Genomic DNA, 288,358 nt, shown 5'->3' with positions numbered 1-288,358 from the left:
ATCCCAATTCACTTCTTCTGAAAGTAAGTCCGAGTTCCCTTGGGCAGTCTCCCCTGCTGGTGCAGCCCAATGGATCGTTTTCTGAGTTTCCGTCATGTTGAATCACTGTCGCATAGATTGACTGCACACAAGCGCTAGCGAATCTATATTGACTACGTGACGTCACAGACTGCTCTCTTCGGATTGGATGCGGGCTGACTGAATTCTGTAACGCGTGATCGGATTGGTGAATGAACTCAATCCGTTTCAATCCCTCCTGTCCCTATAAATAAGCGCCGTTCACTGCATTGATTCACCTATTCTCGTCGCTTCAAGATGTGGACTACAGTTGAGTCATCCACCCTTGTGTCTTCCATGATGTTTCGGACAGACTTGCTTATGTATGTCCGATCGAAGTGGACCGTTGTCCACAGGACCAACACCAGCCTGTGGATACGTAGGATCTACGTCGAAAGACAAGGATGCCTGAAAAGAGTGCTGATGTACGGACCAACAGTAAGACGCAGCCTAAGGAGAAGAAGAAGACCAATGCGGTGCCATTTATGTTTATGAATACATTAACATAAACCCAAAGGCCCTTTTCAGGGCCAGCCATATTTCTCGAAAAGAGATAGTCTTTGAATTGCCTACCCCTTTTTTAAAAAAAAAATTTTAAAAAATCCCATGTTAAATTCCCCTTGTCCGTAGATTGTCCCACGATTTATTCCCATGTTAAATTCCCCTTGTCCGTAGATTGTCCCACGATTTATTCCCATGTTAAATTCCCCTTGTCCGTAGATTGTCCCACGATTTTTCGCCATGTTAAATTTCCATTGTCCGTAGATTGTCCCAAGGGGTTCTGTAATGCTAATTCCCATTGTCCGTAGGGTATCCCTTATTACTACTCATGTTGTACGACAATAGAGGATTAGCTTCGATACATTACAATGTTAGCTAGCATCTAGGGTACGGAATATCTTCGATACATTAAATTTCAGCTTGCATACAGGGAACAGATGAACTCCAACACAACACGGTCTTAGCTAATATGTATGGTTCATATTAGTTTCGATAAATCACAATGTTAGCTAGCATATGGGTACAGATTAGCTCCGATACAACAAAGTGTTAGCTAACGTACAGGGTACAGATTAGCTCCAATACAACAAAGTGTTAGCTAGCGTATAGGGTACAGATTAGCTCTGATACAACATAGTGTTAGCTAGCATCTATAGTAAAGATTAGTTCCGATACAACACAATGTTAGCTAGGATCATTCTATCACTGATTCTTCATCATTGTTTTTTTCCATCGGTAGAAGACCGAGTGTGATAATGTCAGTGGTACAGTACTAATACCTTACAACAACTCGAGTGATACTGTCTTAAAGAGGAAAAAATGGTAAAATATTGCATACAAACATTGAAATACAAATAAAAAGCGTGAAAATTGCAACATCAAAAAGAAAATTGACATTTTACAGCCAAAAAGGAACATAAATGCCTCTCTGGCATACGTATGGCAAATTTATAAGAGAGATAGATAAAACAAACTATTTTGTTCAGATGCAACACTGATAAAGAGTATCGAAAATTTGGTTTCTATATCTCCTCTTTATATATCGATATCTATGAACTATGCCATGCGAAGCTAAAATGTTGAGAAATTATGTTTCCTTTCAATCTCTGGGAAGGAAGAAATGTTTTTAATTATCTGATTTATTCAATTTTGCTAGTCAAATGGTCAAATGATTAAAACCTTCTCAAAAAAATACGAATCTGTAAGGAAGTAAAGATTTTTTAATGAAAATAATTAAAACACTGAAGTGAGTTTAATTTCTCTTGCTGAAATCATGTTATCAACAAAATATGAATCAATAAATAAATCTTCTAGATTTGGGACTCAGACGGCCTACTTTTTAATTGCTCTAGGCGAATAGGTAATTCAATATGTTCGTGAAGTAAAATCACGATCTTTAAGGAACATAATTATTTCAATGTTAAGCCAATCGATTCCGCTAACAAAGTAGCAAGCGCCTTTACCGTACTAGACTTATATTCCCCATAATTCCATACAGAACACTTATATACATCAATTGGGGGGGGGGCTGAACCATTATTCGGATAAAAAATATAATTTTCCAATTGTCGTTGTTTGTCTCGTACTAAAGCTGTAAGTTGACAACAGCCATAAAATAAGAAGTAAACGGTTTCTGTAAAATAGCATAAATATTTGGCCACAGCGGATGCATTGAGTCAACTCAAATAGTACATTGTTCAGGCATTCACTTTAATCATTGAATTCAGTCATAGTTCTTCCTTGCGTTACTTCTTCGGGATAGTTTGGAAGATACTTGACAGTTACAGTATAAAGTAGAACAGCTTCGAAAGATCAGTTTCAATGAGAAATCTATTAAATCGATTGGAACTTTGTCGTATCTCAGAAAGTTTGTTCTCTGTTGTTTAAATATTTGAGACCTATGGTAAATGCTTTATTATTGTATTCAGCTATATATATATATATATATATATATATATATATATATATATATATATATATATATATATATATATATATAATGCTGACAGTCAGTTGAGATTGAATCAGCCTGCTGATGAAGTCCTTAATGTGAGGACGAAAGCTTCAGTTGGCTTTCTCTATCTATAATGTTTGTGTATCAGATGAAAAAGTTAAAACATTGTCAAATATGAATAATAATACAACACAGTTAAGTTTGCCTTAAAATAATTATTCCTGTTGAGCCCAAAAATGCATGACATGAATATCACCTTCTCACTTTGATTGGATCAAAGAATGCGTAAAGTAAGGGGATGGAACAACTCATCATCTGAAAATTAGATTTTGCAATATAATCTTTGCAGGTCATTTTGTTGCATTAAATGGAGTAATTTCGATTCTCCCGCTTATGGCATAACTAGTCGGTCCAAATACATCACATATTTTGGCCTCAGTGTTCATCGTGTATATTTTCAGTACAATGGATACAGTGATAAACCATTTGAGAGTAGACATAACTAACAAGAGCAAAGAAAACAATATTAAAGGTGCGAAAGGGGATAAAATGGGGGAGGGGAATGGGACAGGGAATACTACAAACGTAATAAACAGGTGGCGAAGAAGGGGTGGGGTTAGGTTAAAGACTTAAGATAAACGCATAAAAATATTACTCTTGAAGAGAAAGTGTTCATGAATTTTCAATAAAAGAATGTAGAATTGGATACAGTGTCACAAGGATTCTGTGTAGAAGAGACAATATGCAAAAACCAAGATTCCTTGGCCAAAAAAAATCTATAATTTACTTAGAGACAGAGAGACAGCTAACTTGCTTTCCTGAACTGTATCCTCGGTAACGAAATCGATTCAACCGATCTGTTCAGCAGAGTTTTCAGTATAAATTACTGTCAGATTGTTGCGACAAAATAACAGAGAAAGGATGACAAAGCACCTTTAATTGACAAATAAACCCTAAACAGCGGGTCAGATTGACATTAGGTGCACATTTACGATTTTGTTTCCTATTCCTGTGCGGTTTCAAGTTAACCTACTATCTGAAACTGGTATGCTAGTAATGCATCGCACCTCTAGTAAAATTCAATGATGTGCATAATCACAGCTTTATAACCTGGCAAAGTGTGCACATCAAGAACAAAACAAAATATAAAGGAAATAATAATATTCCACTAAATGATACATTATAACATCATGTATCATGTAACATTAAACTAAATGATACACTTGAACCTCATGTATCATGTAACATTCCACTAAATGATACATTGTAACCTCGTGTATCATGTAACATTCCACTAAATGATACATTGTAACATCATGCATCATGTAACATTCCACTAAATGATACACTAGAACCTCATGTATCATGTAACATTCCACTAAATGATAAATTGTAACCTCGTGTATCATGTAACATTCCACTAAATGATACATTGTAACCTCGTGTATCATGTAACATTCCACTAAATTATACATTGTAACCTCATGTGTCATGCAATATTCCACTAAATGATACATTGTAACCTCATGAAATCCCCAAGCTTACGCTTGAAATGAATCCTTCTTACTGAAATTGTCAGCGGTGTGGTAGGATTTGGAAGGTGTCGGGAGAGGGTAGTTTTGAAACTTAGACGGAGGTTTTTGCCCAGAAATTCACTGAATTAAATGCCTTGCTTTAAAAAAAATAAACCGTTCTTGTTATCGATAGTTTGTCATGAGCTATTGTTGCACGCTAGAAGCCAGTTTCATGAGAAAGAAACTCGACGCTTTAAAATTTTAATTACGCATCCCAAAATGTGATTATCCACTTTCTATTCAGCCAAGCCATCGTGGCGATGGACAAGTTCAGCAATCCTGACAGCACACTGCAAAGTACGTTCAATATCGATGATAGAGCCATAGTCGAAATTGCTAATGTAAGTGTGGCCTTTGACAGACTATGTGCAAATATATGGGAATGGTTTGGCATCGGTTTACAAATAAGACTTGAATTCTACAGAGCCAGTGTATCGCAGACCTGCTGTATGCCTACGAAACATGGACAGTGGATGGACGACAGGGTAATAAGCTGGTCGATCGTCAGGTGGTCTGAAGGAAGAAATTAATGAGTAGAGGATGACTGGAGAGAGTCTCAGACAGTGAGGTTCTCACACGAGTAGGCATATACACTGTGGACGAAATCACAGATAATATTGGCAGGCTTCATCCAAATGATGTCAAAAGAGCAACTAACAAAGGAAACCCTCTACTCTAATTTAAAGGAAGCGGAAAGAAATGTATGGGCTGTCAAAATAAGTGTTTTAAAGATTCTCCTATATCATCCTTAATACACTTCAGCATTTATCCCTAGTCTTTAGAAGATGTCGCACAGTATCGTGGTACCTGGCGCAGTGTTATCCATACAGGAACTAAAAACTTTGGATGAGGGAGAATTGCAAAGGCAGGTCAGAAGAATGTAAGATGAATATGATGATGATAAGGTGCTAATATTGTGAATTCCATAGTTGAAACAGGAGTAGCGTGGATCTCAGAACTACAGCAAGTTCTTTAGCCATCAAGCAAGACCAACTACCATATACTTATAGAAACCAAACCCCCATTTTACGATGTCTTAGTCATCTTTGAACTCGAAGTACGAACAACAAGACTGGCAATGAAGATTTAGAAGGCCTGCTTTTTCTTCAGCGTAGTTATAATCGGACATATGAAGGAATATCTAGAATGAACCTAAATCTCAGAGTATACGTAATCTGTGTTGTAGGTGCACAGGTCTGTTCCAAACCCATTAGATGGTGTTAAAAAGCTAATTGACGTACTAATTCTGAGACAGCAACGATACGAAACAGACGAAGATATATGGTAAAATGCAAGGAACATGTAAGAAGCTCTGAAGTGAAATTGGACAATGCTCTTGTAGACGATGATATATTCTTATGTCTAAGTAACATGACAATGAAAATGGATCGTATGTTAGATAGAACAACAATGTGCAGTAATCCAGTGACTCGTTAATGTCAGTGTTAAACCCTAACATCAATATCCAAAGTAACTAAAAAGTGACTTAAAATGCTAATATAAAACCAATAACAAATATGATACAAAAATTAAAAGAATAGTCAATAAGAACACTTGAGTATAGGTAGTCTAGAAAAGAAGGACAATACTGATGAGTTTGTACATTTAACTGAAGCTAAATGTTTAAGATTTTCCGACATTCAAAACTGACGTCGTAATAATTGCAAAATACAGAGACATAGACGGACCAAGATGTTTTGAGCGTGAGCGTTCCCAAAGTTCAATTTCGAAAACAATAAAAACAATTATATAAACAAAAAAATCGTTTCTTTTGATACATGTGATTGCTGGAAATGTTAATTCTGTATTGTTTGAATTAGGTTACGAAGAGTTGACTCTTCTAGTCTTTTTTTGGGGGGGGGGAGGTGGGGGGATTCACCTCAAGTAACGTATCAAAAAAGAAGATATCTGCATTTAATTTAGGAATGTACCCGAAACAGCACTAGAAACACGAAATGAACATACATAATGCATATGAAAATCTGGTCCCATATTTTGACTATTAATTCTCAATAGTATCCTCGACAGTAGAACGAGCTATTTAGATGCATATATTTTTCACATCAAAAGCTAAAATATATGTAAAGTAGGAAAACGTAGTATTGTTTACAGAAGTATATATTACTTTAGGTGAATCCCAATTCTTTTTCCAACTGCGACTTATATATTTTATTTCTTATTTAAATAATGAAAACAAAAATGGCTTAGAACAGTGAATATTTTGAACTGATGATCCTGAATATCAGCTTAACGAACTCTTTATGGTAGATCGGCGATTAGTGGCAATCACCAGCATCATTATCATCATCATATTCATCTTACATTCGGTCACATGACGCAGATAGAGAGAACTTTCGAAAAAGGTAGGGCATATTACCAGTAAGCAAAAGGATGAAATAACTGCTCAAAGAAAATTGTGCAAATATTGTACCAATTATTTCAACTATGCAATAACAATATTAGCACCTTATCTCTCTCTCTCTCTCTTTCTCTCCTTCTGTGTACATATGTATATATATATATATATATATATATATATATATATATATATATATATATATATATATATATATATATATATATATATATATATATATATATATATATATATACACACACACACACAGGAACAGAACAACTTACGAAATAAATTCCACTATTCTGGTACAGTTCTGTAGAATGAGCTTTCCCTACATTAAAATCTGAAGAACATATTACAGCATTTAAGAAGTGATATGATGATCACGTACGTGTTACTAACATATTACTATAGAATGTAGCTTCTATAATAAACGACATGTTAAACTAAATATAAATTATTATTGTTATGTGTATCTTTACTGTGTCTTTAACTTCTGATGCATCACTGAATATTGCATACATGCTATAAATAGGTGTTGACAAATTTTAAAATCAATCATAATAATGAACTTGTGCACAAGCTTGGGGGATGATTCCCATTGGATGGGTTATTCAAGGTGTTCTGTTGCAGCGTGAGATATAATGGAATAGGTAACGTAGGAAATATTGAGACATGGTCTAGCAGGAAAATATTGTGAATGTTGAGCTGTAATGGAGTATATAAGGACAAGACGATCAGCAGTTATTTATTCCTTAGTCATAACTGTATAATCAATCTACATGATCCTGAAAAATTAACTTATGTAGCAAATTGAAGATTTCTATGCAGGAGAGTTTACGACCAGATACTAAGGATATTTGTTGCAAACATTTTGAAAGACATCAAGACGTGGAAGGAACACGTTGACAATAAATTGACTGATATTAATCAGAAGGGCAATACAAATATCAGAGCTACAAAAACAGATGATGAGAAAAACTGAACAGATACTTTATTCATTGCCAGATACAATAGTGTTGAACCGTTATTTAACTGTAGCATTGTATTACAGGTGAATAACAAAATCATGATAAAGAAAGTTTGATTTGTTATTAAATACAATTTTGTGATGAGCAGAGTAAATTGAAAATAGTCAAAATGATCATAACATTAAAGCCCCAGTGCTGTCATTTTTCATATATTTCGTCATTCATATGAATGTAAATATCTTGAAAGAAGATAATGATTTGTTCAAATAAACCTAACTGACATGAACCGTCCCTTGCAATACTCAAGATGTTACCTTTAAAAGACGTTTAATGTTCAGTTTAGAATTAAGAGGTGCCAAAACTTAACTCAATCACTGAAGTCGCTCATAATTCAGTTCGTTTTAGAATGTGCTCCAAACGTAGTGATGTCGTGAATCCCGCAAAGTCTGCTAGCAAATAAATAGATTAGAGAAGGAAGGACGATACGCAAGTCCGCTTTCTTAAGCGGGTCTGTGCAGTTTGAAATTAAATAAGGATGTACACATGTAATAAACAACATGCTTGACCTATTTCATTCATTTGGTACATAATTTATTTATTTGTGAATAAAAATAATCTAAATTAATTTCAGGTATGGATCACCTACCGTATCCGACATAGCGTGGTATTGGTTTCTTCTCTTTACAACGGTGATGTCTCTAATCCTGTGTCCAGCTTTCGAGTGAAATCGGTTGACCGACGGATCTCGCAGATCAACGTAGGATTAATTCGTACACATGTGAAAAATGGCAGGGTTTCTCAGTTCGAGGGAGAAATTATAAGGCTCATAATGTGATGAAACATCGATATTGTCTGATTTTATTGGAATCCAACTATGTTTAGTACCAAGATATTTCACGATTCATTATTATTCAGGTGATTTGACATATACAACTTTAACGTAACGACGGCATTGGGAATTTAATAATCTTTGATAGATTCTGATCACATTTTAAACGCTTGAAAGGGTACGTCTTCTTAATTTTATGATAGTTATTTCTAACCTTACCTTCACATTAACGTTCTCTTTTCCGTCATCGGACTGTATCTGTGCAGGATTTCACTCTTGACATGCTTTGTTATATCATTCATATGTTATAGGTGTTGTCTAATGTAAAGCGCTTAAAGCTTCTAAAGATTAAGCGCTATACAAAATCATCATTATTATTATTAATTTTACATTGTGTCACTCTTAAGGTTGACTTTAAAAAAACTGCCTCATATACTTACTCTTTGTATGTAGTTCCAAATATAAAAGTGTTCTAAATCAATCCTGCATGTTATTTTTTAATCTTTGTAGGTTGACCTTATATATTGTTCTTGTTCTTCATATTGTGTTGTGAATGTTTCTTTGTGCCCTTCGTTAAAACAAAATTGGTTAATTTGTATGAAGGGATTTAAGCAATATATAGATATAAAGTTTCATTCAAGTCATCTTTGAAACCTTTCAACATTTACCTTGAGTCTTGGGAAGATCTATCACACGGGATCACTGCAACTGGTGCAGTCTCATTTAGATTTTGAACGGAGCAGACCATCAGGGGCATTGCAGAAGCGTAAGCAGAGTAAATCTGAGAAAGGCAGCGCATCCTCTATCGATCTCAAGCATGTCAAAGCGGCATTTCCTGTTAAGTGTACACAGACAGTACAGGCCACAAATTGGCTTGATCTACCATTCATATACTCACAAAAACCAAACTAGTCAGTCTTATCATGGTCTTCTTTAAAAGACTCCTCATATTTCGCTACTTTGTGTAATTCTTATAAATGCACTTGTTAAGTAGCTGCAACGAAATTTTAAATAAGTGCCGTCATTATGACAATGTTTCTGAGTTATACTAAAAATCGTGTGGCGCATGCTAGTTAGCTGTCGAAATAAATAATCCAGACCATAAATGGTTCTTATCCACATATTACTATTTTCGGTTAACAATGACTGCAATTAAAAATAGTTGTACATTTTAAGCTCTTTTGTAAATTTATGATTCGCTTTTAATGCATTTGTGCTGGTAGAAGACTGAAGCGTGATCTATCCAAGCAGGAACACATGATAGAGTATAACAAAGAAACAGATCGGACCTTTTGGATTTCCAATTCAATCGAGGAGGCCTACCATGAACCTACTGCATCAATTGTGCGAGATAGAACTTTTCTTTTCGATTACAGACAGTCAATTGGAAAAGGAAATAGGATTCTCATATAGACAACCAATTTCAAAGAAACGTTTGATTGTGTCGTCTGTAGTATAATAGATCGTTAGATCTGTTGACTGCTCAGTTGTAAATGTTATTTGTTGTCAATTTGTTCCTTGAAAATAAGCATAGGCGTGTAGAATTAAATTATTCTGATTAACACAATGAGACATTTTACGTGAGAGAAGCAGTACTGACAATACCAATCAAATCATTTTAACAGTCATTTAGGAGAAATGTTCGTAGCTTTTCGTTAAAGAAAAATGGTTCAGACTATGACCAGTGCTCTTTGGGTTATATAAAAACAGCATAGAAAAGCATACTGAGGGCAAGGGCTATCGTATATCTTTCAGATACGTACCATTTTCTACGAGAAAATAATAAATTCTAGGGGAAAAAATGCAACTGAAGCTTTTGGTAGACAAATAAGGGTCTCAGAGCCAATAAGCAAAGACGACAAAGAATTCTTATGTCCGCTTGCTGAATGGATTGTCACACACCAGCTGTGGCCGAGTGGTCTAAAGCGCTTTCCGTTACGGATCACTGCCATCTCACCTCTGTCTGCGGTGGTTCGAGTCTCGGATTCGGCTAATGTGGGTATGTGAGAAAGCTTGCCAGTAGCTTCTCGTGGGTCGGTGGTTCTTTCCGGGGTTTTCCCGGGTTCTTCCTCCACCATTAATACTGGCCGCCATGTATAGCCTATCATGTGCTGAAAAATGGCGTTAAACCCTAAAACAACAACAACAACAACACACCAGCTGCTATGTAATTTTCCGCGTTGACTTTGTTGATACAATGTTTCGGATTAAGGCTAGCGATCGACGCACTTCAAGTCGTAACATAGTTGGGGTCCCTACAATGTGCATGCAAGTGCACAGGCATAAACATGTCGTCTTTAGCTGGTAATAAGAATGGCAAAAACATAGTTACCTTTTTGCATCCTGAATTTTCTCAGAATGTACTTTCTGTTATGGGTTCTAAAGCTTGATTTGGACTACATTTCATGTGCAATAGCATTCTCCTTACTGTGACTACTCCTAGGGCCTAGTGGTTCGAGAGTGCGCCTCGGATACGGGAGGTCACAGGTTAGAACCCGGCCGAGTCATACCAAAAGACATAAATTTGGTACAAACAGCTGCCGCGCTGGGCGCTCAGCATTAAGAGGTCAGTGTTGAGACTGGTCGGTCAGGAGTCAGAATAATGTTACTGGGTGGGACATCATGCTATATGTCTATATTTTCTCTTTATGAATAATTCATACTTTATCACTAGCTTTTAGCGCATGGATATTTAAATTTTTGCGTATCTTTAGATTAAAAATTAAATTTATTCCCGTACATTTAGTTACTTTGCATGCATTATATTGTTTTTGTGTTACATCTAACATCTTAATTAATATAGAAAGTTTATTATAACTTAATGTTTAATGTGCGTTGTTACTTAATTGTTATTGTCTGTGAATACAATAGTGTCTAATAAGATATAATGAAATAAACAGCAGGAAATCTTCGGCACAATATCTTATTTTATCATGATACATAACCTTTCAAGATTTAACTTGAATCAATCCATGATAAATGACATCTGACACTGAAACTTCAAGGTATGCTTCTATTTAAGCTAATGTGACTGGCTGATTGATGCTTGCAATCCAGTGTCTATCTGAAGAAGAAAATAATCGATTTCCAAATCTAACTTAGACAAGGATTGTGCTATCCAACATTTAGACAATTTAATAAAACTCCAAAATAAAATGGACGAGAGTGATCCAATTAACCGTGTTCCCGCTGCAATTAATTCATATTAAATGAAATTCATCAATGTAATGATACACGTAGAAAGAAATTATAGCAATATGACCTCTAAATATCTCACTACATAATTGTTAACAATTATGTTCCTTGCACTATGTCTCTGTCTCTCTCTCCCTCTCTGTCCCCATTTCTCAGGAACTTCAAACTCGCTCAAGAGTCAGTAATTTCCACTAGGAAGTGGCGGAAAATATTCAGTCAGCTAAGACATCCGTAAACATAATTACATTAAGCAGATTGCATTTGGAGGTTTTCAATTCCATTAGTTTTAGAACATTTTGGTGGAATTTGCAGCCTAGAAAGAATATAAATGAGTCAAGAAGTGAGATTAATTTAATGAATCACTGAAAATACATTAATTCACCAAGTTATATAGATGAATAATAAAAGTAAATAGACAATAAAATTGGATGATTTTTCGTGTGTCTTTAAAGATGCAACGACTAGAATAAAACTCATTTTTTGAGTATCTGTCCATTTTGGGGCCATTCCACCCGTATTCTCCTCTACCCCCATTACAATTTAGTCCAAAAGCGAGCGTTTCCTGTTGTTCGCTTAAATTATGTCCTCGAGGATGAAGGCAGCCAGCACATGTCATGTGAGGTAAATTCCTATCCGAATGGAAATGTCCCAAGGAGTTTATAAAAAAAAATCTAACTTTTTATAATAATTATGTGATTACAGAAACAAATTTCTGAAGATAGATGTACCTATTTAGGCAAGCCTTGGATAGAGATCAATATACATACTGCCAGCTAATATGTTTTCTATCGATTAGCAGTTCCCTGCATGAGGATTATTTTTAATCGACTGTAGCTTTTTATAAATCCTCGCTTTCTCTTGTTTTTCTCGTAACTGTGATTTTCTATTTCTGCCAGCAAAATCTCAGACTCGGCCACACTGATTATTTTATCCTCGCTTCCTTCCGAAAACAATTTACTGATCTTATTTGGACTGTTCTGTGCACCTACAGGCAATTCGGTGACAGTGTGCATTCGTGAATGCAGTTGCATTGAAATTAATTTACTATCAGCAACAGGGACACCGGTTCATATCAATATAGCTCAGACAATAATTTTGATTAGTTCACCTAAAATGATTGATGTTGTGATTCCAGAAACACCAAGACCGACAGTTGCTGTCGCAGCATGACAGCATATTGCATCTGCAACTAAACACGCGCTTTTTTGCAATCAGCGCAGTTTTCTTGATTTCATCTCTCAGCTGTGGTTCCGCTTCGATTATATATTCATGCCGGTACTATGAGAGTCCGATATAGTATTTCTATTAATAATACAATCGCATATTACAGTTGTATAAAAGGTAATCCCTGCTTGATCTAATCACCATGAGCAGTCGCAATACGCACACGCACTTCTTACAAACTACCCATTTGTACTGGAGCAGCTGTCATGCAATTATAGAAAATATCAACCTCTGGAATACTGGAATATTTATATTTTCTGCGATAGTGCGATCTACGTTTCTAGTGCCCATTTCACTTCCAAACACACCGATTACGTCAGCACCTTTTACAGCTAATGCTCGTCTTTGCCCAATGACTGCTATCGAACAGATGCATCCTTGTTAAATTTCAGTCGACCAGGTTTGTCTTTTGCTGATGGCCTTTTGGCGTAACTTTATTAACAGTGAATGTTACTGGGATTTATACATTAGTAAATATCACCTCATCGTTGTATAAACAATCCTGGAGAGGTTTTGTATCTGTTATTGCAGTTAATGTCTGCTCGTTTCATGTGCATGATTCCAGGCTGGCCTCGAGAATCTATTTGATCCTTAACGACATTAAGTGACAGTTCATACGAGGGTTTGGTTGCACCACTTTGACGCAGATATTCCTCGACAAGGGAAGCAAAATTATTATCGATACTAGCATCTTTTTTTAAATCATTCAACACCCCGTCGGTATATTCTGCAACTGCATCGTCGCAGTCAGATTTCATAGTTTATATAATAATGATAAAATTGTATCTTAGACACAAATGCCATATGTATGTATGTATGTATGTATGTATGTATATATATATATATATATATATATATATATATATATATATATATATATATATATATATATATATATATATATATAATAATAATAATGATAAAATCCTATCTTAGACACAAATGTCAAATATATAATAATGATAAAAATTATCTTAGACACAAATGCCAAATATATAATGATAATAAAATCTTAGCTTAGACACAAATGCCAAATATATTATAATGATACAATCTTATCTTAAACACAAACGTAAAGACGGTGAATTACCATCAGGATAAATGTTGAGTGCTTCAGACTGATTTTCATTTCCAGTAACCAACGATGTTGGCAATGCAACAGTGTAAAATTGTATTTCAGTGATGTTCGACCTGGTAATTTGTGATATTATTGATACAGAATCAGTAGCACCATGTCGCTTATCGTTCTTCAATATTCCATTTCGACACCATTTACCATTAGTTCTGGTCATTATATAAAAAGTATGATCCATACTCGCACACCTTCACGATGTGACACTTAAGTCTATCAAAACCATTTTCAGCAATAGATGTTACCATTGTTCGACCACTTCCTATATCTGTGGTAATATTTTCTGCTCGTTCTTTGATTAGTGTTTCCTCGAATTTGACCCTAATAAACCTAATGCACTAGGCGGTGCGAGCACCTTAGCGATCTGCTGATCCAGTTAATATTTCATCCCACCATTGTCTATATCGATATAGTCTTTGATAAACGCAGCCAGTATCTCTGATTCCACCGTTTTCAGTGAATTCAACCAGAATCTTTACCACTAAATCGACTTTGAGCTTGATAATAATATATTGAATGCCTACGTTTAAAGTTTTCAGTTACCAGTTTGATCTTCAAACGTTAAAAATTCACAATGATCAACACCAACAACACGATTAAAATCTCAGAAAAATCCGCTTTAATGGCAAATCGGCTCAGATCCACATCAGCACCGTGTTGTCAAGCCGTGTAACGACAATTAATGTTAATAGACTGTAGTTTAATAGTACACATACTTTAATATGAAATCACAAAGTGCTTGCGGTACAGGTGAACGCTCAGAGCATATAATCAATAGCCACCACCAACATTACCTACACTTGTATTAAAATATGACCATGATGGACTCTCAGAACAACTCCAAGAGTTCCAATCAAAAGTAATGATTCTACTACAACGTACAAAAATCTTGCTGACACATTTGCAGATATATGTCAAAGCTTTGACGCAGGTACACGTACGACCCCATATTGTGATATGCACTTGCAATATGAGAAATGGTTTCTGTATAGCTAAGCTGGATTTCATCAGAGAGTTAGTGATGGCCGTTTAATCGCAATGCTGTCGAATATCATTTTACTTTAATTCCTGGTCATTATCTCGCGCTGTAAATTGAAACGCAACAAACATGTTTTGGTTCATTAAGGTTATGCAGGATACTTTTTTGACAAGTAAACTGTCCTGCTATAGCAGTTTGTAGGTGTGGGTCCATCGTATATGCGAGAAACGACAAGGATGAGATAGTTTCAGTCTGCATTAACGATAGCACGCGTGGTACTGTATTTAGTGAAGGGGAAAACACAGGCATGCACAATGTTAACGTTTCTAATACAACCTTGCCAGCAGCGACACCTGCAACTCGCGAAATAGCATCGTTGCGTTTGTCTTTTTTACGCAACAACGTGATTGTGTGTTTATCTCCAAATATCAGTATGCGGACATTTTTGCATAACCCAAACGTGTGACTGAAGAGAAATGCGAACAAAAATGATAATGCAACATCAGTAGTTGTAATCCTCTGTGTGCGAACCCAAAGTTGAAATTGGTATTAGAAAACGATATATTGTCTATATTTTTGCTGTGCTGCCGGCAATATTTAGGGGCCGTCTAAAAACATATTCGATCTATGATCTGCATTAACAGTTGTATTTTTGACAAAGATAATTATTGGGCCAGCTGTTCTGGTGTAATTGTCGCTATATCTTGCAAATCTGAGAATTTGTATGGCCACGTCAACACCATCCAGAAAAGATTCGATTTCCTTTCCATCGACGAAATAATGATCACTGTTAAACAAAGATATGATACCATTGTTAATAAATCCCACTAGAGTATTGGCATCGTATTTAGCATTGGTCTCGAGTACCAGTTTTCATTCCACTTCCCTTAATGCATCCCATGGCACAAAAATCCTGGATGTGTCTTGCACTTGCAATTCTATCTATTAATTGATTGGGAACCCTGGATGGGTATTAATAGTGCTACAAATATCTTACTTCAATCTACTAACAATGACGCTCTAGTGTTAAATGTGGATCAAATATCTTTTTGAACTGAACCATTTCCTTCCAATTGCACTCCCCAATGTCAGATTTGCTGAATCTGCTGACGGGTCACTTACCATTGACCGTATCAATGATGTTTTCAGTATCAGCAACGAGTCAGTATACAGCATCGTGACCGATTTCGAGATAACGGTTTGATCCTGTCATAAATAAACTTATACATCAGCAGAAGTGAAGCACAGGCGAACCCACAATGATTGGTTTTGGCAGTTTGACGTTTGATTTTTGAGTGACAGTAAGCTCATGATCACAGATTTTCATGGCTTCAAAAGATGCGTTCTTAACGAGCCTTTAAAGTTTGCCTTGATCAGTCACAGACAAGGTCGACTTGAATTTGTTTGCGCAGATTCTTTTTTGGTTTTCCAAAACATGGCTTTCTTTATGGATTTGAAAAAGTCCTTCCCAAAGTGATTAGACATTTTTATGTGTAGGTCCGTATTTTTGGTTACACGCGTAACCAATAGCAAGTATAACGCAGATTTCGCAAGAACAGTACATAGTTGCGTTTAGTTGGAAGACTTGTCATCAATTTCACACATTTGGTGTATTTGCAGACAGATTCAACAATGATCGCAATGATCAAGCACTGACACTGGGACTACCACGAACCGGGCACCGACAACACTGCTGGGGAAAGCGGATAATCGTTGTGTGCTTCGTGTAATAATGCGAATATTCCAAATCAATTTTAAAAAAGTATCCGTTGTAACCGTAGATGTTGTAATCGCGCACATGTTTTTGTATGTCAATGAATCAACATATTGTTCCACGGAAACACATCAGCCAAAAGTGGCTGCATCATGGCCTAACCATACAGGCTATTATCACTTAGATACATGATGTAACTGTGTTATTGTCACTTAGATACATGATGTAACTGTGTTATTGTCACTTAGATACATGATATAACTGCTGAGGTCAGTAGATTCAGATCCGTTCACCTTGGGGTTGTTGGCACGACATAGATGTTCCGTCATTAATTGTTTCCTCGATAGACAGGTGCTGCTCTCTGTTAATGAGCAATTCCAGATAACTTTTGGTTTTGAGCAGCAATGCATCCCAACCCATACCCAGTAACATGAAGCAATGTTTCAGATCGAGCTCGTACCAGTGCATGGCAGTGTCATGAAATTTTTCATACACATCAGGGAACAACATTACATCCATACGCAGATACAGATCACGATAGTCACCGATGTATTTGCCTTTGAATGGATAACAAACTTTTTTTGCATGTTCGTTATCTTTTTCTGAAATACTTTCGCGACACAATGATGAACAAAAAATTTCAGCAAATTGGTTCCAATTGTTCTAGTACTCATAGGGATACACGCCGTTTCCGTCACCAATTCCGAATTGATCCGTTATAGTGATTTTTAAATTGTCCGCTGTTAGATTGTTCATTTGTCCAAGGATGAAAGTATAAACTGTATCGAATCAAGGAAATCCAATTGCCCCTGCCAAGACGTCAAGTAATTTTCCAAGTTTTTGAGAATCACGCCTACCGGTGAGTCTGATGCAGTGGCTATTGATTGCATTATCAAGTGGCCACCATACAATCATACCCATGCAGATTATGTGGCACAGCATGGATTGTTGGTTTTGAGGGGATAAATCCTCAGCTGCATGCGTTTTGTGCAACATTCTGTATGCACAAGTGAGCAGTTCTTGGGAGTAAAATACATGCATGCAACGTCTGTATAAATATTTTACCGTGTGTTTGCTGTGTCGTTTAAGCAGTATACCAAGGTCCTTTATCCAAAAATAGTGTGATACCGATTCTGTTTCTTTCATTTCGCTCAGCAACAGCAACAACAAATTAATCAGAATTGGTTTGTGCTGAACATAGGGAGGAAAGCAAACGGATAAAAGCCTTTGTCATATGTGGATCCATTAAGAGTAAAACCTAGGTTACGTGTTTCATTTTTCTTCGGCGTGGCTTTGGTAACCTACACAGAAATCTCTATACCACCAAAGTTAAGTTTACCCAGATGTCGCCGGAATGTTTAGGGCACGTCTTGATTGTCTTTGACCTGATAAGGCCCCGACAAGATAGCCTATTGAAAACATCTCTTGTCAAATATTTGGAAGTTTATAGCTGATCTTGGTAGTACCCAGTCTGGTGCTATTATGAATCTGGATCCACGAAACGGATGATCTGGTGAAAGATGGACCTCGACTTGCGCGCATTTTTCCATATTCTCTCTCGATCCTGTATTGGTTTATTTCTCCAGCGTTAAGATAATCTTTTAAATACCTCTGCCGATTTCATCAGTGATGGTGCTGCTATCTTTGAGGGTCAGGATTACGCTGACATCGCTGTGAATCCACTGAGAGATAGCTTTGAATCCGTCCTTGTCATGACTAAGCAGCATAACTAGATGCGCACTAATGACAATGTCTGCTTTACACCTAGCGTGACACAAGTTTTGTGACACAGCTACATTTCTTGGAATCATATTGGCCAATAGTTGCCGAGTGTCTTTGTCTGCAGTGTGGTTAGGTGGAAATATTGCAACGTGATTTTCCAGATCATCATTACGTTTCTAAAATTTGAGTTGTCATTGTCGCTTTGTTCCATGAACATACTCGGCCTCATTAGAAGCGATCACAGAGGCGAACCGACGTAATTGTTAATCCTCAGCACCAAGACGAATTCGTTCATAGATGTCTTTTACCGTAAGATGTCGGCTATTATTGCACCTTTGGATAATCGGATATTATGTTCACGTGCAAATTGTCTTGACTCTTTAACCGTTCTGTTTTGTTGTTGTTGCTGATGTTGCTGCAGTGGCAACCGGTGAAGGTTTGTAGATTCAGTACAAATACGGGGCTCAATAATTACATTACCTTAGCCTTTTTTCATACGACTTAGTGTGTGTGTGTGTGTCTATATATATATATATATATATATATATATATATATATATATATATATATATATATATATATAGTAACAAATCAATTTCTCCTCCCATAACGGAAAAAGTCAAATAAACTATATATTCCCTTCCATACTATCGGTCCTGAAAGCCACTGTTAGCGTCAAATACATCCTTGTAAATATCTACAAAGACCTTGTGTGATATATATATATATATATATATATATATATATATATATATATATATATATATATATATATATATATATATATATATATATATATATATATATATATATATATATATATATATATTTGGAAAATCTACACTATTGCAAATTATACGTATACCATTTGTTTTCTTAATAATACACTTGGCGTCCTCAACTGAAACATCACAACAATGCATGAGGTTTAACGGAAATTGGGTTGAAGAGAATCTTAATGTCCCGAACTCGGTACGCTTTACCATTTCGGACCCAATAGTCGCGCGAGCACAAATACATACACACGCGTACACACACACACACACACACACATACATATTCATATTAAGATATTCTAAAGTACGGTTGCCAGATGGGTTAATAGCACTTACTGTACTTAACACAGGGTCAAACAAATTATAGAAGCTAGCGGTTGAAGGTCTTTGGAAAGAATGTGTTTTAGTCGTAGAACCGATTATAAGATTACAAGATTTGCGTGTATTTAGTTGCGAAAACAACTCATATATGCAGCAGATCAGCAGTCAACGAGGCAAACTCCGTATATGTACCCTACCTTTTTTCACCAAATACATGTACATATAGTTGCAAATTGTTTGCTATTACCAGTGTGAGAATGCTTCCTCTCTTATGACCATCGTGCAGTTGAACACGCACTCGATAGTACGGTTATAAGCCTTAAACAGAATCTTATCAAGCTAAGGGTTTGCAAACTTAACCATCGCATAATTGATATAAAAAAGGGTGGTTTTATTTGCAAAGACCTTTAGTTAGCATATACCAACTTCCTTTTATCAATATTGTTCTTTTTCTGCAATGATCTCGTCATTTATCTGATTTGTACGGAATCTAAATACTGTTTTGTACAGAATCTAAATACTGTTTTGTACGGAATCTAAATACTGTTTTGTACGAAATCTAAATGTTTTGCTCGGAATCTGGTTATTGTTTTGTACGGAATCTAAATACTGTTTTATACGGAATCTAAATAATGTTTTGTAAGGAATCTAACTGCTGTTTTTTAATGATGTAATGAGCCGATATGAAGCTATCAACCAATCACTTTCAGCTCATGTCGATTTTCCAAACTAACTGTTATGAAAATGCGGTTACTGTTGCACGACCAATTTAGGCCAGTCACCAGCGAAACGTAGAAGAGGGAGTCGCAGGACGTATATACAGATCTATAGAAGAAAACAAGCAGCACTGTTTCATTTAATCACTCGCATGATTCTTTTTTATTTTTCATTTGTTGTAATTTGTATCATGTAACTTATGTTACGTGATTAGGCGATCTGACACTAAAGTTCTTCTTTCCCTTTCAATTTATCTTGTACAGGACCGCTTTCTCCAAGAAATGGAGATTATGTGTGCCTTAAATTTTTATAGAGAAAATGAAATGTATTGCATTCAGATCCAAAACCATGAAACCTGATCATACTTAGGCAAAAATGAATTGAGTTATTGTTGTTGTACGTGTCATTTAATGATTACGAATTTGTTCTACATTGGCACAATAGCTGGGGTGCATTGCGTGCTTTTTGCGAACTCTGTTAAGTTTGCGTATCAGAATTTTCTGCCATATGCAAGAGTTCTCCGTGGATCAATATTTTTCAGGTTCGAATCACATATGTTGAAAATGTATTTTGTTTCTTTATTATTTCAGAACACGGCCTAGCTTAGCTTCAGTTGCACATTAAATATGAAACTGAACCAGAAAACGAACTTTTAGTGCAAATTACACTAGCAGATTAGCATAATTCTTTGAGTGATTGTCTGGTTTGAAACAACCACTGGGCTTTCTATAATGTGGTTTGGCACCTAGGCAAATCATCGGAAGTTTCTAATTCAAATTGTGTGAAAATGTTATATTAAAAATTGACAGCAAGTATATATAATGTGCTTGAACACACCACTGTTTAACACATACAAAATTATGAAGTAATTTGCACCTGTGTGAATTAAACTGCAACAGCAATACTGCGTTTGTAATGTACAGAAAACATCAAGTTGCTGTTTAGCTAGAATGCATCATATCGATTCATCAAAGTGGCCAAATATTTTTAAAATATGAAAGCTGAAAGGAACTAAATGTATTAATTGAAGAAAATAACAAAAGCTTGAAAACTCTTTACTTGACTATGCACATGCGGTGTCAAGTGGCTGACATTGACTTAGTCACTGGCGATCGAAGACTGCGATATGACAGCGAAGACAGTAAGGACAGAAAAAATCCGAGAGAAAACAGCGAAGATCTTTGCAATGAGACAAACATCTTTGGCAATATACGATATCAATGGTATCAACACAATACTTTTCTGTGACATACGAAGACATACATATTATACAGGAATGCCTATCGTGAATCATATCAAACAATTCACACGTACCCGTGGAATAAGGATATTAAGAAATGAAAGAAATAAGGACCTGGGCTTAAATCACACGTATGGTTGCTGATAAGACAAATTGACGCCATATAGCAGCTACAAATGTTTTTCAACAAGTACGTGTCCCAGAGTTTAATTCGTACAGGCGCTTTCGTAATTTCGAAGATTACAAGGCAATTGTACCAAAAGTATACAAGTCACGCAGTGATGCTTACAACATGTCCGGTAATCGTATATACAGTATAGCATACAAACAAGCAAAGCTTCCCGGTTTCGTTGCAAACTTCATTACGGCACGTCATGCCGCAAACAAATATTCATAGGGTCCAACCATGGTTCCAAGGACGCGTTCTAAAACTTATGCAGATACTTTGTCCCTGGTGTCCTTGCAATCTTGAACCGCGGAGATACCGAGGTCATCAAGTATGCAATCGACAATGGTCTTGAAATCCACACACACACAAAAAACATCAGATCCGCGTTTAGTTGTCAAAACCTCGGTGACTATCATGAAATGTATCTGAGCAAGGGTGTGTTACTACTCGCAGTTTTCTTTTTAAATCTTTTCGCGACACCAACTTGACATGTACAAGCTCGATACTAATCATTACTTATCACCACCAGGATTGACTTGGGATATGTTGTTGTCGAAAACTAACGTCGACATGGAACAGTTCATTGACATTGAACAACACTGGTTTATCGAACGCAATATCTGTAGCGGGATTTCTATGATGATTCATGGCGTTTTCTCTACGCTTGGGCGAAGAACAAATGCGTGACTTGATATGATCCAAACACCCCCGAAAAGGTATCTCATGTCTCTTAACACTAACAAAATGAAAGGACAGATGATGATACAATCGATGCCCTTAAGCGAGTGTCCATATTGCGATCATGTGGAAGCTTCAAGCTACAAACACAATAGCGACCGAAGATAGTTCGAAGCAGACAACTGTAAACTTTGTAAGATAACTACTGTCTTGTGAGCGGCTGGGGTCGACGCGATGAAACAAACGGCTGAATAATTCCATTTTTTGCAGCCATTCCAGCGCTACTGTCGGTCATACGTTGTGTATATCTATAATATGTAATTAAGTTTAGTCCATGAATGTTGATTGTAAGGGTCATTTCTAAACGTTATATTACATAGCTAACATCTTTCTATGAGTGTAGATTATTCGTTGATAAAATGATAATTTGAAAACAAACCTGGCTTTGGTGATGAATTTGATGCGAATTTCCACTCGAAATAATAGCCTGTTTATTAGACATAAGAATACTTATTCAGTCTTCGTTTGATATCAGTCATTGTGGAATCAAATATTGTTGTGTTTGTATATAATTTGAGAGGAATTAGGTTTTTAAATTATTCATTGGAATTACAAAGTGTTCATTGACATTTCAGACTAAACATTTTTGGATTATGGTGAACCCATTCAAATACTATTTGGATTATATCATTGTGATGTAGCAAGACTATTGGTACATGGACACATTTAAGACTTTTGTCACATTAGCGCATTCAAGATAGGAATTTATTCGGAACATCATTGAAATTCATTTTGGACATTATAAGGTTGTACTTGTGATATAACCTTTGGGATTTTGGGAGATTTAATTCACAATGCACTAAATTCTTGTTAGATATGACTTTGTATTCTATTAAAATGAATTATTTATTTAATTTTACAAAACTTGTTCGCTTTGCTTTTTCTGTTTCTAAGTTTAAGAACTTAGGGTCGAAACACTTAATTCCCTCAGTTGCAAAAGCGGCTTCGTTAGGGGCCGTCGAATCCCATCCGAGATTGCTCTGAAAAAGTCTGCAAAAAGGAAAAGGTCTTCGAATACTCAAGCAGACTCTCAGTGGAAGGGAGTTTTCAGTTGGAAGACATCTTTGGCTGTGGTCTCTTTTTTGACCAAAAGTGATTTTCACCTGCGATGATAAATCAGTTAATCATTTTCAAAGATTCATCAGACGTGATGAACACTGTGCAACATGTTCTCGCGCTTTGATCCATTTCCCACAATCTTTCATCTGGATTCGCCAATTGGACCTGTAATTGACTGAATCTCTCACGCAGTAATAGCCCAATACATATTTATTTTGACTTGTACACGCTTGCACCACCATGTAAAATATTTCATTATCTACGTAAACGCTTTCACGTCGAGAAACCAATTTCAGCCACCGTTCTTTTATTCAACACTGTGTTGCAAACTGCAAACAAACTCAAACACACGACTAATTTTATAAATAAGTAGTACGAACTGAGGACTTTAGCTACTGGCCCATTCTGCGGCCTTTCTACCCTTTCTTGTCTCTAACCACCATGACCATTTCGCCACTATGTGAGTTTATTCTTTTGTTTACTATTTAATTTTGACCTTACATATGCAAACACCCGAGTGATTCATTCCAGGTGGGTAGATTTTCGCCCTGAGGTAAATGTCTACAATGAAGGCCAGTAGGAACAAACCCATTTCGTATTACTCCATAGAGATCGCTTAAACGGCAAATATCATGCAGAGAGTGATGTGCTCAGGCAGGCAAGTATATGATTGCAATTGATATACGCACTGGGTGAAGATTGTTTTTCTTATTTTATTTTCTCTGTATGTAAATTTGCACTGTTTCTTACTTGTGATCGTAACTGTGTGAGTTTTAATTTCCGCCATACAGTCTCAAACCCAGCAGCACTGATTTTTAAAACCTCAAATACTACCAAATACTCGAAAATGAAGTCTCATCGACTTTAATGTGATCGCACTACCAGAGATACTAGCTACAGTAGAACTATATCCAACAATAACACAGAATGGTTAACCTACAGCTGTTGATATTGACGTGATTCTGGTCACACCAAAACCAAACGTGTTTGCCACAGAAAGACCGAAAACTGTATCACAATAGCACAGTTTTCTTGGTAATTTCATCTCGAAGCTGTTGCTCCGCTTCGATAATTTTCCCTGCAAATTTTCTTATGTTTGACGCTATTGTATAATTGCCCGTCGTTATAAAATGATCATGTATTTACATTGTGTGAGATGTATCGCAAAAAAACAAGTACTACAAATCGAACTCAAGTTCAAACAGGTAACGGACAAGCTGAAATTACTGGAATTTGTGTTCCACGTGGAGTAAAGAAGTTCTTCAGGAAACTGCCAACGATTTTTGGCGGCTGCGATATCGCGATCACCTTAACAAACTTACCAAGAACACCATGGAGTACATATCCGGGTAAAAATATCATTCCGTTCATGATTATTGTGTTCCTGGTACGTGCCTGGATATACGACTCGATTCTCACAAAATCCAGCCAAAGCATTGCGAAGCACATATTTTTCGCGTTAATGCAGGGTGTTAACGACATGACTTTGCTTATAAAGCATCCAATGATATCCGTGGGCGTCAAACATGCTGTAGTGGATCTAATTATGACTGAAATGCACTTAATCCAACATTAGAAGAACGAATTTTGCATGATGGGTAGTCCAATGAAGTATGAAAGCTAAAATTGCATCAGCAGATACAAAGAAAAGGAGCCGTTGGCATCAAAATACTCTGCCAGTGTCGCAGATACACTCGAGCTCATTTATGCACATGACCCACTCATATAGCCACGATTGCTCAATTCGATCTTGTCAAGGAATTTCTCAGATCTGTAGCTGTGGTGCCAGAAAATCATCATGTGCGAGTACGTGTCGGGCGTATCAGTGTTCATCGTAATTAAGCTAATGTGGAACGATTAGATCGCACAATCACGGAACGATTATTCTGACATCACAACGCAAAAGAAATGTTGACGAAGCCAGAACGGTCTTAGGAATGGGTACCAAGACTTCCATTGAGCGTAACATCTTCAAAAATGAAGTCACACACTCAACTGAATTAAAACCAGCAAATGAGATTCGACAAAAGACCACTACTGTCACTCAGAAAATAATGTCACAACCAGCACCTTTACAACCACTCGGAAACATATTAGTTCGGTATCTGTATGCAGCTGGAGAGAAGGAAGGTAGGTAACAACGTCGTGTAACTGACAAGGTAGGATACGTGCATATGTTTACATTATGAGAACGGATTGATTCTAAAAATCAACCGATGCCAGAGGAATTGTAAGTCACCAGGATTTGTGTTGACAGGTCATTAACTAGTATCAATCATAAATTGGATCGAAATAGCACGATGACCAAACGCAAAAGTGGTAAATCCATCGGGGAGTTTCCATTGCTTAGCATCAAGCGGAACAAACTCTATTTAGTGTATAGGTATACACCCATGTAATAGTTTTAGGATCGGATCATACTTGTGGTATGCGCGAATTTACGACGATGTCGAGGACATTCAAAGTAACGTTCGTATATGAAGTCTTTCTGAACAATCAGCTGTGAAACATCTTTGAGTTTTTTATGTTTTGCCAGAGAGATCACTGCAGTCAAACCACAATCGATAGATTTCGGGTCGCAGTTCTACATGCACTTCAATAGGTTTACCCAAGCTTTCCTCCTTGTACGTGCCAACCACCTTTTGATTGGGCTCACTAAATGACATGTTATTCTGGATAATCACTTTTATCTAATTCGCGGACCAGACTTGGATGTGCCATGTCCGGTATTGTTATGCTTCCAACAACATATACTGGTTTTGTCATTTTCAATTTTGATTTTTCACTGCGAACGGCAACAAGGCCACAATTAAACATTTTTCTAGGCTCAAGGGCGTGGATCTAAACGAAACACTCATTCACTTTTAACCTACAATCACAAATTACAAACAAAACCACACATGCAATTAGACAAACTACGGAAACGAAGTGCTTATAGACACTTTTATTTTTCATCGTACAGCCTAACAAAATGCTCACATTTTTGGCAATTGGACTAGTATTTCTTTTCTAGGGTATCGTGGTTAGCATTGAAAAGAGCTGTTTTCGTAGACGGGAAGTTTAAAAAGAATATTTTTGTGGACGGTGAGTTATAGCAATATTTTATCGTCTACAATTGCGTCCCAGTCTGGCGGCAGGCTTTCCCACGGGACAAGGACTACTTCTTCTGAAAGAGAAGGAGAACTTTATCGCCTCTACACGGCAGTTGACAAATCCTGTCTTGTTCCTGCTATTGTTGTTCTTGCTGTTGCTCTCTATGCTTCTGAAGACTGTAATTATCTGTATACTCTTCAAGTTTTTCCTAATTTCTTCTCTGAAGACCTTTCCTCTCAGGTCCTCGGCCACTTTTAACATTCTGACTTTCTCTATCTCTACAGGCTTGGGTATCAGGCTTTTCCAAGCACGATGCAAATGCGCGTAAGGCTTTGTTTAGTTTAGATAAATTAGAACGCATCTTCATAGTTTGAAGAGTCAACAATGTATGGTCAGACTGGAGATTGCTTCGCTTGATATTGTTCAAGCGTGGATGTGACAGTAAACATCCCTACGATTTTTGTTGGGTCGGATAGTTGATTTTACGTTGAGGGATAGAGAGAAGTCATAGAACATGTATATTAATAAAATTGAAAACAAACAAGAGACAGATTGTTTTTATAACACAACAGTTTTATTCAAATAACTAAAAGCAAGCAATTAAAATAAAAAAACCAAAAAACGAACAAATTATTTTGACAAGGTTGACAACGTTGTGAATTCAAGCTGGACTTAAACGAATGGAAGTCATTTGGGCATTGATGTACACTACGTGTCCTAGCTAAAGACATAATATAGCTATAATGGTCACAAAACCATCGATCTACTTTGTCATCATATCCAGAAGAGTGGCGGTCAAAATAAGTCAATAAATGTTCTAAAGAATATCCATTACTGCGTTGATGAAGACAATACACACGATATTGTCCACACACCATGGAATCTGGGTCTTGTAATTTCACATTATTGAATAGTGTCGTCTGGGCATTTCTTCTTCTAACGTATATGATGTCGTCTTCCAAAGGTGGTAATCCATACGAATTAAAATACTCCACACAACCTTCTTTAGGAATGTAGACGGCTATCTAATGGGTTTCTGTGAGAGAAATGTGGTCCGTGTTGATGTCATAAGCTTGATGGTCTTGAGATTAGCGATGAGGAAGTTTAGCACACACGACAGGATTCCATGAAGCAGTGTACGAACTGTTGTTCAAAAGGTAATAAAGTTCCAAGGTATCCATTTTTGTGCTGTTTTGCTTTTCTTGTTTTTTTGTGCAGGTAATGATGTCACCAACTCTATCTGAACATTTGGCTTGAAAATCTCTGAAAAGTAACTGCTTTTCGCTTCGTCTCCGCACTCTAAGCCAAGAGAATTTCGATGTCATTGATCTCTAGAGCAGTCAATGGAGGAGAAGAATGATTACGCAAGTCTTTATACCTCTGATACAACACTGCTTGATCCGAGATGAGACTCCAAGCTTTGTCCAGATGCTCGTCCAATTTGTCTTCTTAACTCAGCATTTATCGGGCTGAATTTGACTGGGATGATCGTTTTTACATCCATGGCAATCTTTCTTGACCAATTCCGTAATTGTATCCGCCATGTGTTTGGGAAAACCAGCGACTAAATGTTGTACCTGTTCTGGTAATCTGGACTTCATCACTATGTTCGTTTCATCTTTGTCTTTTGGTTCTGCTTCCACGGTATCCTCAATTTCCATTTCCATATATTTTTTACTAGTCAAAGAGGGATTACAGTCTTCCACAGCTTATAATAATCTAGAATGACTTCTCTCAAACTGTTGATCTCCATCGTATTATCAAATTCATCACGCAAGATTTATCGGGTGGAAATGGAGTGAAACCAAATTCCCCAAAGTGTAACCACCATCATATTCTTCGCACGTAATGCCGTGACTACTGTTGCCCCGTGGATTCGTACAATGACAAGTACGATCTCAAATAATTCTTTTTGGCAAAGTCAGGTTCGAAGGGTGTGATACACAATGTCTTTCCATTCAGCTGACTTCAATGTTGGACACATCGAAGTGCTGAAAGTTGAAAGGACTTTTGTTGAAGGCTCCGATCAAGGCGGAATTCTTGACGATATCAGTGATTAAACGTTTGGGTAACTTTCCTTGGAACAAATAATCTTCGATTATGGATCGTTGTTCTCTGGGAATGGTCAAGGTTTTCACTTCCACGCGTCGTATCGGACACTTGGCGGTAATTCTGCTTAAATTGCGACTGATATAATTTCCCAATTTAGGTAACACTTCCGCGCGTCGCAGACAGAGTATGGCTTCTTCGATGATGGTTTTGTAATCGGGACCATCAGTCACCAAATGGAAAGAGGTACTGCTTCGATTCAGTCTCTAGCGGGCATCCACGCCGTTTAACAAATACTTCTCTTGCAAACACATGTCCAAATGCAAACGATCCAGTAGTTCTAAAATCTGTCCATATTTAATTTTGTTTCGTCGGTTTTCAAATCCATCTTTGTTTTCCGATATTATGTCGAACATCTCTTCTTTGTCGTGTTTCTATAACACACATGCATCCAGATGAGTGTTCTGGTTCCGTACGTCAAGAGATTTTCCAGGTAGGCTCGGTAAGGGTAGGTGTCCATGCTGCTGCTGAATAGTTTGTTACTCAATACAAGTCCACTCCGCTGAACATAGAATGCACAAAACTGTTGACAGGAGTTACATTCTCGTCGCCGTCTATCGAACCCTCATTATTACCTTTGACTTTCAGATACAAGTAACTGCTATTCAGATCAAAGTAATCTTCGGGCTGTCCTTTAATTTCAAATTAGATGGGGCATGAGGCTGACAAGAAAGAGACGGGATGAAATTCTATCCGTGGTGAGTTTTGAATTGTTAACATAATAGGCGGAATGGCAAACAGATCAAGTTCCGACTTGGAACAGGCGCAAGACTCTCTGTGCATAATTTAATTTCTTTCTATGTGTTTTTAAATAATCAAAACCTTCTAAGTCTTGGACAGTTCTTCTTTTCTTGGTCTGTCTAGCTCTGGGGATTGAAGGGCTCTGGACGGGTTTATTCATCGTCTTTTTCTGCTTTGTCCTTCCTGTGGCGTCTGGGAACCAGGAATATCTGTCTCGGTTTGATGTAAGACATTTTGCCTTCTATCAAGAAAGCTTATTTTGGGTTTTGTTTGTAAATGATGACATTTTGAAGAAATTATTTGCCTTGCGTCAAAGTGCATCTTCAAGGCGTGCAATCCTCGTGTCACCATCGGTTTCAAAACGGGGTCACTGAACGAAGACCGATTTCAATATATCTCTTAAACCATGGCCTCACTGCCGTAATTACTCCTCGGTACACTGGATACATGACTTACGAGTCGTTTTCACCGTGACATTCCCTATGTACAACGGAACATTTTGTCATAGATCTCCTGTTATAGCAATGTTGACATGTCGAAATACTTAATGGCGGGCAGATAATGAGGATGTAAAAATTCGCGGTTAACGTGATAGGTGTTTCCACCTTCCTGGTCAGCGTTCGTGGTAGAATCAACTTTGAAAGGAATGACACGCAGTAGCGGTACAGAGGTGTGTCCCACCAAGTTGTACTCAACCACATCGGAGTACACAAACATCAAAATTGAGTTCTTGGTTTAGTTCTACATGGGATCCCAAAGCCCTGTAAAAATCCAATTTAATGTTGATCTTCGGACTCAGATTCCGTTATAGCATATGTGTATGTCACAATTTCAAAGAAACTACCATTAAACATGATGGACAGCGTTTCGGTATCCTGATATTTCATCAGAAGGCGATGAGCCAATTATTGTACTGAATTTTAACACTTTTGTGGCTCTGTTCTGAATGTTGGTGATATTGTTAACTTGTATGCTTTCTCTGGTGATCTTGTTAACTTGCTTACCTTTTCTGGTGAAGTTTGAAACTCTTCTTCTTTTCCTTGTTTTGTCATGCTCACTGGGGGCAGAGGTGGTTTCGGACTTTTGATCAGGGTCTTAAAATCTTTCAGAGTCGTCTGAGCTTTTTCGTTTACAGCATTCTGGTGAAAGAGTTTCAGTCGTTGCAATGGTTGACCGTACATTTGGTACTTTTCTGTGTTTCGTGTTGTAACTGGGACATATCGCTCAAATGACGATTGAAAGGCAAATGCCGGGTCCGTTGTTCTTGCCAACGATATTATTCCAACCATCATTTGTAAGACACTGATGCCAGTTTTCGTCCTTTCATTCGATTCTAAAGGCCACGTCTGCACGATTTTGATTCCAGTTGTCTCTTTATCTTCTTGGTCTTTTTATTTCGGACCCATGGATAAAACATATCCTATCAGTCTTCCAAGCATGGCTCTTGCTATTCCTTTGACAAGAGGTCCTAAACAAATCCTCTTCATCATCATTTTCTTTTGACGGATGGGGATTTTCATTTGGATTATTTGGCGAAGAACGTGTCATCCTGAGAATTTCGATCCAAGATGACCTTGGAATTTTCGCATTAGCACATAAAAACGACGGTCGCCGGTAACTAAAAGGTCAGATACAAAAGCGTGTATGTTCTGGTTGATTCGTTTTGTGATACTGATGAGGCAACTGGATAGTAAATCGCTGAAGTTGCGACTATGGCAACTTTGAAAGGTACGTCAATCGGCATTGTTGTCTGAGCTATGTCGTAAGCAACCAGTGTAGCAGCCGCCACTGGAAAAATAGTTTCAATAAGCTGAACAAACAAATACGTGTATATTAGTAAATATCAGCGCCTTTCAAGGAAATAACAGCAGAATAACGAAGCCTTACTGGGCGATCACTGAAAATCAAACGGTGGCCATTACGTGCCATATTGTAGGAAATGGAACCACGAGAGAGAGAGCCGAAACAAACTACTGATTTGCATGCATGAAATCAAGTAAACTAGTTGTTAGTAAAGTGGGTGGTACCGCCCCTTGGGGGCGGTGGGATTACCGAATGATGCTGAATGATGCTTGTTACGTCCGTAGTGAAAGTGGATGATTTGGCGACAATGGATCTTTACTGTTAAAAAAGGGTGCTTGTTCTTTGGCGTCAAGGGGAATTTAACATGGTAGGACTGCATAGCGACAAGAGAAATTTAACAAAGGGAATGTATAGTGTTACGTGTTTAGGCTCATACAAAACGTAACAATACAAAATAGAAGACAACAAGCTTAATAAAATTTAAGAAATAATTTATTTTCCTATAAAAGCAAGGTAAAAATGAGAAAAAGAAGTTACGGTTTTTGAATCGCATTCAAATATAATCCAAGAATAATCCAAGAATTAAAAAATAGAAGTCCTAGTAATAAAAGTCCTAATGAAAATGAGTTCGAATCCCAATGAAATCCAAAATGGAAGGCGATGACGTATACTCAGGTCAGCGTCGTACTTATGTGTCAAAGATCTTTGTTGAATAACAGAAAATAATATCCCTGTGTTTGAATTCTTTGTAAATTTCGATATCTGTACTTGTCTAAGAAATACTTTAGAGCACAAGTATTTCCACGCCAATATAAGCTCTTAGAATCCAAATAATTTGAAGAAAACAAACCAATTAGCATAAACTCAGGTCACAAATGAAATACCTAGACGTCTCCAGTGTTCAGGTAAGTAGTGACTATTTTTTCTCAAAATATCTATAATAAATCTAGCTACCACGCAAAACAGATTCCAGGATGTGGGTTAATCCACTGGAACAACCTCATTTATACCTGTTATTTGTCACGTACTCCAAGTATGGCCTCGATTTCACTTGTGAATCTTACTCTGAGAAACAATTTTAAAAAATTTAAAAAGTTGCTTACTTCAACTCTTATTGATTCTGAATCAGGAATTAGGTCAACATTACATACGAAGTTTCTATTATTAGTTGTTTGCGAAAAACAGTCAGGTCAAACAGAACTATAACTGAATTTCTGGAAAATGTCAAATTCAGTCAATAAACTTTTATCACAGTAGCAATTAATGAAATTTAAAAAATGATACGCTTACAAACAAACAATTAAATTAAATTGAATTTAAATTAAATGAAATATACTTAACAATAGCGATAATGGATAGGGACTGTATAGCGACAAAAGGAATTGGAGAGGTGTGAAATTACGGTAAAGGACACTTGGAGAACAATGGCAAGAATGTTGCAAGTGGCTGACCTCAATCAGGCGGAACAGTGTTTGCAAGGGGCTGACCTGAATACGCGCTACTCTAGGGACAAACACAATAGAGACAAAAACATAGAGACATGGTTAGAGACATGGTTAGAGACATATACATACATAGATTTATCTACTTAAACATATCAAACAAACAACTAAACAACCGACTACAAAATTTGGCCAGAGAGAATATGCATCTTTTCTGGACATATGAATGGCCCTGAAAAGGGTCTTGGTTTTCTTTACTAACACCACCCAGTTAACATAGATTGCATAACACTGTTCATCTCTTCTTGATCGTATATTAAGACTAGATTCAGACAGCCTTGCCTCTCCTCATAGACCATTCGTTTCCAAAAGACCTTTTCGGTGATAGCCCATGATGATCTGACATACATGGGATAGTCAGGGATGAATATCATCAAAGATATGAAGGTAGATGATTTTACGTTAGTCCACATCTTGTGACGGGAAGAGATGAATGGAATGCGGTGAATCACTGTTATGTATAGTGGAAGAGCGGATTGAAACGGATTGACTTCTTTCACCAATCCCAATACGCGCTACAAGACTAAGTCACAGTGCTGAGTCTGTCTTCCAGTCCGAAGAGAGCTACCTGTGACGTCACATTTCATATATATATATATATATATATATATATATATATATATATATATATATATATATATATATATATATATATATATATATATATATATATATATATATATATATATATATATATATATATATATATATGTGTGTGTGTGTGTGTGTGTGTGTGTGTGTGTGTGTGTGAGCTAGCGTCAGTGCGCAGTGAATCGATGCGACAGAGTTAGAACATGACGAAAGATACGATGAGGGTGAATTAGGGTGCACCGGATGTGGAGACGAGGAGTGATGGCATAGCAACGGCTACATAAAACAAAGAAAGTCCTACTTCCAAAAGAGAAAGATTTTAATTGGGATTTAGTGGATTTTCTCTCTTCACAAGAATTGGTTCTGGTACTAGTACCGACGCCACATTCTCCTTTTACAATATGTCGAGGATTTTAAACAGAGGCAGAAAGAAGAATTGGAGAAATGTTTGCAACAGCAGCAAGAAACAGAACAAACCTTTCTCATTCAAAAGCAACAGCGAGAAGAAGAGGCAAGAAGAAAACTATAGAAAGAAGAAGCAGATAAACAAGGTCTATGAGAGAAAGATGAGTGTGAAAGTCAAACGGTCATGGTTCTCTTGAACATTTGGCAAATTTAAGGAGTCTGAAACTAATGTATAACACTTCTTTAATAAGGCCCAAGAGAACAAGACCTTCCCGGGCCAAACAGTCCAAACCCGTTAAAACTCCGACTACGCCTGATATAACAACACGTTATTTCTACCAAATTATCAACAGTGGGAGGTCAAGAAGTAGGTCGTGGCCGTGGCAAACTGATAAGGCTGTTAAAGCGCATTACCTCCCGTTCCCGAGTTTGTTTATTTTTATTTAAAAAACACCCAAAGGTATTTTTCAGGGCCTTCCATCTCTCTCGAAAAGAGACTACTCAATGTTTGCCAAAATCAAGTAAACTTCAAATCCCTGTTTTACATAGGTACGTGTGTGAGTGCGTGAATGTCCTTATGATTATAAAAATCAAAACCAAGGGACGTTTTTCTTTCTCGTATATTCTCTGGTACAAATTATAATCGAATTTCACAACACGTTACTTTAAAAGTTCATTTGTCTTCTTGTTTTCCAATCACTCTTCTTTCTATCACAGGTGTTTCCTTCCTCTCTTCTTTCACACTTCCTTCTCATCTTCTTTTCTTCTATTTCTTCACGAGTATGTTTTTCCTTCTTCTCCTCTTCTTTCACACTTCCTTCTCGTCTTCTTTTCTTGTTTCGGAGGGTAACTTTTCTTCCTGTTCTTAAGCCCTCCTCTCCTGCTCCTATTGTTTCCTCGATCGGTTCTCTTTTTTCATAGGGCAGTCTGAATACCGATGTTCTTTTTCTTGACAATGATAACAGGTATCTTGAACTTCGTCACTTTAATGCCTGTCTTGTTTTGACGTTGTGGAAATTCTTAAGACCAATGTCCTTTCTTCTGACAGATATAGCAAGTATCTTAACTTTTATCTCAAAATGAGGACAAGTAGTTCGTCGGCTTCTCTGAAGAAAACCTTCGCATGACACCTTGCAAAGTTTTGATTAGAAGTACGATCTGTGTTGGCTCTTCCATCTTTCTTTTCGGATTGAGAGTGAAATGAGTACTTTGAGGGAAGACACTGAACCTTTATATAGGGAAAACACTGGCCTATCATTTATATATAGAGGAACATGGCGTTTAAAATGTAGTCATTTGACATTTTGCAACCAAGATGAAACGATCATACCATTGCTTGTTGAAAGAAGAAGAAAGTAAGAGAACGAAACTTGATCCATCCCCTCTCAAAAGAGCTGAACTCTTCCCAAAATCCATGCCAGTTATTCTAAAGACATGAGTGAGCCACCATCCAGACCCAGAGAGTCAAAGTTAAAATAAAGTTGTACCACTTGTAACACTAAAAACTACTACCACATTCGAGAAACAGATAAAAGCTCCTCTACAAAATGCAGAACCACGGCCTGCACGTACACGGTGGAATTCAAAGATTTCAAGTTGGACGTACCGCGAGAGAAAACATAGGTTCATCACCGATTTTAGGGATTCTTTGTTAACTACACCGAAACAGCAATGTTAAGCCAACGAAGACGATCTCTTGACACTTTCCATTTATCACGACAGTCTGAAGTCACTTGAATCGAATTTAGCAGACAATCACAATCGACACCTTTCAAAGTCATCGACAAGACTCAGCACATACAGCAGTCCCACGACCAATTTCACCGATGGAAAAGCGACATTGTACATGATCCACCTTTATCTTCCCAAAGAGACCGGACAACGCAGAAAAGTGTTATTGGTGGCCACCCTTCGCGATACCAAACAGAGCCTTGTCCAAATAAACAACACTCAAGACAAGATGTGATTAGTAGGTGCCATCGTCGTAGGGCGAACGTACGCCGACAAGAACGACACGGAAGAATATAAAAGAGCCTGGCAAATTATTCAACGATCTGAAAAAGCCAAACAACGAAGAAAAGCAGAACTCCTGCTACAGCAAGCTGACCTGTCCAAAGACACACAATGTCCCATTCCTGAAATACAAAAATTACAAGACTTTCTGGCTCTACGCTGCACCTTGATAGTGCAACCTCAAGAGGTGCGTGGACCTCAGTTGTTTCGAGGCAAACATTTCAAAGACGGAAAATGCATTCACGTCTAACATCGAGATGAACATTTTGATGCCGTTACCAGTATCAGCACATTTCTGGGATACGGTTATTACTGTGAGAAATGTGAATATGGTTATGACAATTGAGAGCAACACAAGTACTATGGATCGAAATGTGTGGGATGTTTGGCTTGTAAACCCTGTCTTGGCTGAGGACAAAATCGAGTGCATTTCCAGCTTGACAGAGAATATTTGTCAGCCCTCACTGTTACCAAAAACATCTCAAGACGCAAGATTCACAGCGGAAAATTTCTTGTCAACTCCTGTGATTGTGCCCTATTTGTAGACAAGGCATATGTACCAATAATACCAAGACTCTCGTATGTTCAAGAAAGAAACGATGTCATATTTGTCACCAAATCGTGGACTTGGAATACGAATGCTACATTCAAAAATACCAACCCCATCAGGAAGAGGAGGAAAAAAAGCATGAAGAAACGCAATTTCATCTTATTATATTTCGAATGCATGCATGGGAGATTGTCATTCACAATCCTAATTTCTGCGTAGCTCATCGAACATGCAAAAAATGAATCCAAGAACTTAATTTTTGTCATTTCCTCCAATGTACCATGAATCATGGAGGACGTGGAAAAAAATATATCGAGGACCAAACACACTGGCCGATTTCTCTCGATTGATCTTAGACTCGATCGACGAGACGTGGAGTCAAGAGGACAACGAACGTTACGGAGACTGCCATCGCTATACCACGGGGATGAAGCACAATTTCTCGGGATACAATGGACAGTTTATTTTCAAATACTATACGGAACAAAGCACCTAACGCCCAAAATTAACCTTGAACCGAGTCAAAATCATCTCCATGCAAGTGGGACAAGTGCTGTTTAAAGATTCGATGAGTTATTTGGCCAAAGGAAATTCAAAGAGAAATACTTTGAGCAGGAAGGCATCACTTTAGATCACATTGAGAAGATGAAGGTCGGCGATCGTTTGCTAAAGTGATGTTGAATTCCTTGTGAGGCAAAAATAGCACAACGACCGTAATTACCAAGACAGATTATTTAACAGAACCTTCCTATGATTCACGACAAAATCAATTACACATGGTCGTTCTTCATATAGACTTGATCCTGGTCAGCTACGAAAAAGAATTGGACTTTGTACAGGCCGAAGAATTTGGAAATGTGATATTGCAGCCTACATGAAGCCCATACTCGCTTAAAATTGTACAAAATCTTACACCTGTAGGGAGGTCGTGTGCTGTATTTTGACACGGACAGTTGCATCTACATCGATCGCCTGGGTCAATGTCACCCTAACTTCGAAGGAGACCGTTTAGGAGCCTTGAGGGACAAGCAACACGACGACAAGATTATAAGTATTCCTAGTTGTGGTCCACACAATTAAGGCTACAAATCAACAAGGAGAAGCATACAACGAGTATTAAGAGAAAGGATTGATTCTGAATTGTGCACTAGACAAGAGGTGAAGTTTGGGACATTAAAAGAAGCCTTACATTCTCGAGAGGATGAACATTTTTAAGTGACCACTTAGGAGCCTCGCAAGATTGCTCGTTTAGCAAACTCTCATTCGACCTTTGGAAAAACTCTATCCAACTGTGTACCAGAGGCGATTGCGGCTGCCCAACCACTTCACTTTACTTTACGGACACGTCGATATTGGTCAGCATGTGAAAAGGGAAAACGTCCCAAACCGATGGTTCTTTGTGACTACATTTGCCAAGCGAGAAAGATGAATCATTTCAGACAGACGCATTTCAAGTTCAATCATTCTAACGTCGAGTGTGATGCATGTCATGCGATTGCAGAGATATTGTACTCTGTGATCTCAGCGATTCAGCACATCATGGGAACTTCTCTATGACTACTACTACTACTACACCTACCATGGAAAGTGATACTGTGCGTGTCAAACCTGACGGATGCGAAAGCAATTCCACCCGTTATCGTGATATTTTAACTGGTTTTCATCCTCAATGTAAACTAACGCAGATACCATCCAACGGATGTCATCCATGCCTGAGCGAACTACTTCGGATTTCACCGCATCCTCAACAAAATGAACCTGTGAAAGAAGAATATTCGTTCCCGATCTGTTTGTCTGAATACTGACTTTGAAAGTCGATTCCAAACCTTCAAATGAAAGTGACCTACCTCCGAAGAATTAGCCGGATTTTTCTACTTTGGCGAATGTGATAAAGCTAAGTGGATTAGTTGCGTTGTGTCACTTCACGAATGGGAGCAGAAATATTCAGCTTGACAAGAACATGCTCGCACTATCACTACCTATCTTTAGTGGGATGACCTCAATAATCTCTTAATATATACTTTACAGGAAAACATTTGTGGCTTCCCTGTGGAGTTGAGAGAACTCATTTTCTGACAATTAGTCAAAATACAAGTGAAACCCAAAAAACAATTACATCCATTTCATCACCGATGTTTGAACCACTGGTACCTGAATGATATTAGAGCACTGATTCTAATAAAAGCGTTCCAGTGGACTTCATTGATCCAACCGCCCAAGGACAAGAGGGATTGGTGTACTAATAATTATATTTACTACAAGGTAGATTTACTAAGGAATAGTTAGAGGATTGCCAAAATCTTTTGCACAATCAAGTCTTGGTTGAAGTGGAAACTTCTGTGCGGTGAGTGATGTGCAATTTAGAGGCTAAACAATTTATATTCACCACTGAGTTCAATCAGCTCTGCAGAAAGTACACTGTTACCTCCAACAATGAAAGACATTGCTGTGAATGTTTAGCTAAGAAGAGTACATTCAGAATCTACCTTTGTAGCTGAGAGAACGCATTTGCCAAACGTTGGCCAAAGTACAAGTCAAATACAAAGATCATTTGCATCTTTTACGTCAACGATGTTGGAACAACTGGTACCTGAATGGTATAAGCTGACTGATTCATTTCAAAGTGTCACAATGGTCAGGCATTGATGAATCACACAGGATTCAGACAGCTTTGAATACTACTCACTTTACTTACAAGGTGACCATAGTACACCGAATTCCAGAGGTAAAGACAGAGGAATACCAAACTCTTTTACACGGACAAATCTTGGTTCAAGATGAACCTTTTGTGCGACGTGTGGTGAGTGAGTTAGTGACTAAACAATTTTGGTACGGTACAGACATAAAACCTCTTCGATTCAAAAGATACATGTATTACATTCAACAAAAGAGGGTATAAAAACTTGCTATCACAATACGACCTTTATCATTAATGATAAAATTGCCGTGGAATGAAATTATTGACACTATTCAGACTGTGGAGGATTACCAGCACTTATTACGAGAACTCTGTCCATTGAATGTGGGATGTCGTGTGGTGTGTGTCTTAGTGACTTCCTTTCTGGGATATCGTTTACCAAACGTGTCCTTACAATCTGTACTTCACAGTAACACCAAATATATGAGGGTGGTAGCTTCAAATGTACACGAGAGACTCGAAATGTTAAAAGTCTTGTGCTTTCTTGTCGATACTTCACTGCCTCTCAAGGAAAAAAAAAGATTCGTCAACTTTCAGTCACTAAGGATGTTTACGAAGATGTGTGTATAGTTTGTGGCTTACACCTTCGCTGGCAAGACGATGTACGTGAATGTAATAGTTATGGTTTCCAGGCTTCGACAAAAGAAGTGGTTCGACATGTACATTCCCGAAAAGCCATTCCGGGATGATCCCTGCGATACTGTGCCAAGTGTACAGACTCTTAGAACATAACACAGTGTCCATAGGACTCCACACCTACGTCACCAAAAATGTTGTACAATGACAATTTTATATTCCGCTTTATTTGTTTTGATGTGTATTTTATCGATGTACTTAACCCTTTGGTTTTTATACATTTTTGTCTTTCGTGTTCAATTAAAAGATATTTGAAATCAACTTGTCTTCAAAAAGTATACAAATTAGTGTTTTCTCTGTGTTCGTTTCAAAAGTGACAACACCTTCACTATATCTACCTCTGCCGTCTCTGCTACCTCTTCCTCCACTCTCAAAGTCATCAACGAAAAGTTAGATCGTGCTAGTTGTGAGGCCTTGTATCTTCTCAATACCTTTAACATGTTAGTTGCTAAATGCAGCGGTTCAGTAAAAACCGAATTTGTCAAACGTTTGATCGAACATAAAAATAATTTGATCGATGTCCAACTCAAGGTATTGTATGTGTTACAAAGAGTGGTAATCGGCGTACAGCCTCATGTGAAAAAGGAGATTCTATCGTGTTTGTGAAAAGAATTCCTGGTGAAGACGATGGGATCGTGTCTGACCCCGGTCAAACACATCTGATCACCTTCGACAACATACAATATATTAGGAGAAGACGAAGAAGACATTAAACTGTGGTTTACGAGCAAAGGGCATCATGATAATGTCAATGTCATTTACATCAACCAAAATTAGTTTCAACAAAGTAGAGCCCATTGCACCATCAGTCTCAAAGCTAAAACGGTCTTGTTTAAAATTCACAGCGATAAATCTTAAGTGCTTGTATTAGCCAAACAGTTAGAAACTCCTTGCCTAACTCATGCGTACGACGATTTCACCCAAACCCCTCAGGCCTATTTACCCTGGGATTTAAAGCCCACCACCACGATTATTTGCGATTTCGTATCCAATTATTCGTCACTGGTGCCAAGACAGACGGCCTGTTGTGTACACGTCGCCGTCGACTTTAAAAAATCGACAAAAACCTCTGACACGTTTGGTCTGTCACACATCGTCAACATGACGTCCCTTAAGTCTCATCTTCCCATTAAACTGATTCGTGCCTTGTACTGCATCAGTCGCAAAAAAAATAAATAAATACGTGTTTGTGTCTTTGAAGCAATTCACAGAGACGTCTTCCAGTAGTATACGGTGACAGCAAGTAAATTACTTCAAGGCATCGTTCACATCCTACATCAAATCAAACGCTTGTTTGACGGAACCCACTAGCCTTGACACTACTAGTAGATCCCCGCATCGACACTCAAACCAAAAAGAAAATCATTTTAAAACCTGGAGGTAGTGGTTCTCTAACAGGTGTCATCATTCGCTCCCTCGTAAAATGGGATCAAAATATCCCAAAAGTCACTCATAAGAAAAAAGCTACTACCCGACCCAAACGTATTCAAAAGACAAACAGCAGTATTGTCAAGACTAGGTCACAGCCCCAGAAAAAGAAAAGTCGCCATAAAAATAAAATTTCCAAAAAAAGACCCGATAAATCTGCTTCTACCCGCAGCTTCCACTTCTCCGTTGCTTGTGATGAAAGTCAAACCCAATTCGACACGTCTATTCTAATTTGATGAAACAACGGACACCCGTGTCTCCAGGAACTTCTCATCCCGCAGTGACACCCTACGTCTCTGTAGCTGCTACGGAAGCTGGTAACAACGTACCCTCTCCCAGAATCAAATTCCAAGAGATATCGGATATGTTACAGAGTTTTCTGGATTTATCCTAGCAAATACTGTCCCGATTTAGTCCGTTGCGAACCGCTCAACGTCGAGTGATACCTGCCGTGAAGATGATGCCACGGACGGAAAATTAAGGAAGACGCATTCCACCACTCTAGAATAGACCTGGGACGAACTACTCCAAAATACCTCTTGAAGAAATAAGATAAAAGAACGTGTGCCAATTCATCGACGTCAGTACATTTTGTGTTTGCTCCGGAACAAACAAAGGGATCACTTCCAGAAGCCATTCCTCCTCTACCTCCAAAGGAAAGGGGAACACCCATGTGCAAACAACTGGTTCAAACAGCCTTGAAAGACATCGTCGATACTGTGTGAGTATGATGCCTGAAAGTCTTAAAAGGAACGATGAATTTGTTAAAGCATCAGAAAAAAAAATGCTTAGCGAAGCATCGATACGTTCTTCGCCAAAAGGTCAAGAATAAAATATCACTCGGTCAAAAGAAAAAGATGTTCGTACAACGCCGAAAATTTGTTCACCTGCTGTTAGCACCATAGCTGAAAGGAACATTGGGAAGAATGATTACAGTATAAATGGGTCAATGATAAAAAGTTATAAAAAAGCAAAACGAGACCTCTGGGGTCAAAAGATCTCAGACGTGTACTTTGCAATCTGATGGAAGGACGAAACTGAGTTTAGTCCCTTAACAAACGATATAGGGTATTCCATCGTTGGCACGAACAACGTACCCCGCATTTACCTACCAATCCTCTTTTGACCGAGTTGTTCTAGTACAACACGAACTGCAATTGTTGATGAACCGCAGCGATTTGTCAGAAACGTAAAAATCGCAACGGTACGGTCAAGTGTTGCAACGACGATGAAACTAAACCAACTCTGAAAAAGTTTAAGACCATGATGAAAAGTTCATCACCACCACCACACCCAGTGACCAAGACATGCGCATCCCACGGATGAATGAGGAAGAAGAGGTACGAGAAGTCTTTCAAACACAGTCAGTCGCTGTCATCCCTAGTAAGATTGCAGCGTCCTTGTTGATCCCTTCCCCCAAACCAAAACAAGAAGAACTAAAAGCTTGGGTTAAAAAGATTATGTCCACTCTTCCTTCGACAGAAGTTAAAAAGTAAGAAGGGAAACCAGAAGTGAAAACGAAAGCAACCCAAAAGCCATCCAGCCACTACCCACTATTTCAACTCCCGTGGCACGTCTAACACGTAAAGGCGTTTCCAAACCGCCACCTCACCCCAGCCAGAGTAGCATCCGTGAATGGTGGGTGAATTATTGGAGAGAGAGAGAGTGAGAGAGAGTTCTGGTGGATAATTTGTTAGCCAACATTTACTACGATGCAGCCCATCATGCAGGATACGGAAGAGTTCAGACATTGTATCGTGATGCCGAAAACCGACAGAAAATTGTCCATTTACCTCGAAGGTTACAAGAAGAAGCTACGAAAACCTTACAAACCCGTTTGACGAAAATTCTCCAGAAATTGCACCCGAGTGGATAGCACTGATCATCAAAGGCAAGCCGATTTAGCCGATTCTCTCATTAGGCCACCTACAATCGTTGCTACAAATATGTGTTTTGTGGCATCGACTCTTTTCCGAATTTGCCTGGGTCGTGCCATTGGCTTCGAAATCGAGCACTGAGTTATTGCGAGCCATAAAGCTGGTGCAGGAACAAAGTGGTGGTCACCCTCTCTATTGACAAATCAACAAAGGCACCGAATATCTGAACTTAAGCTTTATAAAGAGATTTAAAGAAAAGTGGCATTCACTACCGAAAATCCCGAAACCAAAACCAGCATCGTGTAATGTTTTCAACTCACCTTGAAAGAACGCAAGTGGAAATATTTTCGCATCAACACAATCTCAAGTACATCGACGTCTTACCTCACTTGGTCCTAGCGTACGACCAATTTTACCATCGGAGTATCTTGGAGCGCCCGTTTTGGTACGTCCCTGGCTGTAACTGTCCCCAGGAAAGGTGGGGTGTTGTTAATGGGAGATTGGGTGCACATTGGTAAAACCAAACACACTTTCGACAAAAGTTACTCACCCAAATGGACCACCGAATAGTTTCGCGTCATGACTGTCATCCTGCCATCTATAAATTGGAAGACATGAACGTGGAAGTGTTAAAAGGAACGTTCTACTTGCCCGAATTACAACGAGTGACAACAAAATAAGACGCAATGTACGACATCGAAAGCATTTTCAATCACAGAACCCGTAAAGTGGGAAAACGCGGTGTCAAAGAAGTAAAAGTACGATGGAAAAGTATATTCTCCCAGTTTTGATTCAGGGATCGATGCTTCGCAAGTCATCGACTCTAAAAGAAGTGACCATCAAGCCCTTCGACGCATCCTCAACAACAACAGTAACTACTCCTTCTCCGATTTCTTCTTTGCAAGATCTACAAAAGCAACGATTGTGGGTGTGGTGTGGAGAACGTGTGCCTAAAAGGCAAATCGTCTTTTCCTGCCAAATCTGCATGGTATATTTTGTCATCGGTGCTGCCATAGCCAATTTGAGTTTCCAACAAGGACACAAATAATTGTTGACCATTTTACTGAGCAGTCGCATCTTTCTCTTCAATCCTTCCCTGAAAAATTCTAACGGTAAAAACGGGAGTCTTGCGGCCAAAGCCAGTCACCCTCCCAAAAGTCACCACCACCACAAAAATAATCCTCTTTTGGACACTCCTCGGACTTCGAGTGACCCCTCGGACAGCAGAACTCTGGAATTATGAATAACCAATTTTACTTACCCTTACTCAGTGTCAGTTCCATGTATGTGTTTCCCCACAATAATTTATGCTATTTCACGGCCAATTTACCACAGGCCATCCAGTTGGATCACGAAGCTCATTGGGAAGTGGCTTTAGTCGGAATGATTCACCCTACACAAAACAAAAGAATCACTGAAGATCAAACTACTTTTGAGGTCGACATTTTGAATGACCAAGTGCAACAATGATAGAATGTAAACGAAACTGTAGGTGACTATAATGAAACTACCAGCGTCACCCGATACTCCACGGTACATGTATATGTTGAAAACTTCTGCAGGGCATTATTTAACGGTCACCATCTGGTGACATGATTGCTTCCTAATAAAATGCGTTGTTTGGTAAATCCTTGAACAAAACGAAACGAAGTGTAACGATACGTTGTCCATTACATTTGGTCCTCAGTTGTTTGATATTTGTGGTGGAGACCTCAACAAAGTCAATGGTTCCATGCCACTCATCGCAAACAACTTGAAGTTTTCGAAAACTTTTTAGTAACCCTGTAGAACTGAACCAACTATTAAATTTGATCTTTGTGTACTATGACGTGGTGGCGTACAACGTGGTGGGACACACAGTTACGTCGCTACTGCGAGTAATTCATTTCAAAGCGGATTCTGACACGACAAATGACAAGAAAGGCGGAAACATGTATCATCTTCACCGCGAATTTGTACATCCTTTCTATTTAGCCGTCAGTAAGTCGTATTTCGACAGTGTTTACATTGGTAAGAGGAGATCTGGGACAAATATTCCATTCTCCAAAAGGAAAGTCACGGTGAAACTCCATTTTCGAAAACGATTCTCTAACGACTTGTAAGTCATGTATCCTGTGTACCGTGTAGTCGCTCGACAGCGAGGACGTGGTTTAGTATATATGCCGAAATTTTTCTTTCGTTCAGTGGCTTGCTTTGAAACCGATGGTGACATGAAGATTGCACGCCTTGAAAGATGCCGCTCTTGGCATACGGAAAAGAATTTCTCCAAACTGTCATCATCGACAAACAAAATCCCAACAAAGCCTTCTTGAGAATAAGCAAACCTATCTTGTTTCGAACTGTAAAAGACATATTTGGAGAAACTCCTATAAACGCCCTAGGCGATACCGAACCAGGAATTTCTTTTTTCTCTGACACAACAACAAGGACAAGGCCGAAAGAGACGACGAAGACACCCTTCCAGAGGAGTTCGTAAACCCGTAGCCAGAAAGACGAAGAAAAGAAGAACTGTCCGAGAATTAGATGTTCTCGATTACTATTAAACAGAGAGAAAATGATGCAACGAGAGTATTATGCATGTTCCATGTCGGACTGGATCTGTTTGACATGCCACCCACCATTATGACGATGCAAGAATTCAGATGGCTAGAGTTTCACCCCATCTCCTTTTTGACGATCTCATCCCCCACCAACTTTGAAACTGAAGGGCAGCCCGAAGATTACATCGATCTGAATAGCAGTTACTTGTATTTGAAAGTCAAAGTAATCGAAACGGACGACTCCGAACGAGACGCCGATGAAGCAGTAGCTCCCGTCAACAATTTCATGCATTCGTTGTTCAACGAAGTGGATTTCTACTTGAATAACAAACTGGTCTGCAGCTGCATGGATACTTACCCTTATCGATCATACCTCAAAAATCTCTTGACGTAACAAAAAGAAGCCAAAATCACCCATCTGGATGCCTTCGTGGTATTTAACCTGACACATTGGGGGAGTTGGATAAGGTGACGGATAAAGATTGCCCCTATACGTTATTCGTCGAACATCAAAAGAAAATCGAACCAGTTTAGAACTGATGGGTCGCTTGCACTTAGACTTGTGGTTGCAAAAAAAGGTATTTGCGGAACGGTCTGGATGTCCGCCTAAGTCTGAATAGAAACAGTACCGCTTTCCATTTGATGGCTGATAATACCGACTACAAAACCTGCGTCGAAGAAGCCAGACTCTATGTACGACTCGTGGAAGGGTTAACTAAAGTGGGAAAAGACATCAGTCACACTTTGAGTAGAATGACCGACAAATATCCAATACGACTAGTGCAAGTGAAAATCTTCACCATTGCCGCTAATATCCGATCCAAGATGGAAGATCATTTGTTCCAAGGACAGGTACCCAAGCGTTTAATCACTGGTATTGTTAGAGTGCAGCCTTCAGCGGAGTAAACAATCAAATTCCGTTAGAGTTTTATAACTACAACGTGTCCAAGATAGGCGTCAGTCGCGATGGCAAGACGTTGTGTACCAGAACGTTTTAACCTAAGTTTGAGCAGAAGAATTACTTGAAGTCGTACTTGTGCCTGTATGAAGCCAAGGTACAGTTAGGGACCAACAGCAGCCACCGCATTTCGTACAACAATTATACAGGTTATACAGGAAGTTACGCTTTGTGTGCCTTTGAATTCACTTCAGATCAAGGCAACGACGCTGGACATTATCACCATATAAAATCAGGCCAGCTTCGTGTGGAACTTCGGTTTAATGATCCTCCGCCCGTTGGTAAACGTTATCATGTCTGAGGAATTCGACAATATTTTATAAATCAACAGTTTGAGAGAGTCAATTCTAAACTATTAGAAGTTATGGAAGACTCTTATCCCTCTTTGAATGGTTGAGACTCTTTGGAAATGGAATGGGGGATATCTTTAAAGCAGAACCAAAAGATAAAGATGAAGAGGCCATTGTGATGGCCAGATTACCAAATCAAGAACAACATTTATTCTCCTGTTCTGTTAAACCAGTGGAAGAAAAAAATAAAGGGTTGACCAAGAAACATTGTTAGCATTGTCAAAACGATCATCCCAGTCAAATTCAGCACGAGATATGTTTGATAATGAGTCAAGAAGAAAAATTGGACGAGTATCTGGATGACGCGTGGGTTATCATCTCGGACGAAGCAGTGTTTTATCAGTGGTATAAAGACTTGCACGATCATTCCTTCCTTCATTGACTTCTCTGGAGATCCGTCACATCGAAGGTCTTTTTGCACAGAGTACCGAGACGAAGCGAAGAACCGTTTACTGACAGAGATTTTCAAGCAAAACGTCACGAGTGAATTGATGACATATCATTACCTGTGGGAAAAAAACGTCCGTCTACTTTCCCCACGATACCTGTGTGGAGCATTTTGATTCGTATGGAATACCGCCTTTGGAAAACGAAATCAACGACTAAATGAGAAGAAATGCCCAGACGACACAATTCAGTAATGTGAAATTACAAGGCACAAATTCCAAGGTGTGTGGACAATATTGTGTGTATTTACTTCGTCAACGCAGTCTTGGATACCCCTTAGAACATTTCATGACTTATTTTTATCGTGACACTTCTATAAAAAGCGATCATGAAGTAGATAGATGGTTTTGTGACCAATATGGATGTATCTTGTCTTTAGCTAGGAAACGTAGTGTGCATCAATGGTCAAATGACCTTCATCAGTGGAAGTCCAACTTGACTTCACAATGTTGTTAACCTTGTCAAACATTTGTTATTTGAAAAAGATGTGCTGATTTCATTTATTTGTTGGTTGTTTGTTGGTTGAATAAAAATCTTATATTTATTTTTTAAATGTGTATGTGGTTTGTGTAAAAAAATTAATAGTATATAAAGATATATGCTCTTTGACTTCTCTCTATCCCTCAAAATTAGATGATCTATATCGCTCCTACCAATACACCATAGGGATGTTTTCTATCGCGTCCGCACTTGAGAGATATAAATCTAGGTAGTCTCCATTCTGGCCATCCACTGTTACCTCGTATACTCGTGAAGATGTCTTAAAAACTAGCTAAACTTAACGACGCCCACATCCGTTTACATCGTCAGGCAAAATATGATGCCAAAGCCTGAAAAGATCGTCGAAAATATCAGGATACTTAACGCGGCAAAAAAACCTGATAGAAGAGGTCTTTAGAAAAGAAATTGAAAAGGGCAAGAAGAGTGGACAGAGAAGTACAGACTTCAGAAGCATGGGCAGCATAACAACAACAGCAGCATGACCCAGAAAGAGGCTTTGTGGACTGTAGAGTGGACACCAAGAAAACTCTGTTGCAAGGTGGGGACGTAATCCCAGGGCTTAAGAGAGATTGCTGAAACTCATAACAAACAAAACAGCCCCTTTTCACGGCTACCCCAAAAATCGAAAAGAGACATACTACTCTTTTGCCAAAATTGTCTGTATTTGTGTGTTGGTCTGTGAGTTTAATTGTAAGTCTAAAGATAGAAATGTGCCTTTACATACATTGTTTCCCTGGCTTTTATGACAGTGTGTGTGTGTGTGTGTGTGTGTGTGTGTGTGTGTGTGTGTGTGTTTTAGGGTCATGGGTATGAATGGTAATAAAGTATTTTTGTAGGAAAAAGGTGAACGTGAGTGTTTATTTTACGTCCACACAGTCCATGTTTTGGTTGTGGTGTGGGTATTGTTAGTTTTTGTGTACATGGCGTGTTTTTCATCACGTAAGTGCTTCAGGGATATAAAGTGGAGTGTTCGTTCGTCTGGCTCACATTAATTACAGTGTCGGCGAACGCCTAAGCATAACCAAAAACTTTATTGATACCAAATGGCAGGAATGCTGGAACCAAAACACCAAAGGCAGGAAACTATACTATATTCTACAAGATATCAACAGGAATAGGAAAACACCTAAAATCAACAACAATGATAAAAAAACCATAACTAGGATCTATACCGGAAAAACAGAACTGGCCAGCAGCTTTGGGAAATACATAGGACCCAACCCCGCAAACAAAACTGCTACCACTGCCGGGTTCCAGAAGACCTAGCACATATATTCAACACCTGCCACAAACTAAAAGATAAAAAAACAACTAAAAATGGAGCAAAAAAAGATTGGATCCCCAGAAACATAATTAGAAACCTCAATCTCACTTATATAAATATAATTAACTTTATACATGAATATGGGTTACAAAACAAAATAACCAAAATTACATAATTCAGTTGTTATCAACAAGAAGACTGGCTAAAAAACCAAACGTAAGGACCAATAAGATCAGATGTCTTTGATATGTCTTAGCGATCCGATTAATCGGCAAAGATATATGTCTTATCCAAATAGATTTAGCCTGGAAATAAACATCACATAACTAATATTCAGGCTAAGAAACTCATATTTAAAGAGAAAATAAGACCCGATGTCCTTGACACGTCTTAGCGACCCGAGAAATCGGCAAAGATATATGTCTTAATCAAATAGACTTAGTCTGAAAATAAAAATAACACCAAACAAATCTAACCACATAAAATAACACCTGACAAATAAGGCAAATAGGAATAAAAATAGGAAGGGGGAAAAAAATTAAACAAATATAAAAAATTATAATAAAATGGTGAATTTCAGGTTTTCCACCGTTTTTCTTCGGAGAAGGGGAGAAAAAAGTTTTCGTTTTTATTACATATAAAAATTATAATAAATTTTTTTTAAATAATTATTTCTCTTTTATATTTTCAATCTAACCACTCTTTTTCCCTTTCTCTAAAGAATACTTGACAAACCTAGCATGCACTTAACACCGCTAATACCTCTAAGAATACTCTAGCCGAAGGTGAGAGTAATATCTATACCACGAGAAAGTCTAGCCCCCAAATTAGAGCATATAAGGTGGTCCAACACCCAAGACCATCCGGGCCCGCTGCACAAAGTAGCAAATCTATAAACAACTTTAAGAAAGATGGACCCCAAATTAGCATATATAAGGTGGTCCAAACACCAACGACCATCAAGCCCAGCAGCGAAAGACTGCAAATAAAACAATGATAATTTAGACAAGCAAGACCCTAAAAACAGAACCCTTCATATAAGGTGGTCTCAAAAGTCCAAGACCATCAGGACCTGCCACACAAGGTAGCAAACTTTACTAAAAACTGTCACCTAAGATACCTCTCCTAGGCTAAATTATAAACTCATTACAGCACAGAGATTTTTCAAAATTGTGTGGGACGAAAATTTAGACCCGATACCCTGAAGTCTAGGAGCACCGACCTGTAACCTTGGAACCGCCTTTTCCACCCTCTCCTCTCTTGCCACGACCGGACATCAAAACAAACAGCGTACAGTGCACGGCCTTAATACTACTGACAACCCAGTAACAAACATATGAGTGTGTGATGAGTCCATTCCCACTCATACATACCTAAATGCAGCTTAGTAGTGACGACTGAATAGGTAGAGTGTGTGCTGGGTCTATTCCCACTCGCCTTCAAGCCCTCCATTCAGACAGTTAGGACCTCTTGTAAGGTCCACTGCCTGACGGCTTTAATTAAAAGGCGCTCCCTAAGCACATAAATTCCACGGGCATGTGGCTCCACTTCCTTTCGATAGGAGCAATTAAATAGCCTACCATGTAGGCATAAAGCAGATGTACATACTCGAAAGAATGCAAACCTCTTTAATCCAGCATAGATAGATAGACAGTCTGGCTACCCATCGTTGACTCGTCAACATCCAAAATGAGATTAATTTCCAAACTGTTGGAAGTCCAAATGCACCTGGAGTATTCTCGTCGCTTGATGCATGAGCTGGCCATGGAGACGACCCAGGAAAAAGCCAAAATAGAAGAACTAAGAGAAAGAGGAGGAAGAGGAAAAGAGAAGTTCAAACAGTACCAGTACCGAGAACTGCTGTCCCCCAGATTGAAAACTGGGACAAATAATTGGAAAGACAGCGGCGAGAGTGAGAACCGCAGCTTCCCCAACAAGCAGGGAGGCCACATCAGCATTCGTAGGCAGGACGAAGAATAGTAAAGGAGAGAGAGAGACTTCAGAATCCCACAAACTGAAGATTGGGGATCTGAAGCATTCAAGCTGCCTCCGCACTCCCAACCATACGCATAAGTTGGGCACATGACTGGAGTCGACGCTGTGTCTAGGGCCAAACCTGGACTAATATTAGTGTTAGCTGGTAGTGTGTGTGTGTGTGTGTGTGTGTGTGTGTGTGTGTGTGTGTGTGTGTGTTTGAAAACCATGTCTCTACACCAATGAGTGTTTTGTGTGAATATGGAATAGTGTAACCATAAACACTAACTCCTTTGCTGATATGATAGTGTGTGTACGTGTGTCTTTTTACCCTAGAGAAAGAAACCTTGTCTCTACTCTCATAAGTGCTCGTTTTGTGTGAAAGTGAAGTAGTGTGACTAAGCACTGACTCACTTGACTAGTATGATTGTAGGTGATTGTGTTTTGCTGGACAAAATGAGAAACTGGTGGAGTAGAAGGAATGACAACCATTAGAGAAAACCAAAGGCCCTTTTCAGGGCCACTTATATATGTGGAAAAGATGCCTATTCTCTCTTGCTTATACTTTTTTTAGTCGGTTGTATAGTTGTTTGTTTCATAGATTTATGTAGATATATTTATGTATGTATATGTCTATGTCTCTAACCGTACCTTTATATCTATGTCTCTATTTTATTTGTCCTCAGAGTAGCGCGTATTCAGGTCAGCCCCTTGCAACACTGTTCCGCCTAATTGAGGTCAGCCCCTTGCAACATTGTTGCCATTGTTTCCTCAGTTTCCAGTACCGTGATGTTACTCCTCTCCAATTCCCCTTGTCTCTATACAGTCCCAATCCATTGTCGCTATGCATTCCCAACGATAATTTCCCTTGTCGCTACACAATACCATCAATAATAAATTCCCCTAGTTTAACATTAGTCCCAATGTCAGTAAATCGTCCCCATTCACTGCTTGCGGGGTAAAGGGGGGGGGGGGAATGCGATGAGGATAACCAAGGGAGCGGTGGCCCGAAAAACGTTTGGGAACTACTGGAATAAACGGTGGCTGATTAGTAACCGTGTTTAATGGTATTGCACGCCCGTCGCGATCGAGAAGCGATCCCTGTTTTACCTTCATCCGACCGCGGTCTCAAGCAGCAGTATCACTATATTTACCAATGCAGATCAAGTGGTTCATGTATTTTATGCGAAATATCTCTTATTTTACATTACAGAAATATTGTAAAGTATCAGATATACACATAGTTTTTTTTTTTAAAAACAAACTATTTTATATCAAACATGGGGAAACCGCAGGCATTTATGGGCAACCACTTAAATTAACAAAATATATAAACCTCTGAATTTACTATACTGTTCAGCTCTTGGGGAGTTCCTCACCACTGACCCGAACCATCGATAAGCATCAGGAAACTCTTATAAAAAGTGTCCTAGTGGAAAAAATTAGGTTTCGCAGGATCTCATCTACTGGTAAGATTTGAGGAAATACATGAAACAATATATTAGACGGTGTGTGCCTTCTGTGAAAATGGTGGACACAGCGGGGCTGCGGTCATTGTCTCTTTCGTTCATAAGAAACAAAGATCGCTATTAATGTCACACATGACTTTCTGTTTGTTCGTACGTGTCCGTCATTTTCTTAATTTCGTCTGTCCGTCATTTTCTTTCAAATGGCCAGTTTAGAACTACAGTTTATTGGGAAAATAATTTTTTAATGATTCAGAACATTTGCATTTTTTTTTCCCTTTTATTTTCATTTTTATAATCTGGGTTAGTTAAAGTCCCATAAATAGTTAACCTACTGAATAAAACAGCCTATGTTTTATTAAACTGTCTCTGCGCATTTCTAATACAGTTCAAACATCATCCAGTTATTCCTGGCTACAATTAATTTTAAAAAAGAAAAAGAAAATAACATTAAATAAAAAGTAAAATAGCATCAAAATTGCTGAATTTTGACTCTAGTTAAATACATCAATTTATCGACACTCTGAAGAAAAAAAAACATATTCGTCTAAAGGTTAATACCATTTTTCTGGGATTAAAAAAAATCATTTCATTAATGGAACCTTCAAATTCAAGATTTATGTGCTAAAGCAAATCATACTTGGGCCTAAACAAATCATATCTAGGCCAAAACAAATTGTACTTAGGCCTAATCAAATCATACAAAGGCCAAAGCCAATCGTACTTTAGGCCTAACCAAATCATACATGGGCCAAAATAAATCATGCTTAGGCCATACCAAATCACTCATAGGCCAAAGCAAATCGTACGTAGGCCTAAACAAATCATAGTTAGGCCAAAACAAATCGTGCTTAGGCCTAACAAAATCACACTTAGGTCAAAGCAAATCGTACTTTGGCCAAAGTCAATCGTACTTAGGCCAAACCAAATCATATTTAGGACAAAATAACTTGTACTTGGGCCAAAGTAAATCGTACTTAGACCAAAGCAACTCGTACTTGGGCCAAAGCAAATCGTACTTAGGCCAAAGCAACTCGTACTTGGGCCAAAGCAAATCGTACTTAAGCCTTCTATGACGTATCTGATCGTCTTCTCCACAAAATATTACAGAATTTGCTTCAAGGGATTTAAGTAGCCCTATTTAAGAATATATAAGCAGCCTGGGGCTCACATTCCCAACTTTCAAAGGATGAAATTGAAAACCTCCGAAAGCGAGCGGCTAGGTTCGTTGCACACAATTATGACTGCCCTATTGAGTAAATGTTTTGGAAACCATTCAACCAACGAATGCTGGAGAATATATTAACGATCTTTTGCACATAACAAAAAACAAAGAATAAAAATACACTGCTACAATTTAATCAGATAAAAAAGATACTAATAAAATCAACATGAGTGTATTTGTCTGCTACTCTACGTACAAACTGAAAATTACCAATTCAGCATTCTCCCTCAAGCAATCAAACATTGGAATTCGCTAATCCCATCTGCTGAATTCCCAGAAAACCAAATTGATAACTTTAAAAATATTAATACGGGCATCAACTTTTATTTTAAAGAAAAGTTAATTTTGTGAAAGTTGAAGCAGCAGGGCGAAATATGTCATGTCGGCGAATTTACATTAAGAAAATCAGCAGCACCAAGGCAAGCGGTATAAGTGAACTCGTCGCTTTTTCTGCTTTATGATGGTAATACTCGACTGATCAGACTAATTTTAATATATAAATAAATGTAAATGCAAGCGCTCTATTATCCTGGAAAAATCTCAAACTCAGTCTTTTTAAGACGTTAACTTTTTACTACCCTTTTGGCTCAAGCAGAGTGTTATTCTGATCCAAACAAAGACGGGCGTTAATTATTGGAGCCCCTAGTTCAACCAAAGACTGCGGCCGAGTTATTCTAGATTACTGTACCGTAGATTACCTAAAACAATATTACTCATCGCCATGCGTGTTGTGCAGTTAACTACGAACCTAAAATATAGAATCTGTGATAAAATTACAGTGATAGTGAAAGAGCATCCGGAACTTGCGAAAGCTGACAAGGAATTACGAGAAACATTTATATTCCTTGAAAAGAACTCTATCACTTAATGAATTAACTCCTTCAACAAAATTCAGTGCAAAGATATTTGTGCTGATGCGTGCCTTCATTTGCCCGATCAAAATGCTTGAAAGCTCAGCACATTATATCAGAAACATGACGAACAATAAAGTATCACATTAATACTCGAAAACGGAGGCAACGACTGAAGTGATCTGTACGTTGTTACGACATTAGGTCTTAAACTATGTAACAGAAAGATGGGAAACCAATAAATTTTCTAAAATCAACAAACAACTTTTATCTTAGATACCGAGTGACAGACACTTGTGGTATTGTGGAATAAATCCCATATAATCCTGAATGTCCAATCATAGAGCAAAAGAATAAAATGTCAGGAATGAAATCCAATCGTCGTACATGTCCTGATGTACCACTATGATACAATACAAAATGTCGTTGAATAAGTTCTCAATAATCACAAAGTAGTGTTTTAGTCCAAAAAATAAATGAGCACTTTGAAACTCCAATAAATAAATTATATAAATAATTTATCTCAAGTTATATCTGAAAACAAATGTAAATGATTTCATAGTCTGATCTTAAGCCAGGAATGAATAATTGTTTTACACACACCCACACACACACCATATATATATATATATACTTACATGTTCTACAATGGGATAGTTTGTTAAAGAAAACCCAATGGAATATGCTACTAAATCTTGAACTGAATCAAGTAAACTTCTTGTTTACTACTTAAAAGCAATAAAAAGTCAGGTAGGTAAAACACCATTCACAACCCTCAATTTCATGACAAAAGTCAGGCGCACAATAAAAATATAGAAATTATATATATATATATATATATATATATATATATATATATATATATATATATATATATATATATAAGAATGTCAATCAAAGTAAGATTGATCCATACCCTATCCACACTCTGATTTGCACGGACATTGACTTCGCGGCCACTATTTTTCAATGTTATGTGACAGTGAACCTGATGAAATTAGTATCTAAACATATTGTGATGAATAGAATGAACAGCATAATAAAGAAAACAGTATGGATGACAGTATAACACATGTGAAAAAGTCACGGAAGCCTAAGAAAGTATCTCAACAAAACTGGATGAAAGTCATACTGAAATTGAAAAAGAACATTTTCTTATCATAAAGCAATAGACAAGTCAAATACAAATTCAACCCCAAGCAGTTATGTCATGTTTCTTCACTCTAACAACATGAATGGGTGATGATGCAGCCAATGCCTGTTGGTTGGTTTGAATGAATTGTTCCCGTGTATGTGGACTTAAAAATACATATACAAGAATACAACAGAAACACCAGCAATGGATACTTCTTTGACGTTGATCTGGAGTATCCAGGTGAGCTTGACCTAACCCATAATGATTATTCACCAGGTGCTGGTACCTCACGAATGGTTGTTCCTGCATCAGTGTACAACTGTGGACAAATCAGGACATAAGCCTACTGAATGCAACAAGCTTGTTCCAAATTATTGGCCAAAAAAGCACTATGTAGTACATCTGAGAAACTTGCGGTATTATCTCTGAGCAGGAATGCATGTGTCACGGATCCAGCAGGTCCTTAGGTTTCATCAAAGTACATGGACGTACCTGTACATTATAATGAATAAGGATCTGACAAAAAGGCCACCAATGCGTTGGAGATGAGTCTGAGAAAGATTTGTTTTTCGAAACTTATGAGCAATTCTGTGATGGGGAAAACAATGGATAATCTTTAGAAACTGATTAGATTTGACCTTCGCCAGAAAAGTGAACAAGACAAGCTTTGAAGGCTTATTGCTGAGTCCTGGAAGATCTTTAATGGTGGACTCAATGCATAAAAATAATACAAAGCTGAAGTTCATAAATTGTATCTATGATGGCACATCCGATTAAACCATTTTATCATGATCATGTTAAGATGCACTACATGTATATTGATTCAGTTTTTATGTATATCACTATTGATGATATATATGCACATGTTATTGGTTTTACAGTTTTGCAACATCAACAAAAAGGTTGTTGGTAAGCTCATTGATGAATATACAGGAAAGTCAATCGAAAAGTATATGGAAATGCTTCCCAAAATATACTTGATTATGGTTGGACCACAGAGAGGCAACATTATCAAAAATCAAAAGGACTTCCCTGGTTTACTGTTACAAAAGATCTTAAAACATGGCATGTGGAATGCTTGCAGTCATGATGTCAATTCTTACACACAGTCTAAACTGGACACAAAAACATTACATGGAAGTGTATTGATGCAAAAAGGTGAGTTTGTCAACCAACTTATAATTGATGTTGGTTTGCTTGCACACTGACGATGACTTCTTGAGCACTGATGTATTAATGCATTGATAAATGAACACATCAAAATAGATCTTATGGGGAAGTTCTGTGTCAGTGGGAATGACTTGTAATTCCTTGTGCACAAATGTTCTGCTACGAGACTTTGCCTCCTGTGTATGAGTTGCTGCTTATGGTTGGTATCATAGTACTAGCAAACTAGTTTCCTTGTTAATGACATCAACATATTTTACCTTCAAGTGTTGTGCTAGAGACCACCAAAAGCAATCTTGGCCTTCATACCTACATTAATGATCCATCTGTTAGAATCATTTCATATATCCATTTGTATACCAGACCCGCATGGGGCAGGTGGCAAAATGTATTATTGTGGAGGTGAACTGACAATAAAAATGGCAATTTTGTTAATTATTTGCATCCACTCAAGGTAAAAGAAAACAAGCAGTCACTTGAGTAAAATATGCTTTATGAAAAATAAGTTTTTAAAAAACATTTAAACAATATCATCAAGGTATTTTCTCCTTTCAACCACAATGACCATACTTCTGGATCCCAAAATTGAAAGGGCTTCTTTCGCTCAACTTGGAAAAATTGCCTATAAAGTTTGGCAAAGGTAGGTCTGTAAAACTAAGTTACAGTGCAAAAATGGGAAAGGTAATCATATAGTTGGACAACAGATGGATAGGGAAATAGCATAATACACTCTGAAAACCATATGGCACATTATCTAGCTTTAACTAGCACTTTAGGTAGATGATGGATTTGGCTCTGTGACATATCCCATCCAAGCATGAAAAATATGAATTATCTGCATCATAAAAACATAGCAGATACTATATGGATACATGTACCTTGCATATATTTATAAACCCACTGATCACTGCATACAAGAATCCTCCTATGGCTCCATACACAAAATAAACCATATGATGGCTGTATACACCCACTGAACCATCAGATGGCTGCATACACACACTGAACCATCAGATGGCTGTATACACACACTGAACCCTCTGATGGCTGTATACACACACTGAACCATCTGATGGCTGTATACACACACTGAACCCTCTGATGGCTGTATACATACACTGAACCCTCTGATGGCTTATACACCAAACAAACCCTCTAATGGCTGTATACACCAAATGAACCCTTTGATGGCTGTAAACACACATTGAACCATCTGATGGCTGTATACACACACAGAACCCTCTGATGGCTGTATACACACACTGAACCCTCTGATGGCTTATACACCAAACAAACCCTCTGATGGCTGTTTACACAAATCCAACCCTCTGATGGCTGTATACACAATATCAACCCTCTAATGGCTGTTTATACAAATCCAACCATCTGATGCCTGCATATACAAAATCAACCATCTGATGCCTTCATACACAAAATCAACCATCTGGTGGTTATATACACAAAACTAACCCTCTGATGGCTGTATACACAAAATCAGCCATCTGATGGCTGCATAAACAATATCAACCATCTGATGCCTGCATACACATAACTAACCCTCTGATGGCTGTATACACAAAATCAACCCTCTGATGGTTGTATACACAAAATCAACCCTCTGATGGTTGTATACACAAAATCAACCCTCTGATGGTTGTATACACAAAATCAACCCTCTGATGGTTGTATACACAATGTCAAACATCTGATGGCTGTATACACAAAACCAATCATTTGATGGCTGTATACACAAAACCATTCATCTGATAGCTGTATACACAAAACCATTCATCTGATGCTGCATACACAAAACCATTCATTTGATGCTGCATACACAAAACCATTCATTTGACGCTGTATACACAAAACCATTCATCTGATGGCTGTATACACAAAACCATTCATCTGATGGGTGTATACACAAAACCATTCATTTGATGGCCGTATACACAAAACCAACCCTTTGATGGCTGTAGTTCAATATTCTCAAATGAGCGAAATTTGAGGATTGTAATGTCAATAGTTGTCAAGAAAATATGAAATTATTATTTCTTTGTGTAATCCTGACATTTTTGGTCGTATGCACTTTTCCTCTCAGGTTCCATATTCAGAAATATAAATTAATTATCTTGTCTATAGAATATTTATCTTTGCTTTACTCTTTCAATGCCTGATATTTTCAAATCTTCAATGGGATGGTTTCTTTTAAAAATTAATATGCATAAGTGCAGTTTATTTTTTTGTCAAGGATCATACAGAGTAAAGATCAATCTAGATTTTATCTTTTAATTTTCTTCATCTGCACTACGTACAGTAATTATATGTATATATCACCAAAAAATCCCCATCAACTACATAAAGGAACAGCAATGGATTGTTCTTTTTCTTAGCTTGATTTCCATTTTTGTCACAGACCTCTATTTATTCAAACCTATAAATATAAACTGTCCTTGTTTTAAAATGGATATATAATAAAATATCACTTAAGAATGACCACAGATAAAATGTAGGTCAAGCAGGATGGAAGAAAAAACAAAAATATCTAAGGCCTGTCCTCATAGACAGAGTAAAGATGTAATGAATTTACTGGATAACAGTAATGCTTCATCCCATCTGATTTCTGGATCAATTAGATGTTTAATAAACCAGTAGCTTATTTCACATAATACAATATTATATACACAGTAAAACATATTTTAGAACAAGAATGTGTTTTTAGGATCATGCCAAGACAAACAAATTAATCAAAATATCATCTAATTTTGAATAAACAGCCATAATCCTGTGGGATATAGACCTTAACAGGCACATATTTCTGCAAGAAAACTGGCAATCATGAGACTAATTTTCATTTACAACTGAACAATACATTTATAACACATCAGACACTCTAATCACTGCCATTTGCTTAGTATGTTCATACATATATTTATAACATGTCTGATACTCTGATGAGTGCCATTTGCTTCGTAAATTTATGCATACAATTTATAACATGTCTGACACTCTGATGCATGCCATTTGCTTTGTAAGTTTATGCACACAATTTATAACATGTCTGACACTCTGAACAATACATTTATAACACAAGTGACACTCTAATCACTGCCATTTGCTTTGTAAGTTTATGCATAAAATTTATAACATGTCTGACACTCTGATGCATGCCATTTGCTTTGTAAGTTTATGCATACAATTTATAACATGTCTGACACTCTGATGCATGCCATTTGCTTTGTAAGTTTATGCACACAATTTATAACATGTCTGACACTCTGAACAATACATTTATAACACAAGTGACACTCTAATCACTGCCAATTGCTTTGTAAGTTTATGCATAAAATTTATAACATGTCTGACACTCTGATGCATGCCATTTGCTTTGTAAGTTTATGCATACAATTTATAACATGTCTGACACTCTGATGCATGCCATTTGCTTTGTAAGTTTATGCATACAATTTATAACATATCTGACACTCTGAACAATACATTTATAACACAACTGACACTCTAATCACTGCCATTTGCTTTGTAAGTTTATGCATACAATTTATAACATATCTGACACTCTGAACAATACATTTATAACACAACTGACACTCTAATCACTGCCATTTGCTTTGTAAGTTTATGCACACAATTTATAACATGTCTGACACTCTGAACAATACATTTATAACACAAGTGACACTCTAATCACTGCCATTTGCTTTGTAAGTTTATGCATACAATTTATAACATGTCTGACACTCTGATGACTGCCATTTGCTTTGTAAATTTATGCATAAAATTTATAACATGTCTGACACTCTGATGCGTGCCATTTGCTTTGTAAGTTTATGCATACAATTTATAACAAGTCTGACACTCTGAACAATACATTTATAACACAAGTGACACTCTAATCACTGCCATTTGCTTTGTAACTTTATGCATACAATTTATAACATGTCTGACACTCTGATGACTGCCATTTGCTTTGTAAATTTATGCATAAAATTTATAACATGTATGACACTCTGATGACTGCCATTTGCTATGTAAGTTTATGCATACAATTACATGGATTACTTTCCTTTAAAACAACGAGATACAGTGATATTAAAATGACATATCTGTAAAATGTCAACTTAATTAGTTATATTAAGTCTGGGCAAAATCTATAACAGGAACGTGTGTGAATAAAAATAGCACACTAAAGCTTCAAATTGGTCCTATCTAATGAGAAATATCCAGTTTATTTTGGAGAGATGTCATAAAAAGGTGAAATAAAGTCATTTATACACATAGAATAAACACCAACAAATTCCAAGTTTATTCACTGCATGACTCAATACTTCAATACTACCCTTCATGGGGTTTCAGCACTATAGTAACAAATTTCAAGTTGACTTATTAAATGACTCAATACTACCTTTCAAGTTGACTCATTAAATGACTCAATACTACCTTTCAAGCTGACTCATTAAATGACTCAATATTACCTTTAAAGGTGACTCATCAAATGACTCAATACTACAGTTAAAGTTGACTCACTAAATGACTCAATACTACAATTCAAGGTGACTCATTAAATGACTCAATACTACCTTTAAAGTTGACTCACTAAATGACTCAGTACTATCTTTCAGGAAACTGCAATAACATCTGAATATATTCAATTGTGAGATAGCACCTCAAAGTCGGTGAAATTTAGGAATCTCTAAAACTGTATGTACATATTATTATAGTCTTGATCAACTGGATCAGGGAAGACATGCCCTGAAGTGTATGAAGCATCTAGCTTCCCTTGCTTGACAGGTAAATATATGCTGAGTATAATCCCACTGTAGACAGATTCTACAAAATTATCATTTGATCCACCAACTTCTAGTGTAAGTCTGAACAGTGGATTTCTCTTGTGGACTGAACTGCAGTATTGTAGTGATGGCATTCAACATCTGCTGTTTCCCTGCAACATCATGACAGATAAGGAATTTGTACATGACATTTTTAAGGTACTCCAGATTAGCTCCTTCCCTGTTCCTGCTCCTCTCTGACTTCCGAATCTCCTCCTTCAGACTTTCCATCTCCTCATAGAGGTTCTCCTCTTTTGTACTGGATGATAACTGCAGCTCCCTCAAGGCTCCTTCTAACTCTCGCTTCTGTTTCCTCAAGTTTCCTATTTCCACATCCTTCCTGGCCTGTTCCTGAGCAAAATACAACAAAGTAATCTCCCCTTGCCCAGTGGTGGGTGGGTTTAAGAGTCTAGCCAATGCCTCTTCCTCAGAATTTTGTCTCAGTAACTCTGAAGATGCAGCACCAAAGTCCTGATTCTGCCTGTACCTTAAGACATAGTCTGTCTCCAGCCTGTGTGAAGATGTAGCCCTGAGAAGTTCCAACTCTCGATCTTTCTCTGCCAACATGGATATAGTTCTATCCCTTTGTTTTTTAAGTTCGTCTTCCAGTTCCTGAATCTGGGTATGATGTTCACCATGAATCTGAATCACCTCTTGACGATGTTTTTCCTGCACAGAAAGCAGGGTTTTACGGAGATTTTCCTCACGCTGTGCATGTTGATCACGCTCTTCATCAAGCTGCAGGTGCAAGTTCTTCATCTTATCTCGCAGGTCTGACACCTGATCCTTCAGCAGGTCTGTCTCCTTGGATGATGTACTCTCCTGCAAGAGTTAATGGCCAAGTCCCTGATTAATTTGATGCAATACCATATTCCACAATTGCCATCTCCGTTAGGAACTATCCTCCTATAGTGTTGTTTGATGGGGAATAGTATCCCAACCATACAACATACTGGAGCACAGTTCAGAACAAAGAAGGCAATTACAGATTTACTACCTCACATAATATCACATGATGTTAGTTCTATACGGTCTGCTGGAACCATTATAATGACTATTGCAAGGTTTTTCTTATCCGAGAATCAATGGGGAAAGCAGTGCTCAAAGAAATTTTTGTGAGACATAGACCCAGGGCATGTGTGGCTTTTAAAAAATCACTTGCTTTGATTCAAAATTCACTTGCTCAAAAAGGCTATTTTATTTTACTATTATTTTGGCATAATGCTGAAACCACTATACATGACTGATATAAAAATGTTTTAACTGATTAATTTTTATCTCTGTATTGGCCCCTCATAATAGGGTAAAAATTATTGTGGGACATTATTGACCGAAATATTGATTTTACTGATTTTGTTAAAAGCAATGTGTAATCCAGGTCCTGATGAAAACAGTTTCATTTTCTGAAAACTGCAATACACCTCAGTAACTCTTAATCAAAGTTGAAATTTAGTAGGAGAAGCATTGGTCTTTTTTATATCAATCAGTAAAAACATATCACAGCACTGTGGGTGTATTACAATCACATAAAACAAGCACTGTGTACATGTATATCAACAGAACCAGTGACTACCGACTCTCTGAACTAAAATATCATCTAATTATCTCTGTTTCTATAGGCTTAAAAAAACATTGTATTGGAGGCTGTTATAAGTTGCTAATCCCATATAATAGATTAACTGTCAAATAACTGCATAGGTCCTGCTCTATATATTGACCAGTGATGCATTACCAATGCTGGGTCAGCAAGGGACAGTTCATTATAATTCAAGCAAGGCAAGTGGTAATTAACTATAGGAAACTAATTAAATATGGATCAATGAAACGGTACAGCTCCCCATTCATGAGTGATAAACTTTGCTTTCTATGCAAAGTTAATAGCTTTTGACAAGCACAATTAGCAAATTAAGCAGATAATCTTCATTAGGTACAGGAAGCTACAAATGCTGAATATTAATAATTTGCCAATCTTTCAAGAAAGTTCAAAATGAAAATGCAGCATTTTGTTTCAGGCAAATACCACCATTTTGACAAGCTCAGAAGGTAACTCTGTTGGAATATAATATGGATCTAAGCTAGATTAAGAGGGTTCCCTACTTTTTAGCACTTGGGAAAGAAAGTATAATAAATTATGTTTCTACCTGGTTGCATTAACATTAGTAAATAAAATCTGCTAACTCTTGCATTCAGCCCTAACAGAAATAGAAAATATTATGCCTTTTCTATCTATAAATCATACAAAGGGAAAATGCTCTTCCTGACTACATTCCCTTGGCACCACTAGGTGGATGCATATACACTAGATATTATTCTGTTTAAGCTTGACTAAAACGTCCATATGGATGCTTGTATTTGCAGGGAGGTGTAGGAGGGCAGTGCAGTATGTGATTGGGTATGTATTCAAATACAAACATAATTGCCATAAAATTTCCTTCCTTGTTTGAATATATTACCAGATCACATTACCATTAGGAGAATAGATAATAGGAGGAGGAAATGCATAAGCTCCAATCTCTACAAAAGGGATACTATTTGGAGCAAATATGGTTGGACCACTACCATAGGTTATTGTTATTGTTATTGTAGGGTTTAACGCCATTTTTCAGCACAAGATAGGCTATACATGGTGGCTAGTATTAATAATGTAGGAAGAACCTGGGAAACCCCCATAAAGAACCACTGACCCACGAGAAGCTACTGGCAAGCTTTCTCACATACCAACATAGGCCAAACCCACGACTCAAACCCATGCAGACAGAGGTGAGATGGCAGTGATCCGCAATGGTGAGCACTTTAGACCACTTGGCCACTCTGGGCCCCGCTACCATAGGTACTGTTTGGGAGAAATATGGCAGGACCTATACGTTAGGTACTATTTGGTGGATATATGGTCATACCTCTACCATGGGTACTATTTGGGAGAAATATAGTTGGACCTCTACCCTGGGTACTATTTGGGGGAAATATGGTTGGACCTCTACCATAGGTACTATTTGGGGGAAATATGGTTGGACCTCTACCATAGGTACTATTTGGGGGAAATATGGTTGGACCTCTACCACGGGTACTATTTGGGGGAAATATGGTTGGACCTCTACCATGGGTACTATTTGGGGGAAATGTGGTTGGACCTCTACCATGGGTACTATTTGGAGGAAATGTGGTTGGACCTCTAACAATGGGTACTATTTGGGGGAAATATGGCTGGTGTCTCTATATGAAGGATAACACCTCTCCTATGGGTGAAATGATATGCCTGTGCCATGTATCAATATGATTCATGATACACAGCCTGCGATATGATACATATCGCTATACATATGAACTTGATGGTCTTTCCATCTTTGGAAGGTAGGTGGTGCCCTTTTATGCATACTGACATACTGGTGAAATTTATAGTAACAGATTACAGATGGACAGATAGTTATCATATATTATATGAAGGTCTCATTCTCATCAATGACAAGATAACAAAATGCTTCAAAATCAGACAATCATTGTCTGGTCTTATAAACTTCAAAGCATGCTAAATGTATCCGTCAATTAAGCCAAAACACCAAGGCTTGTATCACTAAATTAAGCTAAGACACCAATGCTTTTATCACTCAATTAATCCAAAAAGGCAAGGCTTGTATCATTCAATCAACCCAAGACACCAAGGTTTGTACCATTCAGTTAAGCCAAGACACCAAGGATTGTATTACTCAATTAAGCCAAGATGCCAAGGCTTAAAGAGTTATGTTTTATATCCCAGCCATTACTGTTGTTGAAACCCATATCTGTTTTCTGTACATTTCCATTCCAAGTTCAAGGACATTACAAAGATTACTCTTCTAATAATATGATCTTTCCAGGCATGGAAGTCATTTATCAAGGCCTTCATTTCCAGAAGCGATGTGAAGGGTCTCTCACCCAATACCAAGCATGGCCATGGTTAAGTGCAGCAATAGGCGGGCTCCTTAACTGCATGATGAAACAGACCATAATCTCTAACTGGGGATTCTACAGATGAATCATAGATGTAAGCTATTGTTTGTTTTGCCACTAATGCAGGAACTGTTTATCTGAGTTAAGATTGTAACTTTATGATCCAGATGACCTGAGATAGGTCATTACTGGGTTACCTGGACCATATGCAATGGGAGAATAGAAAAGTAGCCACTGTCGAAGTCTGCTACCACAGTGCAAAACCTCATTCACTGAAATCCACTCTCTGTAGGAAATCAGCTTTGAGAGCTTGACAGTCTAGGAATGTGAATCAGAGGTGGGCAAAACAAGGCTGAGATAAAGCTCTGAGAGCCTGACAGTCTTGTAACCAGTATGTGTGTGTGTGTATGATTTGGATTTTTAACACAACTTTATAAAAAATCAGTCATATCGGTACGATGTCTGCAGTGTGACAGTTATAGTGATGTTTAGCACTGGGGCATCAACCAGTATGAATAACTGCACTGGTAATTATAGCAAAAGTGTAAATCAAAGCAGTGTCTACAGACAAATGTCCAAAATGGCAAGAATCAGTGGTAGCATGTGAAACTACAAGGTCAATGACAAAGTCCACAAACTTAAAAAAACAAACAATATTAGCACAACAAAAATAAAGTGACTTATGTTTTCAAGCAAACTTAATTATCTACACCCTACCAACATTACAGGTGGATTAATATAATTAATGATGAATTCTGACACTGTGAGATCATGCAATGCAATTTTGATGAAACTGCAGCAAAAACGTAAACTGAACAAAATCTAGGAGATGGATGGTGAACTAGCATTGCAAAGGGAAGTAATCTGAAAGAGTTTCTTCCCCTTGTCTAGATGCTGCATAGATGGTGGGAAAAACACAGCTTTTGTTTTCACATGAGGGCTGGATTCGAGGGGAGTTTATTTCCTAATGTTAATGTGATTGGGTAATGTATTCAACAGAGAAATATGAAGTGTCCTACAAAATTCCTTTGGTTAGCAAATGGGAACTCAAGAATTTATCATGTAAGATAGTAAATATGTATCACAAATGATATGAAACAAGAAACAGTTTGTTATACATTGGTATTAATTGCTTTCTTGTTTGATACTGGAACTTTTATATACATGCTACAAATCATATTTTAGGACAAACATAATCTACCATCAATTCCATATTATTTTCTAAAATAAGAAACAAATATATATGCCTAACTTGTAAACTTTCTTGTAAATTGTACTTAATGATTAATTACACTTTACATATATATGATCACATCCATGTCTTATTTACATGAAATTATTCTAAATTATTCAAAATCCCAAATTATATTTGCTATTGCTATGAGTTTCTAATGGAGAATGGACTACTTCAAATCATATTCATTACCTGCTATCCCATTTTTACATTTGCCAATACTTTTATTACAATTCATAGGGATTTATTCTTAACGAGAATCAGCGAATAACAAATGTGCTAGTTTTATTTAATGGTTTATTTTCCATTATGCACAATATTATTAAACAGTCTAAGTTTACCTTTGAAGTTTTGTTTTTAAGAACAGACTGAGCACGCAGTTTGTATCTCTCAAATTCATCTTGCAACTGTTCTAGTTCCTCCCGATACTTCCTGCACAGTGGGTGCTCCTCATCCCCCTCCTTTTCATCCCTCAGTAAATCTACAATCAAAATATTATTGAAACAATTGTGCATAAAGTAAACCTTACGCTCTAAGAGGGCACATCCAGTGCACAAGTAGTTCATTGATTTCATGCCATTTTTGCACACAAATGTAGTGCACTTCGAGGTTAAATGTTGTACACAAAGAAATGCTCTTTTACAATGTAAAGAATAGTCACAACTTGTGGTGGTACAAGAATTACAAACTATGACCTTATTAGAATACCTTGAAGAAAAAAAACACTAGGGATTGGTCAAAACTTCCTCTTGAAAAACTACACATCAACCAATCACAATTCAACTATTGGTTCTTGACAGTTTTCAGAATTTTGTGGTTTATAATTATATACCAATGTTTAATGTGCGTGTGTTAAGTTTAATAAGTTTGATTACATTAATTTACCAGGTAAACAGAAAATCAAGGCTGGATTCCCTGTGAGAATCATGGATTTGATAAATTTTTAACCATTTTATGATACAATATATAAATTGAATTTGAATATTAAATCCAGCTGTTATACTTTGATTTAATCAAATCAGACTGCTTCTGTACAATACACTCTCTTATATCTATGTTTGTTCTAAGTTATTTGTCTTAACCTGCTAACTTCTAACTGAATTATGAAAACTGGTCTACAGTAAGAATAGTTTATAACATGTTCTGTAAGAGAAGGAGCAGAATTAGAACAGAACCACTTTATCTTTTAAAAAATCAATGCACTTTATGGTTTTAACAATTAATGCACTTTATGCTTTTCACAATCAATGTACTTTATGCTTTTAACAATCAATGCACTTTATGCCTTTAACAATCAATGCACTTTATGCTTTTAACAATCAATGTACTTTATGCTTTTAACAATCAATGTACTTTATGCTTTTAACAATCAATGTACTTTATGCTTTTAACAATCAATGCACTTTATGCCTTTAACAATCAATGCACTTTATGCTTTTAACAATCAATGTACTTTATGCTTTTAACAATCAATGCACTTTATGCTTTTAACAATCAATGCACTTTATGCTTTTAACAATCAATGTACTTTATGCTTTTAATAATCAATGTACTTTATGCCTTTAACAATCAATGTACTTTATGCTTTTAACAATCAATGCACTTTATGCTTTTAACAATCAATGTACTTTATGCTTTTAACAATCAATGTACTTTATGCTTTTAACAATCAATGCACTTTATGCCTTTAACAATCAATGCACTTTATGCTTTTAACAATCAATGTACTTTATGCTTTTAACAATCAATGCACTTTATGCTTTTAACAATCAATGCACTTTATGCTTTTAACAATCAATGTACTTTATGCTTTTAACAATCAATGTAATTTATGCCTTTAACAATCAATGTACTTTATGCTGTTAACAATGAATGTACTTTATGCTTTTAACAATCAATGCACTTTATACTTTTAACAATCAATGCACTTTATGCTTTTAACAATCAATGCACTTTATGCTTTTAACAATCAATGCACTTGATGCTTTTAACAATCAATGTACTTTATGCTTTTAACAATGCACTTTATGCTTTTCACAATCAATATGCACTTTATGCTTTTAACAATCAATGCACTTTATGCTTTTAGCAATCAATGCACTTTATACTTTTAACAATCAATGCACTTTATGCTTTCAACAATCAATACACTTTATGCTTTTAACAATTAATGCACTTTATGCTTTTCACAATCAATATGCACTTTATGCTTTTAACAATCAATGCACTTTATGCTTTTAACAATCAATGCACTTTATGCTTTTAGCAATCAATGCACTTTATACTTTTAACAATCAATGCACTTTATGCTTTTAACAATCAATACACTTTATGCTTTTAACAATCAATGCACTTTATGCTTTTAACAATCAATGCACTTTATGCTTTTAACAATCAATGCACTTTATGCTTTTAACAATCAATGCACTTTATGTTTTTAACAATCAATGCACTTATGTTTTTAACAATCAAAAGCAACCTGTTAATAATAAATCTTAATCTACTAACTGTTTAACTGTACCTTCAAAGTATACTGGCTGTTGAGCTTTCTGGTTAGCAAGTTTGAGGAAACCTTTCAGCTTGACAATTTTTGCAGCCAGAGTGGAAGAATCAAGTTTCTCAAGCTCCTGATCTGGTTCCTCCATAATGTGACCAGATGAGTGTGCTGCTTGTGCAAGTGCCGTGTTCTCCAGGTCCAACTGGATTACACGCTCCTTCAGTCTCACGATGGTCTGTTGGTCCTGGTAACGCATGCGCTCATAGTTTCCAACTACCTCTGACAGCTCTGAGAGTTTGGCTTCTAATTCTGACACTCTCTCCTCACTCTGTAGAGAGAAGTCCTTTATCATGTTTTCTACATCACTGGCCTTGTTTTGCTCTGTCTGGACCTGAAGCCTATGCTGAGCCTGTCAGAAAGACAGCATAATAATTAACTATACTCTCTCCCTCCTTCTGTTCATCACTTAAAAGTTAAAGGGAGGAAATACATATTACTAGGAACTGTACAGCATTAATTGTCTCCCTCGTCATACAGGTCACAGTGAAAGCTGCCGTTGGAAAGTGTTTTTAGTACATACATTTAAGACAGCCATGCAAAATTCATCCCATTGCTAATTCACAGCTGTCACAAGCAAGCATATACAAAATAGACCTGTCACGAGCAAGTATATACAAAATAAACCAATCTTTAATTCAAATCCAATCTATGTTTCACATGTCAACTGAAAGCAAGAAGCAAGTGGTTTGATCATTCCAAGACTTCTTCATACAGAAATACACTCTTACTTTTTTTCTAACATGATACATCTTACTTAACTGCAAATCTTTTTGAAACATTATTTGGGTTTTGCTTGTCCAGCTATTATAGACACAAATACTTTATATAACAGGTCAATCTACCATTACAACTGATGAAAAGAGATGCTTAGTAATCAATAAACAAGGTGAACAAAGTCATTCAAATACTTTTAGTTCAGCTATTTCTCTCTGCAGCTCAAGGACATGTGGTGACAGCTGAGTGGCTTTTTCCTCCAGATCTGTGACCTTTTTATTGGCAACTTGAAGATCATGCTTCAGTGACTCAATCTGTGTCTTGTACTGCCGACACTTGTCCATTGCCAACCCCTCCTTCTCCTTCATCTGGAACTGAGCTTCATCATACTGAACACAGAAAATTGTGGATTGCATGTCATAAACTGAAGTCAATATGGACAAAGCTATTACAAGTACAACTGCTGTGGTGACCTGATTTACTTTAACTTTATTTTAGTACTTCATAAAGGACAGTCAAGAGCTGCAACAAAAAAAAAAACATTCCCAAAGTAATTCAAAGATATTTTTTGTTTTTAGACAAACAAAAATAAGAAATAAAGGGAAATATAGCGTTTCATTTTCAATGCTTAACAATAAGTGAGAATCGTAACCTATTATAAGGAGTATGTACAGTGTGAAAAGACCCTCAATATATGTTAAATATAGCTTTACACTGAAAATGTAAACTTTACCTTACCTTGCAATCATCATAATTAAATTAAAAACCAAATGTGACCTTTATATCATACTGATATATATTTAATAGTGACTGATATATATGTAACAAAAAAAAGTCAGTGCATACAGAAATAAATTAAACCAAGCCACAAGACTGAAAATTTCAGCATTCTCCATAGTACAGTAGAGCTGAAACAAATAACTAAAAATTTAAATTAGAAAAGATGATTTTAATACAAAACTGGTATTTGAAAATTTGTATAATTATATTGTGACCTTCAGGGCATTTTGCCAAAGAACATGGTAAAATGTAAACTAGGCAATGATGAATTACTTTTCAAGTGAACAATTGAGCCATTGTAAAAAATGTCCGAGGTCACATTTTTGTCCAAGTTTGGTATTAATCTAGGTTTTCTGAATGGGATCAAATTATTCCAACAGAATAAAGCCAATAATGCTAACCTAAATATTCTGCAGAAAAATTTATGAACAAATATAAAATTGGAAATACTTTGAGCTATGCAGGGTCCCCCTAAATGACCTAGCAAAACCAGCCAACACTTACACAAAATTACATTTGTATTGTTTTGGAATGTACTGTGCTTTTTGCATGCAAAAAATAATCCATTAACAGGCAGATCTTCACTATGTAACCTTGAAAATCAGGTCAGGGTCACCCAAACCTAATCCAGTCTTGACGATTGCTCAAGGCATCTAAATACTGTACAATAAAGATCTTGCTTACAAGGTGATACTCATATTAAACTCAAACTACAAATTAGAAAACTGGGTCAAGATCAACAGAGACTTAAAAGGTTTGAAATCCACACAAGCACTAATGTATGTACTAAATCTAGTCCCAATTCATTCAACAGGTCTAAAATCTTGTTCTTACTATCTCAGTGTAATGGACAGAAGCAGACTACAAGAACCAATAAGTCTCCTATGTGAGCAATACTGAATGGAGAAGAGACTATAACTACATCTTTAACCAAGCAAAAACAACTAAGTTCACTCAATTGCTAAATGAAACTTCATTAAGGTAAACTTAAAGTGTTTCTTAGTTTCCTGTCCAGCAGCTTCTGCTGATCCCAAACCATAGCCATGCTGTCTGTCCACTCTGCTCATGTAGATCCCAAACCATTACTATGTGGTCTGTCAGCTCTGCACAATGCAGATGCCAAACTATTACTATGTGGTCTGTCAGCTCTGCATAATGCAGATGCCAAACCATTACTATGTGGACTGTGGGATCTGCACATGCAGATGCCAAACCATTACTATGTGGTCTGTTAGCTCTGCACAATACAGATGCCAAACCATTATTAAGTGGTCTGTCAGCTCTGCATAATGCAGATGCCAAACCATTACTATGTGGTATGTGGGATCTGCACAATGCAGATGCCAAACCATTACTATGTGGCATGTGGGATCTGCACAATGCAGATGCCAAACCATTACTATGTGGTCTGTCAGCTCTGCATCATGCAAATGCCAAACCATTACTATGTGGTCTGTAAGCTCTGCACATGCTAATTTTCAAATCTTACTGATAATCCAATCTCAGTATTCATGTGGTATAGACTGAATAAAATGATGACAGACCTGATGCTCAAACCGTTCCTTGGTCTCACGTTCACTGGCCAGCAGTTTCTGAAGTTCCCGCAGCATCAGTGCATGATCAGTCTGCTCCTTTTCACGTTCATGCTGCTGCAGACGGATCTTTGACTTCATCTGTAGGTTAAAATTGTCAATGCTGTAGTAATAAATGGGGTAAATTTGGAATTTTCAGGTTAAAATTGACAATTCCGATGTACTAAATGGGGTAAATTTGGAATTTTCAGGTTAAAATTGTCAATGCTGAAGTACTAAATGGGGTAAATTTGGAATTTTCAGGTCAAAATTGTCAATGCTGTAGTACTAAATGGGGTAAATTTGGAATTTTCGGGTCAAAATTGTCAATGCTGTAGTACTATATGGGGTAAATTTGGAATTTTCAGGTTAACAATGCTGTAGTACTAAATGGGGTAAATTTGGAATTTTCAGGTTAAAATTGTCAATGCTGTAGTACTAAATGGAGTAAATTTGGAATTTTCAGGTTAAAATTGTCAATGCTGTAGCACTAAATGGAGTAAATTAGGAATTTTCAGGCTAAAACTGTATATGCTGTTACTGTAGTAATAAAAGGGGTAAATTTGAAATTTTCAGGTTAAAATTGTCAATGCTGTAGTACTAAATGGGGTAAATTTGGAATTTTCTGGTTAAAATTGCTAATGCTGTTGTACTAAATGGGGTAAATTTGGAATTTTCAGGTTAAAATTGTCAATGCTGTAGCACTAAATGGAGTAAATTAGGAATTTTCAGGCTAAAACTGTATATGCTGTTACTGTAGTAATAAAAGGGGTAAATTTGAAATTTTCAGGTTAAAATTGTCAATGCTGTAGTACTAAATGGGGTAAATTTGGAATTTTCTGGTTAAAATTGCTAATGCTGTTGTACTAAATGGGGTAAATTTGGAATTTTCAGGTTACAATTATCAATGCTGTAGTACTAGATGGGGTAAATTTGGAATTTTCAGGTTAAAATTGCTAATGCTGTTGTACTAAATGGGGTAAATTTGGAATTTTCAGAATGGAAAAGAAACATGACTAAATGCACAACATAAGGAAAGCTATAAGGAAGTCATGTAAGCATAATAATAATAATAATAATGAGAACTTTGTATAGCACCTAATCTTTAGAAACATTAGACAACACCTATAAGATAAAAAACATACATAATGATATGATTACAAAAACAAACACCATGTAATTAGAAAACATAAAAATATGCTGAGAATATTTAAGGTAGGAAACATTATTAGGTCTTTAGGTTTGTTCTTGCAGTCGAAATAAGTTAGTTTTGAGAGCACTCATGAATGAGATCTTTGTGTCTGATTTCAGTGGACAATTCATTCCACGTTGTTGGGCCCTGGTATGCAAAAGAACGCTGACCATATCACCGTACAACTGGTGAGGCACTGGATGATGATCTATGACACTTGAGAGTGGCTGAGTGTACAGAATGAAGAGAACAGGTCCAGGAACAGACCCCTGTGGAACACCACAATATAGATCAACTGGGCTGGAGTGTATTCCATTTGCAGACACAATAAAGTAAGCTAATTGTTGTAAAGAAGCTACTGGGCAATATTGTAAAATAAAGTATGGCAAAATTCTTTTACTTTCCAATAAAATAACTGAAAAAACAATTTGTTTTCATTTTTCTTTTTCTTTCTCAAATTTTGCTAATAAGTAAAAAAAAAGAGCAAAACTTCTGTTAATTTCTTTCTTATCTGAATATCCTCTTAACTGGAAATTTTCAGGTCAAAAATGAAGAAGAAACAAAATTATTACATTTTCTTGGACTGGGAATGAAGTCCATTTTCAGTCCCCCAAAAAGCAGAGTAAAATTAATGCAAGCTGCCAAACAGTAGTATAATTTATAGTTGAGAAGAATCCTACACTGTGAAAAACAATGCTCATTCTAGATGAAAGTGCTGCATAATAATTGAATCCTACCACCTAGCTAGAAACTTGACTATAGAGTTTTGTATAACACTAACAACAGGGCCAGCAATGTAATGTTAGTATTCTGTATCATGAAAATCCTTATTTCAAGAAATGGAATACAGTAAGAAATGTGCTTACATGATTTCCAGTTTTAACCTGATAACTAAAGTCCTCAACTGTTTTTCATGAACAGCAGCCATGAGTACCAAAATCTCTTTCCTTTTACAGCAAATTTTTATATATGGCATCAATAATATTAACACATGCAAATCAAGGCAAATATAAAACTACTGGTGGAACAAAACAAACCACTGTACAATCCATCCAAAGCATATGTGCTGCAGACCTGCCAACCCTTACGAGACCGTCTCAGGCAGTTGATTTTATTCTATAAGTTTGACCAGTTTTCAGTAAGGTGTAAAAAAAATATCATAAACTGCTATTGCAAAACTGGAATATGTATTTAAAAGTTCATTATTTGAAACATGCACCAATGGTAAACATGATGTTCAACTGAAATTCTTTTAAAGTGCATGTAAACTTTATTTACACTAGTAAAGTTGCACAAACTTAAGTTCCAAACCCTAGCAACTCAATGGCTTGTTGCTATTTCTCAACTTGACTTAAGTTTTGGATTTTTTTTTCCATTTCACATGAAGACAATCATATCTCCTGCCATGGACATAATGAAATTGACACGTGATGTCCAATAAAATGTAACTGTGTCCCTTCCAGCTATTATTCACAAGAATCTGAATATTCTTTTTATTCTTCTGTGCTGATTACATGTTAACACTTTTTAAGAGGCTTAATTTCCGTTTCGTCTACAATTAGCATTGCATGCTGGACGCCATTTTAAAAAAATTATATAATCAAGTTTGATCATGCAGATGCTTCACAAGAAAAAATATATGCAGTTTAAAGTGTCTGAGGTACTAGTGGAAAGTTAGTCTGGTTCCCTGACTAATTCCACTAATTCTAATATGAAACCCAGATCCAAATCAAACATGGATTAACCAATTATCTGGATTTTCTGGCAACAATCATTTTTTCATAGGTTCTGCTATTATTCCATAAGTCTGTATTTTAAGGTTAATTTTTGTAAGACTTAAGGTAAAATCGTAAGGGTTGGCAGGTACATTGTTGTAAGGATTTTGTCAAAATGAACCAAATGATGATGAAAAAGATGACGTAATGATTCTAATTCTAAATGCTATTCGCCAGTGAAAAAATAATACAAGCAAATAATGGAACACACGAAAAAGTACTAAAATAATTACAACTTCTGTATATACTTACAAGTCTGGTCAAACTGCAAACAATATAGACTCTGATCTGACATTGCACAATATTTGCCTGCACTTCAGGGTTTATGTTGTTTGCTCTACTGAACACTCCTAACACACTGCATAGAACCAGATCTGCCAGCCCATTATGCAAGGACAGATCTGGGTCTATACAGTCTCCAATTGGATCATACTTTTATTCAAGTATATGTGGAGCTGCCATAAATGCTTTGTAATGATCAGAAGATTAAACTGTACATTTTGTTCATAGAAACCCTGATGCTAATGATGGTTGACGCTGGATATTGTTCCTGGACACTATTAACGGGAAATGTACACCTATGTTTTCACGGTAATTTTCTGATATTTACTTCACATGATGGTGACTGTTTGAAAAAAAATTAATAATAAATTAATATAGTTTTCAAAATGAGTGTATTGGTTACCTCTTGTATCTGACCCTGTAAATCCTTCTCCTGAGTGAGCAGCTTCTGGTTCACCTCTTCCAATTTACTTCGAAACTCCTCATTTTCTTGCTGTTGATACAAGTTTTAAAAAGTAAATTAGATCACATTTAAAACTGACTAGCTTTGGTATTTTCTCATGCTGGCAGTTCACTTGATTAGAGCTCTATCAAACCAGGCTGATATAATAAAGCATTTAAATGACTCTGTGAACTTCTTATTCTTGGTACACTGAGTATATGCTATTAAAAAAAAGATGTTGAGTAAAACATTCTCAAGATCCACTGAAGGAACCATGAAGCAGTCACCCAATATGACCATTCAGAATTGTATATCATTTTCACATGACCCTTAAAGCAATGCATTCCATGGGTACCATGTTTGTTTTAATGGAACAGCCCTGATATAAAAGATTTTTTTTTGTTGCTATTTTTTGTGCTAAAACCAAACCATTTTATACAGCTTAAAAAGCAATGTCATTTTTTTACTGCACCATTGGCATTTTTATTGTGCTCAAAGCCATAAGGTTATAGCTTGGAAAAAACATTGTAACCTTCATTGGTATCTAGAGCAGAAGGGTGTAGCTTGGAAAAAACAATGAGACCTTTATTGTTATCTAGTGCAGAAGGGTGTAGCTTGGAAAAAAACAATGAGACCTTTATTGCTATCTGGAGCACAAGAGTGAAGCTTGAAAGAAAAGATATTGTAACCTTTATTGTTATCTAGTGCAGATCTAACCTGGAAAACAACACTGTTGTTGTTGTTGTTGTGGGGTTTAACGCCATTTTTCAGCACACGATAGGCTATACATGGCGGCCAGTATTAATGGTGGAGGAAGAACCCAGGAAAACCACGGGAAGATCCACCGACCCACGAGAAGCTACTGGCAAGCTTTCTCACATACCCACATTAGCCGAATCCTAGACTCGAACTCATGCAGACAGAGGTGAGATGGCAGTGATCCGTAATGGAGAGCAGAAAACAACACTGTAAACTTAATTGCTATCAAGGGTACAAACTAGCAGCTTAGAGAAAGCAATGCAAATTTTATTCTTATCTAGGGTAGAAGTGAGTAACTTTGAAAAAACATGAAATCTTTACTATTACTCTGGGCACAAGAATACAAATTGGAGGAAACACTCTTACCTTTATTGTTATCTAGGGCACAAGAATGCAAATAGGAGAAAACAGTCTTACAGTTATTGTTATCTAGGGCACAAAAATGCAAACTGGAGAAAACACACAAAAATGCAAATTCGAGAAAACACTCTTATCTTTATTGCTATATAGGGCACAACAATGCAAACTGGAGGAAACACTCTTACCTTTATTGTTATCTAGGGCACAAGAATGCAAATTGGAGAAAACACTCTTAACTTTATTGTTATCTAGGGCACAAGAATGTAAATTGGAGAAAACAGTCTTAATACCCTTATTGTTATCTAGGACACAAAAATGGAAATTGGAGAAAACACTCTTAACTTTATTGTTATATAGGGCACAACAATGCAAATTGGAGGAAACACTCTTAACTTTATTGTTATCAAGGGCACAAGAATACAAATTGGAGAAAACACTCTTACCTTTATTGTTATATAGGACACAACAATACAAATTGGAGAAAACACTCTTTATTGTTATCTGGGGCACAAGAATGCAAATTGGAGGAAACACTCTTAACTTTTTTGTTATGTAGGACACAAGAATACAAATTGGAGAAAACACTCTTACCTTTATTGTTATATAGTGTACAACAATGCAAATTGGAGGAAATACTCTTAGATTTATTATTATCTAAGTCAGAAGAATGCAAATTGGAGAAAACACTCTTAACTTTATTGTTATCTTGGGAACAAGAATGCAAATTAGAGAAAACACTTACTTTTATTGTTATCTAATGGACAAGAATGCAAATTGAAGAAAACACTCTTACCTTACAGCTTGGAAAAACACAGTTTAACATGTTATCTATCTGACTCAGCTGTTTAGTAAATGATAAAAATATTTCACATAGCTTTTAGGTTCTAGGTAAACATACGACAGAACATTCAGAAATAAGGCCATATCTCCTGCTGACAAAAACAAAATGATGTTACCTTTCCTTTACTAATACCATATATATGTCTCAGATAGCTTCTCATACGAGTTTATGCAATTTCATTCCAATCTACAGGTCAGGAAAGAAATCTTGTCCAATTTCTGAATATTTATCATTTTGTGTGTGTAGAGTGATGGTCTGGCCCTTCAAATTCAGCCTAGAATCAAAGCACTGCTGTAAAATGTGAACTTGACTACAAAGTAAGAAATATTTTTGTGCAGGCAGGTCACAGAATGAATTGTCTTCGCTTCATAATGGTTCATCCAGAGGATGAATAAATCTTACCATGGGCTTTTTGGAAATATAAGCAAAATGAAAACACATTAATCAAAACCTTAATGCAATTTTATATAGAGTAAAAAAGCCAAGTGAGCATGTATCAGAATAAATTGTTTTAGCGTCAAAATGTTTCATCCCATACATGAAGAAAATCCATCAAGGGATATAAGAAATAAAACAAATTACAACTTTAACTAAAATTTCTATGACTGTGACATTGACCCCAAGGTCACAGGGGTGGGCAAGTGCAATGTAAGATGATGCGTCTAAGTTTCCTAATGATTCATGCAGAGTATGATGACAATTTATCAATGAACTTAGGAAATGAAAGCAAATGAAAAACTTAAACCAAAACATTCACACACAAAAATCGATCACTGAAAACTTGACAAAAAATTAAAAGAGGCAATTGAACACACATAATGAATTGTCTTAGCTTTACAATGATACATGCCAAGTATGATGAGACTACATCATGTGTTTTAGTCAATATCAGCTAATTAATAACTTTAACCAAAATCCTTAACAAAATGTTGCCATTGCTATTGTTGCTGTTGGTGGAAAGTGAGTGATATGTCTTGTGTTCCTACTAAATGCAAGCTTGACAAAAACTGTCACCTATTTACCATAAGTCTCTTTTTATCAGCTAGAAGACTGCTCTCTAACTTGGATTTCTCCTCTGTCACAGTCAGCAAGGAGCTTGACAGTGTCTTGACCTGCTCCTGCAAAGACTCCAACTCTGAAGCTGCCTGATATTTATCCTGTTGCAGAGAAAGAGAGACACAAACTGAAGACAATATTTGCATCCAGTCTGACAGTGCAATCAACCTGAAATCAATTAAATGTTTCAGATATTGACAAAACTGCCCTGTTTCACTACAATTTGCTCAGCGAGGCAGGAAATGGATAAACTTTATGGAATTATGGAAACAACAGATGTTTAAACAAACCTACAAAATGATGAGAAAAAAATATGAAAGGAATATTTAGGTCTAAGAGACAAAATTCTTACCATATTCCATCAGAACATATTGAATCGTTCTTGAGTTATGCTGGTTTCTGGCAACATTCCAAGTTTTCATGTGAATATAAGAATTTACTCAGAACAGGTATAACTGTTCAAAAAGGTGTAGATGAGACAACATTTTTAAGGCATATTTAAGTCAATGTATATATCAAAACTACATCAAACAATACTGAATGGTAAATGTCTGCTGTAGCGCAGATTTAAAATTGATGGCAACAACTCAGCCAAAAGAGACCATGAAAAGACAAAGCCTTTAAAACCACATCTTGTAATGGGTAATTCACCTACTTAATAGCACCCGAATTATGTGGAATGTAAATTGATGGACAGATGCAAAAAAAGCTAGATACATGGGAAAAGAGATTTTAAAAGTCTTGATGTGGGGTCACAATTAAACAATGAGATGGAAATTTGCATCTCAATGTGGAGCATAATTTTTAAAAACAACACAGTAATTTGCATGTCGATTTGGAGCCATAATTTCTAAAAACAACACGGTAATTTGCATGTCAATTTGGAGCCATAATTTCTAAAAACAACATGGTAATTTGCATGTTGATTTGGAGCCATAATTTCTAAAAACAACACGGTAATTTGCATGTTGATTTGGAGCCATAATGTTTTTTAAAAACACAGTAATTGAAATCTTGATGGGGAGCAATAATTTTTTAACAAAACACATGGTAATTTGCATTTTCATAGGTTGTAATTTATCATGAGACAAATTCATCCCACACAGGTCTATCTGAACAGGTACCATAGATTAAATTGTACTGAACAAGATACTATCACTGATTCAAACCAATTAAAAACAACAGTATAAGTTGAACTAAGATATGACATACAGCACCCTTTATTTAATTCAATGGTACATTAATATTCAAAGTATTGTGCCCAAGTGCAGAAGACAGTTGACAACAAAAAAAATGCTAACACAAAGACTTTTATGTAGCTCCAGGGAATCAACTTACACAAAGAATGCAGTGAGTCACAGATTAGTAATAAAAAGCAGCAGTCAGAACTATATATGTATAAAAAAAAAACTTGAAAACAACACATGGTTCTAACAACCCTGGATAGGTTTCAGAAAGCATCAAAGTTTTAAAGGAGCATTTTTCTTTCTACAGCCTTGAATGCTATTCCATCTGGTAACTACAGCTGTTGTGTATTTTTTTTATCCACCCAATTTTATCACATTTTATTTATTTGTGAACATTTTCTACAAGTATGTACTAAACCAACAAAATTCTCAATTTAAAAAGTATATTTCATTCAGTTGAAAGGTTTCATATATCCCCAAATGCATTCAATTAATGAGTTTTTCAAAAACTTTCAAGGACGTATCAAGGACAAAACGAGCTGAAGACAACCCATTAAAGTCAAGTATATTTCAAAGTTTTATAAACCATATAAAATATATCTCATTTTTTAACTTTTCTGGTGATATTTCACAGGTTCATTTTGATGTCAGTCATATTTTCAAGAGTTCATATTTTTCAGGGCGTTTTGGCATCATGGGCTTTAGAGTTGGCTCCTATCCCCATCTTGACAACAGCAGCATATTTTTACATTGCTATCAATATTTAGGAAGTAAATGATCCACAGATTGTATTCAAATTTCAAAACAAACTTTTGATTGGTAACATTTTAAATCGCCTATTTATAGTTTTCCCTTTGGATGTTTCATTATTTATTATTTACAAGAATGGTTAAATTACATGTTTTGTCAGTGTTTGCATGTGGTTGCTATACAACTGGCACCAATATACAAGGCATATATGCCCCTTATAAATGGAGCATATTATTTTGAAATACTTTCCAATTTATTCATTTTTGGCAGTAGGAAACTGGTTTCTGATTGTCAAGATTGTGTGTGAGTATACATATATATATATATATATATATATATATATATATATATATATATATAGTAAGAAACTGACAAAAAACAGTGCCAAACTATTTTTTGTAACCAGACTAAGCTTCAGTCATAATGTGTATTGTTTACTTGTCAAGTTAACTAGGTATAAAAGATAAATGCTTGTTCATTCTAAATTTTTAAAAAAAAGATGTACTGTAGATCACACTGTTCTTTTTAAAGCAAACTAGATACAACTATCTATCTCCTTCTCTCTACTCACGATCATCACAAGATCAAATACGTGCCTAAAATTGTTCTTCTACCCCTTCATTGCACAATCCAACATCTTTACCTCTTTCTTTCACTACCTGGCTAAAACCATTATAAAAGACAATATACTAATACATTTGTATTAAAGAAATTTAAGACAATAATATTGTTTAGCAACTGACGTGTCCAATATTTATGGCTGGGACTTCTAGAAATCATACACAGGTGGTCTTTAAATTCTGGATTTAGGAAATTATACAAATCCTAAATACTAGTGTGAGAACAATAATAGGCCTAAGTGAGTTCTCAAAATTCACTGCTGTTTTTAAAAATACTGATCTCATTTATTTGTTTTGTAAATAGTGCATTAATATAAATAGAATAATGAATGCCATCTAGTGACCAAAGTATATAATGTATATACTTGCTTATATTAAGTCCGATTGTAAATAGCACACACCCAGATGTTGTCCCATAATGTGCTGGCAAATCTTGGTTTCTGCAGTAATTAAGCAGTAATCAGTTGAATAAACATAAACTCTGATCTGCATTTGCATTATGCATTGGTAAATCAGGGTCTATGTTGTTTGCAGTAAAAACAAACACTGATTTGCCTGTGCATTATGCAATGGTAAATAGGGTCAATGTTGTTGGCAGTTGGAGTCAACTTATAAGTTACTATAGATGTACTTTTTGTGAGATGTTGAAAATTTGTCACATATAGGTGTCATAGTAAATTTTGCTGAAACTGAATACAATACCTGTGGCTGGGTAAGCGGGTCTGATTTCTTATTCTGAGCTATCCCAACATCTGATTCCGTCTCGCTAGGGGAGTCTTCCCAGGTGACTCTCTTTTTGGGTTTCTTCTGAGCCAATGATAGTATCTTCATACTGGACTCAAGGGCCTCTTTCTCTTTCACCACACCCTTGTAGGCCTGCACAAGATCTACAAGTACCGGAAACAGATTCCGAATAATAATAATATTAAATCACCAATTTTAAGCAAGCATACAATTTTAATTCCTTTGGTGAGAAAAGTACAGCTGCTAAAGTATGTGATTCTTAACTGATATGATTATAAACTCTGAATCAGTTACTCATGAAATTTTATGTAGTTAAGATGTTGTATGCAGTGTATTTACATTAATTTATAGCACTAAAATAGTATAATTAATTCTCTATGCCTTAGTTCAAATTAAAAATAAATCAACAGAAAATAACAATCTTAATTGTCCTATGCAATGCTTAATCCCAGTCTACCTTCATTTGCAGCTGAAAATCCTTCCCAAATAAACAAACAAAATTATTATACTTCTCAAGCATACTGCATTATTTTGAAGTAAGCGACCTTTGTAATTTGATGTTTATCAGATTAACACTGTTGGAATTATACAGCATAAAAATACTAGATATTTAGCAAAACTTATCAATCAGAATATTTGGGGTATGTATATAAAAAAAATAATTAAATTTCAAGTAAATTATGTTCTTTGATATTTACTTGATTATACTTAAAGAGAACAATTATTACCCACAAATCCAGCCATTCCTGCTAAAATGTTTTAGCTATTAAGCTAAAAGTTACCTTCACACAGAGATAGCAGTTAGAGAACTACCACTGATACTGGGATTATTCCAATCAATAACTCAGTTACTACTGGAGTGGAATGCATTCTCTCTATGTAGATGTAAGTGTGGGGAGGCTGAGAGGGTTTTGTGCATTGTGATTTGGCAAGTATTATATAAAAAAACATATCTGACCAATCATAATACCTAAGAGAATAGATAAGAGGTGGAGGGAGTTACATCCTCTTATCCTAGAGCTACCAGTTCTGATCCCAAATGTATGTGAGTGCATGCGATTAGGATTTTTAACATACCATTAACAATTTTTCAGTCATATCACTATGATGTCTGCAGTGTGGCAGTTTATAATGAAGTCTAGCACTGGGGCATCATGCCGCAGACATGTAGCATGATGTCCCACCTAGTCACGTTATCCTGACACCAGGCCAACCAGTCATAACACTAACCTCTTAATGCTGAGTGCCAAGCGAGGCAGCTGATAGTACCATTTTTTGTAAGCCTTTGGCATGACTTGGCCAGCGTTCGAACTCAAGAATTCCCACTTCAGAGGTGTATGCTCTAATTACTAGGCCACCAGAGTGGTCCCCAATGTATGTCAGGCAACTTCTAAATATATAATGTTGGAAGAGCAGTTCCTGAGTTGCCTGCCTCTGAACTTCTTCTATTCTTCCTCCAAAAGCAATGAAAAATCAAACAGGGTTGTCCATAAAGCTAGGGTATGATGAGGTTTGAGCAGCATGGACCACAGGCATACATCGCATCATTTCATAGTCTAAGTTGGCAGAAGCCGCCGAGGCAATGGCCATAGTATAGTGAGCTTCTGTTAAGGACTCTAGAAATCCTGGCTGTCAGCCCCCAAGCATGGTTACTTGGTTACTGTTGGATTTTTCCACGAGTCAGAAGATTGCCAAAGAGGCCAAACCTAACATTGAGGACGTTGTGGTGATGTTCCAAACTAGCTTGGATGTGGCATGGAGCACATTCTTGTCCATTTTATAGTACAATGGAGCCAACATGTGGACAGCTGTTAAATTCTTGTTAAGAGCTGGGAGATCCATAATGATGGCACTGAAGTGAGTATTATATCAGTGAGAGGAGAATGTGACTGGGATGTGGCTTTCTGAGTTGTTGTTGTGATTTGGATTTTTAACGTAACTTTTAACAATTTTTCAGCCATATCGCTAAGATGTCTGCAATGTGGCAGTTTATAGTGATGTCTAGCACTGGGGCATCATGCCGCAGGCATGTAGTATGATGTCCCACCCAGTCACATTATCTTGACACCAGGCCGACCAGTCATAACACTAACCTCTTAATGATGAGCACCAAGCGAGGCAGCTGTTAGTATCATTTTTGTAAGTCTATGGTATGACTCGCCCGGGTTTCAAACCCATGACCTTCTGCATCCAAGGCGTATGCTCTAACCACTAGGCCACTGGAGCGGTTGTGGTTTTCTGAGAGAAAAGCCTTAGAATCACCCAGGTCACCAATCCTACCTGAAAGCCAGTCAATGATCTTTTCAGTCTTTGCTAACTGGGAAGGAGCTGGAAAGACAATGTCCTTTCTCCTCACCAAAATCTACCAATGCCTTGACTTTATATTCTTAGGTAGCCATAGGGGATGTACACCATTCCATAATGGCCAACACCTGAAAGATGTCCTAGATTGCAGATCGAAAGCTTAATTCAATCTGCTTATGTTGGATTTGAATATGGTTGATTTGCTGGCACTTGGTCACATCCACTGTGTTTTGGGTCCCCTTCTGGGTCAACTAGCAGCTCTGCATAGATCATGATGTGTGGCACTCATGATGCCAGTTGGTCATCTTTGAAGAGATCACCAGCTTTCTCTTAAGTGTAGGGAGCAAACATTCTGAAGTCTGGCAATGTCATAACTGCCTTCTGATGTACTCTGTGTATGGCTGGCCTGGAAGCTGGTGGTATATAAGATGGTTAGGCTATCACCGGTACTGGCTGCTCTAAAAGGCTTGGGGCTGGTCCGACAGAATTTTCATTGACATTTCCGGTATACTAATGGTACGTTGCAGACAGTGTAACTAGATGGATGAGTTTTTCACTAAGATTCCAGTACAATCTACTTGGGTGGACTATTGCAATGAAAAGGTCCCCATGTTGGGACTGCTGGACAACAGGTGTTGGCTGGATGGCTGGTGATGGCTGGATGGCCAGTAATGTCGTGGCGGTATTAAGAATTGGATAGATTGGAACTGGTATGAACGTCATGTGACCTGCCTTAAGCCCTTCGATGATATTCCCACTAAAACAATATAAGGAAATAAAAATAATAACTTAGTAATGCTAACTCGCTAAATCACTCTTTACAATCAGAAAAATGAAAAAATGTCATGTTAGAAGCTACAGCCATGCTATGAACCAATGCATAATGTGTAGTAAGCAATTCTATCAAATATAATGGATCTATGGTCTTAAAACAGGTAATAGAAAAGAGTGAGAAGAAACAAGCTTTGTAAAATTCAACAAATAATTTATTTCCCAGGAACACAAAGTCAAAATGTAAAACAAGAAACTTACCATCACAAATAATCCTTGAATTACAGACACAGGTCCTAATGATTAAAGTTCTGAATAAAATTTAGTGGAAATCCAAATTACAAATCCAACACTGTAAGTGTAAATGTGCCTTTGGTGGGCCATGTAGTGGTAATGTGCCAACAGTCTTTTGCTGGATCACAATAATACAATCCAAAAATATATCTTTTTTTGTAATTTCACTTTAAAGTCAAGTCTCTTTAGCCAAGAATGTTACATATATACTTGTGTGTGCACATGACATAGTTATAATATACAAAAGGCAGAAAACTTTATCATGGAAAGAAAGAAGCAGAAAAGTTGGAAAATTAAAAATTCAATTGAGTATACTTCCCTTTGAAGAGAAAACTCCTCCAACTTGGTATCATGTGGAATAACTTCCAGAATCTGTGTTAGTTGGTTTGCAAGGTCTCACATTACAAAGAATGTGAGTAACATGAGTGGAAGTAGTAAGTAAAGTATTTACAGGATTTGGCACCAATCCTTCTATCATGGGGAGATAACTACCACCTTTGTAAGTAACTGGCACCAATCCTTCTATCATGGGGAGATAACTACCACCTTTGTAAGTAACTGGCACCAATCCTTCTATCATGGGGAGATAAGTACCACCTTTGTAAGTAACTGGCACCAATCCTTCTATCATGGGGAGATAACTACCACCTCTGTAAGGTGGCGCTCACCAGATAATATGTACTTTTGAGAGAGTGACGTATGTAAGGTGAAGTAGTTCGCATTTAAAACATGCACAGTGGAGAGAACATTTGCATACCTCTATGCTACATTAATGTAATGTGGATGATATTTCTTTTGGATATTGTACTTTTGGAAATTTTACATGATTTAAGCACACTGCTAACTAAAATGACTGCTCCCTTGTGTTAAAAAATCAGTCTGAATTAGTCTAAAGTACACTATACATAGCAGCTATTAAAATAGGGAAAATGAATTTTGCCAGACTAGACAATACCAGCTTCTGAAAGTGCAATGAATGAGTTACCAAATATATAAAATGTAAAAAAAGTTATCGGCTCTTTTTTATACAATTGACCTCTGAAGTTCAGGAAGTGAAAATGACCAAGTAGAGCTAGCACTTTTTTGAAAGGTGCACATTTGAAGTAAGGCCAAGCTGTATACTCTATAACCCATAGTACACCCATCAATCATACACCAAAATAAAGGGAATTAAAGGTTCTTTGCATTATACCTAAGATATACAAGGTCTTTTTTAAATAGCCAGTATAACCAGTGAGGAAAGCCAGGGACATTCTTTTTCTTTAAATTCCTAACCCTATGCAAAATTCGAAACTGTATAGCGCCACCTAAGTAACTGGCACCAATCCTTCTATCATGGGGAGATAACTACCACCTTTGTAAGTAACTTGTAGCTTATCGGCTAAAATGTTTTAACTGGGAGGGTTGGATCTGCAAGGTAGCAGTAGTTCTCCAAAGGTATTATAATTAGGAAGCATATGTGAAGAAGAATCAGTAACACTCCAAATGGAGAGATGATATTACTGTCTAATTAACTAAATGTTACTTTGCTTTTTCAAGTTAAAATAAGAAGAAAAAATAAGACCAGCATCCCTCAATGGGACTGATGCTATACTCAGTGGAACTGATGCTATACTGGGTGAAAAGAATTTCCAGGAATTCAAGGAAAGACCATTTTCTTTTACCTGCTGAATGTTGAAACACAAGCAAGATTTTCATATTATCTGCAATGGTGGACATATTGGGTATCACTTGGCACAATTTTCAATTAGGACCAAGAAGACATCTTTAGAAGTCTTTTGGTGAAAATCACATGTCATTATGACCATTCACTGAGGGACAGCAGTGACAGCAAGATTTTCTGGACAGCCACAATATCTGCCATGTTGGACTTACAAATGGCACCAGTTTCATTTCAGACCAACTAGGGATTATAAGAAGTCTACTGATGAAAGCAAATGTTGATACAGCCATCCATTTGAAAGGAGAAGCGCAACAATATTTTCAATACAGCCACCATGGTGGCCATATTGGTGGTAAGTTTGAATAATCTTCATTTAAAAACAGCTTGACACCATTGTGAACATTTCTCATGAAAACCCCATGTTAAATGACTTTCTATTTAAGATCAGCAGCAATAACAAGAATTTCAAGATGGCCACCACGGGGACTATGTTGAATGTCAGAAATCTTTTGATGAAAACCCTATGCTGATTTAAGTTTCCGTTCTTTTAGTAACAATAACAAGATTTTCAAGACGGCTGCCATTGTGGACATACTGGATGTCAGATAAGCACTATTTTATATATTATTATTAATTGTAAAAAAATTCTAAAAATGATAGTGGTACATGTACAGAAAGTATGAACTGCAACAAGACTGATATGCATATGTTAATATTTTGATAATGGAAATTTCTTAAACACTTGTAATTTTTGTCCATTTACATGCTAAAAATTGGTTTGATAAAAATTATCACCTATTTTGAGGTAAAACATCCTGACCAAATTTCACAAATGTCCTGATCTGTTCAAAGCTGAGCTCTCTTTTCTGTCCCATGTATGGACAAACCATCACATAAACTCTTCTGGTTTAAAACAATAGCCTCCAAATTTGCACTATACACCTCTCCTTCAATAACTTGCACGCAATGGGATAAAAAAAACAGAGACTGTTCTATAAGTTATCGAGTGACCTTCATAACAATAAGAAATGATACCATCATCACTGGACACTGAGAAAACCGTGGGGGGGGGAGAGAATGAACTGGTCTGTTTAGTGGCTGAATACTGGTTTTAAAATCACACTGGGAGTAATTGTCAATAAAGTGCTGTTTCTTATGAAGTTATTCATTTTCTGCAAAATTTACCTTTATTTTCAATATGTCCATCTGCTGAGAGGTCATTAATATTATTCCTAATGGTTTAAATAACCTTCACATGTATGCAAAAACATTGTGTATTACATCACTGCTTTGTGTTGTTGTTAAGTAGTCTGGTTTCTTGATCTTAAGTTCCCTGCTTTGCTCTCTACTCCTGTGGAAAGCAGGGAACCAGACTAGTTATTGATTCAAAGTTACAATCAAACAAGATTCCTTTAAGAAAAAAAATTTTAAACGGAACAATTCATTCTTGAAACAGCTGTCATTGTCAAAAGTCAATTTGTTTTACTGCTCTAAAGTTAAATTATTGAAGCTATGATTTCACTGCAAATAATAGTGAAACTTCTCTGAATCTCTTAGTGCCAATTCAGGAATTACAAATTAACTGAAACTCTGAAACTAGCTTTTCATTAATGAAATGTACAGTGTGTCCCCACTATAGTGCGATCTGTTATAAAGCAAATTCGGATATAATGTGGTCATGGCGTGGCTTCCGAAATTTCATATTTATATATTTTTCTTGTGCACAAAAAAATTTGTAAAAAGTACGCAAAAAAAACTAAAAAGTTGCTTATCATTTTGGGGAAGAGATCACGTATGAATAATACAAGACGATTGTGGCCTGACTCCTGAAATTGTATATGCATTTTTCTTTTGTACAAGAAGTATTTTTTTTCTTCTTAAAAGTAAGAAGAAGAAAAAAACGCATACAAAGTTAATTCTGGGATCGCGTAGGTCTTTGCCAATGTCAAAAACTTGGATTGTTTTTCCTTATTGGCTGCAAAACATACCATGTGGCTTTTTTTATTTCTTGGCGACACTGTTGGCTGTTTAAACTTTTATATACAACCATTGGTTTGCAGAAATTCAGAGGCCCCATGAACGGAAGCTGCAAACTGGATATAAAATGCACGAAATTTATCTATTGTTACATAAACAAATTCTTTGTCCTTACTGACAAACTATCTAAACAGTGCATTGTTATATCATAATCCGCTTACCCTGACATCTAGCATGAGTTCTGTATGTTGTGAAATATCCGCTTTTTGTTGTTGACATTTCTGGTAACAGAGATCAACCAGACGAGGCATTGTCTCGTAACCTATCTTTCATCGGATTTTCAGCCGATCGCTAGTAATTAATATATTTACAAAGACTGACATTTGCATGTCGATGGTAAGTAAAATTCCTCTTCGCTTCAATCAGAATTAAATCCTTCAGAACGCTCAAGTTTGTTGACCCTTTGTTAACTTTCAGAAGCATGCGTGGAAGGTAGCATCACGTTACTACCACAAAGGTAAAAAAAAATAATACATCTTACTTATTGGTTTATTCAGTAGGCATGGAGGGACAATAACTAGAATAGTCTAAATGACAGCCAATTCCTTTTTAAAAATGTACCCAGATAACATAGTTTGCTGAAATTTCAAAGGAAACAGATTACCTTTGAAGCACCGACTGTTATAAAAATGTACTCAGCAAATGAAAAAAATACCAGTCTCAATCAGGCAATACAGATATTTGATGTTGCCACCACAATAAGAAATGGGCATTCATTTGGTTCTCCAAAGCTGTCCTTTATCGGTGACTTCAATTGCACATGCATCCTTCATCAAAGAAAGCTGACTACAATCTTTCAATAACAGCAAAGAACTTTTCTTCCAAAACAAGTCAGTACCAAACTTAAATAAAAGTGATGGAGTCTGATGGACTTTTGCATTTTCCAACGTGACTGGACACGTTAACTGTGCTGTGAAAGTTTCCTTTTTGTAGGGAAAAAGTTTATGCCAACGGTGGTGTAAAACGCAAACTAACTTTTACCGACTTGGAACATATTTAAAGTAAATTTACTTCGTCATTAGTTACGTGCTTGTGCTATGTTTTTCCACTGAATTCAGACCAATATGACCTGTTACCAAATTAATGAATATTTTAAAGCTGTGTGTGCATATTTTCGATGGCATCACTTGTATTGTGGATTCAATGTATATGATGAGGTTCGCAGGTGAGTACATGGTGTTGATACTCTATTCATACTATACATTAGACATTTATATATAAACAGGAGTCACATATATGCATCAATTCATGGTTCTCTAAATAAAGTAAACTATTATATTATGTCTTCTCTGTTTTCACTACAGGTGTATTTCTCATTTAATATGCATCAATTCAACATGGTAACTGTGCCGATGAAGCACGTATTTTACCGCCCGCATTTATTACCACCACCTCCAACAATTTCTTTGGGGGGGGGGTACATTTTCTTCAGCTAACTGACTTGGTTGCATATAACACGGTTCAGTATATAACGCGGTTGGGTTTTATGGCTCCCAACTACTGTGTTATAGCGGGGTCACACTGTATCTGTGAAACAGTTTTTTGTCATCAATTATTCATTTTGCATGGCTGTCTTGCTATCACTGATCACATTTGTGAATGAGTATGCTAATTTAAGGTAGTTTAATTATATCACGTTCTCCAAAAAAATTGTAACAGTGTTTGATTGATCACTTGAATTGAGGTGACCTGACACTAGAACAGGGCCACTAGCTCTTATGCAGGTTGGATTTGCATGCCTTTGAAATTTTCAATTAGTCCAGCCTCTTTATTTGATACAAAAGATGTAATTAACATGGCAATACAAGGAGATCAGCTTTTAATTCAATGCAACAATACAATAAACACTTAATCAAATTAGGTATCAAGACATTATCAGTACTTAGGTTCTCACAGAAACGCTCTCGGACAGAGCTGTTCGGGTAGATTGACATAATTCACCTTTGAATATAACAGGGCACATTGTGATTATGATCATTACACTTAAATTGAACTAAAAGATATAACATACATTTCACTTGATTTTTTAAAACAAAATGTATTTAATTTATATTTATTTACTGAAGTGCTGCCTCAAAGAAATTTTAAGAAAATACATGATTTCTTTTTAAAAGTTGATAACTGAATAATGTTGATTAAAATTTCCAGGTCATATCAACCATATTCGGTGATAAAATAAGCAACATATCAAGGTTTCAGTTACCAATTTTGATTGCGATTTTCATCATGTTCAGCAAATAGGGGTCAAATTTGTGGTACTTTCTAGATAAAAAAATGGGATCCACGACTGACTTCACATTCTAGGTGGGTCTGCAAGTTATCAGGGAACAAGTTATCAAGGAAGTGGTGTATTAGATTAAATGTAATTTGTTATTTCAGTTATGATGATTTTATGTTGCATACTACCTCTTAGTTTGGTCTCATATCTCTGAATTTGCTCCTTCTGCGCCTCTATCGTCTTGAGAAGCTCTGAACACTTGGCTCGGTCCATGATCACCACACAATTAAATGTCAGCGCCTTAGTGAATCTTCTGACAGGCTACATCTGATAAAACAACATTCAAAAAACGTTATAATGCATCACCTATTCTGCCATCAAACATTCATCCAATTAAGATTAGCATATTTTTCCATTCAATTTGGATTGATCTGAGACTACAAGAATCTATTTCCAATCTGGTATAACTGAAAGCACTGGCCTAATAGTTGATTCAATCTCAATAAATAAATAAAAAATATAAATGTTCCCATTTCTCATTTGTATTAGCTATGTCATCACAGTTCATACAAACAGTCCCACAAGGTGAATCCTTAAAGAAACAATAATCACAAATTTAGTCTTCTATCATTTGTTGTGGTATCTTTCATCTTCAGTCTGCAAAACTGAATGTCCATAATCTTGTATTATGCATTATTGTTGGTTTGTTGAAGAATTGGTCAATGCCTGTAGTGCATGTGATTGTTATGCTGGCTAATATAAAAGAATTAAAGCAAGCATAACTGATTTTGCATACATTACAAGCTTGTACAGTAAAGTCAAAACAAAAAATAGTTAATCCTATGTGGACAGTGTGCAATTACCTGACAGTTTGGACACAGGCTTCATTTGTACCACCTCTTACATGTCGTACAAAGTATGAAAAAAAGATATTCATTTCACGGAAAAAATATGAACATTTGCAATGTTACGATATCAATATCAATAAACCTAGTGATTTTGCATGATAATGATCTCATTATTAATAGGATGGAACTCATAAGATCTGGAATAAAACCCACAAGAAATATGAATTATCAATATGAACTGAATAGATAGTTGTATGAATACAAAAAAAACATATTTTCAAACAAATTCACTTTCTCTATCAAGAAAAGATGGTCGAAGTTTAGCTGATAAACCAAATTCATCATGTGGGCACCTTCACCATACCCATGACCACCAGTGTGAGGTTTTTCTGCCCCTTTTCCAAATTCTCCTGCTACATTAGTTTTTCCTGTGCATGCATGTAGGGATTGTTAGAACAAATGTAAATTTACCTGAAAATCAACAGTGTGTATGCAGCTAAATGAAAATAGCAAAATGAACATTGTGAAGGCTACATGAAAAAACAAGCAGCATGACAGTAGCACAATCACTGTACTTTAAACTTTAATAAACTATATACATGACCGACATGAAATGTTCCAGATTAAGATGAAATGTTCATGATTAGCATGAAATCTTAAAGATTTAGGAACAGTTACATGGATGTTGGGTAGGTAAATTGACAGGTTATATATATATATATATATATATATATATATATATATATATATATATATATATATATATATATATATATATTGATAGCCTTCTATACCTTTGTTGTGAAAATGCAATTGAAATTGAGCCTTTAGTTTATGCACAAAGTATGGAAACTGCTTTCATAAGAACTGTTTCCTGTGTCAAAATTATATTTCCTTTTGATTTTTGAAGAGTTCAATGATATTTTTAATACATTACTGGCTATATAATACCCAAGATATGTAAGCTAATTGCCCAATGGGTCAATTACAGAAAGTTAATTGCCAAGCCCAATGGGACAATGATGAAGCTAATGCAGTCTGATCTGATGTCAGAATGAACTTAGGATAATCTATTACCTTCTGGAAACTAATTTTTATAAGAATCACGTTCATGAGTTTTACTTTATGACATTATACCGTACGGCAATACCTTTAAGATTGCATTATACAAAGGAAAGTAAAGTGCCTTGTCCAAGATCACAACATGATAGCCAACCCAAGAAACACTTTTGAAATAAGCAACATCTTGGTCATATGTATAACCACATCTATTGAGCTGAATCAATTTCTGCCAAAAATAATTTTAAATAAATAAAAGAAAAAAGTTTATAAAAAAATAATATATACAATAAAAAATAATAACAAAAAGAAATATACAAGTCACATATATAGCTTTCACACAAACATAAGTAGGGCAGGATGACCTCCCCAAATGGTCTGCGAAGATCAACCAGGAAGAGTACCCTCAAAAAAAAAAAAAAATCTGCCACATGATTAATTGTATTGCTTTTAGATAAAACACTTTCTTATAGTCTCTCAACGTAAAATTTCTCATGTGAGGGTTCGAAGAAAAGATGCACTTTTGACATTTCAAAGAAAAGCAATACATGGTTTCCCTACCCTGATAATCTTACAACATAATACATTCACCTAGATATAAGGTACATTTCTCACACTTAAGGACTACAACTCTGACAAATGATACACATAGGTAACCAACACAAGCTTTGGGACAAAATCATTGTGTATGTGTGTGTGTGCATGTGTGAGTTTAAATGTACTGCATTCTTCTTCCATCATATAGTCAATGTTAAAGTCTGCCCCATATTTTCTCATGTATATGTGATAATGTCTATATTTAATATTTAAAGCAAGTTTTAACAAATACGAAGTAAATGTTTATAATCTAACCTGTCAGTTACATTTTAATCATAATACATGTATTTGTAAATATCTGAGATTTGCTATACTACTTTGCCTCTGGCAGTTTGTGAGCTTGCTGTCTCTAAACAATTGTCAAAGATCGTTTTGATACATGTCACTGATTTGAAGGTCAGTATGTGCTAATTGTTAATAACATAGCTCATCAGATTTCCTTGACAGATGTGTTTGCAAATAAAAGGAAGTCATCTCTAACAATAAACCACCAGATGAATTTTGTTCAAAGTTTGATTGCTATACTGAAAATGTAGCACCCAAATATGGCATTTATAATCTGTTGTTACATGACAATGACAGGAGAATTACATATAATTACTGTTTGTCAAAGAGCTAAGTGCATAAAAATAAGTATTCTCAGTCTCAAAAGTCAGCTGGTTAAATCTTTTGATGGATGTTGCCAGTTTCTAGGTCAGGAGGATAACTCTTAAGCAAATGGATAAAAAAAAAGTGTTCACAAATCCTTCAGTTATGAGCAATTAAGAATCATTACAGTATAACTTTTATTACTGTTGATGTAGGTGATGAGTTTGCTATCTTATCCAAGCAAAAAAGGAATCTGCATAAAATATAACATATTTTTTTCTTTTCTTTTTACCTTGTTGAATATTATATTGGAGGAAAGCTCAGATTTCCAAAGGCATGTTGAGTTTTCCAGATTGTTTTTTATAAAAGTTGTAAATCCCGCATAGATGTATGTATGTATGTATGTATTACAGACAGTTCTGGATTACCTATTTAGCACAATTTTTTTATACAAATAATTGTTGACGATAAAATTGAATTAATTATATATGACCATTTCGATCTGCATGTATGAGTGTTTTGATTTGTTTTGTTTGTGTGTGTGTGTGTTGGAATGGGAGGGGAACTATAATATTTTCCGTGCTGTTATGTTGCTGCAACTTTCCAATGGGGAAAATATAACTTAATTCATACCTTCGACAAGAATGCTTTCAATGTCAGTATGCAAAATATTACTACCGGTAATTTCGACTGCTGACATACCAAAATGTCAATCGGGATCACATACATTACCAAAACTTCTTATACATGGTCATTTGGCTAGATATGTAACACGTATCTGATAAACACATGACACAATATTTGTATAAAAAGGCCAAGAATCAGAAAAGAAGCTGTAAGGCTCGCGGCTATCTGTGATTATACATGGAGCCTGCATGTCTTCATTGAGTACCTCCCTCATAGGCTCGTAGTCATAATTGAGATTTTATTGAATAAAATATGGATTTATGTATAATCTTTGTATGAAGTATGATGACTTTATTAAAATATGTGTGTGGTAAACCAAATACCTGCCTCTGATATGTTACACCACTATTTTCAGTCAGTACAATTGTACCTTCGTTATAGCAATAGTTACATGTATACGTCACCCACACTAACATCTTGTATATCAACAGGAAGTACAAGTGACTGCTAGTAGACTCGGGTTAAAGTGTGGTCAAAAGGCTGGAGAAAGCTATACTAAAAACTGAAGATGTGCCAAACGTCTTATAAAAAATTATTTTCATCAATATTCCATGATTGCAAATTAAGTTATATAAACACTAAAGTATATTTTCTGATTTAAGTTGTTTAAAGTCCGTAACTATCATGAAGATTGTTTCTTCCGGTCAGAAACACGTGTAAGCTCAAAAAAGTAAATATTTTAAGAGATCGACCACGAAAACCGGTAAGACGTTAAGGCTAACTTCGACTATAATTTATGCAGTATGGGGTTATATCATGTTTAATATCTTAAATTGTAAGAAAAAGGTTGAACTTAAAGAAAATTATGTAGATATGTCCCTAGGTAGACGGAGGACAAGACATTCTTGAAGAATGATTATCTGCGATCTTTTACAAACTAAATCAGTTTGATTTTCTATGAACGTGTATTTTAACTTTATTATTGTTACTTTGTGTGATTTCTTCTTTTTTAATATGTGAGGATAAGCGGTTTAAAAAACTTGTATTTGTAAATAGTTAGAAAAATGCCCCCACCCCCAATTTGTTTCATACTCCAGATTGTGTTAAGAACGTGTAAGTCGTCATTTCTTTTGTTATGAGGTTAAAAAGAGTTATACAGAGCAAGCAACACTTTAAACTGACAATATTTAAAGAAAATCTACCGGCTCAATAAAATAATACCTAGACTTTGGTTTCAATGATTTGTATAGTTTATCTGAATATATTTGCCCAATGATTTAAGTAAACAATCTAATAAAAAACTGGTACATCCCAGACTAAGTGAAGTCCGCCATTATTTCCCGTTAGGCTTACTGGTTCACTTACATTTTCAAACTAATTTTATGACGAAATAGTGTACAAGAGGCAGATAATAATAATATATATCCAGATCACCGATTCAGATCTTAAAACACAAGTTTGTATGTTTTATCATCAATGGATAGCATGCAGGAAATTGATAGTTGCTACCATACTCGGAAAAGGGTTAATGGTCAATCAGCTATCAAAACATAATGCTTGTGAATGGGCAAGAGTTTGTTTGTCAGCGTAATTGATATAAAAACTAGGCCTAGCTACTGATGTCTTGATGAGTACATTTCTCTACAACACTAGAACTAACCGGGCTAAGGCGAGGGTCATTAATAAAAAATTGGTATGGTCAGTCAAGGTAGCTCTTAAATAATCAGAGGCCGAAGTCATTTTCGCTTTCCTAACAGAAGAAGGCGAAGTTTACATTTTTAGGCAACTTGTCACCCACTTACTAATGGCATTTTGTCTAAGTCTAAACATCTCTTAATTCTCAGGTCACATGCATTGCTTATTCTGCTACATTTGGAAATGAACACAATAACAAAAGCTAAAGTTGTTTATTTTATGTACTTTTATAAATGACCACATGTACATCTCTGGGTATTTCTGCCTCTGAATTCAATCACTATAAATATCTACATTTTCCCACGCAGCCGCCAATCAAAGCCTTTGAACTTGCCGCCCAGCTGTTGCACAGGGCTGAGCAAATCCCATAGTCCGACGTCCTGGACTAGTCATTTTTGAAGTCGGACAAGTAAAATTTTCCAAGTCGCTAGTCCGGGACAAGTGCTTTTTAAAAAAAGTCAGGCTTGTCCTTTTTTTTCGTGCTTTAATCACTATATCTGCCTTTATTTGGCCAATCATGCCCTCTGGGCATACTGAATACATGTACTTGATTCTACCCCTCTTCGTGTATACATTTACATCCTGTTACTGCTTGACTGCATATTGGGCTAAGCGACCTAATTATCGGCAAATCAAAACACGTCAAACAAAAAGAAGCCAATATGATCAATTAGCAGTGTTGTAAGCGGTTTTGTTGCAATGAGTTTACTCAATCTAGATCATAACGAGCGGCTCACTATGATTTTAATCCAGCGAGTAAGTGTAATTAAATTAATGAAGGTACTTTACCGACATCAGTGTTGGTTTTCCTTTATGAACTGATTAAATGACAGTAATGATTCTTTAATTTATAATTGATTATACAGATGATTAAGGTCCACGTGCGATATTGCGTTTGAAGCTAAACAATTACGCTAATTAATGAGCTGTTTCAGTTCGTATTTAAAAGAGAAAATTGATGTTATGATCACTTTATAAGTAGTTGTCAAGCAAGCTGATAGTTACTCTGGATAAAATGAGTTTGCTAAATTATTTTCGACAGGAAGGTAATAACGGCGATTCAGCAAAGGTAAATTTGTTTGAAACTGGAGGGATAAAACGTAAGATGGATACTGAGTGTGTGGTAGCTATTTTTGAGTGTGAACGAGGATTTAGTTCAATGAACTTAATCAAGACGTCTTTAAGAAATTCCTTAAACCAGAAGAGTTTACAAATGCTAATGAACATTTCTTCAAATGGACCAGAGTTTGAGGACTTTAACCCAGACACAGCTATCAACTGCTGGCTTAGTGCTGGTGCAGGTGGCAGACATATACATGGACATATTTTCAAATCCATCAGCTAAAACATATATATACGAACCTGAAGAAGCCAAATGTATAACAACCAATGTTTTTCAAAAAATTTAATTCTTTTAAGAAATAATTGTATTGTATATTATTTTTTTCTCTTTTTTCTATGGATTAAGTACATACATCTCATCAAATCTCGGCAAGTGATTACCATTTTGGGACCAGTGAAAAGTAAGGTGGGACTAGTGAAGAGAAAGGTGGGACTAGTGCATTTTCAGAAACCCTTGTCCTGGGCTAGTGGTTTTAAAAAAAAATTGCTCAGCCCTGTTGCACCATGTTCATTTTTCTGTACTCTTATAAAATGGCAACATGTATGTACATTAAGGGGTCTTTCAGTCACTGAATTCTGTCATTGTAAATATCAGTACAGCTTACTGATCAACACATTTCCCCACAAAGCAGGTGGCTGAAGCAGGACTTGCAAGTCTTTGAATTTTGCTGCACACCTATTACATACGTATGGAGTACTCCCACCTCAGTGATTTTCTTCATCCCTGATCAAAACTTGGCGTCCAAATACGCGGAATTAAGCATTTCTGAGATCTCTGGATTGGGTATTTTTTGGTACCTGTTACTTGGTATTGCATTGCTAGTTAATACTTTGGGTATTTCCTGATACCTGTTACTAGGTATTGCATTGCTAGTTAATATATTGGGTATTTCCTGGTACCTATTACTTGGTATTGCATTGCTAGTTAATAGATTGGATATTTCCTGGTACCTGTTACTTGGTATTGCATTGCTAATTAATAGATTGGGTATTTCTTGGTACCTGTTACTTGGTATTGCATTGCTAGTTAATACATTGGGTATTTCCTGGTACCTGTTACCTTGTATTGCATTGCTAGTTAATACATTGGGTATTTCCTGGTACCTGTTACTTGGTTTTGCATTGCTAGTTAATGCAATGGGTATTTACTGTTACTTGATATTGCATTGCTAGTTAATATACTGGGTATTTCCTGATACCTGTTACTAGGTATTGCATCGCTAGTTAATATATTGGGTATTTCCTGATACCTGTTACTAGGTGTTGCATTGCTAGTTAATATATTGGGTATTTCCTGGTACCTGTTACTTGGTATTGCATTGCTAGTTAATACATTGGGTATTTCCTGGCACCTGTTACTTGGTATTGCATTGCTAGTTAATGCAATGGGTATTTACTGTTACTTGGTATTGCATTGCTAGTTAATATATTGGGTATTTCCTGATACCTGTTCCTAGGTATTGCATCGCTAGTTAATATATTGGCTATTTCCTGATACCTGTTACTAGGTATTGCATTGCTAGTTAATACATGTATACTGGGTATTTCCTGGTACCTGTTACTTGGTATTGCATTGCTAGTTAATAGATTGGGTATTTCCTGGTATCTGTTACTAGGTATTGCATTGCTAATTAATATATTGGGTATTTTCTGGTACCTGTTACTTGGTATTGCATTGCTAGATAATACATTGGGTATTTCCTGGTACCTGTTACTTGGTATTGCATTGCTAATTAATATATTGGGTATTTCCTGGTACCTGTTACTTGGTATTGCATTGCTAGTTAATAGATAGGGTATTTCCTGGTATCTGTTACTAAGTATTGCATTGCTAGTTAATATATTGGGTATTTCCTGGTACCTGTTACTTGGTATTGCATTGCTAGTTGATATGTTGGGTATTTCCTGGTACCTGTTACTTGGTATTGCATTGCTAATTAATAGATTGGGTATTTCCTGATACCTGTTACTAGGTATTGCATTGCTAATTAATAGATTGGGTATTTCCTGGTACCTGTTACTTGGTATTGCATTGCTAGTTAATACATTGGGTATTTCCTGGTACCTGTTACTAGGTATTGCATTGCTAATTAATATATTGGGTATTTCCTGGTACCTGTTACTAGGTATTGCATTGTTAGTTTATAGATTGTTTATTTCCTGGTACATGTACCTGTTACATGGTATTGCATTGCTAATTAATATATTGGGTATTTCCTGGTATCTGTTACTTGGCATTGCATTGCTAGTTAATAGACTGGGTATTTCCTGGTACCTGTTACTTGGTATTGCATTGCTAGTTAATATATTGGGTATTTCCTGATACCTGTTACTAGGTATTGCATCGCTAGTTAATATATAGTGTATTTCCTGGTACCTGTTACTTGGTATTGCATTGCTAGTTAATATATTGGGTATTTCCTGATACCTGTTACTAGGTATTGCATCGCTAGTTAATATATTGGGTATTTCCTGATACCTGTTCCTAGGTATTGCATCGCTAGTTAATATATTGGCTATTTCCTGATACCTGTTACTAGGTATTGCATTGCTAGTTAATACATGTATACTGGGTATTTCCTGGTACCTGTTACTTGGTATTGCATTGCTAGTTAATAGATTGGGTATTTCCTGGTATCTGTTACTAGGTATTGCATTGCTAATTAATATATTGGGTATTTCCTGGTACCTGTTACTTGGTATTGCATTGCTAATTAATATATTGGGTATTTCCTGGTACCTGTTACTTGGTATTGCATTGCTAGTTAATAGATAGGGTATTTCCTGGTATCTGTTACTAAGTATTGCATTGCTAGTTAATATATTGGGTATTTCCTGGTACCTGTTACTTGGTATTGCATTGCTAGTTGATACGTTGGGTATTTCCTGGTACCTGTTACTTGGTATTGCATTGCTAATTAATAGATTGGGTATTTCCTGATACCTGTTACTAGGTATTGCATTGCTAATTAATAGATTGGGTATTTCCTGGTACCTGTTACTTGGTATTGCATTGCTAGTTAATACATTGGGTATTTCCTGGTACCTGTTACTAGGTATTGCATTGCTAATTAATATATTGGGTATTTCCTGGTACCTGTTACTAGGTATTGCATTGTTAGTTTATAGATTGTTTATTTCCTGGTACATGTACCTGTTACTTGGTATTGCATTGCTAATTAATATATTGGGTATTTCCTGGTATCTGTTTCTTGGCATTGCATTGCTAGTTAATAGACTGGGTATTTCCTGGTACCTGTTACTTGGTATTGCATTGCTAGTTAATATATTGGGTATTTCCTGATACCTGTTACTAGGTATTGCATCGCTAGTTAATATATAGTGTATTTCCTGGTACCTGTTACTTGGTATTGCATTGCTAGTTAATATATTGGGTATTTCCTGATACCTGTTACTAGGTATTGCATCGCTAGTTAATATATTGGGTATTTCCTGATACCTGTTACTAGGTATTGCATCGCTGGTTAATATATTGGGTATTTCCTGGTACCTGTTACTTGGTATTGCATTGCTAGTTAATAGATTGGGTATTTCCTGATACCTGTTACTAGGTATTGCATCGCTAGTTAATATATTGGGTATTTCCTGATACCTGTTACTAGGTATTGCATCGCTAGTTAATATATTGGGTATTTCCTGGTACCTGTTACCTGGTATTGCATTGCTAGTTAATATATTGGGTATTTCCTGATACCTGTTACTAGGTATTGCATCGCTAGTTAATATATTGGGTATTTCCTGGTACCTGTTACCTGGTATTGCATTGCTAGTTAATATATTGGGTATTTCCTGATACCTGTTACTAGGTATTGCATTTCTAGTTAATATATTGGGTATTTCCTGGTACCTGTTACTTGTTATTGCATTGCTAGATAAAATATTGGGTATTTCCTGGTACCTATGTGATCATGTGATAGTTAGGATTAGCAAATTATGAAAGACTCCAATACAATATTTTTCATTCTAAAATCACAAAAGATCTTTACATTGTATTTTAATCCACTAACATCAGAAATTATGTAGTTGCAAGTTATGCAAGTACAATGACATGAATTAAAATGCTGTTTTTACTGACTTATAATAAAAAATGCACTAATGACACTATTTCTGTATTACGTTTTTATGTCAAAATATAGATATTTTTGTATTATTCAGAAAACAAAATTATTGAGTACTGGTTTAGATCATGATGTTGTGAAACAGCTTCTAATGAAATGAAATAAATCAAATTTTAGCACACATAATTTTCTTTGAGATGTATACTACTATGAGAGGTTAATACATATAGAAAATTTCATCATTTTTATTATTTTATTTGATGTATATCAGTTTAAATATTCTAACATGAATAGATGAAAAATATGGCCTTGTCAGGCAAGTGGATTTTAGTCAGGGCAAGTGATTTTGACCAGGGTCAGAGTCCAATACTACTTGTTCTGAAGTAATAAGAACTTATAAGAAATATAAATATCAATAGCTCTTTTGATGGTATCAGCTTGTGTGAGCATATTTTATTGTTTGTAAGCCTAAAAGACCTGTCAAAGTCTCATAGATGACTTTGGTACTAGGAAAGAAATGATGAAAATTCAGGTTGTCATGGAGGTAGGAATGACAACAAAAGTGCAGTTTTAGAGATGATTGGAAGAGATATTATTTGTGATTATGATGCTGATAATAGGATTCAAACCTAAGCACAGTAATTTTCTTTCCTTCTATAAATAGAGCATTATTTATGATTGCAAGGATGGAATATATTTCAACTGCCCTGAAGGTTTAATCTGGGTGACATTCAAAGGTGAATGTCTTGGGGAAATGGGAATGTGGGGATAATTGTAGTTACAGGTAAAGAAGTGTAGTTACTATCGTTGGTGGTCCCAACTTCTAACCCTTGCATTATTTTTGCCTGTTGACTGATGCTGTGATCATGTTTACAGGAATGCTTTTCTCCTTCAGCTCCTGTGGCCTAGTGGTTAGAGCATCCGCTTCAGATATGGGAGGTCATGGGTTCCATCCCCAACTGAGTCATACGAAAGACTTACAAAAATGGTACTAGCTACTACCTTGCTTGGTGCTCAGCTTTAAGAGGTTAGTGCTAGGACTGGTTGACCTGGTATCAGGATAATGTGACTGGGTGGTACATCATGCTACATGTCTGCAGCATGATGCCACAGTGCTAGACATCACTATAATCTGTCACACTGCAGATATCATAGCGATATGACTGATTTGGCTGCATTAAAAATTCAAATCACACACACACACACTTCTTCAAATACGTTTCCCACTCACATTATGTTGTGAATTAATACCTCACAAATCCAGCCCTACTAAAAGATGAAAATCGTCTTTTCCTTGCTAGCTCAGTAGTCGAACTGCAATAACTGCTGCTCATTATCTCCCCTTACCACCGCCAGGTGTTGCTAGGTTTTATCTTTGCTGCTGTATTGGAAGGAAGTATAACCATGACTCCTGCATTCTATGTTCAGAATGTACATCATCAATGCCATGCAACATGTATCACATGGTCAGAAGACATTTGGGCCATGTTGATCCAAAAGGGCTCTAAGGGGAAGAAATGATGACTACGTCAAGAAAAAGAGCATTGACATCCTCATCATTCATCCCAAATCAGCTTCCATTGTGAATCATATGGGGATGCTGGTGCCCCCTCCCCCATGACAGCTCATTGGGTGCAATGGTTGGCCACTGACACTGCAGCAGGGGATGAGGAGGAGGAGGAAAGGGTGTGACTGTTTTTCTAACAAATGCATTATCTGGTACACAGAACAAGAAGTCAACTCCTGACAACAGGTCAATTTTTACCCCTTTTTCCCTTGCCTCTGCACCTTTTTCTGATTCATTGGGAGAGTATTTCCCCAATTTTAAGCAGCCCAGTGAGAGTGATTCACCTCCTCCCACATGTTCAAACATGGCCTTCTGGACTTTAAGTTAGGCGCATGGGTTGTTTTCCCTAATCCAGTTATTTATATCACTGCACTGTTACTGGCCATCCAGCTGTCTCAGCATGGGGACCTGTTCAGTGCAATGGTCATCCAAATATATGCAGATCTTAGAGACAGATCTGTCAAGTACATCGTTGACAGCTTAATATTATTATACCAGAGATTTCAGTGAGAAATCTATCCTTCCAGCCAGGCCCTTTGAGCAGCCGGTACTGGTGATAGCCAAACCATCTTATCTACTGCCAGAATCCAAGTCAACCATAAGCTGAGCACACCAGCCAGTAGTTCTGACAATGCCAGACTTCAGAATGTTCACTTCTGCCCTAAAGAGAGAGCTAGTGACATCTTCAAAAATGACCAGCCAGAGTTATCGATGCCAGCTTGCATCACCTATGCAGAGCTGCAAGCAAACCCATAAGAGGACCCAACACACAGTGAATGTGACAAAACACCAACTAATCAGTCATATTCAGGTCCAACTTTTAAGCCACAGTAGAGGAAATCTATCATGTTATACCATTTTGGAATGCCCTCCAACCCCTACCGCTACCCATGACAACAAAGTCAAGGTATTGGTAGATTTTTCTGAAGAGGACGACATGCCATCATCCCGCAGTGGGCAAAGACTGAATTCATCAACGACTGAATTCTAGGTAGACTTTTGACCTGGGTAATTCTAAGTCTTTCTTATCAGATAGCCATGTCCCAGTGACATTCTTCTCTTGATGTTATAATATTCCTTCCAAACATTTTATTTTAGATCTCCAGGCTCTCAACAAGAATTTTGCAGACATCTTCATGTTGGCTCCATTGTACTACTAAGTGGACAGGAATATGTTCCATGCTAAGTCTATACTGGTTCAGAACATTGTCAAGATGTCCTCCATGTTAGATTTGACCTCATTGGCAATCTTCTGACTCCTGGACAAATCCATCAATAGGCAATGCTTGGGAGACAACAGCCAGGATTGCTAGGGTCCTTATCCAAGCAGCTCATCTACCATACTCTGGTCAATGCCATGAGAGCTTCAGCCAACTTAGACCTAATACTATGGGACACATGTCTACGGTACATGCGGCTAACATTTTTCTGTGGATCTTTAAGGAGCAAGTTTACTCTAATCACTGTGAAGGGCTACCACTCATTCCGGCCTCATGGCATACATGATTTGGGGCATAATAAAGACCTACTTGATCTTTTAGCCAGTTTTGATCTCATTCGGCCAAAATGCCTTGCTCTGTTTCCAAAATTGGAACTTGTCCTGGGTTTTAACATGGCTTATTTAGAATAAAATGAAGCTTGTAGCCCACACTTTGCTAATGTTACTATCAAACAAGACATGTTTCCTGCATGATAGCTTTAGCTTCCACATGCAGAGTAAGAGAGCTGCATGCACTTTCTATCAATCCTAACTATCTTTAGTTTAGATTAGATGGTTCTGTGATCCTCTGACACAATCAGGCTTTGTGGCTAAATATAGGTTACTGTCCGTCGGTAACCAAAGAGTTGTCAACCATTTGCTGTCTTCCATGGACAGGTCAAGAGCAGCAGCCATACAAGATCCTGTTTGTGCTCTCAAGCACTACTTGAAATGCACAGAGACAAGTTGTGGCATACATGAACACCTTTCTTTCATTGAAAGCCAGGAAACAGGATTACACCCCACATGCCCGTGCTTTGTGGCTGAAGTGGGTTGTATGCTTGGTGGAACTCTGAGGTCTCACAAGATCAGAGTCACCTCATAAGGATTAGCGCTCATGAGATCGCACCTTCTCAGTGAGCCTCACATTCAAACATAACAGTTTGATCAGGAATATAATAGAAGCTGTTGGCTGGCATGCAGAGATTTAACATCACAGAGTCAAATCTTGAATCTGGTAGGTTTGGTGATGGCAGCACATATGGCCACCAGATCCAACTAAAACAACACAGCCTGTTAACTTGTCTGGATGCACCAGTGAAATTTTGTAGGTAAGAAGATTTAGGTATTCATCTTCTTAATGGTATGTAAGGGTCACAGGTCAAGTGACCCTAGGCTGTGTTGCTTATGTAATTAAGAAAATGGGTTGTTGTTAACATGTTAAATCAAGCCATTATTCCCTAGAAGGATACCTGAAGTAGAGGTTGGATGCTCAGCATTCTCTCCTGCTATTATTTGTTCTTCTAATGTAATATGATTGGGGAACGTATCTGAAGGAGAATGTACATTTTAAAGTAAATTATATTTCTCTGTGAATACATATCCAATCACTTAAAAACCCTCCCAACTAACCTACCATGCAAGCATCCTCATTAGTATGTCATGTCACTTGGCTAAACGCTAATGACACCTGGCAAGAGTTCTTGTCCTTTTTCTATTGAGATAGAGAAGAAAATACAATTTTTTGTCTTTTAGTTGGGTTGGATTTGCAGGGCATCAGGCTAATAATTCTAACATAATGTGATTGAGTAACTATTCTTGATGAAAGATAATTTACTTAAAAATTGCTTTCTTCCCATTTGATAAGTTGTTTCATGGACTTTATCTTTGTAGTAAACATCAGGCATGCAAACAAAAAGAATCTAGTTTGCATACAGTAATAATAGTAAATGCAGCTTATTGGTAAATTTCTATTAACCTGTTAAGGCTAGATTGATAAGAATCTAAAGCTGCAGAAGGTATTTCACTTCTAGTGGCGGTGTGTGTGTGTATATATAATATATATATATATATATATATATATATATATATATATATATATATATATATATATATATATATATATATATAATATCCATTCCAATATTGTTTCAAGATGAATAAACAGGAAGTGCATTATATTAAGTGTAGTTTGCATACAGTAATAATAGTTACTCAATCACATTATATCTCTTCAAGACATGTTAATTATGGTTATTATTTTTAAAAACCGAATAAGAATTAGATGATAAATTTTATTCACTAATTTTTCAGGAGTGGCAAAATGGATGCTCTGAAGGATGAAAGGTTTGCTCATATTGCAAAGGACCCTCGCTTCCATAAAATACCTCGACAAGAAAGGAAGGTGAAAATTGACAAACGCTTTGAGGCCATGTTTGATGACAAGAAATTTAATGTGAAATATTCTGTTGACAAGAGGGGACGGCCTCTAAATTTGACATCAAGTGAAAATTTGAAAAGATTTTATGAACTCTCAGATTCTGATGATGATGACAGTGACAGTGGTGATCATGACAGTCAAGTTCATGAAAAAGTGTTAACAAAGACCAGCAAATCAGTTGGAAAATTGACTGATAATAAAGATACAGATATTTCCAGAAAAAGGAAAGAGACAACAAACATTATACAAGCAGTAAGCAAGAAAGACAAGGCACATATAGATGCAGTAAGCAAGAAAGACATAATAAATATGGATGCAGTACGCAAGAAAGACAAGATGCACATAACAAATGCAATAAGCAAAAAGAAAACTAAACAGGTAGAAGATGGTCTTGGAGAGAGAGCTAATGGAGTAGGAAATTTTTTGTTGGCAGAGAGGAATTCGGATTCAGGTGAGGATGCCAATTCAGGCATTAGTTCATACTGTAAGGATGAGTGTTTTGAAGTTAATAAAATCCAAGCATATGGTCTTTCTTAATATTGTATTCTTACATTTGTTGTATTTATTTTGTATTCCACCCACTTTAAAGAAAATGAGGCAAGCCAAATTGTCACCATCATTGCGTGTGTTTGTTTACATAAATACATAAATCTTATGCATCCTTCTACAAGTATATTTGTCCCCTTCATATGGCTACCCCTTATGCAAAGAGAAAGTGGCTATTTAAGATGGGTGAAATTTCTTGAGAGGAGCTATATTAGTCAGAAGTATGTGTATTTGTATGTTGTAAGAAAGCTACATGTAACTTCAAAGCATTCATTTAAAAGTAGCATTAATTATTAAACAGTTCTTCTTGTCTTAAGAATTTTTTCTACGAGTGACCATACATTTATAGTTCTTGATTCTTAACAATGAAATGCTAGGAGGATAATGTTGGCATGTACATTCCAAAATCATTAAAAAATGTAAAAAATGTAAATCTTGATACAAACATCACTTGGCATTTAGAATTGTTCTCTTTCCATTTACTCCATTTTCCCACTTTTGCAGAATGTTATCCTTATCTTTTTGATGTTGTTTATTTGAATCTTTCCAAATCAAGTCTTTTGGCAAAACCTCTTGAACTCATCCCATTGTCTTTTAGTTAAATAACTTTCTAATTTTTCTGTGAAGGTAATAATCTTTCATTTACATGATGGCATATTAATGTTTTCTAATGATTTATTCCTATATTGCTAATTGTATTGTACTACAGTTTAATCATGCAGATGAAACTTTTGTAGATTCGACAAAAAAGTTTGTTTATAAAGCAAGTGATACACATACTGTCGCATAATTTTTTGGCCTTTGTCTGGTACTCTGTTTTGTTCAAGGTTAATTTCTCTTTAGCCTATGTTGACCATGTTATGATATAATTACCTACGGTCATAATCATCAAAGAGTTGAACTCAACAGCTATGCAAAGCCCAAAATATTATCACAACATTTTTGAACCCAGTTCCTGTAAACATCAGTGATAATGCTTACAATATTAACCATAGTGGTGCTTCTTATAATGTAATTTAGCCAAGACTTCTTTCAGTAATGAAAACCTGACATCAGGAAACAGACATCTGGTAGAGATAATTGGATTACTTACCTTACCGTATGAGTTAAATAATGGTTCTGGACAGATATTAGATAAAATATGGCATCTTGTGAGGCTAAATTTTATATCTTTACTCACATGCCGTGTCATAAGGATGGCCACACAAAAGGATACTTTTCAATACAAACTCATTGGTGCAGAGAATACCGGCTGGATAGAGAAGGTGGCCTTTGGTTTGGGTGGGGTGTATACGAGGGGGATCACGAAGTTAAAAGAATTCTGACCATTGGATATAATGAAGAGGTTTTGTTTTCTTGATATGCATAGTAGTCATGGGAAAGGTTTAAAGGATATGTGTATGGGATAAAGGCTTCAAGCAATTCACCTATAACAGAAAACAAGCTTAGAGTTAATGATATTTTGCTGCAGATGTATTTATTAAAAAATTAAAGGTGAATTAATAAAAAAAAATATATAAAACGTTGCTCATATTATGTTCTTTTTCAATTCTTGAGAATATAATATATTACTGTTCCAAGAGAGCTAGGTGTTAACAGAAATGCTTTATTTTAGCCATGGTATGTTTGAATTACATTTTTATGAAGGTATAGTGAAGATAACTAGTATTTTTAGATACATCATCCATGTATTATTGTACTGGCTTCATATTCACTTGTTGTACCTTGCTCATATCACCCTGTATTATTGTGTCTGCTTTATGCTCACCAGTTGTACCTTGCTCATATCACCCTATTGTATTATTCTGAATTCATACTCATTTACTGTACCATGTTCTTATCACACTGTATTATTGTACTGGCTTCATGCTCACCAGTTGTACCTTGCCAATATCACCCTGTATTATTGTGTCTGCTTTATGTTCAATAGTTGTACCTTGCTCATATCTTCTACTTTTCAAGCATTTACCCTATATGACTAATGTTAAATTTTTGTATAAATAGACATGGATTTTATTATCATATTTATATTGTCATACAAATGAGTATAATGTTATTGAAGAATAATTCTACTTAGGACTTCAGTTTTTTGAAGCACCTTCCCTTGACCTTTTACATAACTGTACAATTGCTTATATATTTCAGTTGTTAGTGAAGGTCCTGACCTTGCAAGGGGAGAAGGGAATGAGGAGAGTTCAAGTGAAGAGGAGGAGGAGAACTCTGATGAAACAGAAGAGGAGGAGGAGGAAGAAGAAAATCAGGATGAAGGTACTTTAGTATAACAAATTACTGTCTTTGAAACATAGAGTTTGTCAGGCTATTTAAAAGATGAGAAGGATATGTAAATGAGAACCCTAGCAGCATGCTCTTACAAAAAGTAACAGGAAAAAATCATAGACAACAAAGCTTTGTAAAATTTAACAAATTATTTCCCTAGAATATCAAGTGAAAACTGAAGAAAAAAAGAACCTACGGTTTAATGACTCATATCCAAAATTAATCCAAGAATTATAAAATAGAAGTCCTAGCAATAAAAAGTCCTGAATGAAACTGAGTTTGAATCCTGATGAAATCCAAAATAGAAGATGATGATGTCTCTTGAAACCTGCGAAGTGGTGCAGTGTCCAGTCTCTTGTTGAATCACAGAAAAGATTATTCCAGTTTTTAAATTTGCTATAAATTTCGATAAATGTCCTTGTCCAAGAATTAATTTAGAGCACTATTATTTCCAGGGAAAACAATCACTTGAAATTCAATAATTTGAAGAAAATGAAATAATTAGCCCAAAACTGGACACAACATTAAACACCTTGATGTCTCAAGTGTTAAGGCACGACTGACTATTCTTTCTCAAAACATTAGTAATAAGTCTAACTAAGATGCAAAACAGATGCCTGGATGGAGGTCAACCTTCTGGAAGTAGAAGTTTGTTACATGATAATTATCACGTCATTCAGGTATGGCCTTGACTTAACTTAATAATTCTTACTCTGAGAAAAGATAATATATTTTTAAAAAAACATTGTTTATTAAAACTGTCGCTGGTTCTGAATCAAGGTCAGAAACTAGATAGTACAGTATGTCTATTATTAGGTGTTTACCAATGAAAATGTTAAAAAAGTAAAGTCAAACAGAACTGAACTTAATTTTATTTAAAAAAGTCAATTCCAATAAGCAATATTATATTACAGTAGCATGTAATGGAATAAAATAAAAAAAGTAAGATAATTAAGAACAAGCCAGTATTGAAAACAGTTGCAAGTGCTGATGCAATTAAGAGGTGCTGACTAAATCATTGCATGACGGAGTCAACAAACGAGGAGATACAGACAAACAATTAAATTAAATCAAATATACATAACAATAGACAAATGTAGATGAAGGGCCATCAAACAAGAGTCATAAAGTATGGCAACTAGAACCTTAACAGCATACATTTTAAGCATAGACAAATGTAAATGAAAGGCCATCAAACAAGAGTCAGAAAGTATGAAAATGACATAAGACTCTATAATACACTGAGGGATGGTGATAAAAAGGCTTGTAAATAAAAAATGGATAAATGATAAATAATCTCCACCTGAAAGAGGGAAAGCAGTATGGCATCAGTTGATTTAAGATATACAGTGAATGGCAATTTACTACAAACAAGCCATGCATTCATGTCTGATATTTTATATATGACAAGACACTTGCTTTAATTTGTTTTTCTGTAGATTTAGAAGAGTTGAAATTGAATCATTTAATATTAAAGACAGATCATCATAGCAGAGTGAGTCATTTTAAAAACTGGCAGTCAGTTTAAGTTATTGTTTGAAACAAATTATATCTTTGATACACTGAGTGAATGGATTGTAGTCAGCAGCCAGTAATTTGATTGCATAATACAGTGCTTGAATGCACTAAATTACCGTGTGTGCTGTTTAACTATGGGCAGTTAGTTCCGTGGTGTAATGTTTCAATATGTTTATGTTTTCTTGATGGCATAATTGACTCAGCTTTATATTGTTCTGTTTCTTTACAGATATTGACCATTGCTGGGGTGAGATGGACAGGGATGCCCCAGCAACAGCAATGGTCAGCAGCAGGCTTGCTGTGTGTAACATGGACTGGGATAGGGTCAAGGCCATGGACATCTATGTCTTGTTGAATTCCTTCAAGCCACCTAATGGCATCATATACTCAGTCAAGGTAGTACGCAGAAAGATAACAACAGCAATATATTCCAGCTTTTATTAAAGATATTAACTTTCTAACTACTGTTGTTGTAAATACTGAGGAAAAAATGTATCTATCATTTTATTGTTTTTCTCTTGACAATGAAGTAAAGACTCAATCAATTGTATTTGTCAGCATTTCATTGAAACTCTTGCCATGTGTTCAGGTATGGTGGGAATAGCCAGTGATCCAACATATGACATAAATCAATCTTATGCTTAAACATGTCTTTCATGGAACCGTGCATCTCTGCTATATATATGCACGAGTCTTTCTTCTTCATACAGATGAAAACTGGTCATAATACGTTAGGAGTATATCCACAACTTTGCAAATCTAGCTCTCCCAAGATTATCAAAACTGATGAAAAGCTGCAAGTTGATTCCTTAAGAAAGTACATGCAGCCAGGCAGTAACTAACATTGTATGGGATTTGGGTACCAGTCCTTCTTTCCAAAGGGAAAGCACTCTTATTAATATGATTAAAATCAGATCTCCACTATCCTATGTGAAGATCTGAGAGTGATTGCTTAAGGTTCATGTTATTACCATAATCTCAAATTTTATCAGCAAATCAGATGAAGTCTTATATCTTAGCATTTGGGAGACTAAGCAGTATGACTAAAAAGAAACAGTCTTTGCTGAACAATCTGATTCACTCTCAGATTTATGAAAGCTGTATTTCCATTAGCAGTTTAAAGTTTAGCAGAACATTTGCTGTCAGATCTTTACATAGGACAGGGGAAATCTGATTGCCAATCTCATGAGACTTCTATCCTTGCAAGCAAATAACTTTTTTTAACGCTTTGTTGCAAAACTTAGCTGAAAGATGTTTTGAACATCTTTCTTGGCTTGCAAGGGCTGGATTTGTGAGGTACTTGATGTACTCTTAATGTAAGATGGTGATGATATGACCACTTGTCTGAATCGATGAAAATTTACCACAAAATTTAATAGCTGAAAACTTTAAAATTGTTGACCACATTGATTTCTATCACTGACAGAAGGGGCCCCGAGTGGCCGAGTGGTCTAAAGCGCTTTTCGTCACGGATCGCTGCCATCTCACCTCTGTCTGCATGGGTTCGAGTCTCGGGCTTGGCCAGTGTGGATATGTGAGAAAGCTTGCCGGTAGCTTCTCATGGGTCAGTGGTTCTTTCCGGGGTTTTTCCAGGTTCTTCCTCCACCATTAATACTGGCCACCATGTATAGCCTATCGTGTGCTGAAAAATGGCGTTAAACCCTATAACAACAACAATAACAACATCACTGACAAAAAAGTGGTGCCTGTGCCACATGATGACATTTCAGGTCAGTCATTAATTGTTATTTTAATAGGGATTCCTTTTTTATTCTTGCAATGTCACTGACCACTAGGCATATATTAAAATATTTGCACAGCATCTACATGTTTCAATTTCAGTAGGCTTGGAATATAGATGGTATTCATGGTATTCATAGATTCATGAATATCAGTATATTCATAGAAATATATAAGGATTTCTTACTGTCCATACACTTAGGAAACAAAATATCACACATCTATTACACTGTGTGAGATAGAGACTTTTAATTGTAGGGTTTATATTTTGGGGGTTATTTAGTATGCAGCACAAATTTTCACGTAAATACCTCCTCACCCCGCCCTACCTCCCCCACCCCAGTCATGAAATATCCCACAATAAGAAAAAGAATTACTGACCTTACCAGCACATGTTCTAATTTAATTTTGATATGTTAAACAGATGTCAGTATTGTTCAAAGCAAAACTATTGTTGTATATTTGACCAAGTAGCTACTCTCCCCACAGGGCTCACGATTGGTCTAAAGCTCTCTCCATTATGGATCACTGCCATCTCATCTCTGTCTGCGTGGGTTCAAGTCTTGGATTCGGCCAATGTGGATATGTGAGAAAGCTTGCCAGTAGCTTCTCGTGGGTCGGTGGTTCTTTCCAGGTTTTTCCCGGGTTCTTCATCCACCATTAATACTGGCCACCATGTATAGCCTATCATGTGCTGAAAAATGGCATTAAACCCTACAACAACATCTCTCCCCACAACCCCCAGAATGTTCTAAAAAAGTACTTTATCAAATTTGCAATAATAATTACTGAACTTATTAAATCATACATTTATTTTGGTCAGGTAAGGAAATTCTGATATTTTTCAAAGTAAAATTTACATTAGATGATGACTTTATCATCAGCTAAGCCAATGCACAACTGATGTAAGTTTCTACAAGTTTTGTTGGCAGTTTCTACCAAAACCATTATGAGTGATTGGATTATACTACTCAACTTAGAATCTGTTAATTGTGTTGTCAGACCAGATATGACAGGGTACCAGTCATACCCATAATACTTTGCAGAAAATTATTAATAAACCTCTGATAAAATTGTGACAGTTTTACATGACTGTCAATGATGCTTTGCATCATCTGCTGTAATTTGATCAAACATTAATGGAATTATATATTTGGCTGAAATATATGAAACCACTTTTTTCTTTCTTTGAATATGTTTTCCTGATCAGAATATGTTAAATGAGTACATCCACTAGCTCACAAATACAGACCCTCAACCTAAAAAGGTCATTTAATATTGTTGCTAAATTGTCTTTTTTACATGGTTCCTGCAGTCATGGAAATGCTGGAAATGTTGTAAATTACAGAAAAGCATGTCAAGGGCCTTAAGAAGTATTGAAATTTTTGTTAAGTCTTTCAAAATTTTGTTCAGATCTTGGAGTTTGGTTATTTTGTGTTATCTGGTTGAATTTTCATTCACTAACACAAAAGTTTTACTGACCTACATAACTTTGATCATAATGGATTTGTTAGAGTGGGCTCCCCTGAAACTTCACAGTCAGACAACATCTGGGAAGCTTACTGCCATTCAAATCATTGTACTTGATGCACTTGAAAGAGGAGGATTGCAACTGAATTAAAATAAATAACAAATTTGATGCTTTTGTGTTAAAATTACATGTTAGGTAAGTATTAGAGGTCACAAATTTGCATATTAGGTACTCTTGAAATGGTAAAAAGGTCTTAGAAAAGTTTTGAAAAGTTATGGAATTACATTTTTTAAATATTGCAGGAAACCTGTTTTTACTAAAAGTAAAGTGAGACAAAAGTAGCATCACCATGGTTATAGGGATTAGCATCTCATACCTTTATAGTCAGTTATTACTTCTCCCTTGTACCTGTATCCACACCTTTTATGAAGACCTTGTAAATTCCATTTCTTAATGAACCATTCCAGTGTTATGGTTGAGTATTGGAGTATTGGAGCTCTCTTACTGCCAGGAAGTCTACTCGATCTATTTTCTACCTTTTCCTTGCTTAATTTTCTTTCGTGATACTTAATATATCTCCTCGTTTGTTGACACGGTCATGCAATGATTTAGTCAGCACCTCTTAATTGCATCAGCACTTGCAGCTGTTTTCAATACTGGCTTGTTCTTAATTATCTTGATTCATAATTTGATTCAAATACAGTTTGGAATATAGTGCTATGAACTTTTCTGAACTGTTGCATTGACTGAACGATACCTGTGTATGACTTGTTTTGCTATCTGTAATTGGCAGTGTTATGTGCGAGCAGTTTTAACTGACAGGATTCTCACCCACTTCTATATACATGTACTGTGCATTATGGATAGTAAGTGTAATGTTTATAATAAAAAAGGATTGAGGATAGACAGATGGGTGAATATTTGCTTCAAGAAACACATTGGGTCTATGAATCAACTAAGAAACAATAGACTTGGACTCTATTAGTATTGCTGCTGACAGATGCTCGATAAACACTTTTCTCTGGATGGAGTCTCTGCAAACAGAACGTGAACCAGATAGGAAGAAGAAAAATCTTGCATCATTTTCATGAACCTCTCACACATCTCCAGTTCCACTTTCACCCCTAGTTAAGCAGCCTGGCTTTTATCTTATTGCACAAATTTTGGCACCAATGTTTACATGATACAGAAGTCTAGACATGGAACTCCTGAATACTGGTTACAATAATCTTTCCTGTGATACCCACCCAGTACAAGGGTCCATCACCCAACACAAGACAGGTCATATTTCAACTTTGGTGTTGTCATCCCTCATCAAGGGTGTGACTAGATACACCAATCTTGTCTGCGATAGCCAGTACTGATCTACAGCAGCTGCTGTGGAACTGAACCAGTTGCAAATTAGCTTGATGCCAGCCTTACCAGATGACCAGGACTTCCAGGACTGGGTATGGTGATTTTAGTTACCCATGCTTGGTTTCTTAACTTTGATAACACCAGACATCAGGGATATGCCATTATCACCCCAGACTCTGCCCCATGTGCATAGTGTTCCTGACAATCATAATACATTATGAACTAATGGTTAGACTTGGCCTGGTATTTGTATGGCAACAGTCCAGTCACTGATGTCCAGTACCAACAAAGTGCAATGGAAGATGGTCCAAGTGAATTTGTAGAGATGACTATATGACAAAAAGGATGAACTTCTAACCTTGCTCACTGCACCACTTAGATGGCTTGCACTGCATACATCACAGAATGCATCAGTATCACCCCATTCATCAGACATCAAAGATTCAAACTCAATGGCATGGTCCTTGTTTGCCAACCAGATCCCCATCCAATGTTCCATACAATAACCAACATCTGTTGACCACCTCCTGACCAAGGGTGATCAAGTGCCATTCAATCAGTTTCCCCAGTCAGGATGGGTCACATATGTCATACATTGTTTGGAAAGACAACTCCAGGATCTCAGCATCAACAGGCCTTTCTTTTCCCTGTGCCACCTACCATTTAGTTTTAGTCAGGATGTCTGCAAATAACATTCATCATTCTGTGAGATAGAGGTCCCAACCACTGATTGGACTTTGGCAAGACCTGAAACAAATAAACCCACCTCTGTACAAAAGGACTGAAGACCTTTCTCAACAAACAGCAACTAATACCAAACATAGTAAGTGTTGGTTCCATGCTCAGCTTAGTCTCTGTGGCCATTCTAAAATAGTCCAGAGAGAGTCTGGACCTTTTGGTGGTGAGTCCTACCATAAGTCATGCCTGGAATCTGTATCACAAATCGCATGCATCGTTAATACATCTGCACAATGTAAGCTAGCCATTCATATAGCAGCTCCATGATCATGCAAGAAAAAGGTTGCAATTGTCACAACTTTGGCTCTCTTAAAGGACCATCATAATATACTATTTATAGCACAATCTTCTTATTAAACCTGGCCACCAAACAGAATACTCCTCAGACCCCAGACTTCTTTCCAAGTCTAGGCCAGAGAAATGTGAATGAACCTTTTATGCTGCAACATTTAGGGAAACCCTTCTCCAAGTCCTTTCACTCATTAAAAATTCAGTTTTCAAAGCCTTCTAAGAACCAACCTCAAGGAGACAAAGCCCTGTTTTGTACCATTCCCTTTTCCAGTTGCTATCTCAAAGAAACTGATGACCTATTCATGCTGCCCTTTTCAGATATCGTGCCCAGGGGATGATTTCAGGATTCATTGTGAAATGGCATCATATGAGAATCAATGATCTCTGAGTTCAGCAGACTGAGATGTGTAAGACAAGGAGACCCAAAGTTGGTAATTGAAGCAGGAGTCAGTACTTTACAATTGGAAATGGTGGTGGGATTTTACTCAAGGTTTTTCAGTATAATCACACTCTTCTGTCTTTTATAGATCTCAGTTCAGTCATTCAGTTTATCCAGGATCCTCACATCAGAATGGAGATACTAAGGTCAATTCTCAGTTCTGTTCAGGAGGAGAATTTCACCATCAGTCCCATATTTCAAGACTTGCATATCCATGTCTACATAAACAAATACAAGTTCTGCGTACTCATGTTTGGCCTAAACATCAGACTGAATCTTCAGATGAATCATTGACTGTATTGTGTCATATCTCTGGGCCAACTCCATGCCCATGGCCTTCTTATACCTGGACAACATTATACAGAAACAGCAGATGAATTACACTCTGTATCTAAACATGAAATCATTGTCAGTGTTCTAGTTCTGCCTTGGATTCCTTGTCAAAAGCAACAAAACTGATCTCACCCCAACTCAACTCTTCGTTTACATGGTTATGGAATTCAGTACCCTCTTGTATTGAACTATTCCTCAAAGATGTGTATTGTATATCATCTTGATTGTGACTTAAATTCCCTCTGAGTTTTCAGATCTCAGCATGAACCATTCTTTGCCTTCAAAACCTTCTCAATGCAGCAGTGTCCAAGTCTGACACATCATAGTGGACTGACTATCCCAGTGGAATCAGCCAATTCATGCTGAATAATCCATTCACACCTGTCTTCAGCTGAATTTGCACCTGCCAGGGTCATCCACAGATAGATTAATTTTTGGAAAGGTGGAACCCCAAGCTCTATACCTTTCCCTCTCTAATACCAGATCTGGAGGGTGGGGTGCTGGATTTACAAGTTAGTGGATGTACACACCTAACATATTATGATTGGATAAGTATTATTAAAAAAAAACATTTTACCATTAAACAATTCTGCTTTAAGATTATTATTTTTAATTGATGAGGTATTTTCGCAGAGCATTCAGAGATTATACCTAATGGAAGCAGCATGCCTCATACTGTAGATATGTACATAAATATTCACTAGAGGGGATGGAGTGGTAATGTTTGGAACCCAGACAAACTTTGAATCATGCTTCTTTATTATTTCAAGCGATACATTTAATGTGGTAAATAACTGCAGGGATGTACATTTTCTCAAATTATTCAGTTATCAGTGCTTATCTTATATTTATTACAATAGTTGAACATGTATAAATTGCATGAACTTGTAGAATTGATATTAAATAAAGAAAATTAACAGATATATGTATTTGGTTAAATATCCCTTTTGAGTACTCAGTTGTATCCTTATGAACAATACCTTGTGTGAATGAATTCCAGTTGTATTATATATTATATATATAATGTTATCAAAAACATATCTGTATGTGTGTATATATGTATGTATGTATGTATGTGTGTGTGTGTGTGTGTGTATATATATATATATATATATATATATATATATATATATATATATATATATATATATAAAATTTCAGATCTACCCCTCAGAGTTTGGGCTACAGAGGATGAAAGAGGAAGAGCGGAGAGGTCCAATCGAACTTGTAGAGGTCAAGGATACTCTGCACACCCATAATACTGAGGATGCAGAAGGTAACGCTTCTTAATGATGAAAGATAGGTTTGTATATGATGATATAACTAATGCCTTTAGACAATCAGTCTTGTTTTAGTGATGTGATATGACTAATGCCTTTAGACAATCAGTCTTGTTTCAGTGATGTGATATGACTAATGCCTTTAGACAATCAGTCTTGCTTTAGTTGATGTGATATGACTAATGCCTTAGACAATCAGTCTTGTTTTAGTGATGTGATATGATTAATGCCTTTAGATAATCAGTCTTGTTTTAGTGATGTGATATGACTAATGCCTTTAGACAATCAGTCTTGTTTTAACTGATTTATTCATATTTCTACTATCAGAATGTATGGAATAGCCTATTGTCTATTGCCTGTTGTTAATCAACTGTCATCTTATAGCAAAAGTTTTGTTATTGTTAGTCCTATATTGCATTTAAGACTGACTTGAAAATTTAAACACACATTCATCCCAAGGGCTAATTACCCCTAAGTGAAAATTTTAACACCCAATCTTGACATCTTCAAAATCTTGTTTTTTGGTATCAAGTTGGTCTCAAATGGAAATGGTGCCAAATCTGACCACCATTATGGCCACCATCTTAAATATCTTGTTACTGCTACTAATCCCAGATTGATGGTCAAATCAACATTAGGTTTCCACCAAAAGATGTCTAGTGGCATCTAGTTAGATCTAAATGAAAATGGTGTCAATCTGATATCCATTGTAGCTCTCATGGCAGCTTTTATCTTATCACTACCCCTAAAAAGAAAATCATATTAACATAACATTTTCATAATCAAACATCTTATGATATTTGTTTAAATGTAATTGTTGCCAATCTGACATCCAGTGTCACCACTCTCTGAAAATTTTTCATTAATGTTACATGTCTTAAAGTCTTTTTTTATATGGGGTTTCACCTATAGCTTCTCATGGTATTTAGTTGGGCATAAATGAAAATGATGTCGATCACATGGGATTATCACCAAAATGATATGATGTCTAGTGGGTCATTAATGAAAATGATGTCGATCACATGGGATTTTCAGCAAAATGATATGATGTCTAGTGGGTCATTAATGAAAGTGATGTCGATCACATGGGATTTTCAGCAAAATGATATGATGTCTAGTGGGTCATTAATGAAAGTGATGTCGATCACATGGGATTTTCACCAAAATGATATGATGTCTAGTGGGTCATTAATGAAAGTGATGTCGATCACATGGGATTTTCACCAAAATGATATGATGTCTAGTGGGTCATTAATGAAAGTGGTGCTGATCACATGGGATTTTCACCAAAATGATATGATGTCTAGTGGGTCATTAATGAAAATGATGTTGATCACATGGGATTTTCACCAAAATGATATGATGTCTAGTGGGTCATTAATGAAAATGATGTTGATCACATGGGATTTTCACCAAAATGATATGATGTCTAGTGGGTCATTAATGAAAGTGATGTCGATCACATGGAATTTTCACCAAAATGATATGATGTCTAGTGGGTCATTAATGAAAGTGGTGCTGATCATACATCCAATATGTTTACAGCAATAGCTCATTTTGAAAATGTTGTATTTGCTCAGAAATACGAGAGATAGATTCCACACCCAGCATTTGAAAAAGAAGCTGGTCTTATCTTGAATTCTGGAAATTCTTTCAAGTCATTAGAGCATCAGTTCCTTCAAGGGACTCTTGTTAATGTAGCTGCACATAAACTTCAGAATTGCACCATAATTTTTTCAGCATTTATTTCCTTATTGTTTATAAAACTCATTTTTGGGGGCATTAGATATTATTTATGTATGTAGAAATTGATCATGTAGGAATATTAATAATATGGTTTGTTGTTTGTAGACCTTTGCTCAAATACTCAGGAAAAACTTTCATCCTGTCTTGTTTTGCCCTCCACCTTAACACTTTTTTTCTTCTGTTGTCTGGCATTTTTATCCATACTGGAAACCACATATGAGCTCAGTATTATCATAATGAATGCAGTTTGAGACAGAAGCATTACTCATAATAAAGCATGATCATGATTTTAGCGTCTTATTCAGGATCAAACTTTCTATAAATAGTAAATAGGTCAATGAAAATGGAGAAAAAGGCCCACTTAAAGCATGGTATATAGAGAATCCTCAATGAACTGACACTATACTTTTAAAAATATATCATGTTAATGGAGAACTTGTCTTTTGTTCCTGGTGAGTGAAAGCTCATTAAAATTTAGGTTGATAAATCCTGGCATTTATGCAAGAGCCTGCAGGATTGGTAAAATTATTCACAAGAGAGATTGAAGTCCTACATGTTTGAAAAATGTTACAGTAATTTAAGTGTCTTTTCAAGGTTCTTCCTACCATGATGAGAAGCTGAGACAGTACCAGTTGAACAGGCTTAAATATTACTATGCAGTTGTAGAATGTGACTCTACCAACACTGCCAATGCCATCTATGAGGAGTGTGATGGGATGGAGTATGAGTGTAGTTCCACACGGTTAGACCTTAGGTATACATTTTTTTATAATTTACCTCAAAGACGGATCATTTTTATGTGCTAGATTCAAGTTAATAAGTTCAAATTCATTTCAAAGGAAACCACAGAAATACAATAAAATCCCAACACAACAAACATCTATGGAACTGATGAATGCTTTTGTCTTCAAGTTCTTGCTTTGGCTTGGTGGGGGGGTTGCAACAGCAACACAGGAAGTTCCCACACTTTAGTTTTCCAAGATTTTAGTACTTTCTCTATGATCTTGAGAAAACCTTATTGTGCCGCGGAATTTGGACACATACATTTTCAAGGAAATAATAAAGAAAGTACAAAATAATGTTCAGAATTCTTCATGACCTGGATTATGCACAAATGATATATAAAACATGGAGAAACTATCTTTACAGAGAGATCACACACACACACATACACACACACTTTCCTGGAAAACCTACATAATCTGGATATGTGATTTTTACCATCAAAATTCGGACATCTTTATTTCAACTATTTGTTGGTGATAGAAATTTTTTTGTATGCAATTGATATAGACATGTCATTTTCAATTAAGTTGTGGCTCATTTCCAAGAAACATATCAGAATTTATGCTATCAGAACGGGGACGCAAATATACAAGAAGTGTTAAAAATGATCAATCAAATGGGGAAATTCCATAAGTATGTATTTTGATTCTAAATAGGTATCAATTTAATCAAAATATTACGCAGTAATATCATCTCATGCCTATAGTTCTCTTCCATATTAACAAACTAAATTGAAATAAGCTAACTATTTATATTATGTTTGATGTGTATGTCTGTATATCTATATATAATTGTATACAGTAAAAAAAATGTACATCCAGGAGTTTAATTGTTGTTGTAGAATTTAACGCCAGGGCCCAGAGTGGCCAAGTGGTCTAAAGCGCTATCTGTTACGGATCACTGCCATCTCACCTCTGTCTGCGTGGGTTCGAGTCCTCAGATATGTGAGAAAGCTTGCCAGTGGCTTCTCATGGGTAACGTGGTTCTTTCCGGTAGTTTTCCCAGGTTCTTCCTCCACCATTAATACTGGCTGCCATGCATAGTCTATCGTGTGCTGAAAAATGGCGTTAAACCCTACAACAACAACAACAACAAGTTTAACGCCATTTTTCGGCACAAGATATGATATACATGGCAGTCAGTATAACTTGTCGAGAAAGAACCCTTGAAAACCTCAGGAAGAACCACTGACCCATGAGAAGCTACTGGCAAGCTTTCTCACATACCCATGTTAGCTGAGCCTGAGACTCAAACCTATGCAGACAGAGGTGAACGGCAGTGATCCGGAACAATGAGTGCTTTAGACCACTCGGACACTCTGGTCCCTCCAGGAGTTTGAAGAAACTAAATTGTCAGAATTGTGTGAAAATACAGAATATATTTCTTTTCTAAAATGAAATAATCAGATGTCTGGAGGCCAGTCTTCAGTTAAAATAATTTTATTGGCAAGAATACATTTTAGAATTTAAAATAACAAATTTTAACCGTTGTGTACTAAAATTTGCCACTTTAATGCAATCTCCTTCATTAATAAACCAATGCATGGTAAGATCTCTTCAATTTATTTAAAAATGTCTAATTTCCACAGAAAACTAGTCTTTTTTTGTAAGTCATGTGTAAATGTCCATGTTTTATAAGGACCTTGTCATTGTTGTATGAAAATATTCCCATATTGTATATACTTTACAATGTTCGTGTGTATGAAAATACACGGTTTTTTTTTGTACCTAAAAATATATAGGAAATGTGCCATTTGTATTGACGTGTGTATAACGTTAGATTTGAGTGATTAGTTGTTTATGTCAGCGTTGGTGGGGACTTTTCTCAGCCTAATAAGCCAGTAACTAGGGCAAAACGTCATAGTGTACAATATTGATGGGATGAAATATTTACGTAGTTGATGTCAGGTCAGAGCCACCTAAATGGGTATGTAGCCAAGTCATCCCTGTCTTAGTCAAAAGATGTTGATTGATTGTGTCAGACAAATAAAATATTTTGTAACAGGAGCTAATATTTTGTGCCAGGGAATAATTTAGAAGTGGCTGTCCCCTTAATGGGAGATGCCTTTTACTGTTGCTGTAAAGATAGTTTGATGGAAGCACCCATATGAACAGTGGCTCAGAATTGTGACTACATAATTCTAACAAGAAGCCATGCAATTGTGAAGCTGTGATATTTGTGGTCATTGATTGTTGAGAGGAAAATTATCTGAAGTCTTGGCATGTTAGGAGAACTCCTGTTTGACGATGGCTGTTGTCTAAGAGTCCTTGGAAATAGGGGAAAACAAGGGATTCCAGCAGAACTCGTGCGAGTGTTTCATTTGCTTGGTAAAGCGACCACTTTTATGTAACAGTGTTATTGTTGGCTTTTCACTTAATGGAGAAGCCTTGCAAATGGGACACAAGGAGAATCTGTGCAAACTGGAAACAAGGGAAAGCCATGCAATTGTGAAGTTATAGTCATGTATTTGTGATCATTGATTGATTGCGGAAATATTTTTGTAGCCTGATTTGTTATGGAATCTCCCAGTTGACAACTACTGTTGTCATCAACTCCTTGGAAATAAGGCAAAATAAGTGACTTACAGCCAGAAAGAAAACAAGGTAGCAAGAAGGAAGATGGAAGACAGACAGGAAGAACAGATCAAATAGGGAGCAAGAGAGAGAGAAATCAGGAAATATGTAGAGATTATGAAAAAAGTACTGACTAAATGGAGGAAAGGATGACAAATGCTTGAAAATTTACTCTTGCGTCAAACAAAACTTATATGCATGTCTTTTTCTACATTACTTGTACTTCAGCAAGCTTGCATATTTAAGTTATGTCCAGAAACACTAAATATGACTGAAATTTTTTTGGCATCATGACTGTTGCCATGTTCAAGTTCTTACAAAGCTTCATTTTATTTCCTATTTGTCTTAACATTACCTTGTTGGATTTTTAATTGGAGGAAATGTATTATTTTTTGGTTACCATGTAGACTGTTCGTTATTATGCTTCTAATCACATTTGAATGAACTAAAATCTATGTTGATTTTTTTCCTTTGTATTTCTTATCCAAATGTGCATGGCTCAGAGTTGAATAGGAGATAAAATATACAAGCACAGAAGAACAGCTGGAATCTATTATCCATGAAAACAAAGCATGCATAATATCTTCATGAAACCTTTTATTCAGTTTCCTTGTGTTCCTAACTAATTTGGCGATATTTGTTATGAATATTGGACTACAGATTAATAGACACATATATATTTCAAGGTTTTTATCACTAAGTGAGATCATGGTTATCCATTTTAGCCGATATTACAAAGTGGGGACATCCCTGTTTTGAGGTGTGTCCCCATATGTTACCTGGAGTCAAAGAGTATATTCTTCGGTTTCCAGGGAATAATTGACACTTGATATTAACAACTTGGAAATGTGGGCATTGTTTCTTGCCTTAGAGGGGGATGTCAACCTCATAAGGCGTCATTGCATCGTTGTTGTGGCACCATTTACATGTTTGTTCTAAGTCAGGAGGAAAAAATTCTTTTGACATGGCTTGCGAGTATGACTTGGCCTAATGCCTTGACATATCCCTGTGTCAAATCAAACTCCTTGGATATGGCTTTTGAATACACCTTGACATATCCCTGTGTCAAATCAAACTCCTTTGATATGGCTTATGGATATGCCTTGGCCTAATGCCTTAACATATCCCTGTGTCATATCAAACTCCTTTGATAGGTCTTGGCCTAATGCCCTTAAAATATCCCTGTGTCTTATCAAATTCCTATGATATTGCTTATTAATACACCTTGACCTAATGCCCATGACATATCCCTGTGTTATATCAGACTCCTTTTCTCTGACTCAGTACAAAACATATATTGTTGTGAGCGTGTATCATTTATAACAATTTTCTAAACTTTTCTACAATATTATTAAGTTTTTTGTGGTGAGGGGGAATGTTTTTCACATATTAAAGTTTAACAGATATATAGAGTGTTTGAATGCTATGTCTTGTATTTCGTTTTTGCCCACTATAATAAAATGTACTAAGAGTTTGATCCTTCAACTATTATCAAGCATTTCCCACAGATAAATATCATTAAATATGGGACAAAATTGATAAACTACAAATAACTAAAGGTCAAATCAGATCTCTATGAAACTTCTTCAATGTTTGCAAACAGTTGTTTGCTATCACAGCTGGAGGAGGGGGGTGGCTTTTGAAAATGAAAATTTACCTGAAGCATTTCCCTAGGTCATATGTGGTACATGTAATTTTATTTAAGATCTTAAAACAAGTAGATATCAGATAATCTCTTCTCTTACTACACATGATATCAGATGTATGTCTCTTGTAAAAGGCGTCTCCACTAGAGAATGAAAATAATGAACACTGGTTGTTTGTTTTTTCTTCAACTGTGTCCACATTTTTTTTACATAGATTGATGAAAATCACCCTCAAAAGTTCAATTTATATTTTAAAATTCATTGCCAGCACAGAGCTGGCTGTTGTGGAAAGACGATGGGTAGGCCACTTTATTTGACTGTCCTCTTCATGATAACTTTTGCATGTTTATGTGGAATAAAATACTAAAAACAAAATATATGCTGTTAGTACATGAGGATTCATTGGCAAAAAATATGAATTTAAACATTATGTACATGCTGCAAATTTTACATAGTTACAATAAGTAACAGTGTTCTGTTTGCAGATTCATCCCACAAGATATGACCTTTGACCAGGAGCCAAAGAGTGAATGTAAAGAGATGCCTAATTCCAGTACTTACAGACCGTCTCAGTTTTTTACAACAGCGCTTGCACAGTCAAAGGTATGCCTTTTTATACCATCTCCTCGGTTGTGTGTAGTAATTTTCTTGTCTTTCCATCTGTCTGTCCTTTCATCCTTCCATCAGACACTTGCTATCCCAATCAGTCACACATAGTTTTAATGGAATTTCAAGTAACTTGGTAACTATTATGTTTGTCATTTGAAAATGTGTATATTTACATAGCACTTTGCTCCTACTGTTTTTGTTAGAGCTTTTATTGCGCTTTTTGCCCTGTTCATTATATGACAGGGCAACTAATCTTGCAGTGATTGCCATGACCTGAAGATGTGCATTACAGCAAATTACTTTGCAGGAATAATGTTTTCTTGAGTTAAAGACCATTTATCTTATAGCAGTGTATGACACAATCTCATCAGTGCCAATGATCCCACAGCTTTTAATAGTTTACCAGGAAAAAATGGTCAATATTATGTCAGTGACTCTAAATCACTTTGTTCCCACAATTTCTTTTAAAGTTACTGCACCTTTTGTCTTCTTGCATTTCTGATACCATTTCTTAACACAACTATTTTTGCATTTTTTGATGGATTGTCCCAAACCTTCTACTCTTCTGATCATGCACATATCTACAAATCACTTTGCTCTCGCAAATTTTATTGGGGTTATTAATGCAGCGTATGACACAACCTCTTTTGCACATACGTGTTCATCAGAAGAAGATAAGTGTGTTGAAAAAGCATTATACTCCTGCTATATTCGCAAGAGTTATGCACTTTTCTTTACTATAGATTCATATCCATCATGGGGTGGGTGTGGTATGTGGGAGGGGTAGGAGTGTATTTACATGATTAAATTGCTCACTATTCCTCTAGTATATTCCCAAGCTTACTTCATCAAATATTTGTTTTTGTCTTTTGGTTTTTTTGCTCTTTGTGTAAATAACGTTATTCCTTGAATCATGAAACATGGTGAGGGAATGCATCTTGACATATACTATACCCATCATCACAAAGGTTGGTCACAATGACCCATGTTTCCTACTTCAATGACTTTTGAAACATTTGTGTGTTTGAAGTTTTTTCTGAAGTTTTCTTCAAGCTAGAGTCATCATGGCATCTCTGTTAGTACCTCACCTTTGCAACAGAAGAAGTTCACTGTAAAGTACCTTTCACATTTTACTGGCTTTAGGTTTGTGGACATGACCAAAAAAGGTTTTGTGCACATACTGTTATATCTAGATTCATGCATCTCCACATTTAATGTTTCACTGACGATGGGTACATTTGTGCTTTAACCTTATCTCTCTGGTTTGTTCATGCTAGATGATCATATATATCTATGGTGGTATCACTTCCATATGAATAGAGAATCTCGTTGTCATCAACTTTTCACATTGTATTGTTGTACATTATGTTCTTTTATTTAGTTCATGACCAAATAGATTTTTGACATGTTGTATACATAATGTTATACCTAGCATCCTTGAAAGATATTGTCTTCACACTGGATAACATTTCTAGGTCACAGAAACATTTGAATGAGGCTTTTGGTGTACATTTTTGGTTACTAAATTACACACTTCTAGATATTAATTAATACTTGTCACATTTCTGTAATTATTAAGGTAAAAACATAAGTTGACACTGCTGTGTGTAATTGACTTGTGTTGTCCAATCCAGGTGGATTTGACTTGGGACGAGACAGATAGAGAGCGTGTCAGTCTGATGATGCAGAAGTTCAATGATATGAAAGAGCTAAAAGAGGATGACTTTCAGGCATACCTAGCCTCCAGTTCAGATGATGAAGAGCAGTGTAAGATGTTCTGTACACTTTATCTGTTTAGTTTCTATTAAGGATGAATAGTGTCAAGTGAACCATTTAGCATGATGATATATTTGGGGATAAAGGGAGACAACATTTATACTAGTGTCAGCTCATTCATTTTTGTCTGTACATTTTTGTCATTGCATGGTTAAAAATGACCATTTTAATGATAGTTAAATTTTGGTGTCGGACAAGGGTCCTGTTCTTATCACCAAAGAAATTTTACTCATTGGATGCTAGAATTCATAATAAAATGTACCAATCCGAGTAGCCGCGCTTGCACAGATACTTGCATTTAAATAAGAGCATTAACATTCCACAGCCAGCCATTTGGTCTCTAATCCTCTTTTGTGTTTCTGCAATATGTTAAGAAGGGAAATATAGATATCTAATTAGGTTTTTTTCATATAGCTACAGAGGTAAAATTTACAATGTGTGCAAATAAAAACTTGGCATACCCACAAGCAGAACTCTTGGTGGCTAGAATGCTTATTGATTTCAGTCATGCTAACCTGTGCTTAGTGTTTTAATGGAAATCTACTCTAGGTATTCTGTTCATTATTGGCTACAATTTCATTAGAGATTTTATGATTACATGACATTGTAGTACCTGCAGGATTCATCTATGCAAAATTAGAAATTGCTTTACAGAATCAATGTCATCAATCCATAAGGGTGACAAACGATAGGTGCTTGCCAAATTGAGTAGAATATAGTTCATGGGTCATTTTTATTGTGTGTTTTTTTCTACATTTTGGCAGTCCATGAGCCATTGAAGGTAGTTAGTACCACTCAGAGAACAAAATGACTTATGTTCCATTCTGTTTACTTCTTAATTATTTTTTTAAATTTTATTATGTTTCATTTTATTAATTTTGTAAAATGAAATCTTTGATAGCCCTTCCAGTTAGATAGCTTTTAGCCAGTTGTAACACCTTTGATTATTATTTTAAATTGCTGCTAATTAAATTAATGTTAGGATTCTAGCCTATATTCCCAAACAGAGATTTCTAATGACATCAGTAATTATCATTTTTTTATACTAAATATATCTATCTTATATACAGGAGACAAAGAGTAAAAACAAAAGCCAAGTAGAGATGATAACCAATAAATTTGGTAGTAGAGATGATAACCAATCAGTTTGGTAGTAGAGATGATAACCAATCAATTTGGTAGTAGAGATGATAACTAACCAATTTGGTAGTAGAGATGATAACCAATCAATTTGGTAGTAGAGATGATAACCAATAAATCTGGTAGTAGAGATGATAACCAATCAATTTGGTAGCCATCTGGAATGAATAATTGACAATGGCTCTTTCACTGATGGGAATATAGTAGCATTATTATGTTTCAGTCATTTTAGGCGTAAAGCAAATTGTGTAAATCTTACAAACATGATGAGGGTATTATAATAGCACTTAAATATTAAGATGGAAATTCCACTTTTCATACCTTTTACCTTTTCTCCGGTAAGATTATAGCAAACAAATATGCCTGAATTAGAGCTGGATGAATGACAGATTCATACTTGCTAGTAGGGTCCGTAGTGGGCCTTGAAAAGCCTTGAAAAATGAATTTGTCCCTCAAGGCCTTGAAAACACCTTAAAAATTCAAAATATTTTCTGGGTACCTTGAAAAGCCTTGATTTTCATACATGCTAGTAGGGTCCGTAGTGGGCCTTGAAAAGCCTTGAAAAATGAATTTGTCCCTCAAGGCCTTGAAAACACCTTAAAAATTCAAAATATTTTCTGGGTACCTTGAAAAGCCTTGATTTTCATACATGCTAGTAGGGTCCGTAGTGGGCCTTGAAAAGCCTTGAAAAATGAATTTGTCCCTCAAGGCCTTGAAAACACCTTAAAAATTCAAAATATTTTCTGGGTACCTTGAAAAGCCTTGATTTTCATACATGCTAGTAGGGTCCGTAGTGGGCCTTGAAAAGCCTTGAAAAATGAATTTGTCCCTCAAGGCCTTGAAAACACCTTAAAAATTCAAAATATTTTCTGGGTATCTTGAAAAGCCTTGATTTTCTTGAATTAATATTTTTCATTTTACAGATTTCAATAAAAAAGAAAACTATATAAAAAAATTTAAAAAATAATCCTGATCTCGCTACGTTTGTTCCAGATCGAAAATTTCCACAACATGCCACTGTGCATTTGTATGTTTTGAACTTCTGATTTTTCGAAGCCTGGATGTATTCACAGTTTAAATTTGGATCATTTGTACACTTCAAAATGTCTGGCTGCTGATTCCAACTTCAGTGGCTAGACGAAAAAAATATATAAATTTTGCATAGTGCGATCTTAAACAGCTTTGCAAAATGCAAATTATGTCAGAAAGATGTTGATTTGCATGCTATGGGGGAGAGTGCTTTACAATCTCATGCAGCTGGAAAAAACACCAAGCTCACATAATGGCTGCTGATATGGGAAAACAAGAAGCCATTAGCATGAACTCATTTTTGACAAAAGAGTTATGTCAGCTTTAAAATAGAAAACTGTATATCATCTTATTCATGAAAGTAGTTTGAACCATTTCTATTTTGGGACTGAATGAAAATAGACAATAATTGTAATGAACAAGATAAATTAAAAAAATATAGACACCAGCTAGGCTGAGAGAAATATTAGTAATATATCTAATATGAAATAGTTTAATATATCCATACGCAGTTTAACATAAGAAAAACACAAAATAAATGTCTTTGTTTTTTTTTTTATGGGGGTGGGTGGAGGTTTTAATAACGATGCCACTACACAAGCCCACATTCATTTTAATTTTTTTTTCTCATGAATTTAATATTCATAGGTGGGTTTCAGACAGGTTTATTGCAGGGTTTCATTTTAAAATTCTAAAACCGTTATCAGGATCTCATTGTCACAGTTGGAATTATTGAAAAAGTGTTCTGTCAAGTCTTACCCCCCAAAACAAAAAAAAACAATGTTAGCAAGAGCTATAATATTAAATTGAGCTTGTTTCAGAACAAACTACTAACTGTTGAGCCTGAAATTCAGAACTCACACTTAACATTTTCAGCCCCTTCTCCAATGGCCTTGTCTGGTTTTGTTTCAAACATTTAAGGCAGAAATAATGTGGTCTTTGCACACCATCAACTCGCATAATAGTTTTTCCTCAAATTCTGGAATCAATCAGACACTCCAGTAAATGTTTACTGTCAGTAAGATTGAAAAGCACTTTGGACTTTCAGACAGGAAAACAAACTATGTTGACCTCAAGATTGCAAAGCACTTTGGGTTTTCAGACAGAAAAACAAACTATGTTTACAGCAAGATTGCAAAGCACTTTGGACTTTCAGACAAGAAAACAAACTATGTTGACAGCAAAATTGCAAAGCGCTTTTGGTTTTCAGACAGGAAAACAAACTATGTTGGCAGCAAGATTGCAAAGCACTTTGGGCATTTAGACAGGAAAACAAACTATGTTGACAGCAAGATTGCAAAGCACTTTGGGCTTTCAGACAGGAAAACAAGCTGTGTTGACAGCAAGATTGCAAAGCACTTTGGGTTTTCAGACAGGAAAACAAGCTATGTTGACAGCAAGATTGCAAAGTCCTTTGGGCTTTCAGACAGGAAAACAAACTATGTTGCTGCCTTGGGTTAGAACCTTAGTTCACATCATTGTTGGAAGAAAAGGTGAGGCCAGATAATTTTGTCATCATTTTCGATGAAAGTATGAATAAATCACTTCAGAAGAAACAAATGGATATTGAGGCCAAGACATGATAACAACATGATTTTTTGCATCAAGGTTCCTTGGTCATTCTCTGCATCTGAAAGCATTCGATGATTCCACACAGAAGCTAAACATAAGGAACATTATGGATGGGCCTAATGTCAATTGGTCTTTTCATTAAAAAGTCAAACTTTCATTGGAAACCAACCACTGTATCCAGTTGTTAAATGCAGGAAGCTGTGGACTTCACAAAGTCTATGGGGCTTGTAAGGCTGCCATGGATGCTACAGACTGGAAACTGGATACAATTTTGAAAACATTTGACATATTGTTTTGTGATACTCCTGCAAGAAGAGATGATTTTGTTAACGTGACAGATACGTCAACCTTGCCTTTACAGGTTTGTAAACATAGATGGCTGGAAAATGTGAAAGTTACACAGAGAATTCTGGATTTGCTTGAACCTGTTAAAAGATATAATGTGATAATAGGATGTGTGTCTGATCCAAGCACAGAATCGTTTCAAATTGTACAGGAAGCCATCAAAGATATCTTTCTCCCAGCCAAGCTTGCATTTTTTATTTCACTATCAAAGCAGGTCTAACCTTTCTTAACAGAGTATCAAAAAGACCAATTAATGCTTCCCTTTGCTCATAAAGATTTGCATTCATACAGAGCACTTTTGATGGTGATACAAATACAATGATTAATGATGAATAACTTGAATGAGAAAAGAATTCAGATGAATACGTGTGTGTATAAGATCCAGATAGTTGAGAAATTAACATAATTTGCGTGAACCTAATAATGCAACAAATGAAAATACAAATAAATAACCTTACACACTACAAGTAAAAGGGTGAATGATTCACTAATTTCACATGACAAAAAAAATGAAGACTTTAATAGTAAAAATGAATTCACTCAGATAGTGAAAAATGAGGTATTTTACTCAAATTATAAAATGATGAAAACAAAGGGACAGATATACAAAATATCTTTTCAGTCCCAAAACACTGGGTATTACAAACCCCAAAATCAGCCCATGACTTAAAGATTACTTGTATGGAGTTACACAATCCATCACAAGCACACTTGGCTACCAGTCACTGGTCAATCAGACAGTCAGTATTCCAGGCAATCACCGACCACCATTCAATGCCTTTGTCAATCAATCAATCAGCACTCACCAATCGGTCAGTAATGCCCGATCACCTGCAATTTGATCAGCAACTCTGTTCACTCAGCTTTACGGCTGCTATTGTTCAGCTTTACAGCGGCTATGGTCAACTTCTTTGGTTAGCTCTACAGCTCTATGTCGACTCTGATCAGCTCTACAGCTGAATATGTGCAAGTCCTTAAAGTAGACCGCTCACTGACAAGACGTTCCGTAATGTGAAGATTTTAGTCTTATGGCGAGGCATTTATACACAGACGATGCAGCCATGCATTGTCTGTGCACTGGAAGTATTCATTTTTTCCATTGAAAGCACTTCGCATGTGTGACATAGGATGAACCAAACTCATTGTTTCAAAATATTGAACAATATACATAACTCACCCTCAGGTATCATTGTGCGCAAAAAGTGAAACCCAAGTACATGTATTTAATAAATAAAAGGATTTATACAATTCCGTGACACATGCTGTACATTAGACATGTGTATATATATATACAGTATACATGTATATTAGCCAATGCGTGGTTCTCTGAATAAAGTAAAATATTTTATATGTAATCTCTGTTTTTGCTACATGTGTATTTTCATTTTATATGTATTGATTTAAGATGGTAACTGTGCCAATGAAGCACACATTTTTGTTCTTGCATTTATTACCTAAACCACCACCCACATGCCACAAATATTTTTGGGTACATGCATCATTTTCTTCAGCTAACTGACCTGGTTGCTTATAACATGGGATCTATGGCTCCCAGCTACCGTGTTATTTATAGCAGGGTCACTGTGTGTGTGTGTGTATATATATATATATATATATATATATATATATATATATACTAATTTCACTTGACCTTTCACATAATAAAATGCCCAGGATATGTGTAATTTTAAATTGAAAATTCCATTAAATTGTAAACAAGGTTGCTTCTAGAACATTCTAAATTCTAAATATGATTAGGCCATGAACTCAAATCAAAGTAAATATCTTTTAAAAAAATGACAAAAGTCAGGTATGTCAAAACTCTGCTCTAAATCACTGATACTAGATAATGGACAGTGAAATTTCTTGCTGTTTGAGAGTCTTGTACTATGCTTGGTCAGTACATAGAGCTAGATAGCAGAAAAAAGTATTTTTGTTGTTTGATGCTAGATAGCTTACAATATGATTTTTGTTGTTTGGCAGTCCTGTGCTGATAGTTGGTCTATTCATAATACTAGATGTTGGCAAGGTTAATTTTTGTCTGGCATCCTTTGATAATATTGCCACTTTAAATGCCATAAATTTCCTATCCTCATTTTCTTCTGTTGTGGTCACTCCACTTTGCATGAATATATTAGCTTAATCTTGAATCTCAAACCAGAGAGTAAAATATGGGACATGAATGCAAGTTTAGTTGTATTTATTAATGTCATTGTGGTAGTATAAGTATAAATGACAGACCTTGTAACCATTGGCACTACTATATTTTCTGTGACAATTAAGACCTATTTCAGCTGTTGTATCTTCCAAGGCTGTTAATTTAGACCTACTCCATGTTATTTGTTCCATGGCTGTTAATGGATACCTACTCCATATGCTATTTGTTCAATGGCTGTTAATGGATACCTACTCCATATGCTATTTTTTCATTTGCTATTAATGGATACCTATTCTAAATGCTATTTGTTCAATGGCTATTAATGGATATCTACTCCATATGCTATTTGTTCCATGGCTGTTAATGGATACCTACTCCATATGCTATTTGTTCAATGCCTGTTAATGGATACCTACTCCATATGCTATTTGTTCAATGGCTATTAATGGATACCTACTCCATATGCTATTCGTCGCATGGTTATTAATGGATACCTATTCCGTCAGCTATATCTTCCATCGTCATTAATGGAGACTTGTTTCATCTGCTATATCTTCCATGGATATTAATGGAGACCTGCTCCATATCTTATTTGTTCCATGGCTTTTAATGGATAAAAATTCCATATGTTATTTGTTCCATGGCTGTTAATGGACACCTACTCCATATGTTATTTGTTCCATGGCTGTTAATGGAAACCTACTCCATATACTATTTGTTCAGTGGCTATTAATGGGTACCTACTCCGTCAGCTATATCTTCCATCGTCATGGATGGAGAGTGACCTATTCCATCTGCTGTATCTTCCGTGGCTATTAATGGACACTTATTCCATCTGCTCTTTCTTCTGTGGCTATTAATGGAGACCTACTACTTGTCTTATATCTTTCATGGCCATTCATACAAACATACTCCAACTGTTATATTTTCCATAGTTCCATGGCTATTTCTGCATTGTTGACCTTGGTCAAAGCCTCTAAACAACAGCATCATAAAGTAGTTCTTGATATTACAAAGACTGTCACATGATGGATGTATTATATATATATATATATATATATATATATATATATATATATATATATATATATATATATATATATATATACATATATATATATATATATATATATAAATGCAATAAACTGGCAACGAACAGTGCAAAACTAATGTCTAGCTAGCCTGAGCGCTTTTGACTCTTTTTCAAAGACAAATACAAAACATAGACAAGACAAACAAATAAAACAAAAAAACAGTTATGTTTGCGAAACTTTACATGGCTGTTTCTACAGGAGTTCAACTTTTTAACTTTATTATGTTTCAACTAGTTTATTTCAGCTTGTAGCTGATACTGGAAAATATTTGTATTGACCTATAAATTGATGAACCATAACGATATCTGTTATTTTATGTAAATTTATGTAAGTGCAAATTATATCCCGGATATTTCATTATTATAGTAGTCATAGGCTATTAAGCAAATTTAGAGAATTACCAATTGCAATAAGTGTTATATCGCTGAAAGTGTAGCCAGGGGAGGAGAAATGTTCTGCAACTGGGCTTCTGTACAGCTTCTTTGTCATCCAATCAGATCTATAAAGGTTGATCCTTTTGTGTAGCTTTTCAGTTTCTCTGACATAGTGAAGGCTACACTTCTCCTCCCCTGGCCACACTTTCATTGATATAACACTTATTGCAGTTGCTCACAACCCCAACTGGAATCCCCAAAACTAGGAAAGAAAAGGAATCTTACTGGATATGCCACCTTAGAACATTGAAACCATGCGATTTAAAACAAGAAGACTAGAAAAAGATAACCATAAACAAATAAAATTATCTTTTGCAGCTGACACAATTTTCGCTGCCCCATGGAGACACCATTGAGGGGAGGGGGGCCAAACCCTCCTTTTAAACTTTCAGCTTCTTTTCTGGAATACCAATATAATGTCTGCTGCTTTAAATATTGGAACAGCAAACTTGTGGAGCAACATGCTTTAAGGGAAAATATACGGAGTTTTTATGCAAGCTAAATTTTCCATGATAAACTAATGAATTTAAGTCTCAATATTTAGAAACCAGATCATTGATGAGTAACTGTCTATAAAAATTTGACAGTGAGGAAGATGAAAATGTTGATGACTTATAATAAAGGTACACCAATATCAATGCATATTTGGCATCAAAGCTATCAGATGCTGAGGGTATTGTACTGAAATGTAATACTGAGACTTAAGCATTGCCAAAAATAGGTGCTAGATTGTGCTTCACTAAGGGGCAAACTTAGGTCCGTTTTTTAGGTCTAGACTCTAGGACTACAAAAATTATTGTCTGAATCATTGCAGCTGACTACAAACAACTTCTAGTGGAAGATGATGAAGAGAGTGAAGGGGAGGAGGGGGAGGAGAAGATGATCCAGAAATATAAATCCCTGGTACAAGAAATACAGGAAAGAGAGGAGAAAAAGGCATCCAAACATGGTGATGCAGAGCTGGAGATCACATGGGAACCAGGTATAGACTGTGTTATGCTTTAAGTTTTTTTGTGGGGTTGTTTTTGTTTTTCACTAGCCTGCACAAACATTAACAGAAGTTTCTGCAAATATGCAGCTTTGTGTTTAGGTCATTTTCAAGGACACTGTTGCAGATACATTCATCAAACTTGTTTATTTATTCAGTCAGAGGTGTATTGCACTACCATGCCAAACGTAAGCAACCATGACATACATGTTATGCTCCGGTGATCATGTACAGTTGTAGCAAACCTGCTCAAAGACCTGGTGAACATATGAGATGGCCAGTCATCCATCCTGCATCATCCATTAGCAGTCATTCTAGAGGTTTATTTCTGATTACATTTTTTAAAATTAGATTTGATATGTAATCTTGTTACAGATGAGTTTGATTATGGCAGATATCCTTATATATTAACGAGTTGATGCGAATTTGATTGACAGAGGTCAAGGACATTCTAGAGGCCATATTTCTAATCTGATTTGGATCAGACTTGCTATGTAACCTTATATTATCAAGATCTCACATGAATTCAGTTATGAGCGACATCCACATATACTAATGGGTTGACAATGCATTTGATTGGTTGAGTTTTTGAACAGTCTAAGGCTATATTTATGGTCAGGTTTTTATTAGACATGGTATGTAAGCATTTATCAAGAACTATTTTATGATGCTGTTCTTCAGAAGCTTTGACCAAGGTCAGCAGTGCAGAAATAGCCATTGAACTATGGAAGATAAAACAGATCCAACAGATGGAGTAAGTCTCCATTAAAAGCCAGGGAAGATAGAGCAGATAGAATATATATTATATTAAGGATGGACATGTAGGGAAATTTTGCTGTTTACCCAGTAGGGAACTACTCAATCAGATTAGTTTTTTCCAGGTAGTGCAAAACCTGTGCCTGGTACCTGTCCTTTCCTAATATATTTTATATGGGATGGATAGGTAGGGACATTTTGCCAGGTTCTGATACCCAACGGGGAACTACCTGGCCAGATCAGTTTGTATCAGGTAGTGCAAAACCAAGGTGCCTGATATCTGTCCATCCCATCTATATATATATATATTGTCTTGGAAAGAAGATAATTGGTGCCAATAGTAAATAACTATATGCTCCAAACTTTTCTTTGCCTATTATAATTTTGATACCTGTATCAATTTACCTTCATAAGCTGACATGCCAACCACTCACTTTTTAGACAGTCTTGAATAATGTTGCTTGTGTAGAAAGGAGAAAAGATATTTCCATGCATTAGGATAATACACAAATTTAAAAAATGGATTGTTATTTTTCTTCTTTTCTCCATAATAAGATAACAGTTTATTTCACATATTTTCTTGCTTAAGGATATTGGCAGTTATATACAAAGCCTATGTTATCTTCCACATTGATTAGGATGCCTAGCACTATGTTATTTTCCACATTGCCTAGGATGCCTAGCACTATGTTATTTTCCACATTGCCTAGGATGCCTAGCACTATGTTATTTTCCACATTGCCTAGGATGCCTTTGGGACGTCCACAGAAGGGATTTACCTGCACACACGATCAGACGGCAGACTGTTCAACCTGGCACAACTGAAGGCAAAGAGCAAAGTGCGTGAAGTAACCATCAGGGACATGCTCTTCGCAGACAATGCTGCTCTAGCCACCCACACAGAAGCTGAGCTTCAGCGCCTGATGGCCCGCTTTGCTAAAGCATGCAATGAGTTTGGGTTAACCATAAGTCTAAAGAAAACAAAATGATGGTTCAGGACGCAGACCCCCCAAGCATCATCATCAACAACTATGAACTTGAGGTGGTGAGTCAGTTCATGTACCTCCGCTCTACCATCACCAACAACCTCTCACTCAATGCTGAGCTCAACAAGCGGATTGGAAAGGCATCAACAACTCTCTCCAGGTTGTCGCAGAGAGCGTGGAACAACAGCATGCTGACCATGAACACTAAGATCACCGTGTACCGTGCATGCGTGCTAAGCACTCTCATGTATGCCAGTGAAACCTGGACTCTGTACACCTCACAAGAGAAAAGACTGAGCGCCTTTCACATGCGATGCCTCCGACGCATACTCGGGATCACCTGGAGCAATCGAGTAACAAACAACGAGGTGCTCGAGCGTGCCAAGATTCCCAGCATGATCACACTCCTCCGCCAATGCCGCATCAGATGGCTGGGCCATGTACGTCGGATGGATGATGGATGGATCCCCAAAGAATTCTTTATTCAGAACTCGCCTCTGGCAAAAGGTCAATCGGACGGCCACATCTCCGCTTCAAGGATGTCTGTAAGCACGACATGAAAGCCCTTGATATCGATGTCAACACCTGGGAAGAGCTCGCTCTAGACAGATCAAGCTGGCGACATGCTCTGATCACTGGTCTGAAAGCCAGAGAGGACAAGCAATGCTTGCTAGCTGATGAAAGACGATCGCAGAGGAAGAAGAAGCAGCTCCAACCAACACCTGACACAACCTTCAAGTGCAGCAAGTGCAGCAGGGACTGCCACTCCCACATTGGACTACTTAGCCACAGCAGACGCTGCACAACCACCAACCAGGACATCTCTCATGGGCCCAGTTCCATCATCTCTCAAGACTAACGGATGCCAACAACAGGATGCCTAGCACTATGTTATTTTCCACATTGCCTAGGATGCTTAGCACTGTTATTTTCCACATTGCCTAGGATGCCTAGCACTGTTATTTTCCACATTGCCTAGGATGCCTAGCACTATGTTATTTTCCACATTGCCTAGGATGCCTAGCACTATGCTATTTTCCACATTGCCTAGGATGCCTAGCACTGTTATTTTCCACATTGCCTAGGATGCCTAGCACTGTTATTTTCCACATTGCCTAGGATGCCTAGCACTATGTTATTTTCCACATGGCCTAGCACTGTTATATTCCACATTGCATGAAATACCTAGCACTCTCTGATTGCCTCCTTTTCTTCTAGGTTTGAAGAGTACCACAGAGAACATTATCAGGAAGAAACAGCAGACTAAAGATACAACTCCATGGCAGGAATATCTACACAAAAATAAAGAGAAGAAAAAGGCAAAGAGAGAAGAAAAACTTGCAAAGAAAAAGGAGTTGAAGAGCCTAGGGTCAAACAGGGCTGAGGAACACCAGGTAATGAATGAAATGATTCACTATGCATGTGTTTTCCCAAGACAGCATTAGGGATGCTGTGACATGCTTCATCAGTCTCCCCATCACGTCTTCTCCTGTTATGCTACCATGCAAAGTTATGCTGAACCTTGTAATTTTCTGGCTTATGAAGTGACACTGCCATTTCAGAATTACTGTCCCACTCCCTTTTTTTGGTTTTGCCCCCTCCCCACCCCTGCATGTAAACCAGTACCATCCTCCATGCCAATGTCACTGGTGACATCAGCATACAAGTTGCATGAGATCCCAGAGTTTTATGACTCCCTGTCACATAAAAGCTAAAAGTATGACCAAGCAGTGTAGTACATTTGACATGAGTATGAATACGGAAATATACATTATGTATACGTGCACATGAATTGAATCTGTTACAAATGAAATCATTTAATCAGAGCTAGTGAGTGAGATTATTAGTATAATGACCTTGTTGATACATGAATCCATGTCAGACAAAAATAATTTCTCTGAATTATAAGAACTCGAACATTACTCTTCCTTTAATGCATGCAACATATAATTGAATTAAATTTTTCTGTTCATTTAAAAAAATGACTAGGTTGAAACAGACTGTACTCTGTCTGATATGGCAATATGTGACAGGTCTAACTCACTGCAAAATTTAGAATAAATTCTGAAACATCCAATATATAAAACAATTCTAAAAGAATTCAGTTGCATATTTTGCATACCATTACAGCTGAAGATAGCTTCCATAAAGTGGACAACTTCCTGGTAAAACTTATATTGTGATAAGACAGTGAAAATTTACTCTATAAGTACCCTGGTTGTGAAAATCCACCGCCAGAAAACTTGAAGTAATCAGGTTTTTTGATGAAGGTACTTTGAAACAACCATGGCTACAATTAAACCACCTTTGTCAACGCTGTATGCAGCAGTGAAACCATAATACAGTTTCATTCATATATGATGCATAAGCATTTTGCTAGACACAATTCCATGGCAAGCAGTTCTGATGGTACATATCTTTATGAAAGTTTGCCATAATATACTTCATTTGCCTTCACAGGCAATCAAACAAATTGGCCTTCCTATGGTAAGGTGTTACTTGAATTATTTGTCTTCTGCTTTGTACATGTCGTTACTATAGACAATGCTTAAGTGATTTTACCTTTATCGGCAATAAAAAAATTCATCTTCCTATGGGTAAGCTGTTATTTGAATTGATTAGTTGCCTTCTACTATATACATGTAGTTACTAAAAGTGATGCTTCAGTGATTCTGCCTGTATTGGCAGTCAAATCGACCTTCCTACATATTTTTAACTAGATATGAATATTTAGCATCCACTTTCTAAACATTAGTTGTGATGCTCTAATTCTCTACCTGTATAGGTCATATTACACCCTTTTACAGGTATTATTATATTGGGTAACTCTGCATCAATACCCACAAGTTCATAAGCAGGACACTTGCTATACTATGTGTATATAGGGTCTGCTCTGTTTTGTCTTACAGATTTAGGTCATGAGTAAGACCAGTCTCATAGCCACTCAACATGTGTAGTTTTCTCTGGTTGTCATTCCTTCAATACATGTTGGACTTGCATCTTCTGGACAGAAGTCAATCATAGCTTGAGGAACAAAAACATCAGCTTGCATGGAAGGGTTTGAAACAGTATCATTTACTGAGCAGTGAATTGGAGAGCAACAGCAGCATTAGTTACAATCATACATATCAGAATTATGGACCAGATACGTGGATCAGTATCCCATACCCTGTATCAACCTGTCATGCCAGGCAATATTACCATGTTTATTCATGACCGGACTCAGTCATATCACACTGTATCAGCCACCAGAAACAAACTTGTCCAGCTCCAAGATATGCATAGCACTGCTAAGCACTTCCTTTGGAAGACATACAGTTTATATGGGTACCCTCATGGATCAATATTACTTGCAAAGAACCTCAAGACACTTCTTCATACAATGTCTGTCTTGGGGCCTCAGTTTTCAGGAGATATCTCTTACTCACCTTCAAGCCTCTGCCACCAAGAGACTTTACTCAGAGACAGCTTAAAAATAGTAGGATCTGATTCATAACTGCTTTAAGTGTAGTTGGCCACCATCCTCAACATTCTTCTCCAACTACTTCACATGTAGCACGGGGTGGCCGAGTGGTCGAAAGCGCTGTCCGTTACGGATCACTGCCATCTCACCTCTGTCTGTGCCGGTTCGAGTCTCAGATTCAGCCAGTGTGGGTATGTGAGAAAGCTTGCCGGTAGCTTCTCGTGGGTCGGTGGTTCTTTCTAGGGTTTTCCCGGGTTCTTCCTCCACCATTAATACTGGCCGCCATGTATAGCCGATCATGTGCTGAAAAATGGTGTTAAACCCCACAACAACAACAACAACATGTAGCACAGAAGAAATTGACTTCACTGCCTTAGTTCATAAACAACGAAAACTAGCGCATAAGTTTCTCAGTCTTTTTGAGATCTTAAACTCCATCTTGCTGGATGGGACTGAAGTTTTCTGCCCAATCCTATCATTTTTCTTCCCTCATTGTTCCTCTACATCTTCTGCTGGGTCTAAAGTTCTGATATCAGGTGAGCATGTCCTATGGAAGAATTTACTTTCAATCACTTCCATAAGTTACTGACACTTTGGGACTGTATGTGTCATCAGTTACAAGACCCAAGCATCGACAGATGTTTTTCTCTCACAAATCCCTTCTCTCCATGGGTTGATTTGTAATGTCATGACAATGTGATCAGTGTTGCAGCTAATTCCTATGACGATCTTCATTAGGCGGAACACAGCTTATATTCTCCCGACTTCACACTGGAAATATGTTGGAACATGTTCACAGAATGGTGCACTTCATAAGATAGAGACACAACATACTATGACCATGAACTATGAAGCTATGAACTTAAAACAGGTGGAAGATGCAATGCTTTCCACCTCCACCATAAAGATTATCATGGGTCAAGCTATGCTTGCAAACATCATCATATATTCTGAGCTACAGCAGAGGGAATTGCAAGACAACAAAACGTTGCAGGGATGCCCCTAGAGCGCATGCCACTTGTAAGCAGCCCTTTTGAATTACAACCATTGAAAACCACAGTTCTCCCTAACTAAGTGAGGCCAGTAATTTTCAACAGCATTACACAAGACCCTCCTTTTCTCAAATGACATACATGCCCCCTCCCCCTTATGACAGATCCTGTTAGGGAGAAGGCTTCAAACTTTTGTTGCTGCATAGGAAAGATTTGCCATGACAACATGGGGATCTGACAAACTTCCTGGGGACTCAGTATCATTTTCAGTGAACCTACTAAGCCTTTGACCTGAGTTCTTTCATATACAATGCATCCTAAGCGCATACATTCAGCTTTGTTACACTCTTACATTTGTGATGGAATGCAATTAGTGTGGACTTGCAAGAGGCATGATTTCACGTCCCCACTCAAATGGCTTCCAGAAGTTCTTTGATTCACCTACAACAGGTTACAAAGCAGCAGACTAGTTACATTTTGGAGCAAGACATGATTTCACATGTTACCCTCCTTTCATTCTCAGTCTCCTTGTCAACAAGGACATCTTTGACCTCATACCCTTTCAAAATTGAGTTGACGGAATCTGAATCAATGTTCAAGGAAAAGAAATGTTTCCTCCAGGAATAAGAAATGAATTCAAGCAATGGTAGGTTCTGTGCCTATATAGAGCAATCCATCTGCTCAAGAATTCCTTAACTGGCTGGATTTTGCTCAATGTGGCAGTGGATGTCTTAGTCCTTGGTTGCTTTATTGACCTCTTATAACATTGAATATGTGGTCCAAATGGAGACCAACCCTTTGACCATTGGACCAACTCTCACAATCTGCAGCAAGACAAGGTTGAATCTCGAAGGCAGGGAAACCACTTTGGACTTGCATCAATGATACCTGTGCAAGCACAACATCTAGTAATCATGATCGTGACAGATGTGAACAAAGGACGGGGGGGTGGATGTCTTCTACCATTTCAGAATGCCTTAAGAGTGTGGACTCTCAGGATCGTTATTTATGTATCAAATTCCTCAGGATCGAAACTACTTTGAAAGCTTTTCATTCATGGCTGGAGAACTTATACAGGAACGGGACTGGAGTTCAGTAATGGATTCCTCATTCAGTCCAATAATTCCACCATGGTGACTTATCTCAGATAGCAAACTAGAAACAAGTGCTCACCCTTTGTATTCTTGTTGGGAAATTCCTAAAGTAGTGCCCTCAGTGACATTCTAGGTTTATGTTCAACAGATCCTAGGCTGGCTAATGTATTGATGTGCTCATTGTTCTGCAAGAAGGAACTAATTCAAACAGAATAGTCTCTTTATCTCTCAGATTCCACTCATTAGATGTTCAATGGGATTGACCAATGATGGACACATTGGTGACAGGGTAGAATACCACAAATCCCAACTTTTGTCTTACCAGTCCTGGACCCAAAAGGCCTCGATGTATTTTGCTTAATTAGATTGGAGTGGCTGGATATATGCACTTGCCCAACACCTTAGATTCTGCACATGATACAGGAATCAGATGAATCATAGTGTCTCCTGATCCTGATTACTTCACTCATCAATCTCGCAGCAGGATCACCAGGAATTGAGATATTCCCTGAACTGTGTTAAGCAGTCATGATAGCAGGTGTTTCACCCCAACCCAGAGTTACTGAACTTTGGGATCTTATTAGATATGCCCTTAATAACAAACAGTTTGCACAACAAGTGTTAGAGAATCCCACAAGTGAGATGGCCATCCACCTTAGAGGCATATGAAGACAATGGAATATAAACTCGGTGGATCACACAAGAGTACTTGATACCATTGTAGGCATCCATACCTCAATAGCTAACTTTCTATTGCTCTTTAATGAGAAATGGTTAGCACCAATCACAATTAAACCTACTGTCCCAGGATCACAGGTACACTGTGCTATCATGGAAGAGACGATATCAGACAAACCAATGACCTATCTGATCTTCTGATGATTTAGATTTCATCTAGCAAATGATTCTTTACCTTTGATAAAGTGGAATTTATCATGGGTATTATCCTGGCTGAATGACACTTTTGAACTGCTCTCAAGAGTTAATTAGTTCATATATCTTACAAGTCCTGCCTCCTCACTACTTAAATGATTGGCAGATGAAATCAGCAGTGCATTTCCTATTGGTGTACCCATCTACATGCATTTCCATCAAGATGGATCACTATTGCTCATGAAGCTCCCTCCTTTCATTGCCAACAACAGGCTTCCATTCATGGGTAATCAGATACTGATAATGATTCCTGTAGATGATATATCAGCATGGACAGTTTTGTCCTGAATAAAGTGAGATATCTGTTCTGCATATTTGACTAAACCGAAACCAATGAATTTACTTCACATATCGGATCACTAAGTTAGGACAGTCATCACAAACAATACATATGAGTGTGTGTGTGTGTGTGTGTGATTTGGATTTTTAATGTAGCTTAAACAATGTTTCAGTCATATTGCTACGATGTCTGCAGTGTGACAGTTTATAGTGATGTCTAGCACTGGGGCATCATGCCACAGACATGTAGCACGGTGTCCCACCCAGCCATATTATCCTGACACCAGGCCGACCAGTCCTAACACTAACCTCTTAATGCTGAGCGTCAAGCGAGGCAGCTGTATGTACCGTTTTTTGTAAGTCTTTGGTATGACTCGGCCAGGGATCGAACTGACAACCTCCTGCATCCGAGGCAGATGCTCTAACCACTAGGTCACCGGAGCAGTACGTACATATGAAAGAAACTGTTCTCTAATTATCATTGATGTGGGATGGAGATCCGAACATACTTCTACAGTTTCTGTTGGAGATCTTTTATCCAAAAAGTCTAAATTCAGTCTAGAAGAACCTTTAGTCATGGTGCACATGGTAACTTTTCCAGGTCATTTGACAGGTAACCTTTCTAGGTCGTTTGACAGATTCATAAAGATGCAGCTTCACATTTTCAGCTGGATTTGTAGGAGGGAAAACTTTTCCCTTTCAAAGCCACTTCCTGACATATGGAATCTATTTCCAGTTGGGGTATCTAGAAGCTGTCTCATATACCTTAGGAGACTGGAAATGGAATTTCTAGGTTTAGTTTATGTATCTCCTTCCATATTTTACCTATTTTCCCCAAGTTATATTGGCTAGGTGGCATTTTGAAGAAGAAACCAATTTCTTAAAGTAAAATGTTTCTTCAGTAATATTTACTCAGTCATAATGCAGATACACCCTCCCAAACTCCATGCAGTTACATCCATATTGAGAGCATGCCTTCTGTTCCAGTAGTAACTGACAAATTAACAGGATTTGGCACAAAACACATTATCAGGGGGAGATCACTAACTGCCACCTGTGTGAGCAGATAAAGTTTAGCATTTTAGCTAAATGTTTTTAGCCTGGGAGGACTTGATTTGCGAAGTAGTAGTAGTATTATGACTATAACTGGATAAGTATTATCAACGTGTTTTACTTGAAAAAAATTGCTTTTTAGTAGGATGTTGGTAATTGTTTGCGATCATAAAAAGAAATAGTATCATTATCCACAGTTTATGTTGATCACTTTAATCCTGTTCAGCGTACCACATTAACTTAACCCTCCAAGCCACAATTATTTTAATACTTTGATTTTTCAGCAAGCTGATGACCAGGCTGCTTTCAGTGATGATGAGCTGCCAGATGATGTTGACCTCAATGACCCATTCTTCTCCAGAAGTACAGAAGATATGCACGAAGGTTATTACTCAAATAAAAATCTTTTGCATGTTAACAGATTTGTTACTTAAATGACAGACCTGAAGAAGTTCTGTTGTAGTTTGTATCAGATATTTCTTTTGCAAAGAAATACTTATGTTATAGCTGAGTAGTCTAAAGCGCTCTCCGTTATGGATCACTGCCATCTCACCTCCGTCTGCGTGGGTTCGAGTCTCGGATTTGGTTAGTGTGGGTATGTGAGAAAGCTTGCCAGTAGCTTCTCGTGGGTCACTGGTTCTTTCCAGGGTTTTCACAGGTTCTTCCTCCACCATTAATACTGGCCGCCATGTATAGTCTATCATGCGCTGAAAAATGGTGTTAAACCCCACAACAACAACTTATGTTATATGCAAAATTAAATAATATAATTACTGTAAAGATATGAATGGGTGAAAGACAAGTTGGTATTCTAGAATTTTTCTTGAAAATATCCAGTGTATGAGTGATGCCATATTGAGTGTGTATGAGTGATGCCATATTGTGTGCATTAGTATTAGTAGCTGCTTTAGATTAGTACAGTTATCCCTCAGTATAAAGTCCCACATTATGCATCTGTCCTGTTATAATGAGGGTAAGAAAATGGACTCCATTAAATTGATTTTAAAAAAATGGGTTTTATTATTGACACTTGATTTATCACACTTCATTTTAGTTTTTGGCTCATGAGAACCAATTCTAGTGTGATTCCTGGCATATTTATGTACTATCTGTCTGTGTTTTGAAATACTATCAGGACACAGACAGCCTTCTTACAACATCCCCCACTATTTAGCTCCCTCACTTATAATGCAGGTTGCAGTTAGTGATTTCTCTGAACAGCTTTACAGAGGGAGAATTATAGTATATGTCATAACTGTTTTTACAAGTACTATTTTTTACAAAGCTGAATAGAACTATTGGTCATATGATCTATTCTGTTGAAACATACATGATACCCAGGGAAATCAGTTTTTAAAACAAATATGCTGTCACAGAATGGACAAAAGCTGGTTGGAATGCTACTTTTGAAGAACACAGAGACATCACAAACAAAAATTAAGATGATTTAATTAAATGTTTGATGAATCAAAACAAATTATTGCACAAATGGGAAAAAGCATCACTGCAGTTAAACCATTCTTAAATATTATTTATGGACAGCACTTGAAGTTCTTAAGAGCACTTTAAGTTCACTGATACTTCTTGTACTGAGTTATTATTCACTGTGTATATATGCCCTCCAAGCTTCATCACTGTATAGGTATGCCCTCCAATGGCTCCTTTGTTGTGTAGGTGCACCCTCGAATGGCTTCTCCACTTTGTGAATTACAGGGTACTTGCATGTGGCTGGAGATCCCAATGTTCTTAGGATGTCCCAGGTTTGTCTGCCGTTGTGGAAGGATTCCTTGGCTAGCACAAACTCATTTCAATCTCTCAACCTGGCCTTAACTCTCCAGGGTTGGAAGCAGTTCATGTAACTGGGGCTTCCTTTTCTCAACGTTCTTAGGACATCCTCAGTTTGGTCGGCCCTTGTGACAGGATACCTTGGCTATGGCCGGCCCTTGTGACAGGATACCCTGGCTATGGTCGGCCCTTATGACATGATACCCTGGCTAAGGTCGGCCCTTGTGACAGGATACCCTGGCTATGGTTGGCCCTTGTGACAGGATACCCTGGCTATGGTCGGCCCTTGTGACAGAATACCCTGGCTATGGTCGGCCCTTGTGACAGGATACCTTGGCTAGAACAATCTCAAGTTAGCAGTATCAACATGGCCTTAGCTCACCAAGGTTGTAAGCAGCTACAAAATAAAAGTCATTTTTAGTTATAGTATAATGCTAAGTACACAATAGGTGTACATTACACTGAGTGACTGTTACATACAGTGCCTTCATGCTCTGTTTTATACAAGTACTCTCTTTATGTCACATCTACATTTATGTTCTTATCTTTCACTACCCAAAATTAAAGCAAACCTAACATGTTATAAATGCAGGACAATGAAAATATGAAATATTTACATTGCAGCTGACCTATACAAGTAGATTACAACATAAAAGCATAGTATATTCAGTCTACTAGTGTAGCATACTTAAATACGAATTACAATCAATATATTTGATAAAAATAATAGTCTGTAACTTATAAATAATTATTTATTATAATAAATATGTCAGTAGTGGAAAACAATCTACTAGAATGAGTTGTAATGACTAAAATAGAATCAAAACAACCCCCATTCTGTACAAACAAAGAAAAGAAAAAGTTTTACCTCCCAAAAGGATATTTCCAGCTGTATGCATTTCAAACAGTTTTCATGATATTATTCATAATGATAATAAAAAAATTAAAAATGTGTACCTTGAATCTGGCTGCTCTAAACTTCCAAAAGTGATTTTTCTGACAGTTGACTTAAGATGATACATTTTTGGGGGTCTTTATTTTATTGAAATTCTAATCATATGAATTGCCCACTGAACTTAGGCACAAAGACACAGTGATCACATTCAAGAGGGCTCTCAAAACTCACTTATTTCGACTGCAAGAACAAACTTAAAGATCTAATAATGTTTCCTACCTGAAATATTCTTAGCATGTTTTTTATTTTTTATATTTTTTAATGTTTTTTCTAATTTCATGGTGTTTGTTTTTGTAATAATATTATTATATGTTTTTTATCTTATAGGTGTTGTCTAATGCTGTAAAGCGCTTAGAGCTTCTAAAGATTAGGCGCTATACAAAGTCATTATTATTATTATGATTATTATTATTATAAATACAACATGTGAATAATTCTAAGTCAGTTTGTGACATATGCATGGTACATTTTAGTTTTTGTTCATATGAAAATGATACAAAAACAAAATTCTAACTTGCCTTGATGGGTAACTATTCCACTTTGAAAGTGCCGCCTTAAGGTCCCAAGTGTATTTTACTGAAACAGTCCTATTTATAATAGTTGCTGCTAAAAATAAATATCTCGGGATGAAATTTAAATTACAAATACGTAGTCACTTTTTAAAAAAATAACTTGTTTGCTGGGCTGAATAGAACTTGGTCTTCAAATAATGAGACAGTTGTTAAATGGAATAATTATGTTGGTGGGAAAATACCTAAATTTTCTGAACAATACTTTTGTGGAGATTAGTTGCTAAAATAGATTACATGCATGAATTCATTTCTTGCACAGGAAAGAAGAAAAAAAGGAAGAAAAAGAAAGTGGCAGATACAGCTGAACCAAATGAAAAGGAAAAAAAAGAAAAGGTATATTATAATCAAATGGAAATATCATTGATAGTATGATACAATCTAAAATATCGTGAATAGTGTATTCAAATTTAAATATTACTAGTATCATCAAAATTTCAGGACCATCATAAGGGTAGGTGATATGGATGGCTTCCGAGATGTCAATTAGTGGAGTTTATTTATCTTTTTCTGAGGATAGGTAATGCCAAAGGTAATGCCCACTTGTGACGTTGTTTTATCCTTTGCAAACTTGCAAAATATCTGATCAGCTCCAAATGTAATCAATAGTACAATCAAATTGAAATATCATCATTGATACAATCGGTCATATGTATCATCAATAGTATTGTCAAATATGAACATCAATAATATAATCAAATGTAAATATTGTTGAACAATAGTCAGATCTGAATATCAACAATAGTACAGTCAGATCTAAATATCAACGATAGTACAATCAGATCTAAATATGAACAATAGTACAATCAGATTTAAATATCAATAATATTACAGTCAGATCTAAATAACAATAGTATGATCAGATCTAAATATCAACAATAGTACAGTCAGATCTAAATACCAACAATAGTACAGTCAGATCTAAATATCAACAATAGTACAGTCAGGTCTAAATATCAACAATAGTACAATCAGATCGAAATATCAGTAATAGTACAGTCACATCTAAATATCAACAATAGTACAATCAGATCTGGGGCCCCGAGTGGCCGAGTGGTCTACAGCGCTCTCCATTACGGATCACTGCCATCTCACATCTGTCTGCGTGGGTTCAAGTCTCGGATTCAGCTAATGTGGGTATGTGAGAAAGCTTGCCGTAACTAAAAGTGGGTCAGTGGTTCTATCCGTGTATTTCCCCGGGTTCTTCCTCCACCATTAATACTGGCCGCCATGTATAGCCTATCATGTGCTGAAAAATGGCATTAAACCCTACAACAACAACAACAATCAGATCTGAATTCCAACAATAGTACAGTCAGATCTAAATATCAACAATAGTACCATCAGATCTAAATATCAACAATAGTACAATCAGATGTAAATATCAATAGTACAATCAGATATAAATATCAGTAATAGTACAATCAGATGTAAATACCAACAACAGTGCAGCCAGATCTAAATATCATCAATAATACAATCAGATCTAAATATCATCAATAGTACAATCACATCTAAGTATTGGCAATAGTATAATGTAAATATTGTCAATAGTATATAATAAAATAAAAAAATATCAGTATATAAATGTAGTTATAGTAAATCAGATCTAAATATCAATAGTACAATCAGATATAAATATTAGAAATAGCACAGTCAGATCTAAATACCAACAATAGTGCAGTCAGATCTAAATATCATCAGTAGTAAAATCAGATCTAAATATCATCATTAGTACAATCACATCTAAGTATTGGCAATAGTATAATGTAAATATTGTCAATAGTAAAAAAATATCAGTATATAAATACAATTATAGTAAATCAGATCTATATATCATCAATAGTACAATCAGATTTAAATATCATCAATAGTACAATCAGATCTAAATATCATCAGTGGTGCAATCAGATCTAAATATCATCAATAGTACAATCAGATCCAGGGACGGATTAAGGCTCACTGGTGTCCTAAGCACTGACAAATCTTGGTGCCCCCCTTCTTTCCACGTACACCTGGGAAGATAACCCTAGGGTGCACCATGATCAAGAAACAGAACATTATGATCAATTTGCACTAGTTTTATCAATTTTTTTTTACAAATCTTCATTCGTTTTTTTGTTTTTTTCTTTTCACCCTTTTCTCAACTTTGTGGTGCCCACTTTGGCCCTGGTGCCCTAAGCACATGCTTAGTCTGCTTAATGGTTAATAACGCCCCTGATCAGATCTATATATCAGCAATAGTGCAGTCAGATCTAAATATCATCTGGATACAAAATATACCTTTTATCAATATTTGCATATGAATATTCATGGAAGAGCAGGATAAAAATTAGTTTTTTGTGTTGAAACTTAGCAAGAAGTGTATTTCTATTTTTCATGACTGCAAAATTTGAATCTTAAACATCTGCGTTTTTATCCTTGCTTTTGGCCAGGCCAGGTTTAGCAAGTGTGATTTTATTATGTCAGCAGTTATGAATGATTAGAAATGTTTCTGCCAAATTGAAGAAAGTTATATTAGTTTATACTGTATATATTTCTGACTAGTTATGAACTTTGTAAGATGTGAATAATTATCATAGTTCACTGATAAAGGACATATGATTGATTGAAAGTTGGGAAAGGGTTTTAAACACCCTGGATTTACCTCCTTTTTCCAACCCAAATATTTGTACTCAGCAAACTTTTAACTTACTAAGGCATCTGAGAAATAAAAGGATGAACATAAAGTACAAATAAAGATTTTTAATAATATCAATTTTCAGAGGATTGGTAGAGTAAAAATTTCACTTATCAAAATTCGGGCATGATTGTTCTTTACAAAGACCAGCACAAACAGCTTTATATTTTCTTATCAAATGGGCTTATGTTATAAGTAGTATTATGCTAACAATTATTTCACTACAGACATAATTTTCATCACAAATCACACAATCCACTATGTAAATGCTGATCAGTGTGGAGCACGCAAGAGGGTTATAATCGCAAAGCATGGTTGTTTTGCACTTTTGTACAGATACACGTCTGTGGATAAATATAAAGTCCTCAGCAAAGGAAGTATAAAATACAACATTGGAAAACAATCCTATTGAACCGAAATGTGACAAATAGTTTGGACCATCCGGCTGATGATTATCGTATGGCATAAGTTGTGGAACCTTCAGTTTGGACAAAGCATATATTTCTTGAACAGAGCTTACGACATCAGTTACAGGGAATATACTAAGTGTATAACTACTCAACAACACTTGCTTTACAAAATAAATTATAAAAAGGACATAATGTCTTTACAAATACGGACAGGAAAGATAAGCATAACAATGTATATTACCGACTGCTTTCTGAATAGAACAATAACTTAATTACTCTCATTGTCTCTATACTTCAGCCGATTTTATTTCATTTATTTTGTTAACGAAGATACAGTTCTATCCCCTGCCAATTTGTATTCCCGTGCAAACTGATGGCTGGCTTGCAAGGAAATGCTTTTAGTAGCAGTAGTATTAGTAACAATAAAAATATAAACTGGTAAATTTCTTGCGTATGCAAATGTGTATTTTTTCTGGCGATAAAAAATATCCTCATTTTTACAACGTTATGAAAACAAAACATCCTTCATAATGTGTCTTACATTCTTGCTTTCAGTAATAGTGTTTACAAAAGCAATGCTTTATATATGTGAAGTTTGTACACAACGTGTATGCATGCAAATTTAATCCTTTGGATATTGCCTGCCCCAAACTCTTTGCTTGTTTGACTGTTTTGTGAATTGATTCAAAGGCACTTAAGTTGATGTATTTTGCATTAGATCTATGGTTCAAGTTTGTTTTTATTAATTGTTATTTATATATGCACCTTCCAGATACCCCTTTCGACTCGGAATTGTCTGACTTTGGTACAATGTTAAAAACAAATGTGATAAATAATTATCCTTCATAAAAACACAAAAATACACACATACACATGAACCCATCTATTTAAGCAATGTATACATAATTTCTGTCTCTGAAAATAAGCTATGAGTAGTAAGGCATACGAGAGGTCTGGGCTAATCAAATCATATTACACTAGATTAAACTAGACTCCCAATGTTCATATCTGTGTTTATCAACAAGACCTTTTGGGATATTTGAAGAGCATCAACATGACCTACAGGGATATTTAAAGAGCATCAACATGACCTACAGGGATATTTTGAAGAGTATAAACAAGACCTACAGGGATATTTTGAAGAGTATCAACATGACCTACAGGGATATTTGAAGAGCATCAGCATGACCTACAGGGATATTTTGAAGAGTATAAACAAGACCTACAGGGATATTTTGAAGAGTATCAACATGACCTACAGGGATATTTGAAGAGCATCAACATGACCTACAGGGATATTTTGAAGAGTATAAACAAGACCTACAGGGGTATTTTGAAGAGTATCAAAATGACCTACAGGGATATTTTGAAGAGTATAAACAAGACCTACAGGGGTATTTTGAAGAGTATCAAAATGACCTACAGGGATATTTTGAAGAGTATCAAAATGACCTACAGGGATATTTTGAAGAGTATCAAAATGACCTACAGTGATATTTGAAGAGCATCAACATGGCCTACAGGGATATTTGAAAAGCATCAACATACAGGTTAGAGATTTTTTAATTTGTACTCTATGGATTTGAATCTCTGTAGAGTACAAATTAAAAATTCTCTAACCAGTATGATAGTATTATTTGTGTTAAAATATTAATTCTGCCTACTATTATCAAGCATTCTTCTATAGGAATCCAGGGATAGCACTTTCCGTTCTGTGTGGTATATCCTTAATTTCCTATTCTTCATTTTTCCTTTATGTTTCAGCTAACAATGACATGAAGTAATTGTTTTAAATTTCTTATTATGCTTGTATTAATGAAAAACAGTTGGTCATGGGACATGGTTTCAATACTGTTATAATATTTCTAACATGTATGGGTCATGTTTGCAATACTTTTACAGTATTTCTCACATGTATGGGTAATGTTTGCAGTACTGTTATAGTATTTCTTGCATGTAATATGTCATGTTTGCTATACTGTAACAAAATTTCTCACATGTATGGGTAATGTTTGCAATACTGTTAATATTTCTCACATGTATGGGTCATGTTTACAATACTGTTACAGTATTTCTTTCATGTATGGTTCATGTTTGCAATACTGTTACAGTATTTCTTTCATGTATATTTCATGTTTGCCATACTGTTACAGTATTTTGTACATGTATGGTTCATGTTTACAATACTGTTACAGTATTACTTACATGTATGGGTAATGTTTGCGGTACTGTTACAGCATTTCTTGCATGTAAAATGTCATGTTTGCTATACAATAACAATATTTCTCATGTATGGGTAATGTTTGCAATACTGTTACAGTGTTTTATACATGTATGGTAATGTTTGCAATACTGTTACAATATTTCACACATGTATGGTCATGTTTGCTATACTGTAACAATATTTCTCACATGTATGGGTCATGGTTGCAATACTGTTACAGTATTTCTCCCTTGTAATATGTCAGGTTTGCAATATTGTTACAGTATTTCTCACATGTATGGGTCATGTTCGCTGTACTGGAACAATATTTCTCACATGTATGGGTTGTGGTTGCAGTACTGTTACAATATTTCTCACATGTATGGGTCATTGTTGCAGTACTTATCACATGTAAGGTGTAATGGTTGCAATACTGTTACAATATTTTGTGTATCAGTGTGTTATATTATTCATGTCCAGATACATGTAGTTTTGGAGTGAGAAAAAAAATGATCTGCTCAAACATACAAAAAAAAGGACACTGGTCATTGAGTCATTGTTGTTGGTGAAATAAAAGAAGTAAAAGTAAAAAGATTCAGAAGACAGAGGAGACACATTTCAGATATCAGTGTTTAAAAGAAAGGCTACAACATCTGTTGACATGATGGAAGCTGATGTTGGATAATTGTTTATAAACATCTCTTTATCTTCAACCTACGTCATAATCACTCATACAAATTGAAGTGTTGATTCATCTCAGGAAGAATATTTCAAAAGTAGCTCACTGTGGCCTGTTTTGTGTATCTATGTTACTTGCCTATTTTTTACAGATATTATCATAACACTTAACATCTCTGGGACCCAATTTCAGCTACAGCCATCAGAACTGGTTTTTAAATGCATCTTGGGGAAAAGTTTGTTTGTCCCTGTGACATTGTTTAACGCAGGAGTGATCTTCATCTCTTTTGTCTTTTCTGCAACAAATGTTGCAAAAGATGTGACATAGCTAACAATGCACATTCATACAGAAGATTTCATTTTTGTTACCCAATTTCACCTAGTTAGTCATCAGTATTAGTATAAAAAATGCTCAACCAGATACCATTAGTAGATCCATGTGACCTCATTTTATGCTTCAGCTTTTGTAATCCACTGCACATCTTTGATGCTAGAAGCTGTACATTTGTTAGAGTTTTACTTTAAATTATAATTACAGTCATTGTACATGGATCTTGAAGGAAAGTCAGTATGGCCTACTTGTCTTACATTTTTCAAGCTGTACTTCTAACACCACCTGTTAATGTTCAGATTATCATCAAGTTTATTTTGGTAGCACTTCAGTGTTTCTAAGATTAGTCACCATAGCTTATTTGTTTTAATTGTTGTTTGATAACACCAAAATGGATTTTGCTTTTAATTGATATCTTTTAACACTGATTGGTTTACCCTCTTTTAACACTGATTGGTTTACCCTCATTTAACACTGATTTGTTTAAAAACTTTTAAGTCTTTATGCATCGTTTTCCCCATGTGACAGAAATCTAGCTGTTCTGCTAACCTTACTTTTGTTATCTCAGTTTAGTCATCTCAGACCAGTTGTATCAGTCAAGGTGTCCATGTGCTCAGAACTAATTTAAGAAAAAGAAAACCATTTTGTCTTCTTTGGCTGACGTAGTTGTTCAAAAAACAAACAACAACAACAAATATGTAACAAAAACATGGTAATTTAAAGTCAATCCATCTTTGAGAACACATCAAACATTTCAAGAGAGACACACGTATGCACATGATGTCACGCTGTTTGGTATTTTGCTAGTTAGTTTCACACAGCATAGTCAGTTTTATCCTATAGACAATGCCTAGCTCAGTACATTTTCAGGTCATTGTCATTAAATGTAGCTAAAGCCACATAACTAGTTTTAAATACTTCATGTGAAACAAATTATTTACTGTTAGCTACATTTAATGATGCTGACCTGAAAATTGGCTGTGTTACAGATAGGATAAACTTCTCAATGCTGTGTGAAATGAACTATGACATAAAACACTGATCCATGTGCATAGACTAGGCCTACACACTTCATGGCCTCATGAAGAGACAAATAATATAACCCCTTGACTGGAATTTCCTTGTCTTGGTCCAAAATCCCAACAAAGATTCTATTAATCAAGGGACACTCAGGCTACACACATTACCAGCCACAAAAATCCCAACTTTCTCAACAACTACAAAAAACTTAGTAACAGCAGAAATGTGTGATGTCAAACATGCTTTCTTCTAATTTTGTTAATCATCTGAAATTGTGCCCTAGTTGAATCAAACATATACCTACAATCTTTAATGACAAATAATGCACTTACCAGCCAGAAGGAATCATTTTTCCGTCCACACATTAATCCATAAGCAAATTTCACTGTAGCACTTGCCATATTTCCAATGCAGAAATATAAAGTTTCAAACAAACTGTGAACTTGAAAATTCAGCACATGGTAATCTGCTAATGTCTGTATTTGGAAGATCTTTCATACATAGGGGTAATTTGACAATCAATATTAATTGCAACACAAGTATGTCACAAAACAGTTTCACCTCCTCCAGAGAAGAGGAGAGTTATATACAGTAGTGACACAGATCTCTAATTATCTGTGAATAACCTAATGCAACATGTTACTCTTACAGCTTGTACTAAGTATAACTACATTAGAGATATTGTTTCATTATTTACAATATAAGTTTTCAAAATTGGAATTGATGAAAATGAAACATTTTCTTGTTTTAATTATTTATTGTTAATTTCATATAACATCCATATAGTAAATGTGATAATTTCTCATTACTAGGCGACATTTTGTTCATTTTTCTTTGCTCACACTTATAAACTGTGTACTTCAGATGCAACGGTCACACCTCATTAACATATTTGTATTAATGAGCAGCATTTAAACATTTGGACGTGAACTATATTATACTAGTGAAGAGTTCTTTTTACTTTAAAGTAAAATATTGGATGAGAAAAATAATCTACTTTGGGGTTTGGACCAAGACAAGGAAATCCCAGTCAAGGGGTTATATTATATTTTATATGTAAATCCTTGACTGGGATTTCCTTGTCTCAATCCAAACCCCAACATAGATTCTGTATGTGTCAGCTATACATTGCTGCACCAAAAGTGGATCATTGTGAAAAGAAAGATATGTGTAACTACTTTTGAAGCTTGAGAGTCTGTGCACTTAATGTACATTTTGATCCTTACATTTTACATTACATTCCCTACACCCATCACTACCCATAGTGATCGTTGAAATTTATTCCTCTTATTTCCTGCCTCGCTTGGCGCTCAGCATTAAGAGGTTAGTGTTAGGACTTGTTGGCCTGGTGTCAGGATAATGTGACTGGGTGGGACATCATTCTTCATGTCTGCAGCATGATGCCTCAGTGCTAGAGATCACTATAAACTGCCACACTGCAGACATCGTAGCAATAAGACTGAAAAATTGTTAAAGCTATGTTAAAAATCCAAATCACACACATGCATACATTCCTCTTATTTCTAGCCAGAGAGCCGGGGTAGCTCAGTTGGTAGAGCATCAGACTCCTTATCCAAGGGTTGTGAGCTTGATACCCACCAGGCCAGCCCAGGTTGGTTGCCTCAGTGTCATTGGGAAAAGCACTTTGCTCCAGTGATAATGCAAATGATATGCTAAAATGCCATTAAAAGCAACAAAAACCAAATCAAAACTATTGCTAGCCCATCATTCATTTACAAACATTGTATGGTTCTTGATGGGATTTGCATTTTGAGAAACAAGTTGTTCTCTTCTTAGAACTGTTACTCATGCAGTGTCACATATGTTTTGATGAAATGGCTTGTATTATTCATGTTTTCGTCATTACAGAATTCTCAGCATCCAGTAACAACAATGTTTTGAGGAAGAAGCATACTATTATTCAGCCTTGATAACCTTGTAAGAAGAGTTAACCTAATTATGTGAATGTTAAGGAGTTAATTAAAGAAACTATCAAAACACACATTGCCAGGATTAATTTTCACTGAAGGAATGTCCTCCTTGAAAGAAGTTTAGGAGCGGACACTTGCTTGAGATTGACTTTTTTGGGACATCCTCATCTCTTGTCAGTTAGATAACTGAGTCTAGGTCTTACTCTTAGTGATACATTCCAAATTGGTAATTTTTTGTGAACAAACATTTGCACAAAGAATAGATCCTCTTTAAAAGGTAAATGTGAAAGCATGGCTCAATGATGTTTCAGACAAAATGATATATCTGCATTTGTAATTTTTAATTCTATACTTCCAACTATTTAATGATGACATTTTTTTAACATCGGAACCGTTTCATTAGCCTCAAACTATTGCTGTGTTGCTGTTTTTATGAAACTTGGGTTGTTTTGATGTCGGTGACATGCAAAGAACATCAGGTTTGAGGGCTGTTAAAATTGGCCCATATTTACATGCAAGGTAATTTTTTCGCATGCAAAGGAAAATGACAAGGATGTGCATATTAGGAACTGCAACAGTGAATATATCGAGTCCGGTTTGATGAAGAATGAATTTAATCTATTCATAATGTTATGCTCTGTGTGTGTACATGTCTGTCTCTTTCCTAGGCTGAACTTTCACTGTTGCTGATGGATGATGAGGTCGACAAGCATCACTTTAAACTTGAGAGCCTGGTACAGGAAAAAGAAACAAAGAAGAAAAGAAAGAAGAAAAGGGAGGCAGACGGGGCAAAAAAATCCAAAGAAGTTGACTTCCAGGTGATTTTCACAATTCATGCCTTTTTATACTCTATATGATAGCTTGTTTTCTACATCACCTTTTAAAAACAAATGTAAAGCAGGTCTTAAGATCATATTGTAGTCCACAGGGCCACCAGAATTCAGTGCATTGTAGTCCACAGGGCCACCAGAATTCAGTGCATTTGTAGTCCACAGGGCTAACTCAATTCAGCATATTGTAGTCTACAATGCTACCTAAATTCAGTCATTTGTAGTCCACAGGGCCACCAGAATTCGGTGCATTGTAGTCCACAGGGCCACCAGAATTCAGTGCATTGTAGTCCACAGGGCTACCATTCAGCATATTGTAGTCTACAAGGCTACCTAAATTGAGTCACTTCTAGTCCACAGGGATACCTGAATTCAAAATGTTGTCCAGATATAGTATTGTGGAAGTCCTTGATCTCAGAGTACAAGGTTTAGCTTACTGTGATAATCATTGCCTGTTGTGCATGATAACAAAAGGGTTCTCAAGCACTAGAGATTTACATTTTTTAATGACCAAGGATTTCTTTTAAGATCATGTACAGTTTTACAAATGAAAACAAGTACCTCTATATGACAACAAATTATAACCTCTCTTAATATAGAATAAACATATACTTTAATTAACAAAATGAATTATTTCAGAATAAACTGACAGTTGCTATATTTCATTTGCAGGTCAATGTGAAAGATGAGCGTTTTACAGCTGTTTACAATTCCCATCTATTTAACATTGATCCCTCAGCTCCAGAGTTCAGAAGGACAAAGGGAATGGAAGCATTGATAGAAGAAAAATTGCAAAGAAGTAAAAGTAAAAAGAATAAGAAAACTGAGCAGGGAACATTTCAGATGACTGACTTAAAAAGAAAGGCTGGTGCATCTGTTGACATCATAGGACCTGATGTTAGCAGACGGAAAATCAGTGTGGACAGTTTAGATACAGTTTCTACAGAACAGTCATTAGCAAGCCTAGTTAAGTCTGTAAAATCTAAGACCCAAAAGTTTTATACAAAGAAAACAAAATGAGGAAATGAGAGAAGTGTTGTCATGAAAAAGAAATGGCACACTGTCTGAGATATGTCCAGTAAATCTTTAAAAAAAATCACTGTGCTTTGGCTTTCATGCATATATAGAAAACGTATCCATCTGTTCATTCATCCATCCATCCATTAAATAGACACACTCATCCAATCCCATTAAGGCAGTACATTTGTGTAAATGTTTATTTGAAATATAATTTATCTATAATTGATATATCTTTACAGTATTTCATGATTTCATTAAGTAAATTTTCAATGTAAATAGCAACTGAATAGATTCCAAATGTCGATGCAACAGAACAGATCATGCTCATTTGTTGAGATTGTGTGATTGGCTTACTATCCTATTAGTATGGATGTTCATCATTTCAATAGTTAAATGCCTGCGTTATTTTTTTTAATAAGAACTAGTAACACTTCTGAAAGCCATTTTCACAATGGCTGTTTGGAGGGATTGTGTTATGATTAATCATCAAACATTAGGAATATCCATATGGTCAAATCTGATGACCAGTCTGTAAGTTCAGAATATTTTGTTTGACTTTTCCAGAACTTTGCTTTTTTTCTTTTTTCATCTGCCATGTTCAATTTGTCTTAAATGATGTGAAAGCATGGTCAAAACAGTAATTCCAAGCCAGGAAGTAGAAAAAGGTAGCAATGTTTAGACGAAGGATAGAGAGAAAAACATTATACCATTTTTTAAAATATCTGATGAATTAGTTATTTTCTTATGAAATTACATTGAAATTACCTGTATAATAAGGTTGTGATATTTTTAAAGACAACAGAGTGATAATTTTGAATTGGAATACCGGTAAATAGTTTCATTATTCAACAGATGTTTTCTTCATCTGTGACAAATAAAATTTGGATGAAATTCATGTAGGTTCTTTAATTTGGACAGCTTGCATACCATCAGAAAAGGAATAATCTGTTTATCAACTCCCATTTAGTTTTTCTTTGTGAATCATTTTTTTTGTCAGTCTAAGAGGATTATAAAATATAAAATAATTGCAGTTCGAGCAATGGCAAATAACATAAGCCATAGACTATTAGTGTCATTTTTGTCACCAGATACTTATTTTTGGTTTAAATAAGATTGTTTAGAATTTGTTTTTTCTCTTGGTATTTTAAATGAAATAAATTAATCCAATAAGATAATCAATAATCTCTTCAATTAGCTCTCTAACATTATTGCTGGGTTTTAAGCAGGTTTAAAGCTGTTGACTGAGCTGCAATGGCAACCCGTTTTTTTTTTTTTTAACAGGACAGGGCATCTGTTTGACTACAAGGCTTCAAAATATGAACTATGTTTTCGAGAGTAAGGTCTAACAACCATTATTGTCATGGTCTCGATAATCACAAGGGGATAAAAGGTCAGGTTGGATTATTCTGATGCAAGTCAAACTAATGGTATGAATTCCTTGGTCAGTGAAATAAGATAGCTGCAAAGATGTGGGGTGATTTATTCCTTGAACTGCTTGGAATGTAAAATAAGCAGCAGTGCCAAGCACCCTGTCACCCAGGGAGCCATGGTAGTTCAGTTGTTTGACCATCAGACTTGTGTTACAGTATGTTTGCTGCCTCGGTGTTTATTTGGGAAAGAGCCTTAGCTCCCATTTCCTCAGTACAAGTGCAGACTGAAAAAAAACTAACTAGACTTGGGCTTTGGTCAAAATGTGTGTCCGAGGTCAAAGAATAAAATGTTTAAAAGTAGATTTTTTCACATATATAAATAACAGTTCAGCACATTAGGATATTTATTGTTAAATATTAATGAATCTTAAAGCATGAATACAACGTGAGAATATTTCAGTACTTGATGTATCAGTAGTAAAAAATAGAGAAAAAGTCACCAGACCAACCAGACTTTATTTTGCAAATTCAAATGTTTCTAGCCCATTATTATCCAATGTTCAACAATATATTACAGTATGAACAGATAATACTGGTTTTATTAGGTAAGTTGCACAAAACAGTATATGTCATCTATATTTGGATCAGATTTCAGTTGCATCAGCTGGCATCATAGCAACATTCCACACAATCAAAGCTGTGCAATAGATAAATTCTTACATTCATAGAAGATAGAAACATATAATGCATCACAGACTCTATCAGACTTAAAATGTTGTAATTCTGGGAAATTTGCATAAATAAATCCACCCAAATTAAAAACTGTTAACAACTGATTCTGCTTTGGATGCTAAGGTGAGTAATGAGCCATTTTTCCAGTAAATAAAGTTGATATAAAAAGCTAAGACACAATAATAGACCCAGAATGTTCAGTCTCTAAAATATTCAAAATTGTCAACAAGGTTAGAAATTACCAAGTGGAAAACTGATGTCCTAGACTCAGATTCAAATAAATCAGTTTACCTCCTATAATAATGTTCTGAATATTCTATAATTATAGAGGGACAATAGCTGTCTGTTTTTTACATTGATTTTGGACAATGGTCAATATCGAAGTACAGATATACATAACATACTCATTAAAGAAAACTAACAAACAATGCAAGTTAAATATAACACCTCCCATCATAAAGAAAAAGAAAGATTTATACAGTAAAGTTTCTTTTAAATATTAGTCAAATATACATGATTAAAATTACATAAGCTGTTGTCTTCTAATGACACAAAATATGCATTCTGCAACATAATACTAATATAGACACGAAAGTGCATCTGCAATCAGATTATCTTTTTCTTCATGTACCTCGTGTCAATACTGTATTCTTGCTCTACCTTAATAATCTCTGATTTTTGGTTTGAACTTGGCTAATGAAAGTAAGGAGGTTGTGATCACTGAATACAATAGTCAGTGAAGGAGCCAAACTAATATACACTCTTAGTTGTTGCAAAGTCAGTGTCAAAGCCAAACATTCCATCTCGATCGTGGAATAATTTCTCTGATGCTTATTTAATTTCTTTCAGAAAATAATACACTGGAGGATCTACACCATTTTTGTCCTCTTGAATCAATACTCCAACATCACTTGCATCAACAGGCATTTTAAATGATTGACTGAAATTTGGAACTGAAAGAACTGATGCACTTTTAAGTATAACCTTTAACTTATCAAAAAGCCTCCTGACATTTTTAAGACCAATAAAACTTAGTTTTCTTAGTCAGCAAATTGGTCAGGGGTTCAGACATTTCGGAACAATTAAAGCCAAATTTCTGATAATTTCCAACCATACCCAAAAATTGCACCAGCTGCTTTTTACTGATAGGCACAGGAAATTCAGAGATAGCATTGACTTGAAAATATCCCTTGGTATATCCTAGAAATTTAACACAAGGAGAGCAAAATTCACTTTTACCTAAATTAATTGCTACATTTGCATCATGGTCGATCAAAGAATTTCCAAATTGATTCCAAGTTATCTTTGTAAATGATGGTGGTCCCAATCTTTTCCAGTAGCAGGGCAATATAAATCATATTTTTTCAAAGTTTGATGAAATCTTTTTAAAGTATCTTGACTTTAAGGGTGATAGACAGAAGTGATTGTCGTTTGTTACCCTGATTTTAAAAAAATAAAGAGAATGAGTAGTAAAGCGAGGATTACTGTGATCAACAACGTTGATCGATCCATAAAAGGAGCAAAGGTGTCAGCTAAAGGAGTAATTTCTTGATCAACATCATTGTCAAGAGCTCTCTGTGCCATAGCACTAGTAATTGCACAAGCAGGGTATAACTCAGGGATTTCTTTTTCAATAGGATCTACTTTTTGATCCAAATAAGTTGATTAACCACAACCTTATCTCCAACTTGGTCATTGCTTAGTAATAAATGAATACCTTTGTTGGGTAAAGACGACACTGTGGCTGTTTCGACTGTTACGTGTCCTAAGTCTGAATCTGATAACAAATTTACACAATGAAAAATTCATACTCTACGCTCTTAATAAGAACACTTTCATTAGCAAAAGTTTTCTCGGCAAAAGGCAAAGTACCTGATAAGAAAAGACTCGGAGAAGCTCCTGTGTTCATTAAAATTTTAATCGGGATATACTTATCAGAATCACCAATAAGTGATATAGAACCTTTCGTCATGAATGGTTCATAATTCTCCGTAATAATATCAGAATGGGGTTTGTTTGAACCAATAAATTTAATGCTTTCAATACATGACCATGACCTTTTAGAAATAAGAGCACTTAAAATATCTCTGTCTTGATTATGTTGCTTATTTTTCAATCTGTACAATCGGAAATAACGTGCTATTTATTCATGCAATATGTAAACGCAGAAAGAGATAATGATATCTGATCAGTCTTAGAAATTTGATTCCTAAAAGTCCTGCGAGATTTGGAAGTGTTCGTGTGAGACTGAGATTGATTATTTTTTCACCAAACAACTCCCGCAAGGAAGATCTATTGACAAATAGAACATTGATGAGTCGAGGAATAACTGTCAGCTGTACGAGCAGCATTTTCTAAAGTTTCAACCATTTGCTCGTCAAGACAGGTCTCAATGTCACTATGAATGCAGTTCTTGAACCCATCAACTAATATGAGCTGTCTGAGGTTATATTAGTCTTGACCAACCTTGGCGGAGCACTACCTATAAAATAGTTGTTCTTTCTCTGTTGCAAATTTTGAGACTGGTCTGTCCGATACTCTCAAACATTTCAGTTTTTTCGCAATTGTTTTTCTTAAAATGATGAAGATATTGATCTACTTCTTTTTTTTTAAAAGGGGGTACTAATCTAATATTCTCGTTAACATTAAAAACTGAATTTTTGTGAAACGGATGATAATTTTTCACTTGCCAGTTCATATTCTTTTAAACTAAATTGATATTCATTTTCGTCTTTTTCTCTGTATCTGCATCTGTATTTCCCTCTCTTCTTTTTCACCTTGCATTTGCATTAACCTATCTTCTCTTTCTCTCCCTATCCTCGTTCTGCATTCTCTCTCTTTCTCTCTCTCTCTCTCTCTCTCTCTCTCTCTCTCTCTCTCTCTCTCTCTCTCCATACAACCGCATTTCTCTTCTTTCTGTAAATGCATTTGTCCCTCTTTTTATACTTCTGACGTTGAAGCTTTTTTAAACTCTATTCCGATCTGGTGCTTTAATTTAAATTATGTTTGTTTCATTTCAGAGCCATATAGAGACTTACTAATCAAATTCAAAACAGGTTTATTCTTTTCCACCACATATTGGACCAAATTATTTTTCATTTCTTGCTTCATTAGACGAAGCCACCGCCTCAGGTCATATTGTGTGGCAAGCTGGAGCACTTCACACGTTTTCAATGACTCTTTGTAAGATTTAAAATAAAGTTCTCCAAGTCAGATGACATTGTGAAAGCTTCTTGGTTTCATTACAGATTTCGCAAATGGGTGAAGTAGTACCCGAGACTTGAAAAGTTCCGAATCACAATAATTTAAATTTAAAGAGCAAAGTCCAACGAGTTTCGTAAAATTCAACAAATGGTTTATTTCACTAGAATACAATGTGAAAAGTTTAAAAAGAACTTAAGTATTGTGAATTAAATCCCAAATAGTCCAAAAAGTCATGTCATAAGGCAAAATGTATGAAGTTACACTTGAATTCCAGTGGTTTTTCCAAATTAGCTCCAATATTGAATGTGTTGATGTGCCTCGAGTCTCAAACGTGATAACGTGTCAATGGCGTGGATTGTGGCGATGCATCACCATAATATAATCCAAAATGACCTTGTCCGAATTCACTATAATTCCAAATTAATGTTTTAGAATAGTATTGAGCGTTTTTGCAATTGCAGTGAATATTAATGTGAGTAGATAAATCCACCCAACTCAAAAACTGAACACCTCAATAAGACCGATTCCGCTTCGGATGAGTTATTTTTCAAGTAAACAACATTGATATAAAAAGGTAAGACACCATAATAGAGCCAGGATTTAAGTCGTTCTCCTCTATAAAACATTCAAAATTGTAAAGTTTAGGAATTTCCAAGTGGAAAAGTGATGCCTTATATCCAGGTACAAATAGACATGTTACCTCCATTAATAATTATCTGAATATTTATACAATAATAACAGAGAAATAATGGTTATGCATTACGTTGTTTGCCAAGTAAACCGTCACTTGTCATGTATACCATTAACCTGATCTGGATAAAGGTCAATTACAAAATTCAGATATACATAACATATAATCATCAAGAAAAACCAACAAACAATGCAAAATTAATGTACTTAATTTATGCAAGACATAAAAATAAGGCACGTATTGTGCAAAATGTTTGTTGACCACTTCCTATACACCCCCATTACTTCAAAACTTCAGCACGTCCTTCGACAGTAGCTTTCACTCTCCAAAATTATGTCACTTCTCCATCATCTGCAGCTAGTATATTTAATGAATCACTAGCACTTGGACTTTTTTTTTTGATGTTTTGCTTACGGTCTGGTCACGAGAGCTATAGCCCTGTAACAACGGCAGAAACTTCCTGCACCAATATAATATTTTGTAGTTCTTTCCATCTGGAGACAAAATTTATAGGTAATAATTAATGTAATTTGATGACTAATTAGTACATAATGGAAGAGTTTTGAACTACTTGAATTTTGCTTCGATTTTAAATAGGACTGTCGTGTTCTTTAAACTATAAATAGAGTACCAGGTGTATTGATTCGATATCTTAAAAATATCGATCGAGCAGGACTTAATGGTATGATACTCTGTTAATTAAAGTTATTTGGAGGAAACGATGCTGGAGAGGATCGAAGTAAAAGTGTCTCTGTTTTCATATAAAAAATTTTTATAGTCCTTTACTGTTTAAAGGAGAAAAGCGACACGAAAACAAATTCCAGATTTTTATTTTGTTTGCTGTTTGAATTATTTCATGTCCATGCAGTTAAGAAGTCTATATATTCAAAGATGCTTATATCTTCCCTGACTTAATACATGGTTATGATGATGGCGAAAGTTGAATGTATACTAGATGTGAAAGGTACAGGAAGACCTAACAGATTGCCTGAAAAGTGCTACATTGTTGACGCTGTATGGAAGAAATGAGGGACCAACCATCTAATTTCTCCTTGTTTATGTGATTTAAAGTTAATTGGAACTTATTATATCAATTATATCAGCTGAAATGAAAACAACTATCTTGAGGTATTCTAGTTCAAAAGATAATTCCCTACTTCTAGCCCTCTCTCCCAACATTGGAAATTAAATGGTCGGTCCCTTATTGGCATAGGATAAGGATTAAAGAACTTTTCTGGATACATATATTTGTGCTTTTCATTTTTTTTTTTAATTAGCTTTTGATTTAATTTGTTTGGGAACATAAAATAATATAAGACGAATTTTAGTATTGGCGTACATAATGTTTTCTTTAGGTTGAAATATGTTTATTTAAAATAATCAAATTTACATGTGTGTCTTTTATTTTGTGTTGTTTTCCAAATATTGAAAGCTTAAAAAAAAAAAACATTTATTAATTTCATTCATTGGGATTATTTACTACTACTTTCAGCTCTACTTGCAAATTTCTTCAAATATCTTCATTTTATATATAAGATTGTTTGCCCTCATTTACCACTGTGCGATATGATGACAATGTCCAGTCTGCTCTGTTCTATTGTTCTTTTTCCTTCTCCTCGACCACCTTTCAAAGAACTTGTAAAAGTTTGACTCCACCTCCAAATAATTATAAATCAAGTCAACACAGCTTTAATGCAACATAGTCTTCATCTATCATAATAGTATCACATATCACAGCTAAAACTGCTCTTTGACAAATTCGAATGTGAGACATTGGCAATTCTATTGCAAAACGGACACTTCATTATTCTAAAGAAGGAAAGTAAGTCAAAACTTGGTCATTCGGCGTTACTTTCAAGAATATCAGTATTTTAACGTCGTGTGTCAGATTAAAAGGTGACTCAACCTTGTGACGCAACATTGTCAGATGATTATCGGTTTGATGGATTATTCTGGTTAACTAAGAAGGACTTCCGTGTCATTTTTCTTCTAGCATAAATATATTAACGTAAATATATTAACGCCTCTTTAATCGACACCCAAACAGACAGGAACCAGAGAAGAACTGCTAGGTAAGTCTACTTGTATATACTTAAATGGCTTGTGTACTTGTACATATCCGAATTCATCTATCCACAGATGCCAGTTACTTATTTACTAGAGTGATGGAAGTATAATCAAAGGATCGCGGGTTTGATACCTGTTGACTTGAGCACGGGTTGGCAGCAGTGGCGTGTCCTTGGTAAATGCACTTAGCTCCCATTTTCTCGGCCTGATGTAGCCAATGTGTTCTAAGTTTTTATTTAAACTATCCAACGAACCGATCGTCCATTTTCTCGGCCTTATGTAGCCAATAATGTGCTTCAAAATTCGATCACTTGCATGCTGAAAATCAACTGTGCTTTTAAGCATTGTGTTATTTGATTAATATATGTATGTAAGTAATATGTGTGTCTTCGTTCAGAATTCAGATGATGTGATCGATATGATGCATACAATTCTATAGTATGTGTATTGTTCTAATGAACTTAAGTTATATTTGCGGCTAGTGGAGTAGAAACGGAATAAAGTAAGAAGCGTGATCACTTTTATACTAAAGTTATGACTGAGACTATTCTATCCCATCAGCTACCGATTCATAAGTTTATAACCATTCAATTATATTGTTCTTCTCATGTGACCCTATTTAATGAAACGGTTGGTGTTTTTTTCTTTTGTTTTGTTTTGTTTTGTTTTATGCAGTGGACGACAATAGTTTGGCGGGAAAAGGGTTCTCATTACAACATTCATTTTATACCTACCACGGTGAATGTAATTGCTCGAACTTAAATAGTTGTATGTGGTGGTACGATAATAAATAGAAGACAAGAAGTTGAGTAGCAGAATAGAGGAAGTCGAATGATAGGTATAAAATGGACAATAGGTCGATATCGCTCTCAACATAAGCTACGAGTGTGACGGTTGTATATTTTAATTTGCCAAACAACAAATGTGCATTGAGCTTTTAAGACGGGAACATGTTGAAACTTGGGATTTTAGTACTGTCGACAATGTGTCAAAACTCCAAATATGGTCTGAAACCGTCACAAGACCGAGACTTTGCAACTTGGGATTTCAGTACTGTTGGCTATGTGTAAGAACTTCAAATTGGGTCTGAAACCGTCACAAGACCGAGACTTTGCAGCTTAGTTACATGATCTCTGTGCATCCCTTTCCTGCAAGTATTCAGCTTATACCATTGAGAAGAAAAACTTTTTTCAGACGATAAATTGTGCATTTGACAGTAGTGTGTGACAAAAGACTTTGTTTCAATATATATATATATATATATATATATATATATATATATATATATATATATATATATATATATATATATATAAAGCTCAACTCTGCATGACAACAAACATAATATCTGAAGGAAATTAGATCTTGAAATTCGTATGCTTTTGATTCTTTCAAAGAGGCAACTAAAAGTTTAGAATCACTAAAGTTACATCAATTGCTTTAAAATTGGACATGAAATACATTGCATGAAGCAAAATCAGACTTACATATTTCTTCAAGTGCACAATGAATGTCAGTTACTAATATGCAAGTTGTACCATATTCTGCTGAAACTATGAAAATAATGCAATTATGCATTCAAGTCGTGTGATGTGGGACAGCATGGATGATCAATATATGATGTAATATTTATGTCTTCGTTTATAGCTTTGTTAAAGTTTACGTATTATTTGTGTTTGATGATAGGGCGTCGGTGTTGAGAAGATATTTTACAAACCGAGTAATTAGCCACTGGATGTGATCAGTCTTTATAAGGTACAGTATTCACGAGATTTTATGACACTATGGATTAGTTTAGTAAAATGAACCTAATCTAATTTATTAACATAAATATATATAAAAAATTGGGGGAGGGATATTCTACTGAAAACGTATGTAATAATTTGAGATAAGAATACTTATTTGTATTAGGTGTTTGTTTTGTGCTTTATACCAATCTTCGTGATGTGCGGTCATCAGCTGATCAGAAGCCAATTACTTTTAGTATGTGTGCATTTAACGGACGCTCTAACCACTTCAGTTGGCAACGACTGTTTTCTTAAAGTCCTTGGAAATAAGGGAAACAACGGATCTCAAGCCAAACTTACTCATGCAGGTGTTTGATTCACTCTGCAGTGCGTTCCCATGCATGTGTAACAATATGAATGACTCATGTGGCTCACGTTTCAAATGTTTATGTGCGTTTTTAGTAAGCTTCACTATTTTTCTATGCTGCCTGTATAAATGCTTCCCAGATGGATTTGCACAAGGACAGTTGTCCTGTACTGGAAATGGCAATGCCATCAGGGCGAACAGTCCTAGTTTCTTCAGACCATGGCCGCACTACTTAAATCTTTTGTAGTTCAGGCCACCACAGGCGCAGCAAAACTTCCAGCGTTGAATTTATCTTAGAATACCACTAAATGCTGCTCCGAACTTTAAGTGTTAGAACTTGTCTTTGAAATTCTAGGACAACTTTGAGATTTATTTCGTATTACTGTAAGTTTGTTTTAGATTTTTCACTTTGAATTCAAGGGAAATAAATTATTTGTTGAATTTTACACCCTCACTCTTTTGTATTACTTATGTTAAGACCATGTAGTCGTCATACTATGATGATCTGTGAATGCAGAATATATTTTAGATGTGAATGTACAGATAGCCTGAGACCGCTCCGGTGGTCTAGTGGTTTGAGGGTTCGCCTCGGATGCGGGAGGTCGTGGGTTTGATCCCCGGCTGTGTCATACCAATTTTTTTTTAAAAACTGTGCTAACAGCTGCCTCGCTTGGCGCTCAGCATTAAGAGGTTAGTGTTAGGACTGTTTGGCCTGGTTTCAGGATAATGTAACTGGGTGGGACATCATGCTAAATGTCTGCGGCAAGATGCCCCAGTGCTAGACAGCACTATAAACTGCCACACTGCAAACATCGTAGCGATATGATTGAAAAATTGTTAAAACTACGTTTAAAGTCCAAATCACACACAAACACGGATAACAAGAAAAGTGCTAAATTCTTGACGTTATATGGAGAATTATGCTGAATAACCCTAGGAAAAAAATGGCCCAGTTTTTGATAGTGGGTGTTTTAATAAGTCTTCTGTTGCAAAAATGTTTCAGTTTGCTATTCTCTTGGAAGAAATGAGAAATTGGAACTTGTTAATTCAATCATCAATCAGCTGAAATAAAAATAACTATCTTTAGGTAAAAAAAGAAAAAGAGTCTAGTTCGAAAGATAATCACCTACTCCCACCCGTTTCCCCCCAACATTGGATATCTTGTCTCTTTTCGGCCTAAGATAACGAATACAGAATTTAAAGGTTTTTTTTTTCTTTTAAAAAAAATATTAGATTGGGTTTGATTTAATTTGTTTAGAAAGATAAAATAATATAAGATAAATTTCATTATTAGGTTGAAATGTTTCTATTTAGAATAGTCAATGTTGCATGTATGTCTTATATTTTGTGTTGTTTACAAATAGTGAAAGATTTAAATAACATTTATAAATTTCATTCACTGAAATTATTTACTACTGTGTTCAGCTCTACATGTAAACATCTTCACATATCATTTTATCTATAAGATTTTCCCCCTCATTTGTCACCGTGTGATATGATGATACCGTTCAGTCGGCTCTGTTCTATTGTTCTTCTTCCTTCTCCTCGACCGCCGTTCAAAGAACTTGTAAAAGCTTGACTCCACCACATGACAGTTACAAATCAAGTCAAAACAGCTTTCATGCAACATAGACTTCACTTTTCATAATAGTATCACATGTCACAACTAGAACTGCTCTTAGACAAATTCGAATACGAGACATTGACAATTATATTGCAAAAGGGACAGTTCGTTATCTAAAGAAGGAAAGTAAGTCGAAAACGGTCACTCTATGTTACTTTCAAGAATATCAGTAGTCTAGAAATAAAAGGCGTGAAAGTATCCGGTTGAAGGGAGGTTCAACCTTGTGACGTAACATTGTCGGGATACTTAATCGGTTTGACTGATTATTCGGGGTTATAGAGAAGGTCTTCCGTGTTTAGTAAATTTTTTGGCTGGTATAACTATAAATCGACGCCTATTTAATCATGGCTCTCGTTCAGTCAGGAACCACGAAAGAACTGCTCGGTAAGTCTAATTTCACATACTTACATGCATACATGTACACATCTTAATTCATATATCCGCAGAAGCCAGTTACTCATTTGATAGAGTGATGGAATTGTAATCAAAGGGTCGCGGGGTTTTTTGATACCTGTCCACTCTAGCACAGGTTGGCAGCAGCGGTGTGTCCCTGGGAAATGCACTTAGCTCCCATTTTCTCGGCCTGATGTAACCAATGTGTTGTATGTGCCGTTAAAACTATCCAACGAACCGATCGTCATCTACCCCTCTTTAACAAAAAAGGGAGAAGGGTTGAGGACACATTAATCCGGGGTAGGCATGAGGCAAACAAGCGATCTGTCATTCATCACTTATCTATAATTTGTGATCGGCAGAACAAAATTCGATCAGTCACACACTGAAAATCATCTCTACTTTAAAGCACTGTATTATTGGATTAACTGCTACGTGTTTAGGCTCTTACAAAAGGTAACCAAACAGAAGTGAAGACAACAAGCTTTATAAAATTTAACAAATAATTTATTTCACAAGAAAAACAAGATAAAAATGAGAAAAAGAGCTTACGGTTTTACGAATCAAATCCAAACATAATCCAAAACTTAAAAAAATATAAATCATAGAAACATAAAGTCCTGAAGAAACTGAGTTCGAATCCCGATAAAACCCAAAATAGAAGGCGATGACGTATGTTCTGGTCAGCGTCGTACTGATGTGTCTACAGTTCTTTGATGAATCACAGAACGCAATATTCCAATTTGAATTCTGTATAAATTTCGATAAATGCACTTGTCCAAGAATTAATTTTAGAGCACTAATATTTCCAGGGAAAAGAATAAATTGTCTTTAAAATAAAATAAAATAATTAGCCCCAAAACTGGTCTCAACATTAAACACCTGGACGTCTCCAGTGTTAAAGAAAGTATGACTATTTTTTCTCAAAACATCAACAATAAATCTAGCTACAGCGCAAAACAGATGCCCGGATGTGGATCAATCCTCTGGAAAAACCAGAGTTTATAACAACTGCTACAAGTTATTTGTCACGTACTCCATGTATGGCCTCAAATCCAATTTATGAATCTTACTCTGAGAAAATGTTTTAAAAAATAATATAAAGTTGTTTACTTCAACTCTTACTGGTTCTGAATCAAGGTCAGGAACAGCATCAGATACAAAGTTTATATTATTAGTTGTTTATAACTGAATTAAATTTCTGGACAATGTCAAATCCAGTAAATAAAATTACATGACAATAGCATATAATGGAATACAAAATTTAAAACTTACAAACAAACAATTAAAATAAATCAGATATAAATTAAATCAAATATACATGACATAATATATTTTATGTAAGTAACACGTGTGTCTTCGTTCAAAATTCAGATGATATGATCGATATAATACATGCGATTCTATAGTATGTATCGTTCTAATGAACTTAAATTATATTTGCGGCTGGTGGGGTAGAAGTGGAATAAAGTAAGACTTGTGATGACTATGGCAATAAGGTTATGACAGGCTATTCTATCCATCAGTTATCTGCCACATATGATAAGAAATCTACATAGGTAAATATTAATTTACATTGTGAAGTATACTGTAAATAGAGTAATTTGTCAAGGATATTTCTTTTATTTGTATATTTTAGTTCATTACCTCTCTATTTTAAATTTACGTAAAGAAATTAATGCCAAGCAAAATTTGTATTATATGCTCTCTAAGCATGTGTCTATTTGTAAGAATAAATGTCTGAGTTGAAAACTTTATTTTATTTAAAAACCAAACGTTATACAGAAGTATATTTGTTCCACTTAGGAATGGAACCTATGCCACGTACAACGAAAAATATCGCGAGCACACACACACACACACACACACACACACTTCAGTGTTAGAATATCGTATACGCATACGTCCAGCTTCTGAACTTTTAAAAATAATAAGAGACTGGGTATCATGACATAATCTGAGCGGCAGTCCAACAATTATGTGCAACCTAGTAATTGCACCAAAACAAAAACAAATCACCTTTACAAAGTTGCAACGAAATGTCAGAGTACAAAATTAGAACTTTGATTTGAAGTTGCGGGAGGTCGCAGGTTCCCGGATGAATCATCATAAAAATGGTACTAGCAGCTGCCTCGCTTAACGCTTAGCATCAAAGAGGTTATTGTTAGGACTGTCAGGGCTAGTGTCAGGCTAGTGTGACAGGTGGGATAGGATGCGACACGTCTGCGGCATGATCCTCCAGTGTTAAACATCACTACAAACTGCCATACTGCAGACATCGTAGAAATAGAATTAAACTGTAAAAGCTATGTTAAAAATCCAAATCACACACACACACACACACACACACACACACACACACACACACACACACCACACACACACATTTTTAGTTTGGTAAATGTCGTAGTAGGCATCGACAACTAGTTTGAAATTCAAACAGTTGAAATAATTGATCTAGACGTGTAGCTGTACTCGGACTTTAGAATCGGGGTGAAAGTTTGTTGATGAAGCAGATCTGAGTCATGTGTTGTTTTACTCTTATTAAATTTCAGGATATCTTCACCATGAGCACAACCGGTGTTCTACTCATCCTTTGCTGTGCGTTTCTGGGCGCGTCCGCCATTTACAGACCCAAAGGAGTGGCCCCAGTTGGTATTTTCAGCGATAAGGGTGTTGGTCCTGCAGTCAACACGAAAGGCAGTTTCTATCCTCCTGTCCAGACAAAGCATTCCAAAGGTATCGGCAAGTGAACATGACATCAAATAGATTAATTCCCAATCTAAATTCTCAATAAAACAATCATCCATCGATGTAAAGATACTATACTATACTATACTATACTATACTATACTATACTATACTATACTATACTATACTATACCTACCTACCTACCTACCTACCTACCTACATACATACATACATACATACATGCATACATACATACTATAACTTTATAGCTGATGTTTAGGTATATTGCATATTGATTCTGTTTTTGATTGTATACAATATTATATAATGCCTTAGTATTAAGACCACTAGGTTACAACATATCTTACAGATGAATACGGTAACTTCTTCCTTTAATTAATCTGTCTATCTTTCCATGCAAGTAATTATTTCGGGATTCCAATGCTAAAATCGTCGAATGATTATTATCCCAATTTGGGGCTATACTGACGCCTCGCCCTACGTTTACCCGTAGTGACGCTGCATGCACACTTTTCCATTGTTCACAGCCCCAACTGAAACTCTTGATGTACAATATCGATTGGCTTCAAAGAAAAATCGCATGTGATTTTTTTGGTATTAAAATGTATTAAAACACTTGTGGAGAACCGATGATCCGTATAAATTTTGTTATGAAAACGGTGGATGTTCATTCTTATAGAAACTTGTCAAAGTGTTTGCCCAACATATTCGATGTTACATTTTTACGGGTTATCAAATAAAGAACATTAAGTTGAAACGAAGTCAATGTTACAACTTAGAGATAAACAATTCTTTTTCATTAGAGCTACTAAAATATGTGCGTTCTGTAATGTATGCTTTTGGGGAGCAACGACGTCTGTTTCAGCTAGATGACGAAAAACAATTTATATTTTTTATCGGCTTAGTTTTCATACAAATATATTGCAAATTCCTAGATTTTCGGTATGCTGATAAGTTGAGGAGAATCCAATATGTATTAATTATAAAGCAAATGTAAGGTAAAGAATGATTATATTGTGTTATGAAAGAAATTATATTTTCTTTCCTACCTTCTACTATGTTTAAGACATCATTTTCTTGAAACAAAATGGGCTTTATTAAAAGCAGAATCAATTCAGTCAATGAATATTGTAGGCGATAATCATCTGAAAAGATACGTTGGTATTATTTTTTCCGGGCTTTGAGGTTTTTATTTGACCTGGAAAGACAAGATGTTTATTCCACATACTGTTCCCATTAATACTGGCCGCCATACATAGCCTATCGTGTGCTGAAAAATGGCGTTAAACCCCACACCACCACCACCACCACCACCACCACATACTGTTCCATATTAAGTTCAACATTTATAGAGACAGAAATGTGAGAACTTTTCACGACATTTACATCTAAAACGAGTACATGCGCACTGGCTGCAGTACAAATAAATTGTATTGATGGTGAATATTATTTAGCCGAGCTATATATTCTGATAATTCTTCCTCTGAATGGTTCCAGACCATAAGGATATTATTTAAGATCCTAACCAAGGATCTGAGTTGAGATTCTGGTATTGAACAAAATATTTTTATAATTTACCAGTGGAAGAGGATGAGTATGAAGGATCCATAGGACTATCCATAGCAGTGCCCATTATTTAAATGTAATTTGTACTATTAAATTGAGAATAATTATTTCCAGAAAAAGTTTATTATTTTACATATATCTTCAATAGATAGTTTGTTTTTGTTAGTATTGTTCTAAAAAATATTTACACGCCTCAATATTATTGCACAATGATGTTATACCTAAGGATACAAGGAAGGAATAATAAGATAGTTGTGAATTAGATTTGAACATTTTGATGAAAACAGTAATATCTTTAACGTATGATTGAAGTGATTTTATTAAAGTTTCCCAAACCCTATCTACACACTTAGATTGGTGCTCTGTATATGAATTACACTCTGTCATAATCGGTAGTTCTTGACAATTTAAAGGTAAAGTATGTTTAAGGCATTTATGAATTTTGGATAAAAAATATGTTGAAGTGAGTTGTACATATTCTGAGGTCGAAAGTTTCATGATAAAAAATATTTTAATAATTTCTTTTTCCCCCAATTAGTCGGAAAATTAATCCATTTTGTGATTGTCAGTTTACTGCACATAAACGCTTTCATCAATTCCCACTCATTAGATAGAACGACTCTCAGATCGAAAGAGAGAGAGAGAAAAAAAAAAATGTGTCATTCTGACTTCCTTAAGCGGCGGTGTCACTCTAGCGATATATGTTCGAAGAGGTACTGGATCGAACTGGAAAACAGGCAGTCGAGGTGTAAGTGTACTGCAGTAATTCTTAACGAAGCTGTGGGGGCGTAGGGTATATATATATATATATATATATATATATATATATATATATATATAGTCAATTTCTATTCTGCGAGACGTCGGCTTTACCATAATAGGGCATGCCTTATAATCTTCAGCCTCAATTTACTCTTGGATCACGCATGACCCTCATGCTACAGTGGTACCTGGCTTGGTCAGAACCGCTCTATGTACACTCAGAGAATGACTAGATTTTGTTTACACTAATGTCTAGGAATTCGTAAATCATAGTAAATTTAATTTTGTAGAAACAACCCATATTTTGTAAATTGATTTATACTCAGAATTGTTGTCTGGTCTATATATAGTGTATTATAAAGAGTTATGAGCCGAGGCTCTTACAAAAAGTAACAGAAAAGACTGAAGACAACACGCTTTTCAAATTTAACAAATAATCTATTTCCCTTGATTATCAAGTGAAAATGAGAAATGAGAAAAAAGAACTTACGGTTTTACGAATCAAATCCAAAAAAAAAATTAAAAAATCCAAGAATTAAAAATAGAAGTCCTAGTAATAAAAAGTCTTGAATGAAATTGAGTTCGAATCCCGATGAAATCCAAAATGGAAGACGATGATGCCTGTTGTAACTTGCGAAGTGTTGCAGTGTCAACAGTCTCTTATTGAATCACAGAAAATATTATTCCAGTTTTTTAATTCTATATATATTTCGATAAATGGACACAACATAAACAACTTGACGTCTCAAGTGCTAAGGCACGACTTGCTATTCTTTCTCAATACATCAGTAATAAGTCTAACTAAGACGCAAAACAGATCTCCGGATGGGAGTCAACCTTCTAGAAATGTAAGTTATTACATGATACATATGACGTAGTCCAGGTATGGTATTGACGTAACTTAATAATTTTTACTCTGAAAAAGAATAATGAAAAAGGTGTTTACTAAAACTGTCGCTGGATCTGAATCAAGGTCAGAAACTAGATACAGTGTTTCTATTATTAGGTGTTTACTAATGAAAATTTTAAAAAGTTAGATTATTCAGAACTGAACTAAAAAAGAAATCAAGTCCAATTACAATAGCATGTAATGGAAAAAATTTAAACAAAATTAAACATCAGACAAACAATTAAATTAAATCAAATATACATAAGGGGTCGTCCATTAATAATGTCAACAAAATAGGGGGAGGGGATTTGAAGAAGTTTGACAATTGTTGACATGGGGAGTGGGGAGTTCAAGATAAAATGACGTCAACAATGTTATTATTGCTTGAACGGATCTGCAAAATCTGTCACCTCATGTTGAAGAAGCATGCTCAACAGCACCGACAACGCGATCTTGGGCCTAGGCAATTACCACATGTTCCTCAACCACAAAGAATTCGGCCAATACGAGTGGCTGCCAAAAGACAGAGAGAGCTGATGGCAATTATTGCTCATGGAGAGATGTTAAGCGCAGAATGGTTAGATGAAGATGATGTTGACTTGTCGGTTGTATCGGTTCCACAAGAAATTAATGAATCAGCCACTATGCCCATTATAACAATTGAGGAACATTTGGCTTCCCCATGGGAAGATGATAGAAGCCAGAATATAAACTCTCGATTTTTCATGAATTCAAAGTGTCATAGTCAATTTGAAATCTGTTAAACAAGTAAAAAAAATGTATTAAAATGTATTTGTAGCCCTTTTAATTTTCATAATTCTATTTTTAGCATAAAAGCCAGCCTGTATAAAATATTGTTAGTTTGGGGGGGGGGACTTTTATTAGGGGGGTCACTGAAAGTTTGACAGTTGTTGACAAGGGGGGTAGGTAAAAAATTGCCTAAAAATTGTTGACATAATTAATGGACGTCCCCAAACAAGAGAAACAACATGCAAATGTATAGTCTTGCTAGGTCTTATAAATTTAATTTACTGTCTCAGGTCTAAATCAGCTACGGCGCTGAAAATATATAGTACTCTATAATTGAATGATTATTCAGACTTTGGGGATATTATTATCTAAATAGAAAAAAATCAATAGACCAGTAGGACTAAGATAAAGCGTAGGACAGCGAAATGGTGATGATGGGGAAGCAGACACATTGGCCAGATGTCGACTACTAGTATGCAGGTAAACAAATATTATAGGTAAAACGTCCTAATATTCAAAGGTTACTGCATTTGTACGGGAAAATATAAACGAGTTTACTTTTGGATGGATACTGCACGACCTGTTGGAGTGAAGTATTCATCCGACAAAACGAATTCATATTTTCTCATATAAATTCAGTAACCTTTGAATATCTTATTCCACATAATGCTTAATTATTTAAACAATATACTACAAAAAACAAAGTCATCGACTTTATTCTGTATTCAAAAATAAATACACTAGCGCAGATTCATCAATACACAACAACAATATTAATGCGCACATAACTCCGCCCAGCGAAACTTGAACGTAGTCGTGTTCTCGATAACACTTTCAAAAAGAACTGTCGCTTTGATCTACTTAAAATTGAATTTAGATTCATAATATGAATGAATGCGCATAGCAACAGCATTCCAGTTGGTCTGGAATTAATATAATTTGGATCATTTGTCGATTCTACTCAGTTCCGCTGATTATGGACCTGGATTTATTGCTGTGTCAATTCCACACAAACTACATGCGTCTCTTATTTGAGCTCGGAGGGACGTGTCTTGACTCAGATGCATGTGTCTTCCTATTCTGTCATTGAATGTTTGGAATTATAATGTGGGAAAAATATGAACTCTTCCAGTATTAATTATCAAAAGATGCTATGGTATGTCACGTTCATTTCATTTTGAGTGCAGTAAGGAGAACGTTATTGCATTTGGAACTTAGTCAAACTTACCGTACAGTTTAGAAATGTGTGATCAAGCTTTAGAATCCATGATATAGATCATATAATTCAGTTTCGCAGAACTAAGAAAGTATATTTTGAGGAAAACCAAGATTCAAAAATGTAAGCATACTTTTGACCATTCTTATTACAGCTAAAGAAGACATGTTTATGCCTAGTCACTTGCATACTCCCTCTAGCTATGTTATGACATATATGGTGTCTATTGTTAGCCCAATTCCGAAACATTGTATAAACAAAATTGCAAAGCAGCTGGTGTGTGACAATCCACTCAGCCAGCGGAAATAAGAATTCGTCCTCGTCTCGGCTTATTGGCTATGAGGCCCTTACGTTTGTTCCAAAACCTTCAGTTACATTTTCCCCATGAATTTAGTACTTTCACTTATAAAGTGGTAAGTTTCTGATAGATATGCGATAGCCCTTGCCCTCAGTATGATTTTCTATGATATTTTATATACCTCTGAGAATACTTGTCATAGTCTGAACCATTCTATTTACGAAAGATTAAGAACATTTCTTCTAAATAACTGTTTAAATGATCAGAAAGGTATTTTCAATACTGCGTCCCTCCAGTTTGTTGTGGACATTGTGAACATCACGTTCATTCATTTGCTCGTTTGAACGTTTCATTTGTACTCAGTAAACTCGTCCACGTTGTTCATTTTCGTTAACTCGTCCACATTGCTCGTTTTATCATTTCTACTTTCAATATACGAAACATCTGTTGTAGTTCATTTATAAACAAATCTAAAACTGAAACCTAAAGTCTATTACACGAGTGTACACGATTTCTTTCTAAAGTAATTCCTAAAAAACTATACCATTAATACTGGCCGCCATGTATAGCATATCGTGTGCTGAAAAATGGCGTTAAACCCCACAACACCCATTCATGCTGAACTATTTTCAAGAGGATAGCATGTATTAGATTTTTTGTTAAAATGGACCTTGTTAGATTTTTAAACACAAGAAACTATTTGGAGTATTCCCATGTGCAAGTGTTTAGTAATCTAAGTAATTTAATACATATAATTAATCCTATGTCCTATTTTGTGATAGTGGCATGAAATGCCTATCGATTGTTTAGAGATGTCTGTTAATAAATTATATGGATGTGTAGCAAGAAAACCGAGCTAGTATAAAATTAGTGTCTTATCATATACGGATCTCAAGACCTAAGTTTCTAAATATTTTAATTGAATACGATTTCTGTATTTCACAGTCCCCTACATTTAAACTTTTAGGGTATAGTGGCAGTAAAGGAGAACTGGGCGGCTTTGACAGTTATGGAGGACTGGGCGGCTTTGGCAGTTATGGAGGACTGGACGGCTTTGGCAGTTATGGAGGACTGGGCGGCTTTGGCAGTTATGGAGGACTGGGCGGCTTTGGCAGTTATGGAGGACTGGGCGGCTTTGGCAGTTATGGAGGACTGGGTGGCTTTGGCAGTTATGGAGGACTGGGCAGCTTTGGCAGTTATGGAGGACTGGGTGGCTTTGGCAGTTATGGAGGACTGGGCGGCTTTGGCAGTTATGGAAGACTGAACGGTTTTGGTAGTTATGGGGGACTGGGTGGCTTTGGCAGTTATGGAGGACTGGGCGGCTTTGGTAGCTATGGAGGACTGGGCGGCTTTGGTAGTTATGGAGGACTGGGCGGCTTTGGTAGCTATGGAGGACTGGGCGGCTTTGGTAGTTATGGAGGACTAGGCGGCTTTGGCAGTTATGGAGGACTGCACGGTTTTGGTAGTTATGGCGGACTGGGCGGTTTGGGCAGTTATGGCGGACTGGGCGGTTTAGGCAGTTTTGGAAGACAATACATTTTTGGCGGTCACGGCAGACTGGGTGGTTATGGTGGTAGAAGTCGCAATACCTACTGAGAGATGATTCTATGATAAAGTTCATTGGTAGTGTGAAGAAAAATAAAAAAGAATGAAGAAAAGGCAACACTGGCTTTTCATCAGTAATTTTTTCTCCCAACGTCTCACGCTAACGAATTTCAATAGATGAAGCTCGAGACGTTGGAGTATTGCAATCACTATGGGTTTGTTGTCATAAGTGATATAATCATTATGTACTGAAATGTTCTAGATCGGTGAATTTGCACAAATCCATTCCTCGCAGAACAGCACAATTAAATTAACTTACTTTTGTATTTAATGAAATGCAAATGAAAAGAACGATGATGTGGGTGGTCTTAATTCTTGGTCTGAATCGGAACTTGATTCTCCAATAAATGATCTGTCTGTTTCTCTTACACACACACACACACACACACACACACACACACACACACATACAATGTCTAGACGACCTTATAGTCAATATCAGAAGACAAAGAATACACGTAAAAAAAATACCAGTACCGGCTTCCGTATATTGACATCAAGTTGGTTACTTATTCCTTATTCTCGATTGAATAAGGAATAATTAACCAGTTACTGATTGAATAAGGAATGAATAACCAGTTACTTATTCCCGATTCAACTGTTTCTACATATATTTGGCTAATATAAAAAGAAATAAAAAGATTCCAAAACCCACAAAGAATCAAATCAAATCAAATACAACTTAAATCAAATATAAATTAAATCAAATATATGTAACACTAATAATTGACTAATTACTCTGTTCGAGAAATATCTCCCCCACAACGACCCCCACCCAATAATGTAACAAATATTTACTAATATCTCACAAATAATTCAAGGGGGGGGGGGATAGAGAAAGGAAGTGTCCAGAGAGGAGAATTTTTAATATGTTGACAAATATGCCGTCGAGTTGTCATAGCACTGAAATTTCAAGCTCTCAAAGATCAAATAGCGCGGTTAAGTGCAAAAAATCGTATGTAAAAATACCTGAATAATACTGACTCTTGAAATATGTTGGTTTAAAACATCTTTGGGTCCCTTAAAACTAGATAATATCGACGATTCATCACATTTTGAGCCATGTAATTTGTCCTGAACTGAGAAACGTGGCCATTTTCAAAAGCATGCGAATTAATCCGATATTATTCGGCGACATCAGTGGGTCAACCGATTTCAGCCGAAAGATGGAACACTAGATTTGATAACGTCAGCATTGTAAATAAAAGCCAGCACCACATCATGTCGGATACGGTAGGTGATGTTTAAGTGATATAATTCTGATTACGTTGTTCCATATATAACTAAATTGTATACGAAATGAAGGTAAAAGTTCAAGCGTGAGGTTGACATGTGTACAAACTTGTTTCAAACTTCTCAGATCTATTTAACCTCTGTTCCTTCCCATTCTAATCAATTCATTCGTCATGTGCGATTGTTGTTGTTATAAGATTAGGCACTAGGTGAATTTGTGGAATGAATTACGTCATTACTTTGAGCACTCCCGAGAACAAAAGGAATTATGAGCAGCTTTCGGTGACTAAATTAAGAGGTAACACGTCCTAATACTAAACTGAATATCTGAACGTCGTTTAAACCCAACATCTTGGATATTTGAAAGAAAGCTTAATGTCAGATAATTTTTTAAGAAATAATTTTCTTTCTTCCAAATTTTACTTACATTCGAAAGATGGTCAAATTTATTAAACACAGCGCATTGGATCTTTAATAGTGTTCTGCAACGATTAACACATAAGCATTATCGTTCTTAGAAAATATAAACTTCATCTATATGCTCGAGAAACGGGTATAATTACATTGCAGGCATATAATATACAAGGAGACTTACTTCAGTATTCTCCAAATATCTCTTTACAAGTCGCAGTCGAGAAGGTATTTCGTGCGCGAGACGATTTTGCAAGCGCTCTATTGACTCTTATTGTTTGTCACCAATCGCCATCAGCAATTTCTTGAATTAATAATGCTGGTTATAGTTATAACAGTGTAATGACCTTACTTGTCTTCACTCGCAATAAAATCAACACTGCCAAAATTTGTTCTAGTATAATTGGTATGCAAGACATTTCTACACTCAAACATTTTCGAACTACCGTATATTTTTTATATTTGTTCTAGTAGAATTGGTATGTAAGCGATTTATATGACTCGAAACATGTTAGAACTACTGTATGTTTTTTTTTTTGTTGTTGTTGATTCTTTTGGCTTTGAAACTGACCAACACTTGGCTGCGACAGTGTAAATACAATGATCAAAGAGTCACGAGCTTATTACCGTTTATAACCCCCACAATTAACATGGTGTTGTTGAGTAACATTAATAGGACAATGGTTCCGCTGCTTTTACGAATTTTAATCAATTAAGGAGGCAAATTAAACTTGATAGTGAGGCAAAAGAGCAAGGTTCAATAAGAAATCAGTCTTTCAGTCCTACAATATTCCGACTATAAATATTGTACGATGAAACGATGTACTTTTAACAATGCACAAAGGGAACTAAGAAGGATTTTCAGAGACGTGTTTATGTTAGACCTCCATGTGCTCAGTCCCATCCAAATTCATTTCAAAGTATATTAAAAAATATGGCTATATTTTAACAGTTCATTGATGGCTATTCAAAACATGCCATGGCCAAAGAAAGAAAAATAAATGGTAGATATCATAATCAAGTCATGAAGGAAATGATTAAAGAGAGAAGCCCGGAAGAAAGATAAGTCCTACGAAGGAAATAATATTTTATATGTAAAGTCCAGTACATTATGCACCAGTCAAAATATGTCTGCAGTGGAAGGATTTATTTTAAACAAAGAAGACGTCAGCTTAAGAGTTTTAACGAAAATGAAACCAGAAAATGGGTAGATGTATTACAAAATCAGATATTATCATCGATACACATGTTGCTAATTGTACCAAGCGAGGAAGAAAACAGGTCTAACGTATGGATTGTCTTATTCGGCTACCTTGCAAACGATGCCCATGGAAGTCCCATATATAAAGTGGGTGAGAAAGTCGGGATTTAAAATATAAACATGTTTTTCTAAAGTTTATATTTCCAATTTCGATACGTTTATAATCAGATAAGTAATTTTAGGAGACAGAGTAGTATATAAATTAGAAACTGTAGAGGGAAATAATATTTATGCAATATTTACATAACTCTTCATGACAAGCAAGATGTTGCATTTTATGATTATGAAAATTGTTAAATAATAATAATAATAATAATAATACATATTTGAAATGCTAAGCATAGGTTCTATTAAAATGGAAAAAGTATGACGTGTTATTAATGGTTAAGAGACAGAAAAGGTTGTCACAGCGAAATAGTCCTGACGTCCAATAACAGCCAAATAAAATGATTTTGGTTTTCAATTTGCATCATATAAAGGGAACCAATTCTTCGTGATGTATGTTATCAAATTAAGTCTATATCTGAAATGAAATATAAAAAATACTAAATACACGCAATTTTCAGCGGTATAATTGGGTAGAAAATAATAAAATCAAAGATTATATTTTTTCGTGGGTTACGTTGAAGGCTTCATTCTCGACGATACCAACAATTCAATATTTGGGTAACTGCCCTTGGAACAGATGGTGTTCGATCATGGATTTCTGTCATCAGGGAATGGTAAAAGTTTTCACTTCCACGCGTCGTATCGGATACTTGGCGGTCGTTCTGCTCAAAGTGTGACTGATGTTGTTTCCCACTTTAGGTAACACTTCTACACGTTGCACTTAAAGTCTGGCTTCTTGAATGACGGATTTGTACTCGCAGCATTAGCAATTAAATGGAAAGCGACACTGCTTCGATTCATTCTCAGGCGTTCAGCAAATACTTCTCTTGTTACCACGAAAACAATCCATTCAACTTTCAACACTTTGGCGTGTCCAAGATCGAAGTCAGTCGCGATGACATGACCTTGTGTACCAGACCTTTCGAAGCTAACTTTGTCGATAAGAATTACTTGAGATCGTATCTGTCCCTGTACGAAGCCACCGGATAGTTAGGAACCTACACCAATCACGGCATTACGTACGAAGATTACGCAGTATGCTATGCTTTGTGGGCTTTTGATTCACTCCAGACCAAGTCAGCGATGAGGGACATTCCCACCCTATAAAATCAGGTAAGATTCGTGTGGAAATTCACTTTGCAAACCGAGATACAGATGTAATGGTGAACGTGATCCTGTTAACTGAATGTGATAATATGACAGAAATCAACAGTTTGAGAGAAGTCATTCTAGATTATTACTTGCTATGGAAGACTGTAATACCTCTTTGACAGGCGGAGAATCTGTGGAAATGGAATGGGAGGATAACGTGGAAGTAGAACCCCAAGACAAAGATGAAGAGGTCATAGTGATGAAGTCCAGATGGTCAAAACAAGAACAACATTTAGTCTATTGTTTTGTCAAACACCTGCCAGAAAAAATTACAAAATTGATCAAGAAAGATTGCTATGGATGTCAAAACAATCATCCCAGTCAAATTCAACACGATAAATGCATGATGCTGAGTCAAGAAGAAAAATTGGACGAGTATCTGGACGAAGCTTGGAGTCTCATCTCGGAAGAAACCGTGCCGCATCAGTGGTATAAAGACTTGCGTGAACACTCATCTCCTCCAATGATGACTTTAGAGATCTATCACATCGAAGCTCTCTTGGGTCAGAGTGTGGAGACGAAACGAAGAAACTGTTACTTGTCAGATATTTTCAAGCAAAAAGTCGGGATTGAATTGATAACTTATCATTACATGTGAAGAAAGAAATAAAAAAACAACACAAAAAGTGACACCTAGGAGCTATATTAACTTTTGAACCACAGTTCGTACACTGCTTCTTGGAATCCTGTCGTGTGTGCTAAAGATGAACTGCCTCATCGCAAACCTCAAGACCATCAAGTTTATGTCATCAACACGGAAGACAGACATCTCTTATGAACACATTGGGTAGCTGTATACTTTCCTAAAAAGGTTTGTGTGGAGTATTTTGATTCGTATGGATTGCCACCTTTGAAAGACGACATCATCGACTCTATGAGAAGAAATGCCCAGACAACACGCTTCAATAATGTGAAATTACAAGGCATATAGTCCATAGTGTGTGGACAATATTGTGTGTTTTTTCTTCATCAACGCAGTCTTGGATATTCTTTAGAACATTTAGTGACTTTTTTGATCGTCACTCTTCTAGAAATGATGACAAAGTAGATCTATGTTTTTTGGACAATTATGGTTATCTTTCGTTTTTAGATAGGAAATTGTAGTGTACATCAATGGCCCAATGACTTCCATTCCTGTCAAAAATAGTTTCGTTTTTGAAAAAAATGTTTGATTGTTTATGTAAAATATTGTTAATTGTTGGATGTTAGTTATTTGAATAAAAATGTTGTGTTTTGAAAAAATGCGTCTGTCGTTTGTTTTTTAATTTTTATCATGATATATGCTCTTTAACTTCTCTCTGTCCCTCACCTTCAAATCAAACTATCCTAGCGTTCCGACTCTAAACATTGTAGGGATGTTTTCTATCGCGTCCACGTTGAACCGTATAAAGCGAGCCAGTCTCCAGTCTGACCATCCATTATTGACTCATCCTTCTATGAAGATGTGCTCAAGACTAGCCAAGTTGAACGAAGCTTATGTGAATTTACATCGTGTCAGGCAAAACCGGATACCTAAGCATAAAGAGATAGAGAATGTCAGAATGTTGAAAGTGAAGACCTGATAGAAGAGCTCTTCAGAGAGGAAATCAAGAAAGAAGAGGAAGAATGGACGGAGAAGTACTTACTTCAAAAGCAGAGAGAACAGCAACAGCAGCAACAGGAACCAGACAGGTTTTGTCGACTGCCGTGTAGACACAAGAGAGTTCTCCTGCTCTTTCCGAAGAAGCAGACCCTATCCTGTGGGAAAGCCTGTCACCAGACGGGGAAGCCATCTTCGACAATAAACGTTTGCCATAACTCCTCGATTTCCTATACTCTAGGAAATATATACTAATTCAATTGCCATTGGTATGCTGGTAAGTTAAAAAAAATTGAAGTGTGTTTATAAGCACTTCGTTTCCGTAGCTTGTCAAAATACAACCTGTATGTGTTTGTATTTGTAAGTAGTGTTTGCAAGTAAAATGTGAATGATTGTTTCTTTCAGGTCCGCGTATTCCATGTTTTTGGGGTAATGATATTGTCCTAATATGTTTTGGTGTCAGTGGGTGATTTCTTTCACGTCCGTGCTTGACAAATATAAAGGGAGCGCTCGTCAGTCTGGCTACCCATTGTTGATTCATCAACTGTGAAGAATGAGCAGCAGACTAACCAAGCTTCCGGAACTCCAGATGCACCTGGAATATGCCTGGCGCCTCTTGGACGAGATAGCCATGGCGGCCAGAGAAGAAAGTGAAAGAACAGAGGAGGAAGAGGAGAAAAAGAAATAAGAATGGTTAAAAGAAGAGAGGAATGATGCCTTACCTGATGCTGAGACATGTGTGTGAGGTGAAGCAAATGAACAGTACACCTCCACATGCCATCCAGTAACCCTAACATCAATTCTACATATAATAATATCCTATTTTTCCTGAAAGAAATTGGCAAACAAGGAAAAATTTAAACCTTTATGATCATACCCTCACTCCACTTAGAGTCATAACTATAAAACGATACAAATAAAACCCTATGAAAATAAAGTAGAACTTAATCACAAACAAAACAATATATGTTCAAAATAAAAATAATTAAAAAAATAGAAATATATAAATTAAAAAATATATATGTATATTATTCCTTTCCTTCTTTTTTCACTATATCCAACAGCACATATGCAGTGTTTAAAAATTCAGCCGGACGCTAACTCTGGATGTCAGAAACAGCTCGCGTCCTATTTAGACCCCTACCTTCCTACCCTCAACCAGGCATTGTCAAACTATGCAAGCATGTATTAAACCTACTACGCTGAGGAACGTGCCATCATGATGCTGGGGTAGAGCTATAAGTAGGGTGTAATTCCCCAAGAAGCGAAGCAATTGATACAGACTAAAATCGATGAGCTTGGGTGTTCCTATTCCTGCTCGTCGTTTGTCTCGAGAAATTACATTATGCCGAAATCGGACACAAATAAGTAGCACACTTTGTTTGCATTAAAGCGTTGTGGGGATGAGGCTCTTTTTCGGTCCCCCTCGAACAATTAATTAGTCCGCTATTGCGGAATTTAAAATCGTCGCGCGTGCACTATGTGCGCAAGCGACGCTTATCAAATCACATCATCATCATTGTTGGCGTCAGTAAAATCGATTTATCACAATTTGCCGACGACAGTTACATATTGAAAGCGGGCAAACCACGCAGCCAACAGCTAATTACTGAACTGCAAGCCAATTTAACTAACATCGGCAAAGGGGCTCACAAATGGGGTTCAAACTATCAAAAGGAAAAACAACTGGAAGTACTGAAGGGGGCCACTATAGGGACAATGGGAATTACCATTACAGACCCCCACCCCCACCCCCCACCCCGGGCCACTATAGGGACTATGTAAATTTAACATGGAGAAAAACCCTGGGCCACTATAGGGACAATGGAATTTATCATGGGAATAGAGTTTGGGCTTGTTTAGGGACAAGGGGAATTTAACATGGGAATAGATTTTGGGCTTGTTTAGGGACAAGGGGAATTTAACATGGGAATAGATTTTGGGCTTGTTTAGGGACAAGGGGAATTTAACATGGGAGAAAAAAAAACTACTTTAGGGACAATGGGAATTGAACATGGGATTTGTTTTAAAAATTTTAAAAAAAATATAAAAATAAAAAAAGGGTAGGCAATGGAAAGTCAATCTCTTTTCGAGACCTATCAGTGGCCCTGAAAAGGGCCTTTGGGTTTCTTCTTCTTCTTCTTCTAACTCCTCCACTTCTTTATCCATCCCCTTATTTCTTCCATCATTCCTTTCTTCTTCTTCTTCTTTTCATTTTCCGGTATCCAGTCCGGGTGATCCATGGCTCGGAACTTCTGTTGGATTTTTATCCAGTTAGCGTTCAGTTTCTCTAGTTCTTCCTTTTTCTTTCTATTTTCTTCTTCTTTTCTATCTTTTGCCCACCTGTCCTTTATTTTCTCCACTTCTTCAGCTATCACCTTTCTCATCTTTTCTTCCCCTTTTTTCAATCTTTCAACACTCCTTTTGAAAAAGGGCCACTCTGACCTTTTTTCTATCTCTTCCAAAAACCTTCTTACTTCTTCTACCTTCTCCAGGGCCTCTTTTAATGTCCCCAGTCTGACATAAGGGGGATTTATTAGCCCTCTCAGTCTCTTCACTTCTTCTTCAATTAATCCTTCTATCATCTCTCTGGCTAATTTTAGTTCGTTCACGTAGTGCACACTGGTTCTTAACCTCCAATCTCTTTCAATCCTTTCAACTCCATATTCACCATCCACCATCCAAAAATAAACATGCCTTAAATCATAGAACAGTTGGGACACTTCCATCTTCTTTTTTATTCTTTGTAGAATGGTTTGAACGACGAATACTGTGGGTTCTTATAGTGAAAGCGCGGACGTGATGGAAAACATCCCCCTAAAACAAAATTGATCATACCTAGATCATAACCAAACAACGCGCGGACGTGAAGGAAAACATCCCCTACTTTTCTCATTTCATATGATCTACTATCCACATACATGAAGCAGTAATAAACAAACCCCTAATCTACTATTCACACACGCAAAGAATTAAAATGAAACCCAAATATACTATCCACACAAACGTACGTGAGCTCTTACAAACTATTTCTCACACACACACACACACACACACACACAAATAAAAAGAGTCAGTGTTTATATTCACACTACTCTACATACACACACATTGGCAAATTGATCACTATTTCTTTTCTAAAGATTTGGGTAGCCCTGAAAAGGGCTGTTTGTTTTTGAACTCCAGATGCACATATCTAATGCTGGCACCTTCCTGGCCTGGCACCACACACATCTTCTACTCCAATCTTTCCAGTTGACTCGTTTGACTGGGAGTGCAGAGGGAGGATGATTAGCTTCATCACCCCAATCCTCTGTCTCTGGTATCTTGTAAGCCATCCTCTATCCTATTTTCTTTTCCTTTTGTCTTCTCTCCTCCTCTTCTTTCTTTATCCTTGCCTCTTCTACTATGGCCTCCGCGGCCAGTTCATTTACTATGCGCCTGGCATATTCCATGTGCATCTGGAGTTCTAGCAGTTTCACAATTCTGGTATTCATTGTCTTGTCAACGAATGAACAGGGTAGCTAGACTGCCCAGCGAGTTTCAATTTATAGTGAAAGCGCGGACGCGAAGGAAAACATCCCCCTAAAACAAAATTGATCTTACCTAGATCATAACCTAACAACGCGCGGACCTAAAAGAAACACTCACTCACTTTTTTATACTGCCCATCACTATTCTAAAAAAAATTATTAAAAAAATAATATGCTATTCACATAAGCAAAGCAATCCAATTAAACCCCAAATCTATTCTCCCCACACCTCAAACAGCAAAAAAACATGATCTTCATCTACTATCCACACCAACGTACGTGAAAACTTACAAACACACAATCCTATACACAAACACATACACTCACATCACAAAAGAGTCAGTGTTTATATTCACACTACTGTACATACACACATTGGCAAATCAATTGTTATTTCTTTTCTAGAGTATTGGGTAGCCCTGAAAAGGGCTGTTTTTTGGGGGGGGGTTTTTTGCTATGGCAATCTTTTGGTTTCTAAGAATGCGAGGTCCTCTGAGGATAGACTTTCTGACGATAGGTCTGCTTCTTCGGAAAGAGAAGAAGAACTTTTTGGTGTCGATACGACAATCGACAAAGCCTCTCTCAGGTTCAGGTTGCTGCTGCTGCTGCTGTTGTTGTTGCTGTTGCTGCTGTCTCTGAAGTCTGTACTTCTCTGTCCATTCTTCTTTCTCCCTGTTCACTTCTTCTCTGAAGAGCTCTTCTATCAGGTCTTCAGTGACTTTTAACATTCTCACATTCTCTATCTCTTCTGGCTTCGGTATCAGACTGTGTCTGACCTTATGCAAATTCACGTAGGCTTCGTTTAGCTTAGCTAGTTTGGAGCACATCTTCGAAGGAGAATGAGTCAACAATGGATGGCTAGACTGGAAACTGCCCCGGTTCTTGAAGTCAAAGCGCGGACGTGAAGGAAAACATCCCTCTACGGTTTTCGAGCCGCATAGTTCAATGAGTGTCATGAGAGGGATAGAGAGAAGTCAAAGAGCATGAATCAACATTCTTATAGCCAAACAAAAGACAAAGGCATTTTTTTCAAAACACAACATTTTTATTCAAAATCACTTAACACTAACTAACAACTCTAACATTTTTTTAGCAATAATTCAACAATATAACATCAAACATTTTTTTCAATTCACACACTACTTTAAACAGGGCTGACAACGTTGTGAATGAAATTGTGATTTCCACTGTTGGAAGTCATTAGGCCATTGATGGACACTACGTTTCCTAGCTTGAGACAAAAGATAAGCATAATGGTCACAAAACCATCGATCTACTTTCACATCGTTTCTAGAAGAAGAACGAGGATCAAAATGAGTCACTAAATGTTCTAAGGAATAGCCCAGGCTGCGATGATGCAGAAAATACACACAATATTGTCCACACACCACGGAATCTGTACCTTGTAATTTCACATTATTGAATCGGGTGGTCTGAGCATTTCTTCTCATAAAGTCAATGATATCGTCTTCCAAAGGGGGCAATCCATACGAATCGAAATATTCCACACATCCTTCTTGAGGAAAGTAGACGGCTACCCAGTGGGTTCCTGGGAGATGACTGTCGTCCGTGTTGATCACATAAGCTAGATGGTCTTGAGGTTTGCGATGAGGGAGTTCATCTTTAGCACAGATGACAGGATTCCGAGAAGCCGTATACGAACTGTGGTTCAAAAGGTAATAAAGTTCCCAGGTATCCATGTTTTGTGTGGTTTTTTTTCTTCTTCACAGGTAATAATAAGTCATCAATTCGATCCTGACTTTTTGCTTGAAAATGTCTGACAAATAACCGTTTCTTCACTTCGTCTCCCCACTCTGATTCAGGAGAGCTTCGATACGATGGATCTCTTGAGTGGTTAATGGTGGACAAGAATGTTCACGCAAGTCTTTATACCACTGATGCAACACGACTTCGTCCGAGATGAGACTCCAAGCTTCGTCCAGATACTCGTCCAATTTTTCTTCTTGACTCAGCATTAGGCATTTATCGTGTTGAATTTGACTGGGATGATCGTTTTGACATCCATAACAATCTTTCTTGATCAATTCCGTAATTTTTTCGACCAAGTGTTTGGAAAAACAGAAGACTAAATGGGCTTCTTGTCCTCGACTTCATCATGACAACTTCTTCGTCTTTGTCTTAGGATTCTCCTTCCACTGTCTCCTCGCATTCCATCTCCAAAGTTTCTCCACTAGGTAAAGAGGGATAACAGTCTTCCATAGCTTCTAATAGTCTAGAATGACTTCTCTCAAACTGTTGATTTCTATCGTATTATCGAATTCTGCATACAGGATGACGTTCACTGTCTCTTTCACTTCTTCTGCAAACGGAAGTTCCACACGAATCTGGCCGGATTTTATAGGGTGGAAATGTCCCTCGTCACTGCCTTGGTCTGGAGTGAAATCGAAAGCCCACAAAGCATAGCCTCCTGCGTAATCTTCGTACGTAATGCCGTGACTGGTGTTGGTCCCTAACTGGCCGGTGGCTTGGTACAGGGACAAGTACGATCTCAAGTAATTCATCTTCGTGTCACTAAAGTCAGGTTCGAAAGGTCTGGTACACAAGGTCTTGCCATCGCGACTGACTTCGATTTTCTTCACCTTAAAGTGTTTAAACTTAAAAGGATTTTTAGTGAAGTCTCCGTTGAAGGCTGAATTCTTGACCATAACAAGGATTAAACGTTTGGGTAACTGTCCTTGAAACAGATGATCTTCGATCATGGAATGATGTCCAGTGGGAATGGTGAAGGTTTTCACTTCCACGCGTCGTATGGGATATTTGGCGGTCGTTCTGCTCAATGTCTGACTAATGTCGTTTCCCACTTTGGGTAACACTTCCACGCGTCGTACGTAGAGTTTGACCTCCTCGATTTTGCTTTTAGGATTGCCACCAGTAGTAGCATCAGCATCAGCCAACAAATGGAAAGCAGCACTGCTACGATTCAGTCTCAAGCGAACATTTACACCGTTCAGCAAATATTTCTCTTGCAACCACATGTCCAAATGCAAACGATCCATCAGTTCTAAACTCTTTCCATTTAATATTTTGTTTCTTCGTTCTACAAATCCCTCATTGGTGTCTGCTTGTTTTTTTGGTCTTCACTAATACCTGTTTTATCAAAATTGTCCGCTTCGTCAGGTTCCCATAGCACGCAAGCATTGAGATGGGTGTTCTTGGCATCTATTCATACGTCAAGAGATTTTCCAGGTAGGCACGGTAAGGGTAAGTATCCATGCTGCTACTGACCAGTTTGTTATTCAAGTACAAGTCCACTGAGCTGAACAAGGAATGCATGAAATTGTTGACGGGAGCTACTTTCTCTTCGCCGCTTATAGATCTCCTCCCTTATCTAGAACTTTGACTTTCAAGTACAAGTAACTACTATTCAGATCGATGTAATCTTCGGGCTGTCCCTTGATTTCAAACTCGATGGGAGCGGAATCTGTCAAAGAGGAGACGGGGTGAAATTCCACCCATTGGGATTCTTGCATCGTCATCATGGTGGGGGGGGGGCATGGCAAACAGATCCAGTTCCGACTTGGAACAGGCACAAGACTCTCAGCGTATCAATTTCTTTGTTGCTGTTTCTCAATAATCAAAAACGTCTAAGTCTCGAACGGTTCTTCTTTTCTTTGCCTTTCTAGCTTTAGACGTGTGAAGTCTGGTGAAAGGGTGTTTTCTTCGTCGTCTCTTTCTGCCCGTTTGCAGCAAGACATTTTTGCCTGCCCTCATGAAGGTTTCTTTGGGGTTTTGTTTGTCGATGATGACATTTTGGAGAAATTCTTTACTTTGCGTCAGTGCCGCATCTTTCAAAGCGTGCAATCCGCTTGTCACCATCGGTTTCAACACCGGGGCCACGGAAGGAAAGGCCGATTTCAACATATCTCCTAAACCGTGTCCTCGCTGTCGAGCAACCCCTCGGTACACTGGATACATGACTTACGAGTCGTGAGAGAACCGTTTTCGAAAATGGAGTTTCACCGTGACATTTCCTTTGGTGCATGCAATATTTTGTCCCAAATCTCCTTTTATAGCAATGTTGACCTTGTCCAAATATGACTTGCTGACAGGCAAATAGTGAGGATGTACAAATTCGCGGTGAACGTGGTAAGTGTTTCCACCTTCCTCGTCAGTGACCGTGGCAGAAATTACTTTGAAAGGAATGACACGCAGTAACGGTACGGAGGTGTGTCCCACAACGTTGTACTCCACCACATCGGAGTACACAAACATCAAATTCAGTCCCTGGTTCAGTTCTATCGGGAAACGAAAATACCTTGCAAAATGCCTGTTGTTGTCAATGTCTGCCATGTGAATCTTTTAGGTCAGCTGATCCGTGACCATATTGAGGTCTCCACCCAAAATGTCATACAATCCAGGGCAAAATTTAATACGTATACTTTTTTCCTCACTTTCAAATTTGATGAGTAGACAGTGAGACAGTTTGTGGTACTCAATGGTGACACGTTTATTTAGTTTGGTCAGAACTTTGTCAAATGTTGCATAGAATTTGTCAGCGATGGCCTCCTCCAGATGTTGAGCACTAAAATAATGACCTGAGTTAATTTTAAAGTGATAAACGTAAAAAGGAGGAGAAGTGTCACTGCTGCTGCGGGGTAATGGGTCCTTCGCAAGAAATGATCTATGTTGAGGAGTGGTCATCATGGTTTGCTGCACTGTTGGGTCCAGAATTTCGACGTCAAAATTGTTTTGAGTTTCAGTGATGTTTTTGATTTGTGTTGGGTAAATCATTTCTACCAAAGCCACTTCCCAATGGGCTTCGTGATCTAATGGGATGGCCTGAGGTAATTTGGCCGTGTAACAGCACAACGTGTTGTGCGGAAACACCTCCATGGAACTGTCACGGGGTAAGGTTAAGTAAAATTGGTTTTGGTGACTCATAATTCCAGAGTTCTTGGCTCTCCGAGGGGTTACTGGACATCAGAGGCGTGTCTCCGCTCAAAATGGGGTTCTGTTTGTGGTTGTTGTTGGAGTGGTGACTGCCACTGGCACTGGACACAAGGTTTCCGTGGTTCCCGTTCGAGGAGAATTTCAGGGAGGGATTGGGAAGCAGGTAACTGATGCAACTGCTCAATAAAATGGTCCACAATTATTTGTCTCCTTGTTGCAAACTCAAATTGGCAATGGCTGCCCCGATGACACAATACACCACGAAGATTTGGCAGAAAAAGACGATTTGTGTTTTAGGCACACGTTCTCTGCACCACACCCACAAAGGTTGTTTTTGTAAATCTTGCAGAGAAGAACTAGGTGAAAGAGTGGTCGACGTAGGTGCGTCTGTGTGAAAGGGCATGATGGTCACTTCTTTTTATAGTCGATGACTTGCGAAGCGTCGATCCAAGAATCAAAACTGGGTGGATATCCTTTTCAACGTACTTTGACTTCTTTGACACTTCGTTTGCCCACTTTACGGGTTCTGCGTTCGAGAATGCTTTCGATGTTGCACACGTCGTCTTCTTTTTTGGTGACACGTTGTAACTCGGGCAAATAAAATGTTCCTTTGAGCACTTCTCCGTTCATGTCTTCCAATTTATAGACAGCAGGATCACGGCCATGCACTCGTCCAGTGACACGAAACAATTCGGTCGTCCAGTTAGGTAAGTAACCTTTGTCGAAAGTGCGTTTGGTTTTTCCAATGCGCACCCAATCTCCTACGGTCAACTCTCCACTTTTCTTGGGGACAGCCCTCGTCGGGGACGTACCAAACAGGCGCTCAAACACCAGCACTTCGTTCTCGGGAGTCACTTCTTGCGGGGCACGTCCGATGCTTCGATGGTAAGATTGGTTGTACGCTTGCACCAGGTGCGGTATGATGTCGATGTACTTCAGAGTGTGGTGATGCGTAAAATATTTCCACATGCGTTCTTTCAAAGTGCGTTGAAAACGTTCCACGATGCTGGCTTTGGTTTCGGGATTCTCGGTGGTAAAGAAAATGAATGTCACGTTTCTTTAATTCGTACCTTTATCTGTTTGCCATCGAAGAGGCTGACGGCCGCTTTGTTTCAACACTCGTTGCAGGGCTCGCACTAACTCGTTGCTGGATTTGGAAGTCAAGGGCACGACCCAGGCAAATTTAGAAAAGACGCCGATGACACAAAACAAATATTTGTAGCCACGATTGTAGCTGGCCAAATGAGAGACATCGGCTAAATCGGCTTGCCATTGATGATCGATGCCTTCCACTCGGGTGCGACTTCTGGCAAACTTGCGTCGAATGGGCTTGTGTAAAGTGTAGGTAGCTTGTTCTTGTAATCATCGTTGCACTTGAGGTAAACGGAGACTTTTCAGTCGAGTTTTGGTAGCACGATACAATTTTTGAACTCCTGCGTAACCTGCAGGATGGGAGGGATCGTAGTAAATGCTGGCTAAGAGTTTGTGTGTTAATAAGTTACCCATTCTTCGGTGATGCTACTTTGGGTGGGACGAAAGGGTGGTTTAGAAACGGATTGACGTGTCCGATGGGCTACGGGAGTAGAAGTCGAAGGTAGTGGTGGTGGAGGTGGCAATGGAATGGCTTTGGTCTTCTTTTCTTTTTTCACTTCTGGTTTCCCTTCTTTCTTTTTCACTTCTGTCGAAGGAGGAGTGGACATCATCTTTTTAACCCAAGCTTTCATTTCTTCTCGTTGGGGTGTGGGGGACGGGGTCAACAAGGATGCTGCAATCTTACTCGAAATGGGAGCTGCTGACGGTGTTTGAAACACTTCTCGCATCTCTTCTTCCTCGGGTCTTCGTGGGGTAGCATCTCTGGTGACCCCTGGGGATGGTAGTAGTGGTGGTGGTGGTGGTAGTGATGATGGTGCTGGATTTTTCATCAAGGTCTTAAAATCTTTCAGAGTGGGTAGAGCTGTTTCGTCTAAAGCTTTCTGGTGAAAGAGTTGCAGTCGTTGCAAGAGTTGACCTTACTTTTGCGATTTTTCTGTTTCGGACAAATCTTGGCGATCCATCAATGATTGAAATTCGTGTTGTAACTGGGACATCTCGCTCAAATTGGGATTGGGAGGTAAATGCGGGGTGCGTTGTTCTTGCCAACGATGGTATTCCATCCATCGTTTGTAAGGCACTAAAGCTAGTTTTCGTCCTTGCATGGGGTTGTCAGGGGTCGATTCTGAGATCTTGGGACTTTCGAAGGCCTTTTTATCTTGCTCCCACCAGTCCTCCCAACATGGTTCCCAAGACTCCTTTCAGTAAGGGGCCTAACAAGAGGAGTAAAATACCTGCACGTTGGACCAACATCTTCTTCTTTTGACGAATGGGAATTTTCTTTTGAACCATTTGGCGAAGAACGTGACGATGTTTGCCTAAGCATTGTTTCTGGTGTTTGGACAAAGGGATCGTGCCTTTCAAGACGTTCAAACAACATTCGCACACGGCATCGATGACCTCTTTGGAGGCCGATTGAATGAGTTTTTTTCGTAGGGGTGGAGAAGCTTTGGACAGGACAGATAACATGTCCCCATGTTTGACTAAACGAGGAGGCAGTCCTTTCCTTTTCTTTCCTTGGGGTTGTTTAGAAGAGGGATGTTTTCTGGAGGGTGACACCTTCAGGAGCACCAAAACACTGATACCCTACTTGGTCACAGGCCTTTTTTATACTGGAACGCGTCGCCACTGATTGTCTTTACGTCGTATCAACTTCAGGACAGGCATGACACATCGTGCAGGGGTACGCAACGGACTAAATCGAGCCAGTTCTTGCTTGGACAAATCCAGTAAACTTTGTAACATGCCCGATCTTTCTTGGACTTTGATTTTGGGAGAACGTACTTTGTGAGCAGCAGCCACTGCCGCGAAATTGGAGGGTCCTGCCACAGGGGAAGTTCTTGGGGTCATCAACGGAGAAGTTCTTGGTGTGATCGACGTCTCCAAGTACTCTTCAGTTCTTGGTGTCATCAACGGAGAAGTGGATGAACGTGAGGCTGCCGGAGACGCAGTCACCGCCGTGGCAGGTCGTGGTTTGCGAGTGTAAGGTTGCGTCCTGGCCGAAGTGCCTCTTGCGACTAGTTTTCTTCTGTGGGCTTTTCTTTTTCTGGGGACTTTTTCTCTGTTTCTTTTTCTGGGGGCTTCTTTTCTTTTTCCGGGGTGGTGTCTGGTAAGAGGAGGGTCCCGCCACTGGAGAAGTTCTCCTTGGGGACCTGGTCTTTTTCTTCTTCTTGGAGCTTCGTTTGAGTTTTTCTTGGGGAGAAGTTTGGGGCATTAGGATCCCATCTAGAGAGAGAGAGCGTATGATGACCCCTCCTAGAGTACCGCTCCGTCCAGGTTTCAAAATAATTTGATTTTTGGTTTGAGTGTCCATGCGGGGATCGGCCAGTTGGGTCAAAGCGACTTTGTTTCGATCAAAAAAGCGTTTGGTTTGATGAGGAATCTGAATGATTCCTTGGAGTAAGTGACGTGCCGTCACCGTGAACCATCGTAAGACTTCTTTGAGACTAGCTTTTAAGACACGAGCTCGTATTTGTGGATTTTTTTTCTCGACTGATAGCACGAATCAATTTGACGGGAAGGTGCGACTGAAGGGACGTCATGTACAAAATGTGTGTGAGACAGACGAAAAGGATCTGAGGTTTTTATAGATTTTTTTGTAGAGTGAAATTAAGTCGAGGACGGAGACGTGTACAGGACAGGCCCTCCGTCTTGGCACCAGTGGTGAAACAAGTGGGTACGAAATCGCAAATTATCGGGGGTCGTAGGTTTCAAATCGACGAGTAAATAGGCGTGTGGAGTTTGAGTGGCATCGTCGTACGCCTGAGTCAGCCAAGGCGTTCCTAACTGTTTGCCTAAGAGTTGCACTTGCGATTTATCTCGAGGGCTTTTAAACAAGACCACGTAATGCGCATTGAGACTGATGGTGCGATGGGCTTTACTTTGTTGAAACAAATTTTGGGTGATGTAAACGACACTGGCATTACGGTGATGCCCTTTGCGCGTGAACCACAGTTTAATTTCTTCTTCGTCTTCTCCTAACATGTCGTCAAAAATGACCAAATGGGTTTGACGGGAGTCAGAGACGATGCCGTCGTCTTCTTTAGGAATGCCTTCCACAAACACGATGGAATCGCCTTGACTTTCTCGCAAGAGGCTATACGCCGATTGCCACTCTTTGTAACACCACACGATGCGTTGAGGTGGACGATCGATCAAATGATGTTTATGTTCGATCAAACGTTTGACGAATTCGGTTTTGCCTGAACCGCTAGGTCCGGCAATGAGCATGTTAAAGGGATGGCGAAGATACAAAGCCTCCCAACTGGCACGATCTAAGTGTTCGTCGATGACTTTGACAGTGGAGGAAGAGGGAGCAGAGACAGCAGAGGTAGCCATAGTGTGAGGAATGTCACTTGTGACACGAAAACAGACAAGACGAGAGTTTATATACTTTTTTTCAGAACACGTTTATTGAATGTTTTAAACATGAATACGAAAGACAAAAATACATAAAAGCCAAAGGCTTAAGTACAACTCAAAGGCACATGAAAATCATTAACGTGGAAAAAACACAAGTGTCTGTACAACATGTTTTGGGTAAAGTTCTGACCAGTTCTATAGGGGGTAAGGTCACACAAGTGTCCTCCCGAAAGGGTCCTTCAGGCCTGTCCACGACAGTCCTGTCCTGGGTGACGGGGTCTTCTGGCACCGTCACTAACACAGGTTGAAAAGTAACTTTTTTCTTTGGACGTTGAAAGGAAGGATCACAACTCTCGTGCATACTGGGCCACTTCTTGGGTCCAAGCCTCAAAACCCCTCTTTTTCCAGTCACGGACATCTGTCCAATGGGGGTGTAAGTCACAAGCTACACACACATCGTCATACACGTCTTGGGTAGCTAAAAGTTGACGAATCTTTTTTTCCCGTAGAGGTCGAGAAGTAACCAGATGAAAACGTAAGGCTTTGAGCAAAAGGAGTCTCTCGTGAACATTTAAAGGCACCACTTTCATGTTGAATGGGGTGGTAAGTATTGTTCGTAAAGAGTCCACAAGAAATAGGCTGGTAAACGAAATCGCAGAAAACAAGTCACTAAGACACACACCACTTGTCGACCCAAATTGAATGGATACAGTTCTTGTAATAATCGATGGTAATGATCCACGGTTTGAATATGGTCACTGAGTTCCTTCCACGGAATCTGTTCAATTCCATGTGACATAAGTCGTAGCATGGCAGCCTGTTTTTATATTCTCTTTTTTCGGATGCAATACACGTACTTTCTAGCCAGAGATCTTCGTTCTCCAGTAGGGGATCTAAATCTTGCATACTGTAACCTAAACGTCAAACTTCGTTTAGGAGTTTCCTCTTCTCTAAGTAGATTCCACGTAAAATATGTTTGTAATCCTTTAACTTGTCTTCCTCAATGCGTTGCACTAGGTGAATCTCGAAGTAACCAAAATTATGAACATGTCGATCATTGGCAACCTCAAAATTTTGAACAATGTCTGACCACTGAAACAATTTCTGACGAATCAGTTCTTTTATACCATTCAGGTACCGGTGGTTAAAGATCTGGTGACGTAACGGATGCAACTGTTCTTTACGTTTGACTTGTATTTTGACCAGTTCTCGGTAAATGCGTTCTCTCAACTCCACAGGCAAGCCCAAAATGTTCTCTTGCAAAGAATCCATAAGTATATACACTGTTTTTGGAATCCTTGGGTGGTGGCCAATAGCCTCGTTTACCTTTGTGGCTGATGTAATATCCACTCATAACCAGTCTTCTTATACTTTGGAACAGAGCATAATTTAAAAACGGATGAATACTTTGCGTTTGCGTTTCACTTGTATTTTGATCAGTTCTCGGTAAATGTGTTCTCTCAACTCCACAGGCAAAGCACGAATTTTCTCTAGCAAAGTATCCATGAATAGGTCAGTCCGTACAATTCAAGAGCAAAAGTAATCCACATAGTGAGTAATTTCTGGCCACTGCCATTCAGGGTAACGTCCAAGAATGTCATGAACTCTTTTGATGTAAACGTTCTAGAGTAATACAATAGGACGAATGCACACTTGACCCAAAGAAATCTATCACACTGGTTGACTTTTTTCACTTTCCTCTTGTGAATTTCTCGGCACAAAAGTTCTACAGTCACCCATTGAGATTTCACTCTGGCAAACCCCTGCCAAACTTCCTTGTAAATCTTCTCTTGCAGTTCTTTAGGTAATGATTCAATATGGTTTTTGAAATGAAGTTTAAATACTTGTCTCGGTGATGTCCAACATTTGACTCCTAGCCAAACTGGTTTCTTCTTCGTCAACGACATGGTAAGTTACTTTAATGTCTCGGTCCCACTAAGGGTAAGTAATGACAATTCGGTGACCATCGAGCATGTTCTACGTAGGCCGAATCTTGCGGTTCCCAGTGGTGAAGTGACACACCGCAACTGAAGCACTTGACTTTATCTCCTTCGCCCAAGTAGAACAATCCGGCTCTGGCTAATTCTTCGGGGGTCGGGCCTCCCAGATACTTTGGCCATTTTCCTTTGAACGATTGAAGACGATTTTCAAAGTCGCAGTATTCCGACAAACGCACAGGAAACAAATATTCGTCTTTCACAGGTTCGTTTCGATGAGGGTTGGCTGACATGGACAGGTGTTTGCTCAGAGCTGGATGACATCCGTAGGGGGGTAGACGTGAAGGTAAATATCCACCTTTAAAACGAAACCCAGTAAAATGTCCAAGAGGACGAGCGGCATAGCTTTCGCATCCCTCAGGTTTGACACGCACAGCATCACTTTCCATGATAGGGGTAGTGAGAACAACGTTCCCATGATGCTTTACTGCATCGCCAAGGTCACAAATACAGCATCGTACCCATCGCAAGGCTCACAATCGCATTCCACTTCCGAAGCCCCACTCTTGAAATGTGCCTTTCTACACTTGTTTTGTGTTTCTCTGAAAGTATTCATCTTGTTCGCTTGGTCTTGGTAGTCACAATGAACTATCGATCTTGCCTAGGGTTCCTTTTATATACAGACCAATACCGACGTGTCCATACGGTAAGGTGAAATGATTGGGAAGTCGCACTCGCTTCTGGTACACGATTTGATAGACTTTTTCCAAGTGTCGACTGACGATGTGGTGAGTGGTTAAACGTACAATCTTGTTCGGTTGATAGGTGGTCACTTTAAAGTGTTGATCTTTTCCAGACTGCAAGGCTTCTTTCAATACCCCAAAGTTGACCACTCGACTGGTACGATAATTCACAGTCAATTCTTTCACTTTACACTTCGTGTGCACTTCTCCTTGTGGGTCCCGGTATTCGTAGCCTTAATTTTTTGGACCGCCACTGACGAAACTTAGAATCTTGTCGTCGGGATGTTCGTCTGTCCAGGCTCCTAAACGGTCTCCTTCGATGTCAGGGTGCTGTTGACTCGGGTGATGGATGTAAATGCAACTGTCCGTGTCAAATTACAGGACGCGTTCCCTTAACAGTTCTAAAGCTTCGTACAATTTTAAGCGAGCATGAGCTGTCACGTAAGCCGCAATGATGACATTTCCAAAGGGGTCGTCTTGTACAAAGTCCAGATCTTCTTCGTAATTGACCAAGATCAAATCCTCGCGAACGACGTCCACGTGTTTCATGTATTTGGTTTTGTCGTGAATCATCTGGAAGTAGCGGGAAGGTTCTGTCAAATATTCCGTCTTGGGTAAACGCGGTCGTTGTGCCATTTTACCCCACAAGCAATTTAACATCATTTTGGCAAACGATCGCCTGCCTTCGTTTTTCTCGATGTGATCTAAAGTGATGCCTTCTTGTTCATAGTATTTCTCTTTGAATGTCTTTTCGTCCTCGGGAGTGTGACACCAGGAAGGATAGCCGCTGGCTTCTTGCTTCAGTTTCAAAAAGGCATCCACGTAGTCGGCGAAAATACCTTTCTGCGTGGGGTCACCCTTGTGGTATTGTCGTGTTTTGGAAAAGTGGCAAATTTCGTACACTTCTGACAGTTGGTATCCCATGTCCAGAGCTTTGAACAATTCTACGCTGACCCAGGTTCCCGTCAAGGCCCGTTCTTCCTGGGTGTGCTGACAAGGCTGATCTTGGTTGCACGTTTAGGCACAAGTACGGCACAATGGAAACATCAGTTTGCCTTGGCAATGGTGAGGTAAGACGGGATGGTATAGGTTCGTGGGAGGCAAAACTTTGCACTTGATCAGACCTTCGTATTGTCGAATGTTTTTCAGGTCGATGTGTTCCGTCAGCAATTGCGGGTGCCCTGCAGGAAAGTGACAATATTTGCACACGTAAGGATACAGCGAACACACGTCCAAGTATTTGATTTCTTCTTCTTTCTCTTCGTCGGCTTGGTACAGCAAACAGGTGGCATTGGTCCTTCCTCCGTACAAACTATCCCTCGGGTTCAACGGGTCCATGAACTGGTAGCTTTCCACGAGGCGTTTAAACTCGGGATCGGTTTTCATACGGTGATCGTACTCGTGTTCCAACATTTCCACCACTTGGTATCCTTCCTGTTCTAACTTTAGGCGTCGCTGACAAGTGGCCTGGTACAAGTCTTCCATTGTTCGTTGTAAAAACTGATTTTTAGTGCCACGGTCAGGGTAACAGACGGGACATCCGTGAAATAAGCAACCGTTAAACTCGTACACGATCTTGGGGTTTTCTAAGTCCCAGCCATCGACCGAATGCGTTCCGATGGTCTTTTCGCCTCCTCCGTTGCGGGCATGCTGAATCCATTTGTCTTCCTTGTCGCACAAGTAATGTAACCAGCGTAGAGCTTTGACCGAGTATTGACGTTTGACATAGTGGGTCGTTTGAGGACTGATGACAGCCACGGTGTTTTCAGGCATGAATCGTTGCCGGTACACTAAGGAACACGCTTTGGCAATGGTGCAAGCTTCTTTCAAAGGATCGACCCCTCCCTGTTCCATGAACAGTTCTCGAAATTTTCCACAGCAACGTCGTAAAATGTCCACGTCGGAACGACAATACTTTAACATTTCTTCCTGAAAGTCGAAAGGGTCCGAGGCGTGAGCCTGGTACCAAGCGTAGAAAGCTTCTCGTTCTTCGGTACGCATGTTGTCAGGGTCGTAATAGTGAGCCTCAGGTAAATTGGGTAGAACGGCGTGTTGATTGGCTTCCGTATTGAAAAAGTGTGGAAAGTACCCTTTAGCCATTTCTGTCATTCCAAATGTTTTAGGCACTCGACTCAAAGGCATGGCCAAATAGCTTATCGAATCTTTAAACTGCACTTGTCCCACTTGCATGAAAATGATTTTGGCTCCGTTCAAAGAGACTTTAGGAGGCTCAGTGCCTTGTTCCGTATAGTATCTCAAAAGAAACTGTCCATCGTATCCGGAGAAATTGTGAGCCATCACCGTGGCATGACGATGACCATCTCCGTAACGTTCGATGTCCTCTTGGCTCCACGTCTTGTCGATGGGGTCTAAGACCCATTGGGCGAAAGATTTTTTCACGTCCTCCAGGAATCTTGCTGCAGTGAGGGCAATGACTGAAGATAGGTTCTTGAATGCACTTCTCGCACGCTCGATGAGCCACGCAGAAATTAGGAATGTGAATGCCGGTCTCTTGCATGCATTCGAAATCGAAAAAGATGAAATTGCCTTTCTTCTTGTGTCCATCCTCTTTCTCTGGTGGGGGTTGGTATTTTTGCACGTAGCATTCGTGTTCCAAGTCCACGATGTGGTGACAAATGTGACATTTTTTCTTTCCTGAACATACGTGTGCCTTGGTATTATTGGTACGTAGGCCTTGTCCACACGTGGGGCACAATCTCAGCAGTTGACAAGCACATTTCTGCTGTGAACCTTGCGTCTTCAAATGTTGTTGGTAACAGGTAGGACTGACAAACGTGCGCAGACAAGTTGAATAATGCACTGGTCCTTCGCTCAGACAGGGTGGAGAGGCCAAACATCCTGAGCATTTCAATCCGCAATGCTTGTGTTGCTCTCGATTATTATAACCATGGTCACATTTCTCACAGTAATATCTGTATCCCAGGAATCCGGTGATACTGGTAATGGTATCGAAATGGTCATCGTGATAATAGACATGAATGTATTTTCCATCCTTAAAGTCTTTCCCTCGAAACAACAGAGGCCCACGCACTTCTTGACGGTACACTTTCAAGGTGTATCGTGGAGCTAGGACATCTTGCAATTTTTGCATCTCAGGAATGCCACAGGGTGTGTCTTTGGACAGTCCGGCTTGTTGTAACAGGAGTTCTGCTTCATTTCGTTGTTTGGCTCGGTCCGATTTTCGAATATTCTCCCAGGCTCTTTTCCATTCTACCGTGTCGTTTTTGTTGGCATAGGTTCGTCCCACCACGGTAGCCCTGACTAAACACATCTGGTCTTGAGGGTTGTAAATTTGGACGAGGCTACGCTTAATGCTGCGAAGGTCGTTCACCAATAACATCTTTCTGCGTCCAGTCCTTTGAGGAGGAGAGTCATGTCCAGTGTGGCTTTTCCATCGGTGATGTCAAACTGGTCATTAGATTGTTGTACGTGTTGAATCTTGTCCATGAGTTTGGAAGCGGTCAATTCTGCAGGGGTGCCAAACTCGATCCAAACAGGGGATTTCAAACCGTCGTGTTGTATGGAAAGTCTCAAGCGATCGTCTTCTTTGGGTTGACATTGTCGCTTGAGTGTGGTGAGCAATGAATCCCACACCCCAGTGATGAACCCTTCTGCTTTCTCTAACGGTACTTCAGCCTTGAAATCTTTAAACTTCACCGTGTATTTGTAAGCCGTGGTTCTATATTTTCTAGAGGAGCGCTTTTCCGTCTCTCGAATGGAATAGTACTTTTCAGGGTTGACTAAGGGTGGTGAACTTTGTTTAGAGGGTTCGGATTCTGGTTCACTCATGTCCTCTTCAAAATCACTGGCATGAATTTGTGCCAAGACTTCAGCCCTGGTACGAGGCGATAGATCACGTTTCTGCCTCTTACTTTCTTCTTCTTTCTTCTCGAATGAATAGGATCGTTTCATCTTGAGTGCAAAACGTCAAATGACTCAAGTTTAAACACCATGGACTAATTTATAGCCATGGCAGACTAGCGTATATAAAAGGGTGTGTGTCTTGTCCTTTCACTATTCATTTCACTCTCTAACCGAGCACAACGATGGAAGAGACTAGCCAAATCAAACGTTTCATCAGAGCTTTGCGAGGGGTCATTAGAAAATTCTCTTCAGACCAGCCCACGGACTACTCTCCTTCCTTTCGAGATAAAAGTCAAGATACTTGCTATATCTGTCAGAAGAAAGGGCATTGGTCTTCAGAGTGTCCAGACCGTCAAAAAAGAAAAACAGGAGCTAGAAAAGACAAAAGTGAAGATACCTGTTATTATTGTGAAGAAAAAGGACATTGGTCTCCAGATTGCCCAAAAACGAAACAAGAGGATTCAGAAGAAGAGAGGGATTCTTCAGAAGAAGAGAGGGATTCTTCAGAGGAAGAAAGCAGACAGGTGAAGAAAAAGAAACAGGAGAAGAAAAGAAGAAGGGAAGAAAGTGAGGAGGAAGAAGAGGAAAATACTGTGAGGGTGAAGAAATTGAAAAAACAGAGAGAGTAAACAATGAGATAGAAGAAGTCTATGAACTTTTTAAAGTGTTCTGTTGTGAATTGTGAATTGTATTGTAACTATTGAGAAAAGAATATATTAATTATATAAGGTAAGTGTCTTTGAGTTTTGATTTTAAAATAAGAAGCTACACTCACGCACTCATATACACGTACTATTGGGGTAAAATGGTTTTTTTTTTTTTTGAGTTACTGGCAATTGAAAGTGTGTCTTTTTTCGAGAGACGTGGGTGACCCTGAAAATGGCCTTTTTTTGGTGAAGGGGTGAGTTTAAGCAATCAACTTTAACTGCCTTAAGCCTTTGCCACGGCCAAAGCCTACTTCTGGACTGCGTAATGTTGATGATGATGATGATTTGGTTGAAATCACTAAGGGTGGTACGACAGGCTTAGTCACAGGGTTGACGTGTTTAGCTCGGGAAGGTCGTATTCTCTTCGGTCGTAATAAAGAAGTCTGATACATTTGTTTCAGACTTCTTAAATCCGCTAAAATGTCTAACAGTACCGTGACCGTTTGATTTTCACCTTCTTGTTTCTTTGCTGCTACTTCTTCTTCTTCTTGTTTTTTTCTTACCTCTTCTTCTTGCTGCTGTTGCTGTAGGAGAAAAGCTTGTTCCGCTTCCTTTTGTCGTTGTATAAATTTCTCCAATTCTTCTTTCTGTCTCTGTCTAAAATTCTCCACTTGCGGTAATGAAGAAGGTGACGAAGGTTCCGGAAGAAATTCTTGCGAGGTAAGAAAATCCACAAAATCCCAATTTACCTCTTCTGAAAGTAAGTCCGGGTTCCCTTGGGCGGTCTCCACTGCTGGTGCACCCCAATGGATTGTTTTCTGAGTTTCCCTCATGTTGAATCACTGTCGCATAGATAGACTGCACACAGGCGCTAGCAAATCTATATAGACCACGTGACGTCACAGACTGCTCTCTTCGGATTGGATGCGGGCTGACTGAATTTTGTAACGCGTGTTTGGATTGGTGAATGAACTCAATCCGTTTCAATCCTTCCTCTACCTATAAATAAGCGCAGTTCACTGCGTTGATTCACCTGTTCTCGTCGCCTCAAGATGTGGACCACAGTTGAATCATCCACCCTTGTGTCTTGAATGATGTTTAGGACGGACATGCTAATGTATGTCCGATCCAAGCGGACAATTGTCCACAGGACAGACACCAGTCTGTGGATACGTAGGATCTACGTAGAAAGACAAGGATGCCTCAAAAGAGTGCTGATTTACGGTCCTACATTGAGGCGCAGCCTAAGGACAAGAAGAAGACCAATGCGGTGCCCCTTATGTTAATGGATACATTAACATAAACCCAAAGGCCCTTTTCAGGGCCACTCATAGGTCTCGAAAAGAGATTGACTTTCCATTACCTACCCTTTTTTTATTTTTTTATTTTTTTTAAAAAAAATTTTTAAAAAAATCCCATGTTCAATTCCCCTTGCCCTTAAAGTAGTTTTATTTTCTCCCATGTTAAATTCCCCTTGTCCCTAAACAAGCCCAAAATCTATTCCCATGTTAAATTCCCCTTGTCCCTAAACAAGCCCAAAATCTATTCCCATGTTAAATTCCCCTTGTCCCTAAACAAGCCCAAACTCTATTCCCATGTTATATTCCATTGTCCCTATAGTGGCCCAGGGTTTTTCTCCATGTTAAATTTACATAGTCCCTATAGTGGCCCGGGGGGGGGGGTGTCTGTAATGCTAATTCCCATTGTCCCTATAGTGGCCCCCTTCACTACTACTGGAATACTATCCCCCCCCCCCCCATATAGAAACCACAACCCTATACATTCAAGGCGAACTAATCAAATTTGAAAAAGGTCGCAAAATATATAGGTATGTATTACGACCAACACCTCTCACAGAAACATCAGATCACCGAATTAGTACGAAAATATGATATAGACCTTAATCTCCTGAAAAACATCGAAGGTTTACAATGGGGTGCAGACCAAGACACATTAGTAACACTCTACATGTCCTTAATTAGATCCAAACTGGATTATCAATGTCAGATCTACGCCTCTGCCAAGCTATTCATTTTCCAACGGCTTGACATTTTCCAAGCTAAGCTCTGCGCATATGTACAGGAACACTCAAAAATACCTCTAGGGAAGAATTACATATCCTTGCAGGCGAAATATATTTAACATTAAGAAGAGAAGAATTAACATTAAGATATGCAGCCAGAATCTTCATACACAACCACATCCATCCGATGCAACATCCCACTTAGCTGGAAACTCGTCCCCCTCCCACTATCTGGGACAAAGGTCCACTCATTATGTAAAGAACTACAACTCGACCGCCTTTCGTGCAGAATCAACACGATACTCAGACACTACTCCATGGACACGGAAAACAACCTAATATCAGCACCATGGCAATAACTTTTGGATCCAAAGAACAACAACCATTAGAAATAAGATCAAAGATCCTGACTATATTAGACAATTCCTTTAAGGAATTCGTCAAAATATACACAGATGGGTCAAAATCAAACAACCCAGACAGAACGCCTGCAGCACTCACTATCCCGGAATTGAATAAGGAAATAGGAAGCAGACTCACGGATAATTGTTCAATATACACAGCAGAATTTTGGGCCATATTTGAAGCATTAAAGACAGCATACCAACAGAAATTCTAGAAAACAGTAATAATAAGCGACTCGCTTAGTGTGCTACAAATCCTGCAAACAGGCAACTCAAAGGGGCGTGAAAACCTCCTTAAAGAAGCAAACTTGCTACTTAACAACAAAGAAAAACAAGACCAAGTTGTAGAATTCATATGGGTCCGGTCGCATATAAGCAATCCAGGTAATGACAAGGCCGACCTAGCAGCAAAGAACAAACTTAGCTAACCAGAACCAGCCCAAATCGATTACAGCGTCTCAGAATTATAAGCATGATATAAAAAATCGTCTGTAAATGGCAAACCCAATGGGATACATGCCCCAAAGGACGCACGCTGTACTCAAAACAATACACAGTAAGTCGCAAAACCAAAGCACCAAAAACTAACTTTAAACACCACCAACGGATCTTCAGCCGAAATAATACAGAAAAAAGACCTACCTGCAAGTAGTATGGGGAAATATGTTCTGGCTAATTGTGGAAATAGAACAAAATGTCCAAACTGCGTTGATGATAAAGACCTCCGGCGTGTTTTCAACATATGCCCAAGATATGGAGAACAAAGGAAAAAAATTAACCACCACGTTAAAGAAAATTGGTTCATCATATACCTACTTCGAACTACTTTATCAAACTAATCCTAACCCGAATCAAACAAATGAGGCCATGTTCATTTTCCTCATGGAGATAGACAAGATATAACCCTACCTATTATATTCAGACTGGCTTGACATCACATAAATCCGATATATACTTACAAATATCCACTCACTCAACCCAATCACCCATCCGCTAGTTTCATGCGTTGAAACAGGTGGGGAAGTTGGTGCGGAAGTAGTATACGGTTTACGGCCCAAGTAGGGGTGTGTATAGCGAAACGCGGGCTGATACTGCACCTGCACCCATCACCCACTACGGCACCCTGGGTGGTTATACAGACAATGCAGATTAGTGACAGATTTAGAAGTAGCTCATAACCCAATACCCATTTATACAACATCTGATTACTACATCACTGGACATCCCTCTTGGAGTGACTGAGTGGGAAATTAGGGGCGGGGGTAACATACGGTTTACCGCCCAAGTAGGGGTGTGTACCACGAAACGCGGGCTGATACTGCACATGCACATGCACATATCACTCACTACATAACCCTGGGTTGTCCGGATGTATAAACAGTTAAACAATGCATTATGTGTTTTGGTAACTAATTAACCATCAATACTAACAACATCTATCTGCTCTATTCTCCAACTTAAGGCATGATGAATCATTTTAAAATATACGAATAAAATCTGGCCAGTAAACCTAGATATTATAAGGTGGCTTGAATCTCAGCCAGCAGGGCCCGCTGCACAATGCGGCAACGAATTGACTTCCAAACTTGTTACAACTTAAAGTAAGAAACTAAAAATTAGATCTATAAGATGGCTAAAACCCAAAGCCATCGGGACCAGCTACACAATGTGGCACCATATTTACATAATTGGGAAATATGTCCACAAATTTTAGAATTAAGGTGGCCAAACCCCAGTTATCAGCCCTCACCCCCGCACAAGGCGGAAAAAAAGAATTATTCGAGTATGAACTCCAAATATTATCAGACTCAATAAATTTCCCTAAAATAGACTAGGAGATTCATCATGTCCTCTCTCTCTCTTATCCAACAAACAGCACAAATAATGATTTTCCAAATTATAAATATGGCGAAACGACTCCATTTACTATTCGGAAACTGGGGAACCAAAAAACGATCCCGGATGTAGGGTGCACCACTTTCACTTGGTCCGACATACCTTTGCCACTGCCAGACATGTACCATATAAGTGAGCCATTCTCACTCACCACGAATCTCGTGAGACATCAATGTCTCGAAATCGGACTAGTCAAATAGCACTTTTTATGTGCATTAATGCATTAGGGGAAGCGGCACTATTCCTTCCACTTCGAAAAAATCAAATAGCCCCAAACGGGGCACTAACTAGTCGTAAATGCCCATATGGGCGCAAATGACTTTAATTAAAATGACTGACTGACTTATTCGCGCCATTAAACTTTGAATAAACGAAGATGGCAATAGAGTTGTTCAACAACTTGAAGAACTGTTTGTACCGGATCATGGATGCAGCCTATGTAGTGGAAAGGCTTGAGAAGGAATGAAAATATCCAAGTAGTCTAGACTTTGTGACTAGCCTGGAAGTAGCCAGGGATCTAGTACAATGTATGATAGAGGAGGAAGTAGAAAAATTAAGAGGTTTCATTCAACCTCAATATGTGAGAGTCGGAACCTTGAAGGAGGCACTTGATGGTGCCATGAAATTAAGATCATTTCTAGAAGACAAGTTGCATTGAACAGAGTGGTTATTTGTGAAGTGGGGGTTGGACCAACTAAAGAAAGAAGAAATAATGAGAAAAGTGCAGGAAGAAGAGGTAAAGAAGATAAAAGACAGCTCGGCTAAAGAAAGAAAGGGCAAAGAAAACAGAAAGAAAAAAGAGAAGTTTGAAAAAATGAATGAAAACTGGATGAAGATACAGGAAAAAGTTAGATTTATGTGACATCCTGACTTGATTCTAGAAACAGAAAAGAAGTAGAGAAAATGAATTATTGAGAAATTGAGGAGATGGTGAAAGAACTGGAGAAAATAGAATAAGAAGAAGAACCCAAAGGCCCTTTTCTGGGCTACTCATATGCCTCGAAAAGATGTGCTTCTTCGCCGATTTTTTTTATGTCGGTTGTATAGTTGTTTGTGTTTGTATGTTGTCTATTGTATATGTTATTTATGCCTTTGTCGCGCCAAAACGTTATAGGTTTTTTCTCGTTCTGTGCTCCCGATTGAGGTCAGCCCCTTGCTACATTGTTACCTATCTTCAGTACTGTGACGTCATCTTACCTGTAATGTATTTTCCCATTGTCGTTATAAATCTTGATGTTATACAGGCCCAAGGGTGGTCTATAATGTATTTTCCATTGACGTTATATAGTCCCCTTCTCTACTAACATGTCACGAAGGGTCCTTGTCAAATCTCTTCAGAGATGATACTTAACGACCAAACTGTATAAATAAGATATAATCTTATTGCAGCATGTGCTTTACTAAGTTCTCCAGTTCCAAGGACTTCAAGATAATATTAAAAGTCAACTGAAGACTTCTTAAACTCGTAAATACTCCACATAATTTTCCTTTAAGGACATGACGACCACACAAGATAAATCTCCAATTTCACACTTGTCACTTGTATGTTTTTTTGTTGTTGTTGTGGTTTCCCTTTTACTTGAGTCATTCACACGTGCTCGACGTGAGCTTGATGTTGAGAAGAAAGAAAAAAAATCTGAAGGGAAAAATCATACAAAGTGACAAAAATACCTTAGATTACCCCCATGACCCGTTCTGACATAGGATCCTCTCTGTCATAATATATAAGAGAAAAGGTACGCAACTTGCAAATACTTCGTTCCACCTATGACCCTCGATTTCCTTCTGCTATTTATGTCTTTAAAGACACACGACCATACTATATGGCTTGTTTTACTTCTGAGATATTTTTCTATTCATCAAGCTATCATTGACTTTTCTGCGTTGTACCAAACTGAAGTTACGGGCTCCGAAACGTGTCATTTTCGCTAATTTTGTCTTTCTGGACAAGTGCGTGCACATGTGAAAACCGGTGAAGAGAGCTACAACTCTCCTGTACAAGTAGTTGCTTTCGTTCTATTGCAACACTTTCCATGTACGAAGAAGAATGGGGGCGTAATAGTGATGTAAAAATCAGTGTGATTGGAAGGCGTTGACGTCTATTTTACTCATGCTAACATGTTTTTGTAAAAACGGCGTAGAAGTGAACTTGGCTGCAAGAATGTACAAAGCTGGATGGGCGTATTAGGTGGAAGTCCTTGAAAATTTTCCATATTTCCTCTTTCTTTGTCTTTAAATTAATGTTCTTCCTCTTATTCTTCGCTGTTTCGTAACATGGCCGTAGATTTTAAAATTCTATAATTTTAAATTCATCGCTAAATATGTAGACGTATGATTGCTGTAAGATGAAAATTTGCTTGCTAAGTCCTATAAATAATTGTTGCGATTCCACATATACAAGCCATTGTCAATGTTTGTGAGCATCGTTAATCAAATCCACCATATTAACCATGGAGTCGGTTTTGCTTGATACACTAAAGGATGTCGTTTGTCGTTGAATATGTGAGATATATCCTTTCTTGGCGCCTCTTTGTGAACGTGTTCTTTAATTTTCTTTCCTAATATATCGGCTTTCAAGGATGGCTCTGTTGCACTTATGGTGCCAACTGTCGTCGTGGCTGCTAAATTTCCTTAGGTCATCAAATTCTTGAAGGAACTTAGAACTGCGTTTGTCGTATCATCGATAGTTTTAACGTAAAATGTTTTAAGACTTTGTAATAATTGCTGTACTGTTGTAATTCTTCCGTTTCTGACAAGTTTTATCAATGCATCAAATATTGCAATCTTCGTTGTAAACGAAGATTTTGATTCAGTGGCAAGTGTGTCATTCGCCACTGGTACCAACGATATGTATCCAACCAGTGTTGTAATTGATCAACGGGACCAAGCTTAATGATCGTCTTTCAATAAGCGTTCTGTCATTAACGTCACTCAAAAATGAACCGCCGTTTCATTTCAAAAAGCGGATTTCATTACTACGCATAACAGGCGACTAGATATAGCTTCTGACATTGATTCTTTTGCAAAATATAAAGCTATCAACATCAGAAAAATCCTCCTGGTTTGCCATCCACTGTTTTGTCCTTTTTAGTGGCAGGAATGTTCTTACTCATCATGTTTTAAGGAAGGGACGATATGGTCTTTACTGCAGCTTCTGTATCTTTATCAATGGAAATACTCTTTTCAACTTGTTCAAGCAACATTTACATAAAGTATCGATCGCTTCTTCCGGAATGTTGTGAATGGTGTGCCTATGCATTGGTTCTTTAGCTTGTTTAAAGCCAACAGTTAATTCCAGTTTTGCTCTAAACGAGTGTGTATTGAATTATTCTCAGTCTGGTGAGTGTTTTGCCGATGGCTTTTACCATGATATCATAAGATCGTCAGGGATAACATTCGTTAGAAGTGACTGAATCGAAAATGTCAAAACATCTTTTTGATGCATGTATTCGTATCCGCATGATGTGAGGAAATCAGAGTAGCTTTACCATGGGCATTGGAAGAGAAAAATGATTAGATTTCATTTAACTGAATCAAGAGAGTTCCTGTTTAGTAACAGATTGATTAAACTTTGTAACGCACTTGTTCTTTCTTGCTCTTTATCTTGGGCTGTATCATCGTGTGTCTCAGAAGTATCCGCAGCAACAGAAGAAGAAGACAAACGAGAAGGAGCAGTGTTATGGCAAATGAACATTTCGGTAGCGTGTGAAACAGATTGAGAAGAAAAGTATTCTTAAACTGGGTTCACTTGACATTATCAGAATGGCGTAAATGATACAGAGACAGTTTATTGTGCTTTTATTGATGCTGGTTATCGTTTTACTGTTGAATGGGATGATGACTGCGTTTTCCTTTGGTACCTCTACATTCCATTTGTAGTGCCTCGCTTTCTTTTGTTGGTGGTCGTCATTATGTTCTTTCCAACTGATGCTGATATTTTCGTTATCGTTGTCTTTGTTTCATTAGAAGGAAATAGCTGTCGTTTATTTGTCTTCATCTATGATTTTGTGCTTTTTGGGGCCTTTGTCGTGGCATTCTGATTTTACCTTAGCATCGAGCGAATAATAAATCCCTTTTAAAGGGTTTGTTTCTCGGTCCAGATATGGACTCAGGATATGATAATGGTATAAATTCTTCTGAAATATTTGTTTTTTTCCTAAAACTAATGATGCACTTTATGGAATGGGAATGCGCCCTTGTAGGTTATTGTTATGTCATTAGAGCAAAGAAGAGTACCTGTTCTTTGATGCTACATTCCTAAACATGTTATTCACCTAAGCATTTGTCTTGTCACTGATGACATAGTGTGAATGAAAGTGATTGTGCTATTGAGTGGAGTAATTAGTGAATAGAGAATGTTTTCATACATTTGGACAAAGAAAAACGACGAATATGAGATATACTTTGCTGGATCATCGTCATGACTTCAATCGTGAAACAAGTCAGGATTATATTTAAAATTACCAGGCTTATTGGGTTGTTCTGTAAATATTCCTGTGGCAAACAAGTGACATCGATATAACCACAGTTTAGCTATGGCGATCCAAATTGTTTAGTCAACAATTGTACTTTGAGCTTTATCTCTCGTTCTATAGAACAATTCCAGATAATGTCCATGAAGACTTTTTGTACGATGTATTTTGTGTGTTGAAATACATTTACTGCAATGGAAATAATAACGGCATTTCGTCGGTGTTATATTGACGTTAACATGACTTTAATTTCCGCCTCATCTTCAGTTCCGCGAAGATCACGTGAGCGGTTTGAATGTATGAATATATGGTCCCTTCGCCTTCGTGAGGAATACACTCCAGAAACCTAATTTGTTTTCATTGACGCTCTTTAACTAACTAGTAAGCAGTTTGTATTCGATCAAACTTCAGGAAACTTGGGTTTAACTTGAAATGACATGCACTGGAATGAACAAGTTAAAGTGATGACACAGACATAATGCCTCTCGGCTTTAGCGATGTGCATTTCGTTGAACACATTAGGAACGTGCAATACATCTATGGCAATAAACCTTTAAATATTTGTGAAAGTACATACCAACAATCATTTTTATACAGGATATATAAGGTTGGTTTAGATTGTGGCTTATATACAGCAAATGAACACCAATATCACATCATCAGCCCAATGAAATGCTCTTTATATTTTTTAACATCACATTCATATGAGCGATTCATTTTCTTGTGTTGGTTGTGATGCAAGCATTCACACACAGTTTGAAAACATTTGACATATGTACTGCGTCGATATAAATGTTTTAGTATTGTAAGAACGTCTAGGTTTGGCAAATACTTGTATATTATTTTATCCTATTAAACATCTGGGACACTACGCAGATATCAGTTTCCCATCTGGGACCCACTATGCACATATTCGTTTCTCATCTGGGACACACTATGCACATATTCGTTTCAATTCTGGGACACACTATGCTCATATTCATTTCCAATCTGGACTCACAATGCACATATTCGTTTATCAGCAAAACTGCATATCACAAATAGGAATGAACCCATACGCTAATAAAAGAAAAGCCTTATGCCCTCACATTTTGTAGTTCCTCTTGTATGTCATCCAATCCAGATTGAAACAACAGTTGAGCGACCTTCCCTCTTATTAATGATATCATTACCCACCCTATTAATGATATCAACAACCACCCTACTACTAATATCAACGGCTACTACAACTGATGTCGTCTGCTACCCTACTAGTGACATTATCACCCTCCCTGCTACTGATATCAACAGCCATCCTAATTCTAATATCAACTGCCAACCTACTACTGATGTCAATTGTCAACCTACTACTGATATCAACAGCCCCACCTTTCCCCTACTATTGATATCAACAGCCACTATACTGCCCTACCAGTGATATCAACAGCCACCCTACTACCCTACTACTGATGAAGGCTATCCTACCACTGATATCAATAGCCATCCTACTTCTGATATCAATTGCCAACCTACTACTGATGTCAATTGCCAACCTACTAGTGATATCAACAGCCACCCTAATACCCTACTACTGACATCAACAGTCACCCTACCACTGATATCAACAGCCACCCTTCTATTCTACTGTTGATATCTACAACCACCCAACTACCTTACTACTGATATCAACAGCCACACTACTACTGATATTAACAGCCACCCTACTACGCTACTATTGATATCAATAGCCACTATACTACCCTACCAGTGATATCAACAGCCACCCTACTACTGATGAAGGCCACCCTACCACTGATATCAATTGCCAACCTACTACTGATGTCAATTGCCAACCTACTACTGATATCAACAGCCACCCTAATACCCTACCAATGACATCAACAGCCACCATACCACTGATATCAACAGCCACCCTACTACTCTACTCTTGATATCTACAACCACCCAACTACCTTACTACTGATATCAACAGCCACACTACTACTGATATTAACATCCACCCTACTACGCTACTATTGATATAAATAGCCACACTACTACGACTACTGGTATTAACAGCCACCATACTACCCTACTACTGATATCAACAACCACCCAACCACTGATATCACCAGCCACTCAGAGGTCAACAACGAAACAAAGATTAAACAACATCACGGAGATCAAAAACTTTCCACAAACAGCTTAAACTACATTTGAACCGTTTAATATACGAATCAATACGAGTCACATATTCAAACCTGTTTAAGTACAAAAAATATATACACCAGACATGTAACACATTAAATAACCTATGTTACATTTTAAACTATTTTTTCCTTAAGAACAGATATTTAAGATTATAAATATGTACGATATTATGAATCTTTCTACGTCAAGAATAATCGCACTGGAATATAAAAAGCTGGAACGAATCACGTGGTTCACTACTTTTCTCAATTATATAAACCCTAACTGAATCAAAATTGTCTATGACCAGGTACATAATATAAGGACAAAAATATTAGCCGAGCTAGATGAAAAATACATAGGGTACACCAAGATATACACCGATGGTTCAAAAATTACAAAACCGTACAAAACTGCTGCAGCAATAGTAATCCCTGAAACCAACACAGAATTCGGAGCTAGATTACCCGACACCTGCTCAATTTACAAAGCCGAATTATGGGTCATTATTGAAGCTCTAAAATGGATCCAACTAACAAAAACTAGACAAGCAGTTATCATTAGCGACTCCCTTAGCGTCATCAACTTGATTAAATCAAACCACTCTATCACAAGAAGCAACTTCCTGAATGAAACCAACCACTTAATTAAACAACTGCTAAAGAACAAACATTTAACAGAGTTCGTGTGGGTGCCGTCCCATATCGGACTAGCAGGGAACGATAAAGCAGATCAAGTAGCTAAACAATATCTCTATGAACATGACTCCATAACATTATACTACAGCGTCAAAGAATTGTATAGCACTATCAGAATCAAAATTGACAAAAAGTGGCTATAACAATGGGATAGCAGCAGAAAGGGACGCAAGCTATACTCCATACTAAATAAGGTCGCAAGACATACTAACCCACCACAACTCGTTAGAAGTCAGGATTAAAAACTTATCAATAGGATACTAATAGGCAAAACTAAATTAGCCAGAAGCTATGGGAAATATTTGACAATCAACATAAACTCAAATGGCAAATGCCCACACTGTCCACTCCAAGAAGATTTAAAACATGTTTTTAACACCTGCCATAAGTATGGAACCCAAAGAACTAGGTTTAGGATTAAACAACGTACAATAGGGTCCCCGTGACCTATCCAGATTTCCTCAAAGAACAAAACTTAAATAAGGACATTACTTACACAAATATTATAAACTTCCTCACCGACATTGGGGAAAAAGGGGGGATTTAAACAAAAGTGTATGATCCGCTAAACAATAAATAAATATCATTCAATGAATTACAAATATGGGACGGGCTAACAAACTAAATGTAAGGAACAACAAGACCATGTGTATTTAACATGTCTTAGCAACCCGAGTATTCGGCAAAAATATCTGTCTTATCAGAAACGATTTAGCCTGGAAAAAACATCACATAAATAACTTTATCCACAAGCTTGGATAATAATCAAAACCAAATAAGTCCAAGCCTACCAAAACTAGTAGACAGGCTAACAAACTTAAAATTAAGGCATAAATAAGAACATATGTCTTTGACAAGTCTTAGCGACCCGAGTATTCGGCATAAATATCTGTCTTCTCAAAATAGAGTTAGCCTGAAAATAAAATAACATCACATAAATAAAGCAAAAATATGAACAATTATCACAACTAGTAGACAGGCTAATAAACTTACAATTAGGGAATAAATAAGATCAGATGTCTTTGACATGTCCTAGCGACCCGAGTATTCGGCAAAGATATCTGTCTTAATCAAATAGACTTAGCCTGAAAATAAAATAACAATATACTAATAGTTTCATCTAAGTAATAGGAAAATAAATCAAACAACAAGATAGATTAGCAAATACTTAACCCAATCCTAAACCCACATATTTAGAAAAAAATAAACTGCAGTAACCCTTAATCTAAATTTTAAACAGACTTATTTTCTTGTATTTGTTTTTCTTTCCTTAAAAACAAATTTTATTTAATTATTTTTCATGGGCACCACAATCCTACATCATGATATTAAGGACACTAACATCTTCTCCTACCGTTAGGTGACCGCAGATTATATTTAGTACAAAAAACGCAACTGCACTAAGGCACAGTCTCTCCTGGAGGCACTAATAACAATTAGAACACCTGGATAAGACCCACAAAATTAGAATCTATCAGGTGGTCTAAAAAGCCCAAGACCATCAGGCCCTGCTGCACAGGGCGGCAAAGTCTATTAAGATAGGAAAACTTACGATAACCCAAAAATTAATACATATAAGGTGGTCCAAACCCCAAGGACCGCCAGGCCCGGCTGCACAATGCGTCAGCCAAACACCTAACGAAACTATTTAGGACTCTAAACTTAAGAATATATGAGGTGATCCCAACCACAAGGACCATCAGGCCCAGCTGCACAAAGCGGCGCACCATTAAGCCTAGGAAAGTTTAAATAATCATTCACAAAAGGGTGAACCCATACCAAGAACCACCCCACCCAAATCAGACTCAATAGATAAAATTTAAATAACCCTATAGACTATCACTAAGCGGTCACTGGTGCGGTACTATCTTTAAAAAAAATACAGCACATAATATATCTCCAAACTTCCGTCAAGACGTCAATTCATTAACCTTTTGACAAGGGAGTCAAAAACTGTATACTCTGGATAAACCAAGGTGCTTTCCTAGTGAGCAGCCTCCTCCGTGACCGAACCTTCCTCCTCGCCCCTGCCAGACATTAAATTATTAAACGTGCATAGCACATATTAAATACATGAATGCAGAGGCACTTTTTCCTCTCTTCATGAACAATTCATTAATCCTCTATATAGGAATAAAAACCTAGGTATCCCGATGTGACGTCATAGTGGCGACCAATCGCTACTGGCGTTACATACTGCTTGGTTGACACCTAGCGCAGCTAATACAGACTGAATTGCTACCTTTAACGCAAGTGCGTGCTGGGTCTATCTCCATTCGTGTATATCCTTACATTCATTGGGTCATACTGAAGCCAGTCATATTGACCCGAGACCTGACGGCTCAGTTAAATAGTGCCTTTTGTGCACAGTAATGCCTGGGGGATGCGGCTCTATTTCCTTCCCCGGGATCAATTAAATAGTCCGCTTATGGACATTACGCAGACGTGCATGCCCGTATTGGCGAAAACGATGATGATGAAACTTGTCTATTCAGATACAAATCTGCCTAACCTGATCGAGACAATGCTATGAGATAATATCGTGTCATACGGCTTAGACCTGCAATTATAGATATTTACAATAATTCCGAAACATTCAGTGAATTGAACAGACATATCCATGATGGGAACATGGAAAAGTCAACACTTTCACTTTCAGCTGAAGATTGTTTCCGTAATGTAGTAAGATCACACACACACACACACACACACACACACACACACACACACATATATATATATATATATATATATATATATATATATATATATATATATATATATATATATATATATATATATATATATATATAATTGCATGTGTGTCCTTGGACAGGGTCAAACACACAACCGGAGGTCACGAGATAAACGTCTCCACCACCATTTTCTCAACCCACTGCCGGCACATGTACGTGCTGCATTAAGTTCGAACAATTCGCTATGCCTCAATCGCCAAGATTAAAAACCGTACACCATGACATCATGGGTGATGCTGTAACCGGCAACAAAACCAAATCCATATGTTCCGGTTACATACATACATACATACATACATGCATTCATGCACACACACACACACACACACACACACACACACACACATACATACATACATACATACATACATACATACATAGTAAGTAGCTAAATAATTAAATAAATTCCAATTTTTTTGTTCCAACCAGTCAAGCTTAAGATCGACGTTTAACAACTGGAATTGCATTTATTTTATACGCTTTATGAAAGAATTGTAATTCAAAAGAAGGTTTTGGCAATGACATTTTCTTTCTAAATCTTGATTTTTCAATGAAGTGTTTTATGTGACGTAGATCATAAATTTATAAAGCTGCGTCTCTCTCTCTCTCTCTCTCTGCTTTTTATTCAATTAGGTCTACTCGTTCACTTATTAATACTTCTGTGAAAAATTAACATCAAATACAGTGCATTAACCTAAGTCAGCAACTATTAATTTAGCTAGATCATTCATACATTCTCATGAGATCATCAATTTTGTCAATATTCAGTATGTATGACCTAAGTGAGGTGTCCTTTAGAAAAGTGTCCTTTAGAAAACTTGTCTGGTAAATAAGAGGCAGCAGGGCATGTCTTTCTCCGCATTACTAGCACCGTCTGTTCCTTTCTCAGCTGAAACCCTTTCAAAGATATCTACCATATGTGTCCTTCTGTAAGAACTCTCGTTGATTATCGATATACTTTCAACAGCTTTATATTCTCTGTATAGTACTGGTGCACATCCTCTTTGTGGTATACAACTTTGTTTTCCAGATTTCGATATTCAAATGTCATGAAGGAATCCTTCTATTAGAACGTAATCTATATGGCTGATAAATGGAGTCAAGGTTTTATAAATATGTACGGTCGTCAATATTGTTCCTATTCTGTGGATCATAAAGTTGACACAAAGAGCTTACTTATCTTACAGTGTGTTACAGTTCCATTCCCCCAACATGCTTCTTACTCTAGGATTAACCCTTTTCATTTGGATGGACGTCACTGGATTCATCATTTCACCGCTAAATGGAAGTGCCAACGGGAATGTAGCCGATCAATGCATCCATACGAAATTAGACACAATGTAATTGGAGCATTTCTATCGGATTCTTTCCGGATATTATATGCCAAGTGTTTATTTGTTTTGTTCATAATAATTGTCCGATAAGACGTGAGCTGTTGTTGTTGTTTTAATCAGTACCATAATATTTCGATTTCGAGCTAAGTTTAAATAAAAAAATAATTTTGTTTTAGCATTCGAACACATTCCACTTGGGTATTGAGCTTTGCTCAATATTAATTCTACGCATTTTACAGATGTGCATCCTCAGGACCTCTAGAGCTAATATTTACTAAAGGAACGAATTTTGGATAGACTTATCATTATATTCACATTTCTTTATGAGAAAATACAGTCAAAACCTAACACTGGGCTATGATAGGCTTTTGATTTACAGAGTTAACGCAGATGTGAAAACAAAATCATTTACTAAACGCTTAGTTGGAGAGAGAGAGAGAGAGAGAGAGAGAGAGATTATATTATAGGGCCTGAGACTGGAATGCGTTTAGTTGTTGCTGTTGTTGTTGTTGCTATGGGATTTAACCCCATTTTTCATCAAAAGGCTAGTCTATACATGCCAGTATAACTGGTAGAGAAAGAACCCCGGAAAACCTCGGGATTAACCACCGACCCATTAGAGGCTGATGACAAGCTTTCTCACATACCCACGTCAGTAGAGTCCGAGACTCAATCCTACGTAGACAGAGGTGAGATAACAATGACCCGGAACAATGAGCGCTTTAGCAAACTCTGCTACTCGGGACCCCAAATATTGTTGGTCCTAATTTGGTCAAATGATTTTCACACAAGATCATTTAATTTGTCAAATTTGCAGGTGTTGTTGAAATGAGTCCTGATATTTATTTATTTTCGTAATTTTTCTATTGATCACATATACCAACGAATAACATTAGTCACAATTAGATAACAATTAGATACACATTCAACTTTCTTAAATGATATACCTATAAGTATTTCAATATCAATAATTCACTTTAAAAGCTGGCTCTTTAACGTGGTGCAAAGACTTCAGATTTGCTTATTGTCAGTCCTATGCTATGTTGACGCGCATGTCAAGTACTGATTTAACCTCGCGTGTCTTTGGGAAATATTCAGGTTCGTCGTCTCACAGATAAGCATACAATGCACATATACTAATCGTAATTAATATGTTCAACGTGTGTTGGGAATTTAGAAGCTAAAATATATTTCTATATTTGTAGCGAGTTTTGGTTTTTATGGGCTTTTTTTTCTTCTTCATAAGGTTAACCATTAAATTTGGAATCAATATGTATTTTATTATTCAGAGTTGAGGGGTGTCGGTTTACTGGGGAAAACAATATTAATAAAGGAAAATTTCGGTACTTTAAAACAAATTTCAGTCTTGAGAAGATTCTAGTATAGTGAGGTTTCGGTTTTGAGGGGGTACAGTATATTAATATAGCTTTGTCAAGTGTGCCAACGAAAATAATTCATTACAAGAGTTCTTTTTATCCAAAAATGGAGGCGTATAGTGAAATTACATAGCAAATTATATCAAGCTTTGGCGTATTGGAATTTTGCTGTTTGCGAGAATGCCTTTCAAGCTGGTAGTATCCGATTTAAAGCAAGTTTTTGACGGTAATTTTAAAAAAAATTATGTTTCGCGAAACTAATGTCGTCCGCCAAAGATATTGAACTATTTACTATTTATTTTTGCTGGCGTTCTTGTCTGAGCAGCTTCGATTTCTTCGAACCTTTCAACGAATCTTTCCAGTTGACTATCACCACATCCAAAAAAGAGCCAGATGATTCCCAATCGTTGCTTACGCAGGGTTGTGAGATTGTACACTCAGTATAATTACATAAGATATTGTTGATTGTTGAAATTATACCTTTGGAAACCATATTTGCACAAGTAAGCTGGAGACTCTGTCTGAAGTTCAAGGCGCTGTCAATATAGATGGAACTGCTAACATATTTGTCATAGCTCTTAAGCTTTGTGAGAGGAGGAATCGTATTTAGGAATGTTCGAATATTGATATGATTTTATGTTCAATTCTGTTGTTGTTACATAAAATATTTTCTCTTTACTTTGAGTGGAATTTGTGTCCAGAAAGAATGTTCGTGGAATCTGTGTTGGGGTTTGGACTGAGACAAGGAAAGCTCAGTCAAGAAGTTAAATTATTGTCTCCACATGAGGCTTTGCCGAGTGAGGAGAAAAAAATGCAACCCCGTGACTGGGATTTTCTTGTCTTGGTACAAACACCTATATAGATTATTTTTCTAACCCATTTTTTCCAATTAAATTAAAATAACCCTGCACGTTTGCAATTTAGTTAACATATTCAACAAATTATTATTTATCAGCTACTGTTATTGCTCTCACTTTTTATAAAGGTCATCAGGTTTTTTTAAATATTTTTTATGAAAATCTGAATAAGTATCTAAGTATATGCCGTTCTTAGAAAAGGGAAAAAAAAATCAAGATAAAAGTTCTAATTGTTAGGAGTTGGAAGTATTGCCCATCGTGCGTCTCGAGTCATGTGCTATTTTTGTCCAAAATATAGTACTACGAATTTATGCAAATATTATAATGAGGGCAAATGGGCTTCCTGTGGACCCTAAGTAAACAAACTCTACGCATAAGAAAATAGAAACATAAAACCATTTGATTTTATTACTGTATTAATATATTTAATCGATGGGTGTCATATAAAATAACAATAATTAATTCATATCTTGTACACGGATAACTTTCAACTTCCATTAGTTCTAATTTAGAAAGGGTTCTAGGGTAGGCAACAGTACGATAAATTACAATACTAGTTACAGACTACCGTATAGTTAGTTGCAAGTGTGTAGTGGAGTAGATTTCTAATTCATGATATTCGTGGAAATTAATATTTTTTTGTGGAAATATGGCAACTATTGCTATTGCTAAAATTCACCATGCTGTGTGGAACGAGATATAGTTTCTGACATAATTCCAAATTGCTCGACTTCGTGTTTGTCTCTTTCAAAGATACCATAAGTTGCTCAATCTTTTTTATGTCATACATTGGTTTATCTCGTTTGATTTTAGAACTACTCTGTTAGTCACAACAGAAGACAACAAGACTTTCTTGTTTTTAAACGTACTTCATAGCACGTAGACACCATGACTAAGACGACCTGACTGAGATAACCAGACTGAAATAAATAAAGCTTAGTAAAACAGCTATATGTTTCTGTCGCATAGATTAGAATGATTTAGGTGATGCAAAAAAGTAATCGTTGTCTTTTGTTTTGTCTATATTCAACAGGTATGTGGACCGGTGTAAATATGAGACATGTTCCATGTCTGGTGTGGACTGCTGGCATGGTGGACTACCAAACCATTACCTAGCCCACCATCTCCATGGTGACACCATCACGATGGACGGTCATCTTAATGAACATGCCTGGCAGGAAGTACCCTGGTCTGAAAGTTTCACTGGTATATTGGACATTCGTAACGTACAAGTATTTTCCCCCTAAATAAAGGAAAATGGGGGGGAAGGGATATGCGGTAACTTAGATAAAAACATGCAGGTCGTAATCATTACAGATCTACATTCCAAGTTCACAATGCCAAGTAAACTATTTATCAGTAAATAATTTTCCGGCTGGAGAAACGTTCTGACTGCAGTCCCATAAATTACACTTTTAACAGCCGTATCATTTTTCTAAGCGACTCCACGACATTTACAGAAAAAAATAAAACAACAATGCATATTAATTGCTTCAGAACTTCGAAAAGAAAGAACACTGCAAAAAATCTTTTTTTACAGTGCTCTTCGTACGCTCTTTATGTAGGAAAATGCGTCAAATATCACCTGCAACGAAGCACTCAACAAAAAGGGTTTAAGTAGCACACTTAATTTCAACAGCTGTTAAATGACACCCGAAAGCTACTACTTTGCCATCTATGTATGTTATACAGAAACTATCTTAACACTTTTATGACATATCGTTTGAGAGGCGAGAAGGCATCTAAAATGCAGGGAATGTCACTATTGCTGCAAACTTGTTCTTCAGTCTCAAAAAGAAAATAATACTTTTATATAAGTACAATAAAGATATACTATTTTTTACAGATCAATGCATAATCACTACTTTTGTATTTACGTTTTTGCTGAATTCATATTTAGACATGAAATATTGAGTTGATTCAATTATAGCCAATGCATTATTATTATTATTATTATTATTATTATTTCCTGTGCGAGAAACACTTCCCAATGCATGAAATTACAATCTGATGACTAGTATTGTAGAAGTCACACGGGTCATGTAGGCATTCAAAGCTGACTATTTCAGTAATGGGTGTCATTTTTTTAGAATTTGATTCGATATTCCATTAAGTGGCAAGTATTCACTTAATTTAGATTCGTATACATCCATATTCATTTGGATGGTAGTTTTTAGGCGACCCGAGAGGTGCATACGGCAAAATCAATGTTAATGTACGTAGACATTTGTAGTCGAAATGAACCTAAAGGTGTGATCCAGTACAATCCGGACTGAATGTCACAATGAAAGCTATGCATACTGATAAGCAAATTCGGACTACCATCGATTGTGACGATTTCACATGACGCATTCATATTTTGACTCAAGTTTAGTACATAGCCACCATTGTAAAAGTCTAATGCGATAGATAATTTTCGTCTAGAAGTTTCTTGGTGAGAGTCAAGGTGCACATCATTCAATAATCATGATTGAATAGCCTTTGGTTAAAGAAAATCGGTGTTAAATTTTAAAAGAACAATTTAGATTTAATTTAAAATGAGTAAATGCGAGTACATAACCCATATGACTTGTACTATAAACTTTGCCTTCTCTCCTCTTCTCTTCAGACATCCGGGGAGAAATTCACGGACCACCGAGATTCAACACCAACTTTAAGCTTCGCTGGGACAATGACAGATTGTACGTCGGAGCCAGGTTAGAGGAGAATCAGGTGTGGGCCACGTTCACAGAGAACGAAAACCTAAGTAAGTATCCGCTTGAGAAAATGAGATCGAGGTTTAAATATACCTAAAATGAAATATAGAAACACTGTTGAGAGAGAGAGAGAGAGAGACTTATGAATCAAACTCAGCCTGCGTATTACGGCACCATCTGTGCACGTCTAAATACTCTAACAATATCCATAGCGATCTTGCCTTTCCTTTTTCGACTTCGTCATAGTATATGCTACATTGTCAGTCAGTTTTGTGCGTTGGGTAATTCTGCGCAATAATACGACATTCATATAAACATTGAATCACGTTTGGTTTTTTGGGGGGGATCAAATATCCATTTTGTGTCAAGAAAGAACGATCGTTCTTTTATTAAGGAAATGGTTTTCATGAAGTGTACAAAAATATCCCACATTTCTATCCTAATTGCATAACAAATTGTGATTTCTGAATGTCAACATAAAGACCCACTCCATGACCTACTTGAATTTGTAACCCAGAAAATCCTATTTATTATGTATATTTTAGAATAATAAAATAAATACATTATATAAAAGATGGAAATGAATATCTTAAAACAATACTTCATTTTAATCCAAGTTTCCTCTCTTCCAAGAAGTGTCCCACAAGTAGTCTTATCGTCTGCTATACAACATATCAACTTGCCGCTAAAACGGGATTCTCAAGAAATTACCGGCGTATAGTCTGTTTCTAAATTCTTTAGTAATTTTGTTTTCCCATAAACGAGAAGTTGTAAACACATCACATCCTATTCATTGTGTTCTTTATTTTTTTTTAAATGCTGAACTTTACTAATTATTTTTTACAGGATGAGTTTAGTTTGTTTAATATATCTTGCCATTTATTGGCATTGTTACGTTGAATCTTGTAAACCCAGCTATAAATCTGACCTTATTACTCGACCGAAATGCTGACAGAAACAGCCAAAGTAAAATATTTCAATTACATAGCCCGATTAATACACATTACATCTTTTCAAAGCTATGCGCAGAATAAGCCGATATTTAGCGAGTCACGAAAACACAAGGGTGGTATCTGGTGTGTCCAAATTAATATTATTTTGAAGAGAATATTCTGGTGACAATTGCCTCCTTTCAAATGGTAAGCATTGCAGTATTTTATTTTCGTCAATCGGTCGAATTCGGTATGCGTTTTGCTTCAATATTGGTGACGGAAACCTTAGGTGCGCATAAATGACCGACAGCATTGTAAATACATATCGTTTTCCTCCAAATTATATGTCAGTTTCATTAATAATGAATTTTCTAAAACTTTAATATTCGAGAAGTTTTATGCCACGTTCACTTCTTAGCTCATACCGAAACTTTTATTTTACAGTCTACCAAGATAATGCTTTTGAGGTATGTATCCTTAGTGAGGGACACGAGAAGCACGATTTAATGAAACGTTCATAAAATGGGAATATATTGAATTGCTTAGCGCAATATGTGATGCATGTATATTCAAGAACTGATTATGTTATTAGGCGAGAACTGAGATACAATGTCACACTTTTTTATTTGGTGAGGGAAGAATAATCCCAAAACAGCCTGAAAATGTAATAAAGTATGTCAAAGTTGTAATATAAAGAAACCAAAAAGAAAATTTAGAAAATTTTATTATAATAATGTTTAGCTCAGCATCGCAAATAGATTTCGCGTCTATAGCTCAATCAACGTCCACGAGAGCGTCTCGAAATATAAATAAATTGCCGAATTTGTCTGGCGCAGGAATGATTTCATCGTCATTCGTATTGAGATACAGAACAACATTACTCATTCATTAAATACTGAAAAAGATTGGTCTGTGTGTATATGTAATCCGCTATGTTATTCCTCGAATTATGGAGGAGTCCATTTCTTATACAGGATGACGGGTTATAGGAGTTGTCGCGTGCAATATGAAAGCAAACATTGTCTGCATAATTAAGGTTTCTCTGGACTAGTTTAATACGGACGGGTATTACCACCCATAATTCTATTCTTTATTGATGCATTATTGTAGGTGTCTGCTTGTAATTGCTGCTTTCATAATTTTATCCATCCCCTCCATATTTTAATTTGTCTGACGAGTAATAGAATCAATAGGTTAATTGAAACAAAAGCACCAAATGCACGTCGTTTGACACTGTTTGATAACATGCATATGGATGTACCTGTCAAGAAATCACAAGGGAGACAACTAAATTATGACCGAGGTTAGTCGGATATGAAAGATGCTCACTCCTTTAGAAATAATAGACCATTCAGTAGGTCATGGCGGCATCGAAGAATTTGCATGTTTATAGACCATTCATATATTAGCATGCATCACATGAGAGATTTTCCACTGTATGTCGACACGAATTGCACTGAAATTAATCGTGCGCGAAACGAATTAGGTAAATTTATTTACATTTCAAGACGCTTACATGAAAATTCACTGAACAACAGACACTAATATCATGCGTGGTTCTGAGCTTAGTGAACTATTACATTAAATGTGAAGTGAGCACCAGATTGTAATTTTACACTGTTTATGTTTCTTTTTCTTGAACCGCATTAAACACTTCGAAACTTTACGAGCTGACAGCGCTAATTCAGTGAAACTATATGGTACAGGGTGTGATATGAAATTTTGTTAAAATCATTTAAACTGGGTAGTATGGATGATAACAGCTGGATGAAAGTACCAGAATTAGTCAAATCAGTATACAAATTTTATGTCTGCTGTCTGAATGTAAAATGCATTTACCGGATTGCCAAGTTTTTAAGTCAATAAACAACAGCATATATATATATATATATATATATATATATATATATATATATATATATATATATATATATATAAAGAATACAAATTATATGGCGAATAACAATCCATCTCCTTTGCGATTTTGTAATCTGACATAAGCGATACACACATCAGTAAGGGTGCATACGCAGCCGGCAGCTGCTACATATATGGAGTTCGTGAATATATTTTTGTCTTTAATAAATTTCGCACGATGAAAAAAGAACGAATGAATGATAACAATGCAAGGTTAGTTTAATTAATTTTCAGTGTTTTGTTTATCTATTTTATTGTACCGTGCAGTGGGGGAGGGGGGCACAAATTCAACTCAAAATTATTTCGTTTCTGAAGTTTTGCGATATATACCATATACCTTGAGGGAAAAAAAGTCTCGCCGGAAGTTCTGGGACAGGAAAAAAATTATTGTTTTAACGTGTCTCGATGTGTGTGTGTGTATATATATATATATATATATATATATATATATATATATATATATATATATATATATATATAAAATTCTAATTTTTATAAATTGCGTTTTGCACGCTTTGATTGCATGTAAACGGTCACGTGATACTGATCTGGAATTTTTTACACATCGATAAATTCTGCGGACTACTTTTGGTTCCCTGTTACCAGATCATTTGATGTGAAGTTTTATCTATATCAAAGCCTTACACCTTAATAATAATAACAAAAAGCTCCCACATACCCACTCCTGTGAATTCCGATCAAAAATGACAAGCCACAGTTTAAAATCGGCCATTAGAAATTAAAACAATGTAATTGCACAGACCTTCCTGCACTCCAACACTCACCCCTTTTGCCGAAGAAGGCATATGGCAGGCTTTAGATGTCAATCTTCGTAAATTATTGCATTTCACCTCGACAACATGTTACAGCAGCTATTATTAAAGGTCAGGGTCATATGTCAACCAAGGGGTGTCAATAAAAATGGACACGATTTGCTTTTGAAAGATCGAAATGCGTAGAAAGTAACAACGACGTTGTTATAACAACACATGCCATACGCAAGCGTAATTAAAAAACAAAACAGGAATATTCCTAGTTTAACCGCAACAACCATTTTTATATATTAAAATAATGATCATACCAGTATATCACTGGCATGACCCGCTATGACATTCTACCCCGTATCACTGTATAAAGAAAGAATCGATGAATCTTGGCTAGCGAAGATAGGGCTATGCATACTATCATAGTTAAGAGGCTAATGAAAGAAAACTTCCATGTACATAAAAGTGAATATTGTGTTGGTTAAATCTGCTGATCTGATGTTAGAAAGGAAGTAAATTGGAATTATAAGGATTAAATGATCATGGTTGGGTATTAAAGTGTGTGACTGATTCTGCAGACGTCACAGAGTAATACCTGATAGTTCATCTTTTGAATCCTTTTGAGTTCATATTGGTTATAATAATGCTAAATAAAGAGTTTGATCAAAGTTTACACTCTGCATGTTTAAAAAGTATTATAATCATTTCAAACATTAATATTGTACATCTGTAGTAATATTACTGTACTATAATCCTTTATTTGATATGTTTTACTTACGCTCATTCTATCCCTCTTCTCATATGCACCATAACGCTTTCTACGGGATTTAAGAGGAGTTAAGACTTCCCCATCCCTCACCCTATTCGATCCCAAAGCTGCAGTTCCCTTCTTTTGGTAGTAACCAGTGTCTTGCGGAAAAAGAAAGAACCCTTTTGTCCCATCATCACTCTCTTGGTTACATCTATATGCAACACAGTGCACCATATTTACTGTAGTTGTTGTTGTGGGGTTTAACACCATTTTCAGCACACGATATGCTTGATATACATGGCGGCCAGCAGTAATGGTAGAGGAAGAACCCGGGAAAACTCCGGAAAAAAACACCGACCCACGAGAAGCTACTGGCAAGCTTTCTCACATACCCACAATGGCCGAATCCGAGACTCGAACCCACGCAGACAGAGGTGAGATGGCAGTGATCCATAACGGAGAGCGTTTTAGACCACTCAACCGCTCGGGCGCCCATATTTGCTGTACAAAAGCACGATCGTAAGATATATCACATAGACATTTACGTGGGGAAATTAAACACTTGAATGGCTAGGTTAAATAGAAGGGATAAATGTACGTCATATCCGTTTTTGGCACTCGGAAATTACCGATTGTATACGGAGATTTCTGAATAATTTTTTCATTTAAAAAAGCGAATTTTTAAGTCTAATTAAACATTTTATGGCGTGCATGCTTAACAAATGCGTTTTTATGACTAGAATAATATCACACATTTGTACAATATAGGTGGCCAGTGACCTTTAAGATAAATTTGCAAGACGTGCCTAAATCACCTACCATCGACTTTAAATTGGGTGGACACAAGAGATTATATAAACAGATGGAGAACTCAACAGACAGTGATGCCGTTGTAAAATCTCAAGTTCAGTCTATATCAGTAATAGTTCAGTGTGTTCTGCATTGTGATTTCGAACGCATCATGCGACAAATAAACCCTTGCAAACTTTAATAATAAAGTATGGACAGTATAATGAGCAAAACATATGCTGTCGACTCCGTGGCTTGCTTGAATCTATATGAAAACCGTAATCTTGTGTGACACTTTGAAAGAGTGTAGAAACGTCTGCATGACATATTACAAAATAGATTACAGTGCACATGTATTAGTTCGTGTTGCCATATTGAAATCAAGGAAACTAAAATTAGAATTACTTACAGAAAACTATATGTTCCTGATTATAGAAAAGGGCATTAGAGGAGGCATCAGAATGATACGACATATGTATACTACTGCAAAACGTGAAGAGCATGCCAACTATGCGTCTGAAATTAGAGGTGACAGAGAATACTATAGGTTAAGATAATCCAGTATGTACATAAATACCAAAATAACATTAATGGCTGTGACATGTACCAATTTATTTATGTCGCTAACTTTAAAAAGGCAACCCCTTAAAAGCAACCGAACAAGAAATCAAGATCATAAAAGAAGCAGATTTCGAGATCCCATGTTAGCTCCATAAGTATTACAGATATTAGCAAGCGAGCTTATCGAGAAAGAAATTTACAAGAATGTGATTTACCGTTACATAACAAATTAATAAAGGAGATAAAAGGTGCAAAACGAAGTCAACGTGCAATTAAAAGAACAAAGTCAACGTGCAATTAAAAGAACAAAGTCGACGTGCAATTAAAAGAACAAAGTGAAATACTTTATGCACAATCGTAATTTAAAATTGTTCATGCAGTTAGAAAACTAACAAATACAGAAAATTGTGCTATTCGACTAAGAGCCGTGGAACTAATCGTATATTTAAATTGAATACCACTATGGGACGAAAAGCGAGCAAATACTTTGAAAAATATGTCTTTAAGATCATTAATAATGATATTTTTGGTAAACAGATTGAAAAAAACTAATTAAGAGTTTTAAAAGAAAGAATGTGTGCTAATGAAAAGGAATGTTCAGATATTAGAAATAAATATCGATTGCAATGACATCAGTCAGGGATTAGTAATTGGTGCAAGTGAATTTGAAGGAGAAGAATAATATTGTCAAAATTACATCCTTGTGTTATAACCATTCGGGCAGAAGGTATGATACTGCCATTATAATAAGCTAAACTTAGTACATGGCTTTAATAGAGTCTGTTGTTAAGACTCTATGGTCGTAAACCAAGTAATAGAAAAGATCGAAAACCAACAAGTTTTGTAAAGTTCAACAAATAATTTATTTCTCTAGAATAAAGTGAAAATTTAAAAAGAATACCGTAATACGAATTAGATCCCAAATAGTCCAAAAAGTTATTTGACCAGTCCTAACGAATAAAGTTTAACTAAATTCTAGTGATGTTCGAAATAAGATCCAGCGTGGAAGGCGTTGATGAGCCCGTAATTTTGAATGCATGATAGCCGTCTCCCAAGTGTGATAGCCGTCTCCCAATGATAACAAATAATATAATCCAATATGTACTTATCTAATTTCACTATCAGTTAACTTTCCTGTCCAAGTATATTATTTAAGAGCACTTTGTATTTCCAGTGAATAATAACTTGAATACATAATTTCACTCGAATCAAAATCTGAACACAGGAATAAGATTGATTCTGACTAAAGTTGTTAAGGTACGTATGGGTAATTTCTCGTATTAACAAGATTATAAACCTCTCTTTCTGACCTAGGTCAGAATTAGCATCTTGTAGAAATAATACGTCTATTTAGCGGAATTTTCCATTCTAGAACACCCGGGATTGTTTGCAGATAAAATCTTTTACTAACATTCTAATAAAGAGCATAGTAAACATCGAGTCATTGTCTCAGACCAAGATAATCAATATAAAATTTAACCCTCACTCACAGAGAAATATGAACAATGCATTATTTGTTTACTATACTTAAAGTTAAAAATCGACAATAAACTTGATTTTAAACAAGGTCACGTCCAAATTACAATATAATTATAAATATAAAACTAACAAATTCAAATTAAATATACATAACACTTTTGTAATAATGTTGAGAAAGCTAACTTTCATAATGAAATAAAGGATAACTTCCAATTGTGAGACAAGTAACTGCATAAAAGACAATATATGTTGTGTGACTGTAATGAATAAGAAGGATGTGAGACGCAAGTAATTGCATGAAAGACAATATATATAGTATGCCTGAAATGAATAAGAAAGTTAAAGTTCTTTTAAAGAAGAATTGTAGTGTGTGCTTATACGAGAATTTTGTGGTCGTTGAAGTAAACTCTTACGGAATGTCCTTACGGAATGACATAGATGAATAGCTTGTCTATAAAGAGATACAATAATCAATACATATGATCGAAATAAGTTTAAAGTTTGAGGCGTCTAACGATTATCTTTTAAACCAAACTGTACATCACCAAATTATGTATTTAATAAGATTTACCGTCATGAGATTTACAACATTATGGTAAATAAGGGTGCTGTTTTGTATTAGGCAGCAAAATATATTTAGCAGATGAAATAAACATACTTCCATATAGTTACTTTACCACCTTGCAAAACATTTTATGGACGTTCAAACCTTATTAAAAGTTTATCTCTGTTGTTTTCTATCAGTTTTACCAACTACCCCTTCTCTTATAACACTTTTACCACATTGTTTTACTCAAACATTTCATTTAACGTTTATGCTTGGAATAAAAGATCACAACAAACATAACATTTTGTCACATGCTGTTTATGACAGTTTTGTGTTTCTGCAGGCTGTTGATGACATGTTTTTATTTCTGCATAATAATCCATACACAGAAATCTCTGCTACCTAATGCTAAATAGTTCGAATGTAAACATTGTCCTCTTACATTTTTATTACATCATATATAATCATTATTCATTCTTAATACATGTTTAAATGTCAGATGACAACTTTTGTGTGTGTGTGTGTGTGTGTGTGTGTGTGTGTGTGTGTGTGTGTTTGTTGAAATCATACATAGGACATATCTTGTCGAAAAAAGATATCTGATTTTAGCAAAATACTTAATAACTGAGATTTCCATTTAATATACGTATATTAAAATATATAAAATTCAAATATCCAAGAGCTTTCCATTCTGCGTTTGCGTCGTATCGTTTATTTCCGTTATAATCGTACACTGTTTAAGCATCCCAAACATTTATTTTCCACTCCTGATAATTATTCTTTTAGCTTCTCATTAGGTTGAATCTTCTTATTATTTATTTTCTTCCTAATTGGATTCATTATCTCATAGCACCAGTGAAAATCCGAAACAATCATCACAAATGATTTAATTATTAACTACTGCCTTATGTATCATTCATTAATGCTATACAACTTGTAAATGGCAGGTTACTCACTAACTGCATTTTTTACAAATTTTCTGATATATCATCCTTTCCCTGGAGGCTTTTGTAATAATCAGCATAAGCGTTGCAAGACACCCGCTAAAACCCAAAGTAGCGATAAATCCTGTAGGCAATTCCGCGATTCCCAAACCACCAGAAAAAGTCGTCATGCTAACGTCTACCCAGTTTCAAAACTTATGCTAAGTTTTATTTTTTTTCTGACATCTCTGTAATATTCTATCTCGACTAATTGTAAGATATTATACAGAATAGTGTGCATTGAATCTTGGAATTTAAGCTTTACAAATCTACACCGATTTAAAGACGATTTGGTGTGGAGTTATTGTTCCTTGGTTTTTGTTATCTCACAGAATAGTAAGCGAAAAGATATTGTGTTCAAGATCCCAAGCAGTGGTTCAGTAGTTAGGTGTAAGAACAATGGGATGGTTTCTACATTGATTCATTGTTGGGACGGTGTTGGGTTATATAGTAATTTATAAAGTGGTCTGATGGTCCTTTTTCATGCAGTATTTTAGAACGTGGTCTTTTTCACACATTAGTAAGTAAGTGGTCCACGTTGATGTTTTTATTCATGTCGCGTTTTGGGAAAAAAATTAATGATGCTTCATGCTTCATGTATACACATATTTTATTATAGTCAATTCGTAGTTAAGAGCACGTGGTATAATGTCTAGAAGTATTATGTACGATTAAGACTTTAGGCTGAATCTGGACGCAAAGAAACTGCCCATATGTTGTTTAACCATTACGCAACGACCATTTCAGGGTTAAATTCAAAGGGAATTTGACCACCAGGTAGAGACCCCTCTGTTTGTTTTGCAATCAGTCGTGATGTCATGACCAGTTTGGAGGCAATATTTGGCTTTTGGGGACCGGAAACCCAAGAGTAACAGGTAAGTGCTCGATTAGCCCAGGGCAGTTTTCACAGAGATCAGACCGTATCCAATCGAAGCTGAGAGATTCAAATATAGGGCAGAGTCTCAATAAAATTTGTTCGGAGGGCGTCCATTTTCTTGTCAGTAAATGTGCGAACATAGACATATGTGGATCTCAGAGAAGTCGTGTGGCATTAGACTGTACTCCGAGTAGCCGAAGTTGCGCGCTGGTTCAGCGGCGAGAAGGAATTATAGTGAAATTCTAAGTTTGGATTTCGAACGAAGGTTTCTGGAGGTAACTTACCTTAGCTTGAATTTGTCTCGCTTTCATAACTAGGTGTTGTAAGACTGATACATTAGTAGATACATTTTATTTATTAGAACTGTAATCTTCCTTGTATAGTTGAATTATCAGCATATCGTAACGTAGCGTATAGCAAATTATTACCGTGCAAAACTAACGTATGTAGACTGCTGGATTGTGTAATTTGCTATTTTGCATCATAATGAATGACTGAATTTATTATTGAATTGTGTTAGAACTTGCACTTGCTTTAGTTGACACGAATGTATAGATTGTGCACATATAATTAGGTATTTGTATATGTGTATGTGTCTTTTATAATTCGTAGAGTAGGAAATGCATAGAATTGCTGTTGATGATGATAGTTTCTATATCGAGAGGTCAACAATTAGGGATGTGTGTGCATGTATTAGAAGTTGTTGATACTGTTGTTATTGTTATAGCACAATTGTTATAGAACAAAGCGTGTAAGGAATATTTAGATGTGAGTGCATGTGTTCACCTGATAATTTATTCGCCATTATTCTGATGAAAGGTCTATGAGAGTGTGATTACTTTTCCTGAGATTAGAGCAAGGAGACAAGAGTATACGTCCCTTCTAATTACACAGGAAGCTTTCCGGGTGGATGTGAGAGGCGACAAACGAGGATCGGAGATAGGGAAGACACGTTGAGAGCATGTGGGAGATCTGTTATAACGTCAGCAGCTTGTGTGGAGGTGCATTGCCGGAAGGAAGAGCGGAAGAGAATACCGGAAGTGTTGAAAGGACATATCAGGAAATGCCAGGAGAGCACGTAGTCAAGGGTGCCGGAAGTATAAAATAAACCAACAAATAAAAAGAGATAGATGAGCAACAGAATCAACACCGAAGGGACATACTCTAATTTACGACTTAAATTCATACGATGAATAGTAATTGGCAACTGTAAATAGGCCATTGCTTGTATTTGTTCGAAAGAAATTGCGGTTGATAAATTTGTCGATGAAATTGCTGAATATATTTGATAAACTTTATTAAAATGTTATGCGTTTCACCTTGAGTTATTTATACACCTAGACCGTTGGCACTGATGACAGAGGGCTCGGAGCTACTTCATTTTACGTGTCCACCTTCTCCGTTATTAGAAATGGTACCATAGGAGGCACGTGACACTGCAGTCGTATATAAATTGGTCTGGTCTTTGTTTCTTTTGCTGTAGTGTAGAAAGCTCGCTGGTATCCTTTAGTAGTAAGGGTGTATTTCAGCTTTGATATGTAATAGTTTAGAAAGTGGTCTCGTCTTGTTTGTTCTTTTTTCACTTTAGTAAGAAAATTGTCCAGCTTTTGTACGCAATAGTTTGTAAAAAAAATGTTTGTGATGTTTTTCTTTTATCCCATATTAGTAAGAAAGTTTTACACCTTTTGCATGCAGTAGTTTAAAAAAAATGTCAGGTGTTTTTTTTTAAAGCCATATTAGTAAGAATGTGATACAACTTTTGTATGTAGTCATTTAAAGTACTGTCTGGTGTTTTTCTTTTACCCCATTTTAGTAAGTACAAAAAGTGGCACATCTTTTGTAGCTAACAGTCTAAAGTATTGTCTTTTTTAATTTTTTATTATCCCATATTAGTACGAAAGTGGAACACCTTTTGTATGCATTAGTTTAAAATATTATCAGGTGTTTTTCTTTTACCCAACATCAATGAGGAAGAAAGTGGTACACATTTCTTTTGCATTATTATAAAATGTTATATGGTTGTTTGTTTTGTTTTCTTTCTTTCTTTTTTCTTTGCAATAGTATGGACGAGGTCCAGAATGTTAAATTTGTCTTGCTATAATGTTTATGCAATGGTACGGTATCAACTATATATACATATATAACAAGAATGTACTTGCAGCAAAATTATTTTGCGAATGCAAGAATATACGTTGCGTTTTCTACCCATGAATCAGAGTACTAATGTTTCATTTATCAGTATTAATAATTTCTTTTAGGTTTTTGCTGATGCGGATCGGAGTACACATAAGTATGTAAAGTCTGTACTCATTCCACTTAATTAGCATATAAGTACTTTATAATCTATCTTTTTATTTTTATATGAAGATTGTTTTTTGTTCAGAGTCAACCGAGCATAAGTATGAATTAGTAGATGAAGCCATGGACTCGTACAAAACTGAACAGACAAGATGCAGCAGTATATGAGTGTGTGTGAAGAAGTGGCGAATGACTTGTACATTTCTTTCTCAAACAATATTAAGCAATTTGTCTTGCGTGTAATATCTTCAGTGCAAGTCACAAATATAATCTTACATTTCACAGAGTAGTTTTTCACTCAGATATATTTATTTCGAATCGGCACGCACACTTAATAAATAAAAAAGGTGTCAATTTATTTCTTTAGATTCTTTTGCTGTTAGTACTCAAATCTGCTTTTTAAGTCTATGTTACTCCAATTCATAGCTACAAAGAACTGGAGGTGAATGCCCTGGGCACTACCTGGGACCTAATGCTTTCAAAGGCATATATCGATGGCGGAATCAGGCAGGATTGGAACGGTGACCTGAAAGTTGCTGTTTATACGGATGGCGAAGTCAACAACCCTGCCAGGAACGGTACAACTTACTATTTTATCATTTCTTTAATTCATTTGTGCACACTGTGATATAAAATTAGGGAATTACTGCAATCATTTTTTTTATGTCAGTATACTTATTGAAAACTCAAACGGAAACAAAATCCTAACGTCTCTAGGTACATACATGCGGGTCTTTTGTTATGTTGGTAAATGTCTGCAACATGAATTGCTGTATGGAATTTTCACATTGGGTCAATCTCATTAAAAAGTAAGTTACATTGTCCAGTTCCATCACTGATATATGAAACCTTACAATCACCGCGGTACGATTTGTCCTATTTTCTTTTCGTCTCTTGTCCATTACTTCTAATGTTAATATCAGAAAGTTTAGTGTCATTGTTTTTTTATGTTGTTCGTATAAATTTGTTTCATTATTTGGCGTTTTACGACACAGCAATATCATACGGGGGAAACTGGAGTCATGTGTCATGCCCATGCACACACTAAAGTACAGTGTTCTAGAAGCAGTGCTATATGATAATATAAACTTTCCATCTTCTGAATCAGCAGCCCAGAGACCAGAGAGAAAACGTTGATAAATAAGGTGCTTGTTGTAGGTCTGATAAGTGGGTCAGTTATAGTATGTATGACACGGAATAAACATGTGTTTGTACTAGAAAAATTAAATACAAACGGCAGTCAACCCGAGCTGATCATGTGGTAGGATTATAAACTCCACCGTTCAGGTTGCGAGTCCAGTACACTGACAATTTATTTATCATGGCTCCTCGTTAACATAAACTATGGTACATGTTAATTAGCTTTAAATTTAGTAGCTGAAACAGATGCCTTATAAGTATATTGTTTCTTTTTCATCTCAGCAACTTTTTGGTCAGTTGAAATGTCAATATCCCTCCAAAGACTCATTAATGGCACAAGAGCTACTTTTCCCAAGGAAAACGATGTATGGTCGATGATTTTTGCGAGGTAAGAAAGTTGTTTTTTTTTATCCCCTCGCCATCAATATTTTGGCGCCTATTCTATGAACACGTGTAGCAGCAGAGAGGGCGATCAGACCACTTTAGGGAATGGTCAGCCTTGTTTTTAGACAACAAAAAAATAGTGACCCTTCATAGAGGTCAATACCACGTCTACGATTATTGTTTGTCCCAAACAGAATTGTAGACAAGACCCTCTCTGCTGCTATGTTATTCTGAATAATCCTGGGAATCTTCATCTGAATCCTGGGAATCTTTATGTTCATTTGTTCTATGTTTCAAGTAATATTCAAGTTCTGATGGTGGTTTTTCTATTTTTGGATTTATGTTTTTTCTTTTTCTGAAATATATCATCAAACTTCTGTACCAATCTCCACCGCAATTTTTTGCAAATCTGATATAATCCTCTAACGCCGTTGTTACACCCAACACAACTTCGTGGACCAGCACGAGGGTTTTTCTTTATAAGATAATTATGTTTTTTGCAATATTCTCCACGACATTTTTTGTCACATTTGTTAGTGGTTCCTTGACGCAGCCACGCACAGTTGTTCATTAGATTAATGATATCTTTTTAATTCAATTTAATTTTATCATCACCCCTACTATCCAAATATTTTATCAAGACCTACACGATATCTTGTTCTAGGATCGTGCAAATTTATTGTTATAAATCCATGCGGAGTAGCTTGCGCTCGTGAGAAGAAATTTCTGAATTTAATTATACCCATGTCACCGCTGCACCAGGTTTGATGAATATTTCGCAGCGTGTGTGTGTCTACGCCATTAAATACAACCAAAATATTACAATTGTCCCTGATCATTTTTGGTATTTGTGTATATCGTTGAGTAACATAGGTCTAAAACATCAACGGACGGTGCTTCATCAATATCTGTTATAAACTCTATAACATCATTATCTTCGTCCAGTAATCTTGCGTTTTCATTGAAATCTTTAAGTACATCATAACATCGTTGATCATCAACGGATGGTGGTACTAAATATAATTTATCCCATTTCAACCATCTCATTATCAGATTAAGTAATAACTGCGTCTTACCCGATCCAGATGGTCATATGATAATCATTCTGATGGAATTATATCCATATATTTTATAACATGAATTTATATTGTTTACGCTGTAGAGTTAAAACTCCAACTACTGATTTAGCTACGGTTACAACAAAAAAATAAAAAAATAGCGTATGGTGGAAAATGTTCTGTGTGCGGTAGAAAGAAATTTTCGTTTTTACCTAATAAGCGCGGTGGTGATATTGCTAATTTGATGTCAAAGTTTCCAGGTACTCCATGGGCTAAATACCCAGGAGAAAAACATCTACCAGGATATAATTATTGCGGTCCTGGTACTCGACTCGATATCAGACTTGATAATCAAGATCAACCAAAACCAGGCGAGGAACCAGTAAACGCTATTGATCAAGCTTGTCATGTTCATGATGTAGCTTATAAAGGTAAAAATCTACAAGACAGGCATATTGCAGATGTGAAATTAATTCATGCATTAAATTCTATAAAAAATAGAAATATCAGAGAATCATTAGCTAATTGGTTAGTAAGATCCGCGATGAAAGGTAAATTAGCGTTTTGGTCTGGTAATATATAATGGAATTAATTTATTATTCACCAAGAGGATACTGGAAAGGTAAAGCAGCAATTGTTAAACTTGCTGATGCAGCAGCGGTTAAACATTCTACTGCTAAAGCGTGGTTATCCAAACAGGCAATATGGCAAATTTATCTACCACCACAGAAACGAATTCAGTACGCGTATTTCGATGTTAATGTTCCTAATGAAGTTCATCAAGCTGATATTCTGTTTTTACCAAATGATACTGTACGCAGAAAAACATATAAATACGCGTTAACTGTAGTTGATGTTGCAAGTAGATATAAAGAGGCAGAGCCGCTATCAACGAAAACAGCATCTAAAGTAGCCGATGTGTTTGAACGAATTTATCAACGAGGACCATTACGATGGCCACAGCTGCTACAGGTTGATCCTGGTAAAAAATTTCTTGGTCCAGTATCATCGTTGATGAAACAACATAATACCAAAATACGACGAGATCATGCTGCAATTCACCGTGATCAGGCAATTGTTGAGCGATTTAATCGAACACTTGCTGAGCGGTTATTTGGATATCAATACGCTAAGGAATTTATTCAAGATAAAAGATCTCGCGAATGGATTGCAAGATTACCAAGCGTGATAGCTGCATTAAATAATGAGATTACACGAACAATCAACATGAAACCCATTAATGCAATTACAAAAAAGATATACCAACACAACGAAAAGGTACTGAAAAACAAAAAATATTTGGTGATGTTACAGTTAGATATTTATATGAACCGGGTGAACTTGAAGGTGGTAAAGCGAGAGCGACTGATCCTATTTGGAGTGTTACCACACACAAAATATCCACCGTGACAAGATCCTCAGGTAGACCTGCAATCTACAGACTAGATTCGGCTGCTACTTAACGTGGATTTACACGTGAACAACTACAAATAATTCCCGAGGATACACAACTGCCACCGCGATCACTTAACTAGCGCCTCTACGTCGATTACACTCGAGACAGGTCAACATCACATTTTCTCGTGTATGACCGCGACTATTATCTTTTCTGTCTACGGTAAATTGTCTTGAATCATTACTCGAATACCTCCACAGCATTATACAATTGCAACTTGCGCAATGCTTATTCTGCTGCTGTTTTAACTCAATAATAAATTCAACATCAAGATCAAAGTCGCGTTTATTTTTTTTTATCAGATTGTTTGTATCCGATTAATTTTTTTCTTATTATATCGTCATCGATGATGTTAAATTTATTAACGATTTCAGGAATTATAATTCTCCGTAATTGAGATATTTTTCTGACCCTCGATACCGCTAAATAGACTAAATTTGACCACTCGAAACGACCGTCTACAATCCAGACTCGTGTGTAAGAAATAGTTAATCCCTGAGACGAGTGGATCGTCATAGCGTATCCCAACACCCATGGAGATTTATCCGCGCGTAATGCATCTTCGACCACACTGACAATATCATTTAATACGAGATTTTGATTCTCAGTCTGTCCTGGAATATTAACATTAATATTCTGTTTTCGTGTATCTGATGGTCTATAACATAACAGAACAGGCAATTCTGAATATTTTTCTTTATGCAGCTGAAATAACTGCTGTTGTAAATCGTCTCTGATCATTTTTCTGCTTGCTACTATCAAATCGGTGGGTCTCCATAAATTTAAAAAATTACTTATTGAGGTCTCTGAGATTACTCACACTCGTATTATTTCACACTGAATTTTGTTTGATTGTAATCTGATTAATTTTTTAAATTCCTTTAAATTTTCATCGAGAGCTCTATGATCATCGTCTATTTCTTCGTAATAATCAACGAAATTTTTTAACCAATCATGTGGAGATGGTCCAACAAAGGGCGGCGGTTGACCATGATCGCCACACATTATTATAGCGGTATTTTTCGTCAGCAACCAATCAAGAAACATTTTTAATGTATCCAATGGCACCGTACATATCTCGTCCCAAATAATTATTTTAGGTATATATTTTTCACCCATTCGTTCAGGAGTCCATGTATCCCCGCGCCACCGAAAGAAACTATGATACGTACGCGATTGTACTTGCCGTTGTTTCATCTCCCGTGCAAGTCTATGTGTGGGTGTCAGCACGATCATATCTGAATTTCTAAAAACATTAATTGCTCTAGTCGTCTTGCCGCATCCACCAGGTCCATTGAGATATACTGTCTTATATCTAGTCATTGGATCACTCAACGACGGCGCTTTCGACATTTCTGATATTTTATTACTTTTACGATAAAAATTTCTCATTGGAACATCTGCTGATTCTGTATAATTGTGCAATATTTCCTTTTTTATTCTCCACGAACTCCATCGTTCATCTTTACTAGTAAATTTCATAACAGACTCTAAATATTTACTCGAAATATAAAACGAATCTGTTGCGACTCTGACTGCGGTCTCAGGAAATCTATTAATCATCGATAATAAATTTATAGAAACATAAGCCAACATGGAAGATCTTAGATGAGTATACTGTGGGGAGATATCATTTATGTAACTAACGATCGTACCCAATTTTGTTCCGTCGGATAAATAAACACTTTCTCGATTTACAAATATATTTTTCGCTGTTGTATCAGCGATTATAAAATTGTACTCGGCATCATCTAGAATTAATCGTGCGTGATGTCTTTTATGATCATATGCACCACCTTGAGTAAATTTACCTATAATTTTTCTACCTAGCTCCTTTGCGGTTTTAAGTTTAATCTCGAGAATTTTAGGAGCTTCTTTGATAATATCATCTTCGGAAACATCAGGACATTTTTCCTTAGACTCGCTAATAACTTCATCAATACTGATAGAATCTGACATACGCAACCAAACTTCGGTCTGCGCGTGATATGATATAATCGCCTCACTGACAACCAACGATGTCAGTATCGCACAATCTAGCATATATCGTAATAAAACTATAGGTGCCCAACGTTTTTCACAAAAATGTCTTCCAAACCAAACATAACAAATCTTGTGAAGATTTTCGTTGAGCTCGAATGATTCAACACAAGCGAATCTAGTCAGATCAAAATCAGGTAATGGTCCATTAATTGCCACTCGCGTCATCTCGTTTGTAGGGTGACCAAATCTTTTAAAGTATACAGAACAATCTCCGTATCCTAGAAAACTTCCCGGATAACATGCAACCATATCAACCGAAATAACATCGTTGTAATTATATTTGGTATTCCATAATCCACCGTGTCCGTATTCGACGCAACTTGCGCGTACATCTTCAAGTAAATCAAATCGTGTTGGTTTCCATGAATTTCTTTCTCTAGCGAAATGAGCCGCAACAGATGGAACGGTAAAGCAATTAGTTAGTAATTTGTCAGTATTTTCCGCGTGCTTGCACTCTAAAATCTTCTCCGCAAGATTTTTCATCTCGTCATGGAGAAATTCTGTTCGATATTTTTCACCGTTTGGTCTAACAAACTGATCAAATCCACCTTCCTCATTACTTTTAAATAACCATACCGATACAGGATCGTTTTTACTTATTTCGTTGATAAAATCAAACATACTCATATCTGAGGGGTAAAATCTAACAGTTCGATCACGTGGAAATATTGTTACTGCGTTGGTCCATGCGTGCGCGTTTTGATCAATAATATTTATTGAAGCTCCTTTCGATTTATATTTCGATTCGTACAGTATTTCTCCCGTTATTGTCGCTACGGTTATTGGAAATTTTAATATTTTTCCTAACTCAGCAACATCTTTTATTGTAGCACCGGTATCCTTAACTGAATCAGCCCACGAGTTTATTTTTTCACGTATTAAATCAGTTAATCCATTTCCACGCATCGCGTTTGTAAAGTGTTCTATTACTCGTTCAGCTACACAATTTAGCCTTGAAAATTTCACGGGTGTCAGTTTATCAACGTTGGGTTTTTATTTATCTCATAGATTCCATAAATAACCGCTGTTACGGGATACGCTCCCTCATAATACGGTTTGTCAATACCCGTCAACAGACCCGGTCTGGAATTTTTAATATGGCGATTTTATTATTACCAAGGACAGGATCATATTTGTCACGGATAATCCAACTACCTGTTTCTGTTAATACAATAAATTTTACTCTGAAGAAATATTTTTGATTACCCTCGCTTGTCATTCATTGTGGCGTCCCTGACAGTATTGCGAATAATCTTGAACGTTGACCATGTATGAGATGCACCATCCGTGTAAAATTCTTTCTTGGCGTCGTGAATTTTATTGATCAAACTTTTATTTTTCGGATCAACCAGATCTCGTACTGGTAAATTAGAAGATAATCTGTCGAGGTTGAATTTATATTTAGAAGGCCTAGTTTGGGATAATCTCTCAAACTCGTTCATATAATTAAAACAAATATTTAAATAAAGAATATTATATATACAATGTCTCAATGCAGATGGCTCATGATCGGTTCAGTAAATCGATGTAATAAATCCTGCAGAAAGGAATTTTGTTGGATGCACTTACAAAGTAAACGACGAGGAAGTCTAGGACCAATACCATGTCTGCGATGTGGTATTGGAGTGTGAGGAAAAACAGAATTATGTGGAAAGTTCGATGCAAAACGGTTCAGAGAACTTAAAAGATATTATGACAAAAAATAATAATGGTGAAAACGCTATAAAATACGTGGAGGATTATGTATCAAGATTTCAGACAAACAATGATTTAAACAAATAATATTATTATAATGGAGCAAAATATATTTGTCCCACATCCTGTCATCAAGAATTACGAATCAGATCGTAATTGTGTCATCAGAAATTGTAGGTTGAAGAGACCAGTTGGTAATGTTACTAATGCTGGTTATCTAATGTTTACTGTTGGGAAGAAACATTATCATTGTCATCGTTTCATCTACGAATGTTTCTTTGGAGTGATCAAAGATGGTCTTGTTATTGATCATGTTGACGGGGATCCTCAAAATAATAGTTTATCCAACCTTCGAGTTGTCACACAAAGCGAGAACTCAGCATGTGGCAATGCTGGAAGATGTAAGACAGTTTCTAGAAGTGCGGTAAATTCTACAAACACAGTTACTGGCGAAGTAATTATATTTCGTTCGATATGTTCTGCTGAGAAATATTTTGATATTCACTCATATTCAATACAAAAAGTAGCAGAAAATATATATAAAACCGCTTTCTCAAAAATATATAAGCAGAAAATCACCTTTCAGTATTGTTAACTATCATCACCACCTCGAATTATATTTTTTTGGTCAGAAATTATCATTATTATACTACTTATTTTTTTGACTCACGAAAGGGAGGTAATTTTATGATCCTCGGTATATGGTCATAATCATCTACGGTTTCTAACTTACAAAAATATGCGGTTCATGTATTTTCTGTTCTATTCGTGAAACATTTAGAACAACACAACACATAGACAGCACATAAAATACATCTAAACTACAGAAAACCGACATGTATATTCCAGCTTACTGAGTGCAGAATCCAGCGTCTAGTCTGTATTGATCGTGGCGGGTTAATTTTAGATCCAATGTACAGCACATGGATCCTGCATGTATTTACTCGATTACAGAAATACGTGTATATAGTGTTTGGAATTAAAAATCAGTTGCATTTTCCTTGTTCAGTGCAGAAATATACATGATATATATTTTTATCCGTATGTGTGATTATGTATTTATGTGCGTATGTGTGGTTATTTTTTTATCGAGTAATATTAACAACAAAATACTCCCTTGACCATGTTCATGGATACAGATTTACGAGTGGGAAATCTCGTAATATATATTTCTCAACTGAACAGTTATAGAGAGGATGGAAAATCTCGTAATAGTCATAGATAGGATGGAAAAATCTAGCAGTTATGTTATAGGAAGGATGGAAAAATCTAGCAGTTAGATGATCTGGACCGGATGTTCTATCATAGATGGCGTGGATCATAAGCGGTATAGTAAATAGGAAATTCCTTAATCTAGCTTTATAAATCTAACTTGTTTGGTGAAAACGTATTTCTTGAATTCAGAATTGTATTTTGAGTAAATATATTCGAAATTAGTTCCTTTTCAATGATTATTAGCTATATATTAACTTCCGAAACATATGTTTGTAACAAGTTTCGATAGCTCAATCGGTATCGTATTGGACTGTGACGCTCGCGGTCCAGGATCGAATCCCCATGGCTGACAACTGGTCGGTGGTTGCGCATAATTGCAATTTTTATAATAATTGGGGGCACCGCAAAACCCCCCGCTCAGCAAAACGGTGGTTGATACATATTTTCGTATCACCCACGGGTTTGATTATTGTGGGTGGGGTTTTGCTGAGCGTATATGTTTGTGCCGTCCTTCATTCATTCATTTCATTCATTCATTCATTTCATCTCATTCATTCATTGTATATATTTCATTTCATACTTAATGAACTTGCTAAAAAACTCGAATAGAAGTTCATTTCATAATATATGTTGTGCCGTCCTTCATTCATTACATGTGATCTGAGCTCGTTAAGACACTCGAATAGGGGCTCGTCATCCATAATCTGAGTACGCTAAGACACTCGATAGGGGCTCTTCATTCATTGTATATGTTGTGCCGTCCTTGAAACATCCCGACGAACTCGCTAAACACTCAATAGGGGTTCTATAGGGATAATTTTTTTTTATTTTAAAGATTTATATATTATATAATGAACCATGAAAATAGCAAAGACATTATTTCTGCTATTAAAAAACTAGAAGAAAACGGAATTAATATATCTGATGAACTAAATCCTGGAAAAATAATATCTGATTTTGAAACGTTAGAAGAACTTAAAAATGAAACTAAGTATATTCTATCATCTCAATATAAGTTCATAAAGCGGATTCAGGCAGCTATGTTTCAGTCACTGGCTATGGTGAACGATGATCAAGTAAATGAATTTATTCATCTTTCTGTCGCAGTAGAAAAGATCATATCGGGATTATCCAACAGGTACGAAACGAAAAAAACAATCAGTGCCCGCATAAGATACTTAAAAAAAATTATGTCAGTGGGTAACGACCAAAGCAACCCTGTCTGAAATATTTTATTTTATCAGAAATATTATATATTTATTCTGAAATATTTTATTTTATCAGAAATATTATATATTTATTTTGAAATATTATATTTTCTGAAATATTTCAATATTTTTAGTCAAATTTGTTATTTTTTTTAGCTACAATTTAGTCGATTTGTCAAGGAAAATTGATAAATTACAGTTTTTCGTCAGGTCAAACCTCAAGCGGTTCTCTAATTGTTTCATCGATAAATCATTAAAAATCCTCATTTGTTTCGAAAATTACCAGAAAAATTAACAAAAATCGCATGAAAAATCTCATTTTTTTGAGCTAATTTTACTGATTCTTGACGATTTATCGATGAAACAATTAGAGAACCGCTTGAGGTTTGACCTGACGAAAAACTGTAATTTGACAAATTTTCCTTGACAAATCGGCTAAATTATAGCTAAAGAAATTTCAAATTTCACCAAAAATGTTGAAATATTTCTGACGAAATAAAATATTTCTGATAAAATAAAATAAATATTTCTGATAAGATAAAATAAAATAAAAGATCTAATCATCCCATCAGAATTACAAAACTAATTAATTTACACGAATTTGAGTACCAACCACCCCCATCTGATTGATTTGTGTAATTTTAAGTACCTCCCCCCCCCCATCAGATTGATTCATTTCAGAATAATAATAAATTGTTTCAGATTATACAAAACTGATTGATTTGTGCAATTTATCCCATCAGTGATTAATTATTATTTTTTTAAGTTGATCGACTTTAATACAGGAGTGCGCATAATTTAGAATCTAATCTCTGCTACAAATGATCTCAATAATATGTTTTTGACGGAGTTCATCTAACTGTTCTTGTGTTAATAAGAAATCCTCGCTTCCGTATTCATCAATAACTAAATTAACGCTAAATTGCTCTGTGTTTTGTGAAAACACTATTCTGATGGCGTTTCCAAGTGCTTCTTTGTCATGTATAAAAACCTTCACGTGCTGGTACATTATATATTTGCTGGATTAATTAAGATTCCACATACAGATTTATCCCAAGCTCTTCTCCACGTATGTCAGTTAAGCGATTAAGGTGGTGAGCTTAAAATTTATTCGTGTTAACATATTATTGTGACATCGCAGATACACAGGATTAGTTGGTTCTTGTACGATTAAACTTCCAGGGGAAACTTGTGGTGTAAATGTATATAAAATATATCCTTGTTGAGCCTCATTTGATTTTCCGAGATCTGTTTGATAGCTACCATCGACTACGTCACAAACCAGATTGATCACGATCGTGCTGGTTATATTAACGATTCCCGGAGATACGTGCCTGCCGCCGCCGTGTGGATCATTATTGTATCTTAGAACGGTTGGATGTGGTGCTAGTTTTCTCCATGCATCGAGTATTTTAGGAAAATATTCATCAATGACATCATTGACATATTTTCTTAATCCATCCGGATTATAATCAGGGAACTTAAACGTTACAATGTCAGCTTCGGATATTTTGTACTTGGTTGCAAAAAATCTTCTATGATCGCTCGATGATTCAAAAACCAAACTTATGATTCTGTTATGAAAATATTCAATAGTATCGGCTACATGATTTAAAATTTCTACTCGTTTAATAATTTCTTCACGCGTAGATGTCAAATCAGACAAATATTCCCGAAAACTATCACGTAAATTAGCTAGTTGTTCTTCGTGATCTGAATTTATGATATAAATGACATTATTGATATTTATATCGTAAAATGACTTACCGCCATCAACGTTGTGTAAAAGCCAATAGTACTCACCGGTTTTATCGACACGAAATTGATCCCGTTTATCCCATACCCGTTTTTTCTATGTTCCACCAGAAACTTGTATAATTCATTTTAATATTATGATGAAAACTTTTCGATGATGTAAAATCATCCCGAGTTCGTTCTGGTGGTCCTTCATACACCGGGGAAACATCAGGCCAACCTGGGGCCCCGAGTGGCCGAGTGGTCTAAAGCGCTCTTCGTTACGGATCACTGCCATCTCACCTCTGTCTGCGGCGGTTCGAGTCTAAGATTCAGCCAATGTGGGCATGTGAGAAAGCCTGCCAGTAGCTTCTCGTGGGTCGGTGGTTCTTTCCGGGGTTTTCCGGGTTCTTCCTCCACCATTAATACTGGCCGCCATGTATAGCCTATCGTGCTGAAAAATGGCGTTAAACCCCACAACAACAACAACAACATCAGGCCAACCTAGCACGGATCTTATCGTGGATTGATAGATATCAACGGCATAATCAGGAGAATGTATCTCAACCGTCGAGGACAGCGTCGGTTCATGAACGTTAATTGATATTTTTGCTTCTTTTCCAGTTATTGATTTTATTCTACGTTGAAATTCCTCATTGATTTGTTCGATCTCATAACTGCCAGTGGGTATTCCAACATCTATCCAGTCAGGAGTACCATCTGGTTTGTTCTTGTTAGCAAATACATGCAAATTATTTGCTGGTGTACCATTAAATGATTTTGATCTGAAATTTGGCCAGCTGTAATATACCCGTAATTGAGCTAATGCTATTTCTTTTACTGGAATTGCAGTAGGAAAATTGATACTAAATTCAGGATTAGTTGAACTTACAGAGATCATCGTTGTCTTTGACGGACTTGTATTAGTCACGATCTGCTGGAGTAATTCTGTCATTATTAATACTTGTATCTTTAATACCGATACCTTCGTCGTATATTTTAGTCATCATTGAAAACTCGAAATCAGATATAATTGCATCACTGAGACTCGCTGATAACAACGAGGACAATTTCGAGTATGCTACCGTCGTTGTGTGTAATCTTATCATGTAATCGGATAATTTTTCATTCATGCAAGTACATATTTTTTTGTGATGATATTGAGCACACCTGCAATCGTTGTTGCTGCTGAAATACAAATAGTTACGGCTACTGGTGCCATCATTGTCACCGCTGATAATATAACACCTGCTCTAGGAACAACAGCGGATACTGAATAAACAATCACATCAACGATAACCAATCGTCGTCGATATTTTTTTACTTTTACTGTATATTGTTCGACTCGATCTTTTAGCGCCGCCTGCCATTCACGCGCTTGATTGTATCTGTATTGTGCACCGCCCATATATTTTTATGCAGTAACCAACTGAGGTGTTTCAGCTACAAATTCCAAACACCACCAGTAAGATGTTGCGGTTAATTTCTTATCATCTGCTTCCAGAATAAATATTTCTTCGGTTCCGCTATTTAATATAACAGATACAACCCCGGAAAACCTATCCGTTGAATGACGCCATGGAAACGTTGTAAATATTTCAAATTTTGCAGCACTGAACACAGAGAGCCTGTACACGCCAGTGACTGTTGCGGTATATTTGATGGTTTTATTTTTCTGCGACCATGTTGCAAATCCCGATGATACTGTGTATACGATGTTGGTAATATGCCCGGAAGTTATTCCGGCTGGAATTTTAATCAAATTGGCTTTATTGACGATCTCAGGAATCTCCTCTACGATGTCTTGCTGTGTTCGTTTGATCGTGTCTAGGTTAGTTTTGATATCAATGAGTTTTATGTCAATGGCGTGCGGCGTGCCGAAGAATTTATCCATAGATTCATCGGATTTTTGATGATTTCTTCGAAATCTTGTAAGCGCGCCTACGTGAACGTCATACTCAGCCCGCAACGTGGATACTTTACCATCTACGGTGTCGACGTATTTTTTTGTTGCTGCGTCTTCGTCGGATGTTGGATGTCTTAAAAACTACTATTTTGTTCCCGTTCATGCTAAGTTCACCTGTCATTGTGTCACCGGTATTTTTCACGCGATTAGCAACGCTTCTTGCAATTTCATCGCTGATGGTTGTAAATGATACACTTGAATCTCTGATTCTACCACCGTCAGTAAACACGGGAATATTATCTGTAACTGCACCGAGTACTCGTCGAACTATATCATTCCATCTGACGTTGCTCGTTTTTAGTTTGCCATATCGATCTTGAAAAATAACAACCTCATCTGGGTCAACTCCAGCAAGATTCATGATATCAGCAAGTTCATCTTTAGTCGCATACTTCGACAGATCATCATCGCCGGATTTTTTTCTTACTGGTAGAAGAAGATCTTCCGTAAATATCAACCATTATATTTTAAGATCCAAGATCTGTTTAAAACGCTTTACGCGCAACGAATCCATTGCTTGTATAATCATACACGACTTTATGTGGCGGTTTGGATGATTTTGATATAGCGTTAAGTACATTAATTACCTCACGGCCACATATTGGCGGATCTGTCATTGTTTGTGTGGGTAGCGTTGAATACCAAACTTTGGAACCAGAGGTTCTTGCGTGAAGTGGTGCGACATACTTGATAAATTCAACAGGTGGAGCTAACCCGTACGAATCAAAATAAACGATCAACCGCGTATGATACCCAATGAGTACCAGGTCCTGTATTTGAGTCAAGTTTAATAATACCTGTTTCGAGTTTGTTCGGTTGTTTTGGTAATTGATCTCACATAAAAACACCTCTAAAGGCTTTTATTTTTAATTTTTTAGCAGCATCAAGTAAATCAAAATTTGATGCTGAAACATCTAACGTGGAAGCCTCAGACCTCTTCCCCAGCGAGATCCCGGTAATCTTAGACCGCGTCCCTTTTTTTGTATCCATTTCCTGTTGCTTTCTTTAGAGCCATTCCAGCAGCTGTTCCAACAGCACCTAACGCGGCTGCTTTTGCTACGGCTGGAGCATCAGCAGCTATTAACGCTGGTATAGCCGCAAGAAGTGGAAATATACCACCTATTTTAACCATGTCTTTGATGGCGCTCGGAGAAAGATGTAATTGAACTCCAGTTTTTGATTCTAGGGCTTTATTGAAATGTTTAATCTGATTATTTGTCAACGATAATTTGTTTGGACCACCACCAATCTGATCTCGTTTTAGTGATATTTTAGTTCCGCATTTGCTGGTGGTTTTTGATTGAAGTTTTTTGACCTGACCAGGAGTCAGAGTAACATTAACATGACTATACGACATTTTTATATAAATAATATTTTTCTGAATAATTAAAGATTTTCCACTGGTGCATCAACGACTCTCATTCGACCACTACCACCTTCAAGTAACATGGCTTTATCGCTGAGTATAACCGCGATTGCTCTATAATTAACACCACCTGTATTTAATTTTGCTTTAAGATGTATATCAACGACAGATTGCTTGGATAAATCAAGATGCTCCAGCGAAAAATAATAAATCGGATACAGTTTGTAAAAATCATATTGTGATATTTGCAACCCAGCATCAACATTTTGATCACGTCCCATGAATGACATTAAACGATGATATACACGCGATAAGTGATTTTGTTCATAATCTAGTTGTATATTCTCTATTGGTTCTTGTTGTCCGTTTATTCGTAAAAAAATATCTGTGATACCTAGTTTGTCAAATATCATATGAGTACGTTCTTGATTACCTAATCGATTGATGGCTGAAACGCAATAAAAATATGTCGCGGTGCAGAAACACCCTGTTGTGATGCTATTTGCCATGTAAACTGACCGTTAACGTTAGTTTGCATACTATCTGTGCTTGTTGTTAACCATGACAACAAGGATTTACCACCAGTGTCCATGAAATAAATTAATTTCTGTTCTTCTGCGATCGTTGGAGTCATTACCGGCATCCACAGTGACAGTTTCGATAATATTACTTTACCAGCATCACCAGCAGGTCTCCACAGAGCATCGTTATCATCACCTTTTCGCACAAGAACAACCGTGTGTCTAGCTCCAAAAATGACCTTTCTAACATTTCTACAAAATCCAAAAATATGCGATAGTAGAATTGCACATGAGAATTTTCCATTGTCAGGATACAACATATTTTTGCGTACTGTAAATCCTAAGTTGAAATTTTCAGTAAGATTCATTACCACCGGATCCATATCAGCATCTTGAGCAGCATTACTAGTTTTCTTTGGTGTTCCTATTATATATTGATCGCTTTCAGGGGTATTAGAATTATCTTTCACAAACATCATTGTGGGACCTGCTGATCTTGTATAATCATCAGAATATCTTGCTAATCCTATTATTATTGTAGCAACGTCGACATCTTTCTGAATTGATTCAATATTTTTTCCATCGATCATATAAGTGGCGCTATCAAACAGTGCCATGATCCCGTTGTTGATAAAACCAACTTTTACTGCATTTCCGTAATTAGTGTTATCCGTTTTTACAATTGTACCTTCTACCTCAATAAACGCCTCAGCGGGTAAAAAGTATCTACTTGTGTCATGAACTTGTAGTTCAATTCTTCCACGTTGATCTGGTATTCGTGCTTCATAAGAGTAAAACTGATAATCACGTACCGATTCATCTTTGAGGACAGGTGCCTCCATATCAAATGCTTCATCGGATACGCGCTTGAACATTTTATTATAATTATTTTCGTTTAACATGTTGATTATCGCTTTCAGGAAGTTCCACTTCCTGATATCAAACTTGAAATATTATTCCTTGGTTCACCAAGTCCTTGATCTGCTATCAAATTTGATGTTATATTTCTTTCTGCCTCTTCAGATAATTCCGCTAGTTTTTTATTTGCAGCCTGACTTATTATTTTACTTACGGGCATAATTTCAGTACTTGGTAATTTTACCGGTTGTTGTTTTCGTCGCAATAATCGTGCTAGTCTTTCTTTGATTGCCGAAAACGCCTTACCAGCAACATTGACAATTGCTCCAAGGGCTTTATCACGAACAATATCAATAGCTTTCATCGATAATTGTTTTGCAACAGGTGCTACTTTTGGAGCCATCCTTGTGAATAATCCCTGAATAGCATCACCAAGTCCATCTCCGTAAGTAGCTTTATAGATTGGTAATCGTGAGTTCACCGCTCTGACCTGTACGGGTTTACGATGATTATTATGTTTGATCATCTTTTTTAATTTACCATTTATTTAACAACTAGTCATCAACAAGTTCATCGATAAGTTCTCGGTAAACTCCGATATCCATGATACCACCTTGAAATAATCGCCGACAAATATCAGTTGCTTCATTAATTATTTCTGGTGAATTATTTCCGGCACGTTTTCCTCCTACGAGAACTTCTAACCGTGACACATCATTAATGATGTTATCAGGACATAAACCAGATCCTGTTTTAGGTTCATCTTGAGGTGTTTTAAATACTGGTGGTTGCATCACCGGATAAAGTACTTCAGTGATGACCGGGGATATGTCAGGTGAGTCACTTCTTCGAAATCCATGTGGTGAATCTACCGGTGAATATGTCATTGCCGGCGCAGAAATTTTTTTATGTTGTAAAGGCGGAGGAAGTTGATACTGGGAGAGTTGTTCTTGTTGTTTCAGTCTCTCTCTATAAAGTCTTTTTATTTCTTCTTTAATAATTTTATATTCTGGACCTTTAGCCTGTTTTTTGTTGTAATATACGCGATATATATATTTAATAAGATTATCATCATTTACTTTTCATGACGGGGTTTTAAAATACTAGATTTATTAAATATACTATTTAATATTTTTTCGGGTAATTGTTCTCTTTTAGTATTTCTAATTTCTTCAACAACCCCTTTCCTAAATTTTGCAATCAATTCTACGTTTTTTTCTACTAGTTCGGGTTCAGGTGTGTGTTCTTTTTGCACGTCGGCGACTTCAGCACAAAGTCTTCCAGTACCTTCAAGTATTTCCTCACCAACAGGTGGAGGTTGAGCCGCAGCTATATCAATTGGAAGATCTCGTAAAATCTTCTTTGTCTGTTTAGTTCTTTTTGCTATTTTTTCGGTTTGTTCTGCTGTTTGTTTTGATACCGGAAGAAGATCTTCTTTGATGACAGCTGTAACTTGTTCAGTAGCTGCAGTGACGGGTTTAAACAGCTTTTTAGTTTCTTCTTCGTACTCAACTTGTGCTTCTTGCTGCGACCGCTCCGGTGGCCTAGTGGTTAGAGCGTCCGCCTCGGATGCGGAAGGTCGTGGGTTCGATCCCCGGCCGAGTCATACCAAAGACTTACAAAAAATGGTACTAACAGCTACCTCGCTTGGCGCTCAGCATTAAGAGGTTAGTGTTAGGACTGGTCGGCCCGGTGTCAGAATAATGTGACTGGGTGGGACATCATGCTATATGTCTGCGGCATGATGCCCCAGTGCTAGACATCACTATAAACTGCCACATTGCAGACATCGTAGCGATATGACTGAAAAATTGTTAAAGCTACGTTAAAAATCCAAATCACATCACATCACGCTTCTTGCTGCGCTTGTAGATTTTTTCTAAATGAATCTCGCACGGGAAGAATTTTTTTAATTGCTTCTAGTCTCTCTCGTGCTATTCTTGCAGTATGAGATTCTGGATGTACCATTATTTTTAATATAACAATTTTTTAATTAATAGCAGCAGATAGGGCCTTGTCTACAATTCTGTTTGGGACAAACAATAATCGTAGACGTGGTATTGACCTCTATGAAGGGTCACTATTTTTTTTGTCTAAAAACAAGGGTGACCATTCCCTAAAGTGGTCTGATCGCCCTCTCTGCTGCTCGTGTGAAAAGTGATATGTTGACACCTATCAGGAATAATAACTCACCCATACAAAAACAAGGTCACAGTGATCAAATTTGAGTCACTTTAGGATTTAATCAATTCTTTATTTATACCCTCATTATCTTACACCATTTTCCACATATAGTCATGAAGACTAGTATGGATATGCATGTCAATAGAGTAATTAGTCTATACTAAACCTATATGACTGTGATCCGTTTCATGCTTGAGTGATTAACATTTTATCATTATTCGTTCATTATGCTTTCAAAATATTTGACCCTGCTTCACCTACACTCATGAAAACTGGTATGTAACTTGATGTCAGAGCAAATAAGGTTGCCATATCAGAAATTAGGTTACCATAATCTGATTGTCACGATTGATAACTGATATTTTAAACTTTTTGTTTGTTGCATCCTCATTTTCTTAGACTCTATTAGACTCTTTCACATATTCATAAAAATTGTGCAGATGCATCTAAAATTGTGTATATTCAACCACTGTGACGTCATTTTTTATGCTTGACGACCTTAATATTCTGTAGTCGTTTGTTTATTACGCCCAAGACGATGACTATGTAGAAGCATCATAGGGTACATAAGCAAATTTTATCGAAACCAGGTGCAAGTGACTTAATTTTCATGCTTAAAGGACATTCATTCTTTCGCTACGCTTTAAATATACCTCACCCTTTTCTTGCCTAAAATCATGAAATTAGTATGTGTATATTTACTCAAGAAAAGAAACTCAGTCGTACGATAAGTATGACAATGTGGCATAACTTTTAAGCTTTTCCTCCTGAGTGATTTATGCAATTTAAGTTGTTTATTGTTACAGTTTAAGTATCGTAGACCCTATTCCACCTACACTCATGAACATTAATGAGTACGTGGATGCATTTTAGAGAGTGTAAGTCAGCTTAATTAAAACCAAGCTAATAGTAACCTAATTTTCACGCTTGAGCGACTGTTTAGTTTTCAGATATCTTTTCTATACTCCTTTTCAATTACACTCAGGACAACTGGTATGTGGATGTAACTTAACATTTTCCTAAGCAATGTTATGTAATATAATATTCACACTTGAGTAACTTATGCATTTACAACTATTTGTTTGTTACACCTCAATTTATTTTATCTTATTTCACCTAAGAGCATTAAATTTGTTATGTGGATATCTTCACCAATGTAAGTCAACCATAACAAAAATAGTTCATTGTGATCTAATTTCCACTCTTCAATAACACATATATTTTGAGCGTGTATTTATAGCGTGGTCCCTATTTTGCCTATTCTCATGAACGTTTGGCTAAATCCCCAGGAGGGTACCTCAGCTATACAAGAACTAGGTAAATGTGCCTTATTTCATCTCTTGAGTGAAGTGTTTTTAAGGTTTAGCGATTTCTTGATGTGTTTGTTGAATCTTTTGTATATTTCACTATATTAAGCAAACTAAACTTTGTTTTGACCCTACACTGATGTAACTTTTGGTGTTGCTGCATCGTAGATAGTTGTTTATAGCAGTAACATTTCCTCCCTCCATGTGGTGACTCAGTGATATTTCTTCCCTCCATAAGGTGACTTAGTGATATTTCTTCCCTCCATAAGGTGACTCAGTGATATTTCTTCCCTCCATATGGTGGCTCAGTTCTTGGCTTAAAGCCTGTACCTGGCCAGCTTGAATCACGTCGTATATTTGGTCTTCACTTCCATTATCTCATACCAATCCGTATATTGGAAAATATTCCAAATATGTACTCCATGTGGCAAGAGAATTCGTGTTTACGAGTAAACACCTTCTGTTATACATACGGATCATTTACGTAATATTAGTTTAACTTCTAATTTGGTTATGGATTGTTCGTTTGTACTTGTATTAAGTGCCTAGATACATTCACAAATTTCAAGGTTAAGTAGTACTATTAAATTAACGCAAACGTTATGTGATCTCAGTGGTCACGGTATTTTTTTAAATATATTTTTTCTTTCTTTTTTCTTCTTTTTTTCTTTTGCTGGTTTTTTGCTGTTGTAAAGGCCAGGATGACTCAATTTTTGATTGATTAATATTCAACTTTGTTCAATAGTTCTGGTCATTCTAGAAAGACTGTGCATCTTTCATAGTGTGTATAGCATTGTATAAAAGAGAATAATCACGTAAAAGTATGCGATCTTGGCAGTAAGCACCCGTCTTGCAAGATATTCAGCTAACAGAGAGGACTCGTTTATTTCATTTAATCATTCGTTGGAATTATAGTGCTCGAAATATTTAGCTCAACTGCAAAGAGCCTGTGAATTCATTTAACGACTAGACGGATTTGAAGCTGTTACAGAATTACTGTGAATTTATTTAAAGACATTTGGGATTATATGATATTGTTTCTTCTCTACCGTTGATTGTTATACATATCTATCATTTTTGTACATTCTATTCATGACTGTAAGTTGTATTGATTATCTATAGCTACATTTTGTGTATGTATACAGGTTCGATTTTAAGACAGAGTGACAGGATTGTGTTGGATATATAAATAGCTATGATCAAATTACTAGTAATATTATTGCTAGTAAATATGTTTACAAGTTTGGGATAACGTCTCATTACCTGGTGGGGTCAGGAGGGTTTTTAGAAAAATTAAGTTATTTCCTGTTGGGTGGGTATGGGTGGGTGGGGTTCTTTTACAATGTTGGATATTTGTAAATTGTCATATAAAAGTAGTAGCATATGCATTTACACCGCTTATGATTGTATATAATTGCCTGTAGCTGGACGGTTTTGGTAAGTCTTATTTCTTTTGTTCTTGTTGTAAAGTCATTTTGGACAAGTATTTTTATGTTGTGTTTAGCTATTATGTTTGAGAGGAAACGTTTGTTAAGACTCTTAATTGGATTAACGGCGTGCTGATTGGACTAACATATTATTCTGTGACCATTGTAACTTATTCAAAGGAGTTCTAGATAATGCCATTTCGGTACATCATGAATGTTGGCAGACCTGTGCATTCGAGGATCTAAATTTCTTTCGGAACATTAGATTATTTTGGACTTGTCATGCTACATGTCTGCGGCATGATGCCCCAGTGCTAAACATTACTATATACTGTCACACTGCAGATATCGTAGCGATATAACTGAAAAATTGTTAAAGGTCCGTTAAAAATCTAAATCGCGCGCGTGCGCACACACACACACACACACACACTCTCTCTCTCTCTCTCTCTCTCTCTTGGACATGAATAGATTGTTTAGGATTATTTTGACTTCAATTCATAATGCTGTAAGTTCATTTTATATTATCATTTTATAAAATTGATAATGAGATTATTTGTTAAATTTAACGAAACTTGTTGGGTTCGCTTCTTTGTGTTACTGAGCTTGTGACCACAGAGTCGCAACACGATATATGAGTACACTAAAGGACGTCATTTGAAATACCATCGGAACTCATTCTGATTACTCCATACTTTGGGACTCAATAGAACTGTCTACGATTTCTTTCACCATCCTGTATGCTATATTTATATTTTTATTTTGCATTTTAGAGAAATGATATATTATTTCAAATTATACAAAACTTGTTGGCTTTCGCTCATTTTTCTTAGATATTGTAAGACTTTAGATTCTTAACTCAGGGATTAGGTCAGTGAAATTTACATTTCAATTTGGTTTGAAATTTTCTTAGTCCTTGGTATTTTGATTCCACATATTTGATAAACTTATAGGTGAGACCAAAGCACCATAAGATTAAAGTAGAGAACTTTGCTTCAGATCCCAACCAGGAAGAGGTATAGTGTTTAAGAAAGGAGGAGTTACTTGAGCTTGTCAAACATTATGATCTTCCAGAAGTGAAGCTTTATTTAACAATGCAAGTGTTAAAGGATATTTTTTTTATAGATTACTTGGTCTGATATTCCTTATCAAACCAAATAATCTATAATTTAAAAAAATATCCTTTAACACCTGTATAAAACTTCTGGTTCGGAAAGGATATTGAGGAAATTGTAGTTTAAAGAAAAAAAAACAGATGGAATATTATTTAAGAACATGTCAGCTTCAGCAGGAGATAATGCAAATGCAGAGAACGACGAGGGCAAGATAAATGCATAAAGATGAAAGAGCACTTGTTGGTGTATATTCCAAGCCCATCCCTATTAAGATTTTAAGAGACACAGAAACGTCTCAGAATTCTTGTTATTGTCAAGAACTGTGCCATTTTTCCGGTAGTTCTTTTTCATGTGAAAGTGTTCCTATTCAGGGTGTAAAGTGCGTATTCGACAATGTTCTTCTCCATTGTGTTAATTTGTCATCAAACTCAGTCTCGGGACCAGTGATTATAGCATAAGTAACCTATTTGCCCATTCATGGTGTTCCTTTGAAACAAGGTAATGACCTAGATGGAGATAAGATTATTATAGTTAATACACTTGTAACTGAAAAGATATGTATGGATCAAAGAGTTATTGCCATTGAAACCATTCATAAGTTCTTTGATCGACTCTGTGATGGAATTTGGACAATTATTTGAATAAAGATGACTTTTGCCGTGTGTTATATATATATATATATATATATATATATATATATATATATATATATATATATATATATATATAACTAAATAGAGATTTTATAAATATTTTTATTATGTATAATGCACATGTTTTTCAAAAATAATATATTTTGCCTTGATATATTATTGAGGAATTTTCAATATTTCATCAGAACTCAAATTATATAATAAAAAATTATGGTGTGAGAATAAAATATTTAATCGTAATATGTTGAAAATTTATTGGAAAAATTCCTTTTCATTTTTTAAGAATTAGTGAAATTATTTTTACGATATTAGTTTATACTTCCACTATTTAAGTTAATTTGTAAATTAGAATAATATAAAAATGCTGTTAATTAATTGTAAACAGGGGAAATAATTTAAGAATATTGATTAATGAAAGTCGTATAGAATTTTGGAATTTATACCTTTTGGACGGTGAATCCAACAGGTTTCCTTTAGCAGACGTTCCCTCTCAGAATTTGCTATTACAATAGATTGAAAGGAAAAATCTTGCAAAGTATGGGAACTGTTGTTACAATGTACGGCAACATGAGATGAAAATGATTGATCGATATATTTTTTTATGTCTGATCTATGTTGGTTCATACATTTAGATATTTGTCGACTGGTTTGTTTAACACATTCTTGCCACTTTTTTGCATGTGAACAAATAAATAACATTTGATGTTTCACAGTTAGTATCACAACGCAGATTAAAACTTTCTTTCGTATTATTACTATTGAAAGAAGTGTTTTCATTAATGAAAGAACAGTGCAAGCATCTAAGTCTATTACATTTAATTGATGATCCCTTTTTATATGATGTTTGTTCTAATTTAGAATTAATTAGGAAATATTTATGACTTTTAATACTTTTATAAGAAAAGTGGGTGTTTGATTTCGTGTAGCGATTTAAAGCGATTTAACGCTTGCTTTACATGATAATGTTAATAAATCCTAATATTTATTGATAATCTTAAATATATTAGGCAAACTTGGATTATATTCAATAACAAAATGAATGTTATCTTCATTTCTGTTTATACTTTATATTGTCAAGATTCAAGTTGTGTAAGGAAAGATACTTTTGGAAAGCAGTAATAATAATGTCAATAGGGTAATTTCTATCTTAAAAATGCTGATCTAACTCTGTCAAAGATGATTTTGAAACAATGTCATCCTAAATAATTCGTCTATATATTTTTGATCGACTATATGGTATCCCGTTTGTACGTGATTTAGGATTTAGGTTTGAATTCAGTCTCATGAACCAATAAAGCGCGAAAAATGGATTATGTTCATGAATATAGTTTGTAAAAGTTATTAAGTTAATATTTTTATACTGGTTTATAAATGAATGTTTTTCATGATGAAATAGTCTAATAGTGTGTAGATTATTTCATATGTTCCACGATTGAATTCAAGTAAACATCACGTGATATGAATGGAGATCGTGGTTTTGTTTTTTGAAAAGGCGAGAAAAAAAACAACTAATTCTTTTAATAGCTAGTGCAATCTACCTTACCCTCCTTATTGGTTAGAAGTACAATGTAAATGAGTCATTGAACAATGTTATGTTTTAGCAACTTAATCTTAGCATTCTTTATAAGACAAGTATTGCGTGGAATAAACAATCATTAGTATTCATTGTAATTACGTGTTCAAAATATTCAGATTAATTGGGATAATAGCTGTAAGGAATTACTGTGAATTCATTTACGGAGATTTAGATTTAAAGCTGTATCAGAAATTATGTGACCTCATTTAAAGACATTTTGGGAACACATCATAGCGATGCTTCTCTACTGCTGACACATCAGTACTTTACAGACCGTCATTCGGAGTACCATTTTCACTCACTCAGATACCTCAATACTTGTGGACTAAATATAACGACTTAGGATTTCATTCGGCATAGTGTAAGTTATTTTTACTTTTTAAAATTTCATTTTAGGGAAATACATTATATTTTATTTTCAATTATACAAAACAATTTGTTTATCGATCTATCTTGTTAACCATTTTAAGACCATAAGGTCGCAATAAAGTCTCTAAGTGATTCACAATAAGCCCAAAATAGTTATTTGGTCCGAAGGTGTATTAATTAGTACTTTGTAAGTCCAATGAATAAATTTAATTTAAAGTTTCTCTCAAATTAAATCTAAACACAAATGAAGTTAGAGATAGGAATGAATAATTCCAAAGTAAACAACTTTAATATAAAAACCTGAGAGACAATAAGAGGATGAAGATGGTAAAAATTTCCTTTCTAAAACATTCCAAATTATATTTATAGAGAGAAAAGCGATGTTCTAAATTTAGATCCAAATAAAGATGTTTCCATACAATTGATAATTATCTTAATATATAATCTACTGTCGTGGTAAAAAATATCTACGTAATATGTTGTTTACAAAATTACCATTACCCATCGAAACAATTTAGACTCATAATATAGATTTTCATAGCAATATGCTGTTATACTAAGCAGTGGGTGATCACCTTAGTTCTAATCTAATCATCGACACTATTGCGATTATCCGGGTTACAAGGGGTGTGCAGCTGTGTAGGTGTTCATTTAAGATTATAATCTAGTCTTTGACACTCTTACGACTATCTGGATTACAAGTGTATGCAACTGTGTGCTGCTAAACATACGGGTGCTGCATTTTAAATTTCGTAACACATCTTTATGTTTACCATTTTCTAGGTCAGAGTGGAGGCTACGTATCCAAAATGGAACCTTCATAAAGGTATTTAATGGCATTTTGAAGGAATGAAAATATATTCACGTTTCACAAAGTTATTCGCTATGTCAATCGTGTGTTGTTATATTTTTCATGGTTTTAGATCATCTACCGCTGTTATGTTTTTGGTTATGTTTCACTTGTCCTATGATTATATTCTATGAAATATCTGCTGTGTTATTTAGGGTAATTTACCCAAAGCATCATTTGTATGTATAACTCATGAGAGAAGGCAAAGTGATAGTTATCGATGCATCTTAATGTATTTCAAAGTCATTTCGCTACACTGTTTTGCACTTTAATTGATAAAATAAGTCGTTTTATCACGTGATGCACATAATCTTACATGTGTGCTCCTTTCAGATGAAATTGATGAAACTCGATTAAATCATTTCATAGCAAAACTAGTTGACTCGTTCAATAAATTTATTTTAAAAGAGAAATCATGGAACCTACTTAACATCCTGTACTCAGAAAGTAATCATCTTGCATTCGTTTTATCTAAATTATTGTATTGTTAAATTCATATGCAATTACTAACAAAGTGTCCTCTGGCATTACAGCAAGATAAATCTGATCTATTAATGGTTTAAAAGCAATACAAGTATCTATGAGTATAATTCTATTTTTTCTAAATCCAAGGTTTATGAGAGAGAGAGAGAGAGAGAGAGAGAATGTTGTGTCATCAAATTAAAGCCCACAGCAAAACGTGTATGGGGAATTTACTGTAGCAGCTTCAAAATATACATGTTTGTGAACTTTGTTCTCTGACGTTGGCTATTTCAACCAACAGTCCTTAATTGTGATGCCATATGATACAGTGTAACAGGAATGATGCAGCGTGGAATTGGAAAACACTAAACACAGTTACGTGAATGAGATGGAGTTTTTGAAAATAATGCATATTAATGATAAATTAATCTGACACCTTACACGTGCGCATAAGCTCTAACGATGGAGATAACAAAATAATGTGCACGAAGCTCAACAAAGGGTATAAGAAAGTGAAATCATTCCGAAATGGCACCGAGCAAAACATGAAATTTCAATAAATAAATAAATGATCCCTAACCTCAGCGAATGTGACCAACGTACTGAACAGTCACGATATATGATTACTATATGGATACACAAGTATAGTTCACATCTGAATATATGAAATTGATATGACCAATGTACAATTGTTATAAGCAGTTATAAAATACGAATGATGTATTTATGATTGATATTTGGTTCATCAGCAAAGTATGATGGGTGCATATTTTATTTTTACACATATAGTGAAACTGAGTTTGAATTCTCACACATATAGCAACCTTGAATTAGACAGATTAAAAAATGGAACATATGATATTGTTTATCTCGTGAAGTCCATTCAACGAGCACGAGATGTTTCCGATCTCACAGCTACCTTCCAACGATAAAGGAATTGTCTCAGTGGTCCGCTCCTGCCAACTTGAGAAGGATCCCCTGAGAGCCTTCTAATTCAGCAGGTCCAGAATCAGTATCGCTCTATGCTGAGCAAACAAATTCCGTGCTTCGAAACTATGTCACCATCAACCACAGTACCCAAGTAACATAAAAACGCAAAGTTTGATGACTCCCATTAACAGCTAAAATTGTATTGACTAAGCTGAGTATCACTTGGGACATGGTTATGTACGAATGCAATGATATACATCATGAATGTGTGCACAAGGATTTACTTCGTAGCATATTAAATTAATTCACAATAACAGCTGTACGAGATTATTGTTAAATTAGCAGAGTTAGTTTATAAATCAGTCTCCAGCAACTATAATACTAATCGTGAAATGCATGCAACATGTATTCGAATTCAATGTCGCTGTTCAGCTGCAAAAACAGATAATAGTCTATCTAATAGCATGGCGTTATTGTGACAGAAAGCCTGATTCTTAGAACAAATTCCATAACATCAAATAAATAAAACAATTCTATCACAGAGAGATGATAGCAAATAAGAATACATTTTCACTTTTACATATCTCAGTGGCTGAAGATTGCTTCCGTAAAGTGGACAGCTTCCTGCCAAGACTCGTCTGTATCATGACGATATAGAGAATCTGGACAATAAGTATCCTGGCTGTGATCAAACCAACGGCCAGAGAATGCTGAGAAATGCGTATACAACATGTTTTAATATAGATGATTGCTTTTAATCCGGACAAAATTTGGTAACGTTGCTGACATTACAGGAGGCTGATTGGTATAATTACTACATTAGATTGATAGCGGGTACAATCAACGCACGCAGTCAAATATCATCTGAAATCAAATTACACATTATGTGGGAATATAAACATATGCACTCGAAACTTCATCATACGTGACCTAGATTTCGCAACAATCAGAAAAAATCAGAAATTATTCTCATTATCTAAAACTAAATTCAATTTTACGGCTGTGATTTACAGGATGCCGCCAGTGATGCCGATTGGTGGAGTTGGGAGGTAACTGGGGCCGTCAACCTTCACATCCCCAGCAGGTAGGTAATTACTAACAACAAGGATATGTTTTATTACACTTCTTTGTAAATCTTCATCGACATTATTTTGTGCGTTCTTTTCATTTGGGTTAATATGAGGCATTAAGATAACAGATGTCATGTGTCATGAAAAACATGTTCACAAAGAAGAGATATAACAGTTTGTGTAAGTATGAAGCTTGAAACACTACAATGGAAAGAAAGAAAACAGATTACGCTGATACTTCTAGTAACTAGAATCTGTGTTTGAAAAGTTGTTCAAACCTCATAACTGTCAAAAGAAATAAAATTGTCACCTTTGCACACATGTATAGTCTCGATAGGCAAAGGATGTGGTTGATGGCAAACTTTGATTTGAATGTAATGTCAAGTAATGCATAAGTACATTTTGCGCTTAATGATAAGTTGTTGACTTAAAGCTATGTGGTCCACTATATATCTCACACCCTTATTTTTCAGTATCTTGCTTTTAGATTTTATTGGTCTTTATTTTTATGGGTTGCTACAAACGATTGTGACCCATTTGTATGGATTGCTACAAACGATTATAACACATTTGTATGGGTTGCTACAAACGATTGTGATTCATTTTTATGGGTTGCTACAAATCATTATGACACACGTTTGTATGGGTTGCTACAAACCATTATGACCCACATTTGTATTGGTCGCTACAAATACCATTAGACACACATTTGTATGGGTTGCTGCAAAAACTACCAGAAATATATCTATATAGGTTGCTATAAACCATTATGACACGTATATTTTGCATATTAAATTGAGCACTACGTTCGTACATAATCATGGTCACATAAAAGGATATTAAAACTAAAAGCAACACGTTTCGAAAGCGAGAAGGAAACATTTAAACTGCAACGAAAGCGCTTTGAAACATTATAGTTGTCATACATATTTTTGGGACGAGTCTTGTACGAAGTACATTCATTGGAATCATCATGACACAATGGTAAACAAACACATACAAATTAATCACCATGTGCATTTGAATCAAGCATCCATGTTAGCAAGTAATGCGCTGAAAAGGTGCTGGTCTCATATACGACTTGTATACTGGTTTCATGTACGACTTGTATATTGGTCTCATGTACCGTGTATATTGGTCTCATGTACCACGTGTATACTGGCCTCATGTACGACTTGTACACTGGTCTCATGTACCACGTGCATACTGGCCTCATGTATATAACTTGTATGCTGGTCTCGTGTACGACTCGTATGCTGGTCTCATGTACGACTTGTATACTAGTCTCATGTACGACTTGTTTACTGGTCTCATGTACGACTTGTATACTAGTCTCATGTACGATTTGCATACATTCCTCATGTACGACTTGTATGCTGGTCTCATGAACGACTTGTATAGTGGCCTCATGTACGACTTGTATGCTAGTCTCATGTACGACTTGTATACTGGTCTCATGTACAACTTTTCTGCTGGTTTCATGTACGGCTTACATGCTGGTCTCATGTACGACTTGTATATTGAGTAGCTGAAACACGCAACACAAAATAGTCCTAGGGACTATCGCTAGGGGTAAACAGCCAATACAAGAGATGTCACCACGGTGAGTAGTAAGTAGTTACTTTCCAGTCTACTAAACACAGGAGGTGTCACCACCGCGGGTGATAAATGATTACGTCCCAGTCTACTACACACAGATGTCACCACCACCGTGAGTGGGTAAATGGTTACGTTCTAGTCAACTACACACAGGGACACAGGCTTTAAGAACTAAAGTGTGTTTTTGCTAAACGTTATACAACATATACCGTTTTCACTCAATTTAGGTTTGCAAAAGTTTATCAGATGAGAAACCACTACTGATTCGATGGTTCTTGTTTATCGCTGCTAACTCCACTGTGCATTTCAACTTCCCGGTTTTGTAATGCTCAGTTATGTAAGATATTTGACAGTTTTTTTTCTTCAAAATAGAAGTTATTGGTGTATAACCGATTAAAGTTTGGTCAATAAATGTAAGGTGTCTACGCATTTCCAAGAGATATTTTATGCTGGGTCAAACACAATAATGCATTCATTATATGTTATACGTAGGCACATAGTAGTTTAGACTGAAATGCAGTGGGGTTCTGAATGAAATTATAAATGTATTTTAGCAATAAATCTTGCAATAATGCTTGTGTTCTAATTCTGTTTAGAAATAGTTTCACATTTTTATTGATAGAAACAGTTATGATTGACGCTAGTTAATGTGTACGGTCATGATAGCGATGATGGCTTTATTTATTTTAAAATATGTAAAGATATTATACATTTTAACACTTCTATTATTTTGTGACAACTGGAATGTCATTCTGAACAATGAGCTTTATTATTGATTCAAGTTTAATTCTTTATATATGATAAACATCCCATTGCAAGAGCATTAGTGCTTGACATCACGAATCAACTTGGTTTGCTAGATCCACGGATAGTTGTCAGTCCTGACAGTAGATGATAAATGACGACAATCAAAGTTTTTGCAACAAAGTTGACTCTATTTATTTTAATCTCTAAGGACATGTTTTCAGATATCATTGACTGATCTATTATTTCTGGCTATAAAACAGATCCTTCAACCAAAACAATAAAATTGTATACACTATCTGCATTATTGCATATATGCTTTTGCTAGAGGTTCTGGGTACAAGAATACATTTTTAATCATTATAGCAAAATGAACATACGTTTTTGGTCAAAACTACAGTAGAAGAATACATTTTGAAGGTGATAGGAAAAATCTTCTTCAGGTGAAACTAACTTGCAGTAAGCAATTATTATTCAAAATTCGTAAACTGAGTATAATATTTAAATCCATTAGGTATTCCCAAGCTAAGATAAAACAGGAGAATCGAAAGTTAAGGAAAAAGTGAATCCGAAATACAAACTTTACATGCTTTATTGAGATACAAACAAACTCCATTATTAAAGAAGAACTGAACACAAAATGAATCTGCTATTATAGAATAACTGAACACAAAACAAGCAGATTTAGAAGATATGAGGAAAACAAAAGGTGGAAGGTGTTATGTTAAGATCAAATGAAAGGTGGTTCTATAAACTATATCACCAAAATGTTAACACCTCTATGCTAATGTTTTTGCAGCTGGGGTCTTGTACAGTTCAAAGTAAACAAATCGGACAAAACGTTCACCGACGATCGCTGGCATGTCTACCGTGTTTTGTATGACATGTTTGACGCTCTCAAAGTAAGAGTTATTGTAATCGTTATCATTTGACTATTTTCTGTTTTATATTCGTACCATAACATATGTAAAAATCAAGATTATTTGATTATTTTCTGTTTTTATTCAGTACCATAACATATTTTATTTAAAAATCAAGAGTAATTGATTGGTTTTTGTATTGTATCAGTATCATGACATATTTTATTTGAACATCAAGATTAATTGATTATTTTCTTTCTTATAGCTGTATCATAATTTATTAAATTATTTTATTCTTTATCAGTATCATAACATACTTTATTAAAAAATCAAGATTATTTACTTATTTCATTTTTATATCAGTATCATAAAATATTAAAAAAAATAAAGATTAATTGAATATTTTCTGTTTTATATCAATATTATAACATATTTAAAAATAAAGATTAATTGACTATTTTCTATTTTATATCAGTATTATAACATATTTGCAAATCACGATTTTCTGATTATTTTCTGTCTTTAATCAATATCATAACATATTTAAAAATCAAGATTAATTGATTATTTTCTGTTTTATTTCAGTATCAAAACATATTAAAAAGTCTAGATTAATTTTTGTAGTTTCCGTTGAAAGTCAACACTAGTTGGTACTGATTTCTTTTTTTATTAAACTAACTCTAGATGTATATTCCACCATGTGAAGCTTGCAACAGTTTTCTGCACTGACCTAACTTTCGCTTTAATATTCTATTCAAAACAGTAACGCAACATTTTTCTGTAACCATAATCAACAAACTAGGGTTTTATAATTGTCTTTATTTTGTGCATCTTGCATGCCAAACCTTTGCCCAACTTAACTTGGAGTAGGCCAATGGTAATCTAGATCATCGTACTGATGGTGTACACGATATTGCTATTAAGTAATGAAAAGAGTTAATATAACTCGTATGTTATGACTTGTGTCTATTTGTTATCTTGCATTTCATAAAGGGTATCGACTAATTGAGATGTCAAATTAACCATGAACGATACAATAATGTTGCAATTAGAGACAAATTTACTACTACTGAGTGTCGGAGGTTAATTTTGGAAAGCAATAGCCTAATATGTAAGATAACAGTTCAAGCCATCTGAAAAACGTTTATATCTAACATGAAAAGTGAATGAACAAAATGTGCAGTGGGGATATTTTCGTTAAAACCATTCAAAGCAGTGTTTGCAGCATGTTATTGATGTTAGAAACGTTTATTAGGTAAAATTATTTATTTTGGTTCCATCATTTTGCTCCATTTTCAGATATTCAAAGCAATCTACGGCATGTATACCACCGATCTGAACGATCTGGATCTTCCTTCATACATATTTACTTCACAGTGTGCATCATTGCCAAATGTGACTCTTACCCAAGCTGGTGGAGTGGATGATTTCAGCGTTTCTGTCACCTCAAAGCTACCACACGTTGGACGTGGGCATATTCGGGGTGATCGATATATTTGGTTTGATTGATAAGTTGGGTAAAAGGCGATCGCAATTCTGAAGAGTATAACTTGATCTGCAATTGATGCATCAATACAATTTATTCTCATTTAACTTGTACGATGCATAGAAAATATTCATTAAATTGATATTACGTGAAGACGGTACGATGTTTTAAAGTTGAGAGTGCTATTGAAGCATTAGTTAGTTTGACCATATCTCAATCACTTTAGCCATTACATCAGTGGTAACTAGCGTCCCTACTCACAGTTTTAACAGACTCAGAGAAATAAATAAAAACCCAACGTGTAAAAAAACTGCAATTTGTTTCCTTCTTGTTTGTACACACACACACACACACACACACACACACACACACACACATATATATATATATATATATATATATATATATATATATATATATATATATATATATATATATATATATATATATATATATATATATATATATATATATATATATATATATATAGTTGTAGCTTCATGTCCCACCCGGCCACATTATCCTGGTATCAGGCCGACTAGTCCGAACACAGATCTTTTATTGTTGAGCGCCAAGAGAGGCAGGTACTAGACGAATTTTAAGTCTTTGGTATGACCCGGCCGATGTTCGAACCCTTGGTCTGCCGCATCCGTGGCGGACGATCTATCCACTGAGACCACTGGAACGGTCTTTACAAACAAACCCAAAGAATCAAACACAAGTTTGGAAAAGTCATGAGTCAAGAGCTAATGCTAGTTTCTAGAATAATAGCCTGAATATGAAAAATAAATTTGGGGTAGTATTGAGAAAGGCTGCTGTTTTTCAAAATGTTCATACCACTGTTAGTAGGGAAAACCTCTGTTAGTTTTCTTCTGCTAGCATTACACATTCTTCCCTACGCTTTACAAGCCACAAGTCCACAGACATGGTGAGGCTGATTAATCTATTTTTCCCAGTCCTTTATTCTTGGGATGAGGTGTTGTTGTGATTCTGTCGGTTGCTATTGCTGTCGTTGCTGCCCTTGTAGCCAATGTTGGAACAGTTCTCACTGATCATACTGGTGTTGCTGCTGCTCCTGTAGCCAGTGTTCGAACAGTTCCCACTGATCCTATTGGAGCTGCTGCTGCTTCTGTAGCCAATGTTGGAACAGATCCCACTGATCCTATTGGAGTTGCTGCTGCCCTTGTAGCCAATGTTGGAACAGATCCCACTGATCCTACTGGAGTTGCTGCTACTCCTGTATCCAATGTTGGAACATATCCCACTGATCCTACTGAGTTGCTGATGCTCCTGTAGCCAATGTTGGAACAGATCCCACTGATCCTATTGGAGTTGCTGATGCTCCTGTAGCCAATGTTGGGACAGATCCCACTGATCCTACTGAGTTGCTGTTGCTCCTGTAGCCAATGTTGGAACCGTTCTCACTGATCCTATTGGAGCTGCTGATGCCCTTGTAGCCAATGTTGGGACAGATCCCACTTATCCTACTGGATTTGCTTGCTACTGCTGCAGCTAATGTTGGAACAGATCCCACTGATCCTACTGAGTTGCTGATGCTCCTGTAGCCAATGTTGGAACCGTTCTCACTGATCCTATTGGAGCTGCTGCTGCCCTTGTATCCAATGTTGGAACATATCCCACTGATCCTACTTAGTTGCTGATGCTCATGTAGCCAATGTTGGAACAGACCCCACTGATCCTATTGGAGTTGCTGCTGCTCCTGTAGCCAATGTTGGGACAGATCCCACTGATCCTACTGAGTTGCTCATGCTCCTGTAGCCAATGTTGGAACCGTTCTCACTGATCCTATTGGAGCTGCTGCTGCCCCTGTAGCCAATGTTGGAACAGATCCCACTGATCCTACTGGATTTGCTTGCTACTGCTGCAGCTAATGTTGGAACAGATCCCACTGATCCTACTGAGTTGCTGATGCTCCTGTAGCCAATGTTGGAACCGTTCTCACTGATCCTATTGGAGTTGCTGCTGCCCTTGTAGCCAATGTTGGAACAGATCCCACTGACCCTACTGGATTTGCTTGCTACTCCTGCAGCTAATGTTGGAGCAGATCCCACTGATCCTACAGAGTTGCTGATGCTCCTGTAGCCAGTGTTGGAACAGATCCCACTGATCCTACTGGAGTTGCTGCTGCTCCTGTAGCCAATGTTGGGACAGATCCCACTGATCCTACTGAGTTGCTGATGCTCATGTAGCCAATGTTGGAACAGATCCCACTGATCCTATTGGAGTTGCTGCTGCTTCTGTAGCCAATGTTGGAACAGATCCCACTGATCCTACTGAGTTGCTGATGTTCCTGTAGCCAATGTTGGAACAGATCCCACTGATCCTAATGGAGTTGCTGCTGCTCCTGTAGCCAATGTTGGAACAGATCCAACTGATCCTACTGAGTTGCTGCTGCTCCTGTAGCCAATGTTGGAACCGTTCTCACTGATCCTATTGGAGCTGCTGCTGCTTCTGTAGCCAATGTCGGAACAGATCCCACTGATCCTACTGGATTTGCTTGCTACTCTTGCAGCTAATGTTGGAACAGATCCCACTGATCCTACTGAGTGCTGATGCTCCTGTAGCCAATGTTGGAACAGATCCCACTGATCCTACTGGAGTTGCTGATGCTCCTGGAGCCAATGTTGGAACCGTTCCCACTGATCCTATTAAAGTTGCTGCTGCCCCTGTAGCCAATGCTGGAACAAATCCCACTGATCCTATTGGAGTTTCTGATGTTCCTGATGTCGATATACCTGATCTTGATACGCTTGCTGACCCCATGTCTGAATGCTTTTCTCTTTCGTTCTCTTCAGTTCTGAACTGGTTCAAGAGATGTTTTCCCTATCGTTTAGGAGAGTCTACTTCTCTTGACAACTCTTCTTTTCCCAAGAAATAAAGTCAAATTTCTCTACCAGGACTAGGAGGTGTTTAACTTGCTTGAAATGTACTGAGACCATGATTGATATGCATGCACATTATTCATAATGATTGTTAAAACGGGCTAACCAGCTGCTTTATATACTTAATGTGATGGGAAACATTCTTAGGTTTCCCGCTCTCGTGTGATACAAAATAATCTGATAATATAATACGATGATGGAATTGAAAATATCGCACTGAAAAGAAAGAGAAAGAGGTAGTGAAAAATGTAAAACAAATGTAAAAAAGTTTAAAATAAAGACAAGACAACCTAATAAATCAACATTTTAATAAGACCCACTCAACGGATATGTTCACTAAGTAATACTGTCAACGGAAAATTAGGAACGTTGCTATTCTTTATGTATATAGTGTAATTTCTGGCTGACGAATATATAAAATCTATAATACAATGCAACATTTTGAACTTGAATATATTAACAGAGTTTTCAGTATTGGTGAGCAGACCATGCGTACAATGTTTCATGAAGGTTTTGTCTTGCCATTGATTTTAACTTCATTTCTAACCTAAGGAAAAGATATAATCATAATAGTCATCTAACAACATTTGACTGTTTCTTAGTTTCCACTAGAATACTTTTACTACACTTTAGTAAATAGGTGAGATGGATTCCATGGTTCCTCTGACGACGAAAATACACATAATGCTGTCCACACACGATGTAATCTAGGTGTAGTGTGTTCTTGGTCGCTGATTGTCGACGGTGTTGATGAAATAGGCTATAATGGTTTCGAATAAATTGTTCAACCTTATCATAGACGACAGGATTCCTTGTGGACGTTACGAACTGTGTGGGGAGGATATGAAGTTTCCATTTATTCTTTTCATATACCACAGAACGCACAAGTAATGATGAGCAATTGTTTCAGACTTGATATCAGTATATTAGTAAGTAGGTATTAGTAAGTAGGTATTACGAATGATATTAGAAATCTTCATAGTTGTGGATATTAGTAAGTAGGTATTAGTAAGTAGGTATTACGAATGATATTAGAAATCTTCATAGTTGAAGTTTTCTTCAGATAATCTTTAAAATTTTCTTCTTACTAAACATCTAGTGCTTGATCTATTGCACTTCATGTCGACATACATGACAATATTATATGGTCATCAGCGTGATTGTTTTGGCAATATGACGATCAAATGATCTCAACAAAGCTTTCACTCGTGTCGACGCTGTTTCTTCTTTACTCTCTCTTCTCCTTATTTTCATGCTTCGCCTCGGTTTTGAATTCGTGATGTATTTGCAGTGGTTCCTGCTACTATTCATCTATGTCCAGGGCAGGTGTTCAGTGAATGAGCACGTTTACTATATAGTTGTGTGTCTGAATTTCCTATCATATTGGAAATGTATCTCATCACATCCTCTAGCTTCATCTTAGTAGGAAATGCCGTGTGCGCTGTTGGCACCCAATCAAGATGTAGCATCAGAGCCAAGTACGATCACAAGTAATTTTTCTGCGTAAAATTAGGTTCAAAACGTCTGGGAGACACCTTCTCTCCACCTTAGATGTATTCTATATTGGCGACGTTATAGTGATATAATTGAAAAAGATTGTGATCCAATGTTTCCGTTAACGGCTGCATTGCTGAGAATGGCAACTGGTGCATTTATTAAAATTGTATAAAATACAATAAAAGTATATCTATAATTTAGGGTAAGAGATGGGACTACATGTCTAATGTCATGAAGGGTAAACGTATTTGCTAGGTTTGAATCTTAATTACAGTCTTAATTCTGACCTTAGAAGTTTCTAGAAACACATTTTGTTCACAGTTTGATATAGATTTATATTGAGATGGACCTTGTCATTGTACACAAATTGTACCTTAGGTTACTATATTGATTCTGATTATGTCAGAATTACTCATCCCATATCATTCGTCCTGTAATCAGTTTTAATTGAAACATTTTAATTTATTTCTTTACGTCGTTGGAATTACAAATAACTCTGAATTTTAGACTGAATCACATTTTTGGGATTACTGTAAATTCATTCAAGGTCATTTTGGATTTTATCACCGTAATGCATTAAGACTATTAGCACATCACCAATATTCCAGGCATTTGGCATTCATTTGGAATACCATATGCTGTAGAACCTGTGGTAGAACTTTTAGGATTATTTGGGATTTAATTCGCATTAATGTAAGTTCCTTTTAAATTTATACTTTGTATTTTGAGGGAAAAAATTATTTGTTGAATTTTATGAAACATTTTGAGTTTCGCTTTTTTCTTTACTTAATTTAAGACCATAGAATCTTAACACTACTAACCAAAGTTTGGGTAATTGACACTGGAATCATGATCCTGGGTCGGCTCATAAGTGAAAGCTTTGACTTCTATTCGTTGTATTGGTTACTTGGTCGTTTTTCTGTTCAGAGTGTAATTGATCTCGTTTCTCACTCTAGGTAAGGCGTGTTCAAGCTGGCTCACCTACAGTCATGCTTTCTCGATAGTGGTTTTGAAAGCGTTTAATTAGCCTTCAAACGGAAAACGACACTACTTCGATTCAGTCTGACACATATTTATCTCGTTCAATGAATACTTGTCCTGCAACCACATGCAGTCATAAATGCAATCATTTTTCTCGATGCATTGCCGATGAATTTGTTGGACGTGTTGCATTTCCACGCTACATAGGCATCTAAGTATTTGTTCCTGGTATATTTTCCGTAAGTGGAAAGAATTTTAAGGTAAACTCATTAAGGGTAGGTTTCTAAACTACTGCTGGCAAGTTTGTTGTTCAGGTGCAAATCCATTTCCCCGAAAAAGAATACTTAACATTTTTGACAGGGACTATTCTGGCATCTGCGTCTGGATTGGCATTGTCGTTTTTATCACTTTCAATTTTAGGTAGAAGTAACTGTAACAAATATAAATGTAGTCTTCTGTGCGCCCTTTCATTTCAAATTTGATAATTTAGTGCGCTACACTGAATGGTATCATGGTACTGAGCGGTAATGTCACCACCGAGATTCTTCCAGCGTCATGATTTTAGATGCTGTCTAAAAAAATCACTACATTATTGGTGAATCATCTTTGAATTTTGAATTTTGTAATAACGCACATCCAAGTCGCTGACTGATCTGGATCTAATATTCTTGCTGTGCCTGTTCTGTCTCCATATTGTTAAAATTTTCTTCCTGTCTTGTCCTTGCAGGATGTCGATGACCTGTTTCGACATGCGTGCGATGTGCCTTTATAGGTAGTCCATAGACCTCTTTTCCTGTCTGTATTAGCACATTTGTCTCCGACATCAGTCAACCGTGTTTTGCAATATGATTGTTTACGATTTCCTTTCGGAAGTTGTTTTCATTCCGACATGGAATGTTGTCTTAAAGTCTGCTTTCAAGGTGATCTAAATGTTTCCTTAAAGAGCAATTTAAAACTACACACGATGCATCAGTTATAACTCATTCCAGAATCATTTGCAAAAGCGAGGTTTCGCTGTGGCATTTCATTTGGCGCATATAAAATTTTGACCACGATCTGCATCACACTGTCAAAATACGATTTACTGACATCTAGACATGATACGTATAGCTGAAACTCCCTAGCTCAAGATGCCAAATTTTGTAGTATTGCCATTTATGTGTCCACGTCAAAATAACTGTTTCATACAACATTCACTTACAATATTATTCATTTCCCTTGATTTTCTTTTGAATCGGACTTATTGCTTTGCTGTACACCGACATCACAACCCTGTGTTTTTCAAAACAAGAGAGAATTGAATTTCAATATTTTAGGAATCTTTTGACGACGAGAATAAATATATTGGTAGAAATGCTTTGGGGACTACGACATATCAGATGATTAGATAAACCCAAAATCTTGTATGCAATGACTTGTGTCTACTTTCTGTGCAGAGTAAAAATGTTACCTTGGACATTGCACGAATTGAAAACAGAGAACTAAATAGTGAGAGTTCTTGTTTAGAAAGCTAGACTGATCTTTGCAATACATCTATGATAGACATTTATCTTAAGCCGTTCTACTTGTATCACAGCAGGAAAATTTGTATAGCAATTAAACAAGATGCAAGAGGAAAAGGTGTAATTTTTAGAAATAAATGTCAGTATCAGCTTTCACTGATAGGAAAAATATTATTCAATTGGGTTTGATGCTTGTTGCGAATCTGGTCTTAAACTTATTAACAGAAAATGCCGGTATCAGCTTTCACTGATAGGAAAAAAGTCTTCAATTGGGTTTGACGCTTGTTACAAATCTGGTCTTAAGCTTATTAACAGAAAAGCGCGAACACCAAAATGTCTTGTAAAATTCAAAATTAATGTATATGTCTAGAATACAAAGCGAAAATTTAAAAAAAAAAATTACAGTATTTTGAATGAAATCATAATAGTGATAAAGTTCACAAGCCCAAATGTATAGAGCTCCTACAAGGTTTTGTTATCATCAAGAACCTTGTCCGCCTCGTCCTCTTAAATGGTGTTATCTGATTTCTTGGGTTTATCGGGCAACACCATGATTTCCATGATGATGGGGATATCCTTGTAATACACACACACGCATATATATATATATATATATATATATATATATATATATATATATATCGGTCTCCTATAAATGTTTTTACTTTGCCGCCCTGTGACGCAGCGAGCGACGGTTTTTAAAATTCTTGTTTGCCACGAATTTTTTCATGCTTTCTAGTTCGTCCCGGTGCTATTATTTTCTGTGTCCTTCATTCCACGCCGTCGTATTTTCCCGTGGCCATGATTACTTCGATGATCTCGTATCTAACTCGGCTATGATGCAATTAATGATGTCCTCGATTTCCCTGGTCAACATGCTTGATTTTCTGTCTCTACAAAACGTCGCCACGACGTTCTATTTGTCGAGATATTCTTGCAGATGAGCTTGCCTGAATTCTGCCTCAGCCACGAAATTTTTAACCACTGGTCCGTAATCCACAGTAGAAAATATGCCAAGATCGTTTATGAGTACTTTCCGCACCTATTTTAGCTTTCACAGGGTGTGTTAGGCGGTTTTGTCCTTGCCGTCTGCAGATTCATTCAGATATTGTGGTTAAAATAGAAGTCTTATGACATCACCAGCTATTCCTAATGTGTGGTCGTTATTTTTATACTATTAAAATCATATAATATCTACCGCCAAGAAAAACTGGAAATAACTGAGCCCGGAATTTGAAGGCTCAGTGGTGGCAACATAAGTATTTTTAAATGTATTTCAACGATGGCCCTGCCAAGGTGAATTCCTGGAGAGTCTTTCCGATATTGGCCGTGCTAACATACAAATTATGTGAAATCTGCCGCTTATTTGGCTTCCAAACTAAAGCTGGTCATCCTCTCGGTATTGTTAGTACGTTACCCCAAGTGAAATCACCATACTGCGAACTGAAGCGAATGCGTGATCTGAATCCAAAACATAGAATCGACCTCCAGTGTGATCCACTCGTTGACGCTTTTGGAGGGATTAGCCTCTTTAGCTAGGCGAAACAGGCATGCGCAGATTTAGAATACTCAGAAGAGTTCACATTAAACCTCGTCCTGCTCCGGATGTTGGAGGTCAGCGAGATATCACGCGCCCACTTTATTTTTGACTCGGCGCGCATCCACGTACAATTTATTAGTTACGCTCAACCCGTTGATTAAATACCGTAAGTTTGTGAACAGATTGGAACCAAATGTTCTGCACCTTTTACTTGGAAAATGTTGATATCAGTCCCTGTTTGGCAGTTTGCAGGACATATTTGAAGAAAATTCGTCTAGCCAAGATTGAGAAATTCTCGGCCAAAAAAGAGGGTCTTGCACAATACAGACCTTAAGAAGATTATATCGTACGTATGCAATGCGTCTTGGAGTGTGTCAAGATAAGATTCTGATCCAACAGTAGGAAATTCTTAAAGAAAAAAACGATTTCGAGAAATTCGCGCCTAGATGCCGGGTCGGATATAGCACACGCGGTAAAGGGGTACATCTTACATATACAGTTTGGCCATTATGTCCCTCTTAAAAGAGTTTCACATGGTCCCTTCTTTGACATTTTATCTTTAGGGAATATTTTTGACCCAGGAAAGCAGTCCTGATCAATTCGTTGAGAGGAATGATTGAAATAAAGGGCACATGGTGGGTAACGGGTATGAAAAACACACACATAGGGCATCTGTTGTCTCAATATTTTTGTATCAATTGGAATCTTATTAGAAGAGTTTGATTTCAACGCATCTTGACGAAGGTCTGGATTGGTATATGTTCCAGCAGTTGAAAAAGAGTGAAGAAAATTCGTCGAGTTGATTTCGAGAAATTCGTGAATAGATAAAGGGCGTTGGGTACAACACGTGCCGTAATAAGATTATGTCTTGTGTATACATTTGTGACATTATGTCCCGTCTTCAAAGATTATTTTACATGGACTTTTCTATCACATTTTATGTCTATGGGATATATTTGACACATAATGGAAGCTATGACTAATTTTGTCCAGAGGAAGCATCAAAATAAAGGTTACCCAATGTGTACTCGGTATGACCACATTATGTATCGATTGTGTCAGTCGTTCGTACATGTTCTAACAGTTGGAAAACCTTTAAGACAATTCGTCCAGCCAATTAAAGGAGATCGGGTACAATGTATGCCGTACGTTACATATACAATTTGGCCTTTACGTCCCTTCTTTAAGGAGTTTTCACATGGACTCTTCCAATATGTTTTATCTCTATGGGATATAGTTACACCTCGAAGATAATCCTGACGAATATCGTCGAGAGGAATCATCGAGATAAGGGGTGCTCATTGAATGCTGGTGTTTCAAAATATAGTGCACAAATTGTGTCGATATTTCACACTAACTGAACCCCTACTTAGCGCATTTTTTTATTTCAACGCTTTTTAGATTATCTATTTAGGGGTCTGTTCCAACAGTAGGAAAAGTTTCAAGAAACTTTGTCAAACCTGCTTCGAGGCATTCGCAGCTAGATAAAGGATAGGGCACATGCCGTAAGAAGGGTATATCTTACATGTACAATTTGGTCATTATATCCCATCCTTAACGAGTTTTCACCTGGACCATTCTATGACATTTTATCTCTACGGGACCTAGTCGACTGACGAAGGAGGTCCTGACGAATATTGTTGAGAAAAATCGTGGAGATATGTGGAACCCACTAAGTACCGGCTACGAAAATCACACATACAGTGCATCGATTGTTTTAATATTTCGCACAAATTGAATTCATAATTGGAGAATTTGGATTTCAATGCGTCTTGGACAGTGTCTAGATAAGTGATCTGGTCCAACAGTAGGAAAGTTTTAAAGAAAATTCGTCGAACCAATTTCTAGAAATTCGCGGCTAGATAAAGGGCGCTGGATACAACACCTGCCGTAAGTAGATTATATCTTGCATGTACGTCTGGGCCATTTCTTTGCCTCATCAAAGACATTTTATTTGGACATTTCTTAGACATTTTATTTCTAGTGGATAGAGCCGATCCACGAAGGAAGTCATGTCGAGACAGGGGCACCTAATAGGTACCGGTTATGAAAACCCCATATAGTGAGTCGGTTGTATCTATATCTTGTATTAGGACTTTTGTTGGAACACCTCTTGAATTGTATATGGTTAGGTATCTTTTCCAACAGTTGGAAAAGTTTGAAGAAAATTCGTCGAGCCGATATTGAAAAATTCACGGCTAGATATTTGTATGCCGAAAAAGGCGTATCTTACGTCCACAGTTTTGGCTATTAGGTCACATCTTTCAAGAGTTTTCATATGGACCCATCTTTAACATTTTATCATTATGGGATATAGTAGACTCAAGAAATAGGTACTAACGAACATCGTCGAGAATAATCATGGAAATAAGGGGCACCCAATGTGCGCCGGGTATGAAGAACACACACTTGTATCAATATTTTATACTAACTGAAAGCCCTCCAAGATGACATTGATTTCAATGCCTCCAAGAGAGTGTCTAGATAGGGATCTTTTCCAACAGTAAGAAGAGTTGAAAGAAAATTCGTCCAGATGAATTCGATAAATTTACGGCTAGATAAACGGGATCGGGTACAATAAGAATGGCATTAATGATGTACACAGTTTATCAATTACGACCCCTCTTTGACGAGCTTTTATATTGACCCTACCATGACTTTTATCTCTATGGTATATTGTCGACCGACGAGGGAAGTCCTGATGAATATCGTCGAGAAGAATCATCGAGATAAGGGGCGCCCATTGAGTGCCGGGTATGAAAATACACATATAGTGCTTCTATTATATCAATATTTCGTACTAATTGAACTCCTACTTAAAAGATTTTAATCCCAACGCCTACTAGAGAGTATCTTGTTTTAGACCTGTTCCAACAGTAGGAGAATTTTAAGGAAAATTAGTCTAGCCGATTTTGGATAATTCGAAGCTAGATAAAAGGGTCAGGTATAACACATGTCGTAAGAAGGGTATATCTTACATATACAAGCTTGGCTATTATGTCCAATCTTTCGCGAGTTTTCACATGGACTCTTCTTTTTGACATCTTATCTTTAATGGATATAGTCGACCAACGAAAGAAGTCCAGACGAATTTCGTCGAGACAGATCATGGGAAAGTAACTGATTACATATTCGTTATTGAATTAGAAAAGAGGACTTATTAACTAACTTTATTTCAGTGAATTAGATTGGATACGAGTGGAAGGGTAAATAACACTGTATGTCTAAAATAGATCAACTATAATATATAATCTTTAATTAAAATTTTGTTTGAGGTCCATTATATCCGTCATGTCAATTTCATGACCTTCCTACATTTCCGATTTGTGATATGAGACATTACATTATATCATAATCCTTTCTGTAGTTTGTGAAAACAAAGGAATTTGCTAACAATGAAAGAATTTATATGGACTGAATGGACTGACAAACATGGTGTATTTCTCCATTACGGTATGCTAACACCAACAAGAACAACTTTACAATATCAATTATATTGCGCATATTGTTTTAAATGATGCTCGTGCACTGTACATGTATCGCATACTAGTATCATCTACCTGGAAGTAGAGAAAAAGAAACTTCTAACATTATCACACAAAAAATTACAAGAGCAGCACACGATTTCAAAATTGTTGCTAAGGTTAAAATGTTACAATGTTTTCTTATGCAAAGAACTGCAGCTATTTGCTATTGATCGCAGCGATTCGTCACTTGAAATTAAAGGACTTATCATCAAAGGATTATATAGAAAATGTTTATCATTGAATAAATCGCTTCTTATTCAGAAGTTTGTCAAATTAAAAAGAATATCAAACGAAGCACAATGTTTCAAATTAACACAATTTTTTAAATAATGTGCAGTCCTTTGTGAGAGTGAGGTAATTATCATGAAGAAAATAACTTAAGTTTTAGGAATTGAATTATGAGACAACATAGATTGAAATAATGCATTTGTCTTTTTTTATTCTATAGCTTGCTATTTTATGGTTAGTGAAGATTCCCAGTTCAATTTTTATATTGCTATAGTCATTTCTATTATAAATATGACAAGTCTATTGGCAAAATATTTTATCATCTATTATCAGATAACAGAAACTCATTCCATTCTATTACACTATTTTCAGTCAGAATTTAAACTGATTTTCAATTCGAATTTGACGGAATGGTATATTAGATTTCTCACAAATGTATAACTTTCTTTGTTGAACTAGCTCAAAAAGAGAGAATAATGAAAGCATAAGTTTGGTAATCTTGTGAATTAGTCTAGATTCATGCAATTTTTTAATTCATGAATACACATTCTAATTTTATAATTGCTTTATTTATTCCTTACACAAATTTATTATTTAGTTGGTTACTCAATATTTATATAGATTTGTATCTGTTCTTAGTATTGGTTGTTTATCATCAATTTTACGAATACTGAAAAACTGAATAATAATAATAATAATAATAATAATAATTATTATTATTATTATTATTATTATTATTATTATTATTATTATTATTATTATTATTGTGTGCATAATGTTTCTAGGTGATCTAAAGGTTGTGGAATTAATGTCTACCTGACCTTTGTCATGATTTTAAGAAGTGAACAAGATATTACCAACGTTTGACTTCAAGACCTAACCTTGTTACTAAAACATAGAATATTTTCTTAAAGTATATTTGTTGACAAAATAGTGGAACTTTCCTTGGGAAATTTGGGTTTTCCGGAGTAATCTATAGCAGTGAAGATCAAATGATTGTTTGTGCATAAAGGGACTTGGAAAATTATTTTTTGATTCCTATTTCATAGTGGAATAACTTATAGTGTTCACATATAATTTGAGAGCAATTATTTATTGAAATAATTCATTAAAATCAAAAAGCACTCAATAACTTTTGGACTAAAAAACTATTTTTTGATCACCGAGGTCTAATTCAAAGACATCCTGGATTATATCATTGTGACACATCAAGATATCCAAGACTATTGGATTTAATTCTGAACATTCTATACATTTAAACTTGTGTTACAATATTAAGGATTTTTTAGATTTCGTTCACATGAATGTTTGAATCTCTTAAATTTTCACTTTGTAACTTAGAGAAATAAATTGTTTGTTGAATTTTACTCCAACTGCTGGTTTCACGTCCTTTCTGTTGCGTAGTTTATAATACAGAGTCGTAACATTGTTAAATTAATGGAAACATTTGTTATTGTATCTTGACTTACCCTGAATTCGCGGTCATTCTATCCAGCAGGGTTATAAGATCGTTGAACACTTTGGCACTACTGCTAGCTTTACCATGGTTTTCTGTAATAGATACAATA

At 36.5% G+C, this 288,358-nt stretch overlaps 4 protein-coding genes across 7 annotated transcripts; 3 read left to right on the top strand and 1 right to left on the bottom strand.

Annotated features, from left to right (window-relative positions):
* Positions 1-57,031: 57,031 nt before the first annotated feature.
* LOC149804717 (GRIP and coiled-coil domain-containing protein 1-like) lies at positions 57,032-95,679 on the bottom strand. Of its 2 annotated transcripts, none has more exons than XM_089943425.1 (10): positions 95,580-95,679; positions 91,666-91,804; positions 82,149-82,333; positions 78,856-78,990; positions 75,835-75,924; positions 72,156-72,284; positions 70,026-70,220; positions 69,082-69,466; positions 66,902-67,041; positions 57,032-62,221 (listed from the first exon to the last, which is right to left on the bottom strand). In XM_089943425.1, exons 2-10 carry the CDS (start codon positions 91,748-91,750, stop codon positions 61,412-61,414), a joined length of 2,154 nt encoding a protein of 717 aa, XP_089799551.1. In that variant the 5' UTR covers positions 91,751-91,804; positions 95,580-95,679; the 3' UTR covers positions 57,032-61,411. The 2 variants fall into 2 exon arrangements, with proteins under 2 accessions (XP_089799551.1, XP_089799544.1); XM_089943418.1 differs by having other exon boundaries at positions 95,584-95,679.
* Positions 95,680-95,735: 56 nt separating this feature from the next.
* LOC149804716 (ESF1 homolog) lies at positions 95,736-165,757 on the top strand. 2 transcript variants are annotated; one of them, XM_089943398.1, is made up of 14 exons: positions 95,736-95,959; positions 106,952-107,529; positions 109,770-109,892; positions 111,649-111,815; positions 118,949-119,063; positions 121,408-121,567; positions 126,304-126,421; positions 128,062-128,194; positions 136,790-136,957; positions 139,924-140,099; positions 146,804-146,903; positions 150,091-150,164; positions 159,750-159,899; positions 160,584-165,757. In XM_089943398.1, exons 2-14 carry the CDS (start codon positions 106,962-106,964, stop codon positions 160,929-160,931), a joined length of 2,400 nt encoding a protein of 799 aa, XP_089799524.1. In that variant the 5' UTR covers positions 95,736-95,959; positions 106,952-106,961; the 3' UTR covers positions 160,932-165,757. The 2 variants fall into 2 exon arrangements, with proteins under 2 accessions (XP_089799524.1, XP_089799532.1); XM_089943406.1 differs by lacking the exon at positions 95,736-95,959 and adding an exon at positions 103,012-103,119.
* Positions 165,758-168,932: 3,175 nt separating this feature from the next.
* Positions 168,933-183,078, top strand: LOC149804715 (uncharacterized). Of its 2 annotated transcripts, none has more exons than XM_089933366.1 (3): positions 168,933-169,000; positions 175,662-175,845; positions 182,268-183,078. In XM_089933366.1, the coding sequence occupies exons 2-3, from the start codon at positions 175,674-175,676 to the stop codon at positions 182,894-182,896; spliced, it is 801 nt and encodes a 266-aa protein (XP_089789492.1). In that variant the 5' UTR covers positions 168,933-169,000; positions 175,662-175,673; the 3' UTR covers positions 182,897-183,078. The 2 variants fall into 2 exon arrangements, with proteins under 2 accessions (XP_089789492.1, XP_089789490.1); XM_089933364.1 differs by lacking the exon at positions 168,933-169,000 and adding an exon at positions 170,643-170,750.
* Positions 183,079-224,282: 41,204 nt separating this feature from the next.
* LOC149804714 (uncharacterized) lies at positions 224,283-274,928 on the top strand. Its single transcript, XM_089943386.1, has 11 exons — positions 224,283-224,515; positions 227,776-227,948; positions 229,351-229,488; positions 230,815-230,837; positions 241,297-241,328; positions 241,763-241,914; positions 242,759-242,864; positions 267,395-267,437; positions 269,867-269,937; positions 273,066-273,168; positions 274,426-274,928. The coding sequence occupies exons 1-11, from the start codon at positions 224,388-224,390 to the stop codon at positions 274,633-274,635; spliced, it is 1,179 nt and encodes a 392-aa protein (XP_089799512.1). The 5' UTR covers positions 224,283-224,387; the 3' UTR covers positions 274,636-274,928.
* Positions 274,929-288,358: the final 13,430 nt, after the last annotated feature.

Source organism: Sinohyriopsis cumingii, chromosome 2, assembly GCF_028554795.1.
Source record: "Sinohyriopsis cumingii isolate HCF-2022 chromosome 2, ASM2855479v2, whole genome shotgun sequence".
Lineage (NCBI taxonomy): Eukaryota > Metazoa > Mollusca > Bivalvia > Unionida > Unionidae > Sinohyriopsis > Sinohyriopsis cumingii.
The sequence above is the reverse complement of the archived record's forward strand: the minus strand, read 5'-3'. Positions and strand labels throughout refer to the sequence as shown.

Bases quoted from the DNA above. Each gene is read 5' to 3' on its own strand.
- LOC149804717 (XM_089943425.1), bottom strand. From the start codon at position 91,750: ATGGACCGAGCCAAGTGTTCAGAGCTTCTCAAGACGATAGAGGCGCAG. The intron at 75,925-78,855 runs GTAAATAGGTGA...TTGTATCAACAG, and splicing joins CTGATAAAAAGAGACTTATG to CAAGAAAATGAGGAGTTTCG. The intron at 62,222-66,901 runs GTAAACTTAGAC...TAACTCTTGCAG, and splicing joins TTAAAAACAAAACTTCAAAG to GAGAGTACATCATCCAAGGA.
- LOC149804716 (XM_089943398.1), top strand. From the start codon at position 106,962: ATGGATGCTCTGAAGGATGAAAGGTTTGCTCATATTGCAAAGGACCCT. The intron at 107,530-109,769 runs GTGAGGATGCCA...TATATATTTCAG, and splicing joins AGAGAGGAATTCGGATTCAG to TTGTTAGTGAAGGTCCTGAC. The intron at 119,064-121,407 runs GTAACGCTTCTT...TGTCTTTTCAAG, and splicing joins TAATACTGAGGATGCAGAAG to GTTCTTCCTACCATGATGAG.
- LOC149804715 (XM_089933366.1), top strand. From the start codon at position 175,674: ATGAGCACAACCGGTGTTCTACTCATCCTTTGCTGTGCGTTTCTGGGC. The intron at 175,846-182,267 runs GTATCGGCAAGT...TTAAACTTTTAG, and splicing joins CCAGACAAAGCATTCCAAAG to GGTATAGTGGCAGTAAAGGA.
- LOC149804714 (XM_089943386.1), top strand. From the start codon at position 224,388: ATGCTTCTTACTCTAGGATTAACCCTTTTCATTTGGATGGACGTCACT. The intron at 269,938-273,065 runs GTAGGTAATTAC...ATGTTTTTGCAG, and splicing joins AACCTTCACATCCCCAGCAG to CTGGGGTCTTGTACAGTTCA. The intron at 273,169-274,425 runs GTAAGAGTTATT...CTCCATTTTCAG, and splicing joins ACATGTTTGACGCTCTCAAA to ATATTCAAAGCAATCTACGG.